General features: G+C 38.0%; 1 protein-coding gene and 1 pseudogene across 15 annotated transcripts; one reads left to right on the forward strand and one right to left on the reverse strand.

Annotated features, from left to right (window-relative positions):
• The first annotated feature begins 62,020 nt into the window (after positions 1-62,020).
• NECTIN3 (nectin cell adhesion molecule 3) lies at positions 62,021-195,197 on the forward strand. Of its 15 annotated transcripts, none has more exons than XM_045088325.1 (10): positions 63,503-64,106; positions 102,771-103,112; positions 117,584-117,880; positions 120,856-120,973; positions 125,951-126,102; positions 142,860-142,998; positions 145,195-145,279; positions 167,062-167,163; positions 186,430-186,492; positions 187,256-195,197. In XM_045088325.1, exons 1-10 carry the CDS (start codon positions 63,947-63,949, stop codon positions 187,433-187,435), a joined length of 1,638 nt encoding a protein of 545 aa, XP_044944260.1. In that variant the 5' UTR covers positions 63,503-63,946; the 3' UTR covers positions 187,436-195,197. The 15 variants fall into 15 exon arrangements, with proteins under 15 accessions (XP_004761530.1, XP_044944260.1, XP_044944261.1 ...); XM_013060890.2 differs by lacking the exon at positions 63,503-64,106 and adding an exon at positions 102,172-102,525; XM_013060893.2 differs by lacking the exons at positions 63,503-64,106; positions 187,256-195,197 and adding exons at positions 102,172-102,525; positions 187,129-187,226 and having other exon boundaries at positions 167,040-167,163.
• A 19,369-nt stretch (positions 195,198-214,566) lies between these two features.
• LOC106006687 lies at positions 214,567-241,049 on the reverse strand (annotated as a pseudogene).
• Positions 241,050-288,358: the final 47,309 nt, after the last annotated feature.

Here is a 288,358-nt window from a genome sequence, read left to right on the forward strand (position 1 = left end):
TTGAGTTAGCTAGTTTACCCACATCAATCTTTGCCTGACATCCACAAGTCTAGAGTCCTTGGGGTTAAATTTCTTCTGAAGCCAAATTTTTAATTTCCTCTAGAGGTGGCATAAGGCGGGGTACATGCTGCATGGGGTCAGGACAGGTACCTAGATAACTGTCTAATCCTAATTTGTATCTTTAATGAATTCATTCGTTTTTAGTCTCCATCTTACCCCTCCTCATTCAGGTTGTATAACAAAATACCATACATTGGGTGACTTATAAACAGCAGAAATGTATTGCTCATAGTTCTGGAGGCTGGGTACCAGCATGAATTCTGGAGGCAGGTGAGATTCTGGTGAGAGCCATCTTCCAGGTTGGAGGCCTTGGGCCTCTCATTGTATCCTCACATGGTGGAAGAGACAGGGGAACTGTCTAGGACCTTTTTCATAAGGGCAGAAAACCCATTCATTAGGGTTTCACCCTCATGACCTGATCACCTACCAAAGACCCTACCTCTTAATACCATGCCCTTGGGGGATAGGATTTCAACAGATGAATCTGGGGAATGGGGACACAGATAGATCTTCAGACCATAATACCCTCCTTGTGATTAACTGCTATCTCTAATGTGTGAGCCTTTCTACAGTTTGACAAATGAATAGGTTTACACTTTGTTACCTCCCTCTGCTTCCTTTTAAGATTCATCCTCCCCTATACTATTAAGTGTTTCTTCCATCCACATGCTACATTTCCCCAATTTTTATCTTTCTAGTCCACTGCTGTCTTCTCTCCCATTCTTATTATCTTGTATTGTATAAATCAGTATCTTTTTTTATTCCTTCCTGTAATTGACTGGAAATTTGGGAGAGAGCAGAGAGATGAACACATTTGTTCAATCACTCATGTTTACCTGACAGGTTTCTGTGAATTTCAAAGTGCGTAAACAATACTAGTCATATGGGAGTTTATCAGGCAGTAAAGGATTTGGTTTCTGCCCTGAAATTTTTAAGAATCCAACTGCATTTTGAATTAATAGTTCAGGAATAGCCACAAGGCAGTAAAAATTAATGGTAAGATAAGAAGTAGTGTGATCATGAAGGACTGAGTGATATGTGACCTTGATCTTCATCAAAAGAATACTCTTCTTCTGGGTATTTAAGAATAAGGGAGATTGTGTCCCAGGCAGAGAGAACTCAAGAACTACATGTCTGAAAGATTAAACCAAGTCATCATGAAATAAGAATTCCAAGTTCCAATACAACTTTCATATTGATGGTTAAAGTTTATTTGCTCTATTGATCTATTCCTAAATTTCCTTCTTCTACTAATCAGCACACATAATCCTAAAATTCTCTACTTGATTTGCTGTAATAATGTAGTTTAAATTTTCCATGCAGACAGCATCTGAAATTATAAAAATTTTAGCTAGTCCCCTTCTAGCATTCATATTGAAATGTTCTGTTAACACTTGCTCATTCAGCCTTATAGTCTCTTGTTTTTTTCCTTAATCTTCTGACTATAAAACAATATAAAAGGTGTATTTCTGATGGCTTTCTCCCCATTCTCCCAAAGTCCCAATAAAAATCACATAAACCCATTGAATTGGTATACAGGGATAGATATGTTTCCCTAAATCAAGAAAGAGATGCTCAGAGCTGTATTTGAGAAGATAAAAAAGCCAGGAGTTGCTATCATTTGATTTCAGACAATAAAAACATGAACAATCTTTGCCGTAGTTTCAATTTTTTAAGTTTTAGAACTTTGCAAAAACTTCCAGGGTTTCAATCACAGATTTCTAATATTTTACAGACCTGCCAAGTTAAACAGCAACAGTTGTAAGATTTATCTGCAGAACACGTGGCTAATGACCTTTAAGGCAACTTGCCTCATATGTCAACTAGAAAAAAACATGAGCTATTAACTGTTGAGATGAGTTGCTTTTCTTATTTTTGCCCATTTATGCAACTCAGTATCTGGTATAATAGATGTAACATAAGTGCATGGAGGTGTTTTTAAGGACAATTTTTCTCTTTAAAAAATGTCATTTTTGAAACTAATTATTAAGAAAATTTGAGTTTTTGGCATTTTAATCTAAAATATGTCAGTGTTCTCAAAGTAATTGGGTTGAATTTTTCTACAAATGTGTATATTGGCTTATGTTAATCTTGGCTGAACAAACTGTTACTGTGAGATTGCGTTTAAAACAACTGGTGGGATTTGTGGGAAATACATTTCAACCACTAATGATTTGCCTTAATATTACACATTTCTTCAAGCAATTCAAAGGAGTTATATTTGTTTTTATTATAAATGTCTTATAATACCTTACAAATGCCAGACATTACTTTTAATTTATTTTTTATAATTTTTAATTTTTTTATTAACATATAATGTGTTATTAGCCCCAGGGGTACAGTCTGTGAATCATCAGGTTTACACACTTCACAGCACTCACCATAGCACATACTTTCCCCAATGTCCATAACTCAGCCACTCTCTCCCTACTCTCCTACCCCCAGCAATCCTCAGTTTGTTTTGTGAGATTAAGAGTCTCTTATGGTTCAGACATTACTTTTATTACAAAGAATTTTTACTCTTCCCATAAGAGTGATTATCAATAAAATGATTATCAATAAAATGTTACAGATAAAAAATACCTGAAATATATATGGATATTTTATTCACCAGTAAGAAGGTTTTGTTGGAAAATAGCTAACAACATAGTCACTTTAAGTTCTGTGTTTACGATCCACGGTTATCACCAAAAGTAAGCAAAGTGTCTAGATTAACTACAGTTCACAGCGTGAAAACAGAAAGGGTTCTGGTACTCCAGAGTGCTTATTTCCAGGCTGTAGTCCCACATGGTCTACCACCTCTGAGCTGTTTTACCTGAGGCAATTTGCTTCGCTTCTTCATTTGTTGATATAAGTAAAGGCACCAAATCATGGCAAATAATAAATGGAGACTGTTATTAACTTATACAACAGAAGTAGCAGTTAATGGGTCAGGACTTGCTAATCTTTGGTCAAAAAGTCAGGAACCTACCTTCCTTGAAGAAGATGCATTTAGGTGAAAAGAAATTTTGACAGACGTCTTCAGGAGAAATCTAGACAGTATATTGTAATTTTGCCTGAGAGGTTATCTTGTTTTCTTTTATTCTGTATATTTTTAAAAAATGGCTGCCTTCGCTGTTATTAAAAATATAGAACTACCAATAAATCATAGGAAATCTTCGTAACTTCTACTACTCTAAATAACAAGTTTTCTGCGTTTCTGAGGATATGTGCATCATGTTAAAAACGTTAAATATTTTGGACAGAAGCATTTTAAGCCATATTACATACGTTCATGCCTTCTTAAATAGAGCATATATGTGAAATAAAATTTTAAATCTTTTTAATGATCCATGATCCTCTCTGTGAACAACTAATGGATCATGCTCTATTCATTCTTTCAATAACAATTTATTGAGCACCTCGATGAAGGGAGAATTCCTTTTCTTGATGAAATTATACTATGGTGTGGGAGATAGACAAGAGAATTAAAAATAATAGAGCAACTTTATAATAACTATGCTATAGATAACCACAGGTATTCAGGAGATCAGAAAGGGGGTATCTAATTCAAAGCCAGGATGTGTGCTTAGGGAGAAGGGATGGGAGAACTTTCTTCCAAACAGGAGATTTCTAAAGATAAAGAGAAGTTAGCCAGCTAGAGAAGAGGGAAGAGCACAGGAATTTTAGAAACTCAAAGAAGTTTGGTTGGGCACTATACTCCATGCAGGTGGCAGAACTATAAGATATTTAATGATGGAGAGGTAGACACAGACCATAGGCAATAAAGAATTTTGAATGCCAAGATTAAGAGTTTGACATTTATTGTAAAGGCTATTAGGAGCCATTGGAGAATTTAAGTTTAAGTGGTTATGTAATTAGCAAACAAAATAGACATCAGGACAAGAAATATTACCACAGGTATAGATGGATATTTCATAGTTTAAAAATGAATCACTCTACTAAAAAGACATAATAGCCATTAATGCATACGCACCTATGACAAGAGGTTCAAAATATACAAAGCAAAAATGAAAAGCGTGAACTAGAGATAGTGTTAGATTCTAAAATTTCTCCTGAAGCTGATAGAACAATTAGGTGAAAAGAAAATAAATATAGGGAAGATTTGGATAGTAGTTACCTACTTAAACTAATTGATTTTTATAAAATCCAACATCCAACAAAGAATATACATTCTTTACAAATTCACATAGAAAGTTCACCAAGACAGCATATGCTGCGCCTATAGCCTGCCTCACTTTTCAAGGATGCTGGCAGAACACATAACACGCCAGGATCAGAGATAAAAGACTTTATTACTCATGGTAATAGTTATAGGCAGATTATCAGCATTAGTGCCAATTCACTGAGCAGCAGTTCCCACAGGGTGACACAAAACGCATCAGACGATAACGGAACATACTGTACAGTATAGGACAGGAGAGGAATCCTGAGTTTAGGGAACCCAAATATTTTTGTTAGGCAGTGAGCCTGTCTGACCTTTGCCTAGGAGGGAGATATCCTCTTTACTGTATTTATTATAGTAGACAATAAACAAGCCTGCCTTTTATTCTGGAGGGAGACATTATCTCTGATTTTCAAGACTATTTGCTATATATATAGATAGATAAATCTATATAGATATATATAGTTCATATATATATATATCTTTGAAATATATATAGAGATCTCAATATCTATATATATATTTTTGAAAAAATAATCCAGAACAAAGGCCATCTGTACCTCTGCTCACAAGACATGTAGATTTGCAAAATCTACAGAGAGAAAAGTCTTTCAACAGGTGGTGCTAAAAAATCTGGAGAAGTATATGAAAAAGGTAAACAGAACTTCTCCCTTCTCACAATATTCAATGATTAATTGGAGATTTTTTTTTTTTTTACTTCAGTATAAAAGCTAAACTTCCAATGAAAATACATGAGAAATTCTTCTTAACTATGGAATAGGCAAAGATTTCTCAGGACATAGGAAGTACAAGAAATTCTGGTAATCAGACTTCATAATTAAAAGCTTCTATTCATCAAAAGACACTAAGAAAATGATTAAGCAAAACATAGATTGAGAGAAAATATTTGCAACAAATCTAACTGATAAAGGACCTGTGTGAACAGAAAAGTTATATTGTACATAGATAAAGAATTTTTAGAGGGTACCATGGAAGGAAAAGGGGCAATAGAGAAGAAAGCACTGAATGAATGTTTGAAGTCTTGGATCAGCAGTTGTAGACTGGATAGGAGAAAAAAGCAAAAAAGTGGACTTTATATATTGGAAGACAATTAAGCAGTTACTTGACTAGAGTTATAGGACTATATTTGTGAAAGCAAATACAGAAAAAGTGGAGGTAAAGAAGAAAGTAACAGAAAGAACATACTTTGAAATTTAAGATCTTAGGAAATAGTGAGATCCAACACCAAGGCACAAGTCAGCTGCCGACAATGGGCTACTGAAAATAGCAAAGTAATAATGGGGTAGTAATATCAAATGAATGATATCAAGCACTAAGAAAGAAAGAGACCAATGAGCCAGGTGCCAAAGCTTTCCATGATTATGGAATAATCAGAAATTTAGTGGTTGAGGATTACCAGAGGAGAGTGAGGGTAACTAGTTTATAATGGCATAATGGGCACTTATTATATACTGCGCATAGTTAAGCATGCATGTTCCTATTCAATTTTCACAATACCTCTATGATAGTAAGACCTCATCCTCATACACAGATGATTAAAACCATTCACAGATGATTAAACTGAAATTCATGGAAGTTAAGTAATTCATCCCAGGTTATAGAATTTGTGAATGGCAGCCTGGATTCAGAACTGTACCTGTTTGGCTCAAAAGTTAGTGTCCTTTCTACCATAGCATACTAATAGCCAGAAAGCCTGGGCTCTAAGTGAGAAGAAATGTGAAGGAGGGGTGGTGCTGGTTAGAAGGAGGTTAGAGGTCAGATGGTTAGAGGGTCAGATATGTGGACAATCCGCCTCTAACCTACGGGAGACTGGAGTAGGACCATAGTACTGACCTTACCCCTGAGAGAGCTCAGAAGAGACATTTAATCCTCAAAGAAGAGCAAAGAATTGGTTAATTAGGTTGAAAAGCCCTTGGATGTGTGATTTTTATGGCATAAAACAGACCTCTTAAGGAGCTGTTACTCGAAATCTCAACTGAAATTTTTCTGTTATTTGTAGAATTTTTCTTGTTCTTTTCCCTTTTTCTTTAAGCTCAGAGTTCTTCTCACAGTAGCCAATGTTCTTGAAAGAAGAAGCAACTCTCCCATATTCCATGATTCTTCTAACCTTGAAGATGGTCATAAACCTGATAGCCAAGTTTATTAAAACCATAGGCTATATAAAACTTAATAAAATTATGTGCTACATAAGAGCAATTGGCTTTGAGGGGAAATCTGGAAGTCCTTCTACACTTGAGGAACAAGAGCTCTTGTTCGTATGATCTATTTTGATTTTATTTTTGGTTTCAATCTATGTTCTTAGGGGATGAGTTTGCCGGTTAATTAAATTCCAGATAGTTAAGATGTTACTGTACATAAGTGGCACAATAAAACTACTAAATATAATTTATTTAAACATTATTTAACTAACCTTTAGTAAAACGAGTGATATTAAGCCAAACTTTTCCAGTTCTGATGTTTTCTTTTTGGTCTGTATATTTGGTGGTCATTTAGAAGGTAAGCTAAAGGTATTTTTAATGACCCAAAATCTAAATCTAAATTCAAACAAAATGAGTTTCTTTGGGACAACTACTGACAGTATTGTGAGATCTCTGAGATGATCTTGGAGCTATTTTTTATGCTGGACTAAAAATGGTGGTATCATAATTTACAAGAGAGGACGGACTCAGAATGGGGACTAAGAAGGATCAGAAGAAATATACAAAATTTTGGGTTCACATATCTTGTGGTAATTTCTGAGAAACCTGACTACACTCTAATTTTCTAAAGTACTCTCTCCATAACACGGACAATTGTTACACTGTTTTAAGCTACATAATGAAAAGTCCATTGGTCTAAACTAAAGTCTTTGGGGAAGCTTATAGCAGATGCATTTCCGTAATATTTGGATTTTATATAATGAACGTATATAACTCATGCTCAGAAAAAAAAAGACAAAAATGCGGAAAAAAGAAAAACCAAAAACAATAACTGAGAAAAACTGTAAACAGAATTTGCTAGGTGTTCAAATTACACTGGAATAAAATTGAAGTTCTCCTAATTCAGAAAGTATGTAACAAACTAATTCTTGAAGCAAATGGTCTTTGTCACAAGGGCTAGCTCTAAACTACTGTGTGGTCCCCAGCAAACCCATCCAAGTGCCTGTTACATTCTTTTACAAATTAAAATACCTTAAAAAGGGGTGCCTGGGTGGCTCAGTGGGTTAAGCCTCTGCCTTCGGCTCAGGGCATGATCTCAGGGTCCTGGGATCAAGCCCCGCATCAGGCTCTCTGCTTAGCAGAGAGCCTGCTTCCCCCTCTGTCTCTGTCTGCCTCTCTGCCTATTTGTGATCTCTCTTTCTGTGTATCAGATAAATAAAATCTTTTTTTAAAAAATGAAAAATAAAATAAATAAAATACCTTCAAAAGAAGATCCAGGACTATCTTGAAAAACAAAAAACAAACAAACAAAAAAACGAAGTAAGAAAGACCACTCTTGGGGCTCAGTCGTTAAGTGTCTGCCTTTGGCTCAGGTCATGATCCCAGGGTCCTGGAACAGAGCCCCACATTGGGCTCCAGCCCTGTAGTGGGCCCCTGGCTCCACAGGGGGCCTGCTTCTTCCTTTCCCACTCCCTCTGCTGTGTTCCCTCTCTAGCTGTGTTTCTCTCTGCCAATAAATAAATAAAATCTTTTTAAAAACAAAGAAAGAAAGAAAGGATATGAAAAAGATAGAATGTGTAATCCTGCCAACTTTTGTTTTGTGAAAACTTAGACCAGAAGATAAGAGAACAGAGAGAAGGAATTCCATGGGATTTTCTTTATTTCTTTTATCCTCTGACTGTTCCCTGGAAAACTGATATCATCAGATTCGCACACCAAAGCTCTCATACAGGTAGCAACTGCCTTTATTTTTAGGACCATCATCACTTACAAATAAAAGAAATGTTATAACTTGCTTGTGTTTTCTTTTTGCCAGGTCCTCCAGAATATGAAGGAAATTGAGACAAGATTAAGGCATTTTATTTCTACTTTTCTTATTATAGGGCCATGTTATAATTTATAAACAAACCAAATTGTCAGTTTCTCTTAACTCATTATTTAGGAAGAAAACAGCTGTTTGAGGTGGTTGCTGCTTTAAGAAAAATTGCATCTGTATACTTTCGAGGTAATCTTGAATTCCAAGTTTGATTCAGTCATATTATCAGTTCATATTCAACATATTATCAGTTGAAATTCTGGGGAACAGTATGAGTAAATGTTACCTTTTTTCTCTCTCTCTTTTGAGTATGTGTTGTATATTAAATTTGAAGTTGAAATCTTGGCAATTCATATATGAAGTGATGGAAATTATATTGTAATCAACATATTTGAGTCTGTGTTTCCTAACTATGCAATTATGTTCACATGCAGAATATAAAGTAGAGGGCCTTCTAAGAAGCAAATTTAACCTTGAAAAGTGAATTGTCTCTTCAACTTTCTATAGCCTCTTGTGAATGTTTATAACATTCATACAAGAATTGCTAGAGAATGTGCTGGAGAATCTAGGGAAATATTGTTTTTAAAAAATAATCTTAATATTTAACATCATCATTGTTACATTGATTTTTTTTTTAGCCGGTTTTATAAAGCCAAATTGCCTGGACATGTTTTCCAGCGTGTAATGTTTGAAAAAAAGTATTCCATTGGAAACAATGATAAATGAATTTTCCTATAATTCATCCTGGCTATAACCATTTAGTCTGGCTGTACTAGCGTAAATACCGGTGCAGGGACCAAGAGCTGGATACAAAAATCTGACCATGAAAACCATAGCAAGAAGCAGGAGTGGGCACAGGACTCCCCAAACCAGAGTCTTCCCTTCAGGTGGGCAGAACAAATAACCGCTCACGAGGTTTGATTTTGAATTATAGAACCTCACGGTTTATGACAAAACTAAGGACCCAAGAAATGAGTGCAGCAGAACGATAACTTAATTGCTCCTGTTCTACACCTCCTAGTCACCTTGCCGCCACTTTGGCCACGCTGGGAAGGCTCCCAGGGCTCTCTGGCTGCTGACAGTGAAGCCACCCCAAATCTCAAACACTCATTCTTTTTTTTTTTTTTTAAATAAAGATTTTATTTATTTGTCAGAGAGAGAAAGAGCGCACACATGCAGGGGATGGGGGAGAAGCAGGCTCCTCACTGAGCAGGAAGTATGCCATGGGACTTGATTCCCGGACACTGGGATCATGACCTGAGCCAAAAGCTGATGCTTAACCATCTGAGCCACCCAGGCATCCCTCAAACACTCATTCTTTTAAGATCAGAAGTTTTGAGCCAGGTAAGGCTGAAAAGACTGAAAAGATGTGCCCCTTAAGTACCTGCTTTCTCAACCCTTCTATAAACCATGTACAAGTCCCGTCAGAGCTTTGTCATTACATGATCTCAGAGCACATGTCCTCATTTTCTTTCCGCAGAGGGTTTGTGCATCAGGTGAGGCCTGCAGGGCCAGGGAGGCGGGGCAGCTCTTCTCAGTGTTCGCGTTCCCCCTCCTCGGTGTTCATCAGCGCCTGCGTGCTTCCGAGGGCGTTTCTCTCCAAGCTCTTCCTTGCCTTTCTGTCAGCAGCAAACTACTGTCACTCTTTATTTGAGGTTAGGCCCCTGCTAAGGACTGGAGGTGGTTCCTGATTCTCCCAGACCAGCCACAGGGTCAGGCAGAGTCCGTGCCCCTGGGCCTTGGGGCTGGGCCCGTCCCCTGTTTCTGCCTCTCTCCCCATGGCAAATAGACCTCATCTTATTTCTGAGGCTGCAAGAGCAGCTCTCCCAGGTTGTCTGCCCGGACCGGTGTTTCCTGTGAGCATCCAGGGTAAGTCCATGGAAAACAGATTGCAGATCCCTGTGAACGTTCCCTGTGAACTGGGCTCTCAGTTATTCTAAAGTGATATCTTACCCCACACTTGGCCCACAGGAATTTGTTGACATTCCAACGGATTTCTTTCCACCTGCTTACATGAAAGCCTCCCAGCTTCTGCCTCCAGCCTTTTCTGCCTCCCAGCCTCTGCTAATGGTGCAAGTGTGTGTGTGTCCTGTCCCTCCTCAGAGGGACTTGTCGCTCTTTGAGGTTCTGTCACCTTAGCTGCTTGCAGCTTCAGGTCTCTGAAGTTCAAACTGAAGAAAAGATACACTTTTTAAGACTATCTGGATTATTCCTGTTGTTAGTATGGGGGGGGCAACATTTTTTATGGTTTATTATGTCGAAACAAAATGGAAACCAGTTTCTCATTATTGTCTAAAACAAAAAATTATTAAAGCTTCCTTAAAATTTTAAAACATAGTAATAGTCTCAGTGGGAGAGAAGAAAATGAGGGCCAGTATTGTCTTTGCCTACAGCAGTCCTTCTGGCTTTCTCCTCCAAGGGTTGGGGAAAAAAGATCATTGCCTTAGTTCGGATATGTGGCAGGTGAGCTAGGAGAGAAGGGTGTAAGAAATGTTCCCTAATGCTTCTCATACTCAGGGCTGCAGAACTCAGAGTCCTGAACACTCAGTGGTACGGCCTGAATGTTTATGTCCCACTGAAATTCACATGTTGAAGCTCTAACCTCAATGGGATAGTATTTAAAAAATGGGTCCTTAGGGAATTAATTAGGGTTAGAGGAGGTCATAAAGGTAGGAATCTCATGATGGGGTTAAACATCCTTATAAAAAGAGGTATCAGAGAGCTTGCTTCGCACCCCCACTGCAAAAACCCAGAGAAGAGGTCCAGTGCACAGCAAGATGGCAACCACCCATGAACCAAGAGAAAAGGCATCAGAATGAAACTGACCTTGTCAGCACCTTGATCTTAGATTTCCTAACCCAGAACTGTGAGAAATAAATGTCTGTTGTTTAAACTACAGAGTCTGCAGTATTTTGTTATAACATCCTGAGCTGACTCACCCAGTACTGAGCATTCAAGAAACAGCTGAGAGATATTCCAGTGAAAACTGTTATGGTTTGGCACTGGAGTGTGGGAATCTCTAATTTAGAGAGTTTTAGTTACGAAGTGGCTTTTTACATAACACCACCATAGGCTTACATAGGCAAACCAGACCATCTGAAAGAGCTACAAAGGATGGATCTATGTGGTTTGAAGATCCAAAGTCACTCCTATGGGGTAGTCAACAAAGACAGCAGCAATATCTTCAAAAGCCTCGGACTAAAATTTCACTTACATTTTTCCAGAAAGTGTACACTAGTAGGGACTTCTCTTTCCTGTGTCTCTCCATTGCATATCTGAAGGCTTTCTTTGTAAAATTCATTCATTCATTCATTTAACACTTTTTTTTTTTTTTTTTTTTTTAAGAGAGGAAGGTGGGGAGGCAGGGGGAGGAGCAGAGGAGAGAGAGAGAACCTTAAGCAGGCTCAGTGCCCAGCATGGAGCCCAATTCAGAGCTCCATTTCACAACCCTGATATTACGACCTGAGCCAAACACAAGAGTCAGATGCTCAGCCAACTGAGCCACCCAGATGCCCCTCATTTAACAAAATTTTATTGAATGATTATAACATGCCAGGCACTGTCCTGGGATGTTGGAGTATATCAGAACACAAAATGGACAAAGATGCCTATCTATAGAGTGGAGTTTTCATTCTAGTAATGGGAGTCAGAAGTAAACAACATATGTGATAAGTAAGTACATGAAATAGAATAAGTAAAGCTGTAGATGTTGTAGATATTGCAGAAAAAAAAGCAATTTGGATGTTAGAAAGTGGTGGGTGTGGCAAGTTACAGTGGTAGGTAGGTAGCCAATGTAGACTTCAGTGTAAAGGTGACACCTGAGCAAAGACTTGGAGGAGGTAAGGGAGTGAACCACGCAGATAACTGCCAGACTGCTCCTGACAGAGGAAACAGCTGGCAGAAAGGCCCCTGGTAGGGGCGCCTGGGTGGCTCAGTGGGTTGCGCCGCTGCCTTCGGCTCAGGTCATGATCTCAGGGTCCTGGGATCAAGTCCCGCATCGGGCTCTCTGCTCAGCAGGGAGCCTGCTTCCTCCTCTCTCTCTCTCTGCCTGCCTCTCTGCCTACTTGTGATCTCTCTCTGTCAAATAAATAAATAAAATCTTTAAAAAAAAAAAAAAAGAAAGGCCCCTGGTGAGCATAAGCTCGGTGTGTCCCAAGAACAGTACAAAGGCCAAAAAAGGGGAAAGCAGTAGGAGTGGATGTTAGAGAGGCTGGAGACAGAGGTGGCAGATCATATAAGTAGCAAGGCTTACCTAGACATATTTCTAATCGGCATGCTGAATCCCCTTTCAGTTGCTGAATGTTCCCTCTCTTTTTGTACGTGGCTTTGTAATTACAGACCCTTATAATGTTCCTACTGGGAGTCACCAGAGATTGATTGAGGAGAAAGAGGCAATAGTTCAGTCCCAGATTAGTGATACAGCAGTTAGTAGAACAATTGTTACCAGATAATTGAAGCCATTTGAAGTCTGGAAACCTTGAAATAAATGCAGTCAGCGACTGACCTGCTAACTGCTAAATACATTAAGATCATAAACAAATAAATACAGATGATCAATAAGCTAAAAGATGAAAAGTAATTCAGTCTTGTTAGTCATCACCAAGAAGGAATTTTCTACTACCAACATAGATTATTTCTATATAATCTCGTTGGATATATAAGTTTTATACTATTATCTACTGCTGTCATAGGTAGGGAAACTGAGATTCTCCTAACATATAATGGGAAATTTACATAGGTTAGAACAATTTGGCTGAACATCAGCTGCTCCCTTACTGGTCTCTTCTCAACCACTTTTCTAGATTAACCAGCACTCACCATTCTTGCTACAAAGCACATTGACTAGCTCCCTCTGAATACTGGATGCTTGAACCTAGAGATCTTCTCTCACATTCACCTCAGCACTGCTGCTTTTTCAATGTTTAATATTTCACTTAAAATCAAGGCATTGATCACCAAGAGTTAGTTATGTTTTCCCTAAATTTCTGTCAGTTCTATTCATTATTGTAATTGTTATTTAATTAAATTGTATAATCTGATTAAATAGAAACTGATTTGTTTTTCAAATGGAAGCCAAGTGCTTTGCAAAGACTCAATGAATGTAGTTTTAAAAGTGAAAAAATTGCTGTCAAATTAGATGTGGGTAAGGGTAAGTCAAATGCAAAAGAAAATTATAAGGATCTTGAAGAGCTACTTTTCAAGTGCTTAAGTTCTCTCTCCATTTTAAGCAAAGTGGAACTAGAATCCTAAGTGATTTATTCATTGTAGTTATAATTATATTGGCTAATTGAATTTAATTTAAAAAAAGGAATTCCAAGAATATATTATAAAACAGATAACAAAACTTTGGCCCAACATGAAAATACTGACAAGTGAAAGTACATAATGTTAAAAAAAAAGTGGAGGATATATATGTATCATTTTAAAAGATCTGCTTTAAACTACTTCTCTCAATTAGCTTATCACTTACATTGTGCAAAAGGGCTTCAAAAAAAAGAAAAAGTATATGTCAAAAACCATGAAGCCATATAAATGGTCATATTACCAGTCTAATAATGAGAAAACATCAGACAAATATAAACTAAAAATAACTAATGGGTACTCTTCATAAGTGTCAAGGTCACAAAAAAAAATTCAGAAAATATTAAGGAGACATGAGAACTAATTACAATATAATTTTATGTATTAGCATCTGGAACAGAAAAAAGACACTAATGCTATGATTTAATTTAATATTTACAGTGTTAACTTAGTAAATATACAATGGTTACATAAGATGGTAACGTCAGAGGAAGTTGGTTAAAGGATGTACAAGAATTTCTGTACTATCTTTGCAACTCTTCTGTAAATCAATAATTATTCAAAAATTTAAAAATCAATTTAAGTGTATAGGTAATATACCCTTTACCCAGCTCCAGAAATTCTGTTGATAATTTATTCTAAGGAAATAATTTAAGGTGTATGCATGAAGTGGCTGGGTGGCTCAGTGCATTAAACATCTGCCTTCAGCTCAAGTCATGATCCAGTGTCCTGGGATCCAACCCCACATAGAGCTCCCTGCTCAGTGGGGAGCCTGCTTCTCCTCTTCCCTCTGCCGCTCCCCCTGCTTGTGCTCTATCTCCCTCTCTCTTCTGCTCTCTGTCAAATAAATAAATAAAACCTTAAAAAAAAAAAAAAGATGTTTGCAAAGATTTAGCCATAACACGTTAATAGGAAACAATTTATATGTACATAATAGGTGATTGGTTATGTATAATTAAGCATTACAATCAGCGGAATATTCTAGTTTAGAGTGATATTTTACAGGTATTTTTTAATGATATGGTGTAGGAGTGCTGACAAGACTGACTTCATCTTTGGCCCTCCCTCTTGTTCATGTTTGCTCAGTAACCTCTTCCGGGTCCCTTGGAGGTTAATACATACCTTAGAAATGCCCGCCAAAGCCCAGAATGCAGAGGAGGCTTGTTTTGACCTACGATGAATCTGCTAGAGATAACATATCTTTTCCTTCCTAGTGCACAGGTGTTGCCACAAGATCTAATTAAGGGTTAGCTGTCAAGTAGGTCCATGCAAGCCCTTTGAGGTACGTGGGAACTCTTTGGTCTCGTTGCCGTTCTGCGTGTCCCCTCACTCTGTAAATTCTGTGGACTGAGGTCTGGATTTTGCAGAGAATACCTACACAGCCGCTGTGGACATCCTTCATCTGATCCTGCCCTGCCATGTAGTAAGTTACCCTGAATGAAACTCTGCAAACTGTATGGGGTGGTCTGCTTTGTTTTCCCGTCTCAGAGTGACCTCTCTGTTTGGGGAATACCTTACTCTTTCTCCTCCACCTCTAACATATGGGAAAATCCTTATAAAATTCTAGTAAATGGAAAAAAAAAAAAAGGATTTGAAAACAGGCTATAGAGTATGAACCCATTTGTATGTATGATTATATACACACTCCTCCAGAAACACCACACACAGAAAAATCTTTGGAACACCAAAGATGTTTCCAGGGGTTATCACGAAATTTTAGAATCAGTCCTGCTTCATTTTTTCCCTAATTTTAACATACACTGCATTTTATGATCTAACTATCAAACTTCAATCGTTTTCTTTCTTCCTTCCTTTTTTTAATGCTAGTGAGGAAGTGGCAATTTCTATGTTTTTCTTTTTCTTCCTCTCTCCCTCACTTCCTCTCTTCCTCCCTCCCTCTCTTCTTATCCCTCATCTCCCCCTTCTTGCCCTTTCGTCCTTTCCTCCTTCTTCTTCGAGAGAAGCTACAGCTATTATAGACAATCTTTGAAATTGCTTGAGGGAACCATATTTGCATAAGATCAGTGGCTTCCCGAGATATGAGAGTACAGGAACTCAAACCACTTTGACCCAAAAGTCAAGATTATTGAAATCTGTTACAATAGATTACGATAACCCCCGCAGAGGCCCAGTGACAAGAAAAGGCCAAAAAAAAAAAAAAAAAGGCACGGAAATAAAGTCACCAAGAGGGCAGAAAAAGCTGGGACAAAGTGGCGAGGAGGACAGAAGAGAATCTAAAAAGCTAGACTGAGGAACTCAGGGTAACTTTACTATGGAACACCACTATCTTACTAGAGCAATGAAGAAGGTGTTGGGGAGAAAGACAATCCTTCTTTGAGATCTTGAAGAATCACCAGACTGATCTGTACCAGCTGATGCAAAATCTACTGGAGCATAAAGTCCACTCTAATTCTTGCTCTCTTGGACATGAGCCATTCTAAATGATTACTAGACTTCTGGTTGCCTCCACTTTGGCTGCAACACCAGCTCTAAGGCAGCAGCCCTGTGTTGGAGAAGGTAGTGGCTTTTTAATGAGCAACCAACATCTGCTGGCCGCTGTGAAGTCTGCCAGCTCAGGGGGTAGAGTTGCCAGATTTAGCGAACTAAAATACAGGATGACCAGTTAAATTTGAATTTCAGAGAAAGAATGAATACATTTTAGCATAAGTTTGTCCCAAATGTTACATGGGACCTACTTAGACTAAAATATATATATTAAAGTATATATATATATATATATATATATATATATATATATATATATATATTTTATCTGAAATTCATGTTTAATTGGAAATCCTGTATTTATCTTGCAATTTTATCAAGATAATGAGTCCAAATCCCCACTCTAACAAGATAAGCATATGCTACTTCTCATTTTTCTAACTTAAAATGTTACTAAAGAAAATATTATAGCAGGAGACATTTGTGTGAGAGCTCATAGCAGCTCTAATGCCTTAGCCGGTAACCATTACAAAGAAGAGAAAAGATGGCCAAAGGCAGCTGACCTCAGGCACTCTTGCAGTAAGAATGCTCCCATCACACTTGAGCTAGAAGTCTATAGATTAGATTTAAAGAAACAAGATGAAAACAGGGAGGGAGACAAACTCTAAGAGACTCTCAATCTCAGGAAACAAACCATGGGTTGCTGGAGGGGAAGGAGGTGGGAGGGATTGGGTGGCTGGGTGATGGACATTGGGGAAAGTATGTGCTATGGTGAGTGCTGTGAATTGTGTAAGACTGATGAGTCACAGACCTGTACCCCTGAAACAAATAATACATTATCAGTTAATTAAAATTTTTTTAAAAGAACATTTCGCAATAAGAATTGTTTTAGACTTAATTTAATTGCAAGAAATACAAAGACAATAAAGCTGAAAACAAGGTAGGAACAAATAGAACTGACCCTTGGAATATGGAAAGGACCTTTGGGAGGAGATGAGTGTCAGAGAAAGAGTGATTTCTTGCTAATCTGCTTATCTACATGAGTAAAGTCAAACACACTATTTGGAGATGTGGTTCACTACCCAGGGCAATTATTCACACCTCGACTGTAAATTGGGACACCCCCAATTACATCCACAATGATAATTTGTTACTTGGGCAATAAAGAATAATGACTGTTAAGAAACAAAAGAAATAAACCAAGCATTTGGAAGCCAGGAATTCAGGTAAGAAAAGCGAAAGAAGTCAGATTGGTTACCAATGTCAGGGCAAGAAAATCTGGAATCTAGAATGCTGCATCATTTGAGAATATGGAAGGGTCTAATTCCAAGGCGAGAAGTACCTAATCTCTTAATATTTCCTGCCAGAGGGGTAGACAGTGGGCAAACTCAGGCTTCCCCAAGGTTGCTTGTGATTACAAGGACATTATCATAAGTGAGCTTGTGTTCTTAATGTCTAGGTCTTTGTTGGCATATAAATCAATCAGATTGTATGGAAAGAATTGATATTGCAATTAGAGTCTTAACAGAAGGTACAGGTTAAAAAAAATTATTAAACTTTCTTTGGTGACAAAGAATAGTGTCCTTTTTCATTAATTCACTTTATAGGCATGATTTCATTTGCAGTACAATGAATAACTAAGTGTTTAATAAATGCTTTTTCATGGGAATAGGAATGGGAATGTTTGAATGTGAATAACAGGGTAAGAGGGAGACTTGAAGGGAAAGTTGACTGCCACCCATGCAGAGACCAATTTGACAAAAAAAGTCAGCTGGCCAAATATTTGACTTACTGTATTTGTCTCCATCTGTCCTTGTCCCGGGAAGTTTTAAGAGGGCTTAGTGGGCAAATGTGTTCTTGCTCGGTGGCCTAGCAAGGAGCACACATGATAGAATTGTTATCCCTTTCCTATTATACCATGTTTTCTTCAGCAAGGGGATAGTTCCTTTTGGAATGGGTAAAACAAATTAAACAATTACTAAGTCTTCACCTTTATTCCATCTACAAATAAGTTCATAATTGTTCCTTGGTACATATTTGCTAGGAAATATTAAAAAGACTTTAAATCAACTATCAGATTTTTGAAATTAATTCACTGAAGCATTTCTCAGGCCCTATTATATTAAGGACATTTGCTTCATGTTTAAAAAGATTTTTTTTTTTTTGATGGAACCAAGAAACCCTGCTGCTAGACAAATATCTAAGGATGTCTGTGGGCATTATCAATAGTAGCAAAAACTGGAAAGCAACCCCAAAACGTTTCAATCATACAATGGACAAATAAACTGTGGAATATTCATACACTGCAGTATTATTTATCAATGAAATGATTGAACTCAACCTATAGACATCAACATGAATGAATTTCAAAATCATCTTGCTGAAATCTCAGACAAATTCATGCAATATAATTCAATTTGTATAAAGTTTAACATTTGAGGGAACTAAGCAATATAATAATGTTTAAGGATAAATATCTAGGTGGCAAAACTACAAAGAACAGCAAGAGGAATAAGAACTTAGGACAGAAGTTACTTCCAGGAGAGAGCATAAAGGAATACACGTGGCAAATTGCCTCCAATGTGCTGGTAATGTCCTGTCTCCAAACACTGGGTGGTAAGTACAGAGATATTTATTTCACTATTATTTTAACTTTACAGGTAAGTCTTACATGCTTTGTGTAGATATACATTTCAAAAATTATTTGAAAACAGATGTTTAAAAAATAATTGAAAGGAAAAGCACTGAGATTTTTCCTATTCTGCCATCTCAGAAATACCAAATCTATAAAACATATTTTAATTAACTACTTTACTTACAAAGAACTTTCTCAAGTTTATAAGTATTCAAATGTTGATGTTCTGGGAATAATTTAGATGATCACCACTGTAGGGGGATTGTGGAGAAAAGGGAAGTGTACCTCTAAAGAAAATCCATTCTCCATCTTTGGCTTTAAGATGGTCACATTTTGTTAAGAAAGAAAGCCATGTTTCTATTTAGTATAAATTTTAAAAGAGACAATGAATTAACTGAGAGGACATCACATTATACATGACTATAATATGTATTAGCTGAGAATAATCACCTGAATGTCAAACAAAATTAAGCCTCAGAACTGACTAGATAAGTCAATGACCCCATTATACAGATGATGAGACTTTGATTCAAAGATAGTCAGTATTAAAATTATAATATTAAAGATTTGTAAAAAATTTTATTAGAGCACTTAATTCAGAGACTGGTTTTCCTTTCTAGTGAGAAAGAGAAAAAAAATGAGCTTGAAATAGATTTTACCAAGGAAAAGATAATGGAGTTGGAATTGCCTAACCTGGAGAAAGGAAACTAAGAAATAATTGATGATCAGCCTCAGACCCATGAAGGGCTCCTTATAGGAGAATCCTGCATACATGTTTCCTGTGTCTGGAAAAGAATAAAAAGAGACATTGTATTTAAATTGAGATAGATAGATAGATAGATGGATGGATGGATGGATAGATAGATAAATGCATTTTTTATTTGTAAATACATAAATCTAGAAGGCTATGCAACAGACTAACAGGAATTTGCTTGAAGAATGCATCAGAAGAAAGTGAAACTTGAAATACATATCGTTAACTTTCTTTAATTCCACATTATTTGATTTTTTTATAATAAGAATGTATTACCTTTTAATTTTTGAATTTTAAGTTATTAATAAAGAAAATGCAATGGGAAACATTTGGGCTGGACAGCATGGTGGCTCTGATACCAACTCTGTTATCTCTGTTATTTTATTATCCCTCCAACTGCAAATAAAGAACTTTTCACCCTACTCATTGTCTTAGTTGAGCATTGTTTACTTAGTTGCAAGAAAGAGAATTCACTCCAGCTAGCTGAGGCAGAGCCATTGCAGAGGACAGGAAGGGTATCCAGGATGGCCAGGAACTGAAAAGCTGGCAGGAGCTCTCCAACCCAAATGTTCCCTTTTCCCTGCTCTTCTGTGCTAATTTGCTTTACTCTTCTCTTTTTCTGTGCATAAACAGTTTTCCTCCATTTTTCTGTTCACAAGAGATGGTGTCCTCCATTTTGGCATCTACATTATATTCTACAACTAGCTTCTATAGCTAGCTACCTAACGTTCTAAGTCTCATTTTCAGACCCCACATTGTTGTCTCTCTGAAGTCAGTCATCTGCACCAGTTCACAGGGATTGAGGGAGCGCTCTGAGAATAGGAAATGGGCAGGTTCTCTAAGATGGAATGTGGGGCAGAAAGGGAAGGATACTAAAGGCTCCTAAATCATTGCAATGGCCTGCTAAGACTTGACTTTGGGGAATATGCATATGTTCCAAAGTTCAGTATAATAAATATTTTAATACTCATATATGATGCTTTTAGTAACATTACATTTGAATTTTCATCCGATTATTTTATCCATGGAAATTTCTATACGGCTTATTCATAAAGATATGCCTAAAAAAATCTGGGCTGCTTTGTAAATCAGAAGCATCTCAGCAAACTCTAAAGCCTGGGAGAAGCCCAGTAAACACAAAATAGCTGTACCATCAGGAAAAGTGAAAATAACAAAAGCCACCCTGGGAATCACAATAGAGGACATGGTAGGTCATCAATTCCAGATAACCTTAATGGTAAGTATGCCCATGGAGATGATGCCAGTCTCCTCTAGACAAGATAGACTCAGGCTGTGTCTGGTGCTTTGTTAAATGTCTGAGGTGGAGAGAGACAGGCTGAGAACAGAAGACTTAACATGTGGTTGTATCTCAGAAGATAATGGGTGCAAAATGAGCGATAGAAGCCATTTTCTAATGTAGAACTAAAAAGTTCTATTGTTATGTATAGAAAGACAATTGTAATTAGGTCGAATTAAGTAAAAACTCTTTTGAGAAGACAATTTCCTTTTTATTGCCATAACCCTGGAAGTGGGTTTTTTACTCTTTTATTTCTCATTTTTATTTCAGCAGTAACTTCTTTCAAACTGGATACTTAATTGAACAAAAGATAGTTAAAAATGTGAGGAATTTATTTAAATGAGAATCTACTCAGAGTGAATCATATCTTAATAGCTTGGCATTGTATATCTGATCATACAATTTTTTTTTTTTTTTTTTTTTTTGGTCAAGGAAGTTAAGTAAAGTTCAAACTAGATCAAGGACTCTTTTGAAGTAAGCTAGGTCCAGTGCATTAATAAAGAGTTCCAGAAATCAGTTCAGTGTAAATAAAGTATTAGACAATCAATGAAATAATTCAAACTAGAAGATTATCATTTCATATTACCCATACTTCTTTTGAGCTAATTAATTTGATAAGTATTAGGAGATAGAAGTCATGACCCAGGAGCTTTTTTTTCCTGATCCATTTTCTTAATCGAGTATAGTTGACATACACTGTTTTATTAATTTCAGCCTAGTGATTCGACATAGCAATTCGACAATTCTATGCATTGGGCAATGCTCACTATGGTAAGTGTGGTTACCATCTGTCACAAGTTTATAATGCTATTGACTATATTCCCTACGCTATCATTTCATCCCCGGGACTGACTTATTTTCTAACTGGAAGTCTGTACCTCTCAATCCTCTTTACCTATTTCACCCATCCTCCCACCCCCACCCCTCTGGCAAACACCAGTTCTCTGTGGTTATGAGTCCGTTTCTATTTGTTCGTCTTGTTTTTCAGATTCCACACACAAGTGAAATCATATAGTATTTAGCTTTTTCTGTTTGACTTATTTCACTTGGCATATTAACCGCTAGGTACATCCATATTGTTGTGAATGTCAGGTTTTTATTCTTTTTTTTTTTTTTTTAAAGATTTATTTATTTATTTATTTATTTATTTATTTATTTATTTGACAGAGATCACAAGCAGGCAGAGAGGCAGGCAGAGAAAGAGGAGGAAGCAGGCTCCCCACCAAGCAGAGAGCCCTGGGCTCCATCCCAGGACCCTGGGACCATGACCTGAGCCGAAGCCAGAGGACTTAATCCACTGAGCCACCCAGGCACCCGTCTTTTTTATTCTATATAGAGAGATCACACACACGCGCGCGCACACAAGCACACACCACATCTTCTTTAGCCACTCACCAATCTGCAGACATTTATCTATATCTTGGCTACTATAGACAATGCTAAAATAACCATAGAGGTGCATACATGTTTTTAAATTCATGTTTTCATTTTCTTTGGATAAATACCCAGTAGAGGAATTACTGGATGGTATGACATTTCTATTTTAATTTTTTGAGAACTTCCACACCGTTTTCAGCAGTGGCTATACCAATTTATATTCCATGGGCCAACAGCTTTTTAAACACTGCATAGTCCTGCAATCTTGAAAACATGCACTGTTGGTTAGACCCAAGCAAGATGAAGTAAGTTACAGCAGAGAGCTCAATGCATTTTAAACATCATATCTGAGCAGTCCATTTCAAATATTTTGTTTTAGATGATAAATAACATTTTTGAAGGGTGCCTGAGTGGTTCAGTTTTTAAGTGTCTGCCTTCGGCTCAGGTCACGATCCCAGGGTACTGGGATCTAGCCCCACATCAGGCTCCCTGTTCAGCAGGAAGCCAGCTTCTCCCTTTCTCACTCCCCCTGCTTCTTTGTGTTCCCTCTCTTGGTGTCTCTCTGTCAAATAAATAAATATTTTTTTTAAAAAATAACATTTTTCTATTAAAGACCAGAACGTGTGTTCGAACAAAATACTTTGTGAGGGAACCACTTACCTAATCTAAACTAGAGGCTCTCTATTCTTAAAGTACAATTCCCAGACTAGTAGCATAAATGCTACATAGGATCTTTTTGGAATATAAATTTTTAGGCCTCACTCCAGACTTACTGAATCAGAATCTCTGGGGGTGGGACCCAGCAATTTTAACAAGCCTTCCAGATGACTCACATGCACACTAAACTTTAAGAACCACGGGTTTAAACAATTTTAGTCTGATGACCTTTATCGAAAAAAGAAAAATATCTTGGTCATTGACAGAAATGAATTCAGCATCAAAACACCTACAAATGTACTTTTAAGCCTTGATGGATTAATCATTCAGCCTGGGATATAACGATTAACCAAAATAATTACAATTCAACAGCCTTTAAGCAGTATCTTATTCTAGATAAAAGAAGGCAAGTTTCCATTTTTCAGGTGAAAAGTGCTACTAATAGTATTACAATAATTTTTCTTTTGCTACTGAAGACTCTAATTATGGAATTCTCTGTAATCAGCGCTGCAGAAATGATACTCTAGTAATGATGGAGAATGCTTATTTAATGAGGTTGCTTAATTCAAGAACTTGAATTAAAATTTTCAGATTTAAGTTTTACCCTGGCCTAAAGTTTTTTAGGCTAGTATTCTGTGTTCCAGAAGATCATCTTTCATTCAAATCTCATTTTTCTTACCTTCCTATTTTTCCAATAAATGAACTTCTGAAGACTTCAAAGGATGTTATAAATGCTAGTTAACATTAGCAATTGATTACTATCTATTTTATGGTCTAATTGCTCTGTTTCTTTTTCCTGCATCTCTCTCCATGCTTCTCAGCAACACCCCCCCCCCCCGCCGTTGATCTACAAGAGCCCTTAGAGGCTAATAATATTGTCCAGGAATTAATGAAGCTAATTTCAGGTTATAAAACCATTTTGGGTTGGTAAGGATGTTAACAACTTTTATAAGACTCTCCAAAAAATCTGTGTTTGGATAGAGTTTTAGGCCTAATCAAGCCTTCCTGCAGACAAAGGGCCCATTTTAAAATAGACTAATTTAAATTACATTATTCTGAAGGAAGGTTTTAAATGCACTGTCATTTATACAGAAAATAAATTATTACTTTGATGAGAAAGGAGAAAGTCACTAAAGACAAAGGCAGAAACACATATCTACACTTAACTATAAAACTGTGTAAGCTATGGAAAACAAACAACAAAGTCCTTTCCACTTACAAACATTTTTCTTTTCTAAGTTTACAAATAGAGTAAGAAAATTTTTTTTAAATTTCTGCCCCCTTTAATATAATTCTCAGTTATTTAACTTCAAAAGGAAAGGTCTATAAAATAAAACTTTTGAGAGAAAACTTAGATATCATCGAATCAAATGAATAGTTAAAACTTCTCCTTTACATAAATTTTATGGTAAATATAATTTGAATATCACATCTTAAGATATTCTTAGTACAGCTACCCAGAATTGTAACCAAATTTTCCCTAAAAGGTAGCCATATATTTGAAGCTATTCATTCAGCAACAAATATATTTTTTTCAATCACTGGTGGTAGTATTATTGTTCAATATAATAGCTTAGAGTAATAGTAGAATGCAATACTATTATTATAATACTTAGTCAAGGATCCAAATATATCAGAATTTTGTCCCAGTAGTCACCCACCACTATAGGTGGGTGACAGATTCATTTAGTCAATGCATATTTATTGAGCGCCTACTATTTGCCAAATTCTGGGGATACAGTAATGAACAAAACAAATCACATTGCTACTTCCACAGAATTGACTTTCTACTTGGAGTGACAGGTCATAAACGAATATATAAAATAAATCTTCAATGTATCTGATAGTCAAAAGTGTGGATATGAAAAATTCAGCTAAGGGAGGAGAGAGAGAGGAGTGTAAGTGGTCAGAGAACAGTCCTCTATTTTTATAAGCTAGCCAAGTTAGGAACGCCCTCTCTGAGGAGGTAACAGTTGCAGAAAGCAAAAAATGAAATAAGGAAAGAAGCTTTATGAAGGTAAAGGTTGGGGCCGAGGGGCGAGTAAGTGAGGGGGGAACGGAAATGATGAAGTATTCGTAGCCAGGAGGCAGATCACTAAAGACAAGGGAAATCCTTTGGTCTCACTCAGTCCATTCTGAGTGAGACAGAGAACATTACAGTGTTTACAGCAGAAGTGTGATGTGGGTTTTTTAATGATTATTCCATCTGCTGTGTTAGTGGCAAAGCTAGAAAAAGGACACCAGGTAGAAACTATTGTAACAGCCCAGGCAAGGTGTGACAGAGACTTGGATTAAGATGATAGATATGGATGGCGTGAAAACTGGTAAGGTCTGGGATATCTTTAAAGGCAGAGTCAAGCGTGTTTACTTAAGGATTAGATATGGGGTGTGAATGTTAGGGAGGAATTCAGATGACTCGGGGTTTTAGACTCGAACACTAGAAGAAGGAAAGATCAGCAGAGAATATACTTACGGTAGGAGGGACAGAAGCTATGTTATCGGAAATCTTGACTTCTTGGAGGATTCCGTCACATCAGTTGAAGGAAATATCTAGCAAAGAAAGTAATGTCCTCAAAGAATGAAGACCACTCCCAGGAGAGTAGCCAGTTAGAGGTGAGCAGGACATCTGTGAAATATTCAGACGCTCATGGGCCACCTTCCTCTGGCCTCGAGACAACGGGCGTGTCGGCATCAGACATTCTCAGATGCAGGTCCGAGCTGGAGATAGGGAAGTTGGAGATAAAAAGGAAGGTGCCACGTGATAATCATTGATATAGCTTGGGCATGATGATAAAACACTGCAGGGAGACTACAGGAAGAACTGTGAGATGTCTTACAGGGGCTGGAAGTTTCCACAATGCCATGTGTAAAAGAGACATCAAAACGCAGGTTAAAGTTAGTGTAATATTTATTTCATTCAAATAAAGTCCAGCTAACCTAGAATTTCTTACATGTTCCTTTGGTTTCAGGGACTTCCTAAATGAGAAATGGCACATTGCTTCCCTTGCTGCCATGTTTCACCAGTGAACTGTTTTGCAATTCATTTCCTATCTTATGATAAGGAAAATAAAAGTACTAAAGTGGTGCAAAATGGCATTTTAAATGTCTGAAACCTGTCTTTTCATATGATTTTATCAATAACATATCTATATATAGAGATATAGAGATATATAGATATATACAGCTACCAACATAAATCAGGTTTCTGTGTGATCCTTACTTTTGATATTTCTTATGCAAGCTATGTGTGATCTACAAGGAGAGGGATCGTCGGCCGACAGCCTCATTTGAAACAGGTATGAGCTAAGATGTAGTACATCTTTATACGTACAGTATGCATAGTGCACGCTGCAAATGGTATTTTAAATCACTACAAATATGGTGAAGGAGAGATAAGAGGCTTTTCATATCAGATCTAGGAATATAAACACTTCTTCTCTGAGTACACAATATCCACTGTCAGTGAGAGCTGATGATTATTTATGGAATAGAAAAGATGCGTTTTGGCTTTTGTGATACACACAGCTATTTTTCTCAATTATTCTTGCCATGTCACCCATCATACCAAGAGCTACCTCAGAGATAAGAAACAATGACCATTTTCTTCCAGGAACAATGTGAGAATTATTTCGTTTCATGATGTGATTTTTATTTCACAGCTCTGAAAGCCTTGTTGGTGTGGAGGAGTTATTTCTTAAAAATCTTCTTCACACCAAAGATAGAGTAAAAAAAGAGAGAGAGAGAAAGGAGCCATCAAGATAGTGCTATTTTCATATTTTAAAGGAGCACTGAAGAGAAATTACAATCTAAATGGTCAGGACAGGGGCCCCTGGGTGGCTCAGTCATTAGGCATCTGCCTTTGGCTCAGGTGATGATCCTGGGCTCCTGGGATGGAGCCATGAGCCCCAAGCCCCACAAGCCCCACCGGGCTCCCTGCTCTGCTGGAAGCCTGCTTCTCCCTGTCCCACCTCCCCCACTTGCTTTCCCTCTCTCTCTCTCTTGCATGCACACTCTCTCGGTCAAGTAAATAAATAAAATCTTAAAAAGATAAAAAATAAATGGTCAGGACCAGTTTTAAGATTTTAATGATGGAGGCCTAAATGGAAAACTAAGTTTTGTGTTCAGTTTACTTGGGTAACGAAAAGTGAACCCCATGAATTCGGTGAGCGACCACCAGTGATTCAGTATAAATCTCAGCTCTTTAAAGCAAATTTATGACAATTAAAAACCACAGTAGATTAAGAACAACTGCTTATGTGTTTTCCTGGATGATATGCTGGTGAGCTTGTCATTGTGTAAAGTAAAATAGACCTATTTTTACAAAATCTATAATTAACCCAAGGGACTTTGCTCTGCATTTACAGCTTAGCAAGGATTCTAAATGGATTTAAACAGTAGGGAAGTGTCGCTGTTGAGTCCTCATGAATTCTCTCAAGGGCTATAATGGAAATGAAATAAGGATATCACTGCTCCTTTCCGAATACTAGCACTGCTTCCAAGATGTGGTGAGATTTTCAGTGAGATACAAATAGACACTTCCTTGAGTGAAAGAAACTTGAAACACCATCTCCATTGTAGTAGGAGCCTGTTGGTCTCGTTCATCACTACATCCTCAGCACCTACCACAGTGTCTGTCACGTAATAGGAGCTCCGTAAATATATTCCATACACGACTGAGACTGTTTGGGAAAACTGTACATGTTAGCATGGCTGCTAAGTTGAGATGTACGACCATGTTAATCCCTAATATATGGGGGTGAGCCAAAAGGGAAGATTATCTGGAAGTGTTACAGTAATTCTGTCCAGAGCCAATTAAAGAACTTCCTGGGATCCCATTAGCAAGATAAAATTAATTACAGGAAAAAGAGTCTACAATTTAAATCTTTGAAACCGGGGCACACACTGTTGGTGTCCCACTCCCTAAAAATCCCCTTGGGTTTTACCACCGTAGTTTGCTCTAGGCGACCAGCACCTTCCTCTCTTTGCCGAAGGGCTCACTTGGCTGGCAGAATCAGGGCGGACTTGTCAGTGTACGAGCACTGCAGTCTTACCAGTTCCTGTCCTCAGAAGGGAGTCCCATGCTGCGGTTTCATTCTTCACAGTTGCTATACTGAAATTCTTAGTAAGCATGTCTTGAACTCTTGTGTCCTGTATGTGAAGTCCCGTGGGACATTAAAACATCTACAGGAGGCTCAGAACCTCACTCAGAACTCTCCTCTTGCTACCTTTCTGCCTCTCCCCTACACTGACCAAGTGTTCTGCCACTCTCTGCCCATGGTGGGGTGGCAGCAGGGGGCCTGGGCACAAGCTGGGGTGAGAGTCAGGGGTCAGGTACATGTCTATAACCCATTATCATGTGCCCAAGTGTGGGATGGGCTGGGACAGGGATCAGGTAACTGTGAGCATCTGTAGCTGCTCTGAGTGCCCCTGTGCCCAAGAAAGTGTGACATTAAATAAATAACAAACACATGCTTGTAAACGCACACACATGTATATGCATGTGCCTCATACACAAGCATAGTGCAGACACACAAACCATGACCGAGAGAGAGAGAATGAGACAGACACAAAGAGCCACCTTTTTCTAGCTTTTTGAGCAAGGGCTCCACATTCTCATTTTGCTCTGGGCCATACAAATCTTCTAGTTGACTCTGAGTCAAACCCTTTCCGCCCGAAGGCATGGCAGACCAGTAGTTCTGAAGAATGAATCTCTGCCTCACCCCCTTCATCCTGCCTTAACTAAGGACTGGTTGTTGCAATTGGTGGGAGAATTATGAAGCACGGGTTTTGTCTTGGCTCCAGAGATTCCCCCCTCAGGACTCAGCTCCAGTTTGCATGTGCTAACTTGCTTGATAAAGTTCCCTTCTCTGTCTCACTTCCTTACTTCCCCACTGGTAAATCCTAACGTCATCTGTCACATCAACCACTTGGATTTAAATTCATGAGTCTGTTTTTGGAGAAACCCAAAGTAAGGCAGACTCATAAACCAACATTTAAGAGATTTCTAATATCCTTGACTAATTGAAAAATAAGTATCTCCCACAGAAGAAAGCCCTTTCTTCCATAGGCTTCTCTCAATTCAGAGGCTTTGGGGTTTGTGTTTTTGTTTACCTTTTGCTATTTAGGAATCATAAGCAAACTTAATCATTTCCCTGTTGTTTATTTCCTCCTTCTCTAATTTGAATACAAAGGATTCAAGCTCCCATGGGTCCATCCCCACTCTACAATTCTATGAATCTCTAGGTCTGTTTCAGAAAGAAAAGGAAACATTGTTCTATATCTATTACTGCAAGGTACAATAATTTTCTGTGGATTTCTGAGTTCTGCTGTGGAGGTATTTGTTTTTGTTAAATATGACTTTCAAATTACAAAGAAACTACACATGTCTGTCTGAACTGTTAGTCTGGAAAACAGATATTTTCAATGGAATCTGCAAATGTGACTTCGACATTCCTTTCTGAATTTGGGAAAGAAAATTGGAAGTACTGGAAAGTTATATGAGGTATGAGATTTATTTTAAGAACAAAATATGTTTTGGGGCACCTAGGTGGCTCAGTCAGTTAAGCATCTGCCTTCAGCTCAGGTCGTGATCCCAGGGTCTTGGAATCGAGTCTGCTTCTCCCTCTGCCTCTCTTCCCACTCATTCTCTCATTTTCTCAATATCTCTCCTTCTTTCTCTCTCAAATCAATCAATCAATCAATCAATCTTTAAGGAAAAGAACAAGATACATTTTATGCTTCACTGTTTCTAAGTTTTAAATCTTTATTTTAGAAATTTTTTGTACCTATGTACCTTTTGTACCTATATATAATATGAAATATGAAATTTATTATTATTATTATTATTATATGTCCTCAGACACTGCTACTTTATGCTGACATAAAAACAAAAGAGTTTGGAGAAGGTGCTGTCTGGGTTTTGGTCAACCTCCCATTTGGGGAATGCCTTGGAGAAAAAAAATACAATGCTAAAAAATAGGAATTAATTTCCTGTGCTCCTTTTTCCCTCCAGTGATTCTTGGAGTTTTGGATAAAACTAGTTGCAATCATTGACACAAAAAGTTTCCCTCCCTTGGCATGTCTGAGACCCAGTAAATGCAGCATAGATGAAACTAAATTCGGGCTGCTAAGGGACATTCCGGATCATTCCCGGACATAAGTACTATACGTGGACCTTATCTTCTTTAGGTATAACCTTGATTACCAAGCCTCTTGACTTGGAGCTATCTGCTTGACCTATCTCCCCTAATTCTTCAGTTTTAACAATCCTTTATATCTCTATATATCCTCTAGATCTATCCACTTCCCTGTTCCAACCCCTTGTTCTGGTGAAAAGTTCAGTCATTCATTCATTGTTCATTCTTTGAACAAGTATTAATTAGTGACTTACAGTGGGATTCAGTGAACTATAATTCAAATACATCTGTGGTCTACAGAAGAGCAATATCAACATCACCTAAGGATTAAGTTAGAAATGTAAATTCAGGGCCCTTGGGTGGCTCAGTCAATTAAGCATCTGACTCTAGATCTCAGGTCAGGTCTTGATCTCAAGGTTGTGAGTTCAAGCCCCATGTTGTTCCACGCTGGAGCCTACTTTAAAAAAAAAATGTAAATTCTTGGTCCCCACCCCAACTGAATCAGAACACCTGGTGGGAATCAAAATTCTGTGCTGTAACTAGCTGTTCAGGTACATCTAAAGTTGAAGATGCACATTGGTCTTGGTCTAGATTGGAACCCAATAAATTGCATTTTTAATACGTTTTCAAGTGATATCGATGCTACTAGTCCAGGGGCCACACTTTGAGAACCACTGATCTTGAAGTTCAAATTATTATTCCTGCTACCTTAAAAAAGCCTGAGTCTAAATTCCCCAAAATATTTTTCAGCTTTAACCCCTGCTTTGATCACACCAAACCCAATTTTACTGTGAATATTTCAGGCCCAAGTTGCCAACTCACAGCTTTTCAAATTCGGTGGCAATTTGAGATGCTGCCACTGTATCTGATTCATGATTACTCTCATTGTCTTCATTTCTGTTTCATGTGCTTTAACTAAAAGTTGCACAATGTGTTGGACTGAGCACAAATTAGAATTAGACCTCATGAGTATAAACTATAAATTTGATCACATTACCTGTCTAATTTTCAACAAGTCACTTATTATTTCTGAAGCTTATTTCCATACCTGCACAATGGAGAGGATTGAAAGATACTGCGTATTTGAAAGAAGTTAGCAAAATGGTATGGCATAGCAGGTGCTCAATTAATGTTATTTAAATTATATATCTTTTTTAAATACCATCTAATGCCAGGTAATGACATGAGATATGTTAAAATAATGTTTTAATCTTATATATGTCTTCAGAGTGCATTAGGTTTCATTTAAAAATTGATTTAACTTTATTATCGATACTTTCTTCCTTCTTCATTTTGGTGACCTCTAGGAAGTCTAAAAATTCTATTTTCCTTTGATTTATAAAATTACCTAGAGTTTTTAAAGTAAAGCACACTATAATAGAATGTTACAGTGGTAGTTTTAATGTCCAGTTTCCTATATTTCTTTGTCATTTGATATCAAATAAAAGTCATAGCTAAATGTACCCTAAAATTTCTCGTTAGAAAAAATAGCTTCAACATTGACTAAGCTTTTCATCTAAGCACGTGAAATCCCTTTATAGGCATTAGCAAATTAAGTTTTAAAATCTCTCCATCAGGGGTGCCTGGGTGGCTCAGTGGGTTAAGCCTCTGCCTTCGGCTCAGGTCATGATCTCAGGGTCCTGGGATCGAGTCACGCATTAGGCTCTCTGCTCAGCAGGGAGCCTGCTTCCTCCTCTCTCTCTCTGCCTGCCTCTCTGCCTACTTGTGTTCTCTCTCTGTCAAATAAATAAATAAAATCTTTTAAAAAAAATAAAAAATAAAATCTCTCCATCGGGAAAGTCAGAATTAGAACACATGGACTAGAACCACATAGGTTAGTTTAAGAAATAGGGGTTCATATAGATCTATCAGAATGACCTGAAAAGATGACAGTCTACTCATTCCTTTCGTTTTAATAACTGACATGGAACTCCAACCTTGAAATGGGTTTCTGATTTAAATATCATATTTACATAAAAGTAATGTATGCATATGCTTACAAAAATCAAATAGGACTGAAAGGGTTATAATGAATATCAATAACATCTTTCTCCATACCTCCCCAACCCCAAATTCCCTAGAGACAACCTCTTCTGAACTTCTGACTTTGGTATTATAAATAGTATGCTTATATCGCTGTTCTTGATTTACCAATGTTAGAAAGATACTTTTTATACCCTTCTGATAAACGAGGAGTTAGCAATTAAGACGCAATCATCGACACACCTCCCCAATTCCTTCCTCTGTGATTATATTGGTCGTGATTAAATAATGTAACAGTGGACTATTTTGAGTATATATAAAATTTCTCTGCAGAGTCAAGTAGGTGTACTATCAAACAGTTGCACATCCTTTCATACGTAGCCTTTTGGTTTTGTTCCTGGAATTCCTGATTATTTTACTTTGTTCTCACAACTTCTTCTAATAGCCATCTTTTCGGGGGTTTTGTTTTTGTTTTTTTCTGAAGTTCCATCATATCAGGTACTGATCAGATGCGTCCCTCCTCTCTCGCACTCCAACTACAGAAAGTTTTCACATCAACCTTCTGCTTCATTTGGGGCTGCTGCTCTCCACCATTGTTATCTTGGGACCACCCTTGACTCCTGTCCTGGGTTTGTAACCACCATTTCCTGAATTTCATGTCATTCTATTTCTTAGTATTGCTGGAGGCACATTTTCTGAGTCTTTGCTGGTTGAAAACGTTTTTCTTTTACTCTCTACACCACAATTTAAAAAAAAAAAAAAAGGTTTTATTTGTTTGATAAAGCGACAGAGAAAGAGAGAGCATGAGCAGGGAGAAATGCAGGAGAAGCAGGATCCCACTGGGGAGGGGCTCAATCTCAGGACTCCATCTCAGGACCCCAGGACCATAAACTGAGCTAAAGGCAGACACTTAACTGACTGAGCCACCCAGACGACCCTCTACCCTACATTTGATAGGTAATTTACATAGGCATAGAATTCTAGGTAGAAAATCATTTCCCATCAGGATTTTGAAAAGATTTCTTTGTTGTCTTCTAAAGACAGGAAATGACCGATTATGAATAAACTCAAAGATTATGGATTAAACATGCCATGGTCTAGTTTGGTGTTCCCAAGTATAAGCATCTTAAGAATTTCTCTGCCTTCGTCTGGGGTCATGATCCTAGGGTCCTGGGATCGAGCCCCGCATCACATAGGGCTGTCTGCTCAGCAGGGAGCCTGCTTCCTCCTCTCTCTCTGCCTGCCTCTCTGCCTACTTGTGATCTCTGTCAAATAAATAAATGAAATCTTTTTAAAAAAAAAAAAGAAAGAAAGAATTTTTAGAGAATGAAAGAAGAATATAGATCACATGATAACAAGATTTTGGTTTAAGGCAGAACTCACTACATAAATTGAGGGACCCCATACAAAATGAAAATGTGGTGCCCTTTGTTAATAAACCATTTAAAATTTCAAAACAATGCCAGTAGAGCATTAAACCAAGCACAAGGGCCTTTTCAGTGCAGGGTCATGTGTACCTGCACAGGTGGCACACCTGTGAGCCTGGCCCAGGTCTCAGATCTGGCTCTGAAAACCATCTCCTTAATCTTCAATGTTTCATGGAACTTCACTGAGCCATATAGTCACATTTATAAAATAGGAATAACATCTATTCTACTAAGCATCCAGGGTTGTGGTGAATCATACATAACATGGTAAAAATAATATATGTGTGAGCGCTGTGTAAATCATAGAAGTATAAAGAAGAGGAAGCCTTTATGGACTATTTTCCTTTATCATTCATTGATAAAAAGTATTGGGTTCTGTGTGCACCGTTGTATCGTCTTTTATGACTGGATAACTGATATATAGACATTCCATGGTTTCAGATATTTATATTTAGAGCCACTCCAACACTGGAGTTTTGTACAAGAAAAGCTATAATTCATTGTTGACCATTACATCTTAATCTAAAGCTCTAAGACTTTTTTTACTAAAATTTCTAATTTCACCTTACAAATAGCATTTTAAAGTCAGCACTTAAGTTGTGAAACATGTAGGTAACTATGAGCATGATTTACTGTTATTCTGCCCCGAGTTTTAGCTGGTGACCCTATTAAAATTATAGACCTTTACCCAATCTTAAGCTACCTTCATGGGTACGTGTGCAGTTGGCTCTGTTTTGCTGTTTGAATCTTGGATTAGTTACTAACCAGCTATATGGTATCAAGTAAATTACAGAATTTTTTGAGTCCCATAGGTTTGTTGTGGGTATTAGCTAAAGTATGAAGATTTCAGACACATAGTATGTGCTCAGCAAATGGTTGCCATTATTACGATCTATCTCATGAAGAAGAATAGGAATAATAATTCTACTTTTCAAATGACCAAGCATACCAAGTTTTGTACCAGAAAATTATTTCCAAAAACAGCCCAATTCCAATATACTAATGTTTAATTTCATGAACAGAAATGAGTACTCAGCTTCTCGTTAGATCAGCACTGAGCCTTTAGACAAGGTGCCCACACGCTACAGCCTACCACCTGTTTTTCTACAACTTATGAACCCAGAATGATTTTTACACTTTTCTTTTTCTTTTCTTGAGGTATATTTGACACACAACATTGTGTAAGTGTAGGGTTGATTTAGTACAATTATACTGCAATATGACTGTCAATGTAGAATTAGCTAACATCTCCATAGTGTCACATTATCACTGCCTCTGGAGTTGGAGACAGTTAAGATCTCTCAGCAAGTACAATGTTTATAATACAGATATTTTGTCTATAATATACTCCGAAATGGTTGGAAAAATGAAATCACATTTTGTGACATCTGAAATTACATAAATTTAAATTTCAGCATCCAGAGTTTTCTTGCAACACAGCCACACGCATTCATTGACCCAGTGTCTGTGGTGACTTTGGTGCTACAACAGCATGTTGAGTAGCTGACCCATGGCCTGCAAAGCCTAAAGTATTTCCTGTCTAGATCTTAAAAGTTTGCTGACTCCAGACCATGAGTCCCGACTTCTCACTACACAGACACAACCTAGTGAAACCATTCCTGGGCTCTGGCATTTTTGTCTCTCCATCTAGAAATAGTCACCCCGTAGCAGCTAGCTTTCCACCAGTCAACCCATCCTGAGTGCTCTGCTCCTCATCCCTCACCCATATCCTCATTGCTGCTGCTGCTCGGGTGGCTCTGACCTCAGCTTCTTGTCTTAACCACAATTCACACTTACCGCTGATGTGATGATGTCCCCTGCTGCTAATCTGAGAGGACACCAGCAGATCCCATTCTGAAGCAGAAGTCCATACCAGCAGCTAATCCAGAAAGAATCTTCAAGTGCTTTCCGGATGCAATTTTGGAAAGTGCAGTGCATTTTTTCCCAGTGTGTATTTCCACTCTTGACCACTATGGATATGAAGTATCTGCTATAGACCTAGCACTCTACCATGGAAGAGGTGGGGGTTAGAAGATGGAAAGAAAGTTGAGTTAGGGGGGAAGAAGAAAGGTGATAAGATAAAACGAGAAAATGAACCAGTTTGGTGATGGACTATAAGTCACAGAATGAATAAACGAATGAATGAATGAGGGATTAATGGGCGTAATTAAGAAAGACTTTGCTGAGAGGCTAGGATCTTAATTAGTTGGGCCTTAAAGGATGGGATGGATTTGGGGAATGCCTACTGGAGGGAAGTAGGAAAAATAAATAGGTTAGTGAAATGAGTTCTGCATCTGAACAGCCCACAACAGAGGTCACTGGATGTAGAGGGTCCTCCCTTCTCCAGATTCCCACCTTCTATCACTGTAGTCCTGTCACCCAGGCCCCATATCAATAAACTGCAAAAAGCACCTTCAATGAGTAGGCGAGACGATGGTGACTCTCTCTGCCTAGACCACTCTCTCCTCCAGGAAGGCAAGCAGGCCTGCACTAGGGCAGAACCAGGTGGACAGGGTGGCTGTCAGTCTCCATCTGCACCCCCAGGGCCAGATACCCTCCTTCACAGCACAACCTTACTAATATATTGCAGATCGGAAATGAGTGGATACCCAGCTGCATCCTAGATTTAGATAGTTTTGTTGGAATTTTCCAGCATATTAAAATGTTTTAAATTAACATTTGATAATATGCTCTGTTTGGTGAGGCTGTGGCTACACAGGTGCTCTCATTTTTGGCTGGAAAGCAAAACTCATACAATCCCCACAGGGAGGAATTTGAAAAAATCTAGTGCAATCACATATGCATTTACTCCTTTGACATAGCAATTTCAATTGTAAGCATCTGTTATATAGACATACTGGCAAAAATACAAAATGCTTTATGTTCAAGGCTGCTCCTTAAGGCATCATTTAGGATAGCAGTGAAAGGGTGCGTGGGTGGCTCAGTCGGCCAAGCATCTGCCCTCTGCTCAGGTCATGATGCCAGGATCTCTGGAATTGAGCCCTGCATCAGGCTCCCTGCTCTGTTGGGAGCCTGCTTCTCCTTCTCTCCGACTTGTGCTGTCTAGTTTTCTGTCTGTGTCTCTCCAATAAATAAATAAAATCTTAAAAAAAAAAAAAGAAGAAGTATTGGAAACAGCCAAAATTATCTCTTAACAGTAGACTGACTAAACAAACCAGGCAAACTTTTCCAGTAAATGGCCAAACAGTAAATATATTAGGCTTTGTGGTCATATGGTCTCTATTGTAAAACTTAGCTCTATCATCTAACCATAAAAGCAGCCAGAAACCATGAACGAATGTGTGGCTGTGTTTCAATAAAACTTTATTTGTGAATACTTGAAGTTTGAGTTCTATATAACTTCCATGTCACAAAATGTTATTCTTCTTTCGATTTTGTTTTCAGCCATTTAAAACCATAAAATTCGGGGCCCCCGCGTGGCTCAGTGGATTAAGCCTCTACCTTCAGCTCAGGTCATGATAGCAGGGTGCTGGGATCAAGCCCTGCGTTGGGCTCTCTGCTCAGCGGGCAGCCTGCTTCCTCCTCTCTCTCTGCCTGCCTCTCTGCCTACTCTGATCTCTCTGTCAAATAAATAAATAAAATCTTAAACAGAAAACCAAAAAACCGTAAAATTCATTCTTAGCTTGAAGTACATACAAAAACAGATCACAGACTAAATTTGGGTTTTGGGCTGTACTCTTGTTAATCTCTGGAATAAACTATGGTACATCCCAACAATGGAACCCTATATAATTGCACAAAGAAGTGAGGAAGATATCTATTTACTGTTATGGATCCAGAATTTAGTAACTGAAAAAAAACAAGGGCCAGAGCAATGTTTGTAGAATGCTATCGTTTGTGTAAGAAATTGAAGTAAATAATATACATGTAAAATATTCATATTTTCAAAAAGAATGATGGAGGGATCAATCAACAACTACGTAAAGCCATTACTCACAGGGAAGAGCTGAAACGGTAGAATGGACAGGAGTGGAAACAAGATTTCTATGACTGTAACTTGTAATATTATTTTGACTTTGGAATATATTTTTGACATAATTAACAAATAAAATGAAATCACAAGAGAAAATATTGATTTAGTTGTCAACACTTAAAAATTGGAATATTTTGTAAAGAAATCTAAATTTCATTTCTTTTGAAATATTGAAAGATCTGTTTGGCATCACAGAGTCTACTTACCCACTTGGCCATGCATTCTAGAGACTTCCTTTTTAGTAAGATGTGTGTTCTCAGATTTTGCTATAGGACCCATTCTGGTGGCTTCACTTTCCCTTGCCTGCCTGGCCTGTGTGAGCATTAAGTTTGTAACTTCTGCCCTAGGAGAAGCAAATGAATTAATACTTGATGCTTCATAGGGCAGTAATAGGAAACTATGCAGTATTTTGAGGACAAGTATCCAATGATAAAAGTAGTATTTCAGGGAGATTAGCTTGCCTGTGTTATGAGTAATGATCTAGAGTGTGGAAGAGCCTGATCCCAGAGAGATTAATCCAGATTTGGTTATGCTAACATGGGCATGATATAAATTGACCTGCATGGGTGATGGCTGCAGGATGGAGAGAAAGTAAAGAAAAAGCCATCAGGACAGAAAATCAAAAAGAATGAGGAATTACAGCAGAGCTGGAAAGGACCTGAGAGATCATCTAATCTCACACCTCTCTTTTATAGGAAACTGAAGCCCAGGGTGGTACAAGACTATATTTGGAATTTCACATCTGGTTAACATCAAGGTTAAGATCACCATCTAGGTTTTTTCAAGTCTTAATGTAATGTCATTGCCATGAAATGTTATTATTTTGAGGCTGTCGCTAACAGAGAAAGACAAAACTAGTTAAAGAACTTTATAACTCTTATAACCATATACACACTAATTGCACCGTGGTGTCCCCAGTATATAAAGCAGCTGCTATTCTGGTTGATAGCAAAGTACTGACAAAAGTAAAGACTTACAGAGAGAATTTTCCTTGGAGAGAAGATAGCAAATCTGAGTTTTAAACATGGTGGGTAAAGTGAAACATGTAATTGGTGATTCTAGGCAATTGAAGATCTTTATAAATAGGCAATTTTATATATTTCTCTGATCATTCCTACTATAAATTAATGTCCATTTATTTATGGTACTGGATCTGTTATAACAAAAAAAGAGAAATGTCACTATAATTTGTCAAAGCACACAGATTATACAACCCAAAGTTAATAATAATGTATCAATATTCACTCATCAGCTGTTAAAAAATGTACGACACTAATGCAATATGTTAACCGCAGAGGAAAATTCCTAAGGTTTTGGGGGGACACATGGGAATTCTCCAGACTTTCCATTCAAGTTTTCTGTAAATGTCTCAAAACAATAAAGTCTATTAATTTTTAAAATTATATCGGTGGAAAGATCCTCCAATAATCTATTGTGAGGCCACAAAAATCAAAATTGTGAATTTGTTCCTTCAGTAGTTCTCCATTGGCAAATACATTCTCAGAAAAGACACAAATGATTAGATGCCAACCCAGACTTAAAGTGAATATTACATGACACCTGTGTGGTTCAGTCAATTAAGCCTCTGCCTTCAGCTCAGGTTATGGTCCCAGGATCCTAGGATCGAGGCCCACATTGGGCTCCCTGCTCAGTGAGAAGCCTGCTTCTCCCTCTCCCACTCCCCCTGCTTATGTTCCCTCTCTAGCTGTGTCTCTGTCAAATAAATGAAATCTTTTTAAAATAAATAAATAAATAAAATAAAGTGAATATTACTTTTTCTTTCTGAAAAAAAAATGTGAGGATGATTTAAAGATCAATTTAAAATCAGTAAATGAAATTGAAGAAAAGTAGTTTTAAAAGGGGAATTGCTTGAAACCCATACACAGTTCTCTGACATTTTTTTTTTCTGCTGAAATTTGACTTGTTGGCCATTGAGATTATCAGCGAGATCCGTGTTTGTACCTGACAGAGGTTTTGTACTATAACATAGATTGCAACACACACTTACTGATTCTATGGCAAATGGCTGGAAAATATATATACCACACTGCTAGAATGAACCACGGCATCACCAACCTAAATGTGTCAAGTCCCTAGGAAGTAAAAATTGATCTCTAAAGCTATACCGATTATATAGTGGGCCATTTGGGTCATTATCTTCAAAGTAATTAAATCAGCACTGAGTTGTTCACATAATAATGTAATCACATTTTGATGACTTTAAAACAGGTAAAGAGTGACTTGTCATTTGTGTTTGCTTTCCAAGGACAATGTAAAAGTTCATTTTTCTCTTCCTTCTTTTTTTATTATTATGTTTTTTATATAAGTTACCGTGTAACGTTAAGGAAATGAATGAGACACTGGCTTTGTTATGCCACAGATTTAGAATATTGTAGTGTTAGAGTTTCAAGGCATTGACTTAATTGTTTTATTCACATGGGTCTCAGCTGGGAAGCTTGCACAAGCCTACCTCCCTGAGAGCCCTCACTGCAATTCAAACTCTATTTTAAGCTTTCTTTCTTTCCGTTTTTTGTTTTTGGTTTTTTTTAGATTTATTTATTTGAGAGCGAGCACACTCACACGCGTGCAAACGAGGGAGGAGGGGAGGGAGAGAATCTCCAAGCCACTGAGCAGGGAGCCAGACCTGGGGCTCGATCTCATGATCCATATAGATCATGACCTGAGTTAAACCCAAGAGTCAGACACTTAATGGACTGAGCCATCGAGGTGTCCCCAAACTCTTCCTTTTAAGGAGAAGAAACCAAGATCCAAGACATTGATTGATTTGCCCAAGCTCTGTAGTGATAGGTCCTGCACTCAAATCTATTTGTCCTTTCCTATACACGATCCTTCCTTTCACATTGCATTATGGGAGGTCAGTTGATTCCGTTCCACGTATCTCTTGTGTATATCAACAAAAAGCGGGTATGTTAAAGACGGGGTGATCTCTACAATCCCTTACAGTTCTACAATTCCATCAGTTACCAAACTGTGGGTTTGGGGTGTGGGGAGGACATAATCTTATTTAGCTTTGATTGCTTTCCCCTCCTGAACCTTAACTGGAAAGCGAGAAAAAAAAAAAAAAAAAAAAGGAAAGAAAATATATTTAATGCGGCATAGGTATGAAAGTTAGACTGTAGCTGGTCTGCAGAGTGACTTCTAGGGTTATCCTGTGTATTACCCCAGGTACCAGGGGGCTCTCACAAGGTCTCATCTTTTGCTGGTAGACTAACCTTCCACTTTTCACATTCCACCAACTACTCCTCTAGAAGTAAGGTTTTATTTCACAAAAGAGACACACTGGCATAACCACTCAGTCTTAAATTTCTACTTGTTTCCAAAGCATTCAAGCTATAAATAGCTGTTAAGCCATCATTCCTATTTCACGTGAATTTAGTTATACATAATTACCTTCTTCATGACTGCCTTAAATCTCTCAATTGGAATAAGATCTCATCTTCCTTTCCGCTTGGGAGAGAGGTCTGAGAGAAGCTTTAAAACTTTGCAAATAACTCTCTCTTTCGTACTTCTTCTATGCTATGGCTTAAATTCCCTGTCAAGCAAGGAAGACCTCTTTTCAATATATCCTTCAGTCTGAGAAAAGCAAACTACTAGGAGCTGAATTGCTGTCCTGAGGCCAATAGGCAGCTCCTGGCTTCTGGTTCTAACTTCTCTGTGTACCTCTCTGAATTGTGAAGATTAGTGACACAGTAGGTCACTGTGGGCTGTCTTGCCTTGTGAGAAGGCCTTCGCATACATGTACCTTCCTATATATGCCCTGAGCCAAAGACTACATACAGCAGGAATTCTTAAGAACAAAGGTATGCTTCAACTACCAAGCATTATAATTTTGTGTAGCGTAACAAGAAATCTAATATTCTGGGGAAAAAATAAATCAGAGGTACAATCCTTGAATCTCTAGAAGTCTTCAAATAGGATCCCATCAACAATGAACACGTCTGAGATTGTTTATTTTACAAACCTAAGGGAGAAGTTCAGAGTTGCAATTTATGCAATTAGAAATCACATTTGCAAAAATATTGCTAATCTTTCTTACTCCACAATGTTTCATATATTCACACACACATGCATATTTTTAAGAAAAATAATCCAGAAAATATTGCTTCAAATACACTTTTTACAAAATATTTCAAGATAATAATTACAGCTACCAGGACAGGCTCCTTGGGAGCTTCAATTTCATAGTTAGCTGCATCACCTTTCTTTGGGGAACATGTTGTATACGGTAGAATGTGCCCCTGTTCTTGCCAGGGCAGACAAAGGGAGCTGAATCTAAAGGGTGAGAACTAGCCTGCCTGTTCTCTATGAAGGGCAGGGAAGGGGAGAATTAGTCAGCAGCACTCACTCTCCACCTGCTTCCCAGATGCCTCTTACTTTTTTTTTTTTTTTTTTTTTTTTGCCTTATTTGTCTTTTTCCTTTAAATCTGGACTGTTTGCATACATGGACAAACCTTGCCACAATTACTAGACAATCAGACTGGGCCTTCAAGAACCGCCTGGCACTACTTCTTCTGGACCGGGATTTTGGGGGTTGGCAACTGAAATGAAAATAAAGGAAAAACTCAGTGCATGAATGCCTTTTAAATCACTCTTTCCCCCTGTCTTTTGGTCTTCTCTCCCTACCTATTTTCTACCTCACAAGCTATGGAAGGAGTAAATATGTGAAAAAATATGGAATATATTCATTGAAAACATTATCTGCTCTTTGGTTTTATTCATTTACTCACTTAACAAATATTCTTTGAAGGCATCTCTGTGTTAGCTAAGTGCTGGGTATGTGTGTAGTAGTCAACAAAATAGACAAGGTCTTTTTTTTGTTTGTTTTTTTTTAAAGATTTTATTTATTTATTTGACAGAGAGAAATCACAAGTAGACGGAGAGGCAGGTAGAGAGAGAGGAAGGGAAGCAGGCTCCTTGCTGGGCAGAGAGCCCGATGCGGGACTCGATCCCAGGACCCTGAGATCATGACCTGAGCTGAAGGCAGCGGCTTAACCCACTGAGCCACCCAGGCACCCATAGACAAGGTCTTAATGAAAGTTCTACTCTTCTGAGTTAGATAGTAAATCAACTATTTGCTACATGAGGAAATAAACTGGGTTGGTCCCTAATTTAGACTTCGGGCCAGAGAAGGCTTTAGACTGACGGGCCAGAGAAGGCTTCTCTGAGTGGATAACACATATGAACATCTGAAAGATATTTAATTGTTCTCCTAAGTCTTCTGGTATAAAAATCTCTGAGCATATCTAAATAACTATAAAATAAACATAACAAAATGTGTGAACATTTATTTGTCAGTGAAGGTCTCTTAATTTTTCCAGAAGTGGACCAGTTTCATCCAGCAATCTTGCATCTTCTAGAACTATGAAAGAAGACCCCAGATAAGAATATTTCATATTCAATGTCAATGGGTCTTACTATATAAAGTGACAGAGTTAAGACAAAAGCAGTGGACCAGACACACTGTCCTTTAAAAGTGCTAGGATTTAAAAGCTCAGTGTGAATGAGAAAAGGAGTCTGCTTAATACTACGAACACATTCAAACCCTTTTTTGATTGCTCCTTTGTTGCTATCCTAAGAATACAGAGAGGGCAAAGAACACACAAACGTGAGGGGGAAAGTTTTCTAGACATGGCCTTGATTTTAGAACTTTGTTATAAATCCATGAGATAGTGTCTATCCCAATGAAATTATTGAATTAACAAGATACATTTATGACTCCCTTTCTCACTTATGAAATGCTTAAATAACATCCCACTGTGTTCTCAAAACAGATCTTTGAAGTAATTATTATTATTCCCCATTTTTAAAAAAAGATTTGATTTATTTATTTGACAGAGAGAGTGCACGAGAGAGGGAATAGAAGCAGGGGGAGTGGGAGAGGGAGAAGCAGGCTTCCCACTGAGCAGGGAGCCTGATGTAGGGCTCCATCTCAAGACTCTGGGATCATGACCTGAGACAAAGGCAGACATTAACCAACTGGGACACCCAGGTGCCCTTTTCCTCATTTTAAAGAAGAAATAGAGTTCAGATATGTCATAGTGTATTAGTGAATGGGGAAACTGAGCTTCATAAGTTGATTTTCTGACCCCAATGCCTGTGGTCTTGCTACTATATCACACTGCTAAGCCTTATTGTAAGTCCAATAGCCTGAGCCTGTCGTGAGTGGAGTGACAGATTCCACAGAGCAAAATGTCAGTGGACAATCATGCTTGCTGCTGTGTCACTTCATGGAGACCAAGGGGTCACAACCTCATCTCATTCTAGTTTCCTTCAGAGACTCATTATAGGATCTCACATCCAAAAGCAGAAGGGCAGATAAATCTTAACTTTTAATATGGTTTTGAGGCACCTTGTGACTAGCACCTGTGGAAGCAAACATGGCTTAGGTGAGACTCACATTCTCAGAGCTTATTTCTGCCATGAGTGTCTTTCATAAAGAAAAATGAATAAAAAGTATGGAGGTTTCTGAATTGGGTAAGAATTTGAAAGCATGCTGAAACCATCTCCTCCTAGAACAATATTTAGTGGAGAGGGTTCTTCACAAGCCTGATTGCTCTAAAAGAGACCAAAAATCCTTCTGAAAAGAGATCTGTGCATCCCAATAATTTCAGTGTTTAAAGAAAAGCAAGTTCCTGGCCTCAAGTAAGATGATAGTAATAGTAGTAGTACCAGTAGTAATGATAATACTTGTAGTATAGAAAATGGGACACATTTACCAATTCTGTCTCCATTATTCTGAAATAATTCTACTTTAAGCAACTTAGGCATTCTTGAATTATTTTCTATCTCAGAGTGTTTAGGTAGAATATGGCTGATTTCTAATTATAAGGAAAATTGTTTTCTTTTTTTTTTTAAGATTTTATTTATTTATTTGGCAGACAGAGATCACAAGTAGGCAGAGAGGCAGGCAGAGAGAGAGAAGGAGAGAGAGAGAGGAAGAAGAAGACCCCCCTCCTAAGCAGAGAGCCCGATGCAGGTCTTGACCCAGGATGCTGGGATCTTGACCTGAACCGAAGGCAGAGGCTTTAGCCCACTGAGCCACCCAGGCACCCCAAGGAAAATTGTTTTCTAAAATCACAATAGCTGTGCCTGATTGACATAGTTTGTTGGTGAATCATATAAACATTCTGAAGACGATTCTTGCAGAAGGCTAGAAAGGCCCATACTAGGCATAGCCATGTGAACTAGTCCTGGCCAAAGAAATATGAGGGAAGTCTCTTAGACGTTTCTGGGAGGAGTTTCACTATTGTTGAAGAGAAGTTATTAACCTCCGATCCTTCTTTCTTTTTGCCTTTAACTTGGCCATGATGCCTGGAGCTGTTGCAGCCCTTTTGTGACCATGAACATTGAAGGTAATGAAGGCCAAGAGTCAGTAATCTATACAGCCCATGGCAGAAAGACTGAAATTGCCTAGGCCTTAAATGTTATTGCTCAGCTGGACTAACACAAGCATTTGGTTACTTCTAGCCCTTTCATCATACAAGAAAGTAAATCACTCTTTGTGATTTGCTACTATTCCTGAGATTATTTGTAATGTACAGCTGAAGGAATTTAATTAATAACACTGTATAGTTTTGAGCTACTTACTTAAAGGGTTTGAACCTAAGTTTCCTCATGTATGAAATAAAAGAAGGCTGAACTCTTTTAAATCTAGGAAGTCTCTGATTCAAAAAGTACATTGGCTCCATTGTATTCAGAAACAGTTTTTTAAAAAGATACTGTACACATTTCCTTTCCATTTTGTAAGTAGCCTTACCTTTTAGTACCATGGGAATATGAAATAGTACATATTTTCAACATATTTTGCTATTACTTGTTTACCCTTGAAATGGTTGTATCACTTTAATGCAAAGTATTTTGTGTTTTCATAATTCTTCACAAGTATGGATTCTAGTCAATGCAGTGGGAATATTCCACTGGATTTACACAGAAAGCCAAAATGTACAATTTATACTTTCCTATACAATTACAGAACTATTGGCCTTAACACTGAAGAGTGTCTATTTTAGGAAGACTAAGACTTCATCACAAAACACCTGTCAATCCAGTCTTTACTCTGAGACTAGCACAAGGATAATACCTTTTGCAATGACAACTTCAAAGAAAATATCTTTTTATTGTTGCTATTTAAAGATCACTATGGAAGGTAATGCTTGGTCATTGAAAGGAACTATCTCCATGGGCAAAAGAATGAAGGTAAGGGATTTTTAAAGTACTTCCTAAGTAGATTTGCAACAACAGACTTACAGGGAATGAATATTACCTTTAATTTCAATAGGAGACTATCCTATCATAACAAAAACTATTGTGTCTTCCCACATATAATTTTAAGAGTCTTAAATGAGAGAAGGGTCTTAGCTACATCTGAAGATTAAATTCCTGAGAAAATACATTTATTTTCAATCTGGAAAATTAGGATTGTAAAAAAGCAATTTAGTGAGCAGAATCTTTCAGAGTATAATATTTGCAGTGAAAAGCCTGAGAAAATAACAATGTGTTATTATGTTTTTGTGCCTCAATTTTTTAATGGCTAGGTTATTATGTCAGAAATAGGTGAAGCATATCAGCTTTCTGCTCTTCACATTTTCATAGTTATAGTTCAGCATGATTCAGGATATAGTTCTACTTCTCAGTTTAGTGTAAATGGTGGAATATTTTAAAAATTCAGTCTGGTACACTTTTTTAAGTTCCCTTTAAAAACCTCTCAAAACAGATTCTTCTTATACTAGATTTAACATGAATAATAAACAAGTAAAAAAGAGTTTAACTAAGCTGACAACTTGTTCATAAATTTATAGATGGAGCTTAAACTTTCCAAATCTCACCAAATTTCTGAGAACTTAAGAAATTCAAACTGAATTCGTGTTGCTTCTGGGTAAGCAAATCACTGTAAATGCGTTCTTGTCTTTGTGTGACAGATGATTGCAAAGAGTAAAAATGAGCTATTTTTCCTAAAGGGGTGGTATTTCCAGGCAGCTTCATCGCCCATTCTCATGGTGTCTTCCAGTTCAGAGACTATCTTTTCCTCAGTTTTCCTATTAGCAAGAACACAAGAGTAAAAATTAAACATTTCACTTTCACTAATCTCTGACACCAACCAGTTAAGAGTTGCACTTAAATTGGACACCTGCATAGCAAGGAAGTGGTTTGGATCTCTAATAACCAGCATCCACCTGGCCTTTAATACAGTCTCATAATTTGACCACATTCCCATGGTCAGCTCCTTCTCCTATTCTCCACCAAAATTACTTCCAAGTTCTATCTTCTATGATTCCATTCCCTCTGTACTCTTAATACTCTCAGGACTTTGCATTCTCCTTTAAAAAAAAAAAAAAGTCTCAAACAGAAAATATCTTCAACCCTTCAATCTCCTGTCACCAAATCAATGCTACTTCTTCCCTCTTTTCTTTCTGGCCCTAAAAATTCAGGAAATCATTAATTCAAAGCCAATCTCTCCACAAATTCCGTGGATTATATTTCCTTCTGTATTTCCGGGAAATTCATAGGCTTTTTGTGCTCCCAGTGTTGTTGTTTTGATTGGGCAATATATATAAATGGTTCAAGGTTCAAAAATGATAAGAGGGAATATGATGAAAATCTTTTTATTCCTAGTGCCAGGTATCTTGTCTTCTACTTGAGGCAAGTGTTCTATGTACACACAAGAAAATGTACACAAACATCAGGGAGGAAGAATTTCCTCTGCCCTTCCAGGTCTTTCTACCCAGATGAAGAATCAAACTGACATGAGACAGATTAACAGGGGAAAGTCAAATTTAATTTTGTATGTACAGGGAATCCACATAGATATGAAATTACAAAGACAGCCGGCTGACATGACACTCCCAGGAACTAAGGAGAGCAGTGGGAATAGGAATACAACGTGTGAGGAAGCCCTGTAGCAGAAAGGTGAAAGGAGATGTTTGGAAAACAGAAATTGCCCTGTCATACAGGTAAGTGTCTTACGTAGTGGAATCTCCGTTAATGGCTCCGTAATGGTACAGGCAAGCAGTTGAGGGGGAGGTAAAGAGCTTTTCCTGAATCTGCTGCATTCTGCTTGCTTTTAACTCAAAATTAATGTTCATGCCAACCTGCCTCATCTTGGGGAAGTTCACCCTTGGCCTTCATAAAAACATATTCTTCCTTAGGTCTTTAAAAAATAAAAAAGGAATATTCTGAACACATTGTTACGTATCTTGTTTTCATTTTAAAAAATGCATCTTGGAGACAATATTAATTCATAAGGTAGAAACAGTGTCCATCTTATCAGTTCAGATAGAAGAAGGAACAGTAGAGGTCATACCACCCGAGGCACGGCTGGACTGACAAAGGAGCACGTGGGCCTAGGCTCAAGGGATAGGAATGCTTATCACTCACAGGAACCTGTGGGACAAGTAGTTAACCTGCAGCAACCTGGAGATAGAACGACCAGATATACCTAATGAATTCTCTAACATAAAGAATAAAGATATTTGTTCAGATTCCAAGTCTCTTGAGAACGAAGAGACCCCCGGAGGACCAGATGAAGTGATAGCAGAACACCTGCTAACATGACCTCATGGGCCTACAACCACCACCATCCACCTTCTCCCGAGACTCCTGACACAAATCTTGCCCTGAAAACCCCTCCCTTGCAAGACACAGGGGAGTTTGGGACTTTTGAGCATTAATTCCTTATTCTCCTAGGTGGTGCCATACCAATAAATCATCTTTCTTCACTGCAAAGTTTCAGTATCAGTTTTGTTCACTTGCTACACATCAGGTGAAGAAGTCTTGTTTGCTTCAGTTACAAAAGTACTGGTTCTTTCTTCTTTAACTACATTACGTTAATTATGAATGACCCTTACATTATTGAAGCTGACCTCATCGACAAATATTTAGCTTGTCTCCAAACTTTTATAATTATAAACAATGTGGCAACAGATACGTCTGAACATTGGAAATATACCTATACATTCAATTCCTATTAGTGGGATTGCACAGTGAAAGGGAAAATACAATTGAAATTTTGATTGATGTTGCCAAATTATCCTCCACAGATGTTAAGCCAAATGACCGTTCCACCGAAAAAGTATGAGAGTGGTAATATTCACCCAACAAAAGGGTGTCACAAAGTTTTTTGCTGATCTCATAATATGCATTTTGCTTATTATGTTCATTAAAATGAGCATTTTGCTTATTATGAGAAAGATTGAAAGTCTTTTCCAATAATTAGAAGCGATTTTTAGTTCCTTTTCCTTAAAAAAAAAATTATTTATTTCAGAGAGAGAGAGAGAGCGCACACAGCATTGGGATGAGCAGAGGAAGAGGGAGAAGCAGTCTCTCCACTGAGAAGGGAGCCCCATGTCTGGCTTGATCCCAAGACCCTGGGATCTTGATCTCAGCTGAAGGAAGCTGCTTAAAATCAACTGAACCACTCAGGTGTCCTTTAATTCCTTTTCAAAGAGCTGTTCATATGCTTTATTTTTCCATTGTACTGTGTTTTCAAAAAATTGATCTGTAGAAGTTATATATGTAAAGACAACTTTTGTAATCTGAATTGCAATTTTTTTTGGCCATGCAGAACATTTTTTATACTGAGATTTATTAGTTTTACTTTTATGGCTTCTGGCTTCTGTGATGAACTTAAAGAGCCCTTCCTTACTCTAGGTTTATGGGGAAAAAATTCTTATGGTTTTCTCTACAACTTTTATGATTTCTATTTTAAAGTTTTCTTCATTCAAATTTTACATATTTCGTGATAAAATCATTTCTAGATATTTTACCATTTTATTGACATTATAAGTGGATCCTATCTTTTATTAGATCTCCTAACACATTTTAATATATGAAGGGTACTAACTTCTGTATGTTAACTTTGTAATCAGCCACCTCGTTGAATTCTTAAATTGTAATGGGTTTTCAGTTAATTGTCTTGAGATTTTCTGGTGTACAATTATATTACCTGCAAACAGTGATAATTCAACTTCTCCCTTTCTAATGTTTAAATATCTAATTTCTCTTTTTCATTTTCTCCACATAGTACCCTCAGAATAATGTTAGACAATAGCGTGATCATATTTATTCTTATCTCGCTATTCGGGTACTCCTTTGCTGTAAATTATCTTCTAATCCCCAATATCATCAGCTTCTCCCCATCTCCTAATATCTTCCAGTCTGGAAGAATTCTGTGGATACTACATTGCACTCCAGCTCCAGCTGCCTTGCTCCTCTTTCATAGCCAGAAGACTTGAAAAAGCCACCTAAGCTTATTGTTCTCACATTCTCCTCTTGCATTCCTTCCTGAGCTAGTTTCAGTCTAGCTTCTGCTTCCACACTGGGCAGATCAGAGACCTGGCCTATGAAACACACAGTGCTCGAGAAACTCTCTTTGGTGGTCGTGATGGTGGCAGAAAGACTGAGAACCTCAGACAGTGGCGGCAGCATAAGAGATGGTGCCTGACTGGGTTCAGAACACAACTATCCCCAAATATGGCACCTTGACATGCTGAAGATTTTAAGCCAGAGACATTTGAGATAATGGCAGAAACAAGAAGACCACTCTGACCTTCCCCTTGCTCTTTTCCCTGAAAGTCGGTCTGAAGACCCTCTTGTGAGAAGGTGTACCTGGAAAAGAGACTCATCCTTATCTCTGAAGACAAGGGATGCTGAGAAGAATCAAACAGGCTGTGTTGTTGTCCGCAATTGGCTATACTTACCTTATCGCCTTTGCTCTTATCACATTTCTCTATGACAGTCCACCCTTCACGGAGACTAGGACAAGAAATGGGTTTAACAGTTTCTTTGGGTTTTTATTTCCTTAGGAAGGCTCCCCTGTCACATAAAACTTACATTAGGTAAGTTAGTAGGTTTTTCTCTGTTAATTTGTCTTTGTCCATTTCATTTTCAGAACTCACCAGGGTTGCTAAGAGGATTAAGGAAAACTTTCTCGTCCCCTACATGTCTAATATACAGTTCAAGTCTTCTTGGTGCCTGATGTGGCACTTAGTGCCCTGGCTCCTTCCTGGATCAGCCCTGCAGTGTGATTTGGACTATTGTTTCTGGCTGCTAGTCTCCATTCTTATTTATCAAGACTCCTAGAGATTTACCTCTTAGAGATTTGATGAACTACCCAAAATACATTTAATAAACTCTTTTTCTATATTAATATAAAATGAGAACTGAGTAGGTAGAGATGCTGTTCACTAAGAAAAAACAATTTTAGGGGCAAATATTGTAATCTTGAATTTAAGGTATATAAGACCTCCATGCAGATAAGATAGTTGTACTATTGGATATCCAGATATGGTCTAGTCTGGAGAAGTAAATTAAGAGATAATCAGCAAATTAATTGTATTTCAAGCCATGTAAATACATGAGTTCACTTAGGACATGATACAGAATAAACACATAAGCCGTAAACCTGAGATGCAGGAATATTTAAATGACATGTTGAAGAAAAGGCAGTTCTAGCAAAAAGAACAAAGGAATTGCCAGAGAGGAAAAAACGGAAACTAAAAATGTGGTGGCATCAAAACTGAGGGACAGGAATGTTTCTGGAAAGAGGGAATAGTCAATTATGTTGAACATTATGATTAAAATGAGGACATTGATAATCTCAGATAAAGCAAGGAACAGAAACCAACTATGGCTAATATAGGCAGAATTTATTATATTATTAATAATATTGATATAGTTAGGATCACCTGGGTAGTTCAGTTGGTTAAGAGTCTGCCTTCGGCTCAGGTCGTGATCTCAAGGTCCTGGGATCAAGCCCTGCATCAGGTTCCCTGTTCAGGGAGGACCCTGCTTCTCCCTCTCTCTCTAGCCCTCCTCCCCTTCCCGACTTGTACTTTCTCTTTCTCTCTCTCTTTCTGTCTCAAATAAATAAAATCTTAAAAAAATAATATTGATAAAAACAATGAAACTAATTATAAATTTTTGTCTTTTCTCAATGAATGGCATTAGTACCTACTCAGTGCTCAGGTCAGAAACTTTAGATCAGCCCTGACTTTGTTCCTCTTACCATCAAAATCCAACCAATCTTTAAGTCCTACCAATTCCTTTTCAACTCTGTCAGCTTCTCTATTTTCATCATTGTGGCTCTAACTATCACCACTTCTTGCTTGGTTTCCTATATATACTTAACTTGAATTTCCTTTTATTCTTACCAATACATTCTCTCTGGCAGTCAGATTGCTTTCTAAAAATGGAAAGTTGATCGTGTCACTTCTCTATTGAGAATCTTTCAGTGGCTTGCCATTACCATGAGAAGAAGTCCAAAATACTTAGCATGACCTATAACATCTCCTTTACCTGGACACTTTCTGCCTCTCTAGTCTCTTATGACACAGTATACAGCCAGGAGAACAGACTTAAAGGACCATTTCAATGAGCGAGATATTAGCTGAAGATCAGGATGCTGCTTTGCTCCCTGGGCCAGAGTCCACTAGCCTTCACTTCTCTTGCATATGCTGGAGACATGCTATGTGTTCCTATTGCTGGTGGGACTAAATAGGCACTTGTTCTACAAATGCTGTTAAAAATTTTTACTGACTTCTAAAGCCCACAGTCTTCTACCACTTCTTTTGCTCTACCAGAGGCTCCAAGAAAAGCAGAAAAAAAAATGACTTTTCCATTTCTCCTACGCTAAATGGCCCACCAGTGCTGCATAGCGGCAGAAATTCACAGGAAACGTGCTGACAAAGGAGTCCGCAAAATGTAGTTTGGGAGCCCCCCGCCCTGTGCTTTGAAAAACATGGAAAGTCAGGATGGAGTCAAAGCAAAATCTACATGCATATATCTGGCACATGCTCCTACTCTAATTTTTCAAAACTGACCTCCTGTGGCCTTTACCAGGACCCTTGCAAGACACGCATGCAGACACACACTCACTCACACAGTTTTCATAGGGATGATACCAATTTTTTTCCTAGGTCTTAGCTTAAATAACACTTATTCAATGAAGTTACTTATTTTATTTTAATTCCAGTATAGTTAGTGTACAGTGTTATATTAGCTTCAGGTGTACAATATAGTGATTCAATGATCCCATTTATCACCCGGTGCTCAGTGATCATCACAAGTGCCGTCCTTAATTCCCATCACCTATTTAACCCATCCCTCCCACCTCCTCTCTGATAACCATCAGTTTGTTCTCAGTTAAGAGTCTGTTTCTTGGCTTGTTTCTTTTCCCTCTCTCATTGTTTTCCTTTGCTTGCTTGTTTTGTTTCTTAAATTCTACATATACGTGAAATCATATGGCATCTGTCTTTCTCCAATTGATTTATTTCGCTTAATATTATACTCTCTAGCTCCACCCACGGCATTGCAAATGGCAAGATTTCATTCCTTTTTGTGGCTGAATAATTTTCCATTGTATGTATATACCACATGTTCTTTATCCATTCATCTATTGATGGACACTTGGGCTGCTCCCATAGTGTGACTATTGTTGATACTGCTGCTATAAACATCAGGGTGCATGTATCCCTTTGAATCAGTGTTTTTATGTTTGGGGGGTAAATACCTAGTAGCACAATTACTGGATGATGAGATAGCTCCATCTTTAACTTTTTGAGGAAACTCCATACTGCTTTCTATAGTGGCTACACCAGTTTACATTCCTAACAGAGCATAAAGTCTCTTTTTTCTCCACATCCTCGCCAACATTTGCTGTTTCTTGTGTTTTTGACTTTAGCCATTCTGATAGGGGTAGAGGGATATCTCATTGTAGTTTTGGTTTTCAGTTCCCTGATGATCAGTAATGTTGAGCATATTTTCATGTGTCTGTGGGTCATCTGTATGTCTTCTTTGGAGAAGTATCTGTTCATGTCTTCTGCCCATTTTTTTAAATTGGATTATTTTTGAGTGTTGAGTTGTATAGTTCTTTATTTTAGACACTTCAGTGTGGTTATTTTTAACTGCATGTATGGATTCAGAACCCTTTATATACACTCTGGCATCCTGTGCCTTTCCTCATACCTTTAATAAAATTATGACCAAAAAAATGCACAATTATTCATTTAATATCTGCCTGCCCTAATAAACTGAAAAGTCATTAAAGAGAAGGATCTCTATGTCTTCTTTATTGCTATATCTCCACTCCATGGACCATGGACAGTCTGGAATATTTATTGAATAAATGAAATGTATCTTCTATCATAGCATTCAAAAACATAGCTTATTTATTGGCAATAATCCCTACAGGGGCAAAATATTTAATAGTTCTGAAAGGTTATTTTATCATGAGGCAAAAGGGTTAGTTCCCCCAGGAATTCCTCTCATGCTGTTATAAACAGAGATTGGCAAAAATGACATATTAGTTTCTCTAGGTGAGTTGTATTGGAAGTATGAATGCCTAGATATTTTTCAATAATACAGTATATTTCATAGTAATTTAAGTAACCATAGAGATAGTTATGGAAATATATAGGAAAAGACAAATTCAAGGAATTAAATAGATAGAATTCTTACGAATGTATAAAGGTCAGAGTAAAAAGGACAAGGAAAATTAGAAAGCAAAGATTCCCTCCAATCCTGAGGCTCTACGCACCTAGTTATAGAATCTCATATGAAAACAATAACAAAACCTGTTTATCTACCCAAATACTTACCATCATTTGTAGCAAAATGATATTTTCAAACAGTAAATGGCAACAGCTAAGCGTTAACATTTTTATCATGAAAGGGACAGAACTGATTCCCTTGGCAAACTGGCTTGTAGTTCCCTGATTTAGTTCTATGCATTAGGACAACTCCTTTGGATTTTCATTTCTGTCAGAGAAAGCGTGTAGGGTACCAGAGAGTAACAAAGCTATCAGCAATGCATTATCTTTAAAGCTGAGTTCCTGATTCTGAAGATGGATTTAAAGAATTCTAATACTCAAAGTGTTTGATCTGTTTCTAAGAAGTGGTTCATCTATGTTCTTCCATCTTTAGCTGCTTAGAATATAATAATCTACAGGTTCTGATTAGTGGGGGAGGGTGGAGATGAGGTTGTTGTCAACAAGCTTTCAAATTAATGCTAAGGGAGAGGAAAGGGCGACAAGGTAAGTTAAATGAGAAGGCGACTGATGTAATTTACCTACGAGAGAGTTTTACTTTTTTTTCAGGGAAATAAGAAACAACCTTATCCAATGAGAGTTCATGAGTAAAGAAAGGAATGGAAACCTGAAGAGAAAGAAAAAATTTTGGAGCAATGACTATAAAGGTTTTACTAAGGATACGTGCAAGGTCTGTGGAGTAACTGAGAACCTGAGGGGAAATTTGACACCATGAAATTTCAGGAATTACAACAGGTATCCTTACTGAGATTTCATCCAGCAGCTCCTGATCTGGGGCCAGAATGCCCTTGTTAGAGAGGGTCAGCAAAGCAGGCAAGGGCCAGTGAGTGCATTACTGAAAATGCCCAGTCTGGAGAGGAAGGCAGAAAGGCCAGGATGGGGAATAATGGATTTGGAGATAAGTGTTAGAAGACAAAAACAGGAAGATGAAGAGCAAATTCAACAGTGAGGATAAACTGGTAGGAAAATGGGGGGCTAGGCTAGAAAAGCTCTTCAGGGAGAAGGTCTACAGGGGGCTGGAAATAATGATATTGTCAAGGGCTTCAAGTAGTAGTAGAATAAAAAAGTGTATGTGGCTGGGTTGTTGAATGAAGGCCTGCAGAACAAGGCCCAGGAAGTAGATACAGCCAGTCCTGCTTTGGGCGACATAGACTGAAGTCGAAAAAACAGAAGCTTTTTCGTAGAAGATAATGTAAATATTAAGAGAATAAATATTAAGAGAAAATCCTTTTTTTCCCATTTAGTTTGAGAAGGCAGGAATGTTAAGAATAAGGATATGGGGATATTGGCTCATGGCAGTATAGGTGTCCTCTGGAGTCTCATGAAGACAGCAAGTTGACTGGTAAAGAATGAAGTTGGCCCACAGTGGTGCTAAGGGAAGCTAGATGGGGTAGATTAGGCATAGTGCTGAGTTTTGTATTCAGGTCCTTGAGTGTTGGTCAAAGAAATTAAAAAAGGGGGCTTGGGAGGTGTACTAGTAAAAGAAAACTCAAGTTTCTTCTCTACTCACACCAACATCTAACACCAAATGTGGTGAGGGGTGTTCCCAACTCTTTCTACCAACTGGGGATCCTACATTTCTAACCTGGAGTCCGCACAGACCCAACAGGCTAACCCACTTCAGACACCAAGCACAGGTCCCAAACGTCACTGGTACTTCTGACCACTGGCAAAATATTGAGGGTTTCTATGACTCTCCCTCCTCAGATTTAATGATTTGCTAGAATGGTTCTCAGAACTGAGGGAAACACATTTGCTGGTTTATTATGACACAGCTCGGGAACCGCCAAAGGAAAGAGATGCCCAGAGCAATGTCTATGGAAAGGGAGCAGAGCTTTCGTGCCTTCTCTGAGTGCACCCTGCTCCCGGCCCTCCATGTAATGATGAGCCTGGAAGCTCCCCAAATCACTTCAGTTAGAATTTTCAATGGAGGCTTCACTAAGGAGGCATGATTGATTGAATCATTGGCCATTGACGATTCAGTCTATCTCTAGCTCTTCTCCACACTCTGGAGGTTGAGTGGGATAGTGAGGTCGTGAGTTCCAACCCTCTAATCATGTGGCTGGTTTTTCCAGGGACTAAGCCCCATCCTCCAAGAGTTGCATTGTTATCATGAATGCAGATCTGGTTGAAAGGGGCTTATTAAATAACAAAAACATTCTTCTCACTCCTACCCTTCAGGAAATTCCAAGGCTTCTGGGAGCTCTGTGCCAGGAGCCTGAGACACAAAGATTAAGTATATATTTCTACATCATAACTAGTTTTCTACTGCTGCTGTAACAAATTACCACAGACTCAATGGTGTACAATAACACAAATTTATTACCTTACGGTTCTGTAGGTTAGGAGTCTAACAGGGGTCTCACGTGGCTAAAATTAAGGCATGGGCAGAGCTGCATTCCTTTCTGGAGTCTACCTCCAGGAGAGAATCCAGGTCATGGCCTTTTCCATCTTCCAAACCTTACCATATTCCTTGGGTTATTGTCCCTTTTCTCTATCTTTGAAGCCAGTAATGTTGCATGCCTGGACCATTTTCCATGGTCACCTCTCCCTCTGACTCTTCTGCCTTCCCCCCTTTGACTTTTAAGGATCTTTGTGACTGACTTCATTGGGCCCACCTGAATAATCCAGGATACTCTTCCTACTCTCAAAGTCAGCTAATTAGCAACCATAAGCATTTACAAGCTTAATTGGCCTTTGCCACGCAACCTAACACAACCGCAGGTGTTGGGGATTAGAACATGGACATCTTTGGGAGACCATTTTTCTGCCTACACAGAGGGTCCACTGCAGAGGTCTGCAAACAGTGAAGAGGAATGCTGAATTAGCACAGTCTGGTTAATGGTAGGCAGAGTTCATCAGAACCGGTTTCAAGATTTCAATTATACCTAGGCAACGAAAGCCTGCTCAAAATTCCACTCCCAGGTTGCCGATGATTGATAACACGATTCCTGAAACTATATTCAAACATACTAACACTACTACTAATAACAACAACAAAATAACCCCTCTTGGGCTTTGTATGTCAGACTTGTCCTAAAGTCATTGTATGAATGAATTTTATCCTTAAACAATGCTGTGAAGAAGGAATCAACGTTTCCTCTAAACAGAATTAGTAACTTGCCAAAGCAGAAGATTGGAACTGAAACCCGGGCAGTAAAGCTCCAGGGGTTTTAACCTTACATTACAAAGCCTCCTTAAATCTCAGGGTCAGCAGACGTGGAGGGCTGATCAGTATCTGCTGTGGGTTAGATACCAAAGGGTACAAGTTAGAAATACAGCTTCAGGCAACTAATTAGGACAGGATTTGTTGAAACACCCACGAGGGGAAAAGTGGCTCTTCGTTGTACTGAACCTACACAGACACCAGATTTCTTTTGTTCAGTCAATCGAAATACGAAGCCATCCACAAAACTCTTTTTCTCTTCTTTTCATCCAACAGATATTTATTAATGATAATATATAAAGGAAAATGTACAGGCCACTACATGAATCTGAGTTACACCCACAGGAATTAAAGGAATAATATAAAGTAGAATTATAAAATTTGCCCAGTAAATTATTAAACCATCAGTTATATTATTTCGACCTCTCTCATTTGATCCCCTGGCCTCACTTTCTTCTCCACATTCTTTCTTCTTTTAATGTCCCTCTGCCTCTACCCACATGTTCATTACCCTTTTTCGTGTGCCTCTCCTTTCATCCTTCTTTGTCCTTTTGTTCATGTGCCTTTTGCCTCCACAGTTGCCTCCATTACTACCTGTTAGCTAGCCATGTATACTCAGACCACTGTGGGAATAGATGATTTTGTCTTAAAATAATAAAATTCTCCTGAATTCATTTTCTCCTTTCCATCCACTTATCGCGGCTTGCGTTCAGACTTTTATTTGCTGTGCTCCTCACAGGAACTTCCTTCTGAAATTTCTGCTGATTTTTCCCAAGCCCCTGGACAATCTATCCATCCATCCTCCCTTCCACACATATCTCTGACTTTTCTAGAAAACCAGATGTTGTCATTGCCTACTCAGAATCCTTTGATTATTCCTATGATCTACCAGATACAATCTAAACTTCTTTAGAAGACCTCAAAACTCCCTGCCTACCTGTCTAACTTCATTTTTCGCCCTTCCTTTTAATTCCCCTTGGCAGGTAACCCTCTAGCAGCCCAGTAATACTTGTGGTTTCCCAAACACATCATACTCTGTCGTGCCCCCATATCCTTCCATCTGTCATTCTTCTATTCCCTCTGCTGCTTTTATGCCATCTGTATGGAGAATTCCGAGTCATTCTTTAGGACTATTCAGATGAGATTGGGTGCATTCGGGGTGGTATGGCTGTAGACCTATAGGACTATTCAAATATGATCTTTGCTTTTAGGCCTTCCCAGTCTCTCTCAGGCCGACCTGGGACTACCCTGCTCTCTCCAATAGTGTACCTCCCTCCATTGCTTGTAAGAATACTGTTATTGGTATTTGGGGTCTGGACTTGGGTTGTTTTCATCCCCAACACCTGTCATTTGGAGTTTAATCATCTTTGCTAAATTAGCTTACTCTTTTACCTGAACTTCCATAACGCTATAGCATAGCTCTTCTTTCTGCCTCAACACCAGTTTCTTGAACTGTATTCTTTAGAACGCTGGTGTCTCTAAAAAAGAGTTGTATATTATAGAATTAAGCTTTAAGATAGCTATGTGAAATGTATGTTTGTTTTCACTGTAGGTTTGGGAGAGAAGTCCATTGCTTCTTTTCCCAAATAATCCTCTTATCTTTTAGTTCCATAATGATTCTCAAGTGCAAGCAAGTTCTGTGAAATAAATAAACCACCTAAAATTAGAAATTTTTTTGTTTTAACCACGATCTAAAGAATATTAGCAACAACAAAAATAAGTCATATATATATATATGAATAAAATACCAACATAATTACCACCAAATTTACTTATTTCAAACCCACATGTTAATGGGATTATTGCTAATGATATAGAACAAATTTTGTCCATTTACCTTATTGTTTTTATTTATATTAATTGACAGATTGACGTTAGTTCTGTTATCTTAGACAGTCTGACGGAGAGAAAAGTAATGGTTACAAAGGGAAGGTTTTGGGAAATAGTCACTGAAATAAAAAAGAGCACCAAATAAGGTTCAATCAGGAGCACAGGAAGCATACTATGGTACTGAGGGAATTTAATAATAGGTATTTTTACACAGGGTTTTGGAGGGAGTCTCCACACCAAAAAGAGGAACACTGAGGTAATCCTGCGATGTAAACTATAAGGAGCCATTACCACCTTTAAAGCCAGATAAACGAAGGGAAAGGGTTGGGTTATGAGAGCTCAGAAGCTCGCAGGTTAGGGTTCTTGCTGAGTGAGGGCACAAACCTCTGAGAATTGGCACAACCTGGCCAGTGCTGGTACCTCTGCAGAAGTAGGATGGGTCTGGTTCTTAAGAGTGTAAAAGTGGGAGGCTGGAACCAACTGCTGAAGACAATGGAAAGGGCTATTAATGATGATTGGATGCTGGTAGGAACAGGAAGCAAACAGAGAAGATCAAGCCTCTGTGCCTCTACTCCTGCCTTCCACCCTTCCTTCAGGGACTTCTATTGACAGAAACCACCAGAAAGGCAGCTGGTAAAGGAAGCAGAGTTTCCAGAGCCCCTGCCCCAGTATTACAAACCTGGAATGTGAAGGAGTAGAGAGAGGATAGCTAAATAAATGGCATTAGGAGTAATTAAATACAGAATCTTTAGAAATTTTTTTTATTTATTAGAGAGAGAAAGAGCCGGGGTTGGAGGGCAGGAGGGGAGAGGGAGAAGCAGACTCCTTGCTGAGCAGGGAGCCCAACACAGGTCACAATCCCAGGGCCCTGGGATCATGACCTGAGCCAAAGACAAATATTTAACCAATGGAGCACCCAGGCACCCCTAAATAGAGACTCTTAAGCAATAGTCAGCGAATCATCTTCCAGCTTAAAAAACTCAACATGATCATATGCTCAAAGCCTTAAAAAATTAATAATTTTCTTCTGTTGAGTTTGTCTGTGATTAGACACACACTTGTAGACACACACTTGAGTATGCTATGTCACTACAGGTCATTTAGTAATCCGGTATGGGACTTGCATGGCAGATACTGTTCTGGGTGATTGGGCATCCACAATGAAAAAATAGATAGGTCCCTGCCCAATCTTGTGGAACTTTCATTCTAGTGAAGGGGAAAACAGACACTAAATAAAAACACAAGGTGTCAGATGGTGTCAGAGTACAATTAAGAAAATAAAGCAAGTTAAGGGGGATAGGAATGGGGGGATAGGGGAGCTCTTCGTATGGGGCAGTGATAGAACACCTGAATGATAGAGTGAAACTTGAGCAAAGATCCAAAGGAAATATGAGGGAGAAATCAGTATGAATATATAGGGGGACTCTTTTCAGTAGAAAATAATTGCATTTGATAAATGTGACATTGATGAAGATTTTGCAAGTGGGTGGACTTTTTGTGGGTTTGCAGTTAGATTTTAACTATTTGCATAGTTCTGCTTTAGAAGACTATGATTCTAGTAGAGTCACAGCAACTTATTATCAAATATAGTACCAAGTTCAAACATTCCACAAAACATTGCTCATCTCTTCCACTGAGGGAAAAGCTATACTTCTTCACGCAGCAGGTTATAAAAAATTTGCTGATGGTAAGGGGAATGAGCTGAGTACATAATGGCCCACCTTCACTATAAAATACTTTCTTTGTTTCAGAGTCAGCCATGAAATTTTATTAATAGTCTCAAACCTATCATTTGGATTATTTGAGTAAATGTATGATGCCCAGTACTGTACATAGTTACTTCTTTGTTAATATGTCAACCTTTGTTTTTTAGTTAAGAGTTAATGAACCTCAGTAATTAGCCAACAGTCTTTGAGGCAGAAAGTCGGATGGACACCATCAGTACTCTTAACCCAAAACAATGAAATCATTGTTGGCAGTAGGATCATGTTGCCTTTTGTTCAGATAATTTTCTTCTTGGAAAATACATGCATACTTTGGATTTAATGGTGCCAGAAATATTAATAAGTTAGCTATAATTATTCCTGAGCCAGTTTGTCACTCAAATAATAAAAGTGAACTTATCTGTAAAGTTAGAGAAAATGGTATAAAACACAGTAATACTTTCATGATAAAGTATTCTTTTTTTTTTAAGTCAACAGTAATTCTGGTACTTGAAAATGAATTATACCATATAAAATCTCATTCTGTAGCTAGTAATAATTTCCAACAGGAAAGCCTGGGGTGACTATGTCTTCATTTGAGAACAACATAATTTAAGACTCGACACTTAGAAAGTAGAAATTTGAGTGACCTCAGTAAATTTGTTTTTCGTGTTAAAAGGAATCTTGAGAGGTCAGTGGTGCCCAGCGGAAGGCAAGAACTTGGGTCTGGCAGGAAACCCACCACATGTGGCTTGAAGTATTTTCAATTAACCTCTCTGCCTAGGTTCCTCCCCTTGTGCAGTAGGGATAATAGTAACTGCTATCTTCCATAGGAAGTAAGCCTGTGCTTTGACACCGGCCAAAGATGCTATATCAACACAAATGATTAATATTAGAACATAATGCCAGTATGCACATAAAATACCAGCATAGTGCTCTTTTAATGCTTGTATAATACCTATAAATACTGCTCTTCCATGCTCTGGCTTCACTTTAGGTCAGAGAAGAATGTAATCATAGTATGTCACTAATCGAATTTCTGAAATTATGGAGGAAACATATTTTTTAAAGCTCCATATCATCCTTTTGAGAAGCGCTAAACCTGCTAATCCCTTATGGTCTCTTGTAGCAATTGCACAATGGCCCCCCATATTAAGCTTCTGGCACCTTTTCAAATGCTGGCTAAATTACTTTTTCTGGAAACTGGAACCATCAGGGGAAGGCCAGGGGAATGAAATTGGCTAACGATATTAAAATTTTGGTTGTTTAACATTTAACTGGCTCTCAACAACGTGTTGAAGTGCTATCTAAACAGATAATTAGCTAGTCGCTGCACGGTGGGCTTTATGTAAATTTAGCAGGGAAATTAGGTTTAGAGAATGAGAAAATAGGAAAAGAAATTTTCTCAAGGGAAGCGGTGGTGTCAGCACAACTGAGGAATGTCACAATAGCTGCATTTCGTCAATTATGATCATCATCAGGGGATCTCCGGGAAAGACGCAGGACAAGGTTTATTCATAAGCGCATCCTGAGGATAGACGATGGAAAGGAGTGGCTGCGGGAGACAGGCTGGATGAGAGACAGAGAGAGAGAGAGAAAGAGAAAGAAAGAGAGAGAAAGAGAAAGAAAGAGAGAGAGGATGGAGGAAGAAAGGTACTAAACCGAGCACTGGGAGACAGGATGGGAGGCGCAAGTTGAGAAAGAAAAAGAGCGGTAGGCAGGGGTAGAATGGTGTATAGCTTTGCAGGTGAGTAAAGCACTGTAAACCAATGGGTGGAGGGGTGGGGGGTGGTGGCTAGTGATGGAAGGGGTGTGATCTTGGCGGCAGGCAAGCATTAGTTTAGCTGCGCCAGGCGGCTAAATCCTTGTTCGACTTTCCTTCTTATTGGGAGCACATTTCTTGCTTTTGGTGGAGATGTCAGGGCCCATATAGAATTAATGGTGTTAGGACTGAGGACGTATGTCCTCTGCCTCCAGTCCCCTTGGGACAGTCCAAACTGTCCTTCGCCCCTGCAGAACTGCCAGGGGTAGTGGCTTCAAGGTCAGGCCACCCCGGCTTCGCGTGGCGGGCGGAAGAGGAGGGTAGGGCGCGTAGCCACCTGGGGTGAGGGAGGGTCCTGGGGCATCCCAGACCTCTTACGGGCAAATGCTTAACACTTCCCGAGGTCCCTTTACCGCGATCAGTTCAGAGGAAAACAGGCAATGAAAATAAAATTACACGTGCGAACATGCAAATGAAACAAAACCGAAGAAAAACACCACCGCACTCTAGGCGCTCCGATGGGGGAAATCCATGGCCTCCTGTTGCCAGTTGCCCGGCGAGGACAGCGGACAGCTCGGCGGCCGGAGAAGCAAGAGCGAGAAAGCAAACCTTCCGGGGCCCCTCTTCTCGCTCGATTTCGCTGACCCTTCCACCAAGCCGCCCTCCCAAGAGAAGGAGCAAGAAAAACGCCTGGTGCAAACAAGCCTGGGAGGGCTGGGGGACGTGGAGCTGGAAAGAGAGGAGGGATTCGGAGAGCGCCGCTGTCCCGAGAAGCAGGAAGGAGAAAGTCTCTCCTTTCGGCCCCGGGCGTCCCCGGCGAGGAGGGAGAGGACTAGTTCTGCAGGCTATGTACAGCCTCCTAGACAGGGACCTTTAGCGTGGGCAACGGAAGGGCAGCCCCATCCTGCCTGCCCCTCCTCACTTCCCCCCACCCCCCACCCCTCCTGTCCCGGCTCCCCGCCAGAGGGAGAGCGCGGCCCGGGCGAGGAAAGCAACCAGCGCGATGGTCCCGCCGCCCTCCGCCTCCGTCTGCGCCGGGGCCGCGGTGGACCCGCGAGGGGCGGAGTGGGCTAGACCATTGGAAATGTTGAGAAGGGGGGAACGAGGCGGGGACCAGGCAGGAACAGGGGGCGGGGCCTGCTAACCTATTCCAGATTTTCCTGTCCTCTAGAAAGCTCTGCTTTGGGAGAAACCCGTTATCAAAGTGGAGAGAAGAGATTTTTTTTTTTTTTAAAGGGGGAGGAGCGTGTGTAGGAGGGCGGGGTGGGAGGAGACGCGGCTTGCAGTCGGCGATCAGACGGGAGCTGGAGTTGTGCGGGGAGGGAGGAAGGGAGGGCGAGTCCCAGCGCCCGCTCTGAGGGTCGGCTTCCTCTCCCCCTCCCGTGCGGGGCGGGGTGGTGCGTTCCGAGTTCCCAGGAGTTCGAGGCGGGCGGGTGCCTGGGGGAGGGGAGTGGCGGCGGCGGCGGCTGCGGGCGGCTCCCGCCTCAGCCTCGGCAGTGGCGTCGGCGACGGCGGAGTCGAGGCAGCCGTGAGCGCTCGGCTGAGTGTCAGCCGGCGGCGACGGCTCAAGAACTGGGAGTTGGGCACCCGCGCGCCGGACCTTCCGCCGCCGCCGCCGCCGCGCCGCGGCCGCTGCTGCCGCCGCCCAGAGCCTAAGGCGCCGGGGCCTGGGGAGCCGGGGGGTGGGCGAGCGAGCGGGCCGGGGGGAGGGTGGGGGATGGCGCGGACCCCGGGGCCGGCCCCGCTGTGTCCCGGAGGCGGCAAAGCACAACTTTCCTCCGCTTCTCCCCCCGGGGCCGGACTCCTGCTGCCGCCCCCGACGCCACCACCGCTACTGCTGCTGCTCTTCCCGCTGCTGCTCTTCTCCCGGCTCTGTGGTAGGTGAAGCTCGGCAGCCCGGCGCGGGCTGAGGGCGGCGCGACCGAGGGTCCCGGCGCCGCGGCGAGCCGGCGCGGGCCGCTCTCCGGGGCGACGAGGCAGTTGTGCTCGGCGGTTGGCTGCGCGAGCGGGTACCGCGGACTTTGGCTGGAAACTTTTTGGCCGCGCCCGGGGCGAGGCCGGGGAAGGGCCGGGGCCGGCGAGTGCAGCGCCGGCCGCCCGCTCCCCTCCCCCGCTCGCCGCGCGGTTGCCCGACGCCGAGTGCTGGGTGCGCGGGGAGCTCCTCGGTGTTTGCTCGGGGGACCGTTACCTCCGCGCTGTTTCGCGGGGGAAGCCGAGGGCGCGGGCTCAGGGGCTGGGACGAAGGTGCCGGGCTGCATGTTTGCTGCCCCCTTTTTCTCCCGGTGAAACTTGAGCTCTGAGCCCGGATACCTTTAGGGACCAGAGCCCGACGGGATGAAACCTTTGGCTCCCAACCCCTCATCGCCTTCCACCCCGTGGAAGGCACCATGTTAGCCCAGCCTGCCGCATCCCCTACAGTCAGTTTTCTACGGTCGTCCGGCCCGGTTCTGCTCTGGCAGCCCCTGGGTCGCGTTGCATTGAGACCACCGCTGCCTTCCAGTTTGTAGGACGTCTCTCACACTGTCCATGTTTATTTTTGCGAACCCCGTTTGTCCTCAGGACTTCGATTGATGAGTTAAATACCTGATTGCATCCACTGTGCTGCGGCTGTTCTGATCAAAACAGACCCCACGCCTCTTCCCTGTCTCTTTCTTCCCTCGTTTTGTGTTAAGAGTTTTCCTGTCACATTTGGGAGTTAGTCTCTTTGTAAATTCGTTCCTGGGTGTCGGAACCCAGAAGTCCACTTGTTAAGGATCGTGTAAAAAAAAAAAAAAAATTGAACTCTCAGGGAAGAGAGATGGACATAAGTTATCATTAATGGAAGGTGATGATTTGAGAAAGTAGGGTCACCAGTCTTTGGGGATTAGCTCCGCCTGTCTTTTGGTAATACTGAAATATTGCAGGAAGTTATTAATTTCTAAGACTCGTACTTGGTGAGGAAGGTGGACAAGCAAAAACTCAACGTTTGCATGAAGATTGGTCTACCCAAGGCATTTGTACTGGTACATAAGGCTGCTGTTGGATCTGTGTTTAATGAAATCGTAAATGAAACCAGAAGTGTTATCAGTAATTATTAAAAGGTCCTGCAGATTTCTGGGATGGTGTGGTTTAGAAGAAAGAGTGTCCTGTTCCGGGAGGTGTGTCAGGGTAGTAGGTTATGAGAGAGGCAGAGTTTTCAGGAGATTGGCTGCCCCTTATAGGCTGAGAATTTCCTCTTACCAGTTCACCACCACGTTTCAAGGATTGTAATGAAAGTTTCTGATTTACAGAGTATAGTCTGATAAACGGCTCATTATCTAATCTACACTGTTTCTGTAGCTCCACTCCCCAGCTGTTTGGTTCCACAACACAATTCTTAATGCCGTTACCTTTTTAAATTGGTGGAAGATTCTAGGTTGAATTTGTGTACTGTTTTTTTCCATTAGGGAGGATTGTGGATTACAGTTGGGTGGGAGCAAAGTTGGAGGGGATGTTAACAGCTTAGTAGCCTGATTTAGATTGTGTTAAGGACCCGGTGAATATTATTTGTATCTCTAATAAAGGCTTATCTAGCTGGGGAAAGCCTCATAGAAGGCTGAAACTAGGTGATGTGTACAGATATTCAAGGATATAGATTTTGAGTAGTAATTTCATAGTGCTTATACAAGTGAAGTGTTGATTACTTTTGGAGGAATGCACTGGTTTTCATGTGGAAGAAAGGAGTTACTTGTTTTGGGGTTTGTTTTTTGTTTTTGTTTTTTTTCAGACCTCTTTAGTAGTGTCCTTTTGGAGGGGCTTGATATTTTTATTTTAGGTCCTAAAAATTCAAGTAATATAGGCAAATGAACTGTGATTTAGAGCAGGTGTAAACTGAAGTTTTTAGAGTCAGTTCTTGTAGTTGTAGAGACAGGCACTAGCTTTGTGTTACTGTGTGCACTGTTCTTTTGAAGAGCTTCCTTTTCTGGAGTCTAGTGTTAATAACACCCTAATTTGTGAACCCTTATGATAAGTTTTTTTCCATCAGCCTCTCTCTGTTTTAGATAGTCTTTGAGGAGGGCACAGTTGCCCTGACTTCCGGATGCTTAGTAAGAATAGAAGTGGAATTTTCTTAATGTAACCTGTTTGTTGATGTGATATTCATAGTACTACTGATAAGATTTTGTGTGTACTATTGTAGCCAGTTCTGGAATTGAAAAGATTTTTAGGCTTTAAAGAGATTGTTATCTGATTATTTGTTAATCAGAATGCTTGTTCAACATGTATGGATATCTTTTTCTTTCTGTTGCTGTTTTTTATATAAGGCTTATGTAAATTTAGCACGACCTTAGCTATGCTTAACACCTGCAGTATCATCCATTAGTGCAAGGTAATTTTTATATCATGTTCATTTGCTTAAAAAAAAATCCTTGCAACTGGTAGACTTGATATTCTGAAACCTGTTAAAAATGACATCATTTATGTTGTTTTGAGGGTGTACACTGTCTTATTTGAAGAACTGAACTTTTAAAACATTTATAAACTGTCAGGTTTTTTTTCTTTTTTGTTTTCTAAGCCTAAGAAATTCCAGGGTATAAAGGTCAAGGGCACTAGATTTACAATACCATGTGACTTCAGAAATTTCATTTATTTAAAGCTCATGATTCAGAAATTCTGTATTTTTCTTTTTATTGAAGTAGCGTTAACACACAATGTTACATTAGTTTCAGCCATATTTCTTTATGATGGCAGTAATTAATTCACAGGTGATTACATTTATCTCACTTGCTTTCCACCATTTTTCTTGAAAGGTAGAAAATACTAAAAGGGATATGGTATCAAGGAAGGAGAAGGGTAAAGACTTCTTGACCTTTGTCAGTTTCTTTTTGAATCTAGGATTCTGCGACTTTCCATTTTTCATGAAGGTTTTATCTGAAGATGGATGTTAGAAGGTGATAAAAAAGAAGATCTAATATTATATTAAACCTTTGATAGCACTTATAGTACTTTCTGTATTTCGGCACTTGTTAGGCATTTGGGGACATAAAACATGAGTAAGGCAGAGTCCTGGCTTCAAGGAGCTTACAACATTATGATGAGAGACATGAAGGAAATAGTTGCTCATAGGACAGCCCAGTGTTTATGATAGACATCTGTATGAGGTAATCGGGGGTTGCCCAGAAGAGGGATATGTATCCCTTTGGGTAAAGATATATGAATGTGAACTGAGGGGGAAAAAAATTACTTAAAAAAAAATGAGTTGCAGAGTACCTGGCTAGCTCAGTTGGTTGAGCATCTGACTCTTGATTTCAGCTAAGGTCATGATCTCAGGATCCTCCTCTAGAGGGAGCTTCTCTCCCTATCCCTCTGCCCCTGCCTCTCAAATAAATAAATCTTTTAAAAAAATTTTAAAAATCAGTTGAGTCATATCTTATTGAGATTAGGCATTGTGGTAGGTGGTACAAGTTTGGTTTCTCTCTTTCTGCTCTTTATGGTGTAGGTACTAAATAGGCAGTTTGATTCTGAAAAAAGGCTGCCACTTAACTTTTTGAATTCTTGGCAAGCTGTAAACTTAAGGTTTACTCAGTAAACTTAAGGTTTTTCATCTTTAAAAAAAAAAAGATGTTATCACCTTGCCTATAGAATTTTTGAGAGGATTAAGTCAAAGAATAAAATAAAAACACTTAGGCTGCATGGAATATAGTCAACATTCAAATATTAGCACTTATTAGATTGCTCCTTATAAACTAACCTGCCTGGTATTTGTCATTCTTAAATTCTACCCTGATATCTTGATTAACTGGGTTTTCAAGGTAACTGACTTACTCTGTTTGCACTTTATTTTGTGTATATAATGCAGTGTTTTTCAAATATTTGTTAAATTCAGATAAAATATTCAGAAGACCAGTTTTCAGAATATTAGGATATAGTGAAATTAACTAGCTTGTGTAATTGTATGGAACCAAATTGAATCTTCACTTGATGTAGAATGCATTTTAAGATTTGGCAGTTCCGTAAGGTTGCTTGGAATGTTAGTGTTTATACGGAAAATGTAGAGTTGGAGAAAAGTGTCACAATTAAGTTTACTTTCTCAAGTTACTGATGGTATCAGATTGGGGCCTATAATACATACTACCTATATAAATTTTTCTGCATCCTAAACAGATATAATTGGAAAGTGAACCAAACTTAGAAGCAAGCAAAAGACCCAGATCTTCCATTCTTATATTTAGCTACATCATCAGAAATAGGACTTGGAAAAAACTGGGCAGTTGTATATTTGTGTGTGCATATATGTATTTACCATCTTACTTTATTTCACCTATGCTTCCATATATTTATATATGTTTAATTTAGTGACTCAGCAACTCTGATGTACATTTTGCATCAGTGTAGTTAAGTAAAACTTAGGGCTTATTGCCTGTTTTTTGGAAATTATTGAAAAGAAGCTGAATGGGATACTCTTGTTAAAAAATGGAGTATTTTGACATTTTGTAATTTGCCTTTTTAAAATTAGTAAAATTTTTATAGCATATTCTGTAATTCATTAAGGTGCTCTTAACAATTTATAATAAAGACAAACTAATTGTCAGTCATCTGCTAATTAAGATGAGTAGGAAAAAAAATTACCTGTTGCATTGTGAGTGGATATTCTTAAACTGGAATTTGAGGCATATGTGAGAATATGCCAGTTCATAACTGGATTAAGTGGCTAAGAATTGGCAGTATGCTTTTCAGCACCTCAGATGATTATTTTGTAGGTGTAAGATAGTAAATTATGATACATGCAGCTCTATAGATAGGAGAGGAAAGTTTAAAAATCTTTGATTTTCTTTAACTTTATTGGTTAAAAAGAATCAGTTATTCTTATTTTAAATAGGTTGGCTTTGCACTGAGTGGAGGCTTTTTAGGCTCTCAGCCTAGGGTTATTGGAAAGAAATAGATTAAAGGTTGGGGGGCTATAAATCACTGTTTTCAGCTGGCTGGGGTCAGCAGAAGTAGGGTGTGCAGGTGTGTCCATGTCTTAGTTATTAGGAAATCTTTTTGAAACAACATCCTAGGCCCCACCATGGACTTCCTGGAACAATTTTTGCAAGGGGGGTGGATATGGAGCCTGGGGATTTGGGGTGTTTGTATATTAAGAGACATCGTCATATGATTCTTTGTTTCCTCAGTGAGTGCTATTTATTACAGCATTTTAATTTATGATTTGACCAGATATGGTCCCTCTTCTGAAAGAATATAGTCCACTGTTTTGTTCACTAATGTATCAGAAATACTTGGCGTGTTGTAGGCACTCAGATTTCTTTATTTCAAGAGTTTAACAGCAAAATCAAATTAATCTAATCCAGCACTGTCCAACAGAAATATAATGGAGCCATATACATGATTTTAAGTTATCCTGATACCACATTAAAAGTAATAAAAGGAATAGGTGAAATTAACCTTAATAATATATTTTATTTAACACAATATAACCAATATCACTTCATCATGTTACATTTTCTTCCTTAGTAAGTCTTTGAAATTTGGTGTGTATTTTACACTTACTGATTGTTATTTTAAACTAGCTATATTTCTTGTGCTCAGTAGTCAGTTGTGGCTGGTGGCTACCATTATTGGTCAGTGCAGATCTAAATTGTAGTCTCTAAATTGTTGTGCCCTTTTTTTGGTCCTTACTTACTAAGCCTAAAATGACATTACCCTTCCTGCCTACCAACTCAAATTCTCAAGTACCTGGTTTAAGGTTAATTTTCTCTGTGAAACCTTCTCTTACCACTTCCTGCCTAAAATGAGCAAATTCTTTATAAAGTAGTTAGTCCTTATACTTGTTATGTAGTATGTAATTACAAGTTCTTTTGTGATATGTGCTCTTTGCAGTGAAGATCTTGCCTCAGGCTTCATTGTGTGTATCATAACACATATCACAGAATAAACAAAGTATTTTTCAGAATATCTAGATTTTAACATTTGCTTTTTCTCCTGTTTAAGAAACTGACCAAATTTGCTGTACTATAAATGGCATCAAGGGAATACTTGGTTTATGATTTCATCTTTCATGTTGAAATAAAATAGTAAAATACAATAATAGCTATACTAGGTAACTATGAAACTTTTCTGAACTTGATTTTATTTCTTATCTGATCTTAGATGTCTTTTATTCCTCAGTCCCTGGATGCCTACCCTCTTCTATGTTTAATAGTGTGACGTGCGATCACATTATTAAACATGCACATGCATATTCTATTCCCCTCCCCCCCCTCATGTTTTTAGGTTTAGAGCAATGTTTGCCAAGGTGTGTCTATGGACCTTAAGTCTCAGAAGATATGTTTCTAGGGGAAAGTACCATGATGAAAAAGACCTGGGAATGGGAAAAACTAACCATATAACCCCCTTATGTAAAGTCACTATGTGCCTTAGTTTGTTAATTGTCTAATTGTTAATTAGTTTGTTAATTGTCTAATTCTTCCACAGATACCCTGTTTGCAAATTAATTAAACTTTCTTTTTTTTTTGTAATACCTGTTATATTGCAGAAACTGTATTTTACAGAACACACTAGAAAATACATCCTTAGGTTTATATATTTTATATTATTCCTATTTTGACATACCTATTCCTACCTTCCAAGATGAGGGAATATATGTATGTATGTATGTGTGTGTGTGTGTGTGTATAAAATACATGATAAAAATAATAAATAAATAAATAAACTTATTTATTTATATATATTTATACATATATAAATATATATAAGAGGTTGGTAGGTTTTAAAGATGTTGTTTGATGAGGTAGTTCTTCATTGGTTTTTCTTTTTTCTAAAAATTCCTTTTGCTCTCCTTAGTTCTCTTTATTCCACATTGTCTTATCCATTTTGAATCTGAGGTGTTTGCAGAGTTGACCTAGAAGGAATGCAATTTTTTTTCCCCTTTGGTATTGCAATATCAGTTGTGTATTATTTATCTCAGGACTTATGTAGTTTAAGCAGCTTCTGAGTGACATACCTCACTTTATGTATAACACATTTCACTGTAGGTTTGAATTTTTGAAATAAATTAGGTAAATTTAAGATAACCAATTGTTTTGTAATGGGAATATGTCAGTGCTGTTACTAAAAAGGACATAAAAAAACAAAGAGACAGTTATAAAAACAGGTGCATACAGTGAGGATTCCAACTTGGTGTTGAGAACATTGTATAAAATTAAGAGTGTACTTGACTCTTCTAATGGCTTCAGAGGAAAAACAAAAATATTAATGAAATGTTAGTATTGCTAAACTGTGGCGAGACATTTTCATTTAATTATTTCTGTGTGTTATCCACGATAGACATTATTGTTATTACTAAAATATCTTAGGCCATTGTTTTTGAAAATTATTAATATGATTTCTAATTTAGTCTTAGCTATTGCGGGCTAGATTAAGATTCATTTCACAAGTGTCCTGTCATTATGAACTCCAAATTCCCTTCTAATTTGATTTAGATTAGAGATAATCATTCATGGCTATAAGTTCAATTTAATATTGACTAAGTCAACCATTAAACTGTCTAGTTTTTAAATCTGCTTAGAGATACCCGGATCCTTTATTTTAAATGTAAAGTTTTTAAAAAGCTTCTTTATTTTTTATTGAAGAGATTCAAGTGGGAGAAAGTACTTTGTCTAGTCGTCTCATTAAGGGCACAGGGCTAGAGCGTCATAGCATTTTTCACTAAACCATGAGTCTGCATATGTTAATGGCTCTAGCAGCTATTCTAAATCTGATTTCTGCTTATTAAACTTAGAAGAGATTTTAAAAAATTACCAGAAAGAAAAGCCTTCAGTAATATGTGCAAGTAATGCAGTTATATCAACTTTTATAGTAGTTTCACCATTCTTACAAGCATTGTAAATATATGATTATAAATATACTTATATGATTATTTAATTAATTAATTTATTTATGCAGCTTTGGCTAATATTAAAACCAGAATGAACTTTAACATTAAAGTATAATGGTAGGAACTCCTGTTCCCTTTCAAGTCGTTACCTTCTGCTTCTTGTACACTAGTGCAATGTCAGAAATTTGTTATTTTTTTCTTTTAAAACTGGTATAGCTCCTATGTTGCCTGACTGATTTTGAATGTAAAAAAATAAGGCATATCAAGGCTAGAATTAATAACACTAATGATGACATCTCTCTTTAGCAAGAAATAAACAGTTTAGGCTATTGACATTCTTTTCTGTATTTAAGATAGATTATTTTTACACTTTTTAAGTGAAAAAGCATTTCAACTTTTCGATTCATAAGAATTAGCAGTTATGGTAGCTCTTTTGAAGCCATGGATTGTTCGTCAAACTTATTTTTCCATATTATGTATAAAAGGATCTGGACATTGACACAGTTTTGTTATATTTATAACTAACAGTGCAAATGTTTAAGTGCATAAGTAGTTGGTGAAATCTGTGTAGTGTGTGCAAAAAATGTGTCTTGCCTTCTAAAAGCTTTAATCTTAACAACATCTGTTAAAATATAAAAACAAATCTGAAACTGCCTAAGAAAAATACATCGCTTTCTTTGGGGATACTACTGTTGCTTTGCTGCCCTCTACAGTTGTCTAAAATAGTCACTCTAGATTTTTCTTCAGTCAGATGATTAAAATACTTACTAGACCTGTAAACTTCAGGAGTAGGATGAGTAAAATTTACTACTAAAATATAATGTTTAGTCACAACAGTAGATCCATGCCTGCAATGCAAAAAGTAAAGGACTTAGAAATTAGGGGATAGATGAGGGGACCATTGAGCATCAATCAGTAAATAGGTAATAGAGCACCAACTGACTGTGAAGTAGTTGAGAGGATACCTCAGTGAAATAAGACATAGTGGTTGGTGCCAAGTTTATTTAGTAAAACTAACTGCATGCTAAAATATAGACAAAGATATTTGTAAGGACATTGTAACCAGTATGATACATCCTTTAAAAAAGATCAGTAAGGCCTGGAAGAGTCAAGGAACGCTGATTAGAGGAGGTGAAACTTTAGAACTCTGTCTTCAGGAATGGATTAAGTTTGGACAAGTAAAACAGGGTTACTTCAAACAGGGAAAAGAATATTAAAACACAAAGCAGGTCTGTTACACAGAAAGGACTGCGTAGGCAAGGGCCTTGGATTCTTTCTTAATAAATGTAAAATATAATTGTTAGGAGAATTGGAGTTAGAATGTGTGTGTGTGTGCATGCATGTGCCCACATGCATGTGTGTGTGTTAAATCCAGTTACTTAGCCTCTCTGCCTTTTTCATTCCCTACAAAGTTGGCTAAATACTTCATTCACAGACTTGCTGTGAAAATTAAATGAAATCTTCATGAATCTTGCATTGTAAATACAACTAACAATAATGCAGGGGAAAATGAATTGTCTCAGAAATATAAAAGTATTGTGGGATTATAGAAGGAGCAGTTTTATTGGTAATGGAGGATCTAATTCTGTAGCTGAACCTTGAAGGAAAAATTTAGATTTCCATTTGTGAGGAAAAGTCAAAGAAAAAGGGCATTCCAGCTTGAAAAAAAATCACTGGACTGAGAGCTCTCTAGAAGAAGTGTTCCCATGTGGTTCAAGCATGAAGTTTTTGTAGGGAAGTCGTGGATTTTTTTTAAACTTTGCTGATGCTGAGGAGAGTAGACTTTGTATGGTAGGCAGTGAGGAGCTTTTGAAGCCAAGTAACTACTGAGTCTTTCTGTGATTTGAGGATATTGTATAGCTCTGATAACAATGTATATTGTTATATATGGAGGGTATGAGAGATAAAAGGGAAAACTATTGTAATTGTCCATGGAAGACAAGGTTGTGGAGACAAATGGCAATTTGGCAAAAGGCTTGAATGGACCTAGTGTTTGGATATCACAGTGAGTGAAGAAGGAAGAGTTGGATGTATACTTAATGGTTGTCTTTTGAATGGCTGGCAAAGGATTGTAATAAAAGGGTTGATTAATTTTCGTCCCTTAACTTTTTTGGAGGCATTTAAATTGTGGTACCTCAGGGATACATTTTAGAGCTGTAGTTGGAAATTTATTGTGAGATGGTGGGGTTGGTATGTGGAATTGGGACTTACTGGGATTGAGGTATTTGGAATAGATGAATTGTTTGAGAAAGAGGTAGTAGAAGGGGAGGAGAGAGAGAGAGAAGAGAAGGAAGAAGAGGAAAGGGAATTGGGTAGAGGACTGGGAACGTTCTTTTCAAGATTGTGGTATTTTAATCGCATAAGAAGGAGGGAAGATAAGAAAAAAACTTACTTGATAAATAGACCAATATCTTTGATGTCAGTTATCTCCCTCACCCTCTCAACCCCACCAAAGACAGACAAATACCATCATAAAAACTAAAAAAGATTTTAAGAGAGATTAAGGAAATAATTCCACTTATAATTGCTTCAAAAAGAATAAAATACCTAGGAATAAATTTAATCAAAAAGATGAAAGACCTGTACTCTGTAAAAACTGTAGTACATTGATGGAAGTGAAGATAACACAAGACTTAAATGTGAGACCTGAAACCATATAGCTCCCAGAATTGTTATGTTGAAGCTCTAAGTCCCAATGTGATGGTATTAGGAAGGGTTCTTTGGGAGATAATTATATTTAGATGAGGTTCTTGAGGTTAGAGCCCCATGATGAGATTAGTGGCCTTATAAGCAGAGGAAGAGACTTCAGAGTTTCCTGTTTACATCATGTTGTGGATAAGGTAAGAAGTCAGCCATCCATAAGCCTGATCTTGGACTTCTTGGACTTCCTGTCCTCTGAACTATGAGAAGTGTTTGCTGTTTAAGTTACCTAGTCTGTATTTTGCTATAGCAGCCTGAGTTGACTAAGACATCAACCAAGGTCCTGAATTAGAAACATTAGGAACTTAACTTTCATTAAAAGGAAATTTTTTGAAGGATATCAGGTGGTTTAGGTATGGAAATTAAGATACAGAAGAGACTAGGCATCTAGAACAATATCCAGAACTACAGCCAAGGTAATGCCAAGGGACAGTCTGTCAGGGTCATTCCTTTTTGCTTCTTAAGACACTGGATGTTATAGCTTTGCCTCTTAGACTGGCATTACTATTCTTAGAAACTGGATATTGTTATCATAGCACAGGTGAATATATTTTCTAATGGTGTCACTACAAAAAGTTGAAGAAAAGTTTTTAAAAAGAAATGTGTAGTTGACATACGGTGTTCTATTAGTTTCAGATGTACAACATAGTGACTTGACAATTCTACACATTAGGCTATACTTATCACAATAAGTATAGTTACCATTTGTCACCATGCAATGTTGTTCTAATATTATAGACATTTTTATTCTCTATGCTATACTTATCATCCCCATAACTTACTTTATAACTATAAGTTTGTACCTCTTATCCCCTTCACCTATTTCACCCATCCCTACAACCCCTTAATGTCTGGCAACCACCAGTTTGTTCTCTGTATTTGTGATTCTGTTTGTTTCTACATTTGTTTTTTAGATTCTATAAGTGGAATCGTATGGAACTTACCTTCTTTGTCTGACATATTTTACTTAGCATAATCCACTGTAGGTCCATACCTGTTGTTAAAAATGGCCAGATCTCATTCTTTTTTATGGGTGAGTAATATTCCATTTTGGTGGGGGGGAGAATGTGTGTATGCCTCACCTTCTTTATCCATTCATTTACTGATGAACACTCAGGTTGCTTCCATAACTAGTAAATACACTGCAGTAAACAGAGAGGTGCATATTTTTTAAATCAGTGTTTTTGTTTTCTTTGGGTAAATACCTAGTAGTGGAACTACTGAATCATGGTATTTCTATTTTTAACTTTTTGAGGAACCTCTGTACTGTTTTCCACAAGAGGTTTCACCAGTTTACATTCCCACCAACAGTGCATTATATAGTCCTTTTCTCCACATCCTCGCCAGCACTTGTTTTATCTTGTCTTTTTGATACTAGCCATTCTGACAGGTGTAAGGAGATATATCTAATTGCGGTTTTGATTTGCATTTCCCTGATGATTAGTGATGTTGAACATCTTTTCATGTGTCTATTGTCCCTCTGTATCTTCTCTGGAAAAATGCGTGTTCAGGTTATCTGCCCATTTTTAATTGGATTATTTGTTTGTTTTGGTCCTGAGTTGTGTAAGTTCTTTATGTATTTTGAATATTAACCTCTTACAAGATACATCATTTATAAATATCTGCTCCCATGCATTAAGTAGTCTTTTTGTTCTATCGATGGTTTCCTTCACTGTGCAAAGGTTTTTTTATTTGGGTGTTGTTCTAATGTTTATTTTTGCTTTTTTTCCCCTTGTCTGAGGAGACATATCTAGAGAAATGTTGCTGAGGCCAGTGTCCAGTAGATTCCTGCCTTTGTCTTTAAGGAACTATATGGTTTCAGGTCTCACATTTAAGTCTTTAATCCATTTTGTTTTTGTGTATGCTGTAAGAAAGTGGTCCAGTTTCTTTTTTCTTTTCTTTTCTTTCTTTTTCATGTAGGTGTTCTATTTTTTCAACATCCTTTATTGAAGAGAATTTTTGCACCCATATTATATATTCTTGCCTCCTTCGTCTTAGATTAATGACCATATAAGTACGGGTCTGTTTCAGGGCTTGATATATATGTCTGTTTTTTATGCCACTATACTTTTTTAATTAGTACAGCTGTGTAGTATATCTTGAAATCTGCGATTGTTTTGGCTATTAAGGTCTTTCATGGTTGCATTCAAGTTTCAGGATTATTTGTTCTAGTTCTATGGAAGATACTTTTTTTTTTTAATAGAGATTGCATTGAATCTGTAGATTGCTTTGGATAAAATGGACATTTTAATAATACTAATTTTTCTAATCCATGAGCATGGTATAGCTTTTCATGTGATTTTGTGTTATCTTCACTTCTATCAATGTACTACAGTTTTTATAGAGTACAGGTCTTTCATCTTTTTGATTAAATTTATTCCTAGGTATTTTATTCTTTTTGAAGCAATTATAAGTGGGATTGTTTCCTTAACCTCTCTTAAAATCTTTTTTAGTTTTTATGATGGTATTTGTCTTTGGTGGGGTTGAGAGGGTGAGGGACAGTGGGAGAAGCACATTGATAATGGTAAGGTCCAGGAACAGAATGTAAATAGAAAGATTAAGAACACAGATGAGAGAGGATAGCTTTAGAAATGATGAGCAGCTCTTTTTTCTACTAGACAGGGGACAATAACATGGTGGGTGAAGATACAGAGAAATGTCAAGGTCTAGAAAAGGGAGGTTGTGGCAAGGCTTGGATCTTCATGTTATAAATTATATATTTTGAGAATAAGTGAGTGTAGGGTAATATGGGACTTAATAGAATTTTGAGGGCAAAAATGAAATAAGATATTAACTAAGAATGAATAAAATAATGGGTCAGTATTTGAAAGCATGAGTTAGCATAACATGAACTTATAAAATACAATGATATGGAGGTAGTAATAAGTTTATGTTGGTGGTTAGTATTTAGTTGAGCACTGTGTCTACTAGAATTATTCTAGGTACTGAGTAAAGCTAGCTGATAGAGTAAAATGTGAGGGTACCTGGGTGGCTCAGTTGTTTAAGTGTCTGCCTTTGGCTCAGTTCATGATCTTAGGGTCTTGGGATCTAGCCCCACATCAGGCTCCCGGCTCAGTAGGAAGTCTTCTTCTCCCTCTTCCTCTGCCACTCCCCCTGCTTGTGCTCTCTCACTTTCAAATAAATAAAATATTAAAAATGTGTTCTTGAGGACCAATTGTATTTATATATTGACAAAAGTAGAATAGAGCCAGAGTGCCGAGTACCTTTTGAATATGATGTAATTGTTACTGAAAGTTTGGGAGCAGAAAAAAAGACACAGGAATGAAGTATTGAAGCAATATTTACTTATCATAAGTGGGATTATCTAGTTGTGGAGGTATTAAGGCCTGAATTAGGATGGCAGTGGTAGAAATGAAAGGGAAAAGTTTAAAAAAATAATTAAAAGACAAAATAATATATATTGATGATCCCAGTATATGAGGAGTGCATTTGGAGTTTGCATATTAGACAGATGGGAGAATCGTTTAAATATTGCTGGAATGGAGGTTGAGGTAAGAATTAAGATACTACATGGAAGGGTTTATTAGTTTCTTAGGACTGCCACAAGAAAATATCACAAACTGGGTGGCTTACAACAGCAGAAATTTATTCTCTCGCAGTTCTGGAGCCTAAAAAGTCTGAAATCAAGGTGTCAGAAGGACCACATTTCCTCTGAGACTCTGGGTAGAACTCTTTTTTGTCCCATCCTAGTTTCTGATGGTGGCCATCAATCTTTGGCTTTCCATGGGTTTCATTTCTACAGTCTCTTTTTTTGTTATCATGGCATTTTGCTTTTTGTATAAATATAGTCACATTGGATTAAGCCCACCCTCCTCCAATAAGACCGTATCTTAACTTACATTTTAATTACCTATGAAAAGACCGTATTTCCAAGGTCTTTGGAACCTTGGTTCCAAAAGTCACATTCACAGGTACTTGGAATTAAGGGTTACAGTGTATCTTAAGGGTAACATAACTCAACTTGTGACAAAGGAGTAATGATTTTGGTTTTGACTGAGTTAACTGAGATTTTGAGGCTTGATTTGAATCAAAGTGCCAAGTGAACATAGCATTAGAAGATGTGAGGTATTAGTTTGTGAACAGGCTGGAAACATAGAATAATGAAATATTAAAACATTTTATTGACATACATAAGTAGAAAAGTATTCATTGTAATTGTGCAGTTGGATGAACTGTTGCAAAGTGAGCATGTCCATGAAACTATCACCCTGGTTGAGAAATAAATCTTTACTGGCACTCCAGAAGCCCCCTTACACTCTTACACTCTTTCCAGTCACAAATCTCTGTTTTCCCAGTGAAAACTGCAATTGTGACCTCTAACACCATAAATTACTGTTATCTGTTTTTGAACTTTATATAATACTTTTTTGTTGATGTTGTGAGATTCATTCGTGTTGTTAAATGTAGCATTATTTTAGCACCACTATGCAGTATTCTGTCCATTGCTGATCCATAATTTATCAGTTTTAATGTTGGACAGACGTTTGGGATGTTTTTGCTTTGAGGCTTTTTTGAAAAGTACTGCTATGAACATCACATACCTTTCTTTTAGTGGTGTATTTGCTGGATCATTTTATGCATGTTCTTGTTGAATAAGTTCTTTGCTTGAGAGATTCTCTCCATCTCCCTTCCCCTCCCCCCACCAGACAGAATGGCTAAAATTAACAAGTCAGGAAATGACAGATGTTGGTAAGGATGTGGAGAAAGGGGAACCCTCCTGCACTGCTCGTGTAGCCACTCTGGAAAACAGAGTGGAGGTTCCTCAAAAAGTTGAAAATAGAGCTACCCTATGACCCAGCAATCGCACTACTGGGTATTTACCCCAAAGATACAAATGTAGTGATCCAAAGGGCCACATGCACCCCAATGTTTATAGCGGCAATGTCCACGATAGCCAAACTATGGAAAGAGCCTAGATGTCTGTCGACACATGAGTGAGTAAAAAAGATATGGTATCTGTCTACAATGGAATATTATACAGCCTTCAAAAAATTCAAATCTTGCCATTTGCAACAACGTGGATGGAACGAGAAGGTATTGTGCTAAGTGAAATAAGTCAATCAGAGAAGACAATTATCATATGATTTTACTGATATGTGGAATTTGAGAAAAAAGGCAGAGGATCATAGGAGAAGAGAGGAAAAAATTAAACAAGATGAAACCAGGGAGGGAGACAAACCATAAGAGACTCTTACTCTCAGGAAACAGACTGAGGGTTGCTGGAGTGGAGGGATTTACAAGGGATGGAATGGCTGGGTGATGGACAGTGGGGACAGTATGTGCTGTGGTGAATGCTGTGAATTGTGTAAGACTGATGAATCACAGACCTGTACCCCTGAAACAAATAATACAATAAACAAATAATACTTAATAAAAACAAATAATAATAAATAAGCAAATAATACTTAATAAAAAATAAAAAGAAAAATATTTCTCATTATTTACAGGCATATAAAAATCTGATGATTTAGCTATCATGAACTTCTATCGAGAGACCTTGCTAAATTCATTTATTTCTAATACTTTGTCCAATCTTTTGGATTCTCCATCACACATCATGCTATCTGTGAAAAATGAAAGCCTTATTTCTCTCCAATCCTTATACTTTTTTTTAAATAAAATCCTTATCAGATTAGGAAAGTTTCTATTCCTGGTTTACTAAGAAATTTTATCATGAATGGTGTTTAATTTTATCATTATCTTTTAAAAAAATTTTTTAAAAGATTTTATTTATTTGACAGAGACACAGTGAGAGAGGGAACACAGCAGAGGGAGTAGGAGAGGGAGAAGTAGGGCCCCCATGGAGCAGGGAGCCCCTTGTGGGGCTCCTTCCCAGGACCCTGGGATCATCACCTGAGCCAAAGGCAGATGCTTAATGACTGAGCAACCCAGGTGCCCCACAAATACAATGTCTTAAATTTGAGGTGATTAGATGAATTTCCCCTCCTCCCCCTTTTTTTTTGAAGATTTATTTATTTTACAGACAGAGATCACAAGTAGGCAGAGAGAGAAGAGGGGGAAGCAGGCTTCCCGCTGAGCAGAGAGCCTGGTGTGGGGCTTGATCCCAGGACCCTGAGACCATGACCTGAGCTGAAAGCAGAGGCTTAACCCACTGAGCCACCCAGATGTCCCTTTCCCCCCCCTTTTAAATAATGTGTTAAATTCCATTTTAAGAAAATGTTAAACTATCTTGTGTTTTTGGAATAATCACAGTTTGGCTTTGATGAGTATATCTCTTATTATATCACTGGAGTCAGTTATTTTCTTTTCTTCATCTTTATCAATTGTGTTGGAATAGTCCTTTCTAATGATCTTGCCAAGTTTTGGTATCAAGGTTATTCTGGGCTCAAAAAAACTAGATTTTCTTTAATCTGTGTCACTTAGGACCATTCTGTTTTTGTAGGTATTTGTCTGTTTTGTGCTTTCAGATCTAATGACATGAAGTTTTTTGGTGTTTTTTTTTTTTAAGGATTTTTTTTAAAAAGATTGTATTTATTTATTTGACAGTGATCACAAGCAGGTAGAGAGGCATGCAGGGGAGGTGGGTGGAAATAGGCTTCCTGCCAAACAGAGAACCCAGTGCGGGGCTCAATGCCAGGACTTTGGGATCATGACCTGAACCGAAGGCAGAGGCTTAACCTGCTGAGCCAACCAGGAGCCCTTTAATGAAGTTTTTTTAATGTCCTCTTATTACCTTTTTAATTTTTTTTTTTTTGAATATCTGAAGAATCTGCAGTGATGTGCCCCCTTTTCATCCTCTTATTTGTAATTTGTGTCAGTTTAGTTTCTGCATCAGTCTTGCAGGGAGTTTTATCAATTTTATTAGACTTAACCAAAGAACTCACCTTTGATTTGTTATTGATCTTCTCTATTTTAAGGTTTTTTTTTTCTGTTTCATTATTTTCTGTTCCATAGTTTCTTCTCCCTTTTTTGGAGGGTTTATTTCCTATTACTTTTCCGCTTCTTGACATGAATGATTATCGATCTGCAGCCTTTCTTTTTTCTTATATATACATCTGAGCCTATTTTTTTCCCTTTAGTCATGATTATCATTTTTGAGTCTTGGGTTATTTCAAAATTATCTCTGGGGCACCTGGGTAGCTCAGTTGGTTGAGCATCCACCTCTTGGTTTCAGTTCAGGTCATGATCTCAGGGTTATGAGATCAAGCGGGTGTCAGGCCCTGAGTTAGTTTCCGCACTCAGCTTGGAGTCTGCTTGAGAGATTCTCTTCATCTCCCTTCTCCTCTGTCCCCCACCCCCCCACCCCCGCTTGTGTGGGCACTTAGCTTTCTCTTTCTGAAATAAATAAAACCTTAAAAAATATATATTATGTAACTAAACATGAAGATATTTTAGTGCCCCTAGTTTTTTATTTTTAGCTTAATTACATTGTGTCAAAGAACTTGTGTCTGATTTCAGTCTTTGGGCACAACATTAGGTCAATGTTGAAATTCCCCGTATAATTGAAAAGAATGTACATTGTGCTTGTTCAGTTATTTGTTTTCTCTGTGTGTTATATATCAATTAAGTCAAGTTGGTTGCATTGTTCAATCTTTATCCCTTTTGATTTTTTCCCCCTACTTTTTCAGTTAATTACTGTGAGGTGTGTTAGAATGATATTCCATGATGTGGATTTGTCTTTCTTTTTTTTCTATACATTCTGTGAAGTTTTGCTATGTATACTTTGAGGCTGAATTATAAAGTACAGTTAAATTTGGAATTGTTCTACCTTTTGGCACCTGACCCTTTTATCATTATTAAATGGCCCACTATCTCTTGCAATACTTCTTTCCTTAAAGTCTACTTTGTTTGATTTTAGTATAGCTACATTAGGTTTATTTTGGTTAGTGTTCACATTTTCTCTTTTCCCCAGCCTTTACTTTCAACCTTCCTGCACTCTTAAATTTAAGGTGTATCCTTTGTAAGCAGCATTTAATTGTTTATATCAAAGCTGCTAAGCTTTGTCTTTTATTTGGCATATTTAGTTATTTGTAATTAATCACTTACATATTTGGGCTTAAATCTGTTATGTTACATTTTAATTTCTACTTGTGCATATGTTCTTTGTTTTATTTGTTTATTCGTTTCTTTCCATTATATTACTTTTCATTCTGTTTTCCCCTTTATTAAATTGTTTGTTTTGTAGGTTCTTACTGTTCATTCAGTAGCTAGAGATTATAAAATATGTTCTTGATTTTATTAAAGTTCAATAAAATTACTATGTTAAATATATTATTCCACTTTAGACAATACAGGAAAACGTCAAACTCTTTTTTAACTCTATCCTTATTTTGCTATTAGTGCTAGCATCTGTGTCTGCGTGTGTGTATCCTTTAAGACATTGTTTTATGCAGTAGGTGTTTATTTAGTTTTTGCAATATGTTTACTTTTTCTATAGTTCTTTTTCTCTGAAACTTGTAGTTTCCCTCTGGAATCCTTTTACTTCTGCCTGAAGAACATCCTTTGTATTTTCTTTAGTGAGAATCTCCTTAATTTCTTTTTTTAATTTTTTTTGCCTGAAATTTCTCTTAAAACATATAATAGCTTTATTGATATAGTTCACATACCATACACTTCACTAATTTAAAGAGCATAATTCATGGGTTTTTAGTATATTCAGAGGTGTACAACCATAATCATTCACTTTTAGAACATTTTCATCACTGTCTACTCCCTGCCAAAGCAGTCATTCTTCCATTTATCCTCACCCCTCCCAGTACTGGGCAATCATTAATATACCTTATATTTTCATAGATTTGCCTCTTATGTACATTTCCTGTAGATGTCATATAATATGCAGTCTAATATGTCTGATTTATTTCATTTAACATAACGATTTGAAGGTTCATCCATATAATACATATATCGGTACTTCATTCTTTTTTATTGCTACATAATCCATTGTGTACATATATCACATTTTATTTATTCATCAGTTGATGGACATTTGCATTATTTATGCTTTTTGGCTATTATGAATAGTGTTGCTATATGCATTCATTTATTAATTTTTGTATTAACATACATTTTTATTTCACTTCGGTATTTACTTAGGAGTGGAATGGTGGTAACCATAACCTTTTGAGGAATTGCCAATTTGTTTTCCAAAATGGCTATACTGCAGTACATTCGTACTAGCATTGTAGGGGCTCTTCCAGGCCCCAACAAACACATCTTATTATTTGGCTTTTTTATTTTTACTTTTTTATTTTAAAGAGAAAGTAAGCACAAGCAGATGCCAGGCAGAGGGAGAGGGACAAGCACACTTCCTGCTGAGCACAGAGCCAGATGCTGGCTCATTCCGGTTATAACCGGAGCCCAAGTCAGTAGCTTAACTGACTGAGCCATCCACATGCCCCTCTCTGACTTTTTGATTGTAGCCATTATAGTGGGTATGAGGTGGTAAGTCATTGTTTTAATTCACATTTCCCTAATGGCTAATGATGTTGAGCACATTTTAATGTGCTTATTGGCACATGTGTATTTAGATCCTTTACTCATTTGTCAGTTGGATTGTGTGTGGTTTTACTATTGAGTTATAAGGGTTCTTTTTATATTCTAGGTACAAATACCTTTGATCTACAACCAGCCATTTTTTCTTCCAGTTCGTAGGCTTTATTTTTACTCTCTTGATGTTGTCCACTTAAACATAAAAGTTTTTGTTTTTAATTAAGTCCAGTTTATTTCCTTTCTTTATCCTTTTGTTGCTTGTGCTTTGGGTGTCCTATCTAACTAGAAAGGTTTTGCCTAACATAGGCTTGTGAAAATTTGCTACTGTATTATAGGAGTTTTATAGTTTTTGCTCTTACATTTATGTCTGTGATCTGTTTTGTGTTAATTTTTATGTATACTCGGGCTTTTTTATGTGGATATTCAGTTGTCTCAGGACTGTTTGTTGAAAGATTATTCTCCCCCCATTGAATTGTACAGGCACCCTTATTGAAAATCAGTTGACCTTAAATGTAATAAACTTATTACTGAACTCTCCATACTATTTTGTTGATCTCTGTGTCCGTGTGAGGCTAGTTTCACACAGTTCTGATTACTGTATATAGTTTTACCACATGTTTTTCGTTACTATATAGTTTTGCAGGGTCTTGAAATTTAGAAGATGTTAGTCTTCCAAATTTGTTCTTTTTTGGGGGGAGGGCGTTGGCTATTCCTACTCACTTTAATTTCCATGTAAATTTAAGGTAACCTTGTCAGTTTCAGCATTCATGCCAGAAACTACACAATAAGTTAGGGAAAGTTTAACTTAAAGAATTAATTAACTTTGATTAAAAAGAAAGAAACTATACAGTTATAAGGAGACTGTATTGTATGGGAAGGCTGTGAGGGACTATCCTCGAAAAAGGACAAACTGAAAGGGACTCAGACTTTCATTGAGAAGGTATAGTTCATGACACCTGGTAGTAAAGAAGGCTGGAGCTTGTATGGAATTATTAGGCAAGGAATAAGCTATTTTGGGAGTGAAAGTGGTGATGTGAGTGTGTAGTGAAAGTTCTGGTGCTAGTGGGGCAGTAGACTTTTGAGAACATTTGGACGGCATAGGGTCTCTGATTTCTACATTAAGAGGACCGAGGAATGAAGATTGCCTGGCTGAGACTGCAGTTTGTAGGGGGACTGGGTTCTGGACACATGGCTAGGGCTGGGTCTTCCCACTATTCTCAAACTCGTGCTTTTCACTTCAGATCTGCATTGGACATGCCAGGAGAGCCTCTCCCTCCTGCAGAATTCCTATAATGCCATCTTCTGAGAAAGCTTAATACCATATTTACATGAAAGGAGAAGTGCTTAAAGGAATTCTGTTTATCAGCATATATAGATGGTGCATTTGGAGTTGACAGACAAAAAATTGATAACACATTCGTCTCCATAGTATAAAGGCACTTTAAGGTACATGAGATTAGAAGATAAATATGTGCTTTGTTGTCCTTTTAAGCCAAATGAGATGAAACGTGTCTATGTTAGTGCTTTTCTAGAAATTTTGAGAGCTATATATTCATGTAAATAAAACATTTTAATTAAATATTTAGAAAGCATATGAAATGAAACAATATAAATGTAATTCTTTAAAAATTTTTACTAGTCTTATTTTTTAAGTGTTATAATTTTCATTAACTTCTGACTTATGTGTGATACTTATTCTGCAGATGCTGATTTACTGCTTTAAGATATCAGATTTTGACAGTTATCACATTTCATCAAATGTCAGAGGTCACTGATTAAGAGAGACACTTATTTTATATACCATTAAGGAAGAGAAAAATAACCTGACAGTACTTTCCTATCACCTGGAGTTTTTACTTTATGTGTATTGACTTATTTTATATTTATTGGACTTTTATTTCATACTTAACAGTATTATATTCATGGATTTTTAGAAATAATCATAATTTGTGTGCATCCATGAAAAATAAAATGTAAGTGGAAAAATGGTTAAAAGTATTTCTAGTCTTCAAATTCAGAGTCCTTTTTTTTTTTTTTTTTTTTTTTTTTTTTATTTGTCAGAGAGAGGGAGAGCACAGGCAGACAGAATGGCAGGCAGAGTCAGAGGGAGAAGCAGGCTCCCTGCGGAGCAAGGAGCCCGATGTGGGACTTGATCCCAGGACGCTGGGATCATGACCTGAGCCGAAGGCAGCTGCTTAACCAACTGAGCCACCCAGGTGTCCCTCAGAGTCCTTCTTTATATTGTTTTTCCCCCTGTGCTGTGAAGAGCTCTTTGATACTCTTTTTTAAAAGATGTGTTTGTAACATAGGGAATATAGTTAATGGTATTTTGATAACTTTATATGATGACAGCTTGGTAACACTTACCATGGTGAGCATTTTGTAATGTATGTCAAACGACTATATTGTACACCTGAAACTAATATATTACTGTATGTCAATAATACATCAAAAAAAGATGTGTTGTAGAGTTACAAGACCACCCTTAGATTCAGTAATTCTCTAAGAAGACTCATAGGACTAAGCATATATTTGTACTCAAGGTTATGATTTATTATGGTAAAAGCTCCCACACTAAGCAAAAGGTCATGTGTAAAGTCTGGGAAAAATCAGGCACAAGTTTCCAGAGTCCTCTCCTGGTGAGTCAAAACAGCATATACTTAATTCCCCCAGGAATGATTTGTAACAAGATGGGTGAAATGTTGCTAGCCATAGAAGCTCATTAGAAACTCCAAGAACAGAATTTTTGTTGGAGATTGATCATGTAGGCCGAGGACATATCTAAATTCCAGATTCTTAGAAGGGGAAAGTAGGTGTTTATCATAAACTTATTGTTTGTACAAAACAGTTGGGGCTCAGTAAGCCATCATTACCAATTAATGGTGAGAACTTTTCCTCAGATCTTTTAAATTACCCACCATTAGTCAGCGGCCATCCTTACCTGAAGGCCTTTCTAAGGATAGCAGTTTAGGATAGCAGTTTCACTATGTTAACTCGTACAGGAGACCATTATCTCTGAGAATTTTCTTATAAGCCTGTAATATCCATTCTGCAAGTTTTCATTCTGATGCTATCCTAATCTTACTGGAAAGATAAGCTCATTCTTGCTTTAAGGTAGGTCGTAGGTTGTAGGTTTGCCTACAGTTATCACATTTCATCAAATGTCAGAGTCATGCCACCAGGAATAATAACCAAGTTTGCATATATATATAGGCCACTAATAACCCATTTTAGAGATGGAAAGATCTGCATCTTGGAGACAGTGGGAAAAAAGTGACTTAAAAACTTTTTTTGAGATTGCTTGTTATATATAATGGTATATAAGGCGCTTAACTAGATTCAATATTTGCTGCTGAGATAGTTTTTATGGAAATTGGGATGGAAGAGAGAGTATGGTGGGTGGCAGGCTTATAGTATAAATCTTGGGAATTTTGTTTTGTCCATCTTTTGACCAGAATGCAGAAGGACCAAATCACCAAACGGTGGTGAAAATGATTATAGACATATAGTCTGGTAATATTCAGCTCCCTTACTTTTTCCATTTTCTTTCCCCTTCAACAATTTTACATGTGTAAGAATAGAGCTGCTCTGATAAAAGTTTTAAGCTCTCTCTTTTGTACTTTTCCCCCATAAGTCTGAACATCTTTTCTGTTTGCATCTGTATTGTTACTACTTTTGTTCTGGGCATTTATATCTCATGCTTAGTTTAGTGCTGTGACTTCCCATGATAGTTTCCTAGGGCTGCCATCACAAATTATCATAAACTTGGTGGATTAAAACAACATATTTCTTCTCTCATAGTTCTGCAGTACAGAAGTCCACCCTACAGGTGTCTGCAGGGCCACATTCCCTCTAGAAAGCTCTAGGGGAGATTCTTTTCCTTGCTTCTCCCACCTTCTGGAGGCCACAGACATTCCGTGGCTGCATAACTCCATCTGCCTCTGTTTTAACATGGTCTTTGCTACTGTCTTTTCCATGTTTGTTACTAATAAGGATACTTGTCATTGGATTTAGGGCCCACTTGGATAATCCAGGAAGGATTTTTAATTATATCTGCAGAGAATCTTCTTTCAAATAAGGTCATAATTAGAGCTTTACATTCCTAATTGCTCTTTCTGTATCTGTGCTTTTTTTCTCCACTATAATATGTGAATTTCTGCTAGATGAATTTTCTTAGCTCGTATTTTGGCTTCCTAAATTTTCACTCTGTAGTGTTACTTCTTTTTTTCCTCCTGCTTTATACTTTCTCTGATTTGGCTCTAAGCTTTCTGAAGGGTAAGGAATGTTCTTCCTCCTTGGTCGTCTTCAACATGAAGACTGGTCAATACAGGTAGGTTTCAAAGTATTAGTGATCAAGGTGGATGCACAAATAAACTGAATTAAGAATTTGTCTTTCTGGCTTCATCTCTGTTATTTTTTTTTTTATTTTTACCAATACCTGGATTTTTCTGGTTTCCAGACTCTTCTTGCATTTTCTGTCTGTGGATCTTTTTATTTTTGTTTTCTTAAGTGCCCTTTCTCTGCTTGGAAAAACTCACCTTGCCTAAGATCCAGTTTAAATCCCACTATTCTCTGACAAATTTACTGAAATAAAATTAGGATTACTAGTTTAGGCTTAGCTAAAAGAAAATTTCCCTTTTTAGATGGAGCTTTTCTTACTGTACATGTCTCTCATACATTCTCCCAAGTTAGTATGCATTGCCACCCTTGCTTGACTGGGGTGGCTCCCATAAATGTGATATATCCCATTTTGTCTGGAATGTCTAGGTAACTGATATTCTGACGTAATCTATCAGTAGTGCTCTTTCACTTCCCTTTCACTTTAAAAAATCTATGTTCTGGCTCAGATAACAAATTCTGTGATTGCTCTATGCATAATATCCATTGCCTTAGAAACATTATTTTCTCTTCTAGATTCTTAGCTCTTGGAAATCTCAAGGTACACTATTTTCTACCTGATAGTACCTAGTACTTAATACTCAGTAAATGAAACTCAGTAAATATTTGAACTCTTACTATATGCCATACCTATTCTATTTTGGTCAATATTAACTCACTTCCTTTTTCAACCTAGACTTGTCCTGTAGTATCTAATCCTTTGACCCAATATTTTTCATTTAACCACCAGCCTTGTAAAATCTTAACTCTAAATCAGTACAGGTGTACAGATGTTTTATGCTTACCTCTCAACTACTAATGGTCCTTGGGGAGAAAAAAGAAAGTTATACAACCATGCTTGTATATGGTGCTACTATAGAATTAGGTGTTAGCTTTAACTGGACCTAAAACAATTCTAGCAGTTTCCTTTGGTGTTTAATCAGTGCATACTCCCATGCTTTGAATTAAAAAAAAAAAAAAAAGAATTAGTGAAACCTTGTTAATTAGGTGAGAATAGTCCCATTTTATAGGTGATGAAATAGGCTGGCGAGTACCCAGGGTCACACTGATAAAAATTTAGACATCTGTGTGTTCTTGAATATAAGTTAGTCTGCCTCCAGAGTTCTTGCTTTTTTGTTCTACCCTCTTATCATTCACCATTTAAGTCTCAGTTCTCACATCTGAGAAGTATCATACTCTACTGAACCATAGCCTCCATGTACTTGTTTAGAGATGTCTTTTTAAAATAAAACAGTAAATTTGAGATTTCTGGATAATTAATGCATGTTGTATAAATGTATAAATTTTTACTTGGGTCCTATATTCCTATGAGAATTGAAAAGAGATCAGTGTCTTTTAAGTATCTGTTCTTTACAAAACAGGTGTTTACTTCATCTGAGAGTATGTATTCAATAATAGGTCTTCTGTTTTTATGTATCACTTATAAGGTTAAAGTGAACTAAAGGATCAGAAACAAATTCATTAGTATGGTTAAACAATTCTTTCGGTTGAAAAATTGCTTAATGCTGATTATGAATTTTGATGCTGGAATAACTAAAGCTTAAATTAATATACTTACTGTAGTATTTGGGGGAAATAAATGTTTATTAGGATTAAAACTCATAATTTCATTAGTGTTTGAAAATTGCCACAATTTCACAGTTTGCAATAGGCTTGAAAGAGCAAATTCTTAGTAATTGTTGTGAAAAATCCATTCTCCCAGGAGCATTTCACCTCTGTTGGGATTAGCACTGATTTAATAACTGCAGCCCCCCAAGCCCTTTTTATTTTGGAAATCAATGAACTTTTGAATGTCCCCACTAGTAGCCTTTCTAGATATTCTTTCTCTGAAACGTTTAGAATTTATTTATAATGTGCTGAGCATGAAGGAGTTGGAATGATTACTTTTTGAAACCAGAAGACTTCTTGTCTCTCTTTTGCCACTAGCTGTATGTTAAGGGCAAATCACATCAAATGTCTCTATAAAATTATATTAGATCAGATGCTCTCTAAGTTCTCTTCCAGGTCTAAGATTTTGTGCTTCTGTTCTGAAAATATGAAGAAACTGTGCTTTTAAAAAAGCATAATAACTAAAGAGAACCTCTATGTTGGTTAAATCAAGATATTTTCTTTATTTGAAATTGAAAGGTAGTGATTGAGAGTAGATGGTGGAAACAACACTTTAGAGCATTTTGTAAAGGCTGGAATTACTACTTACAGATAAGATGATATGATACAATAGGATAAAATTTATAGTTAGTGTTAACATATGGAAATATTTTAGTAGAAGTTTGCTATCTCTTGCATCCGTTATTCCCTGTTTGGTTACATGTAAATCATTATTTAATTCTTTTTGGCTCATTTTTTTGTTGTGTTTTATAGAAAACTCAAATCTGTAGTCAGAAGTTAACTTTTATTAGACTTCCATTCTAGAAAGGTACCCCATGTAACAAATGTTATATAGCTGTACTATTCAGTACTGTAGTTATTAGCCAGATGTAGTAATTGAGCTATTCTCGGAATTGTTAAACACTGTGTCAAAGCATAATTAGAAGTTTTAGTTTTAGTTTATTCTCTGCTGTGTCATTTCTGATTACTGCCCTTTACTCATTTTGGATTCAACCTTCCAATCTTATTTCTGTATTTTCATGTAATACTGGATCTGTTATTAACCTGCATCGGCCTTCCTAGCCATGAAAATCTTGGATTCCACCTCTTGCAAAGCTTTTCCTACGATGTTAGATGGCACTGTCTCTTACTATTTGTATGACCCTCGTTAAGTTTTTTTTTTCTTCTTCTTTTTCTTCATGTGTCATATGGGGAAAAAATTACCTATCTACCTCACAATGTGCTTTTTGGAGGGAGAAGGATATCGTATGGGGATCAAATGAAATGGTAAAATGAAAATCCAACAAAATGGTATGTAAAAACTGACAATTTTCAGGAATGTACAACTGTAAGGTGGTGAGACATTTTATTAATGTGAAAACTGAGTTTCAGAGAAATTGATTTCCCCACTGTCTCACCTTATTCACCTTACTTTGCTTAGAACTTTAATTCTGATAATCTTTAGCTACATTGGTTTGTATAATTCTTTGATCCTAATTCCTTTTCTTCCCTTCTTGAGGAGCTGAAAGTATATGGTCTATCACTGAACTTATTTCTTTGTACCATCAACCCGTTTTTCATCTTTGTCTCTGCTAGCCTGGTAAAACTCTCAACCTAGGTTAAATCTTGCATACTGTTTGCCACTTCCAGGCCTCCAGTCAGGCAGCTGAATGCTGTTGGATGTCACCATAATTCAAGAGTAGTAACTGCAGGTGATTCTTTTTTTTTTTTTAAGATTTTATTTATTTATCAGAGAGAGAGGGGGAGAGAGTGAGCACAGGCAGACAGAATGGCAGGCAGAGGCAGAGGGAGAAGCAGGCTCCCTGCTGAGCAAGGAGCTCGATGTGGGACTCGATCCTATGACGCTGGGATCATGGCCTGAGCTAAAGGCAGCTGCTTAACCAACTGAACCACCCAGGCGTCCCGCAGGTGATTCTTGGTACTACCCTGAAAACTACATTTTCCTAGTCAGTGGTTTTTTTTTTTTTCCTACTCTTAAAAAAATTATCGAGGACTACAGCAGGCTTTTGTTAGTGTGGCTCTTATCTGCCAGTATTTACTTGATTAAAAATTCAAACGGTAATTTTAGAATGTTTTAATTCCTTCAAAAACAATCATTATATGTTAATAAATATTTTGATGAATAATAATTTTTATTAAAAATAGTGATGAGTAGACTACTTCTTTATTTTGCAAATGTTTTTAACATCTATCTTAGTAACAACTGGATTTTCATACCTGCTTCTGTGGTTAACCTGCTGAATATCCTATGTTCTGGAATATATATGGTATACTCTTGACAGAAAGAAATGAAAAATGATAGTTACCTGGAATGACTTGTGACCTGAGTTTTGATTTTATTAACCATCTGAAAAGGTCTTAGGGACTCTCAAAAGTCATACTTTGAATACTACTTCATTCTATTGACTCTTTCCCCATAGCTGTTTTATACCTTCTTTTTAAGCCTCTAGACATCCTCCCTTATTCGCACATGAAATCCCTGCTTTCTGTTTTAAAGAGTAAATGGAAGTAGTCAGAAAAGAACTTTCACTATCATACCTACCCATCTGTAAAGGTAGATTGCCATCTACAACTAAGATGCAGTCAGTGGCTTAATATCCCTGAGTCCTATCCCACACTCTTTTCTAAAAGATAACCAGTTTTAACAACTGTGCCTTCTCTTGTCTCATAAATTTTCCTTTCAGTCATTTCAGTCAGTGTGAAAATACACTATAATATTTCTCATTAAGAAAAGACTTTTCGTGATGCATCATCTCTCTTGAGCTACTGTCTTTATAGTAAAAATCATCTTAAGTTATCTATATACAAAATGTTCTCCAATTCCTCTCCTAGCCTCATTTTTATATAAAACAGCCTTATCGCGTATAAGTAACATAAAATAGGCTGCACCTACTTAATGGTTTACAATTTGATAAGTTTTAACAAAAACGTTGCCTGTTAAAACGTCACTACCTTGAAGATAGTGAATATTATCTGTCATTCTCAAAAGTTTCCTTGTGTTTGTAAATCATCTGTCCCATCCCTGCCTATCCTCCTTCCCCTAAGCAAACACCTGTTTTTTGTCACTGTAAAGTAGTTAGCATTTTCTAGAGTTTTATCTAAATGGAACTATACTTTGTGTACTCTTACTTTCTTCTTTCAGCATAATTACTTTGAAATTTAACCATAGTGTTGCATCTGTCAGTTTATTTCCTTTTATTGTGGGTAGTATTTGGTTATATAAGTACTCCTTTTTAAAATTTATAATACACTTTACCTTTTAAGAGTAGTTTTACTTCATAGCAAAATTGAATGGACAGAGTTCCCATAGGCACTCTAGTCACCCTTCCCCTCACTAACCCCCATCAGCATCTTCTACCAGAGTGATACATTTGTTAAAATTGATGAAATGATTTTACACTTAATCATCTCCCAAAGGCCATAGTTTACATTAGGGTTCCCTCTTGGTATTGTACATTCCACGGGTTTTGACAAATTTATGACATGGATTCACCATTATAGTATTATGCGTTTTACTCCCCTACAAATTCTTGATATTTTACAGCTATTCATTTTCCCCCCTCCTTTCCACTCCCGGCAACCACTGATCTTTTTACGGTCTCCATAGTTTAGCCTTTTCCAACATACTGCATAATTGGAATCATTCAGTATATGGCCTTTACAGATTGGCTTTTTTTAACTTTATACATTTAAAGTTCCTCCATGGCTTTTGTGGCTTCATACCTCATTTCTTTTTAGTGCTGACTAATATTCCATTGTCCAGATATACCACAGTTTATTCATTCATCTTCTGAAGGACACCTTGGTTGCTTCCAACTTTTGTCAGTTCTGAATAAAGCTGCCATAAACATCCATGATAGGTTTCTGTGTAGACATAAGTTTTCTACTTGTTTGGGTAGAGACAAAGGAATACAGTTGTTGGTTTGAGTATATCTAATTTTCTAAGAAACTGCCAGACTGTCTTCCATAGTGGCTGTACTATTTTTCATTTCTACCAGTAATAAATGGTAGTTCCTGTTGCTCCATAACTTTGTGAGCATTTGGTATTGGCGGTGTTTAAATTTTAGCCATTCTAATAGGTGTGTGGTGATTATCTAGTTGTTGTTTTAATTTGCAGTTATTTAATAATATGATGTTGAGCATCTTTTCATATGCTTCTTTGCCATCTGTGTCTCTTTGGTAAGTGTCTATTAAGGTCATTGGGTCATTTTTCAATTTTTTTTTTCTTACTGTTGAGTTTTAAAAGTTCTCTAATTTGAATATTAGCCCTTTATTACAATTTTTCTTTTGCAAACATACGTATTCTCCCAATTTGTGACTTGTCTTCTCATTCTCTTGGTACTGTTATTTGCAGAACAGAAATTTTTATTTTGATGATGCCCAGTTTGTCCTTTATTTCTTGGATCATGTCTTTGGTGTCATGTCTAAAAAATGATCACCACCCCCAATATCATCTAGGTTTCTTCCTGTGTTTGTATTCTAGGAATTTTATAGTTTTGCATGTTACATTTATGTTTGTGACCCATTTTGAGTTAATGAAGGGTATAAGGTTGGTCTAGATTCCTGTTTTTGCATGTGGATGTCCAGTTGTTCCAGCAGCATTTGTTGAGAATATTCCCTTTGCTCTATTATATTGCCTTTTCTCCTTTATCTGAATATATTGACTGTAGTCCTCTATTGCTGGGCTCTCTATTATGTTCTTTTGAACTATTTGTCTATTCTTTCACTAATGCCACACTTTCTTGGTTATTATAGCTTTATACTACATCTTGAAGTCATGTGGTGATAGTCCTCTGGCTTTGTTCTTTTTCAATATTGTGTTTGCTATTCTGGGTCTTCCCTTTTTTCAGGAATCAGTGTGTTGCTATCCATAAAGTAGCTTGCTGGGATTTGCCTGAGACTATGTTGAATGCATAGATTAAGTGGGAAGAACTGACATCTTGACAATATTGAGTCTTCCTATCCATGAATATGGAATATGTTTACATTTATTTAGTTCTTCTTTGATAACTTTGATCAGTTTTGTAGTTTTCCTCACACAGATCTTGTATATATTTTGTTAAGATTTATATCTAAATATTTCATTTTTGGGGTATTAATGTAAATGATACTGTGGTTGTGTTTTTGTTTTTTTTTTTTAATAAACATATATTTTTATCCCCAGGGGTACAGGTCTGTGAATCACCAGGTTTACACACTTCACAGCACTCACCAAAGCACATACCCTCCCCAATGTGCATAATCCCACCCCCTTCTCCCAAACCCCCTCCCCCCAGCAACCCTCAGTTTGTTTTGTGAGATTAAGAGTCACTTATGGTTTGTCTCCCTCCCAATCCCATCTTGTTTCATTGATTCTTCTCCTACCCACTTAAGCCCCCATGTTGCATCACCACTTCCTCATATCAGGGAGATCATATGATAGTTGTCTTTCTCTGCTTGACTTATTTCGCTAAGCATGATACGCTCTAGTTCCATCCATGTTGTCGCAAATGGCAAGATTTCATTTCTTTTGATGGCTGCATAGTATTCCATTGTGTATATATACCACATCTTCTTGATCCATTCATCTGTTGATGGACATCTAGGTTCTTTCCATAGTTTGGTGATTGTGGACATTGCTGCTATAAACATTCGGGTGCACGTGCCCCTTTGGATCACTACGTTTGTATCTTTAGGGTAAATACCCAATAGTGCAATTGCTGGGTCATGATACTGTGTTTTAATTTGAAATTCCACTTTTCATTGCTAGCATATAGGAAGATAATTTTATCCTACAGCTTAGCTATAACTGCTTATTAGTTTGAAGAGGTTTTCTTGGTCATTTCTTTCTGATTTTCTATGTAGACAGTCATGTCATCTGTGAACAAAGTTTTATTTCTTCTCTCCCAATCACTTTATTTCCCTTTCTTACTTTAGCTAGAATGTAAGAAATTATACTAGAATTTATATACTAGAAATTATGTTAAATTTCTAGGATAATGCTGAAAAGGTACAACAGAGGAGGGCTTCCTTGCCTTGTTCCTGATCTGATTGGGAAAGCAGCTAGTTTCTTGGCATTAGTATAATGTTAACTGTAGGTTTTTAAAAAATAGGTGTTCTTTCTCGAGTTGAAGATAATCCCCTCTGTTTCTATTTGGTTTTTCCCCTTTGTTGGTGAATAATATTTTATTGTAAGGCTGTACTACAATTTGTTTCTTCAGTCACTTGCTGATGGACATTTGGGTTGGTTCCAGTTTTTGGCTATTAAGAATAAAGTTGCTCTGGGGGCGCGTGGGTGGCTCAGTTGGTTAAGCATCTGCCTTCAGCTCAGGTTGTTATCCTGGGGATCTGGGATCCAGCCCTGAGTCAGTCTCCCTGCCAAGAAGGAAGTCTGCGTCTCCCCCAACTCTGCCCTTCCTTCCCATTCATGCTCTCTCCCTTACTCATTCTCTGTCTTAGGTAAATAAATAAAATCTTAAAGAAAGTTAGTTAGTTGCTGTGAACATTTGTGTACAGGTCTTTGTATAGACACACGTTTTCCTTTCCAGTGAATGAAAACAAGAATGAAATGGGTGGATGATATGGTGCTTGTATATTTAACTTTTAAGAAACTGCTGGTGTCTTCCAGTGTGATTGTACCATTTTGCAGTTCAACCAGCAATGAAGAAGAGTTCCAGTACCTTCACATTCTAAAATTTCATATCGTTAGTCTTTTTGATTTTTGGCCTCTTTAATGGATAAGTGTTGTGGTATCTTACTGTGATATTAATTTGCATTTTCTAATGATGTTGAGCACCTATTCATGTGCTATTGGGTGATGTGTCTGTTCAGATATTTTGCTCATTTTTTAATTGGCTTGTTTGTTTTTTCATGAAGTTTTAGGAGATCTTTTGTATTTTATTCTTTATAGATATAAATTCTTTCAAGTTCTTTATCAGATATAAATTCTTTATCAGATATGTTCTGCAAAGTTTTTTCCCAATTAAATGGCTTGTCTTAAGAGTGTGTTTTGAAGAGTAGAAAATACTTGATGAAATCCACTCGTGCTTTTGGTAACATACCTAAGATGTATTTGCCAGTCTAAAGTCACAAAAATTTGTATTTGCATGTCCGTGTGAATTTTAAGAAAAAAAGCTTGTCAATTTTTATAAAAATTTGCTTGGATTCAGATTGGGATTGTGTTTTATCAGTAGCACAATATAGAAAAAAATTAGTATTTTAAGAATATTGAGTCTTTTAGCCTATGAGAAACGTTTATCTTTCCATTTATTTTGGTCTTTAATTCACCTTAGCAATTTTTTATTTATTGGACAGATGGCAGTGAGAAAGAGACTGTAAGTAGGGGGAGTGGGAGAGGGAGAGGCAGTGAACTGTTGTCACTTTATATTTGGATTTTAGCACTTTAATGTGATCTCTAATATGAATGTCAAGTCATTTTGTTTGTTTTTGTTTTTAAATAACCCATAGAAGTTAGAGTACATGAATCATTACATTTTATTTTTCTGTCACAATTGTTTTTGAATATTTCCAAATGATTTGTGTTCTCTGTATGCTCTAAATAAATAAATTCAAATATACATGAAAAATCCAGACAGCTTTATTTTCACAGATCTAGAGTTTTCATGGGAGCTACAGGTAGGAGGGAAACACTTCTCTTTCTCTCTGAAAGGACAATTAATCAGTTAATGGTACAAATGATATGTTTTTCTTTGGTCTCTAGAGTATACAGTAGCCTGGAATACATTCTGACAATGTCAGATAGGGTCTTGCCAGATATGAAAGGTTCAAGTCTTTGCTGTTCCTTAGCCTCTTTATATTTTAGACTTACGTCATTCCTAATGATGAAGTTACTTCAGATAATTTAGGTCTTTATGTGATTTGGTGAGTGCTGTGAAGTGTGTAAACCTGGTGATTCACAGACCTGTACCCCTGGGGATAAAAATATATGTTTATAAAAAATAAAAAATTAAAAAAAAAAAAAAAAAAAAAAAGAAATAAACATTTATGTTTCTTCAGTATACACTTCTGCTCTCCTGTCAAACTCCATATGGAAAAGGGGAAGAAAAGCGTAGGGGTAGTCTCAGTGTTCTGGAGACCTTGAGAAATGAGGCGTTTGAATAGTGACTTTGGATAAGAACCATGGTGGAGAAACTCTTTCTCCGCAGTTTTAAGATTCCATGGGGGTGGAAATCTTACTTAGAAGTGGTTTTTAACTTTGGGGTTTTGTCTAGGATTGGAAAGTTATACACTTATTTGCAGGGAACAGATACTTAACTTTGGCTGACTAAAACACAAAAAAGGAGATACATTATTAGAAGCTCATGGAATCTCTAAGGGAGAGCCAGATTATCAAAACTTCTTGAGGGATTTAAGGATTGAAACAATAGAAAATAGAAAATTTCCAAGTTTACTTTTGCAAAAATTACCCAGAATAATTTTGTAGAAAAATTGGAGAGTAAAAATTACTCATTATCTCCTAGATATTAAAACAAAAGATGAAAAAGAAAAACTTGATAGTTGTTAATATTTATGAGTAAAATTAAAAACGTACTAAAAATAGCCATTTGTAGTTTCTTAAATCTACTCAAGCTCTTTACTAAGGGATCAGTTTTTCTGATCAAATCTATTAAACTCTTTTCTACCTTTTATGCTGAGAGTGGATTTCCCTATTTAAATACTGTAGAATATATTTACATGTTATAAATACGTTTTTGAGTCAGTGGATTCTTTTTTTTTCTTTTTCCTGTCTCCAAATAGTCCCCTTCATTAATGGTGGCTCACTAGGCCATAGTTCTTACCAGTTGAAAGGAAATATAATTTAGCATAATCCCTCCCAGGTTATTCTGATACCTAATGTCTTGGTGATCAGTTTGCTATAACAAAGCACTATGGACTGGGTGGCTTAAACAACAGATACTTATTTTTCACAGTTTTGGAAACTGAGAAGTCCAAGATCAAGGTGTGAGCAGATTCCATTCCTGATGAGGACCCTCTTCTTGACTTGAAGACAGACACTTGCTTTGTCCTCACATAGTAGAAAGAGAGAGAGCTTGTCTTTCTTCCTTTTCTTGTATGTCACCATAGGGGCTCTACCCTCAATACCTCATATATCTGATTACCACACAAGGGCCCCATCTATAGACATTATCACTTTAGAGATTAGGGCTGCAATAAAAAAATTTGGGGAAGTGCAAATACTCAGTCCGTAACACCTTATCCTATCTCTTTTCCATTTCCACCTGAGGAGAATTTAATTCTGCTTATTCTTATTTTTAATTTGCTATTATTGTGAACATTACTTATAAATGATTTTGACATCAAAGAGGAACACAAAGTAAAAACTGAAAGTTCTTCCCTAAATCCTCAGTATCCTACTCTCTAGGAATAACTAATGTTGCTTGCCAGAATATACAAAGTTATTGTCAGTATATGTGCACACACGTGTGCCTGTTTTTTACATTTTGATCTTCAGTCGTGTTTGTGTTTAGTGTGAAGCAGGGATCCATTTCCAAGTATTTAGCTCTTGTCCTTTCAGCATCTTGATTAATTCATTATTTCCTCGCTCATAGAAAAATATTGTTGTATATCAGTACAATATATATAATAGTACTGATAAATTTATAGGTCAGTTTGTATACTTTAAATTGTTTTCAGATACTAATAGTAAGCTTTTTATTATTTTTACTTTAGCATTTCCCCTCCCTCCTACTGGACCATTGATGTTTTAGAAATATTTCTTAGCTATTGTTCCTAGTCTTGTTTCAAGAATTTTTATCAGAAATTTCATTGCAGTTGCATTTGTGGTATGGGGCGATATGATGTCTAAATAGCATTAATTTTTCCTACAGGAATATGGCACATGTTACATTTATTCAAGTCAATTGCTCAGGTTTATTAGTTCTTCACAACTTTCTTCATGGGCATTTGAAATATTAATGTTTTACAGATACTGTTTTTTCTGTAATAAATTTGTAAAGATTATCACCTATCCTAACATGTTGATTATATATTTTTAATATATGCACCCATATTTTATATGCACCCTTTACTTGGCCGCCTTAGATTTTTCAGTTAACAGGTTTTTCGAATAATAATTCTGTCTGTTTCTTTCTAATGCTTTACCTTCCCTCTTTCTCTTTCTTTCTTTCTTTCTTTCTACATCATTGCGCTGGAATTTCCGTTTTCATTTGAACAGTGATAATGATACTGCACCATTTTGTCTTGATCTTTTTTAATAGCAATGCCCCCTTTTTCTAGTGTTGATGATGGCCACTGATTTGAGAAGAATCTACTTAATTATTAAGAATCCTTTTTTCCGGGCACCTCCGTGGCTCAGTGGGTTAAAGACCTGCCTTCAGCTCAGGTCACGATCTCAGGGTCCTGGGATCGAGGCCCACATCGGGCTTTCTGTTCAGCAGGGAGCCTGCTTCCTCCTCTCTCTCTGCCTGCCTCTCTGCCTACTAGTGATCTGTCTCTCTGTCAAATAAATAAATAAAATCTTTAAAAAAAAAAATCCTTTTTTCCGATAGGGAGAGGGTGGTTGGGTTACGGACATTGGAGAGGGTATGTGCTATGGTGAGGGCTGTGAAATGTATAAGCCTGATGACTCACAGATGGGGCATTATATGTTACATTGTATGTTAATTAAAATTATATTACATATTTATATTTATATATTAATCTATTTTATATATTTTATATATAAATAATTTTTATATTTATATATTTATATAACTTGTATTTATATGAATTTTATGTACAAAATTACTTATATATAAACAATTCTATATTATACATTATATGTTAATAAAAATTTATGAAAATCCTTTTTTCCTCAGTTGTTAGAGTTTTTTAAAAATTCAGATAATGAATGCTAAATTTTATAAAATGCCTTTTCAACCTCAAATGAGGAAGTCAATGTGAGCTTTCATTGTGATAGTTTAAAAATCTCTTTATATTCTTGGAATTTCCTACTTCATCATATGTCTTTTTCTTTAAACAAAAAGCTGGGTATTATTTCATAACATATGAAAAATTTAATATTCATAAATTGTCCTTTTATGTGTATATTCTGGTTTAGTACTAGACTTACGATAGCTTGCTAAAATACATTACAGTACTTATAATATTTATATATTAACTTAGTAATTATCTACACTTGAAAGCATGGTAAAACACAGTGGCAAATTTTGATGTCTCGGTACTTTTTTGGGGCAATGGTTAAAAAACCCTTTTCTTCCTTAACTGTTAAGTATAGTCACTGTGAATTGTCTATCCTTTTTCGTAATATATCTCCTAAATGGTACAATTCACTCTCTTGTTTGTTTACTTCTTTTTTAAAATTCATTTACAATTTGGATGGCATAGTTTGCCTAGTTTTTTATTTATATTTTATATATCATTTATGTTGTTTTCATCCCAAAAAGGGTTAGTGGAAATAATAATTTGTGAAGTTTTTGTTGTTGTTTAGAACTCTTTAAACATGTTTAAATACATTTTTCTTGTTTACTTTTTAAGTGATACTCTCTACATTTTTGTATTTATTTAAAAATATCAATAAGACCTTAAATTTCAAAGATACTATTTGTGCAGTGTATTGTTTTTACAGTTTGTAAAAACTGTAAAGTTTGTTTGAGTGTTTATACTGGTTTACTTCTGAATTTGAATATTTATTTTATCAGTACATATGAGTCATAAACTCTCCAAGGGCTTTATATATATGTTCTAATATACTTGTCGATCAGTAACATCTTGCTTGACTTTAGTATTCATAAATATTGGTCTTATTTATTCTAAAATAATTTAGATTTGGACCACGGAAGTCAGTATTACAAGGGAGAAATTTGATGTCATTTCATTTTAACTTTTGCTTATGGAATTATTTTTCTTCATCCATGAAATAGAAAAAAATTGATTTCACATTTACATAATTTTTTAAATTAATGTTTTCTAGTAGTGATCTATCTTAAATGAAGTTTTTTAATAGAGATTCTTGATAGAGGAATCCTCCAGAAGATACTTTGGTAATATATTTGGTTTGACAGATCCTGCATGTATTAGTGATCTATTACAAATTATAAATTACTCTAAAATTCAGTGGCTTTTAAACGACATGCATTTATTATCTCTCTTTGTGTCAGAAATTCATGCATGGCTCAGCTGGGTTCTATGCCTGAGTCTTTCACAACACTGCAGTCAGAGGTGTCAGGGCTGGGATCTCATCTGGAGGCTTAACTGGGGAATGATCTCCTTCCAAGCTTATTCTCGGCCCAATGTAGTGCTTTTCCCACTGCGACACATATTGACAGGTATTTGATTTATTTGAGAGTCACTCTTTGGGTCTAACATTCAGCCCCAGGAACATCTACCTCTTTTGAGCTCTTCCTGTTATTTAGTCATAAATGTATGTGTGTATGTGAATGTGCATGGACATGCAGGTGAGCATCTATAGAAGGGTAAGTGGGAGGGACAGAGAGAAACAAGCAGGGAGGGAGAATGATCATATGTTAGTATAACTTTTTTCTATTTTTAAGAACTATTTTTTCCCCCATAGGTGCCTTAGCTGGGCCAATTATTGTGGAGCCACATGTCACAGCAGTATGGGGAAAGAATGTTTCATTGAAGTGTTTAATTGAAGTAAATGAAACTATAACACAGATTTCATGGGAGAAGATCCATGGCAAAAGTTCACAGACTGTTGCAGTTCATCATCCTCAGTATGGATTCTCTGTTCAAGGAGAATATCAGGGAAGAGTCTTATTTAAAAACTATTCACTTAATGATGCGACAATTACTCTACATAACATAGGATTTTCTGATTCTGGAAAATACATATGCAAAGCTGTTACATTCCCGCTTGGAAATGCTCAATCCTCTACAACTGTAACTGTATTAGGTAGGTATGCTTGAATTGTATATTTTGGTGGTACTGGCAAGGATTATAATAAAATTTTTTTTAAGATTTTAAAATAATTAACTGTATATACATAAGCCTAGATTTGAAATAATTCAGATATGATTTTTCAAGTGTTTTCTTAAAAATCTGTGATTCTCTGCTCTCTCAATTTAAACAAAATTTTGTATCTACCTACCTATCTGTGTAATGCTGTGTGGTTCTTAGTTATTTTACTTTTTTCATGAAAGATTGGTTTTTAATTACAATACTAAAATGCTGAGTGTTTTTGAATTTTCAGTATTCTTTCTCAAAATTTCAAACTTTAAATTTCCATTTTTAAATAAGCTTGTCCATTTATTTAAATGACTGTTGTCTTAGAGCCATTGATATATTTCCATGTTTCTGAAATCAGATTTTACGTCTGCCACTGTGGATTTCATAGCTGTTTGATCCTTGGGCCTTTGCTTCTAATCAGCAGTCTTCTGCTTTTTCCTTTCTCATAACTTAAAATTTATGGAGGAATTTAAAATGAGCTTATTATTGTTAAGATAGCCACTTGCAGTGAAAGGTATACTAATTTGGAAATACTGGCTTGTATTTTTAGAATACCAGAGTAAAGATTAAGGAGTAATAGCAACCTTAGCATTTTCCAATCAAAGTAGGACTCCTTTAACAGGCAGTCTTTGCATCTGCCTGTTTGTCTCTTGGGGACTTGGTTGGATCTGCTGATAGCTCCCCTCCTCAACCCTCCTTCTTCACTTTCCTTCTGGGTGTTACACCCTAGTAAAAAGCACTTTGTGCTCCTCACTTGGTCTTAGTGTCTGCTTCCAGAGCAGCAAACAAATGCACTGCCCCTAATATTTAAAGGCATTATTTCAGGGTCTCTGACATGCAGGAAAGCCATTTTGTTCAGCTCTTGTCAGATATTTTTTCATGTTGAGAGATACTACTTAAAAATTGAAATTAAATTAAATATTTGAGAATTTCATATGTTTATGACAATGCCTGAACACCTGTGGGAAAATATAACTCATGTTTATGAAAGATACTTTTGAGAAACTTTGACTAGAAGGCAGGGAGCATTGGGTGTTATACACAAACAATGAATCCTGGAACACTGAATCAAAAACTAATGATGTACTGTATGGTGACTAACATTAACATTACAAAAAAAAAAAAGAAGAATAGGTCCAGAAACAAACAAAACAAAAAAGAAGGCAAAAATAAATACCTGAAAAATCAAGTGCAGGCCATCAGGGTTAAAAAAGGTCATAAAAAAAGTTCAATGGCTAGAAAACAGTAGTTTTGTATGGAAGAGGGAACCCATTGGAGTAAGGGGTTTTTTTGCTTTAAATTCTAGTAATTGCCCCTAAATTATCAGTGATTTAAAACTGAGGAGTGTTTATAGTATAAGACTAGTCATGATCTTTACCACGCCTATGTATCTAGCTTCATCTATTTCATCTCTTTCTCCACTTTACAACACAAATAATCATGATGAACTATTTGTAGTTCTGATAATACCGGTTTTTGTTTTACATGTGTTTTTCTTTCTTCTTGGATTGCTTTCTTTTTCTTCCTGTCTTCCTAGTTCTTATATTTAACTGCTATTTATCAAACCACATCCTTTTAGAAAGCCATTGTTGAAATATATACCCACTTGCAGTTTGATTTTCTTTCTTTCTTTCTTTCTTTTGGCTCTTTTGCCATTTTTTCTTGAGCTTATCTATTGCAGCAGTTACCATACTGTTTGTTGTGTCTTTTCTACATTATAAACACATGGTGGACTACAGCTCTGTACTTTTAAATTTAACTTTATCTCTAAGGCCTACAAGAATTCCTGGTATACAGCAGCCATACACCATGAGTGTTATTTAAGTAGGGTATAGGAATGGATTGGTAAAACTTAGTAGTATACAAAAGTTGTATAGAAAAACAGTTGAACCAGTCGTTGAATTTTGGATAGATTTGGGGTAAGCAGAGGGAAGTAAGTATAGGGATAATAAATGAGCCAGTGTGGGGAGGCAGAAAACAATATACAATAAGGCAGAGTTCTTTTTAGCATCAGTGTTGTTGACATTTTGGGCTGGAATTCTTTGCTCTAGTGAGCTGTCCTGTCCATTGTAGACTGTTTGGCAATGTCTGTGGAGACATTCTAAGTTATCGTCACTGAAAGACTGCTGCTAGCATCTGGTGGGTCTTTCAGTGTTGATAACTTAGAATGTCTCCAGATATTGCCAAGGGTCCTCTGGAAGAGGAGAGGAGAGATCACTCATTGTTGAGCGATTAGTGAAATCACTCATTAGTGGAATCACTGAATAATTTTTTGATTGTTCAGAGGATTTATGTAAAGTACAAGAACTAAAGGCTAGAAAGTTTGAGTAGGACTGCATTAAAGTAACTTGAATGTTATAATGGAGAATTTGAGCTTTGTATTACCTGAAATGCCAAATTTGTATAAGATATTGTACTTCTTGCCTCCCTTCTTCTACCCTCAGACTCCTACTATGTAAAGTGTGGTTGCTGAACTGGCAGCATTGGCATCACTTGGGAGTTTATTAGCAATATAGGATTTGGGGTCCCTCTCAAACTTATTGAATGATAAGTCTACATTTTAGCAGGATTTCTAAGTGATTTGTATACAGAATGAAGTTTGAGAAACACTGGTTTGATCACCTTCTTACCTTGCTTAGAGGGATATTTAAGTCATAATAGACTAGATTTAGGGAGTAATGTGATAAAAGTTATGATTTATGAAGGTCAGTTAGGTGTTTTGATGGATTGAAATGAAGAGGTCCGAGGGGGAGGAGTCAAGATGGCAGAGGAGTAGCAGGCTGAGATCATATCAGATAGCAGGAGATCAGCTAGGTAGTTTATCAAACCTTTCTGAACACCTACAAATCCAACAGGAGATCAAAGAGAAGAAGAGCAGCAATTCTAGAAACAGAAAATCGACCACTTTCTGAAAGGTAGGACCTGCGGAGGAGTGAATCCAAAGCAACGGAAAGATAGACTGCAGGGGGAGAGGCCAGCTCCCAGCAAGCAGGGGAGCAACGGAGCACAAAATCAGAACTTTTAAAAGTCTGCTCCACTGAGGGACATGGCTCCAGAGGCTAAGCCAACTTGAAGCCCACTTGGGGGCGGTGTGGTCTCAGATCCCATGGGGTCACAGAAGAATCAGGGGTGTCTTAGTGTTGCCGAGCTCACAGGTATTAGAGCAAGGAAGCTGGCTACAGAGACAGAGCTGAGGAGTGAGCTCTCAACTTGGAGTTACCTTAAACTGTGATCCGTGGCACAGTCAGGCCACTGCTCTTTGAGCAGGGACTCCAGAAGATCCGGGGAGACCCCCCCCCCGCCGCCTCCCCAGAAGAGCCGCAGGGATCTGCTGGGTTTGGAGACTACAGGCGGAGCTGTGTGCCAGAGACAGAGATGCTTGGTCACAGGCTGGGTGAGCTTGGAGGGTGGCCAGAGGCCAGGGAGACGAGAGTGATTGAATCCTTTTCTCCGAGGGTGCACTGAGGAATGGGGCCCTCAGCTCTCCATTACTCCGAGCTGGAGATTGGGAGGCCACCATTTTCATTCCCGTTCTCCAGAGCTCTACAGAAAGCCTTCAGGGAACAAAAGCTCCCAAAAGTCAACCAGAGCAGATTACTTAGCCTAGCCACTAGTAAGGGCAGTGCAATTCTGCCTCCTGCAATGACACTTGAGAATCACTACAACAGGCCCCTCCCCCAGATGATCAGCAAGAAATCTAGCCAAGACCAAGTTCACTTATCAAGAACAGCAGAATTCCAGAGGAGGAGAAAGCAAGGCATGGAATTCATGGCTTTGTCCTCATTATTCTTTAGTCTTGCAAAGTTAATTTTTTAAATTTTATTTTTTTCTATATGCTAATTTTTTTAAACTTTTACCCTTTCCTCTATTAACGTTTTAAAACTAGTTTATCTTAACAACACCTTTCATAAAAAAGATCTTTCTGAACCTTCATTATTATACTCATATTTTATCCTTCATTGTATCTAACTAGAGTTCAGAATGATGATTCTCAAGGTGCTAGCCGGGCTCGAAAAAGGCATGGAAGATATTAGAGAAACCTGTCTGGAGAAATAAAAGCCCTTTCTGGAGAAATAAAAGAACTAAAATCTAATCAAGCTGAAATCAAAAAGCTATTAATGAGATGCAATCAAAAATGGAGTCTCTTACTGCTAGGATAAATGAGGCAGAAGAGAGAATTAGTGATATAGAAGACCAAATGACAGAGAATAAAGAAGCTGAGTAAAAGAGAGACAAACAACTACCGAACCATGAGGGGAGAATTGGAGAGATAAGTGATACCATACGATGAAACAACATTAGAATAATTGGGATTCCAGAAGAAGAGGAAAGAGAGAGGGGAGCAGAAGGTATATTGGAGAGGATTATTGTAGAGAATCTCCCTAATATGGCAAAGGGAACAAGCATCAAAATCCAGGAGGTGCAGAGAACCCCCTCAAAATCAATAAGAATAGGTCCATGCCCCATCATCTAATAGTAAAATTTACAAGTCTTAGTGACAAAGAGAAAATTTTGAAAGCAGTTCGGGACAAGAAGCCTATAACATACAATGGTAAAAATATTAGATTGGCAGCGAACTTATCCACAGAGACCTGGCAGTCCAGAAAGAACTGACATGATATATTCAGAGCACTAAATGAGAAGAACATGCAGCCAAGAATACTATACCCAGCTAGGCTGTCATTGAAAATAGAAGGAGAGATTAAAAGCCTCCAGGACAAACAAAAACTAAAAGAATTTGTAAATACCAAACCAGCCCTACAGGAAATATTGAAAGGGATTCTCTAAGCAAAGAGAGAGCCTAAAAGTAGTAGACCAGAAAGGAATAGAGATAATACACATTAATAGTCACCTTACAGGCAATAAAATGGCACTATATTCATATGTCTCAATAGTTACCCTGAATGTAAATGGACTAAATGCCCCAATCAAAAGACACAGGGTATCAGAATGGATTAAAAAAACAAAACCCATCAATATGCTGTCTACAAGAAACTCATTTTAGACCCAAGGACAACTCCACATTTAAAGCGAGGGGGTGGAAAACAGTTTACCATCCTAATAGACATCTAAAGAAAGCTGGGGTGGCAATGCATATATCAGATCAATTAGATTTTAAGTCAAAGACTATACTAAGAGATGAGGAAGGACACTATATCATACTCAAAGGGTTTGTCCAACAAGAAGGCCTAACAATTTTCAATACCTATGCCCCTAACATGGGAGCAGCCAACTATATAAACCAATTAATAACAAAATCGAAGAAACACATCGACAAAAATACAATAATAGTAGGAGACTTTAACAACCCCCTCACTGAAATGGACAGATCATCTAAGCAACAGAACAACAAGGAAATCAAGGCCTTTAATCACACACTGGACCAGATGGACATCACACATAGATTGAGAACATTCCATCACAAAGCAACAGAATAAACATTCTTCTCTAGTGCACATGAAACATTCTCCAGAATAGATCACATCCTGGGTCACAAATCAGGTCTCAACCGGTATCAAAAGATTGGGATCATTTCCAGCATTTTTTCAGACCACAATGCTCTGAAGCTGGAACTCAATTTCAAGAGGAAATTTGGAAAGAACACAAATACATGGAGACTAAACTGCATTCTTCTAAATAATGAATGGGTCAACCAGGAAATTAAAGAAGAATTGAAAAAAATCATGGTAACAAATGATAATGAAAACACAACGGTTCAAAATCTGTGGGACACAGCAAAGGAAGTCCTGAGAGGAAAATATATAGCAATCCAAGCCTTTCTCAAGAAACTAGAAAGGTGGCTTTCCAGATGGCTTCCCATCTGGAAAGAAACAACCTAAGTCTACACCTAAAGGAGCTGGAGAAAGAACAGCAAAGAAAACCTAAACCCAGCAGGAGAAGAGAAATAAAGATCAGAGCAGAAATCAATGAAATAGAAAGCAAAAGAACAATAGAACAAATCAATGAAACTATGAGCAACTATATGCCAGCAATTAACAATGTGGAAGAAATGGAGGCATTGCTAGAGACGTATAAACTACCACAACTGAACCAGGAAGAAATAGAAAACCTGAACAGACCCATAACCAATAAGGAGATTGAAGCAGTCATCAAAAATCTCCCAACAAACAGACCAGGGCCAGATGGCTTCCCAGGAGAATTCTACCAAACATTGAAAGAATTAATTCCTATTCTCCAGAAACTGTTCCAAAAAATAGAAATGGAAGGAAAACTTCCAAACACATTTCATGAGGCCAGCATTACCTTGATCCCAAAACCAGACAAAGATCCCATCAAAAAAGAGAATTACAGACCAGGATCCTTGATGAACACAGATGTGAAAATTCTCACCAAAATACTAGCCAGTAGGATCCAACAGTACATTAAAAGGATTATTCATCAAGACCCAGTGGGATTTATCCCAGGGCTGCAAGGTTGGTTCAACATCTGCAAATCAATGAATGTGATAGAATACATTAATAAAGAACAAGAACCATATGACACTTCCAATAGATGCTGAAAAAGCATTGACAGAATACAGCATCCTTTCCTGATCAAAATTCTTCAAAGTGTAGGGATAGAGGGTACATACCTCAATATCATCAAAGTCATCTATGGAAAACTAATAGCGAATATCATTCTCAATGGAGAAAAACTGAGAGCTTTTCCCCTAAGGTCAAGAACACGGCAGGGATGTCCATTATCACCACTGCTATTCAACATATTACTAGAAGTCCTAGCCTCAGTAATCAGACAACAAAAAGAAATTAAAGGCATCCAAATCGGCAAAGAAGGAGTCAAACTATCACTCTGAAAATGATATGATCCTTTATGTGAAAACCCCAAAAAGACTCAAATCTGCTAGAACTTGTACAGGAATTCAGTAAAGTATCAGGATATAAAATCAGTGCACAGAAATCAGTTGCATTTCTTTACACCAACAAGAAGACTGAAGAAAGAGGAATTAAGGAGTCCATCCCATTTACAATTGCATCCAAAACCATAAGATACCTAGGAATAAACCTAACCAAAGAGGAAAAGAATCTATACTCAGAAAACTATAAAGTACTCATGAAAGAAATTGAGGATGACACAAAGAAATGGAAAGATGTTCCATGCTCATGGATTGGAGGAACAAATATTGTGAATATGTCTATGCTACCTAAAACAATCTACACATTTAATGCAATCCCTATCAAGATCCTATCCATTGTTTTCAAAGAAATGGAACAAATAATCCTAAAATTTATATGGAACCCGAAAAGACCTTGAATAGCCTCAGGAATGTTGAAAAAGAAAGCCAAAGTTGGTGGCATCACATCCCAGACTTCAAGTTCTATTACAAAGCTGTCATCGTCAAGACAGTATGGTACTGGCCCAAAAACAGACACATCGATCAATGGAACAGAATAGAGAGCCCAGAAATAGACCCTCAATTCTATGGTCAACTAATCTTTGACAAAACAGGATAGAATGTCCAATGGAAAAAAGATAGCCTCTTTAACAATCGGTGTTGGGAAAATTGGACAGCCACATGCTGTCCTTACACCACACATGAAAATAGACTCAAAATGGATGAAGGACCTCAGTGTGAGAAAGGAATCCCTCAAAAGCCTTGAAGAGAACACAGGTAGCAACCTCTTTCACCTCAGCCGCAGCAGTTTCTTCCTAGGAACATTGCCAAAGGCAAGGGAAGCAAGGGCAAAAATGAACTTTTAGGACTTCATCGAGATCAAAGGCTTCTACACAGCAAAGGAAACAGTTAACAAAACCAAAAGACAACTGACAGAATGGGAGAAGATACTTGCAAACGACGTATCAGATAAAGGGTTCGTATCTGGGGCACCTGGGTGGCTCAGTGGGTTAAACTTCTGCTTTCAGCTCAGGTCATGATCTCAGGGTCCTGAGATCGAGCCCTGCATCGGGCTGTCTGCTCAGCAGGAAGCCTGTTCCTCCCCCTCATCTCTCTCTCCCTCTGGCAAATAATTAAATATAATTTTAAAAAAAGAAAAAAAGGTTAGTATCCAAAATCTATGAAGAACTTATCAAACTCAACACCCAAAGAACAAATAATCCAATCACGAAATGGGCAGACGACATGAACAGACATTTCTGCAAAGAAGACATCCAGATGGCCAACAGACACATGAAAAAGTGATCCACGTCACTCGGCATCAGGGAAATACAAATCAAAACCACAATGAGATACCATCTCTCACCAGTCAGAATGGCTAAAATTAGCAAGTCAGGAAATGACACTTGCTGGTGAGGATGCGGAGAAAGGGGTACCCTCCTACACTGTTGGTGGGAGTACAAGCTGGTGCAACTACTCTGGAAAACAACATGGAGGTTCCTCAAAAAGTTGAAAATAGATCTACCATACGACCCAGTATTTGCAATACTGGGTATTTACCGTAAAGATACAAACGTAATGATCCGAAGAGCCATGTGCGCCCAGATGTTTATAGCAGCGATATCCACAATAGCCAAACTATGAAAAGAACCTAGATGTCCATCAATAGATGAATGGATAAGGAAGATATGGTGTATAGATAGAGATATATATACAATTGAATATTATGCAGCCATCAAAGAAATGAAATCTTGCCATTTGTGACGACATGTATGGAACTAGAGGGTGTTATGCTTATCGAAATACATCACTCAGAGAAAGACAATTATCATATCTCCATGATATGAGGAAGTTGAGAGGCAATGTGGGGGGTTTGAGGGATACAAAAAGAACAAATTAAACAAGATGGCATCGGGAGGGAGACAAACCATAAGAGACTCTTAAACAAATGAGGGTTGGGACACCTAGGTGGCTCAATGGGTTAAGCCTCTGCCTTCCGCTCAGGCCACTATTCCAGGGTCCTGGGATCGAGCCCTGCATCAGGCTCTCTGCTCAGCGGGGAGTTTGTTACCCTTCCTCTCTCTGCCTGCCTCTCTGCCTACTTGTGATCTCTGTCAAATAAATAAAAATAAAAATCTTTTTAAAAAAAAGAAAACAAAAAAAAAATGAGGGTTGCCAGGGCGAGGGGGTTAGGGAAAGGTTGTGGTAGGGTTATGGACATGGGGGAACGCATGTGCTATGGTGAGTGCTGTGAAGTCTGTAAATGTGGCAGTTCACAGACCTGTACCCCTGGGTCTAATAATACATTATATGTTAATAAATAAATAAAAATTTTTTAAAAAATAAAGAAATGAAGAAGTCCTAAAATCTTAATCCTTCAGTCATGTGGCCATGAAAGCTTGAAATTAATTTTCTGATTTCCGCCACTTGAGGGAAGAAGGGAGCTATTACAAAGGAATATCTGTCAAGACTTTGTAACTGATTGGATACAAGAAACATGGGAGGTTTGAGCATAAAAAGGTTTCCAGCCTTTGTGATTGTGTAAGTTATATTAGTATAAATTCCAGTGGGCATGTCTGAATGAAATCCAGGTGTTGGGATTGGATGGCTAAGATAATGAGATCAGCATTGTCTTTATTGAGTTTGAAGATATATAGGCAAACAGTACCAGACAGGTGGTTAGAAACTATGGAATCAAGCCTTGTATGAAAAAGGAAGGAAATTAGAGATTATGTAGATAGTAGTTTTGTATCAGATAAACGTTTCTAAGGGAGATGCAAATAGTAACTGACACCCAGTATTTATTGGGGCGGAGGTCAGAAGAAATTGAAATGAAGAACTCTAAGAGAGCCTTGAGGAAAACTCTGGCAAAGTAATACTACTTATATCAGGAGAAGATAAAATTTTTAAGATTATTTTAGCAGCTTTTTCTTTTTTCCACAGTGAGAATTAAGCTTTTTACAAAATGATTTGAACAACCGTTGTTTTTTTTTTTTTTTTTTTTTTTTGGCTTTCCTAAGAATGGTACACAGCTAGTATTCTTTTTTTTTTTTAAGATTTTATGTATTTATTTGACAGAGAGAGATCACAAGTAGGCAGAGAGGCAGGCAGAGAGAGAGAGAGGAGGAAGCAGGCTCCCTGCTGAGCAGAGAGCCCAATGCGGGACTGGATCTTAGGATCCTGAGATCATGACCTGAGCCGAAGGCAGCGGCTTAAGGCACTGAGCCACCCAGGCGCCCAGTGGTACACAGCTAGTATTCTTAAAGTATAGCCTAGAAGGCAATTCATTACTTAGAACAGGTACCTTAAGGCATTATTAGTACTTAATTCTTTTTGAAAAGAATGCTAATAACTGTGTCAAAGTTTGAAATTCTACCAAATTGGTCAAAGAGAATGGCAAATAAAAAATTTAGCCTATCGATTACATGGTAACATTAGAATTTCAGTGGAGTGGTAGTAATAGAAATCAAATTAAGGGAATGTGATATAACAAAAAAGCTTTGGGAAAATTTAACAACAAATGCCCCACAGTAGAACAGTTGTTTTGCAATTGCTTAGTTCTCTTGATGGGATATTTTATAGCTATTAAAATTATGGTTAAGAGAAGTGTTGCTGTGGGTGGAAAGAACCAAAAAATTGTACGTATGCCATGATTATTACATCCATATAGAAACTAGAAAAAGAGAAGTGGAAGATGATAATAATTGCATTAGGGTATTGTAGTTGTGCCTAATTTTTTCCCTGTTTTCCCAATTTTTAGAAATACTGCTTTTGCAATAAAAATACAGACTTCCATTATATGTTGGGTAACTGAACATAATTTAAAAAAAAAAATAGATTTCCATTGCTGTAGATGATGGAATAGCAGGGACTGGATTTGCCCTCTCTCTGAGAACAAGAAACCAGGCAAATAAGAAACAGTTTTAAGAAACAGTTTTTTGTTATTGGACAATAGGCCATGTAAGATTATGATCCCTGAAAGAAGGAAAACAAACAAGGTGAGTCCGTATAATGTTCTGGCTTCCACCTTAGTCAGTTTTCAGAGTTCAACTCAGTGACAAGGATTTGAAGCAGAGATCGATGGTATTAGGGAGTAAAAGAGAAATTCTGGAATTCAGGGAGGACAGGTGATTAAAATTTGTGGAGCAGAATACTGGAAAGCAGAGAGCATCAGAGAGAGTGTGTGTGTTTTAGAGATCTACAGAGGGCCCCTTTAAAGTCTTTGGATTAGTATTGATCTGTGTTGATGGAGAGGAATCTTGAGGTTGGGAAAAGAACCACCGGAAAGCATTAGATCTAACTAACAATCCTGATGTTCACACAGAACTGGGAAAACCATGTTACCTCCATTCAGAGTATAGAGGGCTTTGATAGCATCTTTTTTTTTTTTTTTTAACAGATTTTATATACTTGATGAGAGAGAGATCACAAGTAGGCAGAGAGACAGGAAGCAAACTACCCTCCCAGCAGAGAGCCCGATGCAGTGCTCTATCCCAGGACCATGAGATCATGACCTGAGCTGAAGGCAGAGGCTTAACTCACTGGGCCACCCAAGCGCCCCCTTTGATAGCATCTTAAGAGCAAGCAGCAGCAAAACAACTAGACAGTGAAGGTTACAGGGAAGTTAACCAAAATATTGAGGTCTATGAGAAAAGTAACTTTGGAAAGCTAATAAAGTCTACAACCAGGAGATTGATTCCTTCAGAAGAAACAGAAATGTAACTTTTTTTTTTTTTTTTCAAGATTTATTTAGAGAACACAGGTAGACAGAGCACCAGGCAGAGGGAGAAGGAGAAGCAGGCTCTCTGCTGAGCAGGGAGCCCAACATACTGTGCTGGATCCCAGGACCCTAGGATCATGACCTGAGTCAAAGGCAGCCACTTACCTGCCTGAGCCACCCAGGCGCCTGCAGAAATATAACTTAAAATTGACTTTAAAATAAATTTTTAAGTTCCTCAAAGATAAAAAAAAAAGTTAGTGATGGTGTAAGTTGTTCAAAACAACTCTCCCATGGGTGTGAAATAAAATACCACTGAAAGCTTCAAGGAAGTAAAAACAAGTGAGAAATATTAGTAGATTAAGTCTAGGAGAAGGTAAAAATAGAAATAAGCTTAGCACTGAAAGTTGCATGCAACCTGAGGACTTCTGATAATTTAGAAGAAACACCTGAGGTGCTTAGCTGGGATTTTGAAAGCCTTAAGAAGCAAGAGACAGATTTCTAAGTGTAGTTCTGCTAAGATGGGGGATGTCTAATAACCCTTCTCTTATTCATCTGCTATCCAGAGGCTTACATTTTTAGAATAGTGGGAAATTAGTAGAAGTAAACCAGCCTTCTAATAGACTTACAGGTTTATAATGACCTGAGTGGTTTGATCTTAAAATCAGGAGGCCCTAGACTGGTTAGTGATTTCAGGAGTTTAGCAGAAGAAAACTCAGATCTTTTCTGGAGGAAAATTATCTTTATTCTAGACCTCACAGTATTTCTATCTTAATTATTCAAACACAGGCTTATAGTTTTCTGGAATACAAGTAAAGAAGAACCCACAAGTAGCAGGCAGCACAAATAAGACAACAGAAACAGACATTCAAAGATATAGGTTGTTGGAATTATCAGACACAGCCTATTAAACAGCATCGTTTAACATTTGAAGAGTTAAGTCAATCTATAAAATTTCTGCAGAGAACAAGAAACTATAAAAAAATGACACAGTAATTGGCCTTGAAGTAGAGAAGTAATTTTTAGTGTATAAAAGTAGTTAACCATAAAAGGGAAATTAAAAACTGGTAAATTTTAGTACAATTGAATTAAAAACTTCTCTTAATCAAAACACACTATAGGGCAAAAAGATAAGCCCTAAACTGCTAGAGGATATTTTTACCACATGTAATAAAAAAAGGGCTCTTCTTCCAAATCAGTAAGTAAAAGCAATTGGCTTTAATAGGCATTTTGCAGAAGAAATTCCAAATAGTCTATAAACATGGAAGGAACTTTAACGTCATTCATAATAAAAAATACAGTCTCAACAGTACACCATTATATGCATATAAGATGGACAAACATGAGAAGTCAAACAATACCACCTGTGGTGAGTGTCTGGACCAACAGGTGCTCTAAGATTGGTAGTAAATTCTTACTTTGGAAAGCTTTTTGGCATTATCTGGTAAAGTTGAAAATAAAAATAGTAGTAGCAATTCCACTATAAGAGACAAAGTAAAGAAATACCTGTACAAATATACCGAGATATACCAATGAGAATGTTTCTTATAAAGTTGTTTATACTAAACAGGAAATAGCACCAAAACCCAATGGTAAATAAACTGTACAGCAGTTAATAATCTGTAGAACTGCATATAAATTTAAATGGTTTTTAAAAAGTGAAAAAATCTTGAATTCTAAAATAATAAAGTCTGATTGTTCTCAAATAAATTAATCTCAGGAGCACAAAGTTGAATCGAAGAAGAACTATATAAAAATATATATAGTTTAGTACCATTCATGTAAAGTTCAGAAACAGGTAAAATATAATTGTTGTTTTACAGACTTTACATTTGTTGCTTGTAGACCTGTTATGAAAAGTAAGCAAAAATTTATTTCCAGAGTCATTATAATGATTTCATACTTGGGCTGGTAGGTGTTAAGATCAAGGAGAGACATGCTGAGCTACCTGGGAGGTACTGTTGTTTTTATTAAGATGTATGGTGTTTACACAGATGTTTACTACAAAGTATTGATTACATGTGTTGTATGTACTCTTTCCTTTGTTATTTTACAATAATACATCTCATACAATACATTAGGAAAATATTAGTATCTCAAGTAAATTATGAAAAATATTTAGATACAAATCAAGAACAGATGGCATTAAAAATCAGTTGGAAGCTTTGAAAGTGAGACAGTTCATGAGGTAAGACAGGAATTTATGCAGAAAGAAACACATGAAATTTGCTGGAAAATGTGAAGAGATAGAAAGGTTATATGGAAAGTAGATGAAAGGATCTGAACATTAAGGTTACTTTCACTTGCTGAGGAGCTTTCTTATACTGGAAGAAGATAATGGGATATACATTCTAATACACATTTTAATAAACATAGCTATTATTGACATTACATTCTAACTGTATAGGTTCCATACTGGTAACTTAATTTATGTTTTTTGTAAGTGTTTTGCTGCAAAATGAAGCACTGTGTTTTAAAACTACATCTTTTCCCCTTTCAGAGTAATACTTAAACTCTTATAATGAAAATTACCCAATTTACAGGAATTTTTCATATACTAACTTCAGGGAGAACTCATCAGTCCTTATAAAGAAAAATGGTATCTCTCCTAAGGAGAACCTTCTTTAAAGTTTTCAAGTCTTGCTGAGGTTCTTGTTTGTCTTAACTCATGATCTTCTCCTTTTCCCAAGATCTAGCTGATGTTAGCATTACTTAAAAGCATGTTTAAAGCCTAGATTTTATATACATTTTCCCCTAAGTTTATGAACTATGGCTAGATATATCTTGGAAAGATATAAATATATTCTTCATTGAAATGTGACTAATTTTTTTTTTAAATGTAAACAGTTGAACCCACTGTGAGCCTGATAAAAGGGCCAGATTCTTTAATTGATGGAGGAAATGAAACTGTAGCAGCCATCTGTATCGCAGCCACTGGAAAGCCAGTTGCACATATTGACTGGGAAGGTGATCTTGGTGAAATGGAATCCACTACAACTTCTTTTCCAAATGAAACGGCAACAATTGTCAGCCAGTACAAGCTGTTTCCAACCAGATTTGCTAGAGGAAGGCGGATTACCTGTGTTGTAAAACATCCAGCCTTGGAAAAGGACATCCGATATTCTTTCATATTAGATATACAGTGTAAGTAAACAATAACATTTGCTCTTAAACATTTTACTTTAATTTTCTTCTGTGACATAATTCTATGGCAGACTTGTTAGTTTGAATATTTAATATTCAGATATTCTTATATCTTTTCCATGTTGAAATTTTTTTCCTTAATTTTTAAAAATAGCTTTGTGGAAATTTCATTTAATCAGACCATTTCTTATTAGTTTGTGAAATTGGCAGTGACTTTAAAGTTGCTCTCCAACTTAAAATTATTTAGCCTTCTCCTTTTCAGACCTTAAAAATAGGCTGGGCTTAAGCAAATTGTGGAAATTTATACCTCAAAATGTGCAATACTTAGAGGCAAACAACTACTTTGCCAGTTCAATTAATTTCACTATTGCTCATTTTTTTTTTGATGCTACTCATGATGTTTTCAGCAAGAATCTTTTATTGTCTAAATGCATATTAATTAGTTTGAAAATCTTTGTTTTTCCAATCTATTTCTCATCTCATTTTACTGATCATGTTGTAAGATTCTCATATAATAAGACAGTATTTTAAAGACATCATTTGGATAAGGTTCAAAGGTTAGCCCATCTCCTATTTTTATTTTTTTGTTAAGGGATGTTCCCTTTTGTGTAAAGTTTGTATGTTTATATACGTATGTGCATATATTTTTTTCCTGTACATTAGCTCAGTTGTTGAAACATTGTGTGGCATTTAAAAATTTTGAGCAGAAGAAAAAGTGATAATGCACGTAACTTAAGGTAAGGAAAATTAATAGGTTTTTAAAAGGACGTATTACAGTGTTCTTAGTGTTTTATTTTTTGATATGACATATATGGAATTTTAAATTGCACATATTCATTACACGGTATAATGGTTTTTAAAGCTAATTGTAAGAATCTTTTTCAACATTTATTGGGTTAAACTTCGAAGTTACCTTACATGAATGTTACTACCATTCTATTTCTAAGTGCAGATACCTTCTTTTCACTACTCTGAAGAATCCAATTAAAATTTCTGTTTCCTTTTCCTACCTTATTTTCATAGACTCTTAACTTTTTTTCCTTTTTCTTGTAAAATTCAGATCCCAATTGTAAGTACTATTAGTATTTTCCTTATATATATTTTGTCCTTCCTTATATCTAGTAATGACTGAAATTTTCTTCAATTTGTATTGGGTACATTATGCTTTTTTTGGTTGGTTGTTTGAATGAAATCCTAAATATAAAAATATTTCTCTTAATGTAAGATTTATATAATTATGGCTTAGATTTATTGTCTTGCTCCTAAAATGTTCTTAGAGTACTGGTGATTTTTTTCCCTCTTTTTAATTGGGACTTATAAAACATGTGAACAAAGTTTGAGGAGATAAAATCTTATATCCAAAGTTCAGATCTCTAAATTTGGAGGTATTATTTGGGGATACCTTACCTTAGTGTACCTATTCCCTCCTCCCAATTAAAAGAAATTAAACTCACAGAGCTCTTTATTGTTCTTTCAGCAACAATTTTTAGTACCAATTGTTAGTTACAAAAGTGTTAATTCTTGGTATTTAAGAGATAGGCATTTCTTTCTTTAAATTACTAAATAAGTAATTGTACCTTAGTAAAAGTTTAATTTTTTACCACCCTTTTTTGTAAACCTTGATTGATAATAGACCAAGCTTCCCTGACAGAATTAAACTGACCTGGTCTCTCTCTAATTTCCCATCTGGTCACTGTACTCTTTATCTAGTTTACTGTGTAACTCACAGGAGGGTCCCTGTACCATGCATAAGTGACCCTTCCTTGGGGAAGCTTTCATGACCCGTACCTCATTTGCAGTTAGGCCCTTCTTCTCTATATCATCCTATTCTTTTCCTTCTTAGTTCTCATAAGAGGCTTTAGTTTAATATTTCAAAAATATCCTCTTATTAAAAACTATTAAAAATTAATTTTATGAAAGAAAAAATTTAAAATAAAAGGGACGCCTGGGTGGCTCAGTGGGTTAAAGCCTCTGCCTTCAGCTCTGGTCATGATCCCAGGGTCCTTGGATCTAGCCCCACATTGGGCTCTCTACTCGGCGGGGAGCCTGCTTCCTTCTCCTCTCTCTCTCTCTCTCTTTCTCTCTGCCTGCCTCTCTGCCTACTTGTGTCTGTCAAGTTAAAAAAAATAAAATTAATAAAAAAATAAATAAATTTATGAATACAGAATCTATATGTATGCCATAAGCCTACAACAGTGCCTGCCACTTATTAGGAGTTAAAAAACAATATGATGGTTGAATGAATGATTCATATTGGATCGTATGATTTAAATGCATAAATTTATATTGCTGGTAGATATTGATAATTGCTTACTTAACAAACTATATTACACAATATTACACATGTACCAGAAGACATTTGGGTGCATTGAATGGATAAAATTGTTTTAGAACAGTTGAGGCCACAGATAACTTACTTTAGTTGATATTATAGCCTTAGAAAGTTTGTTTCACATTTCTGCTTACCCATAGAATAGTAATTAATTATAATACAGGGAACCTAATCTCTGTAATTGACTTTGTATCTCTTGGGGGATATTCTCTTTCAGATTAGACATTTCTTAAAAGACAGTGTTATATGGTCACTTGGTACTTAAATGCCATGTCTAATCAAATTAAGTAGTATAATGTATTTCCTTTGTTCATAAATCTACACTTCTCATAATAGGACTCTCATATTTTGTTCTTGGTGTTTATATGTTTGTGAATATCCTTATATTCAGTGTCCAAAATAACTAGAACTGTACGTGCTATCGTTGCCTAGTGTTTGGGAACTCATTTTCCATTCATGCACTCATTCTTTCAATCAACTAATAATTATTAACTGCTGTTTTCCACGCTGGTTTTGTATATTGACAGAAGGAAAACGATTTCTGTTCCTTTGAAGTTTAGTCATTATGTTAATGCTTTGTCATTATTTATTGCATTTATTACTAACAAAAGATAATTTGTACTGTTATGCATTTATTTTATAGATGCTCCAGAAGTTTCAGTGACAGGCTATGATGGGAATTGGTTTGTAGGAAGAAAAGGTGTTAATCTCAAGTGTAATGCTGATGCAAATCCACCACCCTTCAAATCTGTGTGGAGCAGGTAATAATGTCAGATACTTCTAAAGGGAAATTATTTAAAAGTGGAAAGTATTAAGTGCATATTTAAAGTTGTTTTTTTAAATCAGTGTAATACATGATGATAGTAATGGCTGGAAATTAAATTAAGGGTTTCTGAGTGTTCTCTGTCCCACCTCTCCCCTTCTACCCCTGCAGTTCCTTTTAGCCATTTAGCAATTCCTTCTGGTGGTTATCATTGTTGGTCTTAAATTGCTACTTCTTAATACTATCTATTGACTTCTGTTGTAATGGATGAAAATTTAACTTTATATCTACCCCTTCACACACAAAGGTGTCCATATACATATTCCTACCTTCATGAATCCCAATGAAATTAAGCCACTTTTAGTTAAACTTTGTAATCATTGTTTGCTTCCCTATGGCATGTAAGTATTATTTACTGACCATAGTATACTAGAGTTCTGTTTTCTTTTGTCTAAGATCTTGTTTTCCCTGAAGCTAATAATTCTTAGCCTCCAAAAATATCCTTATTCTCTTTATCTATGAACTTTCAAACTGTCATACTGAGGTTTTCATTTGTATTTCCCAGTATTTGGAGCCCCCTCCTTTAGTCTTAAGACTTGTATCTGTCACCTGTGTATAATTTTGTCATTTTTTTTTTTATCATTTCCCCTCCTTTTTAAAATTTGCTTTTACTAGACCTCCTATTTATTATATACAAAACGTCCTTTCTTATTTTTCAGTCTTTTGTTTTGTTTTGTTTTTCCTAGGAAATTTCCTTGATTCCCCCCCCCCCGTTGACTTAATTGATTTAAAACATTTTGGGGGCATATTTTTAATTTCTTTTTTCTTAAGATTTATTTATTTGAGGGATGGGGGACAAGGGAGGAGGGGGCAGACGGGGAGAGAGAGAGAAGTCCTGGCTGGGATGGGCTGAGCCAAAATCAAGAGTTGACAACTTAACTGATTGAACCACCCAGGTACCTCTATACTTTTAATTTCTAAGAGCATTTTCTTATTTCTCTTTCATTGCATTGCATTTTTTTCTTATTTGTATATGTAATGTCTTGTTTCTTCCTAGAAACACAATATTTTTAAAGATTTTATGTATTTATTTGACAGACAGAGGTCACAAGTAGGCATAGAGGCAGGCAGAAAGAGAGGAGGAAGCAGGCTCCCCGCTGAGCAGAGAGCCCGATGTGGGGCTCGATCCCAGGACTCTGGGATCATGACGTGAGCCCATGGCAGAGGCTTAAACCCACTGAGCCACCCAGGTGCCCCTAGAAACACAATATTAAAGTTATTGCCTCTTCAGAGAGTTTTTACTGCTTCTTATTTTGTCTTTTTTTCCCTTTATTTTTTAATTTTGTTGATATTCCTTAATTTCTCAGTTATCCAGTCATTTCACAGTGATGCATTGAAATATTAAAATGTATTAAAATTCTGAGTAGAAACTCTGTCTTTATAGTGGAGATTACTCATTAGTAGATACAGTTAGAGTGATCAGGTAAAGAGTTATTTTCTTGGGGAAGCTTCAGATGTCACTCAGGAAGAGTGGAAGTCTTTTTTGGTGGTCATTCAGTTTATTTATTGGATTAACCTTCATCTTCTTTTTAAAACACAAATGCCTAGTGTCTGTACAGAGTTGAGAGGAGTCTGTTTTTTCAACTTTCAACTAATGTCCATAATTCTAGCCCTCTGCTTCACTCTGGCTTTCTGTATTAGTACAGTGAGTCAAATTCCAAATCTTGGATTCCTTGGACTAAATTGGCTCCATCCCCATTCATATGCCTTTTAGAAGCACTTCTTCAGCCCAAAGTGGAGCTTTTCATCCTTGGCAGTGTTGACAAGTTGAGCTGGATAAATCATTGTTGTGGGAGGTAATCCTCTGCATTGCAGGATGTTTAGTAGCATCCCTGGCCTTATACCCCTTTGTAGAAACCAAAAATGTCTCCAGACTTGCCAGTTGTCTCCTGGAGACAAAATCACTCTTGATTGAGAAACAGTGGCTCACAGCATATATTGTTTCCTCCATCTGTTTTCTTTCTTCTAGAAGTTTGTTGAAACATCTTGTCTAATGAATTCTGCCTCCTTTTCTCTTTCTTCCTGTGGGTTTTTAATACCTTTCATTTCCTTTACTTTTGTTTTAGGTGGGATTTTGTGGGAGCGAGGAAACTGTATTTGATCAATCTGTTGTCTTTAAACAAAAATACAGATTTTGTTTTGTTTTAATTTACATTTTCTTAAAAGTGGGAAGCAGTCATTGGTTAAGATGTGGGATAGGTTATGTATAAAAGTCGTACAATTCCAAGTTCCCTTCCTAGTACCTGTACTTGGAGGTGTCTTTTTGAGTAAGACCTTTGTTTCTTAATAGTACATCATAGAGATGTAAGGATAGAGACAATTAACATAAACCAGGTAACATAGGTAAAGAGTATAGAATGTGCTTAACATGTCATTTGGTGTGAGTTTAATGTGATATTTAGAATTTTTTGACTGTGGCTTATTTGAACAAGCAATTTTAATTTTATAAGCCATTTTTGTGTTTCTCAGAATTAAAGGGATTAGAATTTGGGCCTCAAAGTGAAGAGAGATAATTGGTATTTATATACTCCATATTCATTCTCATCTTCCTAGAAGAAGTTCACCTTTTGAAAGTCAGTGCTTACACAAATGTTCTTTTCAATGTTTTTGTAGAAGGAGTTTGGGTGTTTTTGTTTTTTAAAACCATGTGAGAATATTACCTTTTTTCTTCAATGCTAAATTGAAGTTCCTGCACTGTAAAAGATTTTATTGACTGTTTTTCCACTTACTACTGTTGGATTTGCAGAACAAAATGATTCCTCCTATTGTCCAGTGTTTTGTTTCTTTCTACTTGTTTATTAGTTTTTGTTCTTATTCTCTTCATAATTAGTGGTCAGTTTTCTGTGTACTTAGATCATTGAAAGCAAAGACAATATCTTATTTACTTCTGTAGCTCACAACACCAGCAGAGTGGAGTATGGTTAATATTAAGCTCCTGGCAATTAAGTAATGGATGGTTGAGTGAATGAGTAAGTGAACCTTTTGAAAATCTGCTTAGATCAAACTATAATAGTTGAGTGCTTAGTTTATTTGACTTCTTGTTCTCTTAAAAAATAACTCATGGTCTTTAAAAATAACCTCAAAATAAATATATCTTTATGTGTTTTTTGGTACCCTAAGGTTGGCAGTATGATGTCTAACAGTGTACTTAGTTCCTTTGCAATAAATAGCTTTAGAATTGTCATAGTGAGATTTTATTCCTATTGTGGTATATAGTAATGCATTCACTAGATCTCTTAGCCAAATTAGTATAGACACCATTTTTAAAAAGTTTTTATTGATGCCAGATTGTACCTTGGTTTTTACTGTCACAGATGCCCACTTTACAAATGAGATTGTTTTATAAGCAGACCCTTTATTTTTCTAGTAACCTCCACTTTTTTTTTTTAAATTAATATATAATATATTATTTGCCCCAGTGGTACAGGTCTGTGAATCATCAGGCTTACATATTTCACAGCACTCACCATAGCACATACCCTCCCCAGTGTCCATAATCCAGCCACCGTATCCCTGCCCCTTCAGCCTCCAGGAACCCTCAAGTTTGTTTCGTGAGATTGGGTTTGTCTCTTATGGTTTATCTCCATCCCGCTCCCAATCTTATTTCATTTTTTCCTTCCCTATTCCGCACAACCCCCACCCTTCCTCTCAAAGTCCTCAGATCAGAGAGACCATATGAAAATTGTCTGATTGACTTATTTTGCTCAGCATAATACCCTGTAGTTCCATCCAAGTCATTAAAAATGGGAAGATTTCATTTCTTGATGACTGTATATAGTATTCCATTGTGACTGTGTGTGTGTACACACACACACACACACACACAAAAACCACCTCTTCTTTATCCATTCATCTGTTGATGATCTACATTGCTGCTCTAAACATTGGGATTCATGTGGCCCTTTGGATCACTACATTTGTATCTTTAGGGTAAATACCCAGTAGTGCAATTGCTGGGTCATAGGATGGCTCTATTTTCAACTTTCTGAGGAGCCTCCATACTGTTCCAGAGTGACTTTACCCGCTTGCATTCCCACCAGCAGTGTAGGAGGCTTCCCCTTTCTCTGCATCCTCGCCAACATCTGTCGTTTTCTGATATGTTAATTTTAGCCATTTCTGACTGGTGTGAGGTGGTATCTCATTTTGGTTTTGATTTGAATTTCCCTGGTGCCAAGTGATGTGGAGCACTTTTTCATGTCTGTTGGCCATTTGGATGTCTTTGCAGAAATGTCTGTTCATGTCTTCTGCCCATTTCTTGATTGGATTATTTATTCTTTGGGTGTTGAATTTGATAAGTTCTTTATAGATTTTGGATGCTATAGTCCCTTATCTAATACATCATTAAGCAGACCCTTTCTGATGCTTTAGAAACTTGACCATCTTTGAATGAGGTTCGGTATAGATTTGCTCAGTATGAAGTGATGTTCTTTGAATTTGTAACAGAAGGTGCTTAAACATTATCATGTACTTAAATGGATTTTATCTTAAATTTCTTAAGAAATTTATAGATAGATCATGAATAGATCTATTCACTGAGAATTATTTTTAATTCTTTTGATACTGTAGGTCTTCAAATAATAAATTTTTTCTAATTTTCCAGCTTTCCTTTCCAGTTTTCTGAATATAATTCTTTAAAATCATCTAATTTTTTTTCTTTCCTTCCCTCTCATTCTAATATGTTGACCTGCTTGCACTTAGGTCAGTTGCTATTTTGAAAGAGTGGGTATTAATGGATTTTAACAGTAACTTTATTTTTATTGAAATAAAAATTTGTATCTTTATCCATTTCATAGTGAATTTTATCTAAAGAATGCCAGTTCTTTCACTAACATCTCAACAGTATAATATCTTATTTAAATAGCTGTGAATAAAGTTTGAAGATATTTAAAATAATTTCATGCTTTTTAAAATCTAGGTTGGATGGACAATGGCCTGACGGTTTATTGGCTTCAGACAATACTCTTCATTTTGTCCATCCGTTGACTTTCAATTATTCTGGTGTTTATGTCTGTAAAGTGACCAATTCCCTTGGTCAAAGAAGTGATCAAAAGGTCATCTACATTTCAGGTAAGTTACTATCTACTTGCAAAATGAATTACTTAAGTTCTTCCTGTAACAATAGTCATAATATTATGTTCTAGTTGGTAATTTGTATTTGCTAATATACAGATTCCTCACTTTGAGTTTTCCAAATAATCAAAAAAACATATATATAATAAAGTAACCCTACCTAAACTACATATGTTAGGGGATGTTACTTTAAGGAAATGTCAAAATATCTATGCAGCAAGTTTATATACATTTTAAGATCTTTGTTTATTTATAGTTAATTTTTCAGTTATATAGTATCAAGTATTCCTTTTATAGGTAGTGGTGTGTACTATTCTAGGTTCTGTCATTTTTACACCCAAGAACAAATACTGGCTTTGTTTGTGTGTATTTTTTTGTTGTTGTTGTTTGGTTGGGGTTTTTTTGGTTTTGGTTTTGGTTTTGGTGTTTTTTTTGGTGGCTACTTGGACACAGGTGTTTCACAAATAAAATGGGTTATTGACTTTGATGATCTGGCCTATTAAATAACAGTTTGTCACTCAATATGGAACTATATCATACTGAGTTACTGAGAGTGAAGTAGGAATGCTACTGAAAACGTACTATTGAAATAAAATTTAAGATGTTTGTTATTGTCAGTCCTTAAGCTACTAAGAACTTAGATTTTTCACATTCCATTTGTTTTTCTATGGATATTTTTGTTAGAGTATATAAATTCAGGTACAAAATACATTTAGAGCTTAAAGTATATTTTTTCATGGGTGTGGCTATAAATATTATCAAAGATTATCAATGTAATGCTCATTTATAAAAATTGTATAAAATATTTTGAGCATCTACTTACTACAAGAATTTAGCAATCTTTCATGTCTAAACAATGGCAAATTAAAGAAAAAGGAAGAGAACCCTAAGAAAAGCAGGTTTGTATGGCAATTATGTAATTACCTAAAACTGAGTAGTTAGATTTTTAGAGAAATTTTAAGCTTATTTTGATGTTGTATTATTTGTCTTTGTATGATCACTGAATCTAAGAACAGTCCCCCATATTATTTTCTCATGGCATTTCTCACAGTTTGTAGTTGCATGCTTACTTGTGTACTTATTATCTATCCATCTTCATAGTTAAGCACTTTGTGTTTGCTTCATTTATCATTGAATACTCAGCATTTACTTAGTGCCTGGCATATGATGGGGATGATGCAAATATATTTTTTCATGACTCTCACAAGAAGCTTAGACCTGTGTACATCCCTAGCTAGCCCTTTCTGCCAGTATCAGTGCTTTGGTGGAAATCAGAATGAAATTAAATATTAGTTTATTAGTCTCCCTTTCTTCCATTAAGGATATCTCCCTTTCCTTTTCCTTTCCTTCTTGGATCTTAAAGCCAGAGGGAATGCATATTTAGAATGTAGTTACCTAAGGACTGCTTCCTTTTTGTTTCCGTTGTACAAAATTTGATATGGTATATTACGTATAAATCTCAGGCTCAATGTATTATTATGTAATCATTTAAATACCAAAACTCAGTTTGGGCATTCTTATATATACTGATTCTGTTGATGATATCCTGATTTATTACATCTTTTGGCATTCTGGATCCATTTCCCAGTACTTTCGACTTCTGTGTCCGGCTGCCTATTAAAATCACTAATTCTGTGTAGAGGTATAATAAGCATTTATGGCTTAACATTCAAAACTGAGGTTCTGATTTTTCTTCTGCCCCTTGCACCACACCTCTTCCTCCAACAGTTTCCCTCCTTTCTATCACTGGTAAATCCATCCTTATATTCGCTCAGGGTTTAATCCTTGATGCTTATTCTTGATTTCAGTTGTTCTCTCATACCCCACTCATCCCATCAACAAATCCATGGTAGCTCTTCCATTACATTATATGTAGAACCTTACTATTTTTCCACTTCTCTTGTGAGTATTCTGACACAGGCCATCAGCAGCCCTTATAAAAGAGCCGTTTAATCTTCCTACTTTTAATTTATCCTCAAAGAGCAGCCAGAATGATCCTTACAAAGGGCATGTCAGATCATGTCACTTCTTTCCTGCAAACCTTTCGTGAACTTCTCATTTGACTCATAATGAAAACCAGTTTTTGCAATGACTTTTAAGGGTCTATATATGCTCTGGTCCTAGATGATCTCATCTCTTACTATATTTTTTGCTCGCATGGCCTTGTTGCTGGCTTCCTTACTGTTCTTTGAACATAACAAGAACATTGCTACCTCAGAGTCCTTGACTTGCTGTTTCTCCATCTGGAAAGCTCGTCAGGTATCCTTATAGCTCTTTCCCTCACTTCCTTTAGGTCTTTGCTGAAGTTTCACCTTCATGACCATAATTAAAATTGAAAATTGAAAGTACTTTTCTCAACCTTTTACTCCTTTCTGTCTCCTCTGCCTTATTTTTCTCTACAGCATATATTGCCAAATAACGTCTACACATTTTATTTATATTTTTTTCTGTTTTTACTTCTACTGGAACCCAAGACCTTTCATCTGCTTTAATCCCTACTGTATTTCTACCATCTGCAGTAATGTTTGGCATTTGATAGGTGTTCAGTAAACTCTTCTTGCATGAGTGAAAAAGTTGAGAAGAAAACAATCAGGAAAGAATTAAAAATCCAGAATGTGCTTTATATAGCTTTATTTTCTTTGACAAGGGAAGTAACGTAACACTGATGGTAAACTTCACACATTTTTTGATCAACCTCAATTAAGTCCTAAAAGAGATAAAATTTCCAGTAACTTTTATTTACTGATGAAATTTTATTTATTGATAACTGATGAAAAATCAATTGATTACTGATAAGTACTTCAGAAATATAGCATTCTATGAGATGATTTTCTTTAAGTAATCATTAGAATTAGACTTTATGTTTCTATCCAGCATCTTTAATATTTAATACAGTACACTATGTTGAGTTTAGTTATTGCCCCTGAGAGCTTTCAGGAGGACATTAAATATCCTAGATATAATACTGCCTTTCCAAAATGTCTAGTAAATCCTAGTAGGCTTTTATCAGAATGAAAGGCCATAATTCACCCAGAGTAAACAATCAAGCTGTTGCTCTTTTTTATTGTAAATTATTTGTACCTTATTTTCTCTAGAGAAAATTTTTTACCTCAGTATTAAAATTGATATATAAAAATTTAGAAAATGATTTTTTAAAATATTTCTAAAGTGAATGCATCTTATGATGGGAAACTAAAAGATCTACTCAGAACAGAGTAGAATTAGCAGCTCTCTTTGAGGGAAATTGTAATTTTATTCTACATTTTTTCCACATTGGTAAGTGTAAGATTTTGGACAAAAGGTGATTGATCCAAGACTGTAATATTCAACTTCAGTTACTACTCAAGGAGGTACAGTGAATCTTTGTCCAATACTAAATGACTGTTGCAAATTGTGTTTTTCTAATTGTTTTTGGCATGTTTTACTCTGATATTTTGTACTTTTCTTTGAGAGTAGAGGAACAAATTTTTATATATCATATAAATTCTCCCATGCCTGAAACTCAAGTATATTCCTATGCAAATCTTGAATTTTGAAACCTATTGATTTAGGAATTAGGTATAATATCTGGTATAAGAATCCACACATAATTAGCAATCTTTAAACTTTAAAATTCATAGATTTTGATTGTGTAAACAATTCTTATATACCCTAAAAGAAAAAGAAATTAAATTCATGTAATTTTTTAAATATATTGGGCTAAAATACACCTTATAGCTAACGAAGCCTTACCTTATAGCTAACGAAGCCTTACTTTTCCTTTTTGGCAGAACTCATGAATTTGGAGGGGGGGAAATTATCTTCATTTGGTTGTAGAGAACTCAAAGTCTCTACTAGTTCATCACATTCATTATATACTCATTTATCACACATTCTGCAAATAATATCAAAACACAATGAAAAAATAAGGAGTGCTGTGGGAAGGATTTTAAATTATGATAAATAAGTAGCTATTAGTGATTACAAAATAGTCCATTTGATTCCTTATGCAAATTCTAACTCTCAGTGTAATTATTTTGGAGCAGGGCAAGAATTCAAAAGCATGAATAAATGTCTCGTGTGCATTGTTTTATATATGTCCATTGCTTAAAATACAGGATAATTATTAACAATGGTCCCTCTTTCATGGAATCATGTTAATAATGAGGCTGTGCTATCTTTATTTGGTTGAGGAGAGGATGGCAGGTTAAAAAATTTCTGGAACCACTGACAAATAAGTTTTTAAAATAGGGTTTTTTTGGTTGGTTGGTTGGTTGGTTGGTTGGGTTTTTTTGGTTACTCTCTTTTTTTTAGTTAGATTTTCTGAAAGCTGTATTTTGTTAAATCTGATATAATTAGAGGCCATCCATCTGTGTTTACATAAAGAACATTGCAAGTAGAACTAAAAAATACCAGTGTTTGTTTTTGTTTTTGTTTTTATTTTAAGGGATACTTGGTTATATATCTTATACTTGGTGAGAGTTCAGATGCATACATTGGTCTGAGAAAAATAGCATTTCATTAAGAGCTATCAAAAAGTCTTAAAATCTTACATGCACAAAAATGTGTGAATTACATATAGTTAGTAGATGATTTGTACTTAAATTTAAACATGCTAATGCCAGTTTATTGTAATATTTTTTTCTTTGGAAATCATTACAAAGATGACATTTGGCTTTTAAAACTTTCCCACTAGTCCCACCACCTCAGAAAATACACAAGTTATCTGACAGATGATTACTTTTTAATTTATTTAATGTCCTGGTTATCTGAAGTTGCCCTATGTGATAAGCTTTACTACTTTATACTAGAAATCATCCTACAATTTCACAATTTTTTTTAAATTAAATTTTTCAGCTAGTTAATAATATATTCTTACAAATTAAAACTCTTCCTTGAGTCACTTACATATAATATGATAACTAATACTTGAAAGTACTTGGCAGAATGCCTTTTATATTGGTTTAAATTCATAGGAAATTAGTTATACTGTACTTGTTAAATTTTATATTGTACTTGCTAAATTTTTACCACATTCTGTACATATGGCATTCCGTGATGAAACCTGTTTCAGTAAGTATTTTTCTTTAGCTTGTAATTTTAGAATAACTTACCCCATGTAGCTTTAGTATTTTTCTAACCATCATTTTTTAAAAGCTCTATCAGTACCACTCATTTAAAAATTAATTTTAGGAGATTACCATTCGGGTCATTTATTTTTATCAAAGAAGAAATTCAAGATTTTTTAACTCATCCTATCTTCAAACTCTAGCATTTTGTGTAACATGACCTACAAATACCACTTAATTGATTATTAACCAATCTTTAATTTTTACTATTTATGTTTAGTTGCTTTTTAATATTAATAGCTATTTACTCTGTAATCTAATGGCAATACACAGGATCATTTGCATCTAATATAAGTATTATTAGAATGTTCTCTCTAAAATATTAGCTATTCTTTGAGACTCCATACTAAAGCAATGTGACACTAAATTTTGCAGATATGGTTGAAATTCTTCCAGTTTCCTAAGTGTTCAGAAATCTTACCCATGGGATATAGACATGGTGATGACATTTTTATAACACTTGGTAACATGTTTTTACTGTCTTTGTCTGTTAGTCTCATTTGATAATATAGCCCATTTGGCTAACACAACTTAAACATATGCTTTTTATTTTCAAATTACCTAATAATGGTGTCCTTTCTAAAAATTGAAGAGTTCTCTTTACTTAAGGAAAATATTTTTGAGAGAATTATTAAACCAACAGCTTATACTATGGCCACTTAACAAGAATCTATAGTTTTTCATTCTTTTCTTAAAAAAGTAAATGAAATTAGGTAAAGATTGATCTTAAGAAATCATACCTTAATTTTTTTTTTATTCTTTCATTTTATTTCTTCGTTCTTCTGGCTAAGAAAATGTTTGGATTATTTAATCTTTTTATGTGATAATTCTTAAGCCAGCTGTATATAGGACACTTAAGTATGCTTTTCATTAAAAAAAAAGAAGAAGAAGAAAAAAGTATTCCTTGACATTTAATACCATGATTAAACTTGGAATAGAATAATTTAGGATTTACACCATAGGTAATTTTTCATTCCTTTTACTTCTTTGTCAACTGGCTAAATGTCAGTTTTATTATTTTTTAAAAGTACATAAGTACCACTACATTCTGATCTTAAGAATGAAAAACTATTATTACTATGAATATATATTCATTAACTGTGCTGTCTTTTCAACTTGCTGCCGAATCAGCCTGCATTGACATTCTTTGCCTTTCTGTGTCTTGTCTATCTTTACTGTTTCCATTAGATCCTCCTACTACTACCACCCTTCAGCCTACAATTCAGTGGCATCCCTCAACAGCTGACATCGAGGATCTAGCAACAGAACCAAAAAAATTGCCCTTCCCATTGTCAACTTTGGCAACAATTAAGGATGACACAATTGGCACAATCATTGCTAGTGTAGTGGGTGGGGCTCTCTTCATAGTGCTTGTAAGTGTTTTGGCTGGAATATTCTGCTATAGGAGAAGACGGACGTTTCGTGGAGACTATTTTGCCAAGAACTACATTCCACCATCAGATATGCAAAAAGAATCACAAATAGATGTTCTTCAACAAGATGAGCTTGATTCTTACCCAGACAGTGTGAAAAAAGAAAACAAAAATCCAGTGAACAATCTAATACGGAAAGACTATTTAGAAGAGCCTGAAAAAACGCAGTGGAACAATGTAGAAAATCTCAGTAGGTTTGAAAGACCAATGGATTATTATGAAGATCTAAAAATGGGAATGAAGTTCGTCAGCGATGAACATTATGACGACAATGAAGATGACTTAGTTTCACACGTAGATGGTTCGGTAATTTCCAGGAGGGAGTGGTATGTTTAGCAACCACTATATGTGACTTACCTATGTACAATGTTTCATTCATACTAGTTGATCATTTTCAAATTGTTCATACTTTTTCTTGAGGAAGAATAAGCTTTTTCAACTTGATTTTCAAGCTTTTTATATTCTAATTTGACAAATGAAAATGTAAAATCTGGGTTCAATGTATCTGAGCTGCTTTACAATTTTTTTTTCAATGCTGTACTACTGTCAAGATTTAAATTTTAATGCAGAGTACTTTATTGGTCTGAGGCACACAGGTAAGAAGAAATGTCAACATTAAATGTATGACTTTTTTGGTACAAAAATTAAAAAACAAAAAAAAGGAAACTACCTTGGCATTGTGTATTAAATGTTTACCTAAGACTATAATCTCAAGTATAATGTTTGTTAAACATATACCTCTCAAAATTTATCACCACTAAATGATACTACATCAAAATTGACTATAAAACTAATTCAAGAAATGTTTATATATATTTTTAGTATACCAAAAAATATTCAGCCTGATGAAACACCTTTGCTTTTCAAACATTATTTTCTAAGTTTCTACACAAATGGAATCTTTACCTCTGCATTTTAATGAGCCTTGCCATAATTACTGTAGAGTGGCTTTTCAAAGATATTTTGTTGCACTAAAACTGTGGTAGTAAACTCAGTGAACATGATGTGTGGAAGAGCATAATTAGCTGGTCAGTATTTTTGTCCAAAATACAAGAGTTATAATAAAAACATGCCTTTTAAACATAATTATTACAATTTTTCTCATCTCTGGAGGACAATTCTTAAATGTTGTATGAACATGGATTTTCGTATGTTAAGTGGCATAGTTTTGTTTGAATGCTTTATGTCCTAAATATAAGAATAATAACGAAAAGATGGTACGCAGTTAAATATAGTTCAGAGAGGGCATTTCAGTATATGGAACAACGTGGATAAGCTAGTATTGGAGTACTGGTTTTCAGAAATGAGACATGTCAGCCAAGAATCTATACAAAGAATTTTTTAGCCCATCTTATTTTAGTCATCTAATATTGATGTTGTTCAAACAGGTAAATATATAGAAAAATTAGAATAAACTTGTAAATTTGAGGTTTAATGAGAAAAATCTGATTATAGAACCAGTCACTAACGCTTGCTGATGGATATTGGCAAACCATCCCCCTTTTCCTCCTAAATGTATGTATTTGTTTCAAGGTTTTTGTTTTTCCAATTAAAACTGGAAACATCATAAGGTTTTTTGTTTTGTTTTTGTTTTTTGCATAATTCATTAAGTATATTCTTCCCAGAAATCATGTATCTTTTGAAAAAGAAATGTTATCTAAATCTTCAAATGTGGATCTTCTTCTTTGTGAGGTAATTATAAATTGCTTCTACAATGGAGTCCTATAAAATTGTAATAATGACAACTATTTTGAAGCCCAAAGAATGTTTTTTCTGTTGATGATTCATTTGAAAAAGGACTGTGTAGAATTGCCTTAGGTATTTTGCCAGGGAACTGAAGTGGAAGTTAGTAGGAAAATCATAAATAAATTATTTTGTTAATAAAAAGGCAAAGTAGGTACTTTTTTTTAACCCCCCAACCATCCAAATCCTGGTGATTCTCATCAAATCTGAAGGAATGTTTTATAAGGCAGAGTTCTAACATGTTCATAGAATTTTGCAAGTAGTCAAGGCCTTATTCTAAACTATTATAGCGTAATTTCCTTTCTTTGAACTAGCAATATTTTGTGGGAATTAGGAACTTATTTTCTCTTCCTAAACATTCACACACTTAGTCTAAAACTATAATATCAGCTAAGGATACAGGTAAGCTCACTGATACATTGTTAAGAATATCTGACTTTAATATCCTTAACCACTGATACACAAATATTAACTCTTTGGTCCAAGTCATTGGAAGGAAATTTTATTGGTAATACTCTGTGATTGAAATAGACTTTATTTTTTAATTTAAATATAGCACTGATATGGCCACAAGAAAGATGGATCTAAAATTCTCACTATGGAAGATGTGAATATGTGGCTTTTTGTTCACAATTTCATCTTTAGAACAATGGTTTGAAATGCTATATGAATCTGAGCAGGATAATCACTGTCTAAATCTCAACTTGAATATTATGTGAAGGAAATCAGCAATATATTTTAAGAACTGCATTTCAAAAATATAAATACTTAGTGATTAAGACCCTCCTTTATATTGTGGCCATTATGTGTTCAGGGTGGGCCTTTTTTGGTCTGTTTGTTTTGTTTTGTTTTTTGATGGGAGAGGGCATCATGCAAAACTACAAGTGTGTGTTTGATACATCCTGTATCCCTAAACTAAATCATTTGGCAAGCTAAAAGATTTCAAAATCTTAAGAATCTGATACTACTTAAGACTTTTTGAAACATTGCACTGCTGATTATTAGAGGTTTGTTTACTGTACCTAGAGACTTATTTGTGAACATGAATAGTCATTAAACTTTTTTTGTTAATTTTTTAATATCCATGATATACACAGCTAATTGATAGATACATATGAAAAACCTTTTCTTTTTCTGGAAAAGATGGAAGAATGTTTTATTTTGACCATGTTTATTTTTGTTTCTTTTTTCTTTGAACTGGCTTCTTGTTTTTGTATTCACTTTAGGGTTTTCTTTCACACTGGTTAAAATATTTCAGTGATGCAGGGATGATGAATGCAACTTTTATTTTTTCCTGCCATTTTGATTAAAATACATTAAAACTTTAATAGGCTAGGGGTTAACTTTAAAAGTGACATTTGAGGAATACATTATAGTTGAAATATTTAGTATTTTACCATGTGCCTAAAAGGTTTCTATTTGATAAGTCTAACATTTAAAGAAACCATTAAGGTTTTTCAGTAGAAAGTATTGCTTCTGATAGCCATATATAGGAACGTTTTCTAAAGATAACCCTAGCTAAATGTGTAGCAGAAGGGCTTGTAGGAATTACAATGTATGAGTGCAAAAATTGAGATAAATATAACAATTTTATATGTGGAAAACATCCGATTTGAGTTTGATTTTTGTTTTTGATTAATAGTAAAGGTATATGAACAAGAAGTTATGAATGTGTGGAAGTAATCAGTGTAAAATATAAGAGAGGAAGAAACGGTATCATATTGACTTTAATTCTAATAGAGGAATGATAAATTTAATTGTTCTTTCTGTTTACTTGTTAATTGGAAATGTATTATCCATAAGAAGATCCTTTTTCAATTTTTTGGTGTATTGGGTTTGGATTTAACTTTAATTTGTACCAGTGGTATTTTTTACCAAGTTATTTATCAGGTGGTAGCCCTAATAGCCATGCAACAAATCTTTAAATAAAAGCTTTTTAAAAATTCTTTAGAGGCATATTTCTATAACAAGCCTATGTCTCTGTATTACCTTCTTTGTACTCGTTATGTCATTTGATGGAGAGAGAGAGAGAGAGAGAGAGTGTGTGTGTGTGTGTGTGTGTGTGTGTGTGTGTGTTATATATAACCTAGTTGTTATATTTTAATTAAGTTTTTTGGGAATTTGAAACTATTTTATTTCTCTTCCCAAGTAAGACAGTATCAGGTTAAGGATACAGTTAAATAAAGTTTGAGAGAGCACTTAAGTTTGTAGCTTAGCTATTACAGAATTTAGTGTTAATTGACCATTTAATTCCTTTTAATTCCTTTTTCCTGTCTACACATTATGAATAACATTCTCCACAATCATTAATTACCTGTTTCTTTAGTCTTAGCAGTTAAAACTAATTTTGAATGTTTTTGCTGTTGTTTGACATAAGTTAAATAATTTATATTGGCTTTCATTTGGATGAACATATTTCACGAAATTTTTGTAAGTTGGCATTTAGTGTTTTCACTTATAATAGCTTTCAGTATAAATGCCATTGTTTCTAATTGTAATCACCTCCCTGTTTTCTATCTCTGATGTTTAAAATTATACTGGTTTTCCTAAACTTTAAATTATCTTAATGCAAGCAGCAGTGTTTCTTGGTTTGTTTTTGTTTTTAAATAGCATACAGTTTGACTAGATTCAGCTTGGTTTCTCTCTTGTTATACCAATGAAAATTCATGCATTGAAAGAATCTCTAGAATAGTATACATGGCCTATCACCTTTTCTATGTTCTAAAAAATGCTTTCTTTTTAATATTTGTTTTCTCCTATTCCAATAATCTGCAAGTTTTTTTGTTTTGTTTTGTTTGCCACCTATTTACTTTGAGTTGAGTAGTGATAGGTTTGCTTACAATAGCTTTTGCTGTTTATATCCACAGGGGTCATTTTCTTGAACCTTGATGATAGTTATTTTACCATGTTCCTTTCAATTTATGAGGATAAAACCTGATTCAATTTTGGGTTGTACTAGTTCTCTTACCTTTTCTGCTGCTGTGTCTGGCTGGATGTTATAGGTGAAGCAGAGTGAAGTGAGTTTAGTAGGATAACTTTAAAATATTTGAGAGTAAGTCAAGACCCCATTTCCTTACATGTATAATATTTCTATAAAGATATGATATCTAATTTCACAGTTTAATTCATGAGAAATATCTCAGGAAATACCTAGTCTTGAAGGGACAGTCCGATCTTAAAGCCAGAGGTAGCTAGATCTAGAAGACTGGGCTCCCTTTTTAAGAAAACACTGTATTGTGGGAAATTATACAAAAGTAGGATAGAATAATGAACCTTCATGTGCCAGCTTCAATTATCCATTCATGGTCATTCTTGTTCCATTTAAACTCCTACCCACATAATCCCTCCTGCCATTAGTTCATCTGTAAATATAGCAGCATACAGCTGTAAAAGAGAAGGAATATTTAGGAAAAGTACTATAGATTTATTATTACAGAAAAAATTAATTTGCAGTTTCATTTAGTATCTAAATGTGCCTTCATTATTAGTATTGTTCTTCATTCTTCCAGTTCTTTGCAGGAATGATACCTACTGGGAATAAATGCTTACTAATAAATAACATGGATTAGCACTGATACCCTCATTTGGTCTATGTGTCAGATGTTCCCCTGTCACTCAGGGTACTTATCTTGTGCCTCCTTTACATTCTTGACCTCTATTTAAATTGAGGCTAGTTCATTCACCTCAGCTCTCATATATCATAGTGGGTCACAATATGCTGACTGTGCCGAGAGGGAACAACCCAGTGTTTATTTGATTATGTTCTGGAACTAACCCACTCCACGCTTCCCACAGGATTTTGTGGGTGTCTTGTGTAGCAAGTGAACTCCTGACATTTGGATGATGTGGGGCCACCAGTGCCAGTTTACGTATTATGTACTAGTACAACATTTATTTTATTAATTATCACTTACCCAAAAAAAGGATAAGATAAATGATGATAAATCCCTATGTTGGAATATATATGTATGGATTCTGTGACCCCACTTTGAGGATTTTGCTCTCTATGGTGAGGATAGGGATGATATAAAATTCATCCTTGCATTCTTGGCACTGAGCATGTGCCTGACACATACTAGGTTACTATTGAGAATTTGTTGAATGAGATGCTGACAACACTGTTCTGAGCCAAAGAGAGGACTTTTATTAAAAAGTAGATAAATATTTGGATGGATATAAAGAACTAGATGTATTGGAAAGGTAAGCATTAAAGGAGGCTATTGAAAAATAAAAATGAGATCTATTTATGGGGAAAATTGGTAACACAGTGATAGGTATTATGGGGGCAAATAGAAGTTGAGATAAGTTTGTAGATAATTCATATTAATGTATGAATCGTGATACAGCACTGAAGTTTTGATGAAGGGTATAAAAAAGTGAAGGTTTCATTTAATTATTAGGACCTACTGTTTGAATACAAGTGTGAAAAGGGCTTGTAGATTTTTTTTTTCTTTTAAAGATTTTATTTATTCATCTGACCAAATCACAAGTAGGCAGAGAAGCAGACAGAGAGAGGTTTGGGAAGCAGGCTCCCAGCTGAGCAGAGAGCCCATGTGGGGCTTGATCCCAAGACCCTGGGACCATGACCCGAGCTGAAGACAGAGGCTTTAACCCACTGAGCCACCCAGGTGCCCAGGGCAAGTAGATTTCTATACTCACCCATTTTAAGTGGTTTTAGCTAATTGCTTTATTTTATTGTATAGAAGTATTTTTTTCAAATCTTGCAAGATGTGAATTAGGTGAGCAAACGTTTGAATAGCTTTCACATATTTTTTATTCTTCTGTATCAGTAATAAAGACAAATTCAGTTTAGTAATTATATGTATATTTTTTCAAAATAATGAAATTTCTTATATCTGTATGGTTTCTTTTGGTATATGTTAACAGATTTTTTAACGTTTTCCCCTTAAGGCTAAGGCATAGGTAAGATATCTCTGGTTATGGGCAGTAAGGTTTTGTTGTATTGGGGAATGCTATTTTTTTGTTGGTTTTGTAGATGAGTTTCCAGTATAATATATCCAGAATAAGTGCCGTGGTAATAGGAAGCTATTCTTTTGAGATACACATACACCAATCCTTTAATGCCAAATATTTTAACACTTTTGCCTTGTTTTCTGCTGATTGTAAGCATATCTTTAAGATTTATGGGACGCCTGGGTGGCTCAGTGGGTTAAGCCGCTGCCTTCGGCTCAGGTCGTGATCTCGGGGTCTTTGGATTTAGTCCCGCATCGGGCTCTCTGCTCAGCGGGGAGCCTGCTTCCCTCTCTCTCTCTCTGCCTGCCTCTCCATCTACTTGTGATTTCTCTCTGTCAAATAAATAAATAAAATCTTTAAAAAAAAAAAAAAAGATTTAGTATACCATTTCCTTGGGTGATAGCAGTGTTGCTTTATGTCAGTCAGTAAATTAGCTGAATGTTTAAGAATGCCAAATTTTTATACATTTGCTTATTTTTTTTCCTATTTTGTTGTAATATAGAGTCTGTGTAGATTATGTGGGCAAATGTGGAGGAGACAGTGTTAGAACAAAATTCTTAGTTTTCATTAAAATTCTTTGACTTGAATGCAAGAAATTTCTGCCCTTCCTTTGCATTTCATATAATGTGTTCATCATCTATTAATACCCTTAAATATATTTTGGGGTTTTTTGGTCAATTAGTAGAAAAATCGAAATGGAAATATGAAAATATCCCATAGATGTATTTAACGTAGTCAATTTACCTATATAGAATAGCCTATTGATAAATGGGTTCATACCTAGCTTTCCTTTCTGTTACTCTTTTCAGCTCTTGCTATACTTTTCTGATACTAAGAAGAGGTGTACAAAAATAAATATGAATATAGAATGAATAGAACTCAGTGAAAGAAATATGTCCAATTAAGATAGAAGGAGGAGTTAAGGTCTGTGCAGTCAACTCTGAGTTACAAAGTTCTAGAGCTAGGAGTTATAAGGCTAATGGGACAGAAGTAGATAAATATAACTTAAATGTTTAAAAATAGTGTCTATTGGACTTGAGAATTACTTAAGGGTATGAAAAATAGTGTATAGAGTTGGGAATTACTTTAGGATATGTAAAGTTTGTGATTATGTTTTCTTACAACCACTACCAAATTGAGTATCTTCGCTAAGATTAACAAAGATTTTTTGGAGGTGTGCTGTTTGATGAAGAATGTATAATGATCTATACATTGAAAATCTATATTCAAAGAGTAACCTGAGTTTTCCAAAAATACCTTTGGAAGTATTATTATAAATATGGTATTAACTTTGTCCTTACCATCAAGATAACCCTCAGATTTGAATTCAGTACACATGGGCAAAAATGATAAGGCTGCTTTTTATCCTTTAGCAAAATGAAGATTTCCTTTAAAGGAAAACCTTTAGAATAACTAGTGTGACATAAGTAGCATACCTGACACATTGGGATTTTTTATTTGTGCCACTGACAATGTGTATGACCTTGGGCAGGTAACTTTGGGCACAGTAATCTTAATAGGTTTCAGTTGACCTATTGTTAAAGATTGAATACAAAAATATAATTTATACAGTGGGAAAAGTGATAATATAGAGTAGAAATTATTCCTAGGTCATTCTAAGTTTTTAAACATTTACAGGAGCAGAATAATATTTGCTGGCTTGGATTTCAGACCTTTTCTCGTGTAGCACATATTCAAATAGAAATAGTGGGAATTAGACAAATGAGCAATAATGGGAAGATAAATTAGGCATGTGTTAGCAAATAAGGGTAAAGTCTCACGTGAGTAAGCTGGTTATATTGCTTAAAATAATTGTCTTATCTGAGGACATCTGGGTGGCTCAGTCGGTTAAGCATCCTGCTCTTGATCTCAAGAGTCATGAATTAAAGCCCTGCATTGAACTCTACTCTATGGAACCTGCTTTAACAACAACAAAAAAATTGTATATATTAATATTTTTAGATTCTAATCTAAATGAAATGGGTTACTTAGATTGGTATAAAGTTCTTAGTGTAGAATGAGACTAACAGAATGACATTAATAAATGAACTGAGGATTGATAGTTTTCTAAAGAAATTTTTATAACAAGAAAGTAAAACTTTTTTTAAAAGCAAACATCATATGACTCACATTTTAGTAGAAACAGTTGGAAAATATTTCTAAATACGTAATATATGGAAACACTTATGATGATAAGTCACTGAAATGTATTTCAAAACTGATAGTGCTTTAATTTCCTTTAAATTTGCCATGTCTGGTTCTACCAGTCATTGCAATTATTTAGAAGTTTATATGAATGTCCATGTAAGTGAAATCTGAGAACTCTCCATTTCCAAGTAGGGGACCAAAAAGAGACTCTACATTAGATATTGCAAAAACCATTTTCTCCCAACAAGGACATAATGGTGAGGGCTTCAAGCCTACCCCAGCTAGGTTTATGTTACTCTTTGTTCTCTATTAGTTGATTGAAAGAGCTTGGGCAGAATATTTAACTTTAGAATTGCAGTATTTTCATTTTTACTATTATCTTTCTTATTGGTTAGAAAGATAAAACAATTTTATATATCGATGATACTTGGCAGTTACTCAAAAAGTTTGATGTCACTTAAATTATCAAAGTAATATTTACATGTAAGGGTTGATTGTATTGTCATACCCATAACATTTACATTTGAAAGCACATAGATAACAATAGTTTTAGTAAATTCCTTAATTCCCTTATTTGGATGTTCATAAAGTAGAGTGACTTTTCAGGATTGTATGAAGTGATAATTGCTAAAAATTGATAAATATGTTTTTAAAATACTTTCTTAACAAAATTTATGGTACAGACTAGGAAAGAGAAATTGGTATTTAGAAATTACGTAGTGTGTTTACAAACAAGGGATGGGGAAGATTTTTTCATTTAATTGTGTAGTAAAGACTCTCTTCAGTGGACTTTGTATTAAATGTTTATGAGTTAAGGGAAGATTTCTATGTAAAAACATACAGTGTAATTTTCAACGTACTTATTAGATCTGGGATATTTTTTATGTCTTTGGTTTGCCCCTTCTTGTAATCCTTTGGTTTCCTTAATAGAAATTCTCTTATGTTCTACTAGAATAAAAATGGCAAATGTATATTGTTGGTTAACTGAGAATAATGAAAAAAATTATTTTTTAGAGTAGGAATTTAAAATAGTTTTCATCCTTTTCTCTGTCTTCTCTTCAGACATTCCTTGCCAATAGAAAATAGATAAACTTGTTGATGTCTGACTGGGGATATTATTTTCATAACTTGGAAAAAAAGCAAAGCTGAAGTGCTAAGGTGACATCCTGCAAGGAAGAACAGGGTTAGCATAATCCTACGAAAAATAATCAAATTGGGGGTTCTCTAATCTTGCTGTTGGGTAACATGTTTCAATCAGTCGTTGAACATTTTAGAAATTAGGGTATGGAAACTCAAGAACTCTTTTTTAAAAAATTGTTTGAAAAGCCTAATTTTGGTTGCTTTACAGATGTCCCATTTAAGCAGACCTCTTCCATAGCCGTAGCTGGAGCTGTAATTGGAGCTGTCCTTGCTCTTTTCATCATTGCTGTCTTTGTGACTGTCCTGCTGACTCCTCGAAAAAAGAGACCATCCTATCTTGACAAAGTGTAGGTAACTTTTTTGCTTGTGTTCACCATTCAGTGTAAGTCAGGCTTTATCTTTACAGCTGCTTATAGCTGTGAAATGTCTGAGGGATGGGAATAAAGATACTGTTAGATCTTTGTGAGACGACTGTGGTTTCATCAGACTGTGTCAAGGTAAATAGTGTCATGGGGTTGTTGGAGACAAATATATTAGACACCTTTTTCACCAAAAAATTTATTGGACATCTTTCTAAATGATAATGTAATGGCACTTTTCTTTTGTTCTGCCTTATGAATAAAAATGCAGGTCTTTGATGAGTTATGGTTGAAAGAGAGATTCAAAATATCTTAAGTTTAACTCCTCCAGATTGTATATGCCAGTCTTATGTATAGCTAGATCTTACTCTGAACTGCCAAGAAGTATCAAATATGTCTAGTTTTAAAGCTTTTTTCCTTAAATATTTTTTATTTTGGTGAGTTACAAAATGTGCAACTTTTTTATTTAAAGAGAAAGCAATATTTTGGGCCTAGTCATTGAGCTAGAATGTTAAAGCATAAATTGCACTTCACCCTAGAATCAAAAGAACAATGTCCCAATTCACTGAATTCCATCAACAGCTTTTATTGCTTCATCTGTGAAATGTAAATAATACTTTCCTCTTTACCTTCTATGGTTGTGATGAGTAGAATAAGATGATGTTGTTGATGAACTGTGACTTTTATACAAATGGCATTATTTCTTACATAGTTATTAATATTTTTGTATTTGGACATGAGGTTATCTCTCAAAGAATGTATTTCTTCTGTCTTCATAAATTCTTTGTATGTGACTCTCCCTCTCTAATCTGACACAGGTATAGCATAGATCTTCTTAAAGACAACGGAGTGTTAGTCTCAGCTCTATCATGATCAAATTAGTGGTATGATCCTGAACAAGTCACATTGCCTCCATGGGCCTCGGTTTTCTCACCCAAATGACTGATGGCACCTTGGAGCTATAAATTTGCTGTGATTTTCATTAGATGAAAGGAAATAATTACTTTCAAAGGAGTGCAAATTACCTTTTCAGTGCAACACCTGTAACACTGATTCTTTAATATTTATAGTTATAATATTTATAGTTACAATTATGCTTATAGTTCTTTACTATTTCAAGAGTAGCATGTGGTTAACTTCATTTTAGTTTCCAAGTTATCTCAGCCATTTCTATAATTTCAAAAATATAATTTACTAGTAGACTAAATAATTACATCCATGTAACCATTTTATTTGTCATTTGAGTTCTGTTCATTTAAAATTATTATTTCATGCCCACATTGAGAAGTTATTAGACCACAGAGAATTTGTAATTACTTTGGCCTTTATAGATTTCATTCTTTTTATTTTTTAATATAGGTGACATTTTGTTTGATTTAGTCATCACATGAATTGAAAATTAGTTATCTGTGAACTTCAAAACTATAAGAATTTATTAAAAATTGTTTTCTAAAATGCAGAGAGCTACAAGATATACTTAACTTTGTTTTTATTATAACAATACTTAAATATATGAAAGTTTTTTAAAAGTTTTATTAAGTTATATTGGCAAAAATAAATATTCCTTGAGGATGTAATGGTCTCTTTGTTTATTTCAGGTGACAAGATTTATAATGGTCTTTAGATTGAAAAATCTTAATTTGCATCATAGTTATTCTAAGTGTAATTGTGGGTTTTGAAAATTAGTTTTGGAAGTATTTCCAAAATGCAGTATAATTTCTTTTCATTATCATTTTAAGATACAGTTTTCTAAATTACTTTTATGACACTTTGCCTTCCATTGCATACATTTGACTATCTTTAAAATATGGTAGACATAGTCTGATGGAAAAATGTGTATTTATTGAATTTACTGAAGTAAATTGATTACTTATTTACTGGTTACTTTATTAATTTTCAGAAACATGCTTTCATTTGAGTTACTTCTTTAAATGAATCAATTAGATTGGTTTTAAACATTGGAAGTTTAAAACCAGGATTCCCCCGCCCCGATCTATGATAGGTTAGTGGAAATATAAGAAATGAATTAAGCATGTGCACTAATATAAATATTAGTGTGAGGAAAGTATCCACAAAACTTGAGAACCTTGATTGTTTTCCCCCTTCTTCTTGCCTTTTTTTTTTTTTTTTTTTTTTTTTTTTTGGTAAATGTTGCAATCACATTTATTAACCTTTTTAATGCAGGATCGACCTTCCACCCACACATAAACCACCTCCCATGTATGAAGAACGATCTCCCCCCTTGCCTCAAAAAGACCTTCTATATCAGGTATGTGTTCATGATTGTACTTAAAATGAAATTAAAAATATGAGAAAATGCATATTATTTGAGTATTATCTAGTCATTATACATTAAATGTTGCATAATAACACATAATCATTTCTCTGAAACATTTAAAGGATCAAACTGTTGACAAATTAGTAAGAAAAGATGTGAAGCCAGAGTAGATAGGACAAATCAACACTGTATTAGGAGTAAAAATTTTTACTAAAAGCTTATGGCCAAAGACTTACTGTTAAAACAGTTTTATTGACATACAGAATCGCTGTATAATATGCATTTTTATATAAAAGAAAAATTGAATGCCTTTGGTAGGGTATGATGAAGAGTTTTTTCTCCTTGGAGTATGTATTTTATTTTTGTTTCTTTTCAGCATACTCAAAGTCTAAATTTTAGCATTGCTTTATTTAGCAATGAAAGGTTTATATTCCAGTTTAAAATTCTGAGTATGAATATTGGTCCCATATTACATTTATGATCATTTAAAATTTTCTTCTGGAATCAGTTTATAATAACTCATGTGAAAGTATCGGTTAAATGCTTCTATCTTATGTGCTATATCTAGATTAATATGCTCTCCTTGGGAAAGTTGAATCCATCAGAATATTTGAATACTTTTATTCTTAGCATTAGTAGTTTTGGTTTTGTTTTTTTTTCCTCTCACATCCATGTACCTTTTGGGGCTTTAACCCTGTACTGGGGTTTTGTTTTTGTTTTTACCTGTGGAATATTCTATAATATTTTCCTCCAAAGATATGTTTTGTGTCTTCAGCTCAAGTAAGGCAAATTATTTGTCCACAAATTAATTTAATTTGGTGGGAAAACTCCATGGAAATATATGTGTTAAGATTTTTTCAACTTCTGTATCTTAGTTCACCAGATAGTCAGTCTCCTGCCTGAGCAGGGGGTGGAAAAGAACATTCATTGACAGGGGTCACCGGCTCTGTTGTCTTACAGAACATGGTGTCTGAGGGGTGAAGAAATGCCATCTTTTCAGACTCCTTGTTTTCAGAGAAAGAGTGTAGCCTCACATCCCTCTTGGCAAATAAATGAACTTGACAAGTAGTGTGAAATGTCAACAAAATATTTAGCTAGAGCTGTTGTTAACTGCTGCAGAAAGCAAGCTGTCTTCTCCCTCCACAAAGCTAGTAATTGATCAGAGAATTTCTAGATTCGGTTTTGGGAATTTTCTTAGAATGTTGTTGGTAATTTTCTAGGATGACCCTAACTGCATATAATTTCATTCCTGTCTGTAAAATCAATTGATTATATAACTTACTGTTTAATACCTTCAAATTAAATATTTATAAAAGCTTATGGATTAGAGAAAAATTATTTGGTTTTGATCATCATGTGTCCTTGGTTTTAGTTTAAAAAATATGATTGCTATGTATGTATTTGCTACCAAAAAAACACAAAAGGAAGATCTTTCTTGGATGATTTGAGTTGACAATGCTAGAAACTACAATTTTTAGCTTGGAGTTAGGGAAGCCTTCCTGGCCTTTGGAGGTGGGAGTTATGATACATCGATGCAAATACTCAGTTGTTGATTAGAGTAATTTGATTTGTAGTAAATTGCATACTCAAAAGCATAAACCTGGGTGGAAATGAAGAGCCATGTGGAAAAGTAATGGAATGTTTAGAAAGAAAATTGATAGGAGAGCACCTGCAATGAATAACAAACATTGGACTTTGGGAATCAGAGACAATTTAGTAACATTGTGACTTTTTCCTCACCTTGAAATTAAGCAGGTGAAAAACATGATTGTTTTTTTCTATCTTATAGCTATACAACTAGTTTTATAAAATATAGCTGAGAGTTAACTATTTGCTGTCATTTTGCTTAAGAGAGTAAGAACTTGAGTTGGAGATGAAATAACTCCTAATTCTCTAAATTATAGAATTATTAAATTATTTGTATTCTTTTAAGAATAAATTAGGCTAGGGGTAACTGGGTAGCTCAGTCATTTAAGCACCTGCCTCTTAATTTAGGCTCAGGTTATGACCTCAGGGCTGTGAGATCAAGACCCACTTCCAGCTCTATCCTGGGCATGGAACCTGCTTAAAATTCTCGCTTTCCCTCACTCACCCCCACCACTAGCTGCATGAGCACATTTTTGCACATGCCATCTATCCCCCCAAAAAATAAAGAATAAATTAAGCTAAAATTATTATCCATCAGTAAGAATTTGTTATGATTCATCCATTATAATGTCATATATTAATTATATGGCTGTTTGTGTTTTAATTAATGTGATCTCAAAATGTAACGTACATAGAACTGTATCTCAGTTACTAAGAAATACGTGAGTGTGTTATTACTATCCAATTTAGTTTCGTGCAATGACAGCATGTTGTAATACTAAATGCCTTTTTAATGTTCCACTTCACTTCAGTAGATGACTTTTCACCTTTAAAATGATGTGGTAATTCCTGCTTGAAGTCATTGACCTAGGTAACTAGGTCACTAGGCCATGCTCCCAAATGTTTCCATGACTTTAAGGAAGAGTGCAACTTCTTCTACTCATCACTATTCTATTCTTGGGAAGCCTCAAAGGAAGCATTTCCTCACAACCCACATTTGTCTACCTTGTGTAACTGTTGCTTTTGTGGGAATGGTGCCAACACTCATCCCTGAGAAGTTCTGTTCTCAATGTAAATTAAGACAATGTGTCCTGGTATTGTGAAAAGGCTGTTTCCTTGAGTGGTAGCTATCACCATACTGCAGAGATGATGCATGGAAGCATGCATAAGTATGAGGGAAGGAAAAAGGAATATTTTGCCCGAAGGCAAAGATTAATTAAGAAATACCACTTGCGGGGCGCCTGGGTGGCTCAGTGGGTTAAAGCCTTTGCCTTCAGCTCAGGTCATGATCCCAGGTCCTGGGATCAAGCCCCTCATCGGGCTCTCTGCTCAGCCGGAGGCCTGCTTCCTCCTCTCTCTCTGCCTGCCTCTCTGCCTATTTGTGATCTCTATCTGTCAAATAAACAAACAAAATCGTTTAAAAAAAAAGAAATACCACTGGGTGTGGTGAAAAAATAATGATACTGTTATGCTGAAAATAAATAAATGAAAAAAAAAAAAGAAATACTACTAGCTTGTCACGTGCTAGGTAATAATCCCACAAAAGTTGGGTCTTTATTTAGGAAACAAATACTAACTAATGACGTTAAAATGTATTTTACGTTTTGTTATGTTGTATTAACGTTGTATAGGTAATCCGTAAGTATATTCTTAGAACAACAGAAAAACTAGAAACTACAGAAATTTACAGTCAACTGTGAAAGTCCCTTTTCATAATTCCATCACAAAACCTAATTTCCTTCTCCAGTGATCACCACTGTTATGAATTTAAATATTCTCCCACACTTTTTTCCATGAGTTTACTTTTATGTGTATATCATCCATATTCACATCTACAAATATATTTTTTAACACAAATGTGACCATAGAATACATGTTGTTCTAGAAATTGCTTTTGCACTCTATTATAAGACCAGTATTTTTCAGATTGACCAATGTTGCTTAGTTTAGTGGGGCTTTTTTTTAATCTCATCCAGCTTCAAATCCAGCATGAAGTTCTGAACACTGATATAAAATTTATTTATATTAAAATTTTGGACAACAATTTCCATTCTATGAATAATGCGATATTTTGGCCTTGTATTGGGAGTTGAATACTCTGATATGAAAAAAATATTTCCCAAACCAACTAAAATAATCAAGGAATCATTTTCAGGAAGAATATACGTAACAAATAGAGTTTGATTTCTGATATGGGAAAAAATCTGGATGTAAATGTATATCTTTTAGAATACTTAGTTCAACTGAAAATAGCATTTATTCTTTGAAAGTCAGGTCTAGTAAATTTCATGAAATAGATACTGTTACTTGACTTGCAAAAAAAATTCTCTTCTAGAGACTTAGGAAGGGGTGTAGACTTGCTATCAGCTTAGTTTCAGCCTAGTAAGACTTATGTAAAGCTTCTGACCTCCAGAACTACAAGATAATAAATTCGTCTTGTTTGAAGCAAAAAAAAAAAAAAAAAAAAAAAAAAAGCTTTCTAATCTCTTGAAATATTATGAGATTTTTTTTTTCCCCTCCTTAGTAACCACATTTGCAGAAGTAACCATTATGTCAGTTGATTTTTGGTAATTTTTAAAATTTTTAACAAGCTTGTAAGTGTTTTATGAACAGTGTTTCAGGTGTTAGAGTACACAGATCAGTTTTCATGATTTCAGATACTTGTATATGTATATGTGTATGTGTGTAGTAATATTCTGTGTGATTAGATGGGATATATGCATAAAGTGCTCTGTGACTGAATTCCAAGCTAAACTTAGCTGCCTTTTTTGTGGAACACCATTTTTACATAAAAGAATGACTAACAAACTATGCCATTCAGGCTTGAGTAACATTTTCTCACAAATTAATGAACTGAACATTTTCTCACAAATTAATGAACTGAACCTGTCACTCAAATAACTGACAGTATTTGTTACCAATGAAAAATTAAGAGTCCAAATAAAAATTATAATTTCTATAAAACCTGTAACTGCAATCATGGCATCGACATTGGTGAGGAAATTAGTGAATTTTATTTATGTGTGTGTGTGTGTGTGTGTGTGTGTGTATTTAATCATAGAAAGTACCAATGTTTGGAATGTCTGCATAACTTAGTGAACCAGTGATTGCCAAATGACTAATAATGTACACTGTTATAATGACACGGGTAAAATATCCATTCAAAGTATAAGATAAATGTATGGATTTTCATGTAAGAGAGTATGAAAAGTTCATTGGTCTGTTTTCAGATGGCAACTAGCACTTAACCCTGAGAAACTTCTACTTGTTGAGTTTTGGTATAGTAGCAAAGGAAAATTTTCTCAGTTGTCTGAAAGCAATATTAAAGTCTCTCCCTTTTCTAGCAATGTATCTCTGTGAGGCCATTTTTTCTTCATGTATTCCAACCAAACAACCTGTTGCAACAGATTGAATGATGTAGCAGATACGAAAATCAAGCTTGCTTCTCTTGACTCAGATATTAAAAGGATTTGCAAAACTGTTAAAAAATAATAATAAAACTCCACTCTTCTCACCAATCCTTATTTTGGAAAACATGGTTATTTTTTTCATGTAAAAGGTGATGTTTGTGACATATTATCCTGTTTATATGAATGAAATATTTTAAAATTTTCTTAGTTTTAATGTTTAATATGATAAATATAAGTAGTTACTAAGGTAGTTAAGGTAGTTACTACCCATGTAAATGGGTTCTCAAAATTTTAAAGTATAAGGGAATCCTGATGCCCCATTTCTGAGAACCTCTGCTGTAGACCTTAAGCTTTAGGCATGAAGGCAAGGATCATGTCTCCCTTGCTTAGTTCTGTAGTCTTAGGGCACAACACTTTGCTTAGCACATTGTAGTTACCCAATAAAAAATTTTTGAATGCTGTCTTTTGATACCAGTTGAGTCCTGATTTAGGACCGAGGATGTGATCTATTCTGGAGAATGTTCATGTGCACTAGAGAAGAATGTGTATTCTGTTGCTTTGGGATGAAATGTTCTGAATATATCTGTGATGTCCATCTGGTCCAGTGTGTCGTTTAAGGCCTTTATTTCCTTGCTGATCTTTTGCTTGGATGATCTGTCCATTTCAGTGAGGGGAGTGTTAAAGTCTCCTACTATTATTGTATTATTGTTCATGTGTTTCTTTGATTTTGTTATTAATTGGTTTATATAGTTGGCTGCTCCCACGTTGGGGGCATAGATATCATATGATCTCCCTGATATGAGGAAGTGGTGATGCAATATAGGGGCTTAAGTGGGTAGGAGAAGAATAAATGAAACAAGATGGGATTGGGAGGGAGACAAACCATAAGTGACTCTTAATCTCACAAAACAAACTGAGGGTTCCTGGGGGGAGGGGGATTGGGAGAAGGGGGGTGGGATTATGGACATTGGGGAGGGTATGTGCTTTGGTGAGTGCTGTGAAGTGTGTAAACCTGGTGATTCACAGACCTGTACCCCTGGGGATAAAAATATATGTTTATTAAAAGAAAAAAAAGAAGGGAATCTTTCTGCCCTTCAACAGACGAATGGATAAGGAAAATGTGGTTCATATACACTATGGAGTATTATGCCTCCATCAGAAAGGATGAATATCCAACTTTTGTAGCAACATGGATGGGACTGGAAAAGATTATGCTGAGTGAAATAAGTCAAGCAGAGAGAGTCAATTATCATATGGTTTCACTTACTTGTGGAGCATAACAAATATCATGGAGGACATGGGGAGTTGGAGAGGAGAAGGGATTTGGGGGAAATTGGAAGGGGAGGTGAACCATGAGAGACTATTGACTCTGAAAAACAATCTGAGGGGAATGAAGTGGTGGGGGGGTGGGAGGTTGGGGTACCAGGTGGTGGGTATTATAGAGGGCACAGATTGCATGGAGCACTGGGTGTGGTGCAAAAATAATGAATACTGTTATGCTGAAAATAAATAAATTTAATTAATAAAAAAAAAAATTCCAGAACTCAGAAAAAAAAAATTTTTTTTGAATGCAAAAGTGAAAAAAGAATCAAACCCCCCTCTTTGTATTCTTTTCAGTCTATGATATTCTAGAATATCTCTGTCCCAGATACATCGCTATGTTTCAGTATATTTAATGTCCATTTAGCTAACATCGGTGTCAGGTATCAATATATTGTGTATGAAAAAGATCAAAGGGAACCAAGAGACTGTATAGCAATATTCTAAAATATTAATAATGATTATGTATTCAACTTCTCTGTGAATATTGTTCTATGTTGTATTTTTTCTGTACTTTATAATTTTCCTACAGGGCTTTTACTCCTGTCAGTGACTTTATAGCATAAGAAAATAGAAATCAGTTGAAAACCTGAATTACTGGACTGTAATATTGTTATCAGTCATATTGATTATGGCAATACTTCAATAGAATTTACTATCTGGGAAAATTAAGATTTTCCCCCCAATAATTCATTATGGTATATCACATTCTTTAGTAAATTTTTGTAAATGCTTATGCAGAGTGTTGTAAAGGAAGTGTTTCTACATATGCTTTTGAGTAGATAATACATACAAAACAATATGAAAAGGTGTTTTCTAAAGCACCTTCTACAGAAAATCACTTTTATGAATTTCTTGATTGTCTTAATATGGTTTATTTAAGCATAGAAAGGAAACAATACACACCCATCTTATTTTTTCTTGTATAAAATGTAACTGTAGATATCGTTAAATGTTTTACCATTCCTCCTAAGACTTACTGAAGATCTTTTTTTATTGGGATGCAGAGCATTTGCATTCTAATGTCTACAGAAGATTCTAATATGCATATATTACATAGTTTATAATGTCAAAATATTTTAACAAACCAATAATGCTGCAGGGAATAACTTTATGTGTATGATATTTTGCTTCTATGCAGGTATAATCTTCAGTATAAATTTTTAGATTTGCTCTTGCTATATCAAATAGTAAATGTGTTTATACTTTGATAGATTCTTTCAAATTGTCCTCTATAAATATTGCACTGTTTTGCACTCCTATGAGTAATGCTTGAAAGCGTCGATTTCTCTACATCCTTCCTAACAGCATGTGTATTCCAATTGAGTTTTGATAATCTAATAGGTAAAAAAAGAATGTGCATATAAAATTCTAATTTTGCAATCTCATTAGTAGTGAGTTTTAGCATCTTTTCAAGTGTCTTAATAGGCCATTTTTTCCTGTAAGCTCTCATTCTTGTGTGTGCTTATTTATTGGACAAAATTATGATCATTTAAACATTTAATAAGTAGATAATGAAACTTTTTTCTTTTAATTCCAGTGTGAATTATATATACATTGCTTCTTGGTATCCAAATTTGTGGTACAAAAAGTTCAGTAAAGTGAATCTTATATTTCCATTGACATATTATAAGATAAAAATGAAATGCTGTTATGATTGGGATCAAATGTTTTTGAACTCTGATTTTATTTTATTTATTTATTTTTTACTTTTTATCTTTTATTATGTTATGTGAGTCCCCATACAGTGTATCATTAGTTTTTGATGCAGTGTTCCAAGATTCATTGTTTATGCACCACACCCAGTCTTCATGCAATGTGTGCCCTCCTTAATACCCATCACCGGGTCAGCCCATTCCTCCCCCAACCCCCTCCCCTCCAAAACCCTCAGTTTGTTTCTCAGAGTCCACAGTCCCTCATAGTTTGTCTCCCCCTCCGATTTCCCCCAGCTCACTTCTCCTCTCTATCTCCCAATGTCCTCCATGTTAGTCCTTATGCTCTACAAGTAAGGAAACCATGTGATAATTGACTCACTCTGCTTGGCTCATTTCAATCAGCATAATTTCCTACAGTCCCATCCATGTTGATACAAAAGTTGGGTATTCATCCTTTCTGATGGCTGAGTAATACTCCATTGTATATATGGACCACATCTTCTTTATCCATTTGTCTGTTGAAGGGCACCTTGTCTCTTTCCACCATTTGGCTATTGTGGAAATTGCTGCTATGAACACTGGGGTGCATATGGCCCTTCTTTTCACTATATCTGTGTCTTTGGGGTAAATAAGCAGTAGTGCAATTGCAGGGTCATAGGGTAGCTCTATTTTTAATTTTTTGAGGACTAACAATTTCTAGAATTGGAGATATGTCTTCCAAATATCTTAATTGTTACCAGTCATGCCATATTTTATTCTTGAACCTGCCCACCTACTAGTACTGTGTTTTATACATTTGCATTATTTCCTTTCAAAATTCATCTTTCAAACACATCACTACCATTTTCCAATAATATTTTTTAGATTAGCTGCTTTTGTTAATTATCATCAGTGTTCTGGTTTTCTCCCAGGATCTGTATATTTTACTGTCTATCCAGATATTTTACTGTCTATTCAGATACTAACAGTAGTTATAGGCTTTGTGGTCAGGGAGAAGGGAGAGAGAAAGATGACAGAAGAAATAACATTTTTTATCCAAATTAGAGAAAACTATGTGACTGAATGGATTATTTTCAAGTAAATGAATATAGAGTATTTCTAGCATGGTTTTGCCCTCAAATGGCAAAAAAAGTTTGCATCTTACATATTGCCTCCAATTAATAGTTAGTGGCAATTATTGAGAAAAGTAGTCAAAGAATTATGGGGCTTTACTCTGGTCTATGGGGTAGGGGGAATTTTGTGATCAATAAAGCTTGGAAGAAACCATGATTTAGAAACTAATGATATGGGACGCCTGGGTCGCTCAGTTGGTTAAGCAGCTGCCTTCAGCTCAGGTCATGATCCCAGGGTCCTGGGATCAAGTCCCACATCGGGCTCCTTGCTCGGCAGGGAGCCTGCTTCTCCCTCTGCCTCTGCCTGCCTCTTTGTCTGCCTGTGCTCGCTCTCTCTCCCTCTGTCTCTGGCAAATAAATAAAGTCTTTAAAAAAAAAAAAAAAGAAACCAATGATATATTCAAATGAAATATAGGTACAATATTTGAAGTATAAGGGAGTATAAAGGAGTGGTATCTTCACTAAAAGCTCTTGCTAATCAATCTGATAAATGCAAAAAAGATAAACCCAAGGTTTTATATGGATTAATAAATTACCATCGGTTACATCCTTAGAAAATAGAACATAGAAAATAGAACATATGGAACCATAAAAAAAAAGAAAAGAAAATAGAACATAATAAATCACCATAGATTACATTCTTAGAAAATGGAAAATGTTAGAACATGCCTGACAGATAGAAAGTACTATGAGTTTGCTCTTATTATTATTAAAAAGTAAACTATATAATTCTTAATCAAAATATTAGAGACCAAGCAGTGAAATTATTTTAGAAGAATAAAACTGATAGTACTTGATTCATGAAAACTCAGCATATATTTCCTTTGGAAATTATTGATACTTTTATTATAAATTTTGTAGTGCTTGAAATGAAATTAAAAGGTACGGTGTCTACTTTTTTGATTCAGAATTCTATTTTATTTTTTCTCCATCATTCATTTATCAAACCAATATTCCTTGAATATTTCTTATGTGCCAGTACTGGGAATACATAGTAAGATATAAAAAATAAGTACTGTCGTTATGGAGCTTACATTTTAGTGAGGAATAGACAAATTCCTATGATGACATCTTTTTTTCTTTCTTTTTTAAAAAAGAACTTTATTAAACTTTATTAACTTTATAATTGGTATGCAACAGATTGTATATATTTAAAGTGTGAGTTTGATAGTTTTACATAAAATACACAAACACAATATACAAATATACTCATGAATATACATACACACTAGGAAAACATAACTGCAATTAAAAAGGTGCATGTATCCATCATTTTCAGAAGTTTCCTGATGCCCCTTTGTATTTTACCCTCTAGTCATGCCCTTGCTCCCTTTCCACATCCCTAGGGACCCAAACACTAGATGTACTTTCTGTCTCTATTAATTTACATGTTCACAAATTTTATATAATAAATCATATAATCCTTTTTTGTTTGTTTGTTTTGTGTGTGTGTGTGTGTATGTGTGTGTGTGTGTCACTTCTTTCCCTCCACATCATAATGGTTTTGATTTTGATTCCTTCATGTGGTGTTGGTCAGTGGTTTATTTTTTTTAGATAGGTGTACCATGTAGATATACTACATTTTATTTAAATTTACCTATTAATGGACATTTGCACCATTTCCATTTTTTTACTATCACAAGCAGTGCTGTTATGAACATTTGTATAGAAGTTTTTGCATAAATATATGTTTTCATTTCTCTTGAGTAAACATCTAGGTTTGGATCAATGGATCATATGGTCAGTGCAACTTAAAAGGTGTAACTTTTTAAGAAAATGCCAAGTTGTCATCCTCCGCAGTTTTCCTGTTTATGTTCCTACCAGCGGTGTATGAGTTGCGCTGTACCCTTACCACCATTTGTTATGATCAGACTTTTAAAATTTCAGATGTTCTAATAGATGTGTGGTTGTGCTTCATTTTGATTTTGACTTGTATGTTTTTCCTAATTACTCATATGTGGAACATATTTTTTACTTGTTGATCTGTCATCCATTTAACTTATTTGGTGAAGTGTCTGAATATTTGCTCATTTTTTTATTGAATTGCTTTCTTATTGTTGAATCTTGAAAGTGCTTTATTATAGACTACATGTTTGTGTCCAAACATGTATTCAAACTCACATGCTGAAACCTTAACCCACAGTGTGATGATATTTGGAGGGTGGGGCCCTTGAGAGGTTTTAAGTAATGAGGGTAGAGCCCTTATGATGGGATTAGCACCCTTTTAAGAAGAGACAAGGGAGAACTTCTTTCTCTGCTCTTTGCTCTGTGCAGATCAAAGAATGTAGCCATCACAAACCAGGAAGAGGGCGTCTACCAAGAACTAAAATGTTAGCCTCCAGAACTGTGGAAATAAATGTTCTTTAAACCATTTAGTACATGGTAATTTGTTATAGCAGCCCAAATAGAATAAGACATTTTAGAGACTAGTCTTCTGTCAGATACATGATTTGGAAATATTTTCTATCATTCTCTTGTTTGTAATACTCTTAACTGATTTTTTGAAGGGCAAAAATTTTTTAATTTTGATGAAGTTGATACATGATGACACTGTGAGGCCATGCTTTCTTCAGTGGGGTAGGGGAAATAATACCTACTTTTGCTAATTGCTATTAAAATATTAGTTAAAACATTTTTATGATACATTATTTCTTTATTTTTCCTGTATAAACTTCATAACTAAATAGGAAATTTAATTAATTTAAAGACAGTAATTTTGCTTAGTCACTAGTTTCTTTCAGTATCTAGTATCTTCAGGATATATACATAGTATGAGTAGTTCTCACCTCATCTGAGAAATATGGAAATTAGGAAGACTTGGCTCCTCTAATAGTGTTTTGTGGCCCATAGCACCTAACTAGCCACTATCTTTTTATATATTTTATTCATCTCTGTATTAAACAGTAATTATCACAGAGAAAAAATGTTTTAGAGGGATATTGTTCACTTATTTTTAGTAGAATCAAATGGAATCTAATAATATTATTACAATTAAGAAGGTTGAGACTGAGTTATTTTGACTTGCTGTAAATTGTAGAATTACTCTAAGAAAATTTATTTTAGACTTACTGTATACATATAAACCACCACTGATCCAGAAAACCTGGAGTGATGATTTCTAACTGATAAAACTTCTGAGTTTTTAACTGCACGTCAGTACTTTTAGTGGTATTACCAGTATCAGCACATTGATTATGTGATTTTCTCAAAGAAGTTAAAAACTTAGGACTTTCATTCTCATTGCAGTCTGTTTCTGGTTTGTAGCTGAACTGCCTGAGTGAGTTAGGACTATATAAAGTGTTAGGTTGCTCCTGCCGATGATAGTGAAAAAAAGCCTACGAGGCAAATGGATCCGAGAGATGAACTTTATTGCAAGCACCCTCCGGCGAGGTTCCGCGACTCAGAGAGAGAGTGGGGGGAGAGAGATGGTGAGTCGGGGAAGTCGCGCTGGGAGGGAGTTGGCCAGGTCCTTTCATCGGGTTGAGGTAGGGCATAGCCTTGCGTCCATATAAAGCAAGGTATGCGGTGATCGGAGGGTATGGGGCGGCGGTGACGCGGAGGCTGCAGTGAGGGTGGCGGGAAAGTCCGCCATCTTGGAGAGGGTTGGCGGGAAGATCCGCCATTTTGGAGCCCGGGTTTCCCAGCCGGCCCATCATAAAGACAGGAGAACAAAACCAAAAATGAAACAGAAAAAGTTGGGTATGCAATAGTACACTCAGAACTATTTCTCCTACTGACTGAATTATTTTATGAAGTTTAAATTATCAAAAAGAACTGGCTTCATTCTAGCCACCAATACTTAATAACCAAAAAATAAATGGATAAATAAAAAAATGATTAATATAAGAAAATTAAAATGTTGGCCTTTTAGGAGACCCTGAACAATCCAGAAGAGAGAACAGCCAATTCACACCTTTTCATAAAACTTTATATAGTATAATTCCGCTTGGTTTGATGTTATAAATATACTATCCTTTCTCTTCCTTTCAAATCTTTAACACTGAGTTTTAAGAACTAATTCATTATAAAAATTGCATACTCCCTATTCTCAAATATGTTTGTGGTTCTCCCGTTTTTCTACTTTTTGTCTTTCGAATTGAAAACCATGACTACTATTGCCTTTGTAATCTTTCTTGAGATCTGATAAACTGCTCTGTGTAGAGGCTACTCAGTCATTGTTGAGTTGCAGAGATAGTAAAATTGTTTATGAAGTTGGAATTTCCCAAGCTAGTTGAGGATAATTCCAGGAATTCTGGGGGAACATGAAAGATGTCAGAATTTATATACAATGTTACCTCATCCTTCTACCTGTGTAATATCTAGAAAGCTTATTTTAAACAGTTTGGAAGTTTTATAGCCAGTCTATCATTGTTTTTAAGCAAGATATATAACCAAGATCTCAATCTGTAATAATTTATCATTTCCAAAGAATTATCACTATCCATAATAACTGGAAATGAACCTCAACTTTTTAATGTTATCACCAAAATGTTTTTTAAGTACCTCATAAAGTATGTTAAAGTCTGAACCATTAACTCAGGTGTAACACTAAACTTTGGGGAAACAAAATAATGGCTCAGTGCTACTTGGAACTCAGGTATAAAGGTAGTATTCTAACCATTAATTTACTTAAATTGTGTTATTTTCCTTGGTTTTTGTAAAGAATTAAATTTAGACTATTCATACTTGAGATACAATCAGAACATGAAATCTTGAGTGGTTTATTTGATACCCGTGTTAAATTCATACTGCCATCAGGAAACTATAGGTCTTAATTAAGGGCAACTCATGACTGACTCATGAGTAAGTCAAAGTAAAAGAACTATTGAAGTTAAATGCATTAGGCTGAGTGAAATTTCCTCCCAAATTTTAGAGGACCTAATAGTCGCCTTTATTTAAAAGGTCATGATTTCCTTTTTTGGAAGTGATTACTTTTTTTTTTTTTTTTTTTTTAGATTTTATTTATTAATGAGAAATAAGCATGCACATGAGTAGGGGGTGAGAGAGACAAGCAAACTCCCCAAGGTGGGGCTGGATCCTAAAACCCTGGGCTCATGACCTGAGCCAAAGGCAGAAGCTTGACTGACTCAGTCACCTAGGGGTCCTTGGAAGGTGATTCCTCTTTATGTAGAAAAGTTTGGACAGAGAACTGAGTTATTTAAAATATGCAAAACAAAGTAAATTGTTTTCAGGAAATACACATTTTCATTATTTGTGAATTAAATCTTTACATGGACATTAATCTAATTTTACTTTAAATTTGACTACTTAGTCTCGATTTTAGTCCTGGCCAATTGTTTTTTGTTTGTTTGTTTGTTTGTTTGTTTGTGGGGCTTTTTGTTTGGTTTTGTTTTGTTTTCCTGAAGTTCTTTTGACAAGTTACAACAAACAAGAAATGAGTAAAGGCTCCCTATGAGCTTTTGAGAGAATAATGTAAATAATATATTATTTAAGTTAAATGTTAACACTATGTCTAAACTTACATTGTTCATTCATTCATTTGATGAATGATGGTAAGCATTGCTGAGCGACCTTTTCCCCCTTTTTTAACACTCTTTCATTAAAGTAGATTCAATTATGGAGTCCTAGGTTAAATCAAACTGACTTAAATGGAGAGTCGTTTTAGGCATCTGCCTTCAAATTGTGATGTGTGCAGTGCCAGTGGGGTCTTGATGCCCCTCACAGTGCTTGATTTCCTAGCAGAGAATAGTAACAGAGATTAATAATAGAAATTAATTTACTAATATCTGTTACTACCTGTTGACATTAAAATACTATGGGGAAACTCTCTCAGGCTATTTATTATTATCAAAACTCTCCTAGGTATTGGCAGAGCAATCTTTTATCCCAGCATTTCCAGGAATGTTTTGATTTCACATTTATGTGCCCCAGTGCACCAACCCCAATTTTGAGACTGCTGTTTGTCTGAGAGATCTCCCTAGTACATCTGACTTGTTAGTCTCATGCCTTTACCCCAGTTCCTTAATAGCCTCCTCCATTTCTGATCGTTAAATTCAAAGTGCTTTCTTCCCATAGTCAAAATGGCTCTTACATCTCAGCCTCCTCTAAAAAAAAGTCTTCCTAAGCTGATAAGAATATTTAACTTAGAAAAAAATGTACCAGTGTGAACATAAGTACTTGTAAAAGTACTTGTATTGTGATAGTCACTTTCCAAAGTGTAATTGGAGATAGCCATCTTATTTAGAGAACTCTAAGAAATAGAGAATAACCTTGGGTTCTAATTTTATGACTTGCTATGAATTATATCACTTATTTAATTTTTTATTTTCATAAAATGGTGTAGTAACTAGGGAACAAGAATTCCTATCCCTTCAAAGATCCTTATAGCTGGATTAAAAATCAGATCGACATGAGACAGATTAACAAGAGAAAATAAAATTTAATAGGGAATCCCTACAAACATGGAAGTTCCAGAGATAAGAAAAATGAGGTATATGTCATTCTAAACTAAGAAGAAAGAGAGTAGGGTTCAGTGACTTAAAGGGAAGCAATGCAACTTACAGGAAAATGAAAAAGAATGTTTGGTAAATAAATATTTGTCCTGCCATGTAGACAGGTTACTCAGATAAAATCTATCTCTGGTAATAACCCTTATTCTCTGTATAATTTAGATTCTTCTGTATAGTTAAGGAAGGGTCAAATTTTCTCTTGGAGCACACAGTCTTGATAGCCTTCAGCTCAAAATAACCCACATGCCTAAATGACCCATCTTGGGGCAGCCTACCCTCAGCCCTTCCACTAGAAAATAGTGTAAGACATTTTTAGGAAAAACCAGAACATGGGTAATTGGTCACTTCATTTGAAACCAGTTCATTTCATGACAGATTTACTGAATACTTTTTTTTTTTTTTAAAGATTCACTTATTTTAGAGAACACACATAGGGTTGGGGGGAGGCACAAGGATAGAGAGTGAGAGAGAATCTTCAGCAAACTCTCCACTGAGCATGGAGGCAGCTGTGGAGCTCTATGTGGGGCTCAATCTCATGGCCCTGCGATCATGATCTGAGCCGAAATCCAGTCAGACATTCAACTGAGTCCCTAGGTAGCCCCTGAATACTTAACATACTTTTGATTGTTTTTGAATCTATTCACATATCTTAGATAAAATTAGAATGAACATTTTCATTAAAATTTATGTTTGAAACCTCTTAAGTTTGAAGAAAGCATGTTTGAATTAACTAATTTAAATGTTTCTAAAGTTCATTGGTTTAAAAAAAATTACTAATAAAACATAGGCCTTAATTTTTTTAAAAGTGCCACAAATTAGACATCAGTTAGAAATACTAAATTAAATTCAATATCTTGTTGTTTTATAAGTTTTTAAAATGCCCCAAATTAAGAAACTAAAAAAAATCTAATAGATGGAAAAACATCCAGAAGAGTTTGTTTTGGGTAGTCAAGACCACAATTTATCCTTGAGTAAATTAACCTTAGTCATTTGACCTAGAGCCACTAAATTATTCTGTTTTCTTATATGAGTATGTGATTGTCTCACCCAGTGTGTCTTGGCATCTTGTCAGGTAACTTTCCATATTTACAAGCTACTGTATGCAAATTTCTTGTTCCTGGGCCTGATAGTAAACAGGATTACCACTTTCTTTCCTCAGAGATAATGTTTTCACCACTGGTTTGATTAAGCTTGATTGTGGCAGGACTCCAAATCCCAAATTTATTTTGTTGATTCTTTGGCACATATTTTCAACCAAGATGTTTGTTCCCTCAGTTTTATGTACAGTAATCTCCTTTGTTTGCTTTACTAATATTTGCTTAATTAGAAATATGTGTGGGGCAAGCAGTTAATCTATTATTGACTCCATGGTTTTGTTTTTGTTTTTTAAAATATTGCTTGCTATTTGAGAATTAGAGTCTAAGAAGAAATAAGCCTCAAAGTAGCATCTGTTTCCTTGGACATGTGAATTAAAAGTTTAATTTGTATTTCAGAGTAAATAGCATTTTATTATTGAGGAATTAATAAGATATTGTTGGGAGGGATGGGAAACTTATCCAGAGTAGCACTTTAGTTTGAATCTTTGATGCCTTTATTTTTTAAAAATCATTTTATTATAATCATTTCCATATTTACAAACACCTCCCATTACATATCTTTGTGTACTGATTACTAGCAAATGCAGATGTAAGAAGGGATCATTCCTTATGATGAATTCTTAGGTCAGTTTCTTGTTTTTTGAGACCCAGCTTGAGTTTGTTCAGGAGGAAAAAATTTTTCTTTACCCTACAAGGTTCTTCTAACTGGACTAAGGATTAAATTGACCTGAGATCAATTAACAGGAGAAAATCAAATTCAATTTTGTATGTACCAGGAATCCATGCAAACATGACACTACAAAGAGAGCCTGGTAATGTGTGGTATACCTGTCATTCTCAACTTGGGAGAAGGGGGAGGGGTCTGGGACTTCAAAGGGAAGGAAAGCAATTCACAGGAAGATCAGGAAGATCAAAAAGAGTAAATGTTTGGTAAACACATTATTTGTTGGGCCACTTAGAAACAATGGGACATAGAAGACTTCGATCAAACAGGGCTTGCTCGGTTTCTCCGGATCTAGTACCTAGTTCCTTTTGTAATGTAGTTATCTTCCGTATCTATGGTGATAGCTGTCTTCCTATCTGAATTCTTTTGGCAGCTGGAAGGGACTGGAAAGGCAAAATTTTCTTCCTGAATCTTTTAGGCTTTCATTTTTTTCAGTTCAAAATAATATGCATAACAAAGTGGCACATTTTGGGGCAGCCTCTCCTTGGCTTCAAGTTCATTTAGCATATCTATGACTACATAGTTGCTTTTCTGTTTTCTTTTTTACCCCCACACAGAGCTAAGCTCCATGATTATTTACTATTGTTAAATTGATTTGGGGACTGTATTTTTCATTGTAGTTTTAGACAACAAAATTAGGATCAGAAGGTGATAAGAACATAGATTTGAATACTTATGATAAAGAAGACCTCTCCAGTAATTAGGTCTATATGATAATGGGACAGATAATCAAGAGGTCAAATACATTTCCCAACTGTTCTTGTTTAAAGGACTCCACTATCCTCTTTTGTTGTATCTTATTGGAGGCATTTCTACATTGGAAATCAAGTTTAATTTTAAGGCCCTCCTACTCCTTTCTCTTGTTTCTTTTTTACCTTAAGAAAATAATATAGGAGGTAGATTAAAATGTAACATTGGAGTTAGTTGGAACCAGCCATATTCATAGATATCTTAATGTGATTCTGAGTGTACAAATAAAATATGTATGTGTAGTTAACTTAAAATATATATATATACTTATATATTTGATTAGTTAGCTAATGAGTTACCAAAAGCACGTACTTTAGAGGTAGCCAACTCTATTCTGTACATGTTTCCATTGAGTTTAATTTCAAGGTCTTTTGGCATTTTCAGACACTATTGAGTCTTTATGAAAAGCAATTTGATGTAAGCAAAAATTACTTAAAAAATTTTTTTTGCCTCTTTTTAAAGAAGAAAAAAGTTCTCTTCTGTAAATGCAAATTATACATTGTTTTATGGTTGGTTTACAATTATAACTGACAGCTCACATAGATACTGAAGCTTTGAATGATATCTTTACAGCAGCTTTAACTACAATGAAAATTAGATGAGATATAAAACTTGCTAACTGCAGAATATTTCTTACACCTAAGTAACTTTAGACGAATGAGAATTGTAAAAGGTCTTTAAAAGGAAATACTTAGCTTTATAATGATTCCTACTTTAAATTCATTGGCACTTACAAAAGGTAATAATCTCAATTTCAGCTTTTTGGTGGGCAGTAATTATTTAGGCTATCAATCCTGTTTATTAAAAGAGATGCCATGTAAATGTATTTGTTTGAAACATTTAAATTCCTCATTACTGATGTATATGTTCCCATGGAAACCACAAATATCCCTTTAGAAAAATGATGTAAAATAACAGCTTTATTTTTAAGTAGAACCTGAGAAATTGCAGGCTCTATTCAAGGAAAAGTAGCTACAAAGTTGAAAATGTTACTGTGGTTTTGTACCGCTGAGCTAGGTACTGCATGTTAAACTGTATAACCATATATCGTGCATACACACACATATGCTAAACATGATAATTGTACGAGAACAGAAAAATATAGAATATAGAAGAATAAAAGTGATAAATTAGGCATCATTAAAGTAAAAATGTTTGATCTTCCAGATACCATTAAGAAGACAAAGGGAAACCACAGATAGGGGAAAAATACTTGAAACACATAGATCAGACAAAAGAATTATATCCAGAATAAATAAAGAAGTCTTAAAATTCAATAATAGGAAGACAACAATTCAATTAAAAAAATAGAAGATTTGTATAGACTTGTTATCAAAGAAGATATGCTAATGGTCAATTAACACAGGAAAAGTAGCTTGACACCATTGTGGTACTGTAGCTTGACAGTACTAAGAGAAATACAGATTAAACCACAGTGAAATGTCACTACACTCCCATTAGATTGGCTAAAGTCTAAAGTACTAAATGTTGACATAATTAGTAATGATTCCTACTTATAAGTCTACTTTTATATTTAATTTTACACAATTAATTTATACTTGAATTATTTTCCATGTTTGCTCAATAGTTTTCATTATTTACTATTCTTATAGTACTATGTTACTATATGTGATTAGAAGCCCAAATGCCAAAAACTGTCCTCATTAAAATTCTTACAAAAAGGATTTGTAATGAATATGTGATATGGTTCTTGGCTCCACAAGAAGTGACCCATTTGTATTTTTATTTTAAAGTTTTCTATAACTGAGTAATCCTGTGCTTAACAGTAGTTTTTTCCCAGCCCCCTGTAGTGAACTAACTAACTGCCTATGATCCACATGGTACTTAAAAAAAAAAAAAAAATGGGGAATGTGACATCATGGGTCAGCTAAGTTGCCAGGGAAGAGAGTAGTCCGGGTGGCATAAGGCAAATGGGAGTCGTTGCCCTGGAGCTGAAAATGTCGTTTGCGGTTTCATAGCCCAGATTCCCACCCAAGACAAGATTTCCATCAACAATATCTAAGAAGGTGGTAACTCAGCCTCAACTTAAAACACTTGCATTAGCAATTTCACTACCTCATAAGGTACTAGATTTCATTTTTGATAGTTAAAATTCCTAGAAAATTAGAAATCTAGCCTCTTTCCAGCTTAGTCCTGATTCTGATTTCTATAATTCTTAAAATTCCTTTCAGCATTTAAAGCTGCATCTATTAACATAATTTCTTTTAATCCAGATACTTTTCATACGTCCCTTAAATGTTTACAACAACCCTTCCAGGAACTGTTTTATAGCTTTCCCAATACTTCAAGCTCTCTGACTTGTTCTCACTATTTTCTACAACTGACTGGACTGTGCCCCAGTTATCTTTCACTGGTTTTTTTAGGATATAGTTTTGGTTCCCTCCCTGGTCTCTCTCTCCACTGAGAAAATTCTAATTTAGTATTTCTCATGAAATATGTTCTCTGGAACAAAATGCAATATTCCAGGATGGCAAGTATCAAGTGCTTTTGGATTATAATCTCTTTGTCTTACGTCCTACATTGGTTAAAGTGGTTTGCTTCCATTCGTGTGTGTGTGTGTGTGTGTGTGTGTGTGTGTGTGTGTGACAGCCAGCGATAAAGGATTGTTTTGTTAATCTAGACCTCTTTCTTGCAGTTATATTGATTTTCTTAAGTCGATTTGTTATGCCCGAGTTTCCGCGTCTGAGGGACTGACCACCAAGGAGCCAAGCACCTATGCAGTCAAACAAGGGTTTATTTGACAAGCTTGTGCTTGGGCCCAAGTATACCTGACACAGCAGAGTAGGGACTTGGACCCTGAACCAGATTACAGTCAGAATTTTTAAAGGCAGAGTAGGGGTGGACTTGGGGGTGGGTGAGGACAAAGAGGATTATGGATGATGTAAGTCTCCAAGGACTTTCGGAAGCAAGGTCTCCAGGACCTTGGGGGGCTAGCTATTGTTGGGAGAAATGTTATTTATTACCAATAATAAATATCTTCTCGTGAGACCCTTAGATGTATATCAGTGGGCCATAAGCTTGGGAATGATTCTTGACACTATCTTGGAGGTTTAGAGATAAAGGAATTTTTCTGTTAAGTTTAACCTTTATTTTAGATAAAAATTCCAAAACACTATTGCAAGTGTTTAACTGTATTAAGAGTCAAAATGCAGAAATTTTGATTCTTTAATACCCTGCACTGGTGCGAGAAGTAGGTATCCAAAGTGATACAACTCAAATAAAAGGAGATGACCTTGTTTGATTATCAAAATCGGGTATTATAACATTCATGCCTCCAAATTTGAAGACAATCTCCTGCTATTTTCCTTATGGGTCACTTAACCTTTTTTTAATGTGATTTTTTTTAACCTTAAATAGTTTATACTGTATAGATTTTTCAGATAGTGGGCACATATTTTCTGATTTATTTCTTTTTTCTAATTAAGACATGGGAACTCATAGAAAAACATTAGATTGGGACATAAGGAGGAGCAACTTTTGAGAACAGAGGTAGAGAAAGAATGAAGGTGTATCGTTAGTAATCTTGAAAGTAAGAATGCCTGAGGGTGTAGAGTAAAAGTGAGGTGGGGAGAACTGTAAAATACATATGGATTCTACATTGGCAGCACTGTCCCTCTTGGCTTACAGAGAAGAGCCACCACAGGACTCTTCAAGGATGCCAGAGCGCCCCTCGTGAATGCATTTCATGCAGAAGTTGGTCAAGAAATGTTCTCAGGATGCGCCTACCAGGTACAGTTGAGGCGTGGTTAAAATAAACCTTACGTAAGAAATCTACTTTAACGTCTGATCTCCTTAAGCCTAAAGATACTTTCCTCTTTGGTATTCCAAAGAAATTTAGAATTTCACCTTCATTTAGTGTAGTTCATCTTTGGGCCTGTATGTCAGTCATCTAACTGAACTCTTAGAGCTACTAGTAGCCAGTCAAATTAATATATTGAATCGAGAATCTTGACATAGTACATCTGTAGGAGCGAGTTTTGTTTGATTCATTATATTCCATCCACCTGATCTAAAACCCTTAAGATCTATTTCCATGTAGGTTTCTCAGAATTTTATCTTTATAAACTGTCAAAATCTTTCAATTTAGGAGAAGGGGCACACTTCTCAGTTTATCCTAGGGTAAACTGATGTAGAATATTAAACATTTCCTTTACTAAAAAAGAACATCTCTCTCTGTCATATGCAGCTTAAAGAAAACTTAGTAGGCACTTAAGAATATTCTGCCTAGAAATCTCCTTAGGTAAATAGACCATTTCATTATACATATAATGTTTTCCGTACCATCACAGACAACAATGCTACTAAACTTTTCTCACTATATGGTGAGATTCCCTTTCCTTCAGCTTTGACAGCATTTTCCTAACGTTCCTTTAGTTGTGTGCCAAAAGTCTTCTTGAAGTCTATCAAGCTTTGTTGTTAGCTCTCTCTTCAGAGCCCTTCCAATGGTTGCATGTAGCTTGGGCCTAAAGCCACTGCCATGTTTTTGGTTTTGTTAAAGTAGCGCCCTACTTCCAAGTATTAAAATCTGTTGCTTTCCTATTTCTGCATAACAAATCTTCCGAACTTAACAGCTGACGTGAACAGCAGTCGTTTATTACTAGCATGTTCTTGCTTAGAGTTTCTCACAAAATTTCAGTCAGATGGTGGCTGGAACTGCAGACATCTGAACGCTCATTCACTTACCTGGTTCATGGGTTGGGAAGGCTCAAACAGCTGGGGGCTGGAGCAGTTTGCAGTCCTGTCTCATGAAGATCTCTCTCTCTCTCTCTCTTTCTTCCCCTTTATTTTCCCTGCATGAGCCCTCCAGCATGGCAAATTCAGGACAGCACGTTTTCTTACGTAGCAGCTCAAGATTCAAAGATGCAAGGCAAGATGCTGACACAGACTCCACCTCTTACTGGGGTATTGCTATATTCTGGAAAAGCATGTGAGGCTGGAAATAATGTTGCCGCTGTTTTTGAAATAAAATTTGCTTTCTCTATGTATTTTCTTGTATCCAAAGCCTTTTGAAACATGCAAGTATAAAACTAGAAGTGAAATAGATATCAATATAGGAAAGAAAATCTTTGTTAAGACTTATAATATCACTTTATAATCTATTTACATTATACTTGCATTGTATTTGACATACTTTATTGGATGGTCACAACATTTCATGACCAATGAAAGACTAAAAGGCTAAGATTTTAATGCTGATGAAATGGAATTAAGTAGGGAAAGATGTTTGAGTGGAAATTCATTTTGTAGATGGTTATTTCATTAATGAATATTTTCATGTCCCAGTAAGTTTCAGATCTTTTATGCAATGTCATGATCAGTTCCTTGGATAAATTTTTGAAAAAGAGTGTTGCTTCTTTTTCACATATGGGTAGAAGAGATCTCTAAAGTAAATGGACGATTCAAAATCAGGAAAAGATGGCCCAATGAAAGAGGGAGAACAAGTAAGAGCTAGGAATACTATCAAAGTAATCTTAAAAAAAAAAAAAAAAGTCCAATAAGAATAAAGAATTACTATCTGTAAAACAAAAAGGAAAGTAAATTACAAAAGCATAAAATGTGAAAAGTAGTTGTATTTCAGAAGTGACCGTGCCAGACATCAAAGATTAGTCAAACTTACTGACTAGAATGAGTATTAGAAGATAACTAAGATTCCATAGTTCCAAGAAAGGCATCTGAAACTCTGTTAAACCTGTTGTTCCTTGTACCTATTTTTAAAAATTTGAAACTTGTATTCATTTTTAATTTTTTAAATCATTTTTTGGTCCATTATGGTAAGTCTACTCTTTAATCCCCATCACCTATTCAACCCATCACCCCACCTACCTCCCCTCTGGTAACGATTAGTTCTCTATAGTTAAGCATTATTTTCAGGTTTGTCTTTCTTTTTTTTTTTTCTTTGTTTTCTTTCTTAAATTCCATATGAGTGAGATCATATGGTATTTGTCTTTCTCTGACTGACTTATTTCACTTAGATGGCCGTGTTGTAAATACCAAGATTTCATTCTTTCTTAAGGCTGAATAGTAGTCCATTGTGTGTACATATACCACATCTTCTTTATCTATTCATTAATCAATGGACACAGGCTGCTTCCATTATTTAGTGATCGTAAATGATGCTGCGATACATTGTGATGCATGTATTCCTTTGAATTAGTGTTTTTGTATTCTTTGGGTAAATATCAAATAATGTGATTCCTGGATCATAGGGTAGTTCTATTTTTAATTTTTTGAGGAACCTCCATATTGCTTTCCATAGTGCTGTCCCAATGCATGAGAATTCCTTTCTCCACATCCTCACCAACACTTGTTATTTCTTGCCTTTTTGATTTTAGCCATTCTGACAGGTATGAGATAATACCTCCTTGTGGTTTTGATTTTCATTTCCCTGATGATTAGTGATACTGAGCATTTTCTCATGTGTCTGTTGGCTATCTGGATATCTTCTTTGGAGAATTATCTGTTCATTTCTTCTGACCATTTTTAATTGGATTATATATATTTTTGGGTGTCGAGAATGAAACCTGGACAGCAACATGCAAAAGAAGGAAACTGGACCACTTTCTTATACCATACACAAAAATAAACTAAAAATGGATTAAACACCTGAATGTGAGACTTAGAACTATAAAAATTGCAGAAGAGAGGATAGGCATTAATTTCTCTGACATCAGCCATATCAAAATTTTTCTAGATAGGTCTCCGGAGACACGGGAAACAAAAGCAAAAATATACTGTTCAGAATATATCAAATGAAAGCTTCTGCATAGCAAAGGAAACAGTGAAAAAACTAAAAGACAACCTACTGAATGGGAGATAATTCCAAATGACAAAGGGAATGGTATCCAATGATAAAGGGTTGGTATCCAAAATATATAAAGAACTTATACAACTCAACACCCAAAAAAGGAAATAGGCCATTGTTTTTTTCAATGGCAAAATCTGTTGGGGTCCTCTTCAGAGCAGGTCACTGAGAACCCTGGTTGCTCCCGCTGTGTGACCAATATTTTTTTTAAGATTTTATTTATTTATTTTACAGAAATCACAAGTAGTCAGAGAGGCAGGCAGAGAGTGAGAAGGGGAAGCAGACTCCCTGCTGAGCAGAGAGCCCAATGCTATGTGGGGCTTGATCCCAGGACCCTGCGATCATGACCTGAGCGGAGGGCAGAGGCTTAACCACTGAGCCATCCAGGTGCCCCCGCTGTGTGACCAATATTAATCCCTTCTCTTCCTTGTTCCTAGCCAGCCAGCTCTGCCTCTCAGTTTTGTCTGTCTGGGGAGGGGGCATGAAACTCAGATCCTTCCTGTGGTACCCCAAAACCCTGGGGGAGCTGGTTGGTCATCTACCCCCCCTTTCCCAGCAAGGATAATTCTGTGTAGCTGGGAAGTTCTTTCCAGGCACTCAGTGAGCAGAGCCAGCCTAGGGGAAGTGGTGATACAGGTAAATTGAAGCTGTTCTTCCTTCTGTTTGTTGTACGTGGTTATGCTCAGGTTTTTTGTTCCACTGTTACAGAAATGTGTTAAATGGACTCCGAGCTCTCCTAGAGCTGTTTTGAGAAAACATGTTGACACTAATTAGAGCTTACATTTATTTAACATTTGTTAAATGCAAGACGTTGCTGTAAGTGCTTTATATGTATTAACTCGTGTGGTCCTCATAACAACCTGGTGAGGCACGTGCTAGGATTATCCTCATCTTTCACATGAGCAGACTGAAGCTCACAACATTAACGAACTTCACCGTCACCCAGCTATGAAAGCCAGGATTAGAACTCAGGCAGTCTAGCTTGAGAGTTCACATTGGATTGCAGGTAAATACTGGAAAGATCACTGGCCTGGGCGTCTAAGAAGTATGGGTCTAGATTTTTGGTCCAGCTCTGCCATGAGTGAATCCTTGCAGAAATACCTTGACTACTCTGGAACTCTGTTCCTTCCTATATGAAAGAAGGAACTCTGTTCCTTCCTATATCCATTTGTTTCTGGATAATTCCTGAGGCCCTTCTAGCACTAACATTTTGGAATTTCTCAAATGGAAAGGAACAAGTAAATCTCCTGCTTCTGATTCATCAATTAGTAAGAACAACCAGACTTCTGTAACTACATTGTCCCACAGCCTGTGGGATTGTACTCAGAAGATGCTCAGCGGCTGCAATTTAGTACATCGTCCTTTCCCTACAACTCAGGTGACTTTGCATCTGTATAGAACAGAGCTCTGTACTCCAGTGCCTATTGCCATTTGAAAGCTATTTAGAAGGAGATACCATATGACCTCATTGCACATGTGGGTGGAAACTCTTAAGAAAAAAAAATCATCTCAAATTAAAAACAGTTGAAATATATATGTGTGTCATCTCCTGTTAAGTTAGAAAAAGAGTTTAGCTCCACTGAAGCACATGTATTTTCCTAGAACACCTCACTTCGTCATCCAGCTTACTCTTTTAAAGGTCTGTTGCACAGATTTGTAGCCAAGCACTTGAGTAGATGTTTTTTGTCAACATTTCACAAAGTAGGGAAACATTCAGGCATCTTGTTGGCATTATTCTAAATATTCTGAGCCTTTTCTTGTTTTGAACTGAGAGCAGATTGAACTAAAATGATAGTCTAAAATAAATAAATTGAGGGCTTTGTACTGTCATACACCTTTTTCTTTTGGATACTTTCCATACGTTATGATTTTGCTCCTTGAGTTCTACATGTAGATTTTAAGCCCTCTGCTCTTAGTGCTTTTCTCTTTGCCTGTGTGTATGGCAGCTGTTTTTTTTTCATGCTTCTCTTTTTTTCTTTCCTTCCTTCCATGCCTTTCACCATCATTCTGCACCCAGACACACACACACTCAGCATATATACACATCACATGCCCTTCCGGGACCTTTAGCTTGGTGCAGAAACTAGAATGATGCTAAGCTAAAATATATGTCCATAAATGAAAATGAACTATCACAGAAGAAATTTGAACTATCTAGCTTCTTTATGCATGTATTTTTAAAAAATTTATATTTCCCCAAACCATACTAAATACAAGATGAAATGGTATTCAAACTTGATTTTAGAAGGAGAAAAACACAGTGGGTCCATCAGTTCATTGTTGACCATGCTAAGAAGTGAAACTTTCATCCTCAATGGTGCCATGATACCTGTTAGAGAATTCTCCATGCACAAATTGTTGTTAGGAGGATATTTTTCCTGTTGGCTGTTTCTTTGATCTGCCATGTACCGTGCACATGGGCTGGAGGCCTCATTTGTTCTGTGAACACAGTAGAGCACCCAGACTGACAGTGAGATCTTGCACAAGTCTTCCTAAGAACCTTTGTCTGTTCTACCTGTATTGCTGGGTTTCATGAAATCCTTTTGAACTAGAATGAAATTCTAGCAGAGACAGTGAGCTTCTTTGGAGGAAAAAGTGATAAAAGATTTTTGCAGCTTTTGAAGCTACTTGCATTGAGTGTGTGCTTTCCCTCTCCTCCAAGCAACTTACATAGAAATGCAAATTTAAAAAAAAAAGAAGAGAGAGAGAGAGAGAGGGACTACAATCAAAAGCAAACATTATGCCTTTTCCTTTAACACACAGATGTGCTTACTTTCTTTGATGTGTTACCCATTCTGGAGCTGTTAGGAGAACACGACTTCTCTTCCAAGTGCATACCACCCTTCCTTAATACAACATGCTTCATCTCTATGAACAAGGGAGGCCTATTTCTGAACTCGCAGCTGCTCCTCATCTTTACGTGAGCAGCAGCGTTTTCCTTCATGTGAGAACATTTAACTCCTCCCGTTGTGTTGCATCTTGTCATTTTCAGGCCTTCACTCTTCTAGATCTTTCACCTGCAATCCTGCATGATCCGTTCAATCAGGAGCCCTTGATTTGACTCTGATTCACCTCAATCTTTTACTGGGGTCTAGAAAGTCATATCTACCGCTTCATGCATAGCCACCCCATCCCTTCTACTCCTCTGCAACCTCACAGTTGGTTCAGTGTAACATGAGCTGCTCACTCCCTGGGGATTTTGTAGTTCGCCTTCTCTTCAGGCAGTGTCATTGTACCCCTTAGTCAGCCCCTATGATATACTCTCTCCTACAATTGAGCAGGTATTTTTCTCCTTTCACTGTGCTTTTGAAAAATGTATGTTGTTTTCCTGGGTGAAAGGTGATCATTCTCATGATTCCACTCAATCTATGGTAGCAATCTCTGCTATTATTTACACTGTTATCCTTTCTGCAGACAACTACACCTTTTGTCCTATAAGCCTTAATGAAGTATATGGCCATACCTTACTCTCTTTTTATCTTTATATAAGCTTCTAGGATCCACAGACTTGACTTGGGTCTGTAGATCTGTTGACATTTTCTGCTTTCTCTTTTCCTTTTCTTTGCTCTCTACTATTGGTTTCCAAATCCTGGATTCTCCTATGCTCTAGAAAGACCGAGAGCTCGAGGAGCTCTCCTGTGCTCAGGAAGAAGAATCTAGATAACTTAGCCACAGTCACCATCATCGATGTGATCATTATCATTAGCTAGTTAGTGTTTCTCAGCCTTTGCTTTCACCATGTGGCTTCATAACCTGGGATCTGTGTGGTTCCGGAGGCTTAGGGACCCCAGTCTGGTTTTCCGTGATTGGACTGACTGTACCTAACCCAGGACCTTCAGAGTGGTCACGTAAGTCCTCCCATCCCACCAGGAAAGTCCTCCCTAACGCTGTTTAACCACCATCTCTCCTCAGCTCATTTTGACTTCTAGTCTCTGAACTCCTGTCTTTCCTGGGATATGTACCGCAGATACACAGTGTTCTCTACATTTCCAAAAATCCCTAAGCGTCTCAAGTTTTCCCTAACTCATTTTACACCAAAATTAGACCTAAACTGCTGACTCTCGTGAAGTTAAATTAGCCATTTCTTTCTTCACTTAATGTGAATACTCATACTCTCCCCTGTATAAATAGTTATATGCTTGATTATGGGGTTCTGTACCAGACCCTGCTTGAGATGTTTTACAAGTATGTGGAATAAGTAAATCTCACTTTTCTACAAATCTGAAAAATTTAGAATTCCAAAATGTACCTGTTCCTGGAAGTTTCAGATAGAAATTGTGGATCTGCGGCTATTAGAGGTTAGAATCAGATCAGATCAACAGGTGATTGTATCGTTCTACACCTATGTGCACTGAGCACTGTGGTAGAAAAGAAAAGTAAAAGGCTAAGATAGGTTTTCCACTTTTAAGGTGCTTGCATTCAAACTACCTTGCTTTGTTGTTTAGTGGGAAGACAAGCCATAGGAAACCAGATTGTAAATTCCTGGAGGGCAGTGGCCCGTAAGTTCTTTCGGATCCCTATTAGTAGAGCGTTGCTAATGATGAGGTTATTTCAGAGGACAGACTATTTCCAGGCCATTTAGGAGAAGACTTAACTTCACCTTTGTAGCACTCTTTTGTCATTGACAGCAGAACCCAAATTCCCATCCTGTCTCAGGGCAGACATCCCAAACACAATGGCACTCCTTATAAATACTGGGTCTGAACTAACTGCATGGGCCTGGGGAAAGCGCTCTTGCCGCTTGGGACACCCTCTGATGGCTCCTGAGGAAACAGTTGCAGCCAGGGTCACCCATAGCCTGGGGCCATCCCAGCGTGGGCAGCGGGTAGATAACTTTTGTCAATAGTGAATTTAAATATTTCTTAAGTTCATATTTAAAACATTTGTTTCATCCCCTCTGCTGTTTCTCCGAAAGTCCACATTTGGTTCTGAGTTTTAAATAATGGAAATGTTATGTCCTAACAGAGCGAAACTCCTTCCTCTAATCATTGAGTGAAAGACAAGATCTTGCAGTGGTATTCGTGAATCCCAGATCAAGTAGATGACCTGTTATTTGTAGTTGTTAGCCTCTTCTGTGGGCTAATAGAAAACATCTAAGCTCTGTTTGGCCATTTAATTATGGGTGCATGAACACAAAATGTTGTTTTAACTGCTGTTTAGTAAGCAGTGTTTCTTGCCTCAACGAAGAGTAGCATCTAATAAGAGCATATCACTCTGTAAACATCCAATATTGACAGTCTAGAGTGAACTGAAAACCTGAAAAAGATCCTTGACTCATTTTGTTAGCTAAGCAACATACCTCCACTGGAAGGATTCTCTCCTCCTCCTGTATCTGACTTGCTTCACTTGCCTCCTCCAACCACTGGTGCTGTGAACCTTCATATCAGTTGCTAATGTGTTCTGGTTGTGCTTAATTCATGAGCAGAATTCTCCCTCAGGGTACCTTTGTGCAGCTGGTGGAAGACTTCAGTGCCTGTGTTCAGGGAAATGCCAAGCTGGGATTACAGTTACTTCTGTAATTCAAACAAAGCAGCATACTCTGGGTTTTATATTTACAAAATTGCTGTCCCCAAAGGTTAATATTAGTTTTCCATAGCAGATGATTTCTCTTTCTGTCTCGCCTTCTTTATTGCTGTTAGGTTATCTTCCTTCAGAAGAAGAAAAAGGGCATGCTGTCTATATTTTTCTATTTTCCTTTCAGGAAAATGGTGCAGAATACCATTCAATTAAATTTAAGATCCCAAAGGAAAATACATGTAATTATTAACTAAATATGTTCGGGGATCCCTTTGATGGTTTATGGGATAGGTAACCATTAAGCAAACAGATAAGACCTTTCTTTTATTTTATTTTCTACTTTCTAGTGAAACCCTCAATGGAAAAAGGAGGGAAATGATTCCTATATTATCTCACCTTTCAATAGCAAAGAAGAAGACGATAGCGATGTTCTACATGTAGTATGTTCTTTTGTCCCACAATCTAAAATATGTTTCGTATTGATGATTTTAGGAGGCTCTTCCTAGTTTTCTTTTAATCTTTTTTGCTAAGAATAGCATAATTTATTAACCACAAAGAAAGTCTTGCCAGATATCTTTTTTTCAATACTACAAGTTAAGGAACTTAGATACTGGATTAAATATGAGATTGGAGAGGCGGCACATATTAATAGTTTCTAGAGAGGAACTGGAGTTGGGTTCTTGTTTTAGCGTGTAAAATTTTGACCACTACAACAACTAAACCAGAAATGGGACCATTTTTGTCATGTGTTCTCTGAGAATACATATCTTCAAAAAGTATATAGGACAGAATGGTGGATAATATTTCTGCAGAGTGTCTTGGGGGATATAATACTGTGCCTGATGTCTAAAAAGCAATTAATATTTCTTTGAGGGTGTTTGGTGTGTGGAGGAAACTATACTAACAGTCTTAAGTTGAAAGATTACCTTGCAAGCAAATTTGGAGATAAAGTGGTGTGAGTGGGTAATAATGGTATAGCAGTAGGGCAAGGGTTTGAAGCGCAAAGATGCCCATTGTGGCAGGGCCAGCATAGCAGTCTGATGTTAAAATATTTAGTTATGGAAAATAGTGTATATGAATGCATGCATAATCAGTTGTGTCCTGGAAATGGGTAGGATTTATGATCGGGGACATCTTAGCATTAAATGTGGGTGTCTAGTTTGCTCACAAATAATTTTCCATCACCTTTATCATCTGTCTCCTTAATTAGATGCTTGGCTGTGCATTCACATTATAATTTAGTGAAGTGTCACTGTCTTGGTATTTTAATGTAAGGATTGAGACCAAAACCAAGGTAAGAATTCTCATTAAAATGTGTCATATCAAATTTCACTTTGAAAAATTAAAATCTAGAATGTATACTCGTAGAAGTAATGAAATTTATTTACCAACAATAAGGAGGAACACTGTCTCCCTTTTGGATAATACAACATTTTCAACAACAACTTGACTGTTATAATTCTCTGGTGATTTGAGAAAAATCCAATCCTACCTTGTGAGATAAATTATCTAATATTCTTCTGTCATATAAATCTCATGATTTAAGCACACATTTGAAGAGTTTACCATAAGACATTCTGTAGTCCTTTCTTCTTGCACCTGTCTTTGATACTAGATCTTAGAGAAGTGGACATTGCATTTTAAGGTACTACCTATATTACTATAAACTATATAACTATATAAACTATAAACAAACAGTAAAACTGGAGGGAAGATGACCTCTGAACTAATTTTAAAGAGTATTAGACCATTCCGTGTTCATCGATGGCCTGAAGCAGATTAAAAACTCTGAGAGTGTCAAAGAAAGCCTTCTCTTTGTTTTCCTTCCATCGAGGCTGGAGCCCCAGCAGGAGGTGAAGTAGTAACACAGGCCCTAGCTTTTATCTGACCCGCTCAGATGTAGAGAACGCAGAGCAGGTGGCAAAGCTGGCGAGGACTGAGGTTTCCTCTAGTTCCTGTCCTCTCCCCTTTCACATGCTCAATGTCCTGCTGCTTTTCAGTCCCCTTTCTGCAGTCACATTAGGAAGAGACAGGATATATTCAAGACGGAAAATAGGCAATTTCGTGTTATGGTGTAAGACATGCACTTTGTAATTACATAAACATGGATTTGAATCTTAGCTCTGCAAACATGGAAACACTGCTACTTCTCTCCAAGCCTCTTTTATGGAAACAATGATAGAATTACTTCGGGGAGACAGTATAAGACCCTGAGCACATTAAAGCATCTTGTACAATACCTACTTTAAGTAGCAGGGAGGAGGGGGAGAATCTTTGGTCAGTCCTTACAAGTTATGGTTGTTCTTTTGCCTATGATGAATGGAACGATGGTCTGTTTTCACCACGTTGGCATTACTGAGCCAACTTCTTTCAAGACCTTCTCCTTCAGTCTTTCTTTACAAGATTGCTCAGTACTAAGGAACTAGAATCTCTTTTTATGGTGCTCACCGCCTTCTCCTGATCCAACTCAGATGAAACTCTGCCGTGTTCCTTGAAGTTAGGAAGTCAGACCCCGAGGTTTCCAGTTCAATTGAACCAGGTTTCCCAACATGGGCTAGCACCCAAGACCTCTGTGGGGACCACTAGTGAAGAGATGGAGTCCAGGCAGATCCTGTGCATGGCATGGCTCAGACATAGCCAGTGTTAACTGAGCATCTGCTGTGTGATAGCACCACATGAGGTTTAGGAAAAACCTCCCTGTCTCTTAGAGGGTTGACAGTAAAGGAATTATAGGATGGGGTGTGCAGACAGAACATAGGAATGAACCTTACTTCCCAGACACTGGGAAAGAGGAGTTGTAAGTAAATAAATCCCATGTCTTAGAAAATAAGATCCAGACCGAATTTATATATTCAACCTATAGAATGTGTCGTGGCAATCTGCATTAATCATGATTGATGGTAGATACTGCAGAAATAAGAATTAACTAAAAAAATAAGGAACCATTTCTAAATTTCAAAGGAAAAGCTTGATTAATAATATAGCACTCCTCATTGACATTCCTAGAGGATATACTTCACAAGATTTTGAGAAACCCTATATTCTTAAATACCCCATCTTCTATAAAACTCATCTATAAGAGTTGAGAATAACAAAGACACATTGAAAAGTGGATATTGAAGCAGTTGCTAAGCTCATTAACTAGCTAAATGATTATCCCATCACAGAAGCCTCCCCCGTCTTGATTCAAATTTGTGTCTCAACAAAATTACAAATTACAACCTTACAACCTGTCATAACCTTTCTAAATTCACTCATGAATGGTTGGAACCAGCAATGTTAAATCTATGAAGGCCAACGGTCTACTATAATAATAAGAGACATTTATGTGAATAGCTTGCTTTTATGGTTAATTATCATGGAGAACAGTAACAATTATGTATCTCATTAAACAAGTACCTAATTAATGTTATAAATTTCTCTTGATTAGAACACACTTTATAGTTGTTGCTCACACATGTCAACACTCTCACAGTTATTAAAAATGAAGTAAAAGGGAAAACTGACTTTTGGTTCATCTTTTATTAATATTTTATAAATTCCTTCAGAGAGGTACTTAATAGCTAGGAATGTAATATCCTAGATGCCTTAAGGAGTCCATTTTTTGTGTATTATGTTTGGTAGCCATTTCTTCATGTGTTCCTCGGTTAGTGCTGTGAAATCATCTCTACAGAATGGGACTCAGTCACTAGAACAAAGCAAACAGTTGATACTACCATGAAACTCCTTCATCAAGGACAATCTGGTGAAGTATTTATTAAGAATTTACTAGGTACCTGTATCACAGATTCCAGACTGTGTCAATGACTTCCCATTCTACTTTGCCTCCCCACGCATGTTCCTACAATATTGAATAACTATGATAAAATGGAAGGTATAGTTTTTTTAATATTCAACTCTATTGAGATATAACTTACATAATGCTATGCTATAAGCTTTGCCAAAGCTCTACATTCATGTGAATACTACCCCAGTGAAGAACATTTCCATGACTAGAAAAATGTGTCATACATACCCTCTACCACCATTCCCTCCTCCAACACCCTCCTGCCTCAGGCAACCATTAATGTGATTTCTATCACAGTATGTTAGTTCTTTTAAAAAAAGAACTTCCCATAAAGAGAATCACAGCATGCTCTTTTGTGTCTAATTTCTTTTGCTCAACATAATGTTATTGAGTTCCGTGTTGTTGCATGAATAAATTTCTGTTCGTGGCTGTGTAGTATCCCATTTTATGAACATGCTATGATTTATTTATTGTTTCAACTATTGAAGGCTATTTTTGTTTTGGGTTTCGAGATTTATGAATAAAAATCTTTAGTTTTCTTTTTTTCTTATATTTTTTGTTTTGGTACCAGGGTGATGCTAATTTCATAAAAGGAGTTACAAAGAGACCCCCTCACACCATTTGCAGAAAGAATTTAAGATGCCTTTAATTGTTTGAGAGAATTCACTAGTGATTCCATCCGGGCCTGGAGTTTCTCTGTGGAAAGGATTGTAATTGTGTCTTTCAAGACATTTGTCCATTTCATCTAGGTTTTTGAGATTGTTATCAAATGGTTCATAGTACATCTTTCTTATTCTTTTAATTTATATGAGATCAGTTGTAGTATCACCTTTTTAATTTTCATACTGGTTTGTGTTTTCTCTTTTTTCTTACTAGAGGTTTTCCAATTTAATTAATCTTAAGAACCAGATTTCCAGGTTTCATTAATTTTATAAAATGTTTACCCCTTGTTTATTTATTGATTTTTCACTCTTTTTTATTTCTTTCTTTCAACTTCCATTGGCTGTAATTTGCCCTTCTTTTTTCAGCTTAGGTCATTAATTTGAGACTTTCTTCTTTTCTAATATGAGCATTTAAAGCTATAAACTTTTCTTTAACCAGTACTCTTTTTCAAAATCTCAAAAGTTTGGTATATTATAATTAATTCAAAATACTTTCTAGTTTCCCTTATTATTTCTCCTTTGGCCATTGAGTTATTTAAAAGTATGTTGTTCAGTTTCTAAACACTTTTGAATATTCCAGGTATGTTTTTGTTATCGACTACTCACTAAACTCTGTTATGATTTCAAAATCAGAAATAGAAAGAAAGAGAGGGAAAAGCAGGCTCCCCACTGAGCAGGGAGCATGACACAAGTCTCGATCCCAGGACCCCAAGATCATGACCTGAGCTGAAGGCAGATGCTTTATTGACTGAGCCACGCAGGCACCCCTGAAAGATTCTTATCTCTGGTAACTTTCCTTGTCCTGTAGTCACTTCGATATTATACCCACGCCAGTTTAAAATTTTTTTTTTAGTGAATCATGCTTTCCTGGTATGTGTTTTTCCATTTCTTATTTGTAATCTATCTATAATCTTAATATTTAAAATGCATTTCACACAGCTAACATCTAATTGAGTTGCTTCTTTACCCAGTCTGAAAATCCCTGACTTAATTTATTTTTTAAAAAGATTTTATTTATTTATTTGACAGAGAGAGACACAGCAAGAGGGGGAACACAAGCAGGAGGAGTGGGAGAGAGGGAGGCACGCTTCCTGCTAAACAAGGACCCTGATTCGGGGCTTGATCCCAGGACTTTGGAATCATGACCTGAGCTGAAGGCAGACACTTAACAACTGAGCCACCCAGGTGCCCCCAAATCCCTGACTTTAACTGCAGTGTTTAGTCTATTCTTTCTTTTTCTTTTTTTTTTTTAATAGTTTATTTATTTGACAGAGAGAGAAGGAAAGAGAGCAAACAGGGGGAGCAACAGGCAGAGGGAGAGGGAGAAGCAAGATCCCCACTGACTGGGGAGCCAGACACAGGACTCAATCCCAGGACCCTGGGATCATGACCTGAGGTGAAGGCAGACAATCGACTGAGCCACCTAGTTGCCCTGGTTAATCTATTTTTATTAAATATATTTATTGTCATGGTTGGGCTTGAGTTCATTTTTTTTCTGGTGAATGGCCAGTGTAATTTTTATCTTTATTTCTCTGTATCTACTGTATCTTACTTTTTCCTCAGGCCACATCATGGATTTTCTTTATTATTATTTTCAGCAATTCAAGTGTGATATGTATCAGAGTCGTTTTTTTATATTTACCCTTAGTGGAATTCATTGAGCTTCTTAGAGCTATTGATGTGTTTTTTCATCTAATTTGGAAAATTTTAGCAATTCTTCAAATATTTTCTTCTGTCTTTCCTTCCTTCTGGATTCCAGTTATACCAAATGATAGGTCTCTTGATGTTATTCCACAGATCACTAAAGTTATATTTAATTTTTTTTTTTAAGCTTTTTTCCTATCTGTTCTTTGTATGGATAGTTTCTGTCTTCAAGTGCCTTGAGCTTTTCTTTTATGGTCTCTGTTAAGGCCCTGCAGTGGCTTTTCCAATTCAGATATTGTATTTTTTTAGTCCTAGAAGTTATATTCAGTTCTTTCATATTTTTGGTTCTCCTATTGTGGTCGTATTTTTTATATTCTTATCCTTATTCATAATAAGTGTTTTAAAGTTCTTGTCTACTAATTCCCTATTTGTCACTTTTGGGTTTGTTTCTATCGACTTATTTTTTTCCCTGCTTTTTCCCCCCCATGTTCAGTAGATTTCAATTGAATGCTGGACATTTTGTGAATGTTACCTTGTCAATTATTTGAATTTTGCTGTCATTCCTTAATAAGGATCGAGTTGTTTTTTGGCCGTCGGTTAAATTACTTTAAGATCAACTTGTTCTTCTGGAAGCTTGTTTTTAAGCTTTGTTAGGGTTGTTCTAGAATACTCTGTACCCTGGAGCTATTTTAGCCTTAGTCTTAAAGCATGACTTTAGGGCCTCTACTGAATGTCTCGCATATCCAAAGGGGATTCACCTTCTCTTCGATACCCTGTCCCACAGATTACATCAGCTCAGCTTGCCTGAGTGCTGAAGTCTGTCCCTGCAGCTGAGCAAGGCTCTGTGCTCTTCTTGGGTTTTTCTCTTCCCTGATCAGCAGAAAAGTCAGATAGTCGCCGGGGTTATTATAGGATCACCATGTGTGTTTCAACCTCTCAGATCCCAGTTGCATGCAGCACAGTTATCCAGTGTCTGAAAACTGTTCTTTCTTATATTATGTCCAGTTTTATGGTGTGTCTTTTGTGACACGAGGGCTAGTGTGGTATTAGTTCTCCATCATGACTGAAGCAGAAATAAACAATGTATCACTTGTCATTATAAGGAAGAAGCATTAGAGCCAGAAAGTCTACATGACTTAAGAAATGAGGAAAGTGCTTATAGGTTGTAGCTCAGTAGCTCAAAAGTTGTTAAAAGATAGTACACACCAGTGAGGAAATCAAAATATGTATTAGGGATTCAGAGTAGCTCAATGCTTTCTGGGCGAAAAAATGTAAGACTAATAGAATAATATATGCCGTGTATCCATTAGTTAAAACATTGTAAGTTAATTTAGTACACATATACTAAGCACCAAGCATAAGTAAGGTATTACACAAGACACTTTTCAATATACTGGTGATTAACTTTTTTCTAAAGTCAGATATTCAACATTTCAAGTAGTTTAGGGAGTGCAGAGACTATAGAACACGTATTCCCACCCACCATTAGATTAATGAAATTCCTTATGTCTCTTGTCAGACATCGGAGGGCTGCACAATGCCAAGGTAAGGGCAGCATACTTTTCCATAACCCCTGATCCTTAAAGCAGGGTTGTCTCCAGGATGTGTCGTACTTCTTCCCATAGATTTCGGTTCAATATTATATTACAAAATTCATGGGCGCCCATGAGGAATGGTGGTTTGTTAGTGACAGTTTACAATATTGGTTAGAGAAGAGGACCTTACACACATGCTTGTCGTCCATTCAGTGCAAGTGCAATATATTCAGAGTGTCCACGCACCATTTCTGTCTGCCCGGTTCTAGAAACTCTCTCTTCTTGTCCTTTATTTTCACATGTACCTTTCTGGCTAATTATGCATCTTCTACTCTTAAGAAAAAGGTAGCAATGCTATTATTACAATGCTGTTATTACACATTGCAGTCTCTTTTTATTGAAATGAAATAGATTTTCTTGCCTCTATAACGCTCTAATGCTATTAATATATTACTGGCTATATTGTTACTCAGGATGCTACATGGTTCATCCCACCCATGGTGAACACTGGCTTCCAAAGCTATATGGCTTGTCGCTGTGTTTCACCGACAATGACCAAATAAGTGTGACCCTGAGTGTTCAGGAAAATCTGGATGATAATTTATTTTCTAGTCATATTAAATATGCCATTTGGAATTTTGTAGCATAAACATAGAGCAGCACATATTCCAACCCAATATTTTCTTGAACTCTTAAGGCTGTAATCATTGTATTTCTAGAACATGGTCTCTTTGCAGTATTGACTGCACCCTTGCTTTCTACACTCTGCCACCAGTGGGAAGAAAGGAACTTGCCCTTTATACACAGAAGCTTCTAACTGCCTGTCTCTTGTCAAATTATATAACAGCACTGATGTAGAATAATTTTTCAATTACCTATATTGATAGAAGAGAAGAACAGCAACCAGGATCGTATAAAACAGCAAAAAAATTTAAAGTATTTTTTTTCCCTATTTTCCTATTTTTTCCCTATTTTCCAGCCAATGTCAAGACGGTGATGTCAGGTTCCTAGATGAGGGTGAGACACTTGTCCTCACTGAGATGTGTCCTCTAGTCACCTGCCAGAAATACCATGATGTGGGGGGTGTGCAGTCCTGACACCAGCCTTCCCTGTACCTGCACTCAGGCCCCTGCCAGGGCGAGGACAGCACAGTCCCTGGACAGGGACAGAGAGGGGAAAGCAAGGGGGATCTGGGACACCAGGGTAAGGGTGAGGGCCAAGAACCAAGTCAAACACAAGCAGCAGAAGAGGACACCTTTGAGTGATGCTCCACTGTTTCATTAGAGCACTTACAAAACACAGAATCTGAGATGGCAACAACCACTGAGCATTAAAGTGAGACCCAAACACAAGGCCCTGTGTGACTGGTCACACTCCATGAAGTTGGCCCTGCCATGGGCTTTCACCAGTATGTACTCTCCATCTCACGTGGTCATGTGGAAAGCACCCTAGACTCATGCAGAATGTGATAAAAGGAATGAATTTGTCTGACATACTTTATAATTTGGATAACCTTAACATGCGATATCAAGACTTAATCATTTAGTTAACTAAATTCATTAGTTAACTATTGACTTCCTGCTCAGGCTAGGGTGTGGAGCTGGAGGACAATGGCCAGGAAAGGCTCTCACTCTTCACTAGGGTCAAAAGGAACAGATGTTGTCAGATAGATCAATAGTGTGTGCTTTGATAGAGATCTAAACAAAATTAAGAAAACTAGGAGTAAAGAAATTAATTTTGATGGGCCTTGTAGGAGGGGAAAAAAAAAATAATAATAACTGCAGCCAAGCTGAGATGGATGGCGTATTTCAACTGCCAGAGACTAAGGGGCAGACCTTCCAGGCTGGAAGGACAGCATGGGGGGAAAGGCATTGAAAAGGAGGACATGTTGATAGATATGCCTGCATGCTGGGATTTTCCAGCCTTCTTCTGTTTTACTAAACATCTATTTTCCAGACACTGAGCTAGAGGCAGGGAATATGGGAATATAGAATTAGGATTCAGACAGAGCCATGTGTGAATCACAATCCATCACTCCCCAGTTGTGTGACCGGAGACACTTTAGAATCACTCTGAGCCTCAAATTTAGTCATCCGTAAAATAAAAACATCCGTTTTGTAGAATTTTTAGGGAGATTATGAATGAGATGATGTTTGTAAAATACTCCAACTAGCACCCTCAATCCTGGTGAAGGAGACAAGCAAATATAAACAAATAATTGCGATAATATATGCTTTCTGCAAGGCTTCTTGGAAGAGCTAATATTTGACCTGGGGGCTGAAGGGTAAGGATGCGTTTTTAAGCCAAGGGGAAGCCGAGAGGGATTTTTCCTAGGGTGAAGTTTGAAAATGGTCTGCAGGGGATGGGAGGCAGAGAGTAGCTCTCAGGAAGAGAAGGTTGACCTTATGTATGTATCTATAGATAAGGACAAAAAATAACTTTTCATTATCACCCCAAAGTCACTTTTAGCTGATTCACAGAATCCGATTCTTGGAGTGCCTGAGTGGCCCAGTCGTTAAGCATCTGTCTTGGGCTCAGGTAATGATCCCTGGATCCTGGGATCAAGCTCTGCATCGGGCTCCTTTCCTGCTTGGTGGGAAGCCTGCTTCTCCCTCTCTCTCTGCCCCTGCTTGTGTTCCCTCTCTCGCTGTGTCTATCTCTGTCAAATAAATAAATAAAATCTTAAAAAAAAAAAAAGTATCTGATTCTTCTGCAGAAGAGGTAAGAGACCTTTTATGCAAAGTCCTCCCTCAAGTAAGATGTGTATAAATTTGCATGAGAGTTTCGAGTTTCTGCAGGCGATGTTTGGTATGTTTTCTTCCTTCCAGAAGTCTAGAGTAGGGGGGAGATCTGGAGTAGGGAGAGAGAGAGACAAACTCAAGAAATGTATTTACTTATCCCCTCCTCAAATGGAACATTTGCTTAGTTGACATACATTTGACAAGACATGACAGGCTTTAGGCATCTTCATGGATGGTCTTGGTTGATGTGTACCACTGCGTGCTTGGTTCTTTAAAATGCTTGTCTTGTTCTGTCTTCTTCCTCCAGACCGAACACCTGCCTTTGCAGACTCAGTTCAAGGAAAGGGAGGTTGGCGGTCTCCAGCACTCTGTAAGTAACGAGGTCCTTCTGTGGGGGTCTGCTCAAGTGGACTTATTATTATACTTATTAAAATATCATTTGATTTCCATGAAAATTGCTTTTTTTTTTCACCTCTCTGCTATCTGAACATCCATAGTATGATTTTGTAAAGTCCTTGAGCTTGCTTGCCTATCTTAGAAGTAATCAAGTTTTATGAAACCAGTAACCAGGCAGAAGGTTAGTACCAGAGATGCCACAGAGCAGCATCTTGGGGGTTCATTTGATGGTGATAGCTATGACAGCATTTGTGAGTCTCAGTTATGTTGGGCGTATGGTCCAATACCAGTTCATTTCACTGTCTTTTCCCTAATTCCCCAGCACGGAATCCTGAGGTATTTTTGGTTTTGTTTTGGCTGTTGGATGTAATTCCCTGTGTATTTCAGCCACCCATCCCCAGCTTGAGGCCTGCCAAGGAACTCTGGAAGTTCACAGCCTTGTTCTTCCCTAGTTTAGTTGATACTGGTTCCAAATTTTGAAACCTGAAATTGACTATATTCCCTTTAGTCATAACTTTCTATTGAGGAGCTGCTGTGACTCTTATTCAGGTATTGTAAGTAACTCAGGACTGGAAAATGATAAGTTGTTGTACCTTACCTTGCCTTTCAGTAGCTTGTGGGATAATGAATCAGAGACACAGAAGATAATGAATCCAGTTTTTTGCCTGTTTTTACCAAAGTGCTAGGAAAATGCAAACAAGCTGCTCTGCTAATGTAAGTAATATTTGAATTTTTAGAATGGACTAAATAGGAGGAGATTGGACTATGAAGATGAGAGCCCCGTGGGGGAAGATGGGATTCAGCAGATGTACCCCCTTTACAGTCAGATATGCTACCAAGACCGGAGTCCTGGCAAACATCGTCAAAGCAACGAGCCCGAGAGAGCCTACATCAACCCGCGAGAACATTACGTGTGATTTCCCTCTCTTTCCAGTGGATGTCCTGACAAACGTTTTATCTTAAATTGGGGAGAGAAACTGAGGTCAATGGTTATCATTTTATTCTCTCTCGTATAAAACAATCCCAGTTTACCTGTATCAGAAGTCGTGATGAATGGCTTGGAGCCAATAGCCAATTTCTTTCCTTCCTTAAGAGTTTCTTGGCCACCAGCTGTGTTTGTGAACTTGTTTCTGTGATGATAGTGTTTAACCACTAATATTTGGCCGACAGCATGTTCGTTAAACGTAGAACATCTGCCCGTGATGGCAGCAGTGATTCTCCAGAAAGAAAGGCCCCAGCTGGGACTGTTAGCCTGGCTGAGTTTTAGGAAGGCCAGCCTGTTCATCTGTAACTCAAATGAGCAGAAAAAAGAGTTCAGAATCCATCTCCCTAATTATTTCTCTGGGACTTGGCTTTCCCTAACATGCTTAATGCAATTACAGTACCTGTGCAAACAGGAGGCCTGAGGAAAGAGGCAAAATTTGCTTTTTATCCAAAAACAAAAACAACAACAAAAAAGCAGTTGAAACCCTCAAGCCTGTTGGTTGCTTTTGAAAGTCTTGTATAACTGCAATCTGTGTTCTTTCTTGATCGCTAAGGTCCTGAGGGATACATGTTTTGTGCTGTTCTCCGCCTAGCCTGGATTAGCTGCTTGCTCACCAAGGTTCTGCTCTGTTGTTCCCACACTTCTGTTCTTTCCTAGCCAGATTAGCCTGTTTCCCACCTATTCCATTCTAAAAGCCTTGTCTACGTGGTAGACAGACTTGAGCCCTGTCCCTCTTTTCTGTAGGATTGTATATGACAAGCTTACCTTTGCCTTCTGAAATTCCTGTCAAACTAATCCTATCCACAAAGGCTTCCACTGCACTCACGCTTCTTCAGACTGCTTCTCATCCAAGTTTTATCTACCTCAGAAAAGCCTGCTGGAAAATCACCGTGAAATAACTCCTGCTTTTAAAAGCCAGGTAGAAAATGTGAAAAAAAAATTTTTTTTAAAGTGCCACTCCAGTATGGCCTATATGCTCGACCCCCATGTTGCCCTTGATCCTCCCACCCGCTCTTACCTGGTCAAGAACAAGAGCGAAGGGATGCTAAAAAGCGAATTGTGTAGTGACTGACTTAGCAGTGCGACACTCTGGTGCCTGCAAACAGCCATCTTGAGTTTTCTCACCCTTTGCCAAGGTAGCCTCCCTGAGATTGAAGGTAGTGATTTTCGTGGTGTGAGCAGAGGAGGGGGCCCAGGTACCCTCCCAAATGTCGATCACTCCCCTCGCATCTTAAGGGAAGCGTTGTTTTCCTGCGTGTTCGGGAAGATGAGCGGTATGTCACAGATACGAAAAACACTGCAGACTTGCCGTATAGTAGGAAAGAATGACATAAGTACTAATAAAAGAGTTCACGCTTCCAGCCGAAGTTTCGGGTGTAGAGGGGAACAGGAGAATATGAATATAGACTTCAAATGAGATACCAAAGATACCTTGTGATTCATGTGCCTGCTCTGGTTCCTGCTTGTGTGTTTGTCTCCTTTTTCTAGGTGCCACGCTCGTTCAGACAAGTTATCCAGGCTATTCTACAGTAGTCCCACAGTCTGCCCCTGTTGCCTGGGGGACTGACGGTTCTGGGCGAAAAGATGCTTAAACTCTAACTCAGTGCTTTAGCAAATGACAAGGCTATCTGGTCACGTGGAATTAAAGGGTAAACCCCAAGGACCCTCCTCGCTGTTGTCACTGTGCTACCTCAGTTAGAGTTTGCTGCCCTTTTTTTAGCAAGATGACACGGAAAGAACGTATTTGACTTTATTACCTGCGATCCCATCAGTGAACAGTGTAGTCGAAGGTGGAGGAGTCCCCACAATTGTTTCCCAACAAGAGAGAGATGGCTCTGGTCAGCTCTCCTTGAGAGAGAAGCAGTTTTTGTAAATCCTAGATGTTGCAGAGGAAGAGATGTGGTGCCATGACACCACCATTAGAAAGCTTTAAAAAGACTTAACACATGAAGGATGGTTTCTAGGCTCCTTCTGGGAAGGGGGTTGCTGATTAGCATCACAAAAATTCATCTTGGACCTTGGGTAGGGGAGGGGAGTAAAGATTTCTTCATTTTGCTAAATTTAGAAGGGCTGGGTGGTTTTAGGAGCCTAGGGGCCTATCTTCAGAGCCCTATAAAATTTTTAACATTTTGATGTCATTACAGGAAAGAAATTTCAGGGTGTAGACAGCTCTCTTATAGCCACCAACCTCCTAGCTTCTCTGTCAGCTTCAATAGTTCTTGAATGAATCAGTAGGTTTTATAGCTGTTGGCCCTTTTCATGGGTCAGATAGCTATATACTTCTTTATCCCGGTGTCTCCCGTTTGTTCTCTCTGAATACTGAGTGGAACGGAAAGGAGCTTTAAAAGGGTTTGATCAGCCAGTCCCCTCAACCAAAAAAATGCCATCTGAAATTAGCCTGTCAATCTCTACATTTAGACTTGATGATGGCTATTTAAATTTGGAAGTTAGGCCCTTAAAGGTCAATGAGTGTTATAAGCCACAACTGATACTAGCTACTCTTCCCATAACTGGTTTACTAAAACACACTGAAACAGAAATAAATCCCCAGAGCGCTTACCCACTTAACGGTTGCAGCTGATCGTTTTTTTTGGGTGGGGGCGTGCTCCCTCTCAGACCTGCAGCCCCAGAGTCCTGCGGGGTGTAGGCAGCCCAGGCTCCAGGAGTGTGCATCATCGCCGTGTCATCAGGCTCTTCGCACACCACACCTCTGTACTGTCTAGGGTTGCTCTGACATCATGGGATAATTCTCAATGGCAGAAAATTAATTGAGATTAATTCTTCAATGGCAGTTATTTGCCGCTCTTCTGTGAGGGTTCTCCCATCCTTGGCCTTCTCGTATTTTCTAAGTTTGAAGAAGTCTATGCATTTTGGACTTGGAACATGAAATTCTTAACCTGTGCTAGACCTCCCTGTAATACACACATGGTAGATAGTGAAGAAATAAATGCCCTATAAACTAAATGAACTAGTTCCCTCGTAAATCCTTCATGGCCTCATGTACTCACAAGGACAGCACAATTTCTTTGTCGATGTTTTGCGGATATATATTATCCTAATTTCTCTTTCATAGTAATCTGAAAGTCACTTTCATTTTTCATTGTAGCCTCTTATTCCCTGGGGTATCGAGAACAGACCATATGCCAAGAATTAAAAGAACAGATTCTACTCCCAACTAACCCCTTTCTAGCCATGAAAACTTGGGCAAGTCACCTGACCTCACCAGGGCCTCAGTTGCCCACTATCCATAAAGCAGAGACTTTACCCAGCCTCTCCAAAATGTGAGGGTTAAACAAGATGATGATGGGAAATTAGAAGTTCTCTTCCAATCGAAAAGGCCTTTGACTCTATTATGATTAAATGTTGGACCTAAACTTCTAGAACCTTCACCAGCACTGGGAAGAACCAGTGGTAACCCGAGAACTTCAATTTGACCCAGTCTGAGTATAGACGAGTGCCAGTAGGACTTGCACTTTCTTTTACGATAACACCGATTTTGTCTTATGGAAAGCTTCGTATCTGGAGCTTAGCCTCTTAAGCTTGGTCTAAAATTGCAGGTGCCTGTTGCCATAGCCAGTGGTTGCTTTTAGTTTGCAGACTACTACTAATAACAGCTACATTAGTGAGTTTTTGGTAGAGACGGGATTCCAGGAGAAGCCGCTTACCTGAATCCCCCATGGACAAGGACCACACTCCTGTGTCGACCCCTCTCTGGGAGCCCCTGTGGGGATGGAAAGCCCCACACCCCTGTGCTGCACACTCACAGACCATTCCTGTGCTACACACTCACAGACCGTGCCAATCGCTGGCCAGCTGTGACTTCTTTAAAATCTGCTGCTGGGGAGAGGAGTTAGGGAATACATTTTCTTGATTGTTTTTTAGCGGAGATCTAAGAAAATACACAGGAGAAAACCCGTAAGAAATGTTTATTAAAATGAAAAGAAGCACACATGCTCATTTTTACTTAGCTTTTGAACTTCTCAAAATGCTCAGAGAGTCTTACATCTGTTAGATTAACTGGAGCTGCAAAAACAATCCAGTACTTAAAGCCACCGCATCCCAGTTGGTTTAGAATAATTTGGGCCCCAGCATCGAACACCTCTGCCTTAGTTCTTGGATGCACTGATTGCTGTTTGCTGTGTCCCACCTTTACTGAACTCCCAGGGAGAGGAGGGTAGATGGAAGACTGGCTAGATTTGGTAGAAAACCAGAAGAAGAATAGGAGGACTATGAGGTAGAAATGTCGGGGTCCCTGCCAGTGGCTCAGCCGTGTCCTTAGCTGACAAGATTCTTCATCCTTGGACTGTTTGCTGATCTTCTAGGAGGACCCGGGACTTCCCATTCTTCTGATAAACTAGAAACTGCTATTTGCAAGCCTATTTGACTATAGACTCTGCCTGGATTAATGTTATGATACTTATAAAGGAATTTACATTTTCTCCATTAAAGAAAATTGTCGTGAACTGGACTTGACCAGTTTGGTCATTTGCAAGGATTGGGGTGTTCTGGTAGCCTCCAGTAGGTAGAGGTGGGTGAGGGCTGCAGCTCATCCCCCAACCTCACCAGGTGATTCTTTACACTGAAATCAGCTTTTAGACCAATTTCTACATCATTCATGTTTACAAGCAAGCAGGCATCCTGTAACAAGTCAGCCTGTCCTGTAAGCTTGAAAATGTCCCAGTTCTGTTCTTTTAGGGCATCTTACAACAGCATCTTGCGCAAAAGGTTTATTAGAAGCAAATCCAATAGTATTCCAGAATGTTTAGTGTCAGGCGACCCAGTTCTGTTTTAACTGCTAGACACAGAATAGGTTAGTAATCAAGGGATCCGGGGCTAGTGGGCTTACTTAAGTCTCCTATCCTACTGATGGGAGGCCTGGAGTATTGGGCCAGTCCATGTACCTTTAATGCTAGTAATTTGGCCATTGAAAATTATCATTTATTCACAAAGTCTCTGGAGTTAAGCTACCGATAAAACACTGGTGGTAGAAGCCTCTAAAGAGACTTTTTCAAATGCTAACAGCCTTCCGAGGATGTTATCCGCCACCACCCACCCCCACCCCCCAGCAGGATTCTTCAAATGTTAACTAATGGCTTCCAGGGTGTTTACTAGGACTAATTAAAGATTGCCAAAATAATTTCAATTACATATAATGTAACAGAATTTGCTCAGGATTCCTCAGGATATCACACCTGCTAACATTTCTCCTTAGTGAGGACCTTTCCTTTCTTGGGGGGAAAGGGGCAGGGACGATATGTGTGAGAGACAGAGGGGAGTAGGGTCCACTTAAAAAAATTTTTTTTTTAATTTTCCATTCACACGCACAAAAGAACCCTCACATCTGCAAACATTTCACTCTTTCAGGTGCATTTTATCATATTTGCTTTAACATTATCTCTCCAAAAAAAAAGTTTAGGGGTAGGAAAAAAAAGGTTCTATTTACTTTGATGGTCAAAATACATAAAACATTAGGGTTATTTCTACTGCATTTTCATTGCTAAGTTAGTTATTCTCAAGTTTCAGTTTGACTGTGGCACCAAGTAATCTAAAATGAAAAAGAATGCCGAAACCTCAGATGACACTACGTACCGTTTTATCATCCAGTATCAACTGAGAGCATGATGTGGGAGTTCCTTCCACATCCCAGGGAGAAGGGAAGCTGCCGTGGATAAAGAAAAGGATTCTCCATGTCATCGTTTGGGAATACCTCCCTTCCACTGGTCCACTCGCAGGAATTTTCTAATCCATGTTTGGGGTCTAAGGCCGTGTTATGTGTCAAGTTACCTACCTCCCTGCACTAAAAAGAACTAGCTATATTCTGTATTCTTTACCAAACAGTTGCCCCCTTGAGGTTTTCCCCAGCAGGATCCTTGGTATCATAGCCTGAACTGGTTGTATTTATCATCACGACATGGGATTGAACTGTGACACCTAGAACGAAAGACTGCCTGGGAATCCAGAATATCAGATGTCCTACACTGGCTTAGAACTCTGACCCATGCTGCTATAACTATGTCCAATGGCCATGAAGAGATGTTTTGTGAGTCTCCTCCAGAAGTTAGGAATATACCTCAAACATCCCTAAAGTCCCATAATAACTCACAATAGATCTATGAAGCCCAGGGTCAAGTGATGGGATGTCACTGTTTTGGCTTCTAACAATGGTTCCAGAAACGACCAGTATTCTTCCTTAACCCGCCCTAGCACGCTGATCAGGCTAATTTAAATTCCTCTCTCAAGACATGTTGATAAACTCGGTGTCCCTCATATTCTGGCTACAGACAGCAGTATTTTGCCCTCAATGCGTTGGTTTGCACTTCCCCACACTGTGGCTCAGTAATGCCTCTGCTTTTTCCCGCGGTCTTATGAGAACTTACTGCGTATTCAATACCCAGAAGAGCATTTGCCATCTTAGGTTTCGCTGTGTACTTGAAATTCCAAGTCCTTTGTGTAAAAAAAAAAAAAAAAGTTAAGTAGCTGTTGTGGCTACTGGATCCCTGGACTATTCCACGTGTCCGTGCAGAAAAGTTCCTGTTTATCCTCTATCTTCTGTTTCTACTCCTAAGCCAGTGCTTAAAGACATGACGTCTGTTCCAGCCTGTTCCCTCTTGAAGTGGTCTTAACATCTTCACTTCTGTAGTCTTCAGTCTTACCTGTAAGTTTGTACTCTGTACCTCACATGACTTTATGGAGGGACAAATAAGATACTTTGGGGTTGTCTTCAAGTGAGGTCCTACTTTTAAAGTGATCTTATAAAAGCCCCTGGGCTTAGAAATGAGAAATACTATAGCTATAATTCTTTTCCTATTCTTGTTTTGCTATTTTTAATTCTGGAAAGTGATCTCTGTCTGAATAGGCTTCCTCTGGTTTTAACTTTCTTCCCATTAACCCTTTTTACACTGAAGCTGTCCTCTCTCCTTATCCATTCTCTGAACTTTTTATTTACAGAGCCAAAACTAATTCTCCCACAGCAGATCCCACCTACGTTTACTCCCACCATTCAGCGAATTATAGTACATATGCAAACATTTGGCTCTGTGCATAAGTCAGAAGCTAGTCTAGTGAGACTTCACTCTGGCCCTGAGAAGATCTGATCATGTGCCTCGGTTTCCCTGCATAAACTGAGGTTAATTCTGTTATCTCACAGCACCTGCGGGTCGTGAGTCTTGGCTAGTAAGTGCTGGAAAGCATCTTGCAAATGTGTCCCCTACGACGTAAACATGTAACGAATAATCTGGAGAGTCTTCAAGCAGAAATGTATTCTTGTACAGCTCAGTTCAGAATACTAATCTACCCATTGTTTTCAAATAAAAATGTTTTACTAACCTGTTTTTTCTCCTTTTTTCTTTTAAAAATATTTTTAGTAAAAATTCGTTTCTGGGAATTTGAACTATGTATAGAAAGAAACCAAGAGTATATATTCTTACTTGTTAGAAAATGCTCAAGTTGTATTGTAAGTGTTAAAACTAAAAGGGTTGCGTAACAAGGTAGTGGGGAAAGGCGGACGATTTTAGCTCAAATGGGGCAAAACATAGAAATACAAAAATTAGTTTTGATTTTGAGATTGTATTATAAATAGTAGAGTTAATGTGGTTGTTATAGATATTCTTTATTTTTAAGTTACCAGAAATTACCTTTTATTTTTGAACTGTATGGTTCTTGACATGTTTTGAATAAAGTTTTTATCAACTGAAGTTTTTCATTTACCTTATTATCAATAAATCAGTTGTGTTTAAAATACATATAAAAAGTGATAACCTAATTACATGACTGTAAAATTCAGGATTTGAAAACATCTTTAATTAAAATGGTAAATTTCTATACTGGGATCCATTTTTAAAAAAGATAATAAAAATAGCAACAGAAGTACTTTCTTAAGGCATATTGGAAATGTTTTTGAAACATGATCAGTTACATGTTATTATAAGTGGTTGTGAAAATATTTCAGTGAAGCTAAATTCATTCCACTTAAAGAATTCTTCATTCCTTATTAATCCTTAGGTATTAAAATATCCTTTTTTTATGAAATAATGCTTGTATTAGATAATAACTTTAAAATTTTTTTAAGTTGTATTTATTTATTTGAAAGAATGAGAGAGAGAGCATGAGAGGGTGAAGGGCTAAGAGGGGAGAGTCAGAGGGAGAAGCAGACTCCCCGATGAGCAGGGATTCCAACAGGGGGCTCGATCCCAGAATTGTGGGATCATGACCTGAGCCAAAGGCAGAGGCTTAACTGACTGAGCCACACAGGCACCCCAGTAACTTTAAGATTATTATTTACCCAATCGGGCTCTCTGCTCAGCAGGGAGCCTGCTTCCCCCTCTCTCTCTGCCTGCCTCTCTGCCTACTTGTGACCTCTCTCTCTCTGTCAAATAAATGAATAAAATCTAAAAAAAAAAAAAAAAAAAAAAAAAAAGATTATTACTTACCCAAAATAAATTGGTTATCTATCATAGATCCCTGAATTTTGTTTTGGGAATGGATGCTCACTGGTCTTTGAAATGTGAAAGTCTGGGAACCACTTAAAAAAAAATTTTTTTATGGGGGTGCCTGGGTGGCTCAGTGGGTTGAGCCACTGCCTTTGGCTCGGGTCATGATCTCAGGGTCCTGAGACCGAGTCCCACATCGGGCTCTCTGCTCGGCGGGGAGTCTGCTTCCCTCTCTCTCTCTCTGCCTGCCTCTCCGTCTGCTTGTGATTTCTGTCAAATAAAGAAATAAAATCTTAAAAAAAATTTTTTTTTATTCAGATACCCTAAAATTCATCCTTTTAAAGTATAAAACTCAGTATTTTAATTATTAATTTTTAAAAGGATTTTATTTATTTATTTGACAGAGAGAGAACGAGCATAAGCAGGGGGAGCAGGAGAGGGAGAAGCAGGGTCCCCAATGAGTAGGGTGCCCAAAGCAGGGCTCAATCACAGGACCCTGGGATGATGACCTGAACCAAAGGCAGATGCTTAACGACTAAGCACTACTTATTTATTTACTCATTCATGCATTCATTTATAAAATTTATATGAGAGAGAGCACCAGTAGTGGAAAGGGCAGAGAAAGAGGGAGAGAGAATCCTCAAGCAGACTTCATCCTCAAGCACGGAGCCTGAAACCAACCTGAGTGAGCCAGAAGCTGGCTCCATCCAAGGACCCTGATCATGACCTGAGCTGAAATCAAGAGCTGGCCACTTAGCCAACTGCCTCCCAGGTGCCCCTCAGTGGTTTGTTTGTTTTTTTTTTTTTTTTTTAGTATATTCCCAGGGTTAGGTAGTCATCATCATAATCAATTTTAGAATAGTTTCATCTTCCCCAAAAGAAACCCACTCCCACCCACCTTCCCCACCCCACCCCTGCCCCTACCTCTGGCAACCACCAGACTGCTTTCTGTCTCTGTGGATTTGCCTCTTCTGTACATTTCATGTAAATGGAATCATATACCATGTGGCCCTTTGTGTCTGGCTTCTTTCACTTGGCCTGCTTTTAAGGTTCATCCATGCTTTGTATCCTTTATCATTCACTTTTTTTTTTGCTGAATAATATTCCAGGGATGTTCCATTGTATGGAGAGACCACATTTTATCCATTCATTGGTTGATGGGCATTTGGGTTCTTTACAATTTGGGGAAGAAATTATGAATTATGAACAATGCTGCTATGAACTGTCATGTACCAGTCTTTGAACATATGTGTTTATTTTTCTTGCATATATATCTAAGAGTGGAATCGCTGGATTCTATGGCAGCTCTATGGCTTACTTACCTTTTGAGGAAATTCTGAACTGTTTTCCAAAGCTTCTGCATTTTTTACACTCCCATCAAAAGTGTGTACGGGCTCCGTTTTTCTACAACCTCCTTAATGCTTGTTTATCTTTTTGCTTATAGTTATCCTAGTAAATATGAAGTGTGATCTCATTGTGTTTTTTATTTGAATTTTCCTGATGGCTAATAATGTTTGTTTGTTGTCTATCACCCTCTAAAAATGTAAAACCATTCTTGGCTCATGGGCCATATAAAAACGGGACTTGGGCTGGATTAGATCCATAGTTAGCCAAACATTCAAATCTAGAAGGTAGAATTAGAAGACAGACTCATTAAAATAGGTATTATAAATACATTCTTTATATTCAAGAATGTAGAGGAAAGCATGAGCCTCTTCAAAGGAGATGTAGAATGTTAAAAAGAATACAGGTGATAAAGGTACTGATAAATCTTGTTGGATTTGGAAAACAAAACAAAACTCGGTTACAGCATTTTCTGGTTCCCACAGTAGGAGTATCTCACCGTAGCCAGTCTGAAGCTATGGACACACCATCACTGGAGTTGGGAAGGGATATGCATAATTGGCGGCTGCAAGCAGGTCCCCGACCCAAACCTTCTCTAACTGGTATGACATATGGTGATCAGGAACTGTAACCACCACCCTCAAGGCTGTCCTTGGTTATCTCTTCCACTCCTATAGGCAGCTAGTGGGAGGGAGAATATCTACCCATCCCATTGTACTGTTAGACTCCCCAACGACCTTCATTACTCTGGGAGCATAGCCACATCTCACTCCTCGGAATGTCAAAAAATGTATTGGAATAAAATGATAAAGTAGCACAAGGGAACGTATTCTGAGCCACCCAAAAGGCTTTCTGGACATAGATTTTTAGCTAGGTGTTGCATAGGTAGGAAATGACCTGGTAAACAAAAGAGCAGACATATTTTACACATGTAGATGGTTTGTGCAAGAGTACAAATGTGCAAGGGCACACATGTGGGGAAGATTTGTCTTGGTGGTTAGATACACAATTGCAAACCCCTGCAATCAGGGATTTTCCTGCAAGTTTCTTCTTCCCATAGGTTCTGGGAAAAGCCTCGACTTTAGGTTTATGCTTTCACCAAAAAGCACATACAAGTGGGGAAAAGTCCTTTTATACCTTCTGAAATAGCTAGAGAGAGAAATTAGGTGGTGAATCATCCAGACAATAATTAGTTCATATCTCAGACTTTAAATGGCCCTTTGAATTTCCAGTCTCATACATTTCCACGTTGCTATCAGTTCACGAACTGTGTTTAAGAATAGCTCTGCCTTCTTGTCCACGGTCTCCTGAGGCTCCCTCTCCATTTTCTACACACTCCCCTTCCTAAGGATGGTAAAACCCAAAGTGACAGTATGGAATTGGTGCTTTTGACCTACCTCTATTCATCTGCTCAGATCAAAGAAAAGAACCAGCTTCTGGGGTAGAAGCAGGTGTTACGTTACTTTGTTTAATAGATCAAGGGGTGGAGCTACTCATTGCTCTGAACTCAAAATTGTCAGTTACCCAAATACATTTCCCAAGTGGCAGTGTGGGTGGGGGTAAAGGGACTTGAAGGCTCTGTGACTTTTTGTAAACTCCTATGCTTCTGTTGGCTAAAGAGAAAGCAGAACTTGTTCGAAAATGCAAAGGACATCCTAGCCCAGGTATCCCCTGCTGTAATTCATTCCAACTTCTTGGGTTTCCTGGCACAGCCCTGCTTTCCAAAGTCAGTCCTGTTAAACCTGTGTTCTATCCTGAGGTGCTCAAACTTTAGCTTGCATTACGATCACCTGCACAGCTTGACGAAGCTCCGATTTTATCCCAGTTTCTGATTCAGTAGGTCTAGATGGAGTCCTGAAAAGTTGCAATTCTAAGACGTTCCCAGGTGCTGGTGCCGCTGGCCCAGGGATCCTGTAAGCTGCTCACAACGCTGAAGGTCAAGCCCCTGTGGCTGCTACTGTCCCCCACCTGCTCAATGAGCCAATAGCAACCTGGCTTGCTGCCGGCAATTTCCCACTTGGCCTCTGTTATTTGGGGGTCTTACCATTTGGGGTTCTCGCCTATCATTTGTGGTCCTTTCATCATGGCTGAACAGATGCTGGAGCCCTTCCCACCAGCGTGTTCCTGACGGCCTTGGTATCTAGCATGTCCTCCAGGCCTTTCTGTGGAACCTAATCCTTTGGTGGGTTGCTGGGCCTCACATAATATATATTATAATATATATGGAGACCCTCTAGCATGTCTACATTCCTGAGTCTTTTTTCTTCCTCTGTCTGCTAAGGAAATTCTGGCATTTCAGCTTGACTGAGTATAGGCTGTTTCTCTCTTCATGCACCTAGGAACCATCCTAGTAGCAAGGTAACCATCTGGGGGATGGGGGTCTTGCCAAGGTCTGAATCTTGTGCCTCAGGAGAATGCTGCCAAATCAGTAGCCTCCCTACAGTCGTATGTCCCTGCTGCTCTTGCTCAAGCAGCCCCAGAATCCAGTGCCACTGACATGGCCTTGGTCTTGGCCAGTAGATGTTGGTTAGGCCTTGTAGATCCTCTGGACCAGAGTCCCTCTTCTGGATCCTGACCCCGGGTGGTCATTCTGTGACCTAGTCCTACCATGGGCCTCGTAGCCAACAGAAGAGGCAGGGTAGGTCTTGAGTGGGGTGCATAGCTCCTAGGGTCTATCTTGGTGGGATATTTAGCGGTGTCTGAAGATCAGCACTAGATTTAATTCCAGGCTTGGGGCTCAGCTGCAGGATGTGAGAGTCTCTTTGTAACTACCGAGGAGATTCTCTGGGTCTCACCTTCCACTTTTATTTGCCTATTCATTGCCTGCAGCTTTTCACTGCCTTTTGTGTGTTAATGGCTTTAAGCAATACTCCTCCAATTCCACTGTCTTCTTAGTTACTCGTTCTCCCTTCTCAACACCGGATAAACCTCACCTGCTAGTTGGTCCCTTTCCGGGGATGTATCTTTTCATTTAACTGCCTATTGGACCATCACCTTGGGCCAGGGGATGCCCTGGTCTGTTTGTCACCAGCCGAATCCTCATTGCTTGCCCGGTGGCGAGTGATTTGGCTCCAAAATCCCATCTTATTGACCACTTTCTAGGACTACTGGAAGAATGTGGCAGGTTGTGGTCTCTGGAAGCAGATGCTGAGATGGATTTTGGTATGCAAAGATTTCTTTAGAGATGAATGCCCCGTCCACCCCAGCTCTTTGGTGAGGAGACCCCACGGCAGCAAGGTCACAGGCTGAGGGCTAGGGCAATGAGCTCTTCCTCCCTTTCCCTGCTCACACCGGGAGAGACACTGAACGCAGCTAGTTATTTTCATTAGACCGGTTGCTCTTTATTTATGGACTCATCATTGCTGAGGTCCTCTCAGATCCCATCTTCGGCAGGTACCTTCTGTGTGCTTACACACAAGGCCAGACGGATGAGAGGATGGGCAGCACTTCATGCCAAGCCCCGCGGTGGCTCCTCTCTTTCCCCACCCACACCCCACCCCCACCCACTTGCAAGTTCTTGCCTTGATCTAACCTTGACTCAAAACCTTGACTCCATCTGTTTCTTGTTTTTTTCACCCTCACATTCACATTCATTCCCTTCATATCACTCATCCCATAATCTCTTTTCTTCCTTATTTTCAATTTCCATATATGTGAGCGTCTTTAAGAATTCTCATTATAAAACAATAGATTATAATGTTTCTCCTAAGCAACCTGAAACCTCTAAATGCTATTTTAAAAAATGAACTCTTAGGGTGTGTAGAACATGCATTAAAACTGATTTTAGAATTGTGAACAGTATTAAAATAGTTTTTTTGTAGTAATATTAAGCAGAATTAAAGATAAAAGGAGAGAAAGTACGTGTCTCAAAACCTCATTAGGAATATCCTGAAAAGATTGAGGTTTACTCATGTAGCAGGTCAGTTAATGGGTCTCATTTGGATGGTTATCATGCATCAAAGATGATTCCCCTTTACAGCCTCGGACCTTATCGGCCCAGGATTCAGACTCCTTGAGGAACAGCTGGGCTTCTGCTGAGAGGATGTGCATTTCCTTAACTCTTCCTTCAGGAATCTAGGCTCTGGCAGCTTTATACAGTTGCTCATACAGTGATCCCCCTTTTCACCGTTCTTTTTTTTTTTTTTTTTAAGATTTTATTTATTTACTTGACAGAGAGAGATCACAATAGGCAGAGAGGCAGGAAGAGAGAGAGGAGGAAGCAGGCTCCCTGCTGAGCAGAGAACCCGATGCAGGACTCAATCCCAGGACTCTGAGGTCATGACCTGAGCCGAAGGCAGCTGCTTAAACGAGCCACCCAGGCACCCCCCTTTTCTCCATTCTTACAGCTCTCATCCGCTGTGCACCCTCAACCCCTCTCAGCTTTCTGTAATAGTCATTCACTCATTCATCCACTCACTCATGCAGTCCGTAGGGTTGCGCCCTTGCCAAGTTCTGCTCTAGGTACTAAGAATATGATGATGAACAGAACAAATAAAAATCTTTGTCTCATGGGGACAGAGGTGGAGAGAGACAGTAAAAATTTAGTTTAAAAATTGTAAGAAGTATAAATGAAAAACAAAGTAGGGAAGGGAATCAATATTGGGGGCACAAAGTTTACAGGTGAGATAGAGTGGCCAGGGAAGACCTCACTGACAAGGTGATATTTAAGTAAAAGTGTGAAGGGGTGGAGAGCCATGTACCTGGGGAAAGAACCATGCAGGCAGAGGGTGCAGCAAGTGCAAAGGTCCTGTGGCAGGATTATGGCCACCACAGTTGGAATAGCAATGAATGGGGGAGAAAAGGTAGATGAGGCCTGAGAGGGAATGGGAGGTGGGTCCTGGATCAGGTACTATTTTGTGGGTCATTGTAAGGACTTGGGCTTCTTATTTTGTGAGATAGGATCCATTGGAGAGATCTGTGTCAGGGGAGAGATATAATCTGCTTATGCTTTAACGGGATCACTCTGACTGCCATCTTGTAACTGACCAAAAAGGGGCAAGCACACCATGGAGTCTAGTTTAGAGGCTGGCTAAAGCATTTAATGGAGAAGTCTGGTGGCTTAGATCCTGGTGGTGGCAGGAAAAGTGGCTTTCTATTGAAGGCATACCCTCCTATTCATCTCTCCATGCTCTGATCCTGCCTGCATTCTCCAGGACTGAACATCTTTTTTACATGTCACTGTCTTGCTCAAGAATGCCACAATAACTCTTGCTGACCAACTCACATTCTATCCTGTTTTCTGGTACTCTAACCTTTTGCAACATGACTTTCTTCCTCTCTATCCCTTCCCAATTCTCAGCACAGGCTCTCTATTCCCACCAGCCAGTGTACTATTTCCCCAGCACACACTACCTGCTGTTCTAACCTTTCCAGGGAGAGTCTACACTCTCTTCTTGTCTGGGATCCTTCTCATCCTTCAAGCCCATTTCAAGTTTCCCCTCTTGACATCTCCCCTAGTTGAAAGTCCATGTGAGTGTGTTTTCTGGCCTGGCCCCTACGGCCTGCACCGACTGTGCTGACAACGTAGCTTATGCCATTGTGTGGTCTTTCCTCATTTGGTCTTTGGTGTCTCCATGAGCTCATAAGCTCTAAAAAGTCATAACCTATTTTTGTCTCCTCCATCGCTCCCCCAGAACAGGAGAAGCACATAATATGTGTTTGTCAAATATTTGCTGGGTTGAACAAAATGCAACATATGCTCTTCAAGACAAAGATAGCTCTTTCCATCAATGCCTTTCACAGCGACCTGGCAAACTGTCCGGAAGGTGTTAAAGACACATGAGAAAACACAAGGACGTTGACCCTCACCTGCAAATCCTTGCTCGAGCTCTGAACCATTTCACCCTATGGTGTTTCCTGGAGCAGTAGTGCTCTATCATGCCTGCCTCCCAAGGCCATGGTGAGATTTCTCATATGTCTCTGGCATAACACCTACTCCCACGGCACCCCCATGGCACTCTCCAAGGGGTTCGGGAGCTGGCTGCCTTCTCCCGCCTTCCTCATGGCTCCCACCCGCTCGCCACTCTGTCTACCCCTTTCCCCAAGTTGTGTGGATTATTTACAGGCATGACTTCAAGGATGAATTTCATCAAGACCCGCTGAGCTGCATATTTACAGTCTCCAGGTTTTTCTTACCAGCTGTGGACGTTTTTGCAAACTCTACATTACTACCTAATTGAAACGACTGCTTGGTTCCATTTTTCTTATTAAAGACAGATTAAGAAAATCAGTTCAATACCTTAGCCATTTAAAAGTCATCACTAATCTCATGCTCTTGATTTATAATCTGGCTTTTTAAAAAATATATATGTCCCTACAGATCTTTCTTTTGCTTTTCAGACCCCCCTCTCCCTGCCCTTGCTGGTATCAAAACATACTTTATTAGACTGCTCATCCCACTCTGGTTAGCGTGCTTTACTGGTTAGTTTCTGTTCCTTCCCCATTGGGTCTTTTCTAGTACACGCTTTTTTTTTTTCCCCTCACCCATAAATCTCTTGCAATTTATCATTTGAACTTTCCAATTGTTCAAGAGCATGCACGGTGAGCATGAAATGCAGTGTTTTGAATTTCATTTGGGGTGTCTTCAAGAGCTCTCTCTCTGTTTTCTCTGATGACATTCTTGGCCCCTTGCCACCTCCATCTGCCAGTCCCCACAGCTGAGATCTCTCGGGCCCCAACAGGAGGCAGCAACTGGGCTTGGTCCCAGGCCTTGCCAGGAGAATGTTTGAAGCTGGTGCCAAAGTCTTCAGGATATTCCTGTCCAGCCAGCCCAAGCCTTGCATGTCAGCTGTAGTGACTGGCCTCCTCTTTGGATGTCGATGCCCAAGGATCTGACCTAACTTGTCCAGATCCTGAGATCATCCAGGGTCCCCCCTTAGCCTTGCTGGTCTCTCCCCTGAGCCACAGCTAAGGGTCCAGGGTCTGCCTTTACATGTTGCAGCACCCTGATCTCGCCTCACATTTGGGGGTCTCCAGGTCCTATCAAGGACCACTCAGTGAACTTGCTTGATGCCAAGTGCTGTCTACCTGGACAACTGCCACCACCTTACCCTCTGGATACATCCTCAGCCTTCCTAGATGAACTTCTTCCCACTATCTGCTACCAGATGGGTAGGTCTGACTTGCTGCATTCCTAGCCCTAGTCTGCCACGCACTGCTGGAGGACTTCATGATTCCTGCCCATCCCAGCATCCATTCTAGGCTGGCTTCCCAAAACAAATGTCTTCAGGAAGACAAACTATCACACGGTGTTTGTCTCCAGACCATCACATCCTCGAAGACTCTCTTTTCTCCCCTCCAGCACCTTTCTCCCCAGTGTCCAGAGTCCTCTTCCCAGCCATCTCTGACCCAGCCTTCTTGCTGTGCCACTGCTCCAGGCTAGAGAGCCTGCCCCTTCCCCAAACTGCCCCCTTTGCCCTTCCCCTTTTGGCAGCCAGTGCTCTGATGTTTCCATAAGGCCAAGCATCACAGACCTACTATAGATGTATTGAAGAAAATATGCCATATATACAATCATGCTTTTTTTCCTAGAAAAACGAAACTTCTTAGAAACTGTGAAACTTGAAACAACAATGATATGGCCATTTTTCACTCCTTAGAGTAACAGAAAATTTTTTAAAAATTATAATATTTAGTATTGAAAGCAGGTTAATAAAATCATACTTTCATACACCACCTCTAGGAATATAAACTAACGCATCTTTCGAAAAGGAAACCCACACTTTCTGACCTAATAATTTCCCATTGAGCACTTTACCCTGTGATATAGTAAAACAATTAGGCAAAGATTCATGTGTTAACATTTGTATTAAATTATTTTAAAAAAGCAAATATTTGGAAAAATACAAAAATTCATTAATGGAGGAAAGTTAATATGTAATTATACACTTATACTATGGAACATTATGTATCCATTGAAATATCTTCAAAGAATATTTTAAACCAAAGAAAATACTAATGATCTATTATTAAGTGAAATGGTAAGATTCAAAATTCTGTGATCTCAGTTGTGTCATAGCTGCCGTAGCATGGCATATGGGTGGTGTGATACACAATCACAAACTGTGTACGTATGTATTGTATAAGTAAAACTGGGTGAATTCATGTTAACATAATATAAATAAATGTTATCAGCCCTTCCTTTATGGGGTTAAAATTGATTTTTATTTTATATCTATGTTTGTGTGTTTTCTCAGATTTTCTTTTTTTTTAAAGATTTTTTTTATTATTCTGTTCCATTAGCCACCGTATAATACACAATTAGTCCTTGATGCAGTGTTCAGTGATTCATTAGTTAAGTATAACACCCGGTGCTCATCATAGCACATGCCCTCCTCAATACTTGTCACCCTGTTACTCCCTCCCCCCACCTCCCTCCCCTCTGAAACCTCTAGATTGTTTCTCCCGTGGTTCATCTCCCCCTCTGAATTCTCCTCCTTTGCATTTCCCTCTCTTCCCCTATGTCCTCCGTGCTACAGCTTGTGTTCCACATATGAGTGAAACCATATGATAATTGTCTTTCTTTGCTTCACTTATTTCACTTAGCTTATTCCCCTCCAGTTCCATCCATGTTGATGCAAATGGTGGATATTCATCCTTTCTGATGGCTGAGTAATATTCCATTGTATATATGAGCCACATCTTTATCCATTTATCTGTTGAAGGGTATCTCGGATCCTTCCACAGTTTGGCTGTCACGGTCATTGCCGCTATGAACATTGGGGTGCACGTGCCTCTTCTTTTCACTGCATCTGAACCTTTGGGGTAAAGACCCAGTAGTGCAATTCCTGGGTCATAGGGTAGCCCTATTCTTAACATCTTGAGGAACCTCCACACTGTTCTCGAGAGTGGCTGTACCAGCTTGCATTTCCACCAACAGTGTAAGAGGCTTCGTCTTTCTCAGAGTTTCTATAAAAAACATGTATTACTTTTATGGTCTCAAAAACAGCATTAAACACACAAAGGCGGTTACACTTGAGTTCAAGGTAAACATTGTTAGTGGCTGGAGTGGTGGATAACTTCACACTTTGACAGGAAGGAAGTCCACACAAAATAGTGCTTCTCTCAGTGAGTTTTCCCCCTTCCTCACTTGAGAAGTCACACCCTTTTAGCTTCTTAGCTGATGTGTTTAACATGTTTTCTCATGTGCAAAAGGAACAATCAGTGTGGAGCAGAATATTCATAATGGTGTAGGGACACTGGGATGGCTCAGTCGGTTAGGCATTTGCCTTCGGCTCAGGTCATGATCCCAGGGTCCTGGGATGGAGCCCTGGGTTTGGCTCCGGCTCACTATGGGGAGCCTGCTTTTCCATCTCTGATTCGCCCCACTTGTGCTCGCTCTCTGTGTCAAATAAACAAATAAAATCTTTAAACAAACAAAAAATGGTGTAAAATTGTGCTTGTTGAGATGAACTCCGTGGACTGTGAAGCCTTTCAGAAACTAAGGAAACATACAAGAAGGCTGGAAGGAATTCTGAGCTCCTAGAATAATGGGTGTCTTCTGAATATTAAAAAATAAATAAAAATTGTTGTCCCTGAAATGAATTCTCTTTGAGTGATTTCCTAGAGCAACGGCTCTCAAGTCTTGTGTTTTGCAGAGGATGAGAATGGACCACAAAGCAGATGAGCCAAGGCAGCAAACCTCAGACGCCTTCTTGGGCTGGCCCCGCATGTGGTTTGGTTTTTTGGAGGCAAAGCGCAGCTGGAGTGTAACCCATGCCTTCGGGATGCCCCTGTTCTCCCTGTTCTGGCAGACCTGCTCCAGTTGGAAGGCCTAGCTGGGGGACTTCTTGAACACATTGCCTCCCCACCCCCCCAGGCTCTGGTCAGGTGAAGAGTGGCTCTGACCCCACTCCCAAACCCGTGGGTGCTCTGGAGCTGTCTGTAGCTTCTCTTCCTTTGGCAGGACACAAAGTTTCCCGGCTCTGGCTTATGCATTCCTTACTCTAAAGGCTATATTTTCTTAACCTCAAACCAGAACATGTAGGACAGGACACTTTTTCCCAATTTGTCTTGGAAAAGTCTTTTCAGTATAAAAATTAGATACTATTTAGTTATATTTAGCAAATTACTTCTTTGAGGGGAAAAAAAAAAAGGCATGACATCGAACCATCCTGGTGTAGCTGGGTCTTATGGTTACTGTGTGTCTGGCTGGAGCATCAGTGGCATCTGCTCTGGGAACCCCCCTTCCCCACCCAAGTTAGATTACTCCAGCCTCAATGGGCAGCCCGCCTTCTTCTCACTCATGCTGCCGCTCCCAGGAGAGCTTGCTGCAGAATTAGTCACCTATGAACTAGTAGGCCAGTGGTATTTAGCCACCTCCAAGCTCATTCCTAAAGGACCTTGAGTATTTTCACTGCTAAGCTTTTGAAACAGTCTATATATTTGATAAGCAGTTAAAAAAAATCTGTCCTCTCCTATCTTTCAATGGTAGCCTTCAGTTTTTCACAGGTCTACTAAAGACAGAAACAATTGATCTCAAGGTGCAAGTTACTTGCAGTGCCTGAGCAATCAGCTCCAATGGGGGCGGAGCTAGGGAACTACCGGCGACTGGCGGCCTGTCCAAGTCTTGAGAGCCACACCCAGTGTCGGGCACCCTCTTCCTAGAAGCTTTATCATTGAGAATTCTTTCTTTAAACTGGGTTTCCCCGAGTTCCACGAGGGTTCAAGTGCTTCATAAATGTTGTGTTGTGACCCAGACTAGGAAATAGGATGAGAGCACAGAAGTTTGTCTTGGGGAAGAAAGAGAAAAGACTCAAGGTGTCTTTTTTTTTTTTTTTTTTTTAAGATCCTATTTATTTATTTGACAGGGCAAGCACAAGCAGGAGTTGCAGGCAGAGGGAGAGGGAGAGGCAGGCTCTCCGGGGAGCAGGGAGCCCAATGTGGTGCTGGATCCCAGGACTCTGGGATCATGACCCTAGCCTAAGGCAGCTGCTTAATGACTGAGCCACCCATGCGCCCCACCCAGGATGTCTTTTAAATGTGGTCCCCTGTCTCGGTCACCTTACTTTGGAGGATCGCTAAGATGAATGAAATGAGCTCTGACCCATACCTGCTTTGGTGGCTTACCCTGTCTTCGAGTCTGTGGGTGGTCAGTAAAGCACAGAAGTGTCCCCAGCACCTCAGGAGCTTCCATGGTGTGGACCCACAACGGCTCTGCTTTGTGCTGTGGCTATGGAGAAAACCCACGTGTGTAGCCTGAGGCAGCCATCCCCGAAACATATTACCTTGGTCAGGGGCACCTAGGTGGCTCAGTCATTAAGCACCTGCCTTCGGCTCAGATCACCATCCCAGGATTCTGGGATGGAGTCCTGTCAGCCTTCCTGGCTTCTTGCTCAGCAGGAAGCCTGCTTCTTTCTCCCTCTCCCACTCCCTCTCTCCCGTCTTTCTCTCTGTGTCAAATAAATAAAATCTTTAAACAAATGACATGTTACCTTGGTCAAAGGGAAGTAGAGCATAAGTGTTTGGGAAGAGTGCAAATCCATTATCCCAGCACCAGTTCACGCAAAATACAAGCCCATCGGTACCATCTTTTTCTCTTCGAAGACCACTGCTACTAATCTGGCTTGTAGACATTTTCATTTAATATAATTAAATATGCGGTTTCCCAAAAGAGGAAAGCAAAAAGGAAGCTTTGTGAAAGTTAATATGCTAGAATGGTTTTGAAATACATTACTGGACTCATCATTGAAGAAGAGAAGGGAGTAAGGGTGTCTTAGTTCCATTTTTACTATTCATTTCTTTCCCATGGAGATTTAGATAAACGTGTTTCTTTCTCCGTAATCATCTCCAAGAGTGGAAAAGGATTTCCTCACAGAATTTTAATGCAGGAAGGAACCCTAGAGAATGTCAAGCCCGAGGGTAGATTTACTAGAAAAATCCCCCTTTTTTTCAGATATTCAAAAGAACCTTAGAGCCAGCTTCTCCTCCTGGCAGAGACTCATAAAGGTCATCGATTCCCTCATTTGAAGCCTAATTTCACCCAGGAAGACTTGATGAGACGGGGGAAAAAAAGAGAGCCAGATTTACTCAGGTATTTTTAATATAAAGCAATGGGAAAAGAAATAGATCTATTAAATGACTGATTTAAAAAAAAAAAAAAACGGTCATTGCAAATAATAGATATGAGCCATGAAGTGTAGGTTTCTAAACAACACATGGTAATGATAATAGTGGGGGCTAACCCTGACCCAGCACTTGATGCATGCCACGTGTTGCTCTGAGCGCTTTATATTTGTATTAATTCATTTAATCCTTTTTAGGTAGGGGTGCTATTATTATCCACACTTCATAGATGAAAAAGATGAAATAACTTGCCCCCAGTTATGTACACATAAAGTGCTAGAGCCTGGTATTCACAGCTTGGCAGTTTGGCCTCAGGATCCGCACTCTGAACCACTCCGTACACAGTGCCCTGAATTAACAGCTGTTCCTGTTCAGTGGTTGCACTTGGTTACCCAAGAAAATCTCAGTAAGGGGCTAGAGCAAGCATTTATTGAGCACCTACTGTATGCCAACTCTTGGATCAATTCTCACAACAACCCAAGGAGATCTGTTACCTAAGAAAAGCTCGAAGAAAGACTTGAGCAAGCTTTTAATCTGCAACTGTGTAATTGTTGTTGGGTTAACTCTTACACAACTTGGAGAGGTAGTTTTCCTGTTTACAGATGAGGGAAGAGGTTCAAAGAGTAATGTTCAGAGAGGTGTCGTAACTTGCCCAATTTAGAGCGGGTCAAGAAAGAGAGTAGATATTTGAACATGTGTCCGTTGATCTCACATTTGTATTTATTCCCCTATCCTACACAAAGAAGTACAGAAAAATAATCTATCTGAATTTGTTTTGAATACGTAAATATTTTAAAAAATTCATAAAGCATATGTATATTTATTAAATTTTCCACATGAGATCCTTATTGACCAACACAACAATGCCCAGTAATACCAACGATTCTATTTTGACCTCATATCTTAAAATACCTTTGCTTTGAAAACAGTAGCCTGAGGAACAGCCGAAAATGCTGAACAATGTCATTAGCATTTTCAAGACACTACCTGGGTGAGTCATACAGAGGTATATATGGTTGTATGTCCGATCTAACTTGAAGGACCTTCTAGAAAGACAGCTTACAGACAGAAAGACCAGAGGCTGCAGTTTGAAATCAGTCATTTACCGCTCTCCTCTGATTAGGGCTTCTTGCTTGACCAGTGATGAGCAGAAACTGAATTACAGACTTTTGGCCTTTTCTGCAGGCCCTGTGATGCCAAAAGGCAGCTGATTTATCCGTCAGATCTGTGTACTAAATAAAATTGCCCAGATAAACAGATGGCCTGGCCATGGTGGTATTTCACAGCAACATGTGTTTGTTTGAATAACACGGTCATAAACCTTTCACTATGGGTCTAAAATTAAATTGTGGCTTTTGGATCTTACCTGGGGCTACTCAAGAGAGAACTGATTCAAATGTCAAATTTATGGCATGGTTTCATCAGTAAGTTCTAGATAATTTTCAATATTCATTTATAAGAAGAACATAAAGTAGGTGTCTCTTTTGAGTGTGTGTGTGGGGAGGTGGGGGATATTATACATGAAGATCCAAACCCTTCAATTATGATTTTCAACTAAACAGATTATCGCCTTTTTTCCCCCCTTATGAAATGAAAAATAAGGCTTCACTGCCATTCCGAGCCTTAAGTTTTACATTCTAACGCAATAGCAGGCCAAGGCTCTGGATCCACTCTGCTACAAAGTTCCTGATTGTCTTCTATCTTAAAAAATTAAGGGAAAGGGGGCACTGGGTGACTCGGTAGGTCAAGGGTCCAATTTTGGCTCAGGTCATGATCTCGGGGTCATGGGATTGAGCCCCAAGTTAGGCTCCTTGCTCAGTGGCGAGCCTGCTTCTCCGCCTCCCTCTGCCCCTTTCCCCTGCTTGCTCTCTCTTTCTCAAATAAATAAATAAAATATTTTTTTAAAAAAATTAAGAGATGGTAGGGAAGGAAGCACTCTGCTTGTATAGCATTCTGCCCAGATGGCCTAAATGGTATCTGCTGTCGTAGCTACGACTCTTCACATTAGTCCTGTCCGGAGAGCCATGGAGGATGGAAGTGGTCCGAGACTTACACTCATCAGTGGTAGAGTAGCCTGAATGAGAGTACTATTTTCTTCTTATACAGAGAATAATTAAAGCTGCAATTGGTGCCTTGTTAAAATCATACATTATTATTTGAGATAGTCAAATAAACCCCATCCTGTTCTTTGTGTTTATCCAGCTACTACCCACGAGAATAAAAGAAATGGCCATTATTGTTATAACAGTGAATTGGTATTATGGAGATTATGTTCTCTTTTCTACTCACTATTATAATTTTTAATAACATTTTATTTTGAGATAATTACAGATTCACATGCAGTTGGGAGAAACAATACAGAAGGTTTTCTGTGTTCCCTTCACCTCGCTTCTCACAGTAAAATCTCGGAAAAACTGAAGTATGATGTCACAAATAAGACATTGATATTGATATAATTTATGGGCCTTATTCAGATTCCAGTTCTAAATGCACTCACTTTTGTCATGTATATGTGTGTGTGTGCTTAGTTCTAAGCTGTTTTATCAGATGTGTAGATTCATAAGACCAACACCACAGCTGAGATACAAACTAATTCCTTGTACTATCCTTTTGTGCCATAGCCACCTCCTCCCCTCTGCCCCTCCCTAACCCCTGATAACCACTAATCTGTTCTCCATTCCTCTATTTAGGTCATTTTAAAAATGCTGTATAAATGGAATCACACCGTATGTAACCTCTTGAGATTGGCTTTTTTTTTTTTTTTAAAGATTTTATTTATTTATTTGACAGAGACCACAAGTAGGCAGAGAGTCAGGCAGAGAGAGAGAGGAGGAAGCAGGCTCCCTGCGGAGCAGAGAGCCTGATGTGGGGCTTGATCCCAGGACCCTGGGACCATGACCTAACCCAAAGGCAGAGGCTTTAACCCACTGAGCCACCCAGGCACCCCGCGATTGGCTTTTTAACTCAGAATAATCCCCCCTGAGATCTATCCACATTGTATTTCATGGTATAGATGTACCTTGATTTGTTTAGTCATTCATTCCATTCAAGGCTAAATGGTCAAAGAAACTGGAATCCCTGAACCACCACTACCCTGCCCAGTTTGGGGCTATTCTGAATAAAGTCATTATGAACATCTGTGTATAGGTTTTGGGGGGGATCATTAAGTTTTCATTTCTCTGGGAGAAATGCCCAGGAGTACAATTGTTGGATTTTATGGTAAACCCATATTTAGTTGCGTAAGAAATTTCCGTACTCTTTTCCAGATTGGCTGCACCATTTTATATTCCCAGCAGCAATATGTTAGATTGTTCTGTAACAATAAAATCACATTCTGCACATTTCTGATAGCCCGGGCCCATTTAAGCTCTCTGTGACATCTCTCTCTCATCATCTCTGCCTGTGGTTACCTCTATCTTACATCTCATAATATTTGAGCCATTCACTAATATTGGTACCCTTTCAATATTTAAACATTTCTTATTTTAAAGCCTCCCTATTCCAACTACACTGAAAACTCACTGAGTCCTAGGATCCTTATTCTCATTTGGTATTTCCCATGCTGAGCCTGGCACAATAATTAGTAATCAGAAGACGGGTTTTGAATGATTATAGTTGAATAAATAAGGAGTAATTTGAGTCAATAAAATGTGTTTTCAAAAAATTACAACGTTCTCTTTAGAAGTTATGTTATCAGGGGCACCTGGGTGGCTCCGTCAGTTAAGTGTCTGCCTTTGGCTCAAGTCGTGATCTACAGGTCCTGGGATGGAGCCCACATCAGACTTTCCTGCTCAGGAGGGAGTCTGCTTCTCTCTCTCTCTCTCTCTCCTTCTGTCCCTCCCCACCACCCTTTCACTCTTCTCAAGTAAATCTTCTCAAATAAATCAATAAAATTTTATTTTTTAAAAAAAGGAAAAAAAGTGATGTTACTAGATTTAGGTAAATTCTAGAACCATTGTTGTTAAGCAAATTGCTACAGATGTAGCAAACTTAAATGTGTGATTTTTCCCTTTGTTCCCCAAATAACCTTGATACCTTCTCTCTGAGGAAGTTAAACCATTAGCAAAATAGCAAAATATTGTATCAAGTTTTTACTTAAAATAGCTTAATTAGATTACTGCTTTTTATTGCTTTTCTCCAAGTGTTTCTTGCCTTGCCATCCTAGCATTTGTTGACATCAGAGCAGATGTGTTGGTAAATGTTTAACAACCAGCTCTCTGAAAGGAAAAAAAAAAAAAAGCTCTCAGGTATAGCCTTTCTCAGTTCCCATGATGTAAAGACTCCGACGAAGGCCAATTTCAAGCTACCATTTTGACATCACTGAACACAGATTTAGGAAGAGATGCTTACAGTGGAATCTAGTGAGCCAGTTCAAGCTAGCCCAGCACACCAGTGCTAGGGATATACTAAATTTAACTCATGGAAAATATTCTACATTATATATCAACATTCAAATGAGTCATCTGCACACAGACACTGGGAATTTTTGAATGACTTCAGTCACCAAAATCTCTTTTCTCACCAGTAACTGCCAGTGTTTAACGCTTTCTCAGAAGTAGCCCATTCTACCGCCCAGCTGACCGTCTATTCATTCTTTTTGTCTGGGTTCAGATGCCTCCTTCTTAGTTTCTGCTGATCGCTCCCTCCCCGCACAAGCCCAGCTTAACCCCAGATGACATGTCATCGTTTCTCATCACCCTTTTGCTTTGCCTTCAGGGTGCTAAGTAGGATTTATATTTATTTTTGTTCCTAGAGTGTCTGAAACCCTCCCTCAACTAGACACCACAGGAAGGCTTGAGGCCCCAGCAGCAGCATGAATGCAGGGGTGCATAAAGGCCTTGGCTCAGCTCTGCATCACAGGTGCCCCCTCCTCCCGCACTGGGGTTGGCCCCTCCTCTGCTCGCTTGGCTCGTGAGCTCTTCAGTCTAAGACAGCACAGGGCAAAAGAAGCTACGGTGTTTCCAGCCTTTCTCAGCTGCTGGAGGAGGTCATCCCATGGACGTGACCGCCGGCTGACCCTTGAGGTGGGAGCTGGATTTCGGCTATCAGAGGCTCCTCCCCGCTCCCCGTCCTTGGAACGCACGTCTGCACGTTCCGCACGTTCCGCACGTTCCGCACGTTCCTCACGCTCTGTCCGCGTTTCCCCGCGCGGGAACCACGTGACGTTCAAGGAGGCAGCTGTGAGCGGGCCACGCCGTGCTGAGACCACCGAGACGGTAGCCTTGACTTAGCCCAGGTAAGACGTCGCTGTGAACCGTGAAGTTTCTGGGCGACCGGTGTGGCGATCTCCGCACCTTGTGGCTTCTGGAGACAAGACTCCTGTGTCCGTTCCCTTGCTTCTTAAACCCGCCACCTCCTGCCCGTCTTGAGGGGCTGCCTCGTCGTCTGTCTGTCCTTGCCCTCCGTGTGCGGGGCCACTTTCGGATTTCTCCCCTGGAAGCTCTGGAGTTGGTGAACCAACGAGTCTTACACCTTCATCAGCAAAACACTCTGCACTATCACGATTCGCAGTTCTCTCGTGAACATTTCATTTCATAATGCAGTGTTCTCTCGTGAACATGTGCCAGCTTTTCCCTTCTCTATTGTTTTTCCTGCCCTTACCATAAAGTCACCCCCTGTTCAGCCGGTCCATTCAGCTCCATTTCCCTTCCCCCCTGTTTATTTAATGATCACGTTATGTTTGTTATATCATCACAGACGTCAAGGGACATTAACTGGTGTTTCTTTTTCTTTGCATCACTCACAGAAAATGCAAGACTAAAGTTTTCTTTGTTCTTTGTTTTCTCTCTTCTTCCACTGGAATATAAACTCTGAAAGCATTTAAAAATAAGGACTGTGTATTCTATTATCTGGGACTTAGAACAGTGCTTGCTTCACAGTAGGTACTCAATAGGCATATCTTGAATGATCCCTGAGTCGTTTTTGATGAATAAGGAGAATATGCAATGCATTCAAGAAAGAAACCCAAGGACAAGTGTTTTATACAAGAATGATGCTTAAATATTTTTTTAAGATTTTATTTATTTGACAGAGAGAGATCACAGGTAGGCAGAGAGGTGGAGGAAGCAGGCTCCCTGCTGAGCAGAGAGTCCCATATGGGGCTCGATCCCAAGACCCTGGGATCATGACCTGAGCTGAAGGCAGGGGCTTAACCCACTGAGCCACCCAGGCACCCAAACACTTAAATATTTTTAAAAGAAAAACAGTCTGTTAATAGAAATAACTCTGTAAAAGTTAGCAACCAAATAAACCTGAAGTTGAAAGAACTGTTAACAGAAAATAAGTCAATCTATTATGGGATTGATCTATTTCTATCCTAAAACATCTTTCAGACCATGAGTGTTTCAAGTGCCAATTTCCTGAATTAACAGCTAGTGGGTTTTTACTTCAATGATAATATTTTACATTTATGTGGCACTTTATATATTACAAAGCTGTGTCGTGTGTTGTCATACTTGATTACTATTCAGACTAACTGGAGACTTTCCAATGCTTGAAGTCAGGCTATGTGCTATTTAATATAAAGGGATAAAGTTACTATGTCAGAGTATGCTAGTTAACCTCCAAGATTCATTTTTCCTTCCTTAGCAATAAGGGCACTAATTTTTTTTTTTTAAGGGCCCTAATTTTGAGCTGGGCACTAACCATGCTGCTAAGAATCTGTTTTCTTTAGCAACCTTGCAACTCAGTGGAAACATGAAACCAGTTTTTGTAATGAGATTTAAATGATAATGTGGACAGTTCCTCCCTTACAGAGGGAAGAATGCTCTTCTTTATTCCTCTCTACATCTTAATGACTGGAATGCATTTGTTGATGGCTGGTGGTTTAGCAGTCATTTTAGACCGTGAGGAGAAAGGCCACAAGCATGTCCATCTTGTCCTCAATATATTTTCAACCCTTAGCACAAGACATAATATATACTAGATATACAATAAATATATATTAAATAAATGAATAAACATGATTTCTTTGATCATATTCTCCCTGTATTTTCTTCTTGGAGAAGCTTTGGACAACTATATTCTAAGGAAGTAGAAAAAATAACAAAGGTATTAAAATTCCACATTTGCACAGTCCTATGCCAAGCCTTAAACCATCTGTAGCCATTTATACAATTAACAAGTTTTATAAAGCTGTAAAATTATTTTGAAGTTCACATTGTGATTCTTGGGAGAGTCACTGATGGTATGGTTTCATTATAGCATAAGGAGCTCATATAAGAGAATTTGTATTACCAGGTTAATACCAGTTAAAAGATACAAAGTAAGGACTGGATTCTTACAAATCTCTAGCAGTTTCAGTAAGTGAAGTTGGGGAAGGGACACAGGGGACTTAAGGAGACACTGAGCATAACTGGAGCCAGAAGGTAAAGTAAGATGAATCTCAAGAGAGGACTGAGGTCTGCACTGGGATGTGATTTAAGATGGGGTTCTGGGTCTGAGGCTGTCGCATATGCAGATTTACCCTGAGACTTCTTACAAGTGCCATTCAGGCACTGGTACTTTCTGCAATTTCATGACTAAATTACTTAAAAGTTCATTTTGGTAGCTCTGGTTGTCAGTACATTATTGCTTTAAGGTGTAAACTATATTAAAGCTTTTGAGAACAGATATAAAAAGATTATTTAGTATATTTCCAAATGATCATTTAGAGCATCCTAAACTCACACACTTCCAACATTCCCTAATAAATTGCTCAGGCATAATAACATTAGTGTAGTATCAAAAAGATTTCAAGGCAATCTTCAGACAAAGTAAAAGCTTATTGTTCCTACCTTACTGGTTTGAAAGATAATGCTTAGCAACATCCAGTAAAACATCTTGAAATATTATGCATACCCAGTCTTACTGCATCCCAGATAGATTCATTGTCTAATATTTATAAAAGATGGATTTTTGGTATGTGTTTAATGGTGGCATTTTTTTGCAGTAGCCAATGCCGAAATTTTAGAAGAGAAATTTGGTGCTAGAAATATTTACTATAGTGCTGGCACATAAACCAAGAGCTATTAGACTTTAATGCTTTTTTCCCTAAACTTTTTATAGACTTTCATTTTTAATCGCTGCCAATCTGCTGATTTTATTTTAAATAGATACTTCAAGACTGTGCTTTGTCAAAACAGACAGATGTATCATTAAATTCCCTCCCAAATTACACATTAGGCAATGTCTTTGTTTCATGTGCTACTGAGGTATTTGGATTTGTTATAATCTGGAGTGAAAAGGAGGCCAGAAAGCTGAATTGCAGAACAAAAAGCTCTATCATTTAGAATTGATTGTTCTGATTGCATATGACTTTGTGAAATGCCCATTAGCCCAAGTGGGGGTGGTCGTGGTTCTATGTGCTTGATCTTACAAGTCCTTCTGGCACGGGTTTGTTGGGAGAGGCTGGTGGAAGAGTTCACACTAGAAGTCTCTGGGGTTGCTTTTTCTGTCAATCTTCTCTTTAAAGAAAGGGATGAAGGATGATTTGGGTACTTCTCAAATGTTCTTTTCAGTGGGCTTCTGTGGTAGCTTCCTGTTACTGCTGCTGAGATGAATGATCACAAACTCAGTGCTTAAAGGAACACAGATTTGATATTTCACAGTTCTGGAGGTCAGAGTCTGAAAGGGTCTTACTGGGTTACAATCAAGGTGTCAGCAGGGGTGCATGCCCTCTGGAGGCTTTGGGAAGAATCTGTATCCTTGCCTTTTTGCATTTCTGAAGGCTGCCTGCATTCCTTGGCATGTGGCCCTTCCTTCATCTTCAAAGGTAGCAGCAGTGGGCTGCAGCACCTTTGCATTTTCTTTTACTCTGACTTTCCTTCCTCCACCTTTCACTTATGAGAACCCATGTGATTACCTTGAACCCAGGAAGAAAATACAGATAAACCTCCCAATTGCAAGATTCTTAGTTTAATCACATCTGTGAAGTGCCTTTTGCCATGTAAGTTGACAATTTCACAGGTTTCAGGAATTAGGATGTGAATATCTTTGGGAAGAGGCATTAGTCTGTCTTCCACGGAGTACTTAATGAATGCATATTAAGCCATGTCTGTATTTAAGACCCTTTCCTAAAGATGAAAGCCCTTGATATATTTCCTTTCAACCTGGATAGCTCTGTCAGAAGAGCCGTCTTTTTACCAAATTAGTCTAGGTATTGATGTTAGTAAATAAGAGAAATAGAGATTATCTTGAGAAGAGAATCCTGTCCTCCAATAAGGGAAGCATCTAAGAAAATTGGAGCTCTATGAGAACTAGATAGATATCTTTGTCCATTATACCCACCCCATGACACATAGGACAGCAATGCTACAGTATTGTCTTCAGAGACCTTTTGTTTTCTTACCCTGTGAAGAAAACTCAAACCCTCCATTTTAGAATAGGAGAGAAAACATTTAGAGAAAGGACATCTGGTATACCGTGCTTGTCTTGTTTGCATTGTGTTTCAACTGGGTCAAAGATTGAGGTTAAAAAGACAATTTGAAATCTTCAGAAAAGGCCTCTCTGGATGGGAAAATATGAAAACTAGCATTGGAGGCCTTCATAATGGGGATGGTAGAGAAATTTCTATCAACTCTGGTAGCTGCCATGTCTGTGAGTGGTGTGGTGTGGTTTTCCAAGTCCTTTTGAAATGACTGTGCCACAGAGTAAGCCCAGCTACTGAGGAGAATCTAGTTGGTTTGAAAGGACAGAAGAAAAACTAGCCTTGCATTTTATGTACATCCAGTCATTGGAGAAGCCTGTGTGTTGTCATTCGTAAGTCTTACTAAATCCTGAAAATGTTCTCTTTGCTTCTAAAACCTTTCCTACTTTGGAGAGTAAATGTTCTTTCTCTTCTTTTTACTGCCTTTAGGGTACATTTAAACCTTCGTTTACTACCTGAAGTCTGTCAGGTGTTGACCACTTTGGTTTTTACTGAGCTGAGTGATACCCTACTAGGTTCTGGAAGCTCCTCCATCAACTGCTTACAGGAGCTCCCTTGTGGCCACTGAATTAGGTTTTGTCTTACCCACCAGGAAGAGACAGAGACATTTTTACATTTCATCTAAGTTCTTTGGACTCCTGAAGAAGGATCTTTGCAGGCCTCCCCATGTGTTTCCATCATCAGAGTCATTTGGCTTCCTCTCTGGGGACAGTTCCTGTAAGGACCTATTTAGCCAGAGGCTCTCATCCAGGTTAAACAATAACCTTGTTGTTTAACCCTTAAACTGTCCCTGCTCCCCTCCCCCCAGGGGACTTCCATAAAAACAAGTCCCGGAAACCAGCCCCAGGTAACAAAGCCCAGATGCAAGGATGGGTCAGGCCAGATGGAGACATCCGATCAGAGGGGGGTTGCATATTGTCTCCCTAGCTACCAAGGAGTATGGGCCCCACCTTTTGGGAGCCTTTTGGGTGCCAGTTCTAACCAAGGTGATAGGCTAGTTCAAATATCTACTATAAGGTAAATTGTAATTCAGTTGGTCACCTAGCATCACTATGCAGCTTTCTCTGTGTGTTACAATTTCATTGGCCACCTGTGTGTGGCCAGGCCCGACCGCATGGCCTTTGCTCTTAAAAACTAGTCTGTGAAACCACCGAGAAGGATTGCCCTCTCTTGTAAGAGGTGCGGCCCCGAACGTTCGGTTTGATTCTTGATGCTTGGTGCAAAATAAAGCTTTGCTTGACCTTCGCTTTGTATCAGTCTCGTTCCTTTAATCATGGACCCATTATTGGGGGACCTAACAGTTCCTAGCACCTGATGCCAACCAGTGTCACAGACGGGTAGATGTTCTACTTTTAAGATAGTTTTGTCTTTGCTTTTTCTTTCCTCCTATCAGGTTAAGGAAAAGGAATTTATATCTATTTTCAGAGCCTCTTTTTCCCTGTCTAAAGCATTAATCATTCAGGTTCAAAACTTTTTTTGGTTAATTTTTCTATTCTTTAAATCTTCATTTATTGAGAATCTACTATATATAAGTCATTATGCTTGGAATTCATAAGGATTTTATATCTGAGTCCAAAGAATAAGCAGCATGAACACACAGAAAAAAGAAAACGTGTTTTCTCTAAGATTCTAGACTTGCATTTGTTATGATGTCACCAATACAGTATGACCTTGAGCAAATCCCATCCTGTCTCAGGAACTCTGTTCCTCTGCTGGGAAAGAGGGTGGCGTTGGATGATCTCCAAGGTCACTTCAGCCCTGGGTTCAAATGAGTGTAAGTCTAGGCATGTAGCTGTCCATGCCTGACTTGTTTCAATGAGTGAGGGGAAAATCTGAGGGAGGATGGGATGGCAAGTTTGCTAAAAGGTGTACACTTTACAGGGAACATGCCCTTTACTTTTCCAAGGTAAGAACTTTTCCCCTCTCAGTGTATGCCAGGAATCAGAGATGAAACCTGTTTAACATAAACGTACTTAAATGAAAAAAATGCTTCGTTTTTGTAAAAATAGGATGGTAGCAATTTTTAGAAAATTAACCAACTCTTTTTACATTGAAAAGGTAGTACATGCTCACTATCAAAAACTTGGAAAATAATAAAAAGCCAAGAGGGGAGGGATAACATTTAGCAATGATCTCAGTGTTGAGAGAGATCGACTGTTAACATTTTAGTGTGCTTCCGTAGAGTCTTGTTGTTCCTTATTTGTCCCCCCACAATGTATATGTGGAAGCCTAACCCCCAATGTGATGGTATGAAGAATGGGGGAGGGGCGGGGCTGGACTTTGGGTGATGATGAGGTCATGAGGGTGGAGCCCTCCTGAATGGGGTCAGTGCCCTTAGTGAAGAGACCCCAGACAGCTCCCTGACCCCTCCCGCCATGTGAGGCCGTGTGAGACCGCAGTAAGACAGTTGTTTATGAACCAGGAAGTGGACTCTCACCAGAAACCAAGTCTACTGTGCCTCCGAGCTTCCAGAACTATGAGAAATACGTTTCTATGGCTTATAAGCCACCCAGTCTGTGGTCTTCTGTTACAGCAGCCCTAACAGACTAAGATAAGTCCTAACTCAGATTGGAAATACTTTCCATATGTCTTTTTTCGCCATAACACTGTACTGTCAGTAATTCTAAATTGGATACGTACCTATTGTAATGATTTTGGAAACTACCTAGTAATATAGAGAAGAAAAAAACGAATCCCCCTCATCTTCACTCTGATTCTTAGGTACTGGTGAGTGTTTGGTCTCTTTGCCACATTTTGCTTCATGCTTTATTTTTCTCCAAGATCTCATTTGAGACTCAGCACTGTTTTCAGGCATCCTTGTTTCTTCAGAGAGGCGTGACATTCTCCTCTTTAAGCACAGGTGAGACAGCATGTGGTTCCTGCCCCATGGACACTTCCCGTGGCTAGCATAGTGATTAACCTGGCATCAATTACACTAAGTGCTATTTAAGGAGAGAGGACGTGCAACCTGGAAATTAATCCATTAGCACTAAATTAAGGCCACCGTGGAATAGTCAAAGTACCTCTTCGCCAAGAAAGAAATGTACTTTCTTCTCTGTTGTGCTTAACACAGAGATTTGGTGAATTCATCCAAGTTCAGTTGAGTCCAAGCTCAGGACCACTTTTCCCATCAACAGAAGTTTCCCCTACTTTGTGCTCAGGCAGTGGCTGCTGTGCTGTTCAGGGTTTGTAGAGAATTCCCTCCCCCTCATCAATCCCCCCCCATATATGGTGCTCACTCTTTGTTACTAAGCTGTGTGTGGGTACACATGTGCATGTGCATGAATGTGTGTATACGAGTGTGTGCCTGGGTACCCATGTGAAAAGGTAGACACGTAGGCATTTTCAAGTACATCAGGCTATTATTACAAGTTATAAGTAGTATAGAAAGACATTATAAAGGGATTTGAAGTCAGAAAGCATTTTCTTTTTGTGGCTGATGTGTCCTGCAGTCTGGCTAACCATGGTTGTCTTCTTTTACAGAAGGCCTTCCTATATCACACAATTTACAATAATCCCCATCTCTAATATTTATTGAGGGCCCACCATGTATCTCTGAAAGGCATTGGAACTATGGCAGGGAAGAGACAATCAAACTGGGCTCTCCCAGAAATTAGGCTCTACTAGAGGAGAGGGGGAAACAAACAAATAAATAAATAAATAAATGACTATTGATAACTGTCGGGGAGCAGGGGGCCAGGGCATACATATGAATGTTGGTGGGTGTTGGTGGAGAAGGGTTTAAGGGTGGGTATTTTATTTTTTTAATATTTTTATTTTTAAAAGGATTTTATTTATTTATTTGAGAGAGAGGGAGCAAGTGAGGGAGAGGAAGGGAGGGAGAAGCAGACTCCCCACTGAGCAGTAAGGCCGATGTTCGGCCCGATCCCAGAACCCCGAGATCATGACCTGAGCTGAAGGCAGACAACTGACTGAACCACCCGGGTGTCCCTGAGGATTGATATTTTAAATAGTTGACCACATGTGTGACCAATCATGTTCACTGTAAATGTGGTGAAAAGGAGGCTTGTGAATGGAGACCTACAGCCTTTGAGGAACAGAGTGCTGCAACTGCCTGGAGGAAGAGTGATGGAAGCAGAGGGATCAGCATGTGCAAAGGCTCTGAGGGAGGTGCACCCAAGACGTATTTGAGGAAGAGTAAGGAGGCTGGTATGATTAGTATAGGGGAAGTGAGGGGAAAATGGTAAAAGGTGAGATCAGAAAAGAATCAGGGGTGTTGTTTTATGCCATGGTCCACCACTTCTATAACATTCTTCTAATGCACTGATCATATCATTTCACTCATACCTTGACCCAGTATACTTCGATTCCTGGAAAAAATTATACAAGTGAAATTCTAGCCAAATTGACTGGTAATCATAAGTTCTCCTGTTTTGGTAATCTAGGTAGATACATTAATATCTTAATCTTCCATTGTTGCATAACAAATTATCATACATTTGGTTGTTTAAAACATTGCCCATTTATCATATATAATTTCTGTGCATCAAAAGTCCAGGCATGGATTAATGACATCCTCTGCTCAGAGTCTCAGAATCCAAAATCAAGGTGTTGACTGGTCTGTATTCTTATCTGGAAGCTATGGAGAAAAATCTGCTTCCAGGCTGGTTCAGGTGGTTGGCCAGATTTAATTCTTTACAGTGGGAGGACTGAGATCTTTGTTTCCTTGGTGTCCAGGGCCTATTCTCAGTTTCCAGAATACCCTGCAGTTCCCTTCCACATGTACTCTCTGTTTTCAAAGCCTGCGAAGGAGATTCTCCCTCTTACAGTTCTAATCTCTTATGCCAAGAAAGGCCCTGTCCCATTTAAGGGTTTATCTGGTTAGGCCAGACCCACCAAAAGGTCACCATCTTTCTACCTTAGAGTCAGCTGATTAGAAAAATCATTACATCTGCAAAATCTCTTCCTAACACCTAGATTGGTGTTTGACTGCATTCCTGGCAGACGGTACACGTACCCTGGGGCCTAGAAATCCTGGGGATCAGCTTAGATTTCTGTCTACTGTGGCGGGAAAGCCTCCAACTAGGGCACACTAATGTACAAGGGGAATGTTTGTAGCACAATGAGGGCTAAATCCAAATTTACATTAGAAATGGGTGAAGTGGGCAAGTTGAAAAGAGGGGGAGCTTTAATAGTGGTGACTTGGAATCACCACTCCTGGAGGTGTGAGAAATGAGAAGAGGAAACTTGTATGTGTTGACTGTGACTGTGGACTATGAGAAAGTGTGAGCACTGGTATGAATAGGGAAGGTAAAAGGCAGTGGGGGACCATGGCTCTCTAGGATGATGGAAGATGAGGGGGTTAGGAACAATGGGTTTCATTCTCAGGGCCAGGAAAAGTAGAATGATTGAGGAAAGTGCAGTTCGCAGAATCCCATCTGGGAACAGGTGTGGCCAGGAAGCCAGCCCAGGCCTTTCCAGAGCCTTGTGCAAGTACGCCAACCCAGTGTTACTCAGAGCGTGGCCTGTGAATCCCAGCATCAGTACTACCGGGGGATTGTTAGACATGAAGAATCTCAACTTCCCACCTCAGACCTTGAATCAGAATCTGCATTTTATTAAGATTTCCAGGTGACTCATATGTGTACTAAAGTTGGAGAAGCCCTGCTCTACCCAGCTGCTCCTTAGGATGAAATCTATCATCTAGGCTTCCCAATAATCTGACAAAAGTTTTGCATTCCAGGGAACCTTCGGAGTCTCCAGCAACCAGGACAGTTGGTTGCTCAGGCTTCTATCCTCCAAGGCTCAGTGTTACAGTTAAAAATGCCTGCAAATGGTGCCCCTCTGGCCCTGATCCATTCCGTGTAGAGCTCCGAGGCCACCCCAGGAAGCTCTCATTCCTGCAGAGGCTTCCCCACCAGGTGGGCTGAAAAGACTTCTTATGGCTATCCACCCAGAAGGATACCATCGCCATCACAAACTCATAGAGTATAGTCAGGAAGGGAGAACTCAAGAGGAGGGACTAGAGCTGCCCAAATCAATCAAGCAGAAGGGTTCTCTGTGAGAGACCAGATGCTGTGAGGGAGGCCCCATGGGAGCTGGCCAGACTGGAGGGAGCCATCCATCTCATGAGCTGCTTCTCTAGCTCTTCAGAAATAATGATTCTGTCCAGCAGGATGTTAAGTGGCTTGAAGTCATAAAGCTGAGCGCCAACCGAGAGCCCGTCCCTGCTAAACACAGATGCCAACAGCCTCCACACAAAACCGCCTAACAAGATGAACGGCCAGGCCACTTTAGAACCTCACCACAGCTTGTCCCTCTCCAGATGACATGCCAGACATCTGCTGTGTTGAAATAATAGAAAAACAGTTACAAATTAATGAGGGTGGACGCTGGGCTGGGTACAGTGGTCCGTGTTGTACAGGATTTTCTCTTGTAAAGCCCACTCCCATTCTAGGCAGGAACATATTTCATAGATGGGGACACAGGGGCTCAGAAAGAAAAACCACTTGGAGGGTGAGTTGTGGGACCAGTATTCTTACCTGCTCTTTCTCACTCCAAGTCCATGTTCTGGGCACAGCTCCCGTCTCAATTTCTCTTGGCTTTCCTCTGCCCCCTGCAGAAAGAGTCTGCCCAGGACATGTTCTCTAAGCAGAGGGAGTGTCTGTAGGCATCCCATCTGACAGCACAGCGCAGCATATTCAACCTTAACACCTTAAAAGTAGCTTTCTGCTAGCGGAAGCAGTGAATAGGAAATGTACTAAAACATCAAAAGACCTATAATTATCTATGTTTTGAATTATGTGAGGGCATGCTAGGTTTAATAAATGCAAGTAGGACAAGAAGCAGTAATTCATAATCTGTAATAGTTTACATACACCTATTATACTCGTTTTATCTTCGCAACAACTTTGTGGGGTTCACGGAAGAGAGATTATTTTCCTTTAGAGAACAAAGGAAACTGAGACTATACAGTGAAACTGGACTCGGCCAAAGTCCTTCCATGAGGATATGGTCAAAAACACAACCGTGTGCATCCTGACAGCACGTTCTGTGCTCTTCAGAGACCAAATCATGGCACCAAAGACAAACACGTGTGGCCGTGTGTGCAGTTCATGGCTCATCCTCAGGGAGCAAAGTAAATTGGGGGCCACGATAGTTTGCAAAACTCACAACAGACTCCAGTGATCTTTAATATATAAATTTTCTCCAAATGTCAGCATTTAGTGCTCAGAATGTCTGTTAACATATGTTCTTTGATGCACAGCAATTTTGGGAGATACACAGGTCAGTACTGAAGCCACAAGCCACATGTGGCTACTGAGCACTTGACGTGTGGTGAGCCCAAAGGAGTTGTGCTTGTCTATAAAATCCTCTCTGAGTTTCAGGGACACAGTATAAGAGAACATGTAAAATATCTCTTTAATATATTTTGTATTAAGTACATGTTGAAATAATTATATTTTGTATTTGTTGGGTTAAAATACATTGTTAAAATTATTTTTACCTGTTTCTTTTGACATTTTACTGTGGCTACTAGAAAAGGCACAAGTGAGGAGGCAGCTAGCTTGCCTTTCCCTCTCTTGGACATGTCCAAAGTCCAAAGTTGATACCAGAGTGAGGATATCAAAGAAGGTCCTCAGGACTCTTTCCGGTTAGAACTTAAGAAAACAGTCCCTTTATCTGATGCCTGGCTCTGTGTGGCTCTAAAGCAGGCCTCTGTGGAACGGGACTTCTCAGAGCTCACTTGCCACTCTTGTTCAAATGCAGGCTCTGATTCAGCAGGTTTGAGGGTGGGACCTGAGGTTCTTTATTTCTAACAAATGGGTGATACTCATGCTGGGGGTCCACATACCTACTCTGAATAGTGAGAATCTCTAGAAGATGAACAGATACCGTGTCCTTTGGGGCAGGAGGTGTTCAGTGTTTCTCCCGCTGTGCCACAAACACAGTAACTGAGGCAGAAGACTGCCCCAGATGTTGATGGCCCCATTCAGCGTGTGTCACGCATTTAAATCAATGAGAGGAACAAGCTGGTGTGTGTGGATGGGCTGGTGTGGGACATGCAGAGCCCGTGGGAGGAGCCACAGGAGTGTGGTGGGCACTGTGTGGTGAGGGGGGCGAGCAGGGTCTCGACAAGGTGAGCTGTTAGAGCCAGGAGTGCCTCTTTAAAATCTGGGTTATTTGTGTGTGAACAGCCCTCTGAATTCTGGCTGTACAATTGGCGTTTTAAACTATTTTCATGTCTACATAGAACTGGAAGATTTTTTTTTTTTTTTTAATGACTAGATGTTATTTTCCCAAATGGGGCTTTAGATGAGAAGCTTACTGGGGAAAGGGTTTGATTGAACCAAGCGACAAATAAAAGCTCTAATAACCTCTCTCATCTTTTCAGTTGAGAAAGTTTCTAAAGTCAGCCTGGCATTCTTCTTTGCTTGAGTTCTCGCTAAGGTCAGTTAATGAAACTCAGACATTTTTCTCTCCTTTGTTTTGTCGGGGATATTCCCCGCCCCCCCTCACAGAACCCTTTATTTGAGTGTTACCTGGGATAGTCTAAATCCTTTTCTTTCTTCCTTTTTCTTTTCCTCTTTTCCTCCCCTCCCCCACTCCTCATCCACATTTTTCCTCACCTCTTCTTTTTAGCACTTTCTTGCGATTTTCTTTGGTTTTCAGCTCTTGTTTCAGAAGCTTGGTTTTGTGCCAGAGGCCCTACGCTTGGGCAAGTCTTACTTAGCATAGTATTTGTGGGCAGCCCCTAAGAACTGAAGTGAGTCCTCACATGAGAGCACCTCTTCATCTGGAGGCTCTCTTCAGCACAGTGGAACGGAGGGCAGCTGTGGGACTCTCAAAGGTCTTGGGCTGGAGCCCCCTCCAGGGAGAGATTTTCTAACATCAAGTGGGCTTTCTTCCCAGAGGAATTGTCTCAGCCAAATCCAGGCATCTACTTGCTTTGCATGAACTTCTTATTACTTTTGAATCTCTTGCTTCTCCTTAAATCTAACATTGTCTTGTAGCCCATCCAGGGTCTAAGCTTTTATTCTGCAATTTGCAGAAAATTCTGGTAAGAGCCTGATGTTAGAATTCACAATCATTCATAAGCCAGCTTGTTAGGATGGCAAAAACTGATGTTTTCAAATAAAACTCAAGAAGCCAGTAGATTATATTGGAGGAGTAGTGGGCTGGTGGGAAGTAGCTTGCGGAGTGGTTTTTGAGGATAAAATGCTATGTCTGTGTTTTCTCGTGCTCTGTTTTTTGAAATAGACTTTATTTTTTAGAGCAGTTTTAGGTTCACGGCAATATTGAACAGAAGGTTCTGAGATTTCCTTTCACCCCTTCTCCCACACCTCCCTCACCTCCCCCAGTATCAGCAGTCCCCACAGGAGTGGTACTTTGTTGCGACTGATGAATGTTCATTAATACACCATCGTCACCAGAGTCCATAGTTGATGTTAGGCCTCGCTCTTGGCCGCTGTACATTCTGTGGGTTTGGGCAAAATGTGTAATGACATGGATCTACCATTATAGCATCATAAAGAATATTTTCATTGTCCTAAAAATCTCTTCTTTATCTCTCCCTCCCCAACCCCTGACAACCCACTGACCTTTTTACTGTCTCTATTGTTTTGCCTTTTCCAGAACGTCATCTAGTTGGAACCATATAGTTTATAGCCTTCTTACTTGGCTTCTTTCACTCAGTAATAATAGGCCCTTAAGTCGCCTCCTTGTTTTTTTTTTTGTGGTTTGGTAGTTCATTACTTTTTAATGCTGAATGACATATTGTTTGGATATATCATAGTTTATCCATTCACCCACCGAAGGGTATATTGGTTGCTTCGAAGTTCTGGTAATTATGAATCAAGCAGTATACATCTGTATGAAAGATTCTGTGTGAGTATAGGTTTTCAACTTCTTTGAGTAAATGCTGGATTGTATGGTAGGGTATGTTTAGTTTCATAAAAAAACACCAAACCGGGGCGCCTGGGTAGCTCAGTTGGTTGGGTGACTGCCTTCAGCTCAGGTCATGATCCCGGAGTCCTGGAATCAAGTCACATGTCGGGCTCCTAGCTCCCTGGGGAGTCTGCTTTTCCTTCTGACCTTCTCTCCTCTCATGCTGTCTCTCACTGTCTTTCTCTCAAATAAATAAAGAAAATCTTTAAAAAAACAAAAACAGCAAACCCTCTTTCAAAGTGGCTGTACCATTTTGCCCACCAGTAGTTCATGAGCGTTCCTCTTGCTCCACATCCTTGCTAGCACTTGTCCATTCCAGTAGAAGTACAGTGGCATCCCTGTGCTGTTTTAATTTATGTTTCCCTGAGGACCTATGATGTGGGAGCAAGTTTTCATATGCTTATTTGCCATCTTTGTATCTTCTTTGCTGAGGTGTCTAATAAGGTTCTAAAGTTTTCTCCTTAGTACAAAAGCAGAATGACAGGTATTATTCAAAATGATTTAGCTGTTTGCCATCTTCCTCAGAGTAAAAGCCAGAAACTTCTCCATGATCTATAAGACTGTCCATAATAGGGACCCCTCTCACTTTTCGGATTGAACCTCTCTCTTCTTCCCCATGGCTCACTTTACCTCAGCCACAGCATTTTCTCATTCAGACTCGGCATGTTCAGGCCTCCAAGACTGCCGGGAGGAAGCTCTTCTTCCACACAGCTCCGTGACTCACTCTCTCATTTCTTTCAGATCCCTGCTCCAAGATCACCTTCCCCAGGAGGCCTTTCCTGACTACCATTTATTAAAGAACTCCCTCCTCTCAAACAAATGCTTTTCATCAGCCACATCGAGCTGGGCCCACTGGCAAGGAGGTTTGGGAACTGTGGGTTTTGAGCTTCTCATCCCTGCAGGGCAGAAGAGAGCTTAAAAAGATAGGAAGGTTCTGATTTCCAACAAACAATACCCAGCACAGATTGTTCACTCATTGGTTAGGGAGCTGCTCTAAGTTTTTGGTGGATGTAGTCTATTCCTGCTATTGTAGGAATAGTTATGCTATTGTAGGAATAGGAATGCTAATGTAGTCTATTCCAGTCATAAACCTGCTGACATGCTGCAACAGCAGATTTTCAGATCTGAACCGAGGGTCGCTAGGGGTGTCCTCGCTCTCAGGGCTAGGTCTGCCTTACATGCTTCTTCCTTCCCCTAAGCAGCATTTGTGGCACACCGCTGGAAATGACGGTCCTGAGCAGGCCGGACTGCCGAATTCTCATCTCACATTGCAGTGTGTCTGCTTTTCCTTTACTGGAAAACCCCAAACAGCGTCACTTCCTCGTCTTGCACGAACCCATTGTGACAATTATGCTCTGCCCACCTGATCGGTGCTCTGGGGGTAACTTTGGCCAGAATCACAAGTATGGATGCAGCTGATGGGCCAGCGGCACCAAGCATCTGGGTCTCAGTTTTTCGCTGATAGTCCCCACGCAGTCTGGGGCGGAGGGCCAGAAGGAGTGCTGTGCTGCAGGGAAGGCTTCATAATATCCCAGTGGTGTCAGAGCAGGCATAGTAAATACTGTCCTGCCTCCCCATTAGAGTGGAAATGAGGCAGAACAGCTTGCCGGTGACAGCCCAGGCACCGTGGTGCTGACTCTGTCTCCTGGTGAGTCAGCAGCAGTCCTGCCTAGAGGAGACCTTTGGAAGATGGCTCCTATTCCGTTTTTCTCACATGGCTGTGATGCACTGGTCTCAGCTAGTTTGGGGCACAACAGTGCAAACCAGTGATCAAAAATAGAACCAGCCTCATCAATGAATTGTTCATAGGTGTTTTCCATAGTCTTATTACGCCATTTTAAAAGGCCTTCGGGGCACCTGGGTGGCTCAGTTGGTTAAGCAGCTGTCTTCAGCTCAGGTCACAATCCTGGCGTCCTGGGATCGAGCCCCACATCTGGCTCCTTGCATAGGGGAGCCTGCTTCTCCTGCTCCCTTTGCCCCTCCCCCTACTCCTGTTGTCTCTCTCTCTCTCTTTTTCTTTCTCTCTCAAATAAATGAATAAAATCTTTAAGAATAAATAAATAATAAAAAACCTTCAGACAGATGCATTCATATAGTTGGCTAGGGATTGTGAAGTTAGGCCAAAAAAAGGAAACCTCAGAGTTCCAGGTGTTAGAAACCCTGAGACAGGCAACTTCTGTTAGCCTGGGGGGCTGGTGGCAGCCTACAGTAATGGTGTACCATGCTTCTCTGCTAATACCCCAACACCGTGTGCTCCTCTTTCCTTGAGACCCCAGAAACTCACATCCCCATCTGATATCATGACTAGCCACTTAGAAACACTTTGGTTTTTATTTTTATTTTTTTAAGATTTTATTTATTTATTTATTCGTGAGAGAATGGCAGAGGCAGAGGGAGGAGCAGACTCTTCAGGGAGCCCGATACAGAACTCGATCCCAGGAACTCAGGATCACGACTGGAGCCCAAGGCAGATGCTTAACAGACTGAGTCACCCAGGTGCCCCTCTTAGAAACACTTTGAAAGACTCAAAGCTGTGGACTGGAATGTCAAATTCCTTCTCTTACCATGAAAACTCTATTATAACTCTTTGGATACATCTCTTGATTGGATATTTCCCTCTTCAGAGTCCTGTTCAGATTGCTGTCTACACATTCATGGGATTTCACTGGAGAAAACACCCCGTCCATGAAGTGTGGCCTATTGACTCAAACTGACTTTAGTTCCTTCATTATGTCTCCTTGATGATTACAGAATCACTAATTTTGTGTTCTGTGCTGAACCTCACTTCTGTCTGTTTTCTGGGGCCCCTTCCCCCCACACTTAGGCTCTTGTGCTCCACGATCATCAGCCTCCCGGTGCCCCCCTTGACCGCCCCACGGATTTCTTTCCCATCCTTCCAGATATGCACAAGACACTTCTATTGGGATATGATGTTTGATTATCCCACTAACAATTATCCTGTTTATTTTAACCTCGAGGCTTCTCAAATAAATCTTCTTTACTTACGACTGCATTTCCTAGACTCTTCTGCTATTCTTAATACCCTGAAATCTAATTTTCGAGCTTAAATTTTCCTGAAGTATCATTTATTCTTAGAGATCTCTAGTGACTACCTGCTTCCAAGTTCAATAATCTTTTCTCCATATTATGTCTGACATATTTGCCAAAGTCAACTCACCTGATGTTTAGGTGCAACTGCATAACAAACCAACCAAAAACTCAGTGATGTAGAACAATAATTAGGCATTACTGCTCACACATTTTGAAGGTTGTTAGGGGTTCATCTGGTTTAGGACGGACATGGCTGGTGGCTCTCTTCAGGCTGTGGCTGCCGGAGGGGCTCTGCTGTACTTTCGACCAGGGAGGCTCTTCTATTGATTGTTCTCCTCCTAGCATCAGTGAGAAAGCTGAGCCGTGTTTTTCTTATGGTAATGGCAGAGACGCAGGACGCTAAGCAGAAACATGTAAAATTCTCAAAAGCCAGGCTTGGGGCTGGCACACTGTAACTTCTTCCCATATACCATTGGTCAAAACAAGTCACAGTGATAAACCCCAAGTCTTTGGAAGAGAAGTGCTTTCACTACTGATGAGACCCTGGCAGAGATGTGGGTGTAGGGAGTGGTGGAGAATTGAAGCCACTCATGGACTGTATCACACCTGAGACCCTCTCCTACTTTGGCTTTTGTTGACTCTGCCTCATTCTGACGTCTCAGAAGGTTTCTGGTGACCTTTCATTGGACCCACTAGTTACATAATTACAGATTTTCAGCAGTACTCTGTCTCTTATGTTCTGCTCTTGGTCAGTGAGAGCCTTAAGTTCAGCAACTACCTCAATGTCGAAGTACCTCTCAGAACTCTAGGCCCTATTTTCTCACCAGCTTTTGTTGGTCTCCTCTACAAAGAATTTAAGTTGTGTAAATCACTATCATCCTAGATTCAGTAATTCAGAAAGAAATTGATTCAATCTTTCATCTAAAAGCATTTTTACCTTTTACTTTGACCCTCAGCAGTGGTGTTGCCATTACACTTTGGAGGTGCCATTTTTTCTTCTCTGTCCTTTACACTCACCATCATGCACCATCCTAGGGCTTAACAGATATTCTTGAGAAATGATTCTTTGGCAGAATTTGTTTTGTCCAATTTGTATATATCCACTCTCCCCAGATGGACTGTAACCCAAGGAGGCAATTTGTTGCACTGAGGGAGTGTAGGATTTAGAGGCAGATAAACCTACTTTGAGTCATGTTTGGCTTCTTACCTGTGAGCCTTGAAAAAATTACTTAAACTCATTGAGCATCAGTTTTTTCATCTATAAAAATGGGTTATTTATACTAAAGAATTTTGGCAAGGAGTAAAAGAGATCATGGATGGAAATCACTTGTCACATAGTCGGTAGGCTTTCAATAATATTTTGCTTTCCTCTCTACTTCCCCTTTTTTTGGTCTCCCTTGGGTTCTCCTCAGTATTTAATATGACTGTATTTTATTTATGTGTTTTCATTCTCTCTCCTTAATTCTAACACAAATCCCTCAGGGAAATGAATCCATCTTTTATGTCTCTTAGTTATCTTCATATATGGAAGGTGTAAATCATGTAGCCTAAGAATCTATATCTGTTATGAGTCACAGCAGTCTTTTCCTTCCAACATTTTTTAAAAAAGAAGTCCTGCAAGTATTAGCAGATCATAGTGAATTATGAACTAACTGCAGTTTCTAAGGGTTTTTTTCAGTTTTCCTGTTTTGCATAACTTTTTTTTTTTTTAACCTTGTTCAGGAATAGAATGATTGTTCTCTAATAAAACATTTTCTCAGAGTATCTGATATTGGTCATTTCTTACCCAGTGTGAATTTTAGCCTGGGCATTTCTTCTTTCAGGCATCTCCCCAATGATTGATTGATTGATTAATGGATAAATTAATTTTGCTGTTGATTAATGGCTTTTATTGGCTTGCAGAGATTACTCCAGGCCACCCTATCCTTGGTAAACTGGGTCAATAATGTGCCTCAACCCCTCCTTCTGTCACACAAACTGAGGTGGGGCACCATTCCTCTTTACTGTCAGCAATTTAAGAAAATACCCTTTCTTCATGATTTGGATGAAGCTTCTTACTTCGTTTGTAGCTTTGTTTGTAGCTGACACACAAGTGGGAAAAGTAGAATTCAAAGTGTTATTAGGAGGACAGAATAGATGGAACATTGAAATCAACTAATAAGGTAAAAACCTAAGAGATAAGGCCTATATGTAGCACCAAATAAGTTTGATCTTATAATATTGCATACAACAAAACAAAACCTAACCCAATGGGATTCTTTGTTGGTACAGGTTCAGTGTCACTCTTTGTTAGTGGCAACCCTGGTCCAATTTTGCTCGGCCACATCCTGAGCACTTGGTTAATGCTGCGTGATGCACTCTAGGAAGGTCACTAGTAAACTGGAGCAGGAAAGCTGGGGAATGGAGTGGGGAGGTTGGCTAGAAACCTTCACGGCAGAAGCCACAGGAGAGAGAAAGCATCAGGGGACCCACCTGGGTGGGTAAAGAATATCCTCCCTTTAATCTGTGTTATACGACAGGACCAGCCCTATCTAACGATGAGAGACCTGTGTGTCCTGAGTTTTCCTGAAACTTCAAGCTAGAGCTCAGTGGCCACTTGAAAATGATAGTGTCCACTAACATGTACTAAATTACCAGGCAGTGGTATAAATAATCACTTTACATAAAGCGTTTTTTTCTTTCCTAAAAAAATTCTCACGCTATGAGTTATATATTATAATTATTCCCATTTTAAGAAATGGAAAGAGTGAGGCTTGGAGAGTTTGTTGCCCAGTGTCCTACAACTAATGAGGGGAAGGCTTGGATTTGAATCCAGGCATTCTAGTATTGTTCTGTCTCTAAAAGGTGTTCTAGTTGGGCTTTCCATATGGGATGTACAGTTAGCCTGGAGGTGTTGCTCTAAGTTCCCTTTCATCACTAGGTCTTCCGTAGAGGTAGTCCTTGTTACATAAGTAATAGTTAAAAACCCATATATGCTTCATCTGTGGTTTGAATAATTTTGTTGGTTTATTTGAATCCTCTGTATTTTAAGTGTTATTTGGAGGTAAAACACAAATAACATAACAATTCGGGCAAAGAACGGATTTCCTCTCTCTTGACAAGTGATTGCACATCTGAATGGGTTTTAATATACCTCTCCTCCTTTTTGAATCATAAATAAGCCCTGGAGTTACTTCTAAATCTCCATGAGTTACTAGAGTTGTGCTGTGTCATTCAGATGGGGGAACAGAAAGAAAGAGTATTAATATTTGGCGAGGATTTTCCTGATGACAGGAACTGTGTTTAAAGATTTATGTATATTACCTGACTTGATGCTTGCAATGGATGAGATATTATTCCCATTTTATAGGTGAGTAAAGCAGGTCTGAATGGAACTACCCTCCTAACACTGCTTGTAAGCAAACTGCAGAGACTGCATTAGAACCCCAGGCATCTGGTACCCAAACATACTTTTCCAACTCTACCATGTTGCTTCTCAGTCAAAAGACATGGAATCTACTGTGGGTTTGACTGAGTTCAGGAGCACCATGGGGAGTAGATATACTTGTTACCTTGTTAACCTCTTTCCATACTTACATGCTTACATCTTTCCTGTCCAGTTTCTAAGGAATTTAGGGAAGGAGGAGAGTCCTGAAAGTCCCAGTGTTTGGAGGGGGAGAATTCTTTCATAGAGCTTGGTACCCAAGACATAAAACTTAATATAACCTTGATAAAGCTTTTTGCTTTTACTGTTAATACTTACTCTACTATGGCCACCACTCACAGCCGCATTATATGGAACTCTCTATTAAATTTGAGGCCGTCTGTATTCATATATGCCATGTCATTTCTTATTCAGACAATAAAGGTGTGAAGTAAATATTAATAGCCTCATTTTATAGATGAGAAACTAAGGTTCATAAAGAGAAAATGGCTTTCTCAGAGTCAGAAAATATGGAGTGGTGGGAAGAAAACTTGAACTCAGGTCTCACTGACTCCAAAGTTCATGCTATTTCCACTGCACAGTGCTTTATGTAAAATACCTGCACATCACCCCAGCACCCCCCCCCAAAAAAAACACCTATACCCAAGACTGATTTCAAAGTACCATAGGTGGGCAGGCAGCCCTTTATCTGAGGTTCAGTCCAAGGACCTTTCCCACTAATCAAAGTAGCCCCCTACCACCAATCTATCATAAAAGACAGTCACAGAAATGCAACTGATCTTCATGTGTTAATTTCATGTCCTAAAATTTTACCTAATTTATTAGTTCTAATATTTGTGTGTGTGTGTGTGTGTGTAGTGTTTAAAGTTTTCCATATAAGATAATATGTCATCTGCAAACAGATATAATTTTACCTCTTCTTTCCTGACTTGAAACCTTTTTTTTTTTTCCTTGACTGATTACTCTGGCTAGATGATGTTAAATAGAAATAGCAAGAGTGGACATCCTCTCTTGTCTTATTCCCGATGTCAGTGGGAAAGCTTTCAGTTTTAGTATGACATTGGCTGTGGCCTTTTCATTTGTGTCAAGGTGAGTTCCTTTTATACCTAATTTATTGAAAGTTTTTCATCATGAAATGGTGTTGAATTTTGTCCAGTGCATTTTCTGTATCTGTTGAGATGGTCATGTGGTTTTTATCCTTCTTCCTGGTAATGTGCTGTATCACATTAATTGATTTACATATGTTGAACCATCATTGCATCTCAGGGATAAATCCCACTTGGTCATGGTACATGATCCAAAGCTGGTAGAAATAAAAAGTGAATTTATCAAGGTTTCGAGGTACAAAATCAACTTTAAAAATCAGTTGTGTTTTCTTACACTAATAATGAGGTCCTTCTTTTTAAAAAAGGAAATTAGAGAAACAATCCCATTTTTAAGAGCATTGAAAGGAGTAACATACTTAGGAATAAACTTAACCAAGGAGGTGGAGGATTCTGGTGGAAGCAGGAGGATGGAGGAGATGAAAGCAAAAGTAGATGGGACAGCCCTGGTGATGTTCTAGCTCACAAATTAATAAGGGGTTCACAGACATTCATTTTATTGCTATATTTTATAACTCATATAGATGTTACATTCTTTAGTAAATATCAGATATTCTGTAATAAGAAAGAGTGACTGTATCAAAAAGGAAGTCACATTGTTGGGCCCAAGGTCGGATCAGGTCAGTCATTCATCAGCCTGGCAGCACTACAGAGCCATAGAAGGAAAAGTCAAATCTCCTGAACAAAAATTTCCGATATGAGCTTCATTCAGGCAAGGATGTTTGATTCATTTAGTTCTTCATCCTTGTACCTGTACCCATGCCTGAAACCTTTGAGCAACTATATGTGAAATGAATGAAAGCATGAATAGGGCGGAGCAATCCATATTCTAGTAAAGCTTCCCATCTGAGTCTGTTAGTTCACCAAACAGGACTCACATCTTCCACTCATGTGCCATAGATTCTTCCTCCTAACTAACCATTTGGGAATCATTACACAAAAACTCACTTCATGCATAAGGAACACAGATGTGTATCATCTCCTCAAAGGAAACGTTAGGAGAAAGAGGAGATATATACCTTGACAGAGGTAATGTGAGATAGGTGTCTGACAAAACAAAGTGTAGCCAGTCTATAGACTCAGGGCAGCTGAGGTATAAGGAAGAGAGAAAGTAGGGAATAGAGGAGGCTTCAAAGCCTAATGTGACAAAGTAAAATGCCGGTCTCCTGAGCAGTTACCTCTTTCCTTCTCCTGGGCAGCTGATTCTGCCTAGCAACACTCTCTGATTGGACATTTTTCCTGAAGTAACTGCTCTCCTTGTCCTTTTTTCTTAGAAACCCCCAGGAAGGGTGCTCAGCTCACTCTACAGCAAGTCACCTCTGTGTGCTGCTATATGTTTCCATCCTATGGGAAAGATACAATATTCTGTATTAGCAGTCGACTGCTGCATAACAAATTACCCCCAAACTTAGTAGTTTAAGACAACAAAATGCTTCTCTCACAGTTTCTGTAGGTTTTGAATCTGGGAGCAGCTTACCTGGGGGGGACTAGGTCTGGATCTCTCCCGAAGTGGCAGCCAAACAGTCCAGCAAGTCTTTAGTTTCTGAAGGCATAACGAGGGCTGCAGGAACTCTTCAGGCCACAAGACCAGAAAGGCCTCTCCTAAAATGGAAGTTTTTTTCATAACTTAATCTCCGAAATGATATAGCATTACTTCTGTTATATGCTGTTGACCATCCAGACCAACCCTGGTAAAATATGTGGAGCAGATTATACAAGTGTGAGATACCAGGAGACAGGGATCACTGGGGGCTGTCTTTGAGACTGGCTACTGCTTTCCAGATGGGCTTTCAAGTCATATAGACCCTTCAGTTAACATGCAGATATTTACAGTGAGGGTTAGCATCTCAGCAGACCACTGGCTAAGTAGCCAAGTAGCTGCCACAGTGAAATAAATGCAGAAAAGAGATGGGAAGTAGCGTGGTGGGAGAGCAGGAGGTGGGGCTTTGGAGGAGGGGCAATGGGGACAGATCTGTCATTTGTGGGAGAAAGTCTTAGGACAGTATGATAATAGAGACACCAAAAAGCAGGATCCATCTCTAAGGGGAGGAGAGGTATTGGGAGTGGGGAATGGAGAGATGTTCCCTTCACTGTCTTTATGTGCATCACCTACTGAGACCTTGGCTCTCCGCTTCCATGGTGTCTGTGTAGAAATAGGGAAAAAAGCAGGTGCTGAGCTTCACTGCTGGTTAATTAAATGTTGCTTCGAAGGCAGCTGGTGGAGTATGTGCACTATATACTATCCTCAGCTTTTCCTAAATCACACATTTTAATTAACCTTCAAGCCCTTGCTGGGGCTTTGAAAGAACTTAATTGGCCTGCAGGGACTAGAACACACAACAGCCAGAAAAAGGCTACATCTCAGTTGTTTTCACTCTGAGGACTTATAAAATTGAAATTGTTGTTTTATTTCATTCTTTGAAGCCCAGAGCTACATGTGGATTCCTGTTTGGAACTGGCAGAAGCATCTCTGAATGCTTAAGTACAAAACGGTGTTTCAGCAGCAGTTATAATTGAGTGTGTAGGACTTGAATCTCATTTATCTTGTGTCCTTGGGTTTACCAGAAGAGTTTGACTCGTACTGGCTTTTTTGTTGGTTTTTGGCTTCTTCATCGAGGATGAGAAATATTTTGCCCTGAATTTACTATGCAATTTCAGTCAGGTGGGAAAAACAAAAAACAAACAAAACAAAACAAAACAACCCCCCCAAAAAAACCTTCTCTTGAGGGGTGCTTGGATAGCTCAGTCAGTAAACGTCTGCCTTTGGCTCAGGTCTTGGTCTCAGGATCCTGGGATTGAGTCCCACACCGGCTCTCTGCTCAGTGGGGAGCCTGCTTCTCCCTCTGCCTGCCACTCCCCGTGCTCATGCTCTCTCTCTCTCTCTGTGTCAAATAAATAAAATCTTAAAAGCAAAACAAACAAACAAACAAAGAAAACAACTTCTCTTGAAATCAGGACCCCTTAAGAGACTTCCAGATGTTTTTAATTTTGTCAGACATGACTTCTGAGAATCACAGTCTGTGTAAAGACAGACATACCTTAGAGATATTTCAAGTTTGGAATATCTAGATATTCCACAATAAAGTGAGAATCACACTAGAGTGAATCAAATGAAGTTTTTGGTTTCCCAGTGCATATAAAAGTTATGCTTCACTACTGAGTGTGAAATAGCATTATATCTAATAAAACCAATGTACATACCATGATTTTAAAATACTTGATTGCTTAAAAAGGCTAACCATCATCTGAGCTTTCAGTGAGTCGTAATCTTTTTGTTAATGGGAGGGTCTTGCTTTAGGGTTGATGGCTGCTGACTGCTTTGGGTGGTGGCTGCTGAAGGCTGGGATGGCTATGGCCATTTCTCAAAACAAGACAACAGTGAAGTTTGTTGCATGGATTGGCTCTTTCTTTCACAAACAATTTCTCTGTAGCATGCAGTGCTGTTAGATAGCATTTTACCCTACAGTAGAACTTCCTTCTAAACTGGAGATGGTTCTCCCAAACCCTGCTGCTGCTTTATCAGCTAAATTTGTGTCATATTCTGAATCCTTTGTTGTCATTTCAACAGTCTTCACAGCATCTTCTCCAGGAGTAGATCCCATCTCAAGAAACCACTTTTTTTTGCTCATCCATAAGAAGCAACTTCTCTGTTCAGGTTTTATCATGAGATTGAGACAGCTCAGTCACATCTTCAGGCTGCATTTCTAATTCCAGTTCTCTTGCTCTTTCCACCCCATCTCCAGTTACGTCCTCCACTCAAGTCTTAAATCCCTCAAAGTCATCCATTACGGTTGCAGTCCTCTCCTTCCAATTTCCTGTGATCGTTGATATTTTGACCTTTTCCCATGAACCATGAATGTCCTTAATGACATTTAGAATGGTGAATCTTTTCCAGCAGGTTTTCAATTGACTTTGCCCAGATCCATCAGAGGAGTCACTATCTATGACAGCCACTGTCTTAAGAAATGTATTTCTTAAATAGTAAGACTTGAAAGTCAAAATTACTCCTTGAACCGTGGGTTGCAGAATGGATGTTGTATTAGCCATCATGATAACAGCATTAATCTCATTGTCATGTTGTCAACAGATGTGGTGTTATTTAGGCTTTGTTGTACCATTTCTAGAGCACAGGCAGAATTGATGGAGCAGACTTCCTAAGGGCCTTAGGATTATACAGAATGGTAAATAAACATGGGCTTCAACTTTAAGGGGCCAGCTTCCTTAGCTCCTAACTAGAGAGTCCACCTGTTTTTTGAAGCTTTGAAGCCAGGCATTGACTTATCTTCTCTAGCTATAAAAGTCCTAGATGACATCTTTTCCAAATAGAAGGCTGTTTTGTCTGCACTGAAAATCTCTTGTTCAGTGTAGCCATGTTCATGAATTACCTTGGCTGGATCTTCTGGAGAACTTGCTGCAGCTTCTTCATCAGCACCTGCTATTTCACCCTGCACTGTTATGTTATGAAGATGACTTCTTTTCTTGAACCTCAGACACCTACCTATACTAGCCTCCCGCTTTTCTTCTGCAGCTTCCTCACTCTCTGCCTTCATAGAATTGAGGAGAGTTATGGCCTTGCTCTGGATTGGGCTTTGGTTTAAGGAAAAGTTGTTGCTAGTTTGCTCTTCAATCCAGACTATCAAGACATTTTCCATATCAGCAATAAGACTATTTTGCTTTCTTATCTTTTGTGTGTTCACTGGAGTTGCACTTTGAATTTCCTTCAGGAACTTTTCCTTTTCATTTACAACTTGGCAAACCATTTGGTGCAGATAGTCTAGCTTTTGGCCTATCTTGGTTTTTGACATACTTTTCCCCATTAAGCTTAGTCATCTCTCGCTTGTGATTAAAGTGAGTGAATAAAGTGTTTTATTTGTATAAAAATAAATAAAGTGTTTTATTTGAATACTTAGAGACCACCATAGGATTATCAGTTGGCCTAATTTCAATATTTATGTGTTTCAGGGAGTAGAGAGGCCCCATGACAAGGGGAGATGGGGAACAGCTGGTGGGTAGAGTACTCAGAACACACACAACATTTACCAATAAAGTTTGCTGTGTTATATGGGCACTCCAAAACAATTACAATTGTAACATCAAAGATCACTGATCATAGTTCACCATAACAAATATAATAAAAATAAAAAAGTTCAAAATACTATGAAAATTACCAAAATGTGACACAGAAACAAAAAGTGAGAAAATGCTGCAGTTAGAAAAATTGCCACAAACCTTTAATTCATAAAAAATGTGATACTTGAAAAGCACAATAAAACAAGGTATGCCTGTATTGTGTTTTCTGTATGAAAAGCAGCTCCCAGGTAATTGTTGAAAACAATGATATACAGAGATCAAGATTATAGTAAGAACTTACATGTCTTCAGGATAGAGAGGATAATTCTCAGGATAAAGCCATCAGGTTGAGTTCACCAAAGGGGTGAGACAGAACAAGAAGAACAGAGGGTCAAGAAGTGATGTGCTGAAAATCTGGAGGAAGAGAGACCAGCAAAAGTGGCTGGAAGGAGGAGACTTGATGAGATGGGGGTGACGGGAAAGAGCAGTGAAGACAATCAAGGGAGATAGTTCAAAAAGAAGGTGGTCAGTCATCTCAAAAGTTGCAGAAATACGGAAAAAAAGGAGAGAACAAAGGCAGTTAGATATAAGAAAAATGGGGGTGAGAGTAAGAGGTTTCCTGTGTCTTTTGTTGTATCAAAAGCATACAGAGATCCTTTCACCAAGTATGTTATCTATAGCTAGGTAAGAAACCAAGCCAGAAATTAGTGGCTTAAAACTATAACTGTGTATTTAGTTATAATTCTGTTCATTGGCAACTTGGATTTATGATACTGTATCCAGTTACAACATGTTATTTCCTTCTCCACCACCAAGGAACTATCTGATACCAGCAGGGTGTCCAACTATTCAACTCAGTTCTGGTACTATCTACCTAGAGACAGTGTCAGATTCCACAGGTTAAGGGGTATTTTTCGAGACTGTCCCTCTCCCCAACTTCAGATGTTAATCACAAGTTCAGGTGTCACCTTTGCTTTGACTGACTATAGATTGGGGGTTCCAGTACCCTCTCCTTGGGCTTGATGAATGTGCTAGAGTGGCCCACAGAACTCCCGAGAAACCTTTTACTTGCCAGATTACCAGTTTATTATAAAAGGATGTAACTCAGAAAGAGTCCTACGGAAGAGATTTGTGGAGCATGGTATGAGGAAAGGGGTACAGTGCATGCCATTCCCCCAGGACCTCCACAAGTTCATCAAGCTGGGAGCCTTTGAACCCCATCATTTTGGGATTTTGGGAGGCTTTATTAAGAAGCAGTATAGATTAAATCATTAGCTGTTGGTGATTGATTCAAATTCCAGCCCCTCTCCCTTCCCTGTAGGTTAGTGGGGTGGGACTGAGAGTTTCAGCTCCCTGATCACATGGTTTTCATCCTGGGGAAGACTAGACCAGGTCCTTAGCTGTATCCCAAAATCACCCCATTAAATAACAAAGGGCTCCTTTATTTCTCTCATCACTTAGGAAATTCCAAGCGCTTTAGGAGGCACCAGAAATAGAGACAAGACCAAATAAGTATTTCTTGTTGTAAATCACAGTATTACAGGGCTGGGCTCACCTAGGAAATTCTATTTTTTTAGTGTTGGCTCATTCATATTCTAAGATAGTTGATTGATCCACATGAGGTTGGCTAGTCCTAGATGCCTTCATTCCCATGATGGATGGTTGGCTCTTGGCTGGATGTCTAACTTTCTGGTACAGCATAAGCAGAAACTTAGGAAAGGATCAGTTTTCTGATGGCCATTTCATGCACATGATAATATTAACATTTGCTTACATATCTGACTATGTCCTGCCATGGCATGTTGTTTCTAGTCTATTTAAAAAAATTAATGCATAAGGAAGTGAATACATAATGGATAAGTAATCAAAGGAGCCTCTGACCTTGGCATAAAACCAGATTCCTGCTTCTTGACCCATAGGTGCCATCTTCCTTCTCTCATTCAAGGAGACAGCCACTTTACCACTAGCAATTTCCTGAGTTTTTGGTGGCTGAAAATGGGTTAGAAACGGATGTTTGTGCTTCTCTGCATCAGTCAGAGGCCTTCACTTAATGTTATGGGGAGACCATGCACTTTGCATGGTCAGTGGGAATGAACCCATTGGTCTCTGAAGGGGCCCCTGTCATTGGATTCGAACTCCTCTCTAAGATCCATTCCCTTTACCTATCTCTCTTTCCTAAATATTCCAAAGAATGAATGTTGTGTGAATTTTGGTATGTGTGGGATGCAATTGATTCAGAAGGACTTACTTAATAATACAAGAGAAATGGAATATTGAGATTTGACAGGCATCATGTCTTCCTTCAGCATTGCCTTGAAAAGTCAGGGCTCAGTCCTTGAGGAACAATTTCATAATCAAAAGCTGGGAGTCACTTGGCCTAGTAATAAGCCACAATGACAAGAGAACAAGGAGTACAAGGGCAAAGAAAGAAAAGATCGAATATTGTCCTGGGCTCCACTTTTGAGCTACCCATTGAGCTAGAGCACAGAAGTGCTCTCATTTTTTCCCAGAACTGCCAGAAGACAGCTGCTTTAATCGCAGTTTTATAGTTTTGCATCTCAAACAGGTTAATAATGTGTCTCAGTCACACAGCAAGTAATTGGCAGAGCTTGGGTTTTGACTACATTTTTTCTGATTTCAGTATCTGTGCTCTATCCATTTCACAGGATAATAGATTCATCTTCACAAATAGTAAAATCTCATTAAGAAAATCATATGCTCCATGTTATATGGGGTTCCTTTTTTCTCTCTTTCAGAGTTTAATTTTCATGTTCCATGAGTTCTTGAATCTATGATGGTTTAAAGTACAAAGGAAGTCATGATATCCTTGACTCTACAGACTGCTTAAATTTATCCTGACCCAGGGTATTTTTTTTCTTCCCTTTTGAGGAATTGGTGATCAGGACAGATAGAACATGCAAATGCTGATCAGCCCATTTGGTTGTTGGTTAGGTGTTTGGTAGGGAAAAAAGACAAAAACAATCATTACAACATATATAAGGGACTTCAGTTGCCTGTGTTATCCCCATCCACCACTATTCTTGAAAAGAGATGTCCACATGATTTGAGTATCTTATAGCCTCTCCTGATTTGGGGGGTTGGAGGTAGGGAATCCCCATAAAGGAAGACCATGCAGAACAATAGGGAATTTATTTCATATGAGTATAAGTATCTCAGAGATTTCTTTCCAAGGAAGAAGAAAGGTCATCTTAGGAAAACTTTAATTGATTCTGCTTATTATTGCTAGCAATTTAGGAAACTAGGAAGGAATTATCTTTATCACTTTTGTGCCTCTGTTTAATACTTATTTAGACTTCTACTCAGGCTATTTAATTGGTTCTCTGTTTCATTAAAAAAAAGAAAGGTACAAAAACCTGGGCAGTGATTTTGTTTCCAGTTCATAAAATTGTTTAGTTTAATTATAAATGCATTTCTGTCTCATTATATGAGACACAGTTTATGCATCTGTCATATTCACACTAAGTCTTTGCCCCACTTCAGTGTGAAAAGCAAGTCTTCCTATTTTTCTGTCTTGCTTTTTCTCCTCTGTCCCTAAAATGATGCTCATTGACTGGAGACTGTATTGAGAGAGGGGAGGGGTGCAATAATAACTAAGCATGGTTTTCTTTGGACTACTTACTATGTGCCTGGCTTTGGAAATAGACTTCTTACACATTCACTGAATCCTTGCCACACCTCTGTGGAATTGGTGCTACTAACCCCATTTGACACACAAGGGACTTATGTTCAGAGAGGCTAAGACAGTGACCAAAGTCAAACAACTATTAATGATGAAATTGGGAATGGAAATTTGTTCTGCCTGACAACAAACTCTGAACTCCCAACTGCTATACTTGTCTCTCTTAGGATTTTGTTGAATTAAACTTTTAATTTTGAAATAATGATAGATTCACATGCAGTTGTCAAAAAAATACAGAGTGTAGATCCTTCACCCAGTTTCTCCAATAATATCTTACAAACTATAGTACAGTATCTCAACCAGGATATTGGCATTGCTAAGTCAATCTACAAAATAGTCCCATTACACGGATCCCTCCTGCTACCTTTTAGACCCACACTCACTTTCCTCTCAATCCTAACTCCTGGCAACTACTAACCTGATCTCCATTTGTGTAATTTCTTCCTTTCTGTATGCTGTATAAATGAAAACATGTACTATGTCACTTGGGGGGACTGACTTTTTAAACTTATTAATAGTCATGCCAAGAACTTTTTTTTAACTACAATAGAGTGAAACTAGAATTAAGTAGCAGAAGGAAAACTATAAAATTCACAATCATGGGCGCCTGGGTGGCTCAGTGTGTTAAGCCGCTGCCTTCAGCTCAGGTCATGATCTCAGGGTCCTGGGATCGAGTCCCGCATCTGGCTCTCTGCTCAGCAGGGAGCCTGCTTCCTCCTCTCTCTCTCTGCCTGCCTCTCTGCCCACTTGTGATCTCTCTCTGTCAAATAAATAAATAAAATCTTTAAAAAAAAATCTTAAAAAAAAATTCACAATCATGTGGAAATTAAACAACATACTCTTAAACAACCAATCAATGAAAAAAATCACAAGTAAAGTCAGAAAATATGTTGAGACAAATGAAAATAAAAACAGTATATCAAAACATTTGAGATGCAGTGAAAGCAGTACAAAGAGTTAAGTTTATAATGGCAAATAAATCCATTTAAAAAGAAGAAGGATTTCAAATCAACAACCCAATTTTATACCTTGAGGAACTAGAAAAAAATGAACTACACCCAAAGTTAATAGAAGGAAGGAAATAATAAAGATTGGAATAGAAACAGGTAATAGTAGAAAAACAATCAGGAAAAAAAAACACACTTTTTTTTTTTTTTAAGGAATTTGTTTATTTGAGAGAGAGAGAGAGCATACGTGATCGGGGTAGGGGGGAGGGCAGAGGGAGAAGAGAGAGAGAATCTTCAAATGGACTCCCTGCTGAGTGGGGAGCCAAGTTCGGGGCTTGATGCCAGGACCCTGAGATCATGAGCTGAGCTGAAATCAAGAGTCAGCTGCTTAACCAGACCACCACCCATGTCTCCCAAGAGTTGGTTTTTTGAAAAATCACTAGAATTGACAAACAGCTAGATTTACTATGAAAAAAAGGGAGAAGACTCAACTAAAATCAGAAATAGAAGAGAAGATATGACAGCTGATATCACAGGGAAAAAAGGGTGATGAGACTACTAAACACAAGTATATGCCAACAAACTAGATCACCTAGAAAAAAATGCTTAAGTTCCCATAAATATACAACATACCAAGACTGAATCACGGAGAAATAAAAAAATCTGAACAGATCTATCACCAATATGGATTCTGAATAAGTAATCAAAAACCTTCCAACAAAGAAAGGCACAGCATTAGATGGCTTCACTGGAATTCTACCAAACATTTTAAGAAGAATTAATGTCAATTTTCCTCAAACTTTTCCAAAAAATTAGAAAGGAGGGAACACTTCCAAACTCATTTTATAAGGCCAGTATTACCCTGACCCTGATATCAAAACCAAAGAAAGTTACAGACTGATGTCTTTGATAAATATTAATGCAGAAATCCTCAACAAAATAATAACAAGGTGAATTCAACAACATATTAAAAGTAGTATATACCATGACAAAGTGGGACTTATTCTTGGATTGCCAGAATGCTGCAACATCTAAAAATCAATGTAATATACCACATTAACAGAATGAAGGACAAAAACCACATGATCATTTAAGTTGACACAGGAAAAGCATTGAACAAAATTCAGTACCCTTTCATGATAAAAACACTCAACAAACTAGAATAGAAGGAAGTAACTCAATATAATAAGGGCCATGTAAGAAGTCCACAGTTAGCATCATATTCATTGGGGAAAAACTGAAAGTGTTTCTTTTATGATCAGGAACAAGGCAAGGATGTTCACTCTTGTCACTTCTGTTCAATATACTACTGAAAGTCCTATCCAGAGAAAGGAGGCAAGAGAAGGAAATAAAAGCCATCCAAATTGGAAAGGAAGGAGTAAAATCTTTGTTTGCAGATGACATGACTCTATATGTAGAAAATCTTGAAGAGGGGCGCCTGAGTGGCTCAGTCATTAGGCATCTGCCTTCAGCTCAGTTCATGATCCCAGGGTCCTGGGATCAAGCCCTGTGTTGGACTCCTTACTCAGTGGGAAGCCTGTTTATCCCTCCCCACCTCTCCCTGCTTGTGTTCGCTTTCTCACTGTGTCTTTCTCTGTCAAATAAATGAATAAAATCTTTAAAAAAAGAAACAAAGAAAGAAAATCTTGAAGATTCCACACACATGCATAAACAAAACGGTTATAATAAATAAATTCAGCAAACTTAAAAGATAGAAAATCAACACACAAAAATCAGATGCATTTCTATACACTAACAATGAACAACCTAACTAACAATGAACAACAAAACATTCCTGAAAGAAATTGAGGAAGGCACAAGTAAATAAAAATGTATTTCTTGTTTATGGATTGGAAGACATTGTTAAACTGTTCATAGTACCCAAAGCAGTCAATAGATTCAATGTAATCTCTACCAAAACTGCATTGGTATTTTTTTACAGAAATAGAAGAAAATTCTTAAGAATTTTCTTAAGAATTAAGAGCCAAGACAATCTTTAAAATTATTAAAAATTATTAAAAATTATAAAAGTTATCTTAAAACAATTAAGAACCTAAGAGCCAAGACAATCTTTAAAAAGAACAAAGTTGAAGATCTCACATGTCCTGATTTTAAAACATACCACAAAGCTACAGTAACCAACCAGTATAGTACCAGCACAAAAACATATGTATAGACCAATGGAACAGAGTAGAGATCCCAGAAATAAACCCTCTTGCATGTGCTCAAATGATCTTCAACAAGAGTTCTAAGACCACACAGTGGAGAAAGGACAGTCTCCAATAAATGGTGTCAGGGAAACTGGACACCCACATAAAAAATAATGAAATTGGACCCTTACTTTACACCATACATAAAAATTAACTGAAATAAATTGAAAATCTAAATGTGAGATCTGAAACCGTGAAACATCTAGGAGAAAACAAAGAAAAATCTTCATGGCATTGGCTTTTGCAATGACTTCTTTTTTCAGCTGGATTGAGGTATAATTAACAAAAGTTTCATTTCTAATATTCTGATTGAATAGTTAATTTGAGCTCTAAAGTTCAAAAAGGCTTTCATAAAATTAATATTCTTTATCTTATCCTGAGGACCTTTGAATATGGAATATTGCAATGTTTTAAGGACTGATTTTTGTGTTTTCTTTTCCTTTTCCTTTTTTTTTTTTTTTTTAGCTTTATGGACATATAATTGACAGTTGTAAGATCTTGTGAAAGGACTCCCACTATTGAGTTAATTAACAGAGTCATTCCTTCACCAATTACTTTTCTGGGTAGAGGGGAACATTAAATTATACTCTTAGCCAATTTCAGTTATACAATACAATGTTAACTATCGTTACACATTATATTCTCAGACCCTATCCATCTTACAACTGGAAGTTTGTATCCTTTTACCAACCTCTCCCTATTTTCACCTCCCACCCCCACCAACCCCAGAAACCACTTTTCTACTCTGTTCCTGACTTTGACTTTTTTTTTTCTTTTTTCTTTTTTGGATTTCACAAGTAAGTGATGCTAGACAGTATCCTGTCTTTCTGTATCTATTAATATCCTTAGAAGTTTCACATAGTTCGGTGCAAATCAAGATGTTTGGATATTTACATAGAAATGGAAATTTGATCTTGACAACTTTTAAAAAAAAATTCATTTATCCAAGTCCCTACCTCCCAGCTTGAATCCTGTTGTCCTGTTTACTTGCCTGTTAGCTTCATTGTGTCTCATTATCTCCCCAAGAACTTTCTGGCACTACTCCAAATGAGAATAGACAGATCTCCATATATGGCCAAACAAGAAGCAGTTTTAAGGTGATCTACTGGACATAATCCACCACCAGCATTTTCCATGTGGTCTCAGCAGCCAGTGTCTGTGGAGGCCCTTGGGCAACCCATGGATTGTTTGCAGGAGCTTCACTGTCCTCCCCTGTGAAGGCAGCCCTCGCCTTCATTTCTATGAAGCAGGTGCAGATCTGTTTGAAGGGTAAGCTAGGTTAAACAACCTCTTACCATCCATTCCAGGTCTATAAATCTATGATATTTCTTTTTAATTTATTATTTTTTATTTTTCATTTTTCATTTGTTATTTACTTTTATTTTCTACTTTATTTTATTTTATTTTTTTTTAATTTTTAATTTTTTATAAACATATATTTTTATCCCCAGGGGTACAGGTCTGTGAATCACCAGGTTTACACACTTCACAGCACTCACCAAAGCACATACCCTCCCCAATGTCCATAATCCCACCCCCTTCTCCCAAACCCCCTCCCCCCAGCAACCCTCAGTTTGTTTTGTGAGATTAAGAGTCACTTATGGTTTGTCTCCCTCCCATTCCCATCTTGTTTCATTTATTCTTCTCGTACCCACTTAAGCCCCCATGTTGCATCACCACTTCCTCATATCAGGGAGATCATATGATAGTTGTCTTTCATCAAATAGAAACGTACTATGGTTTAAAAACAAACAAACAAACAAATAAACTTTTCCTGCAATGACATTTAGTATGTTGTAGCAGTTTAGCAGTTGCAACATTTTCCAGGTAGTGATCCTTTACTTGCCCTTTATAAATAGAGATATTATATTCTGTGTCATTTTTTTAAGAAGCGAATATCAGGGTGCTTGGGTGACTCAGTGGGTTAAGTGTCTGCTTTTGGCTCAGGTCGTGATCTCAGGCTTCTGGGATTGAGCCCCACATTGGGCTCCCTGCTCAGTGGGGAGTCTGCTTCTCCTTCTCCCCCTGCCCCTTACCCCAATTCACACTCTCTCTCTCAAATAAATAAACAAATAAATTAATAAAATCTTAAAATGTAATGTGGATATCAATCATCCTCCCCTCCCTGCTTCCTTCTTTCCTCTCAAAAGATACAGGTATCTTCAACTAACATCAAGAAAGTTCTGGACACTGAAATGAAGGAGAGGCAGACTTGAGCAATAAAATGGAGTACAATAGTTATTTATTTCTTTAAGGATGAATATTCTATGATGGAACATATTTGTTCACAAAATAAGAGGATAAAAAGCTAAACCTCAGTATCACAAAATTGGTGTGTTTCCTAATACTGCTTAGGTCTGTAGGACCATCATATGTTATGTAATCTACCGGACATTTACCATGTTATTACTCTTAATCTCCTCACAACAACTGTACATAGTAGACCTCTTTTACAGCTAAGAAACCTGAACGAGGATTGAAAGAGCTGGGGTTTGAAACTTGATCTGTCTCATTCCAAAGCCTGGGTCATTTCTCCTATACTGTGCTACCTGGATACAGAAGAAGGGAAAAAATACCCATTCAAAGAAGGGAAAAAATACCCATTTGTTGGGACAATCATGGAATTGTTTGGGAAAGGCATACCCTGTGACTTGGGCCCTGAAGGATGGCCAGGATTCTTGGCAGATGGAAGGAGCTAGATGGGGGAAGTGGAGGCTTTAAGAGGGCTTTTCAGCAAAGAGAAGGTAGAATTCTTGATACAGAAGGAAGTCTATCTTCAGGTTGAAGAATATGATTGCTTTTGTTTTGTAACATTTCTGTGGGACTCAGAGGGGCCAGAAAGAAAAGGTGATTTGAGAGAATTGCCCGGCCAAGGACTTTGTATATTCTTTGCTGAACCTAGAATGGGAATTTTATTTTATTTTTATTTTTTTAGTTCTATTTTATTATTTATTTATTTATTTCTAAGAGAGAGCAAGAGAACAGGGTGGGGAGGGGCAGAAAGAGAGGGAAAGACAGAATCCCAAGCACACTCCCCGCTGAGTGTGGAGCTGGACATGGGGCTCCCTTTCAGATCATGACCTGAGCTAAAATAAGTCAGACGCTTAACTGACTTAGCCACCCAGGTACTCCAGAGAAGTAGTTCCTCCCACCACTCTTGACTCTATTAATTTATATCTATGACCATAGATATAAATTATCTATGGCCAAAAGTATGTAACATTTTGGACATTTGAGTGATTGGAGGAGAAAAGCAGAACCTTCCTTAGAACCAGAGGAAGTAGACCAACAAAAGGGTTACATTATAGATTACCATTCATAGTTTCCTCAAAAACATTCACTTCAATGGCTATTGGTAAGGTTTTATACACATGTGCATTTTAAAACATTACTAAAAATCCTCTTTAAGCATTTTGGCTAAGCTAAACCTGAAATATTTCTAAAAATCAATTTTTAGCTAAATCTATGATGATTGTAAATGAAATAAAATGCTTACTATTTTATTTAAGCCACTCTCTATTAGTTTGATCTCTCAATTATTTGGAATGTCTTCCCTGATTGTATTCTAGTAAATGTTTATTATATTAATAAGTATTTAAACAATTAAAAATATTCTATTTTTCTATTCTATATTCTATTTCTATTATTCTATATTCTGTTTTCTATTATTCTGTATTCTGTTTATAAATATTATAAGTTAAGCAATGTTAAGCAAAGAAATGATTCCGAAATTTGGAGATAGGAGTTAATTTTTTAAAAATTAAAGATTTATTTATTTATCCTAGAGAGGGGGTAAGGGAGGAAGGAGAGGAGAGAGAAGCACAGGCAGATTCCTCGCTGAGCATCTGTGCTCAGCATCTCAGCCCCCAACTTGGGGCTTGATCTCATGACCCTGAGTTCATGACCTGAGGTGAAACCGAGAGTCGGCGCCAAGGAGCCCCAAATTGTTTTAATTAAAACAAATATTTTTAAAATTTATTTTTATTAAGTTTTTAATTTTAATCCAGTACAGTTAACATACAGTTTTATATTAGTTTCAGGTGTGTAATATAGAGATTCAGCAGTTCTGTACGTCGTTGATCATGCTCATCAAGAGTGTACTCTTGGGCACCTGGGTGGCTCAGTGGGTTAAGCCGCTGCCTTCGGCTCAGGTCATGATCTCAGGGTCCTGGGATCGAGTCCTACATCTGGCTCTCTGCTCAGCAGGGAGCCTGCTTCCTCCACTCTCTCTTTGCCTGCCTCTCTGCCTACTTCTGATCTCTCTCTGTCAAATAAATAAATAAAATCTTTAAAAAAAAAAAAAGAGTGTACTCTTAATCCCCTTCACCTATTTCACCCATTGCCCCCATCTCCCCTCTGATATGCTTTATTTTAAATGAGTACCCTCAGTTAAAGTTTTTTTTTTTTTCTTCAACAAGAACATTTTTACTCAAAGCATACTTCAGAATACATGGTTTGAAAAGATATATAAAAAAACGTGGAATGAGAGTTTTAGTATATTGTTACATTGACAGCCCAGAGTGAATCATGACTTCTGGAATTTCACGCCTTGGTGTGATTTCCCTCTCATGTTGACTCTGGGTTTGGCTATGTGATTTGCTGTGTGACTTGGCCAGTGGGACAGCAATAAAAATGATGCACGTAGAGGTTAATATGCACTTGAGAGTTGGGGTTTGCCCTCTTGGAAGGCGGCTGTCTCCATGTAAGAAACGTGGCAAAGTCACGTGAGAGGGAATGAGGCACCTCAGATCTAGTTCCATCAGGGCATCTTGGACCACCCACCTCTTGTCAGGTTGCCATGAGTGGTGCCAGGCAAGATCAGAGGAGGACAGATTGCCCAAGGGAGCCCAGCCCAAACTGCAGAATCATGAGCCACTAAGTTGTTTTTGTTTTAAGTCCCTAAGTTTGAGAATAGTTTGTTCACCAGCAATGAATAACCCACTGACAGATGTGAAAACTCACTGAGGCTAGGGCTCATCTCCCACGTGCCCCCATGAGTCGTTCTGTGGCTGAGTCAGTCATTCTGCCTAAAGAGGGCAGAGCTACAGTCACCTGGAGAACACTACAGAGCTACAGTCACCTGGAGTCAGGGATGGTGCATGAGAAAGACACATAGAAATCTTCTAATAAGCCCTTGTGTTAGAATGATGGTCACTTAAAGAAAAACTCACTTTGCCCCAGACAGTAGGTTGGCTAATTCAAAATCCCTCTCAGTCCTGTGATCACTCAGATGTTGAGATTTCATCTCGCATATCATATCTTAATTTAAAAATACATTTTCATTGAGAGAATGTAGCGTTCAAATGAGCAACGTTATGATCCATTTCATTTTGCTCCTTGTAGTCTGGTTAACAATCCATTTCAATAAGCAAGTAGTTGAGGAACTACTGTCCGCTCCTGTAAATGAGAAGGTGCACTTACCTTTATTCTTCACTGTGATTACCTTTTTTTTTTTTTTGAAGGCTTCCTGGATTTCAGCTCATTGTTCAATTGGGAATCATATCTGTTCTGTTCAGAGCAGTATTTTAATTTTCAGATTCTGAGCAGACATTATTTCTGTGATTCATTTTGCACTTTTTGCTCTGGTTTTACTGAATATAATTTCTGCCTCCCCTTTTTTTTCCTCCCCCGTGCCAGTTAGCAATCACTTTAACTATGAAGTCCTGGTCTTCGCTCTCTCCCTCTTGTTTCCCACTCTAATTCCCAATAGAAAACTCTCTAGTGTATGGGAACTTTGTGGGGTAAATTTTGCTTCCTAATATTTTTATTTTTTATGCATTATTACCTTGAGGCTTCTGCGATGGGTACATTTTAAGAACCAAAAAAAAAAAAAAAAAAAAAAAAAGGAAAGAGGAGGAAGAAAGAGAAATATTACAAACCAAATGAAATTACCAATTGCTCCTAGGAATACAGAATGATGAGAGACCATTTTATTCTATATTGTTTTTCAAAATAATTGGTTTCTAGAATAATACAACACATGTGAAGAATGACTCACTGAAACTCTGTAAGAGGCTGGACAAGAAGCTTGAAAATGAATACATACAGCATGGTATGAAATTGTGTGCTCTGAGGTACTAACTCCCTTTTGGAAAATACTATGAATCATGTTCCAAATCAGTGGCTCTCAAACGTCATCCATATCTTTTCCTCACAGTGATCATGACCTGTTCTGTCCCTCATTTGCCCTCACCGTCCCTCTGTCAGACATAATCCTGTCCTCCTGGAATTATGACACATCCAAAGATGAGAGGTGTGTGAGGAGGAGTCCCCAAGAAGCTTCCCATAAATTCTGTGATCCACACTGTTCGTGGGAAGTGTGGCCAGCATCTTACCATTAAATAGAGTCAAGTTCCTGGTGATGGTCTGTGGTACTGAGTGCACTTAATGCTTTGTGTGTGAAGATCACTGGAATCATGGTTTATCTATTTTAATCAGCAGTCTGCCTTTTTGTGCATAAGGTGCATAAAACCATCTGTGTTATTGAAATTAGCCTGTATGAAATGGAGTTTGGGAGGGGAGGCTTTCAGCGGCCAGTGTTGCATGTGGATCTTAGTGTTCTTTGTTGCTTCTGATCTCATTCTGCAGCTTGGCAGCTTGGGTGCTCCATCTGTACCCTTGGGATTTTCTGTCCCATTCCTCTTCAGTCAGGGCTGTCTCATTGGTGAAGAACAGAGGCCCAGGGAGATGAGGTCAAGTAGAGATGAGAGAACACTGTCAGGATTCAGGGCTCACATAGGGATCTGAGGATCGGAGCTGCTGTAACTAGGAAATGAGACTCACTGGGAGTCAAATTGTCTCCTTTGTTACTCAGGGCCTGAGGAACTACAGACTTGGTCCTTCTGTGCACATTCTCTCCTTTCTCCAAATACTTATTTTCTCCTATTTATCAGTTTCCGGGCAACCCCTCAAACTGCTAAGACAGCCAAGACAGCCTCCAATCTGCATGATCTTGGTATTTCAACATTCCCCACTGACTAATGACATAGTGTGTATGTTAGTTGAAATATTGAGAAAATGTTATGGGACCAGTTCCTGTGTGTAAGCCAGAGCAGTTGGGCTTTTGATTGGTAAGACTTTGGTTGGGATATTTGTCCATATTCCAACCCATCCTAGCTTAGCTTAGCATCCTAGTCATAGGACTGACTCTTTAGGAACTATACGAAGGACAGGTCCAAAAAACATACAGCTTAAGATCCCACCACAGGGGGAAGTAGAGGAGCATTAAGTTGATAGAGAAGAATAGTATAATGATGCTGTTCGCACCACAGCCAGCAGTTGTGCCGTGAGCTCTCTGTGTGGAAATGATATAGGTGCACCACACACCGCTATGGGCAAAGATAAACTTTTCACTCATGGCATAATTCAAATTTCAGTATAGCTGTGATTTGAAATGGACGTTTTCTATTTATCATGCATATCCTGCATGTATTAGAGGGCGAAAGAAAGGGCTGTAGCTAGAAGTTAAGCAGAAGTAAGTTGTATGATATATATATATTTTTATATATAAAATATGAATTTTATATATAAAAAAATTCTCATATTTAGAGTGTTTTAAAAGCTACACAAGTTTGGGACCCCTGGGTGGCTTAGTTGGTTAAGCCTGTGACTTCGTTGGCTCCAGTCACTATCTCGGGGTCCTGGGATTGGCCTGCATTGGGCTCCCTGCTCAGCAAGGATTCTGCTTCTCCTGTTGCCCCTGCCTCTCTCCTTGCTCATGTTCTTTCTCGCTCTCTTAAATAAATAAATAAATAAATAAAATCTTTTTTTTTTTTTTTTCTTTAAAGCCCCACAAGCTGTCTCTTTTAGTGGTAAGTTACCGGTTGCTGTTCATATTCCAACATGGAAGGAGTACCTTCCAATTTTAAGATTCCAATTCTCTGACTGGGTCTTTTAAAAGACAAATGAATTATTGACAAAGATTTGATGCTTAACACACAGGCTGTTCAAACTAAAATTGTTACCTGTTCTCTTGATGGTTTTCAGCTAGTGGGTCAGCGAAATCACTCTCTCCAGACAGCACAACTCACTCAGGTTGAGGTACCAGAGGGGTGGGTGGTGTCCAGGTTAGTATCCTGTAATAAACATGAGGGAATCTCACCGATACTTTGATTTAACAAAGATCCATCTCATGTGCACAGCAAAAACTCAAGACTATCATCAACCCACAGCAGAGAAAATCAGCACATTAGGCACGTGTAAAAGATCTCAGACTCACGGTGTCCCCTATAAAATAGCATCCCTTCAAATACAGCTGACAGATTGTGATTAAGAGGCAGGCCACCTCATCTTATCTTTAGGTTCTTCAAACTCTATCCTTGTGTAGAATAAGATCCTCGGGATGTTATGTACCAGGACTGTTCTCTGAACTTCCCACAGAGATACCTACATGCAAACATTTATGTTGTTGGATTTTTATTAGATGTTGACCTAGGAAGGGCTATTTGAGGAATATCTCATGATCACCTCCAGAATTCTATTTTTTATTGTGCTTTCTCTATTGCTTACTGCAACACAGAATGGAGAACATTGTCCAGGAATTTAGTGCCATGAAAATGTCTTCCCAGATAAAATTGTGGGCTTCTTTTAACATAGCTATATAATATTATGTTTAATGTTAGCCTCAACTACTAGGAAGCTGGGAGATAAAATAAGTGTTTACTTGCAGTAATGTTCTCATCCTGATAATGGACAAAATTATTCCTTCTCTCCAAAATTGTTTCTTTAATCTTAATTTTTAAGTGCATGTATTTAAATCGTATAACATTCTTTTTAGGAGTGGACACAATGTAAATGGATAAAAGTGGGAGAATAAAAGAGAGAGCTTCTGAACCACGTAGACTATCAAGTCAGTTAATATAATAAGAAATTCCAGAGAATCCTTGATGTTTGAAATATGGGTGGTTTTGTGAGTCTGACCTAACTCCATCTTCCGTTGCTCTGTTAAATATGCTGCAATAAATTACCAGCAATAAACTTCAAAGGTAATGTAACCTGTAAGAAAATGTTCTAATGATCTCTAGGGTTATTTTTGATAAGAGATCAATGTATTTATTTATCATCTAGAAAAAATATCCTACTGACAGAATGAAAACTTTAAAATGCAATCTGTGGTGCATTGCCAAGAAGGCTGAAGTTGCCAACTGAAGTAAATACCTACTTTATTACCTACTCTGTTAGTCCAGGATTTTACTCCACATCATCTCCTCTATTTATGTACTTATAATTAGGGTTTCTATATATCTAATCTTGCCAGATTTTGCACTTTAAGTATTGACTCATCTTCTTGAGAGATGAGGGGTAGGGTACTGTTTATGCTGGTACCTTGGACAGAGTCACCATATCCACTCCTGCTGATGTTGGAGCATAGCCATCCCCATGTGGATAAGACAGACGAACCAACCCCATACAAGTTTTGATAATACAAGTGACTTTACATAATATGGGTACTTTTTGCTCCATAATCACAGTAGGAATGATTACTTTTGATGTCTTGATCACTGTTCTACCCTTGGTGCCTAAGATGATATACTCTCAATAAATACTGTAATAAGTGTGTTGGTTGATATACAAACAAAAAGGCATATTTCCATTTGCAACAACAGAATCACAGTAATGTGAAACGGTGGTTTCAGATGGATGGGCAAAAGTTAAGGAATGGTAAGGGGGGTTCGCTTAGACCAATACAAAGAAGTGCTAACTAGAGGTAGGTGCTTTCTTGTAGAAAGCTATTAATGATCTAATTTTCATATACCATAGGAATGGTGGCATAAAAAGCTATACTTGGTTTCATCTCCATTTATCAAGCATAATCAGATAGTCATATCTTTAATTATGGTAGACACAACTTAAAAAACTTCCTACTTATCTTTCCTAGGTGATAACATCATCATCATCATTCTTGTTGTTGTTGTTAGCCCATTGTCCAGTCCAAAATGCTATTTTTTCTGAGCAGCTAAGTGAGTTTAGTTCTTCTATAATGGGAAGAAACCTGGTTTCTGGACTTGAAATCTTACTAGACTTGAAATCTTACTAGACTTGAAATCTTGAGCAAATCACTTAGTATCTCTGAGACTTTCTTCACCTAGTGAGAGCAAAATGATTAGAAGACTAAGCAAACTAGTCTATGTGAATTCACTTGGAGAACCAAAAAAAGATATTAGTAAGAGAGTTGTAGCTACTGAGGGTGTGAGCCATGTACCCAGATACTGTGGAGATTCCAAGGATACAGAGGGGAAATCTTGTCCACTCATGGCTTTGTGAAGATGCAGTATCACTTTTCCCTGGGATAAAGAGGCAGAATGTAATGGAGTTGGGTACACCATTGCTAGAGTTGCTCACCTGCCAGTGAGAAAAGCAATTGTATTATTTCTTCCTCCCCTGTCCTGTGAATGTGAGAAAATTACCTATTCCTGCAGATTCACCAGTATCGATCATCTGATTATTCCTGCCATTCATTGTTGACTAACAGCCTGGGGCAAAAACAAATTAAGAGGAAGGTTGGTCAGTGTTTGTCAAGGGAAGAAGATGGCAGCAACCTCTGAGTTTTAGGGGGAATAGGCCTGTTTTGCTTCTATTAGGGATTTTTATGGTTTAGAAATACTCCTCAGAAGAAATAATTTCTACAGAATTACTTAGTGGAGTTGTGATTACACATCAGTGCATTATTCTTTCATATGCCCTGCCTCCACTGGATTTGAGTTGTTCCTTCTTCCCATGCTACAATGTTTTCTGTGCACTTACTTTGCAATTTAAATAATGAATGATACATGATTTAAGATGATAGTTTTTTGAGTGCAAATATTAAGAATAAAGGTGATAGTTCTCCCAAAGGACAGGTATAGCAAAACATACCAAGAGAGTGATAATCTTTTGATGCTATCATACCTCTTACTGCTTTTTTAAAAATTTTATATTTTGTCTGCATTGCAATTTATAATTTTTGAAAACCACTAAATACCACAGAACCTGTAAAGATCCATGAGAATCTTGATGATCTAGATGGGTTTTTCTGTGTGGATCCAGGAGAAATGGGCTCAGAGATTCAACCTTCAGATGAGTATCAGGAAAAATAAAAAAAGACCAAAATCCTCAAACTATTGAATATAGTTCAGTTCAAGATTAGACCTTACTTTAATGATTTTAAAACTTTGTTTTTTATTTGAATAGAGTTGACACCCAAAGTTACATTAGGTTCAGGTGTACAACATAGGGATGCGACATCTCTGTATGTCATGTTATACTCACAAGTATGACCACCATCCATCCTTATGTAACACTGTTACAGGATCATTAGCTATATTCCCTATGCTATACCATTACTTTAATGATTTTTAAAAATTAAATCGTGTATTCTTTTTTTTTTAAGATTTTATTTACTTATTTGACAGACAGAGATCACAAGTAGGCAGAGAGGCAGGCAGAGAGAGAGGAAGAAGCAGGCTCCCTGCTGAGCAGAGAGCCTGATGTGGGGCTGGATCCCAGGACTCTGGGATCATGACCTGAGCTGAAGGCAGAGGCTTTAACCCGCTGATCCACCCAGGCACCCGTGAGTCATGTATTCTTATTACATGCAGAATAGATTTTCTTTGAACTCAGCTCATCCAACAACTTTTTTAAACACTTCCAGGTGCCCAGATGGGCTCCATGCAAGGCTCTTCTTCCATCCACACCTTCCTGCAGAACTCAGATCAGGCAAGCTGTTGGATACCCCTACTTCCTTGGCCTTCACCAGAGTCAGCACTAGAGCCAGAATTGCATGATTTCTGGTGGAGCTTCATTTGTAACAAGATGGAGTTGCTTCCCAAGTTGGGGGTGCTGGAGCACAAGTTGTGGTGGAAAACATGGAGGGATGTAGACTCTTGGTTAGAGGGAAATCTGCTATATGTCCTCACACTGCTTTTCCTCAAACTACGGACATGCTGTTCTTGAAAACAATGTCACCATCTTGCAGACCACCTTCTGTCCAACCTCCTCTGCTGGTGGTTTTCAATCTTTTTGGTCCCCTCCTTCTTCATCACCCCTTTTGCCCTTCTTTCTGCCTTCCACCTCCTGCTCCTACTCTCCCTCCTTTATGCATCATAATATACTTAATTTTATCAATATGGAGCATCCTGCAAGCTAAGGTGAAACCAAAATCTGGCTTGGAGCCCAGACATCACTTCTGAAGTGACAGCCGCTGGTAATAGGGAGAGTTTGCAATTATACAGATCATTGCTTCGACCTGGTGCAAAGTCAACCAGGCCACAATACAAGAACAAAAGGCTTAATTTCTGCAGCTTCCAGAAGGGCTCTGAGCAGTGTCTTAGTTTTCACTGACCTGCGTGCTGGGATGGCCAGCCTGTTTTGCCCTTTTTCAGTTGAAGTCCCATGATAAACAGCTCAGTTCCTTTGCTGTCCCCTGTGATCTTCTGCCTTGTAAAGTAAAGCTTAATGTCCTTATTACATATGTTCCTTTTCCCCACAATCTACTCAAAATGGTTTGCACAAATAAAAAAATACTCTCTAAATGGTGTAAGGCCCTATATTCTAAATAACTGAATAGCTGTACGTATTAGCACTAACTTGACAACATTAGAAAAGGCAGTTTTTTAAATCTTCAAAACAAAATTTCTCCTTTTAGGCTAGTTTGCATGTGATCTATGTAGATAGAAATGGTGGACAAGATGCTTTCTTTGAAATATATGGAGGCCATCGAATCATTTTCGAAGTAAAACGAGGGCAGGAAGTCAAATTGTATGAGTGTGCTTGTCCCCCGGAGAAGGAGAATACATGGTCTGTAATTGAACCCCTTATTACTATTCACTTTGAGTTTCTCAATTTGGCTTCTCTTGGGGCATCTCTCTCTCTCTCTCTTTTTTAAGCTTTGGGGAATTAGAAATTTAAATGAGATGTGGGAGAGGGAGGGGAGTGCTCCTGTGAGAAAGCTTTGGTTTCTGGACTCAGCAGTCCTGGGGGTGGGGAGAGCTGCATCAGAGTGGAGAGAAAGGGATGAAAGCATCCCTCAAGCTGCGAAGGAGCAGCCAGCCTTTGGCTGCTTGCAAAATCTTCATCAAAATGTGAACTGCTGAATAAATCACAGCTTTATGATTTACTTGTAGACTATTTATGACTGATGAAATTAAGTTTATTTCTTGTTTTTCCTGCCTCCAAGACATTGTTGTATCAGGGCGAAGCTATTCTGGTTTCCATGTCTTGAGAATACAGATAATTGCACTTGGGGTTCTCAGTTGTGCCATTTCTCTTCTCAAGGAGTAGGCATGGACGGTAGATGCAACGTACACAGTCCCATCTTCCCTGCCTCAGAGAAGGTTCCCCAAGAGCCTGCGTCAGAGCACATCTGTGTCTTCCAAACAATAGGACTCCTCAGCCCCAGCCTCATGTTTTCTCATGCCCAGGGGAACTGACGACAAAACAATTATGAGGTGACTTGGGTGCACCAAAGCTTGAAAACATGAGCACACTCCCCTAGTGTCTCGGTTCTTTACTTTCTCGCCGCTGGGCTCGTGAAGGAACTCATCACTGTGGAGCAGGTCAGGAGCAGGGAGTCAGGAAGAGCTTTTTGCCTTTGGTACTTGAGTCCTGATTTGGGAAAGGAGGAGGTGGAGCAGGTAATTATGTTTGTTTCCTCGGGATGTCCTAATAACTTACCACAGTGGTAAGTGGCTTACAATGATGAAAATTTATCCTTAGCTCTGGAGGCTAGGGTTCTGAGGTTAAGGTGGCAACAAGGCCATGCTCCCTTGAAAGGTTTTAAGGAAGAAATCCTTCCTTTCCTCTTTCAGTTTCTGGTGGCTCCGGGGATTTCTTGGCTTGTGGTAACAACATTCCAGCGTCTCCTTCTGTCTTCACATGGCCTCTCTGTGTTCCTCTGTGTCCTCTCCTCTTCTCATAAGGATATCTGCCATTATAGTGAGGGCTCATTTTACACCTAGAATGATTTGATCTTGAGGTCCTTAACTAACCGCATCTACAAAGACACTCCTTCCAAATAAGGTCATGCCCTGAGGTTGTAGGCAGACAAGAATTTTTGGATGGCATTATTCAACACACTATAATAGTGGAAGCATGGGATGTAAAAGCTGGAAGGAAGATCATCAAGTCTAACACCTTTATTATGCAGATGAGTTATCCAGCCTTACCCAGATTGTTAGTGATAGGAATTTTTTTAAACCTTAGTGCTAGATACACTCAGCTAGCTTGTTGAGAGAGGGGTGAATTTTAGAGATAAGGAGAGTGTGGCAGTTTATAAAATTGTCTGCAGAGTCTTTGACAGTCCTCCCCTGAGTGTGGAGGGATTTGACTGCTTTGAACTTGGAGATGGGGGTGGTGATGCTGTAGGACTCCTGACTTGGGTTCTAGATGGTGATGAAGCTCTGCCTTGTTCAGTGTAACACTCCAATTTGGAGCCCCAAGCTGCCATGGACACCATGGTCTGACAAACCTGAGTCCACTGTGCTGTGACGGAGTCAAGCTACAGAGACAGCCCTCATGTCAGTGCTCTGGTCAGCATGCCACACACCAGACATGGAAAGCCTCCAGATGATTCCAGCCTGGCCACCAAGTCCTCCCCAGTCTTTTTGTCTTCTCAGATGAGGTGCTAGGCATCATGGTGTAGAGATGTGCTGACTGCCATTGTACTCTTAATCCATACTTAAAATAAAATGGCTCTTGTGTTAAGCCATACATTTGGGGGTAGATTGTTGCAAAGCAACAGTAACTGGAAAAAAGTCACCTTTCTGATAATTGGATAATGTGATAATGTATACTCATCTCTAGTCTGTAGGCAGACAAATTAGCACCAAGAATTAGACCTTCGTAATTACAAGGACAGAATCTTCAGGGGTGCATTCTGGTGAGAAAGGAGTTCACCACACTGTGGGAGAGCCATGGTGATTTGTTCATTGATATTGGTAAGCTTAACTGGGGATGTTTCATGGTCCTGGGAATGGCCAAATATTTGTTGTTTTTCCTATTACCTGGTGGGAGAAAGTGTAGTATACTAGAAGGATTGAGTTCAGTTTTCAAGAGCAATTAAACATGAAAACTTATAAACTCCTCTTTCTAGGTTTTCAAGGCTGAAAATAAATCTAGAGTCTGGTGTGTCACAATCACCCTGAATTCTTAGAGATGAAAGTAAAACCAGAGATCATTGGCTTTTATGGAGAGGCAAGAAAAAAAATCTATAACGTCTAGCTAGTCTCAAAGGCTCAGTGTGTCCACATTCATCTTTTCAGGCAAAATTCCACTGATGAGTAAACTGTTAAGAGTACCTGTGGGGGTGCCTGGGTGGCTCATTTGGTTAAGCAACTGACTTCAGCTCAGGTCATGATCCCGGAGTCCTGGGATCGAGTCCTGCATTGGGCTCCCAGCTCTATGGGGAGTCTGCTTCTCCCTCTGACCTTCTCCCCTCTCATGTTCTCTCTCACTCTCTCTCTCTCTCAAATAAATAAATAAAATCTTAAAAAAAAAAATACCTGTGGGTCAGGAACTTTTCTAGGTCTTAGGAATAAAAGTAGTCTTTATACTGGAATGGTGTATATGTGTGACAAAGACAGCATCCCTTTATTATGCAACCTACATTCTGGGGGTGAGAGAGAGATGGACAGTGAATATATGAATAGATAATATTTGGATAGTTTGAAGGGTCTTGAAGGTAATTAAATAGGTCATGTGAAAGACAAGGTATGTATGTAGGGGTTCTTAAAAAGGTACTTAGGCAGTCCTCTCTTATGAAGTGACATTTGAGTTGAGTTCTCAGTGATCTAGGGGACGAGCATGACCCCTAGCATCGGGTAGCATGACTTAGTGTTTGTAGGTGACTGACCTGTTTGAAGGTCAGATAGATCTAAGATTTTCCAATTTCACGAGTACTTGTAGAATACAACTTACAAACTTGTCCTGGTTAGGAATCTAAGCGGATTGCAGTACTTCTTAGTGGTAAGTACACCAGTAGACTAGAATTTTATAATTCCATTGTGGACAGTTACATTCTGAGTAGGTGAAATGCCAGTGTTGGGATTGTGTCTAGAAGCTAAGTGCCCCCAGGATCTATTTTAAACAAAGTTTAAAATTAATTTCTAAAATATCATGGTCTATAAAAGGGATGACATTTATAATGCATGTAGGGAAAAACAAACAGAAAAACCCCAAACTACCATCAGTCACTCTCTATAAAGGAAGCAGACAGCAAGTGAAAAATAGATGAGCAAACAAACAGATATATACATAAATATGACTGGAGGGAGACTCCCAGCTGGACTTGGGTAAGTGTGATAAAACATATTTTATTTTCCGTGTCTGATATTTAGGCCATCTGCATTCTTTGCAGGTCCGATTCGCTGATTAGTTACTTCTCTTGTCTCCTGTGCTTATTCCTGGATATTAGTGCCCTTTCTTTTTCCTTTGTCCCTCTCTCTCTCCTTCCCTCTGCCTCTCTTTCTTCCTAGTTTTACTGTATGCCTAGATTCCTTAGAACTTTACCTGTGGCATTCCTTGAGGTTTTTGTTTAAAGTTTGCTTACCAGAGACCATTAGTGTTTGCTTTTGCTTTTGATCATTTTAAATGAGGAATTGGCAAATGTTTTCTGTCACGGACCAGGGAGTAAATATTTTAGGATATTTTAGGCATCTTGGTCTATATAGTCTGTGTCACAACTACTCAACCCCATCATTATAATGTGAAATGATCTGTAGACAGTGTCTAAATGAATGAGCATAACTATGTTCTGATAAATGTTTAATATAATTTACATGTGTCATGAAATATTTTCCTCTTCTGATTGTCTTTCAACAATTTAAACACTTAAAAACCATGTTATCTTAGCTCATGGACTATATTTAAGAAGGTGGAAGACTGGTTGATCATGAACCATAGTTTAACACCTTCTTTTTTTTTTTAAAGATTTTATTTATTTATTTGACAGAGAGAAATCACAAGTAGATGGAGAGGCAGGCAGAGAGAGAGAGGGAAGCAGGCTCCCTGCTGAGCAGAGAGCCCGATGCAGGACTCAATCCCAGGACCCAGAGATCATGATCTGAGCCCAAGGCAGTGGCTTAACCCACTGAGCCACCCAGGCGCCCAGTTTGCCACCTTCTGATTTAAACGTCGTTTTTAGTGTGTGCGTGTGTGCTTTTTAAAAAATGTTTCTTAAAATTAATGTGGATTTTAGCCTCAAATTTGTATGAGGGCAGGACTGTGGTTAAAATTTCAGAGCAATCATTTTCCTTTTCTCAGAGCCAAGGCCAGGTCAGATAATTATCTCTCCCACATCTCTTTGAGGCAGTTTTTTCCCAGGTTTACTCTCAGAAGCTTCCAGGAGCCTGGCTTAATATAGCGATCCCTGATCTGAGTGTCTGTGATGTCAGTACCCCCAGTTATCTCCTCATGGTTTGCTAAGTGAAGTTCAAGGTCATCAGGGTGGGAAGAGGACAGAGGCTGACTTTTCATTTCTTTTTGACGAAGTCTGATAGCCAGTTTCTGGATTTGAGATTTCTTCTTTATTCTGACCTCTAAAGACGTCATCTATCACTTTCCAGACAGTTTAACCATGCGTTTTTTAAAAAAGGCTTTTATATATCTTCCAGAATTTTTAGGCATTTTGTATACCTAGAAGTATTGCTGGAAATAGTAGTCACATTGGAATCTCTGTCCCAGGCTTTTTTGAGTATTTCAGTCAGGTGTATGTTTCATGCTATTCCAGGAGATTGGTTATGATTAGGAACAAAGCTGTGGGGGAAAGGGGAACTTCTGAGGACCCTGTGTATTCAGAGGACAAGGAGGGGTGGAGTCACCACGGGATAGAGTGGTAAAGAAGTGAGAAATGTTCAGAGAATAAGAGAAGCAGCTGAGCTCAAAGATGAAGTGATGAGTACCGAAGTGGGTGAAGTTACTCCCAGGGAAGGAGCCTTCAGAAGGAAAGAGTGTCATATTTGCATAGAAGAAAAGGAGAGGTAAACTTGCATCAGAAAACACAGTAATAAATAGCCTAGAGGTAAGAAGGAAGGAGGCAAATTCAAGACATGTTAAGGTAACGGTGCTCTGGAAATGGAGCTACTTGTATTTGAAAATGGGGGGGGGGTGTGAGTACCCGCGTGAAGTCAGAATAATTGTGTCCTTGCAGACAGGCAAGAGATAGAATGGAAATTATGACCTAGGGAAGATCAGTCCTGTAACACAATACAAGTTGGTTTGGTCCATAAGGAAGTTGATATCAAAGAAGTCCAACTAAGTGAATGCGGCAGTAATTGAGATGGGAACGCTGAAGAATTTTTCCTGGGGTTGTGGTGGTGAAAGTGAGAGGAACAGGCAGCTCTGAGAAACATGGAAGAGGAAGACCAATAGAATGTGATCACGGACTAGACAAGGGAGCAGAGGTGAGCCAAGTTCAAGGTGGGAGAGAGCTCACAGATTCTAATGTGGCTTCTGAAGATTCTTTTAGTTCTGATTCGACCTCTAAAGGTGTAATTTTTAAAGCTCACTCAGTGGAGAGTCAGGTATATTCTAAGATACTAGGGTCTCTAAGTTTCAGTGTGAGCTTTATGTTACTTTTTACTCTTCCAGTTGACAGAGCTGGGAGTATGGTTTTTCAGAACATTTCTGTCTTTGTATGTGAGCCTCACAGTGTTGTAAGTAGGCTCCCTTGCTCCCTTGACGTTTTCCACAGTGACACAACCACCGCTTCCCTGAAAACGTTTTTGACAGCTGAGCCGCCTGGTGGTCTGTGCACTGCCTTCCCACCCAGGGCTCTGATTGGTGCGTCAGAGGCGGCAGTTTCTCACAGTGACACAGATCAGAAGAGGGAAACTCATCTTGTATGAACCAGGGTCGAAAATTGAAAACGTTCCACCTTAACGGCTTTTCATGCTTGACACACTTCAGAAGCTATTCTTTTTGACAACATAATCAATGTTAGTGGTGGGCTTAGTGTTTTGTTTTGCCTTCTTTATTAGGAAGATGCTGTTGTAGTTTCTAAGTGAGTGATCCTGAGAATAACCTTTAGGAATGGCAGAGCCATCTTTCAGAAGGAGGACTTCTGACTTTGTGTTGTGGTACGTTTCTCTACCCTGTATGTGTTGGTTGCCTTTTAAAAGAGCATAATTAGAAATTAGATGTTCTTGGAGCTGAGGGCCAAACTTGACTAACCATGTAGTCAGGGGGAAAACAGGCAAGAAATCAAAGGTGGAACATTCTGTCCAACATGGCCTGACTGCAGAGCAGCTAGAAATAATGAGGGCTGTTCTCACTCCTCCAGGGCAGTGACGCTATACTTCATTTTGCTTCTTCTTAGACACTTTGGAAGGGCCACCTTTAAGGGACAGTCATTTTTTAACTCACTTTTTTTATGGGAGTTTGTATTCATCTTCAAATACAGAGGAAAGGAAACTTGTTTCTTTCTGGAGCAAGAGGACTTTGAGTTTCATGATAGAGCCCTAACAACTAAAAAAGTTGTTCAACATGACAGAAGGGAATAAAGCTTGTACTGAAAGTCAGAATCTTTGGTCATAGTCTGGGTTCTGTCTCTAATGATAACAGCCACAGATACTCAAGTATTCACTGGGCTAAGTGCTTTTCATGAAAACTCTCATTAGATCCTTTTCACATTTCTTACAGGAGAGTACTCTTATTCCTGTTTCAACAGTTTCAAAAGTTGAGGCTCAGGGAGGTTAAGGAGCTCTCACAAGGTTCCTAAACCAAATGGTGTTGGTGCTGGTGTCAAAACCAGTGCAGAGGGGTTTGGACTTTGCTTGCCAAAGAATATTGGTCTTTGGGAGACCAACCAACCACTCTGAACATCAGTAGTATTTAAAGTAAGGAAATTGGACTCCGTGATTCATAAGGTTGTTGCCAGCTTTAAGATCCTTTCCAACTCTCTCTTCTTAAGGATGGAGTGTAAGAAAAGGTGACATAACATAAAAGATAATAACAACTCTGGCCTTGGGAAAAGCCAGCAATAGAGAGCAAGCAAATTCCTTTGGGTGGAGAAGCCAACAACAGCAGCAGCAGCAACAACAATTGAGTAGCTGAGTCCTAGAAGAATCCTGAAAAGATTTCTGAAATATTGGATATCAATATGTTTTGGACACAGTAAGGTGAATCTAAGTTTTGAAGAAATGACTCATGGGAGAATCAGACACATTATGTGATTTCTTTTCCCTCTTTAATTATCAGATGCTCAGAGGACAGAGCCTGAGGTTCTATAAAAATACAAGATTTCATTTCAAGGCATTGCCGGGTAATCTGCCTTAGTTCTTGGGATCTTCAGCTTTCTGGAATCCTTTCATCTGATTTTGATGATCTATTAAACATTACCTTCTCCATACTGAACCTGAGTTGAAAAAAAGCCCCAAACCATTAAGGCTTGTGGGCAGGAAAACTCAGAATTAAATGAAAATCCGACTGTACCTCCCTAAACAAGGGTAGTGGTCTTGGCATATTCTCAATGAATCTTTATAGCATTTAAAGTCATGTTAGTATTGATGAAGTGCTGGGGGTAGATATGCCATTTAAGTTTCCTTTCTCCTCCCTTCCTTCTATCTCCCACATGTTGCTTTTGATCATAAACAATGTTATTACCCTTTAAGCACAAAAATAGATAAGGTAATATTAACAGCTAGTCCCATTCCCGGTAGCTTCCACTTCTCTTTCATCTTCCGATAGTGATATAAAGCTGGCTTCTCCACTCCGAAAGAGTTCCATTCAAGTTTTCTTTTATTATTTGCATGATTTTTAAGAACATTCAGGCAATAAAGTCATTCTAGTGAGCTGATGGCTAATTGCATACAGGGTTATCACAGTTTAGCCAATATGAAAGATTGTTTGGAAAAGAGATGACCTCTGTGCTCTTGGTAACTGCAGTTTAGGACCCAACCAGCTGCTGTGATGCATGAAAAACATCTTAATTCATTACGATCAAAGGAGCTAGTCACTTATTCACACTGCTGATTTCTGCAGCTGAGAAAGTATTTACACCAATTAACAACTTTCTGAGGCCCTCTGCTTGAATTGTTAACCTTCACATAAGCTATCTCTGCGGAAATCACTGATGATACACCCACTTGTCTCAGAATTCATCTGCCTGATCTTTATTGAACTTGATGTGCAAACATTTAAATGATAATTGAAACACTAATTAAATACTGTGTCTGGGCACTAGAGTTGGGAATTCAGAGAGAAAGGCTGACTTACTGTCAACAGGATCAGGAATCAGATGCCCAAGGTGCTGCCAATTTTCAGCAGGAACAGTTTGGAACATGTTTGGGTTGCCCTGATGTCTACTGATGTATGCAAGGCATGTCTACTGAGCCATCAAACACAACACAGGGGATACGTACAGCGTGTAATCTGAAATGATCAGCAAAGGAATTTACTTATGGTCCATCCCAGAGATGTGATATCAATGACTTGCTCTAGTCATGACTGTTGATTCAGATTGGGGTACAGAGAAGCAGGTGGAATCATATTTTTGGACCAGGCAATTGTTTGGGTTTTTATTTCTTTGGTTTTGTCTCTTTGCATCCAGAGTGTACGCATTTCAGTTTGAATTTGGGAGTATTGGGTTTGTAACCCGTTTACTTTCTTTTCTTTCAATGGCGGAAAGCATTGGTTCTCAACCCTGACTACATAGTAACATGAGTTAGAAAATGCTGAGGCCAGGGCTGCATTTGACACCTATTGTATCCGAATCTGTGGTGATGAGGCCAGGAAGCCAGGCGTTGGCCATGTTAAAGTAGCTCTGCAGGAGGTACTAACGTGAAGTTGGGTGAAGAACCCCCCACACGAGACATCAGCTCCGTTGGGACAAGGACTGTGTCTATTTAATGCACTCCTTCCTTTGTAGATTGCAGTGCAGGACCTGACACATAACAGATACTCAGTAAATATTTTTGAGTGACTTGTGCTTTGAAGACTCCTGTATAGAGATTCACTACCTAGGTCCTGTGTGTTAGAGTAAGTCAGGGAGGTAAATTAGAAAGACTGGCTGTGTACTCCTACCCTGATTTTTATCATTGTCTCCCAACTCCAGAAAACAGTTGTGGAGCAAGCTCTGGGAACTCAGGTGCTTTCCAAGCTGAGCGTTTCCCTCGATCCCCACCAGATGCGATCCCTTCCTGTGATTCCTGCAACTTCCTGTGATTCCTTCCTCTTCATTTTCTCATTGCACTACAGTTTCCTGCTGGCACTGCCACCTTGTCCTGGATCTAACTTTGCCTTAGGACACGCTCCCCTGCTGCTAAGTGTACTGCCCGCAGACCCTGTTTAGCTGTCATCCACTTATCAATATGAGAATTTCCTCATTCATGGTCATACCCCGTCCTGGGGGCAGCCCACATCTAATGACTGATGTGAGGATGGAAAGGCTCGTACTCTGCCCCATCTCAGGGCAACTCCACAGGATTGTCGCAGTTCCAAGCTCCTGTGGGTAAGCTGACACTGTGGTTGGGCCTGTATTAAATTCTTCCTGTGCCAGCCTTTCCTCCTTCACCTTTCTTTGCAGGTGTTGCTAAGAACATCTCCTAATGAACTCCTTCACTCTAATCTCCACGTCAGAGTCAGTCTGCCGAGCACACAAAGATGATGGCATGAATTACTTGAACTCCGCTACCCATGCTCCCTCAGATAGAGCCTGGCCTCCTCACACTCCTGTCCATCAAGTACCAGACATCATGGCAGTAATGATCAAGACAGACAAAATTCCTGCCCTCACTGAGCTTCCATTATGCAGGGAGAGACAAGCAATAAACATATATATAAATCTGAATGATGAAAACCATTTACAAAAACAAGGCAGGGTAAGAGAAGAGAGTGATGGTGTGCAGTGGGACTGTGTTATGCAGGAGCTGTCTCATGCTAGCCTGGGAGAACTTATTGTTAAATCCACAGGAATTTTGCAAGCCACTTGCAAGAACAATTGTGGAACATTTCTTCAGTTGCCGAACAGAACAATTCTTAAGCTGTTCTTAAGAATTCAATTACGTGAACTTAAAAGTCAAATAAATCATATTGGAAACTGATATAATACATACACAAAACTCATCACTTTTCTCATTTTACTACATTTATGATTATATATGTTTTTGTGGTTACTAACATTATTATATCTGTATGGTGGAAATACTATATATGATGCCTTACTGCATGTCCCTTCCTGATTAATATATTCAGTGACATCAGTGAGTCTGAACTGAACTTGTTTAATTGCAATCATAGATTGGTGATAGATACAAGAATGTGGGAAAAAAATCAACAGTAGCATTCTATGAGAATCAATTGACTGCAGAGTTTATGATAAACAATAACATTTTTGTTACTTCTATTCAAATCGGTTGATCTATATCTTTTATATCAGCAAAATTATAATAAACATAGATGCCTTTATACGTGCATGCATTTCCCTCCACCCCAGAGATCTGGTTGTGAACATTTACAACACATCATTGAGTAGAGGGCTTCATTTCAGTGATATTATGGAAGAAATGTGTAACATTTGAGCTCATAGCTGGTCAGATCCAGGGAAGCTGTGTTTATTACTATTTGTGAGAAGATAGGCTCCCCTTCATCCTTTGTGTTCTCATTTTTTATTCTTAGATGATGGTCTCTGGACAGTTTTGTTAGTACTTTACCCACATAAAGGATGTATCTCTCAACTTCTGTTGGTTTCTTTTAGGATTTTGAGAGCTTCTGTTAGGTCACAGTTCCAGGTCTTATTTTTCCTAGTGAGGCTAAACTCAACTTGCATACTTCATTATTATTTATGTTCTGATAGCACTTTTTGTTTGTAATTGCCTAACTGTAAATTGTCATCCTTAGTTGTTCGTGTGGTTAATTACAGGCATTTTTGTAAAGAATCACTCTCTTAGTTGTACATTTTGTCCCTTCTGGGAATATAGATTCTTGAGTATTAAACTAATTTTCTGTTAACCACAGCTAAATGGTATCACAGGTATCAAAAATACAGGTATTATTATAGAAAAGGCATAGAATAGAAAAGAAGTGGAGCCTCATGTTGCTTTATGACCATGAACAAACCACATGACAACCCCAAACCTCAGTTTCCTAATTTGCACAATCAGTATTTAATTTGGCAAATTTCTTGGTCATTAAGACAAATGAGACATGGCCCATGCCATCAAAGTATTAATAGTTGACCCTAAAACTATTTCTGATTCAGTGTGATGAACACTGATAGTAGCTATAAGATGAATACAGAAGTGTGTGAAAAATCAACAAGGTAATGTACATGAGCGTATTTCATGAACATGGGAAAAACTATCCCATAAATGCGTTGATAACAGTTGCTCATAGATCTTCTGGGTGCTGGGTGTTTTCTGACACCAGACAGATGTCTACTGAAGGAATGAATTGAGTAGTAGGCAAACAGGTTATTCAATTAAAGAATGTCACGTCTTTTTAAGTCTTGCTCTGCTCTGTGCGGTTATGTTTAAGCTTCTTCTTCTTTTTTTTTTTTTAAAGATTTTATTTATTTATTTGACAGACAGAGATCACAAGTAGGCAGAGAGGCACGCAGAGAGAGAGAGGAGGAAGCAGGCTCCCTGCTGAGCAGAGAGCCCGATGTGGGACTCGATCCCAGCACCCCGAGATCATGACCTGAGCTGAAGGCAGCGGCTTAACCCACTGAGCCACCCAGGTGCCCCTATGTTTAAGCTTCTTAACCAACACATGGTCACACTGGTCTAAAATATATGGTTGCAGAATTTAGTCTAATTATAGTACAACATACTTAAGTAAACAAAATATTTACTTACTAGAATCAACCCTACTATTTGATTATTCTGTGGCTCTTCTAGGTGTTTATTCTTAGCATTTATTATTGCTTCATATTGGTCTTTACTAAAGTTTTCAGAGTGATGGTAATTTCCCAACCACGTCATGTTAGAGGCGAGGAACTATGCTGGGAAGTGATCATAGTTGGAGGCCAATATAAGCAAGTATTTTGTTATGAGAAAATGCTCACATATAATTGAGTTTTTAAAAGAAAGAAATTAAAGCTTTGCTCATTATACAGACTATACACGTTCAGTAGACAAAATAAGTAAATTCTGAAAAGTAGAAAGATAGTCACCAGCTGTTCCACTACACAAAACCCTCACTTTTACTTTTTGGTATCTGTTCCTCCAATCTTTATCTATTTGTATTTTTCTGTGGTTACCATAAAACTCGATGTATAATTTTATACCCTGCTTTTTTTTAATTTACCATTTTAACAAAAGCATTTTCTAAGCTATTAAACATCTTTTCAACCATCATTGAAAGGACAGCATGCATTTTATTATAGCTAGTCTTTGAATCACAATACCAAAACTTATTTGAATCAATGAATGTTGACTCTGCTTTAATTACCTGGGAAGATTATATCCTTATTCCAGTGACTCTGCCGTTCCTTAGATTATTTTTGAAATGACACTTTTGGAAGCACATTCAGAACAACTCACAAAATTGGTGTCATTATCAATATACAATTTTGTAAAACAAAAAAATTATAATTCTACCTATCTTGTTTCTTCCAGGTAAGAGTGACTTTTGTCTGTTTCTAATAACCAAATCCACCTTGAAGACAAACAATGACCAACACCAAATATATTAAAAAGAATTCTGCACAGGCTTTGATAACAATCTCCAAAGAGAAGTTCAAATATATTTTGTGAATCTATGTGTTAGGATAAATGATAAATTTCTTACAGAGTGAGTATTTGAGGTAAAAACAAAACAAAACAACAACAAAAAAAACACACACAAAAAAACACAAGTTTGCATGAGCAAGTTTCATCATGTTTGCTAGAAATCAGGTATTATATGCTGTAGTTGTCTCCACATCTCTGAAGACCCTCACAGTTTCCTTATTGATTATGCCCTGGAAATTTAAAGTCTCTCTAGCTGCTCTGTCCCTCAGGTGTATCCTTAAGTTTCAAGGTTCCAAATTCGAACGCTGCTATTATAGTCTTTCTTAAAGATGTCTCTGATGTGATGTTAGAGAATCCGGCAAGCTAGCTCTTGGTTTCTGCTGGCTTTGAAAGAAGAGAGACTGATTGACCTCTGTAAAAGGGATTTCTCATGCTCTGTCAAAAAATACCAGAAAGCCAGGTTGACCACCCACTTTGGCCCTTGGAAAAGTGACAGTTATCATGTAACTCCTTTAGCAGTGGGATGGACAGCATCACCCAGCAGCCTGTAATGGTGCCAGGCAATGAGGCGTGGCAGCCTGCAGAGTTTGGCGAAGCTAGCATTTAGGATAGGGATTGAAACCCAATTTGTCAGCCTGACTTTTGGGGGATGTGGTGATGGAAGTGGGTGGGTGAAGAGACATTGAAGGAATAAAAGCTTCAGTGTCCTTTCACCCTTTTCTATTGAATATCTCAAATAGGGCAGATTTCCTTTCCTGTCTGTGCCTCAGAGAGTCAGGATCTGTGTGTGCCTGTTGAAAGCCTCAGGCTTTTTGCATTAATAAGCCCCTTTAAAAATGTCAGTTGAGAAGTGCTAAAGACCTTTCCACCAGCCACTTTTCAATCTTGTTATTTTAGTACTTGCCTTTACCCTAGGCTTCACAGAAATGTAAAAGGTAATGAAGTGTTTCACATACTGTTTTCTGTCTTTTTATTCTAATTTAAATCTATCATTTAGTGCACGCAGTAAAAACGATGTTTACTTGAATAGGAGCGCTATTTCACTCATCCTGGAAATGCTTATCTGGGCTTGTATTTTAGCCATACCAGGTATGCTATCATTGTACATGATCAGCACAGTGGGAGGAGAAATATATTTTCAAATCCTTAGGTGTCAGTTTTAACCTAGTAATCTGAGGTTTTTCTGTAATGTACCTCATTAAGGTCAAGTTGGACCAGCTACTATCAAGTAAGCTAGCAAGCAGGATGGCAATCCCAGATTTTTAAAAAAATATTATTTTTAAAATTTAAATTCAGTTAATTAACATATATTATTAGTTTCAGGGGTACAGGTCTGTAATTTGTCAGTCTTACATAACACCCAGCACTCACCATAACACATAGCCTCCCCAATGTCCATCACCCAAACACCTCATCCCCACAACCCCTTCCCCTCCAGCAACCCTCAGTTCGTTTCCTGAGATTAAGAGTCTCTTATGGTTTGTCTCCCTCTCTGGTTTTATCTTGTTTCATTTTTTTCCTCTCATCCTCTATGATCCTCTGTCTTATTTCTTAAATTCCACATATCATGAGAACTTATAACAATTGTCTTTCTCTGATTGACTTGTTTCACTTAGCATAATACCCTCTAGTTCCATCCATGTCCTTACAAATGGCAAGATTTCAGATTTTTTATGGCTGTGTAATATTCCATCATGGGTACTTGTGTGTGCATGTGTGTATGCGTGTGTGTGTGTGTGTGTGTGTGTGTGTATGTGAGACACAGCACATATTTGTCCATTCATCTGTAGATGGACATCTGGGTTCTTTCCATAGTTTGGCTATTGTGGACATTGCTGCTATAAACATTGAGGTGCAGGTGCCCCTTTGGATTACTAAATTTGTATCTTTGGGGTAAATACCCAGTAGTGCAGTTGCTGGGTCATGGGGTAGCTCTATTTTCAACTTCTTGAGGAATCTCCATACTGTTTTCCAGAGTGACTACACCAGCTTGCATTCCCACCAACAGTGTAGGAGGGTTCCCCTTTCTCCACATCCTTTCCAACATCTGTTGTTTTCTGACTTGTTCATTTTTTAGGCATTCTGACTGGTAGTATCTCATTGTGGTTTTGATTTGCATTTCCTTGATGATGAGTGACACTGAATACGTTTTCATATGTCTCTTGGCTATTTGGATGTCTTTGCAGAAATGTCTGTTCATGTCTGCTGCCTATTTCTTGATTGGATTATTTGTTCTTTGGGTGTTGAGTTTGATTAGTTCTTCATAGATTTTGTATACTAGCCCTTTATCTGATATGTTATTTATAAATATCTTCTCTTCTGTCAGTCTTTTGGTTTTACTGACTGCTTCCTTTGCTGTGCAAAAGCTTTTGATCTTGATGAAATCCCAATAGTTTAATTTTGCCTTTGTTTCTCTTGCCTTTGGCAGTGTTTCTAGGAAGAAGTTGCTGTGGCTGAGGTGGGAGAGGTTGCTGCCTGTGTTCTCCTCAAGGATTTTGATGGGTTCCTATCTCACATTTAAGTCTTTCATCCATTTTGAGTCTATTTATGTGTATGGTGTAAGGAATTGGTCCAGTTTCATTCTTCTGCATGTGGCTGTCCAATTTTCCCAACACCATTTGTTGAAGAGACTATTTTCCATTGGCTGTTTCCTGCTTTATTGAAAATTAGTTGACCATAGAGTTGAGGGTCTATTTCTGGGTTCTCTCTTCTGTTCCATTGATCTATGTATCTGTTTTTGTGCCAGTACCATATTGTCTTGATGATTACAGCTTTGTAATAGAGCTTGAAGTCTGGAATTGTGATGCCACCAGCTTTGGTTTTCTTTTTGAATATTCCCTTGGCTATTTGGGGTATTTTCTGGTTCCATACAAATTTTAGAATTATTTGTTTCAGTTCTGTGAAAAAAGTTGATGGTATTTTGATAGTGATTACATCAAATATGTAGATTGCTGTAGGTAATATAGACATTTTATTAATATTTTTTTCCTCCAGTCCTTGAGAATGAAGCATTTTCCCATTTCTTTGTGTCTTCCTCAATTTCTCTTGTGAGTATTCTATGGTTTTCTGAGTACAGATCCTTTGCCTCCTTGGTTAAATTTATTCTTAGGTATCTTATGGTTTTGCATGCAGTTGTAAATGGAACTGACTCCTTAATTTCTCTTCCTTCTGTCTTGTTGCTGGTGTATAAAAATGCAACTGATTTCTGTGCATTGATTTTTATATCCTGCTACTTTGCTGAATTCCTGTATGAGTTCTAGCAATTATGGGGTGGAGTCTTTTGGGTTTTCCACTTAAGTATCATGCTATCTGCAAAGAGTGAGGGTTTGACATCTTCTTTGCTGATTTAGATGCCTTTTATTTATTTATTTATTTTTTGTTTATCGATTCCTGAAGCTAGGACTTCTAGTACTATATTGAAAAGCAGTGGTGTTAGTGGACATCCCTGTTATGTTTCTGACCTTAGGGGAAGATCTCTCAGTATTTCCCTGATGAGAATGATATTTGATGTGGGCTTTTCATAGATGGTTTTTATGATATTGAGGTATGTATCCTCTATCCCTATACTGTGATGAGTTTTAATCAACAAAGTTTGCTGTACTTTGTCAGATGCTTTTTCTGCATCTATTGGAGGATCATATAGTTCTTGTCCTTTCTTTTATTTATGTAGTATATCACATTGATTGATTTGTGTATATTGAACCAACTTTGAAGCCCAGGAATGAATCCCACATGGTTGTGGTGAATAATCCTTTGAATGTATTGTTGGATCCTGTTGGCTACTATGCTGGTGAGAATTTTTCATCTGTGTTTCATCAGGGATATTGGTCTGTAATTCTCCCTTTTGGTAGGATCTTTGGTTTTGGGATCAACGTACTGTTGGCCTTATAAAAAGAGTTTGGAAGTTTTCCTTCCATTTTGATGTTTTTGAAACAGCTTCAGAAGAATAGGTATTAATTCTTTTTTAAGTGTTGGTAGAATTCCTCTGGGAAGCACTTTGGCCCTGGGCTCTTGTTTTTGGGAGATTTTTTATTACTGCTGCAGTTCCTTGCTGGTTATGGGTCTGTTCAGGTTTTCTCTTTCTTCCTGGTTCAGTTTTGGTAGTTTATAGGTGTCTAGGAATACATCAATTTCTTCTAGATTGCCTAATTTGTCAGCAGGTAGTTGGTCATATGTTCTGATCATTGTTTGTATTTCTTTGATGTTGGTTGTGATCTCTCTCATTCACGATTTTATTTATTTGGGTCCTTTATCTTATTTTTTTTTAAGGTTTTATTTATCTATTTGACAGAGAGATTGGAAGTAGGCAGAGGGGCAGGCAGAGAGAGAGAGAGAGAGAGAGGAGGAAGCAGGCTCCCTGATGAGCAGAGAGCCCAGTGAGGGGCTTGATCCCAGGACCCTGAGATCGTGACCTGAGCTGAAGGGAGAGACTTAACCCACTGAGCAACCCAGGGACCCCAATCTTTTCTTTTTGATAAGTCTGATGAGGAGTTTATTAATGTTATTAATTCCTTCAGAGAAACAGCTCCTAGTTTCGTTAATCTGTTCTTCTGTTCTTTTGGTTTCTATTACATTGACTTCTATTCTAATCTTTTTTATTTCTCTTCTCCTCCTGAGCTTAGACTTTCTTTGCTGTTCTTTCTCCAGCTCCTTTAGGTGTAGAGTTAAGTTGTATATTTGAGAACTTAGTTTCTTGAGAAAGGCTTATAGTGCTATATACATTTCCCTTTAGGACGTCCTTTGCTGCATCCCAAAGATTTTGGATAGTTGTGTTTTCATTTTCATTTATTTCCATGAATTTTTTATTCTTCAATTTTCTTGTTGACCCATTCATTCTTTAGTAGGATGCTCTTTAGCCTCCATGTATTGACTTCTTTCCAACTTTCCTCTTGAGATTGAGTTCAAGTTTCAAAGCACTGTGTCTGAAAATATGATGGGAATGATCCCAGTCTTTTGGTACCGGTTGAGACCTGATTTGTGAGTCAGGATATGATCTATTCTTGAGACTTTTCCATGTGCACTTGAGAAGAATGTGTGTTCTGTTGCTTTGGGATGGAATGTTCTAAATATATCTGTTATGTGTATCTGGTCTAGTGTGTCATTCAAAGCCCTTATTTCCTTGTTATTCTTCTGCTTAGATGATCTGTCCATTTCAGTGAAGGGGGTGTTAAAGTCCCCTATTATTATTGTATTATTGTCAGTGTGTTTCTTTGATTTTTTAATTAATTGGCTTATATAATTGGCTGCTCCCATGTCGGGGGTATAAATATTTATAATTGTTAGATCTTCTTGTTAGTCAGACACTCCTATGCTTTAATCTTGAGGCTGTGACTTCCCCTGCCCTTAGCTTTATTCTTTGAGCTATAAAATATGAGAGAAAGGAATACTTATTTTTTTATTATGTTATGAGTTAAGTATTATATGAATGCCCCAAAGATTTCTAAGTGATCATTCTCATTTATCAAACATATTCTACTTGTTTAATGGTGCGAGCGCCAAGGAGACCAAGTCATTGCCCTCCAGCAGCTTTCAGTCTGATGACACAGGCAGGCCAAAGAAAAAACAATACACCATGATAAAGGCAAGAATGAAACTAAACACTGTACTGGGAACTAGCAAAGAGAAAGAGAGAGAGAGGGAGGGAGAGAGAGCATGCAATGGATACCACCTAGCCATTTCAGCAGAAGAGATAGGAGATAGTAGGGACTAGTTTGAAAGATGAATAAAGAACAAGGCTTGATCACTCCAGACAAAGGAAGGAATGTATGTACAGAAACCATTAGAAAACCTCGATGTGTCTCAGAATCAGTGAGAAACTGGGCATAGCTAAAGCATAAACTGCAGTGTGGGGACAATGAAAGAGTCAGACATAACCCTGGAAACAAGAATGAGCTCCATCGAGAATGCCTTGAATTACTGTGAGATGCATTTTGACTTTCTTAGCCTCTGAAACCAGCATAGAACTTAACTCTAGATGTAATACAAGAATTGATATGCTTTAAGGGTGTCCATGGGAATGGAAGGTAAGGAGGGGTCTGGAGGTGATTATAGAGTTTAGGTGGGAAATGGTGATGGCATGAATGAAAGAAATGATAGAGGAGAAGGGGACACAGGACTACAAGCAGAAAGTATTTCTGGAGTAGCATTAATAGTATATAGTGATATTTTTAGGTGAGAATGGTGAGAATTAAAGACTAGCTTTGGGGGGAAATTGTGAAAATGGGTCTTTTGGTATCCATTTTGTGAGTTTTGGATTCTCTATAGGACATTTAGTCAAAATATGCTCTTAGGTTCTTAATTTATGACAATGCACATGTTGCGATTATTGATTACAGCTTGAAATACTTCTCCTAAATGGTAGGGTTTATATTTTACTTATTTTTACTGTGAAGTATAATTCTACTTTTATTATTTATATTTTGCTATGAACAGATATGTTCATAAGAGTGTTTTTTTATGTAAAGGAACCGTTGAAAAATAACCTAACAGTAAATAATTTGTTGGGTCAGGAGTGGTATGTCCAAAGATGATATCTGGAACGACCATGTACAAATATGTAAAAATACATTTATTGACTCAGAAAGTTGTTCAGAGTATTTGAGGAAAAAGAACAGTTTACAAATTATATGTACAGTGTAATTCTACTTTCCCAAAGTATGTGTTTTTAAGTGTGGTTCTAAGCAAAAGAAGAGGACTGAACAAGTATTCCTCCAAATGCTTAATGGTTATATTTGTGTGGGAAGTCAAATTATCAATGACTCTTACATTCATCATGTGATCCCACAGGCCCCAAATTTTAAGTGATAAGTGTGTACAAGTTTGGGACCTCTCATCCACAGTGAGAATGTAAAGTGCCAGTTTGCTGAAGATCATAGGGTAGGACTTCCAGAGGGATTTCTTTGAGAAGGTTTGTACTGTTGAGTCCTGTTTCCATCAAGGAGGAGAGGTGGAGGGCTACTTCTCTTTCCTCTCTAGCCAAGAAAAAAGGTTTCAAGAGGCTGACTGGAAGAATTTGATGTGTATTCCCTTTGAAGGAGAATAGACTTATGTCTGACTTCTACCTGAAAAATTGAAAGAGAGAGTGATGGACAGTGTAGATTCTGACAGATGAGCTCAAGTGAAGGGGGCTGCTTTAGGATCAGCCTATACTCCCAGCCTACACTCCCAGAGCTATGAGGACAAACAACAGATAATTACTTCCTGTGGCTCACAGTGGGCCACCTCAAAAGAAAACCAGCATGGACTCCCATGAGACCCTGTTCAGTAGAGAGCTAAAGGGGCAAAAAAATAAGTTCAACATATTTCTGGACTCCTAGGGAGTGTAGGAGGACTAGGTAACATGATCAGGAATAATGAGTCAACTACTCTGTGAGAACTACAGGTTAAAAATCCCCAACACTGGTCATAGAGTGGTCCTGGGGAAGCAAAAAAAAAAAAAAAAAAAAAAAAAAAACCATTCCTGCTAGAGAGTAGGTCAGTTTCAGAAGCCATGTAGGCATCTTACAACAGTACCCATTCAAACAGAACATCCCTGTGTCCCTCCTTCCTTCCTCAGATTGACCCTGGGTGGGGGGTGTGTGTCGGAAACCACAGTTAGTAAGAGGAGGGAGGGATGAAAGCATGGGATAGGAGAAGAGAAAAGAAGGACCATGTGGTTTTTTCTCCAGCTTCCTGCTTATAGCTAGGAAAGGATTTAACTTGAAACTGTGGTAATGTAGGAGTAGACACTTTTAACACAGCATTAAGATTAGGATGAATATAGAATTACATTCATCCTAAATAAAGTCATGGAACTATTTGTGTTTTTATCCATGGGCTTGGAAAAGAACACCCTTCCACCTTATATATGAACACATTTTAAGGAGGTAGTCGGATAGTTGATAATTCCATCAACTAAGTTCTGCTTATTTAGTGTCTCTTTTGAATACATATGATTTTTCTAACTCCCAGGTCAGGAATTCCTTTTAAAGTTTGCCCCACTGGTACTACTGTAATATCTTACTGTCATCATTGTAGGGACAAAAAACAACCATGGCCCATGTCTGGAGTGACTTTACCCAAACCCACAGAGTATTCTGCACACTTTTCTTTACCAACAATGATTAGAAGATCACTATGCTGATTTCATACCACACAGGGTGGCTTCTGCTCTGTCCAGGTAAGGTGTTTCTCCCAACTTCCTTTAAAGAACATGAGACAGATTTCCTTGGAAAACTAACTTGTAACTCTCTGGGAGTTGACAGAACAGACTATTCCTCTTTGATTTTCTTCTAGGGGGTATTAATGAATGTTGCAAATTTTTTTTTTAAATTTTTTTATTTTTAGCAGCAAATGTCATGTGTGCTGTTCTTTTTTTTTTTCCTATGAATGTTGCAAATTAAGCACTCATCTACAAAATGCACAAACAAATCTAATAATCACCATACAACTGCATTTGAGAAACTTGAGTAAGAACTTATGGCGAATGAAGAGGAATAGCTTAAATCACTTGAAAATTTGAATTGGGGACACCTGGGTGGCTCAGTTGGTTAAGCATGTGCCTACCAGGTGTTGATCCTGGGGTCCTGGAATTGATATCCTGCATTGGGCTCCCTGCTCAGTAGGGAGTCTGCTTCTCCCTCTGTCTAATCCCCCTGTTCGTGCTCTCTCTCTCACTCACTTTCTCTCTCTCAAATAAATAAAGTTTTTAAAAAAATTATTTTACTCTTCTCATACCCACTTAAGCCACCATGTTGCAACACCACTTCCTCATATGAAAGAAGATGGGATTGGGAGGGAGACAAACCATAAGTGACTCTTAATCTCACAAAACAAACTGAGGGTTGCTGGGGGGAGGGGGTTTGGGAGAAGGGGGTGGGATTATGGACATTGGGGAAGGTATGTGCTTTGGTGAGTGCTGTGAAGTGTGTAAACCTGGTGATTCACAGACCTGTACCCCTGGGGATAAAAATATATGTTTATAAAAAATAAAAAATTATATTAAAAAAATTATTTTAAAAAAGGGAAAATTTGAATTGGGTCATTTTGTAAATTGGAAATCACTCTGGTAAACAGTAAATGTAAAGTGGGTGTGTGCACGTACGTGTGTGTACAGGGAAGTGGTTGGCACTAATATATGCTGAAGGTTGGATTCAATTTAATTGTACCTATTACATTCAGCTAAGCTTCGCCTTTGCTGCTACAGACTTTTATACTAAAAAAAAAAGTTAAGACAGTTGATTTTGGATTAGGAAGGGATAAGAAAACCAAAATAGTAAACAAAATGGCAAAAGGTCAAGACTTAATAAGCCTTCACTTGATGTTGACAATGGTACCACAGTAAGGTTACCACTGAAAGAAGAGAAGCAGCAAGAGAGGAAAAGATGGATATCTCCTAAATAGGCTAGAAGCCTATCAGTTGGACATGTGGGCTGTGTGCCATTGGCCAGGAAGAAGCCGTGTCTCTGAATACTCATTGCAAACTCTCAGCTCCTGGATGAATATCTTCTCCTGCTGTGGGGACCCCACAATCCAGAAGGTACACTCTGCTCTCAGGTTTGCTGAAGACATGATCAGTGATGAGAATTTCTAGATTTAATGCTCTGTTGGGTGGTTTACTCTTGGATTTCTGAACCACTGTTACCGGGTCACCCAATAGGAGGTATGGAAATCATTACTCTCCCTCCCAAGTATGTGTCTGTTGAATGGGATGGGGAGGCCAATTCAGCAGATACCAGAGAGGAGAAAATGGAGACCTGAGGGGCCTGCTTCTTTTGAGTTTCCCTGAGTACATCAGGCAGGATCAGATATACAGCTACACTTGCTTTTTCTATATAGTTTAGATACAGTTAAAGAAAGCTTTTAAGGTGCTTAGAGCACTTTTTGCAGAGAAAGAGCTCCATAAGCATTGCTTTATTATTATAGAAAGAAGAAAGGAAGAGAACACTGCCAGAAATTATGCTAAGTGCCTTCACATTCCCTCATTCCATCCTCGCATCAACTCTAGAAGGTAACTAGTTCAGAGTGATTTGATACCCAGCAACTAGCTCCTAATCTGTGACAGACCATAGATTTAAAATCAGGCCTCCTTTATTACACAACAGGATCCTTCTTATCCTGTGATTCAGTGTTTGACTCACAGGAGGAAAAAGAATAGATACCTATTTCAGAGGTCCATGTCTCTGGGTCTTCCTTCAATTAACGATCCTCTAAGTATGAGTGGTTGGTGCCCTGCCTACATGTATGAATAAGGGAAGCCTTGTTGCTGGAAGAAAATACCGCAGATTTCAGTGGCTTCACACAGAAGTTTACTCTGCTCACATCAAGGCTGTCAGTGTTGGCGGGTGGGCAGAAGTGGAACTTCTGCCTTTAAAGACTTAGACTCCTTCCTTCTTGCCATTTCTGGAGTCTTCTGTTGATTTCTCTGCTTACAGCTAGCAAATGAGGGGAAGGGGTGAGTTTGACACATTGGGACTGTTCACGATCCAGGCCTGGAAGTGGACACATCACTTCTGCTCATATTCCTAACTGCCAGAACCTGACCACATGCAAAAGAGACTGGAGAAGCAGTCTGGTTGAGTCACAGCAGGAAAATAGATTTTGTGGCTAGTTAATCTATGCCACAGTCTATCTTCTGGTCACTAAATATTAATTTCAGTCATCCTTCCACATATATAGAACCCATTGTTTCCTTGCCCAGGGAGACTCCCCTAAGTTCCAGCCAATTCCTACATTCAGTTCAAAGTCCAGGACTTCGGGGCGATTGAAAATCCTAATTAGGCTTGGATATGGAGCCTCTGATGACCTCTGAAGTGAAAAAACAAGTTATCATTTTCCACTCCTCACCCCTCCATGGCGCCGCATTTTCCCTCAATTGGCAATGGTCAAGCTATATACAACTTAAATGTTTATTTAAAAAGGGGCAGAATGGACTATACAAGGCAGTCACTGGTCCGCTATACTTTTGAAATCTTCCTAGCCAGACATTTTTGAAGAGCCCTTCCCTGATAGCAGAGGAATTGACTTGGTGGATCCAGAGTCTGTGCTGTGTTCCCCATTTTCCATGACCCTTGATTTACCCTAACTGGAAGTTTTTTCCTTCTGTTTTCCTCCATGGCTTCATCTGAAGTGTACACAAAGCAATATAGTCTTTCTGTAAGCTTTACAGCCTTAACAGCCTGCTTCCTGCTCATGTAAGTTCAGGAGCTCAAGAATGTTTTTAAGCCTTAAACAATCAGGATTCTCATTAGTACAAGCCTGTGATTAGTTTGGCAATATAATTGACTCAGGGACTCAGCAGACTTCTGACCCGTTTTCTTCTAATAAGTAACCATATGCAAATTGTTCCCTAAACATAATGCTCCAGCCTGATTTCTTTCTATTCTTTCATCCCAACTTCCTGGCAGCTAACTTGAACCTCCCTGAAACAATAGGCTTGGATACCAAGATACTCTGTTATGCTGATCTTTGCTCCAAAGTCAGTATATGAGCAGAAGTCTTAGAGGACCTCTGTAACTTAGGATCCTGTCCTGTCTTTACTCTTACTGTTTGTACGACAGTTCAGTCAACTCTGACAAATCTGTGAGATTCTTGATTTTTATACTTTTTCCATTCCCTTCAGTCTCTGCATGAAGAGCACTCCTTTCTTGCCTAAGCTCCAATACTGTAGGTACTTAAGAGTAATCAACATGCTTTTCCCTCTAGGTCTTTCCATCCGCTTTCCTCACAGCTTCAGGTTCAGAAGCATGTGGTCTTTCTGTTACTGCAGATGAAACTTATGAAATGTTTGGCTGGAGAGTATCAAGGCTTTCTAACTCTCTAGCTTGCTTTATTTATTTCCATACTGTCTGCTTTTTGACCACAAAAGCAACACCACACATTTTAGGCTTTCATCATACCAGCATCCCACCTTCTGTCCTGATTTCTGTAGGAGACACAGAAGGCTGACTGCTAGAACCAGTAACCCCAAAATATCAGTGGCTAACACATTAGAGGTTTATTTCTTCCTGAGATAAAGTCTAACTGGCACCCAGTGTAGGGTAGGGCTCCTGTCTACACATGTACTCAGGAATCCAGTATTCCCTACTTTGGTTCTGTCACCGGCTAAGCCTTCATTTCACTGCTAGATTTTTTTTTTTTTTATCAGATTTTGTACTGCCTAGAAGTGTCCTATCACCCACATTTTGTTGGCCAGAACTTGTCAAAGGCTATGTCTAATTGCAAGGCAGGGTAGAAAACACTGTCTAGTTAATATGACCAGGGAGAAGCACGATATGAGTGTACTAAATAATGTGTCTCCACCTCTACTGCCTTTGTTATGAGTTGCTGACATGCCCTCAGTTGCATCTGAGAATCCATGAGGTGGCATGTAACTCGATGTAAGGGAAGCCCCTCTCTCCATGGACACAAGTCAGTGCCGAGACAATAGATCCATTTCCCCCAGGTTTTAAATTGATTAAAACCCATATTGAATATTGGAGAGCCACTGCACACAATGTATACTGTTAAATTTTCAGTATTCAACAGTTGTTCAAGTCTTATTCTGCAGAAGTAAAGAGGATTGGTTTTGCTTTCTAGGGATCTGACTCTGCCATAGTACTCCCCGCTGAAGTGTTTTTCTAGAAAATACCCTTTGCACATACAAATTTCTCCCTGTTTTTCCCATGTCAAGATATTTTACACAAAAGGCATTATTATCTCCTTGTTATTACAGATATTTATACTACAAGAGGTATAAGACTCTAAAGTAAAATCCGCAAGATTCTAGCTCATCATCTCTAGATGATTTCAAGCAGACTTACAAGAATCAAGTTACATACTTTGATAAAATACACATGCTGGGATCCACTTATGGAAATGGAACTTGTGAAAAAAACATCCAGGATGACCTTGATGATTGGTCTGGTTTGGGGATCTTTGTTTGGGAAGACAAGGTTGCCCTCATCTCTCTACATTTTAAGTTAGTACCTTTGGGTTGAGTATCACATGAGACTTTCAGGCTCCTCATTTTGTGGGAGTTAAGGGTTTTGTATCTGGCATTTCTTCCTCAAACTAGGCTGGAGGACCGTGTTCCTCCTTTTATCTGTCTGAATTGCTGAATGGTTCCTTGTTCTTCTCTTATGTATTACCTAAGCCTCTGAGTTCTCTGATAGCTAAATGATTAAAGGCAACTTTACAGTTTCCTAAAAAAATAAAAAGCTTTTCGTGGTGGTGTTTTTGAAAAATAAAACAGACTTCTAAGGTTTGGAGTTCTCTTTATATGAAAGTACAAAGTAAAGAAGTGCAAGCAGCTAATATCGCACACTGGTGACAAGCTACAAACTTGGGGAGATTTGCTAGTGGCACACACTGGGCAAGAAAGACAGAAATGGCAGAGTTTGCAAGCAATTTGCTCCATTCTCATCCAGTGCTATAGAAGGGACCACCCTGGGTCAAAAGGATGTTGATGTTTAGTTATCAGTAATCCAGAAATGCTGGAGCAGATATGCACATGACCATTACCCCTAGTTCTATGTGAAGAGGAAGTTGATCGGAGATGCCCTCCAATTCTTCGTTTCTCATGGAAATGATGTACAAGAAATAATGGTTCTGGAGATTTCTTGTGTGGTTAGGAACATTGCTGGCTCTTTCTTTCTTTTGTCTTACATCTCTTCTTTGTAGCAGTAAGGAGGACATTGGATTCTGAGTCAAAAAGACCTGAATTCTTGTTCTGCCCTTTGTGCTTACCTAGCTTTTTAACCTTTGGGAGCTTACTCAGCATCTCTGGGAATTTTCCTCTGTAAAATGAAGAAGGAATCTGGGAATTTCTGGGATCCCTTGCAACACTACTGTTGTTATAAAGACTGGTGGTGACCTCCCCAGCGGAAAGGGGGACCTCCAGGAAGTTTTGACCAGTTCTGGAACCATGGACTATCTTGTGAGGTACCATTGCTTGGGTGATATTTTAGCACATGTTTAAAGATGATAGTTTGGAGGAAATTGTTCTGGCTCATCTTGAGTATTTTGTGGAAGCAAAGGCATCAGTGTCTCGACTTCCTTAGCCAAAACATTAAAGAATTACACCTCTTTTATGCATCGTGTACCAGGGGCCTGGGGAAGACAGTTGGGGGCAATTCCTGTGATGCACAGTTGGCAAGATTGCTTTCAGAGTAACCGTTATAGCTATGTGATCATTAATCCTCCTGCCCTTGAAAAGCGTTAAAACCTGAGGCTATCTTTTTTCCCACCATGTTAAGTAATTTTCCAGGAGAACTAAGGACCTGTCCAGTAGCCTTCAGGTTTCTGATGCTGACTTAAAGGTGAAATGCACCCAGAACCCAGAGGCAGAGTGGTACAGAATGGGTTCTGACAGAAACCTGAGATGGCACCTAGCTGTGCATTTATAAACAGGGAGCCCATTCAAGGCTGCCTGGATCTCACCCAAAAGGCCAAGTTACTGTGAATCATTTCAATATTTAAAAATGATATTTTATTTTATTTTTATATTTATTTATTGAGTAGAGCAATAGAAGTTTATTAAGCAAGGATACAGATAAAGCTCTCAGGAGTGAGAGGGGTCCCAAAAGGGTTGCCACTGAGGGC

This window comes from Mustela putorius, unplaced genomic scaffold, assembly GCF_011764305.1.
Source record: "Mustela putorius furo isolate JIRA1106 unplaced genomic scaffold, ASM1176430v1.1 tig00003834_pilon_pilon_pilon, whole genome shotgun sequence".
NCBI classification, from domain to species: Eukaryota; Metazoa; Chordata; class Mammalia; order Carnivora; family Mustelidae; genus Mustela; species Mustela putorius.

Excerpts from the sequence above, each read along its gene's own strand:
- NECTIN3 (XM_004761470.3), top strand. The coding sequence starts at position 102,330 with ATGCATTTATTATCTCTCTTTGTGTCAGAAATTCATGCATGGCTCAGC. Across the intron at positions 117,881-120,855 it reads TTTCATATTAGATATACAGT|ATGCTCCAGAAGTTTCAGTG; the intron begins GTAAGTAAACAA and ends TTTATTTTATAG. Across the intron at positions 126,103-132,401 it reads AAAGGTCATCTACATTTCAG|ATCCTCCTACTACTACCACC; the intron begins GTAAGTTACTAT and ends TGTTTCCATTAG.